Here is a 257,281-nt window from a genome sequence, read left to right as displayed (position 1 = left end):
TTCATCTATTTCGGGATCAAACCGTCCTCCGTCGTAGAAGGGAGAAAGGACGATGGCATCGAGATTTTTGAAATCACTGGGTTAGATAAAAAAATCAGCCACCTCGAAGTTCAAACTACCTTAATTTCCTTGTCGACCACCTCGATTTTCATGCACGTGTTTCAATCCTTTCGCACAGAGATTGTAAGAAAATTTTCAATTTCTATTAGTAATCATAGATTGTGAAAATTTTATTTAGAATTTTATTAAAAATTTGTGGTAAGTTTCCAAAAATATAGAATTCAACTAGTTATTTCAAATTCACACCAACTTGCATATTTGATATGTTTAACTGTATTTTATAATAAATTATACGTGGGTAGGATATTTCAACGGGTTATTTCTATCAGTTGGATTCTGTACACTGCTCGGATCCTATTTTGATATAAATATTGTATTTTTTTTTCAATATTATTGATAAAAATGAATTCCATAGTTGGAAAATATGATTTAATAATCAATGAACTTATATTGACACTACAGGAAAACTGGGCTGTAACGACGATTTTTAGTTACGGTCAAAGTCTGACCGTCGCTGAAACAACGATTTTATTACTCGACTCGCTCCCTCAAACACTCGAACTCGGCCTCTCTCATCTCCGTCTCTCTCTCATCTCCGCTGAAACTCGAACTCCGTCTCTCTCATCTCTGTCTCTGTCTCTCTTCTCTGCTGAAACTCGAACTCCGCCTCTCTCTCATCTCCGTCTCTCTCTTCTCCGCTGAAACTCGAACAATCTCTCTCTCTCATCTCCGCTGAAACTCGAAGCCTCTGTCTCATACTTGAAGATCTCGTTTGAAATAGATCTCAAGCTCGAAGATCACAAGCTCGAAGATCTCAAGCTGCTGAAACTCGAACACTCTTTAAGGATTATTCGACATAGAACCTCTCTGCCTCGCTGTCGATCTCTCTCTATCTTGATCTCTGAAACGCGTGAGGGTTCAATAATCAGATCCGATCTGACCTCGGCCTCCCGAAAATTAAGGTATGTTTTGCTACGTATTTTGTTAATTTTTCTGTCCAATCGATCCCTAAACCCTGGATTTTTGTTGATATTTTGTTGATTTTGCTGTATAATCCTAAGTTCTACAGCGTTGATTCAAATTTTGGTACGATTTCAATCCAAAATCCCAATTTCGAAAATTTGGTTCGATTTAAATTCAGAAATTTTAGTTCGATTTGTAATTTCTCTGTTATACATATTCTGCATTTGTTTTGTGAGAATGATCTCCATGGCTACAAGCAAGGTTTAAAATCTCATTTTGATTATTTATTAGACCAAATCAGTTCTTCTCAATGACCAATTATAGCCTTACTTGACTTTCTTTGTACAAGATTGATTAACATGCCTGCTTACATTTCTCTATTTGAGGCATAAACTCTTGTATAAACTCATTCATATTAAATTAAAGCATGTTTGGTCTGCTGTTAACTTTATATTTCTTATTTTCTTTCTTTTCCGTAATGTGGAAGTTTCACATGCCGGAGCGAGATGTATTCGAAAGTTTGCCTAAATTTTAGTATCTAAAGATAAGGATTGGTCTTAGTAAAAACCATCTCAATTTGCTGACTTGCTTACTAGATAATTCCCCTAATCTCGAAACTCTCATCGTTGATTTTCATGAGGTGCCAACTCCCATCTATGCCTTATGTGTTCATACCTTCCCAATTCTAAGCTCTTAATTTTTTTGTTAATTAGTTACTTTCTTTTAACATTCAACTTTTTCTTTTTGTTCTCTTAGGCTTTCAACAAGAAGGGGGAATATTCAATATTGTGACTAGTTACAGTGACTCAGCCCATTAACTACATAATATAATTTACATACTTCCTTACATTTTGAATCAAATTTTGGTGATGTTATGAAATTCATACCAGATTATTTTTATGTTACAACCTAATATATTTTTATATTACTTTATATAAGGGTCGGGATCCATAGACTCATGAAAAGTGAACTTATATGTTCACACACTTTCTTGAACTTGTATATCTGAGATCCAATGGTTGCACAACTCTTTCTTGTGGCTTTGTTTCCTATCCAATGTCAACCCTTATCAATAATTCTTTTTTTTTTTTATTTTAAATCTCATTGATTTTTATTCTTTTATAGATACTTCTATCTATTTTCATTAGTAAGGGATAAAAGCTTTGTAGATAACACCATATTATATTAATTGCAACTCACATTATTAATAATACATATTTGATAAGTTGTTAAATAATGAGTATGCTGATTTGTTATGTATTACTAATAATACATATTTGGTAATCGTTCATGGAAGATTGCCCAGTATCTTTCACTTTAATGGGTTGGGTCAGGTAAATTGAGTCAATTCATAGATAATATTAGGTCAAGTACGGTCCGTAGATGGACCGGTCTCAAGCCCGGATAAAGGAGGAGGGAAAAGATAAGGTATTGTTTCATATTTCAAGACAGGTAGTTCATTGTAAAATGAAGTAGTGCCATATGTGAGCCATTATCATTATTAAAATGATATTAATAGTTTTGCATTGTCTGTTTCTATAGGTGGTTGAGTTGAATGTTCTGTTTCATATTTCAAGACAAGTAGTTCGTTGTAAAATGAAGTAGTGCCATATGTGAGCCATTATCATTATTAAAATGATATTAATAGTTTTGCATTGTCTGTTTCTATAGGTGGTTGAGTTGAATGTTCAAGTTGAAGAACCAGGGAACAATAATGTTCACAGTAATGCATTTTATGCAGAAGAGGAACTGCTCAAATCTGAAATGCAAGCAATGCGTGATTGTAATCCTTTGTCTGCTCGCCATTGGATTGTAAGGCATCACTCCCTTTCTCGCTGCTGATGCGTCTCTTTTTATTCACTTGGGTGGGTGACTCATGACTGGGTGTTTAAGTTGATGTGTTTCAGACCATTAATTTTTGTTAATTTTCTGCATATAAATAGTCTTTATTGTCAATTGTTTCTTATATTTGCATATTGTCAAATTGGCATGATAAAGTAGTGTTGCTGCAAATTGCTGCGCCAACAAGAACAAATGTTCCTGAGTGTATGCTCTTTCACTTGACATGGTTTATCTTATTTTGAATGTTTTAGCTAGGAATTTCTTTTCAGAAGTTATAATATTATGGGATAGATCATGTTTGCCTCAAGCATCTCTTTTATTAAATAAAGGACTGATCCAATGATGGGCACAAGCATCTCTTTGTCGAGTCCAGATTATTATTTATGGCAGATTTTATTTTTTATTTTTTATTAATTTTTATTTCTGGTTGTCACAGGCTGTCCAATCCTGAAGGCTGTGTGTGGTAAGAATAATTCATAATTCCACTTGCATTTTACAGCATAAATGCATCTGTCAATTATCAGTTTCACATTTTTCTTGTTTTTCCTGTTAGCCCACTCTTTCATTTGTATTCTCATTGTTATGGTTCTCTATTTTTTCAATTTTTCCCCCTTCTGTTGGTATCTCTGGGAGAATCCCCACCTTAGGTGAGACTATAACTCCCCCTGGGAGTTGTGCTATCCTCCCGCACTACACTCATCGGGTAAGTGCAGGCTGTACCATACCCTGGGGTTTGTCTCAAGGAATCATTGCTTTCTTGGAGGTTTTGAACACCTGACCTATACTTCTGGACACTACTCTGCTTATAAGCTATACAGTCATTGTGCTATGCTTTTATTTGGCAGTATGGTGTTCATTTTATCCTTTTGCTAGTAAATTTTGGTGTATTTTGTTGTTGACGTGGATTTTGTTAGATACTCATGCTTGTCATGCTCCATGTAGTGTTTAATTTAATTTTCTTGAAATTGTCTGACTTTTTGTTGTCTTCCTATTTTACTTTACTGTAGAATGAGACTTCAATACCAAATGGAATATTAGGAATCGATAAAGAAGCTTGGGGAACAATGGGTGATAAATCAGCGTGGTGTATGGCTTGGCTTTGCAGAATCAAAGAAAGAGAGAATTTGATTTGCTTTGCTTTTGTGTTTGAAGACTCAAAAAGAGAAAAACAAAGATGTCTGGTAACTCTCAAAGCATGGGTTACAAAGCTGGTCAAGCCAAGGGCCAAGCTGAGGTGAGCTTTCAAATGGCATGGTTCATGATGCATGATGTGCATGATGTATTATCACATGGGCAGTACATGATGTGGTGCAATGTGCATCATCATGTTATAGCTAATATTGATTTTCTATATATATATATATATATATATATATATATATATATATATATATATATATATATATATATATATGTATGTATTATTGTTATTTTTTTAATGTGTCGAATATTAAAATATCTGCTAATTTATTGTGATGTGATAATGTATGATGTTGATGATTTGCATCATCATTTTACTGTAGTGGCTGGACCTACCCCCCCCCCCCCCGCCAATCCTTCTTAAATTTGTCGATTTCTCATCTTATTTAAACTGATTTCTATCATAACTAATATGGGTTGGATTTGTTGTCTTTGGTTCGTTATGCCTTTGAAGCAAAATGTTCGAGAAGTCAAAAGTGGTCTTTTTTGACTATGTAATAGAACTGTGTATTTGGATTGTTCTTTCTGGGTAGTTGTTGTTTGGTTGCCTTTCCTTGTTTCTGTTTTTGATGCACATAACGTTATATCAATCTCTTGTTTTCTTTTCCCTAATTCAGTTCAATTTGTAAGCATTTTTCTCACCTTCTTTAGTATAAATTTATCAAGTCAGATAATCAATTGTAAAATGAAAGGTTGATGTTGACAAATGTCTTTGCTATGTATAGTGCAAGTTTACAATTATGATAAAAGAGAACACTTTCAAAGAACTATCTGGCTTTGAACCAGTATCTGTGAGCATTAAAAACACTATGGTTGACATGGTCATATCCCATTTTGTTTTTCTGTTTGAAATTTTAGTAAGGTGATGTTGTTTTTCAGATGGAACCATTAAGCTTTATCACAATGGGGGAAGACCTGCTTCCAAAAAAGGCTTGGTAAGGTGTCCAATGTATTTTAAACTTCTACCAAAACAGGCCACGTAAACACTATTCTTATGCTATAGGAACAAGATGCCATTCCGGATCTTGTCTCTAAGAGAAGAGTGTTGATAATCTGACTTAGGCACGTGGCAACTCAATCAACTTATCTGACGTAACAAGCTCAATCAGAATCAGTATTTCAGATCTTTGCTTCAATCAGAATCTTGAAGTCTTGCTTTTGATTAATTTGTATATCGCTTTAGTTAGATCTGATTAATCTGTGTGATTTTCACGTTTTTCTTTCCCAAATCTGTTCAAGTTCTAATTAATGTGCTTTGGAACCTAATTTGGGGACTTTGTATCTAATTAGTTTTGATTCTTGCAGGTTTATCTCATGTTATGTTGTACTCTGATAGCTTTGGCTGCTGGTTATTCACAACAGTAGGATGCATCGGAAGTATGATTTGGTTACTCTCACTCCTCCACATGAGGAGGTAAGCTTGTTATCTCACTTTTTTGCCACAATTTTTAGTGTTATGAGCTTAATATGTAAATTTATGAGAAGATCAACTGGTTTAGCCTTGTAAATTTATGGTTCCTCCATTAAATTTTCACTATCAAAATGGTTTGTTGTAAAGGAGTAATACAAATTTGAACACTACCAAACACTTTCTTTTATACCATTTCCAATGTATGTTGTGTCTGTGGGCTTAGACCCATAGCTCAGTCAAACTTTGAGGTCATGGGTTCAAGTCCAGCTTACTCATAAAAAAAATGCGTTTTGTGTGTAATTGTATTTTTTCATGACGGGTGAATTCCTTTTGTTATAAACAGATCTGTAGAATATGCTTGCACTGCTTATGTAACATTCAAAGAGAGGCTCATATGTAAATTTATGGTTCCTCCATTAAATTTTCACTATCAAAATGGGTTGTTGTAAAGGAGTACTACAAATTTGAACACTACCAAACACTTTCTTTTATACCATTTCCAATGTATGTTGTGTCTGTGGGCTTAGACCCATAGCTCAGTTAAACTTTGAGGTCATGGGTTTAAGTCCAGCTTACTCATAAAAAAAATGCGTTGTGTGTGTAATTGTATTTTTTCATGACGGGTGAATTCCCTTTGTTATAAACAGATCTGGAGAATATGCTTGCACTGCTTATGTAACATTCAAAGAGGCTCATGCCCTTGAAACTGCTGTCTTGCTCAGTGTAAGTTTCCAATCTAAACTCTTGATTATGAAACAATGAAATTGATGTGTATTGGGGAGAAATTGAATTACTTTGGTGGGAAAGGTGGATGTCTACTGAATTGATGGAGCATACATATACCTACTGACTTGTCCAGTTACATTGCAAGCTTTTAACATTACTTTATATTGATCTTTAATGTGCCCATGTCTTCATGAATTTGCAGTCCTATCTCAATATCTATGTTTGTTCATTGCATTTGAATTATAACTTTGCAGGGAGCTACAATTGTGGATCATCCATATAAATATTGCTATAAATTGTGGATCCGAAACCTTTAGTATAAACTGATTTGATGTGCTTTAGTATAAACCTTGAATTTAATTTATATGCATGAATCGACTTGACTATGATCACAGGGCATATTCATGGGAGATTGTGGCAAATAACTAGTTCATGGGGTGGCGATCGTGGGCTATGGAGCAACTTTAGATGGGACCAAGTATTGGATAGTGAAGAACTCATGGGGACCAGAATGGGGTGAGAAAGGTTACATAAGAATGCAGCGCAGCATAGCTTATGAAGAGGGAATATGTGGTATAGCCACGGATGCTTCATATCCTATCAAGACCTCAGCAAAGGCAATTAATTAGTTATAATTTTTGTAATGTAAAAGTAAAATTAGTAGCTCATCTTGTATCATAATCTGTGTAATAGTAACAAAATGAATTCTAGTAGAGTGGGGGCATTTGGGTCTTTTCATATTGGTAATTGGGGTCATGGTCATCAATTTCAAAATATTAGGGATATCTCCAATATTCTGCAATACATGAGGGGGCTGGTGTAAAATAAAAAAAGAAATTCTTCAAAAATCTTTACAGCGACGGCCAAAAGCCAAAAGCGTAGCTAAAGAGTAAATTTTTTTTAAAAAAAATGATACCCTATAGCGACGGGCAGCATTGGCTGTCGCTATAGGTCCTGCACTAACGACGACTTAGTTGGCCGTCGATATAACATATAGCGATGGGCTATTTAGCGACGACAACCGACGGCCTCTCTGGCCGTCGCTACATGTTTTTGCTACTGTATTTTTCCCTATAGCGACGGTCATGACCGTCGCTATAGCCCTATTTTACTGTAGTGTGAGTTGATGAATATCAGAAAATAGATATTTTATTTGAGAGATTGAAAATTGTAAAAAATCAAAAAAGAGAAAAATGGTATGAAATGGTAAAATATCAGAGTCACACTCAAGGGGTGATGTCTGCATTTTACATTATTGTGTTGTGTGTAGGTTGGTGAACGGATATCCAGGGATAATGTTACCGGTTGCATGTTTATTTACTTTCTGTTAGCGTGAGGTGCTGTTTACTTTGTTGTTCTGTTATTTATTTTAGGCCGGGTGGTCACACTTGCATGATAGGAAATTGGATATCTATTATCAATCTTGTATTGTTAATTTCTCTTTTATTTTTAAATGAAAATAATATATATATAGGAGGGAGGCGGTTTAAGGGCCATATGAGAAAACATATGAAAAAACTTTCGTTTTTCAAAATAAGAGTTAGAGATTTTGAATTAAGCTGATTTTTTGCAAGAATGGTCACTATGATGAAAAGATCATCCTCACAAAAAATCAGTTCAATCAGAAACTTCTAAATCCATCAAAAGTGATTTACAAATTAGTGATAAAATTGATAAAAAATCGACGGTCCACATTCTAAATCACTTTTAATGGGGTTAGAAGTTTCAGATTGGGCTGATTTTTTTTTGGATGATCTTCCCATCATAGAGATCATCCTCACAAAAAATCAGCTCAATCCAAAATTTCTAACCCATATTTTAAAATTTTATTAAAAACGAAAGTTTTTTCATATGTTTTCTCATATGGCCCTTGAACCTGACCTATATATATATAAATATTTTGTGTGCTATTAAAGAGTCTGTGAATGCTTAAAGGGATAGTGCATCATATCATCTGGAGTGGTGTACTATTCTGGGATTTATGGTAGGGACCACCAAGCTCATACATGGTATGAGATACGTATGAAAGTGGAGTCATAATCGGAATCCGGGTTATTCCTCTCTATCTTTACCAGTGAACTTGTAATGTAAATGTGGTCATATACGAATGGTTTGTATATTTGAAAATCACATACACGTCTGATAGGCATAGACAAAGATGATTAGTCAATGATCACTAACAATCTATAGTAGTCGAACGTTCTGACACATCGAAAAGAGACACATTGCTTATGGTCACGTCAAACGGCCAGCCTGAGCTAAATAAATGGTCCCACAAGTGTGGTAAACAGCGACCAGCCACAAAATCAGGAACTACTACTTTATTATGAAATATCATATCCTGACTGGAAGCGATCCATCATGAATCCCAACTCTCTAATTCTACTACTCCACTATTGTGTATTATGTATCTGTTACTTTATTTTGATATATAAAATGAAATGCATGTTTAATCTTTCTATTTGATCAATTAGATTTGTATAAAAAGAAAATGCTATAGTGGGTATTGTTGATGGATGTAATGTGAGTTTTAAAATGTTTAGTTGCTCATCCCTGGCTATATGTATCAGTTAATCGTAGTTTTCTTTTGTAAAACTTTACATATTTTAAAATGATTCAGTTTGTGTATTCGTTCATGTTAGGAGAGGTTATTGGTAGAAATTATTTGCTTCCCTACTGGGTAACCATTGTTATTCATCCATTCCTTTTTCATTTTTTTAATTTTAAATTTAGAGCTTTGCGAGACAGTTATAGAGCACGAGTGAGGATCATCTAGTGTGTCAGATAGACAACCAAAGTTTTTTTCATGGTAAGCATTGGGTTATGTGGCATCAGGTTGTCTAGGAAGTAATATAGATTTTAGTTTTTAACGTTAAAAATTTTGTTAGAGTAAGGAATTTCTGTATAATTATATATATATATATATAAACTTCTTCTTCTGCACTCTTATTTTCGTACGTTATTAGATGTATATTAACTTCCGTTAGTATTATATTTTTTATTTATATATGAAAGATTATGTATGTCGTTTATCAGGTGCAGGTTGATTGCCTTGGAATGTTAACATAAACAGAGAAGACCATGTCGAAATTTTGACGCGCCACCTAGTGCCTCGAGATTTGACATGGGGCTTTGTGTTAGCGTTTGGCGGGGTGCCACAACAACCTCAGCCACCGTTATATTTTGACTTAGCAATAGATAATGCAACTAAAGACTGAACCATGGACCTTTAATAAATACATAACCTGTGGTAGACCTCCTATTATCCAAATCCCCTGCATAGTCTGCATCCACATATCTCATAACTAAATGATCACCCTGTTGTCTGCTAAACATGATGCCATGGTCTATAGTATCCCTTAAGTATTTGAAGATCCACCTGACTGCATCCCAATATTGTTGTCCTAGATTTGATAGAAACTTGTTCAACACACTAACTGTTTGTACCAAATTTGGTCTTGTACAAACCATAACATACATCAAGCGCCCTACTACACTGGCATATGGGACCTTTGTCATGTCTTGCATTTCATCATCTGCCTTCGAGCACTGAACTATAGACAATTTAAAATGATTCGCCAAAGGTGTATTTACTATTTTGCATTATCTATACTAAATTTTTCTAATACCCTCTCAATATAGCTACGTTGAGATAACCATAATTTCTTGGAAGCTCTGTCTATGTGAATCTCCATCCCAAGAATTTTCTTAGCCGTACCCAAATCCTTCATGTCAAATTCTCTGCTCAATAAAGTCTTCAACTTGTTGACCTCACTCATACTCTTTGAAACAATCAACATATCATCCACATAAAGAAACAAAAAAACAAATGAATTATCATCAAGGCTCTTTACATAAACACAATAGTCATACTCGTATCTATTGTAGCCAATTCAGATCATGTAGGAGTCAAATTGCTAGTAATACTGCCTCAGAGATTGCTTTAGCTCATAAAATGATTTCCTCAATTTACAGACCAAGTATTCCTATTTAAGTTGACTAAATCCTTGTGGTTGTACCATGTAAATATACTCCTCCAAATCACCATGGAGAAAAGCTTTCTTGACATCCATCAACTCCAATTACATATTGTAGACACCCCATTTTTACATCTGCCCAATTCGACAATTCTTCACCCGATTACCATGAATTCCTAATGATGATCATAAAGAACTCGAAGGCTTGTGAGTACTGTCCCTGATTCCCTTCGTTTTCACTCTTTTCATCTCCCCTACTCATTACGACTCGACATAGAAATTTACGCACTTTTAGAATCACCATACGTCACACCCGATTTAACAAGCACTTACGCTTAGGCTCGCCACACAGTTCGATAACTTAAAGACCTCGTCACGCTAAGAAAATACGACTTTGAAACATAGAAATAATTACGTTGGGACTAAAAGAAACCTCACGCCAGAATTCGTAAAAATCCACAAAAATCGATAAAATGACGAAAATACCTCTCATAAATTTTTGACCTCCGAAAGACCTCAAAAGTACTTTCATTGCACTTATAACATGATTTCAAGTCTAACGAGACCCAAACCGATGAAAACAGAAAAATTTAAGAAAAATCATAAAAATGACCGAAATACCCCACGACCCCCAAACTCAACTTAGAGATCTCGATCCTTAGGAAAATATAATAAAAATTAAACAATTAAAACTTAAAAGTCGAACAATTAACATCTAATTCAAAATTAAACAATTAAAACTTAAAATTAAACAAATAAAATTTAATTCAAAATAAAAAATTTTAAAATCTAATTCACAATTAAACAATTAAAATCCAATTCAAAGCTAAACAATTAAAATTGAACATCTAATTCAAAATTAAACAATTAACATCTAATTTGAAATTAAACAATTGAAACTTAAAATTAAAAAAATTTAAAATCCAATTCAAAATTAAACAATTAAAATCAAATCAAAAGTTAAACAATTAAACCAATAAAATTAAAATTAATAAATTTAAAATAAAATTTTTAATCAAGGCTAGAATTGACCAATCACAACTCGAGGTTATCGTACTACGAGTAGTGGGGGATAACCCCACCACCATTCTCCCAAAGGAAAGGACGTGTTAAAAGAAGAAAAAAGGAGAAAGGAAATAAAAAAAAATTAGAAAGAAAAAAACTAAAAAATAGAAACTGAGTTTCTATAAAAAGAAGAACACGTCTTCTTCTTTGGGACCTACGACTTCTTCTCCATACACGCCTCCTTCTCAAGATCGTTTGGGCTGAACCTGAAGCACAAAAGTGCTGCTGCCATAACAAAACGTCTCCTCTCACTGCACTTTTGCGCTCTCTATTCTCGTCACCATCCTCACGTCTCTTCTTCCATAGCTGCAAAATATAGCAACATGCTGCTTCTTTCTATTGCTGCAAAATACAGCAACTTGCTTCATCATCTCCAACACCTTCTTCTTCATTCTCAGCCCACATCTCTGCAATCCAGCCATGTTTTAGAGAGGACAGCAGCACAGTCCCTGTCATCTCTCTCACCACATTCTTACGACCTCTTGCTGCCCTCTCCATTATCTCCATAAGCCTGCAACTCAGACTCCCTTCTCCACGTCCTCAACACGGCCACTGTAATAGCCCTCCATAACAGCCCCCATATCACCTCTTTCTCACGTTCTACTTGCTCCAACACAGCCCCATCAACACCCTCTGCTGCTTCCTTTTTATTCACCATCAAACCTGCAACATAACATTGCTGTTGCGATCCCAAAACGCTCCAGACTTGCAGCTCAGCCATTAATTCTGCACCCACGTTTTGCCCAGCCACTACGTGCTATTGCCACAACGTTGCTCTTTGGCTTACGCATCCACCCCAACAACTCTCTCGTTGCCCTTGTCTCTCCTCACCGTAGTGAATACTCGCTAGTCTTTGGATCGGACTTGAAGGAATCGACTCGACATTATTTTATCCTATAGGTAAGTCGTTTTTTTTTTAAGTTTGTTTTTATGTATTTATTTTTATTTACTTTTACACGTCGATAGGGTTAGAAAGATTTTGTTACAAATTTTTTATATATTTTTCTTATTTTTGCATAGCAATAGGATTAATATAATATTTTTTCTTAGGCATTTTTTTTATTTTTTATTTTTATTTTTATTTCCTTTTACATATTGATAGGATTAATAGGATATATTTTTTATGCATTTTATTCTATGTTTTTATTTGTTCTTGTATCTTAATAGGGTTAGGAGGATTTTTTATTATATAATTTTTTATTATTAATTTTTACTTTATGTTGATAGGATTAGGAAAAATTCGATCGCTTTGTGTTTTTTTCTTTTTTTTTATCTTTGCATATTGATAGGATTAGAAGAATTTTTTTAAGGTATTTTCTATTTCTTTGTCTTTGCACATTGTCAGGGTTAGGAGAATTTTTTTTTCTTTTTAGTTTTGTGTGACGTTGAAAGCACTCTCGATCCGCAGGGTGCGTGGATCCGCTTTTGACCCTTAAAGTTTGGGAGTCGCCACCTAGTTATTACAGTCTAGGAACCGAACATTGACTCTAAAAGGCAAAAGAAACTAATTTACGAAAATAAGAAACTGATTTCGGGGATCACGTTATGGAGTTGGAAGGTGTTAGGCACCAACCCCGCTCGGCAAACGTCGATCTCTACTAATTTTCAAGTAGAACTACATTGTTAAAAAGACCTAATCAATAAAAAAATACTTACCTTTTCTTAACGCAACGATTTTTTTTCCCTCAGATCTGATAGAATAACTTCTTGTACAGTATTCCTCGCTTCGTTCTCTCATCGAATTTGATTTCTGATCTCCAAGTTGAGATATCTCTTTCTTAGATCTGAATTCTTCGGATTTTTATAGGTTTCTGGGTATTTTTGATGGACGTCTAGGTATTTTTTGAGCTAAAATTGAAGTATGGATGTTAAGTAAGGAGTTGGGACTTCAAAATTAGGGTTTATGGGAGGTTAGGGAGGCTTTTTGACTTACTTCTCTTAGGATTTATAGGAGGCTAGTGAGGCTTTTTGACTTACTTCTCTTAGGATTTATGATTTGATACGAAATAAGGTGTGAGGACCCCTATTTATAGAATTTTTTAGGGATTGATTTAGATAGAATTAATGTTTAATTAGAATTCTTTTAGTTAGAGTTGTATTTTAGTTAGAATTCTATTAGGTAGAGTTGTATTTTAATTAGAATTATTTTAGGTAGAGTTATATTTTAGTTAGAATTATCTTAAATAGAGTTATTATTTAATTAGAACTCTATTAGGATTTTGACTTTTGATCTTATTTGATTGACTTTAAGATTTTGACTCTAGTCTTATTTGTTTGACTTTTAATATCTGGACTTTAGTCTTACTTAATTGACTTTAATTTTAACTTTAGTCTTACTTGATTGACTTTAATACCTTGACTTTAGTATTACTTGATTGACTTTAATTTTTTGGAGAACCCTCCTCTATTATATATTTAATTTTTTGGACCCCCAAATGGAGGGGTCCTTGAAGAAATAGCTTAACAACCTTCAACAATTTTGCCTGAGAGTTTGATTGATCGATTTTTTCAATTAAAAATTTTAAATTAATTTTATTAATGTTTCACTTTAATTATTTAATATTTTATTTATTAATTTAAAATTTTTAATTATAAAAATTGTGAAATTACCGTTTTACCCTCGGAGAGGACTTTTTGCGTTTTAAGTCGATTTTTTATATTTTAGAATGTTTTAGAATCGATTTTTCATAAGGAATTCAATGAAAATATTGGTTTGTGTCATTTATAAATTTTTTTGTGTGAAATGGTGGTGAACTTTATGAGGGGCATTTTCGTAATTTTATCGAATTCTGTGAAATTTGGCCAAATAATTTATTTGATTTCGATTTGTTATTTTATTTGTTCGAAAGGATTTTCCTAAGCGTAATGTAGGTTTTAGGGATATTTTAAGATGAGGGGTATTTTGATAATTTGATTATTTTTTAGTGATTTTTATCGTGAAGCTTTTTTTTGTCTGAAAAATGATAATTTCTAAGCTTTTGGAGTGATATTTTCCTAGCGTAGCGCGGTATCTACAGTTTTTTTAGTTCGAAATACCTCATCCGGATTTCTAAAACATATTTGATAACAAAATAAAGCATTGGAATAAACATCCATCATTGGGAACCGTTGCGATCAGGTAGACGAATTGATTAATCAGGCGAGTGCAAAAAATGGAGTGTCTACAGACGTAGGTTTTTAGGTTTATTTATTTATTTGTATATTGATAAGATTATGATTTTTTTTTAAATTCTTTTTTTATGTCTTATTTTGTCTTTGCGCATTGATAGGGTTAGGAGAGTATTTGTTCTTATCTTTGTTTTTTATTTTATTTTATTTTTATTTTTATTTTTATTTTATGCATCTTTTTCATTAGTTTGTAATGATACGATTTTTGCATTTAAGCATGATAGTTCCATATGATTTTTGCAATAGATTTGTGATGAATTGGTGATGAGTTTAGAGTTTCCATGTGATCAATGTATTCCTTGACTTGACAGCTATGCATGTTATTGAATGATAGCTATTTTGACAAAAATCGAAAGTCATATGTGCATGCTCATTTGGTTATTCTAGGGATTCGTGAATATGAGAATTTTCTTGAGGATTGCTCTTTCTAACTTGAAATTTTTTCTCGGTAATATTTGTCAATTTTCAATTTGGTGATTTTTGACAAATTCATAATCTTCTAATTTGGGACTTCATTGTTTATATAATTTTTCTTTTTGGAGATTATTTGTGGATCATTAGAAAACTCGTATTTGAACACTTTCTAATATGGGATTGCATAGTTTCCTATTTTGGGGAGAATATATTTGTAGATTTCTAATTCGAAAATTTAATATTTTAGCAATTTCTCAATTTAGAAGATTCTGCACATTTTTATATTTAAGAGGTTTATGTTCATGGAAATTTGGGAGTTTCAAATTTAGAAACTTACATTTTTGGAATGTTCTATTTTAGAAAATTTATTTTTTTAAATCCTTAATTTGGGAATTCAGCATATATCTCTTGAATTCTAATTTAGGAAATTTTATGTTCCTAATTTGGAAATATTATAAGTCTCAATTTAACAGGTTTCTATTTGTAATCTTCCTATTTATAATATTCTCATGATTTTCTATTTTGGACAGTTTGAGGAATACTTGCAGGTGGAGTTTCTTAATTAATTTCAGGTCATGGAGCTAATTAGGGCTTTTTCAAATCCTTCCACATTTTGTGGAATTCAAAGAAGGATCATGTGATAATTAGGACAATTTTAGCCATAGGACTCGCTTGATAAACCCAACATAAATTGATGATGATGATTGGACTGTGACCTTGACTGTAGTCTTTGTATGTTGACTATAGGATGATTTTGGATCGTAGTAGAGACCGATTATGTTGATCGGGCGGGTTCGGTGCCTAATTCCATTCGAAACCCATAATCTGACCCCTTACCCATCTTTCTGATCCGTGGATCGACCCATATCCATTTGGAGTTAATTTTGGTTCCTAGACCTAAACTAGGTGGCGACTCCCATTTTTCAAAAGTCCCCCATTAATAAATCGGACCCCTATCCACTATTTAGTGAAAATTGGTCGAGGCAATTTCACATATCAAAATGTGTTATCGAACCCAACACTGTCTTGATTGAAGTGTGTTTGACTACACGGAAAAAGATTTCATCATAATCAACCCTTTTCCTTTATGAGTAATCTTTTACTACCAGACGAGCTTTGAACTTCCCACATTCTTTTTATAATACTGTCTTTCTTCTTATATACCCATTTGCATCCTATTGCCCTCTTGTCCTCTAGAAACTCCACCAATTCTCATGTCTGGTTCTTATGCAAATATCGCATTTCCTTATCCATAGCATCCATCCATTTATTTTTCTCTTGGTTGTGTAATGCCACCTCAAATGTAATAGGATCCCGGCTATTAGTAATGAGTGCATAAGAAACGAAATCTTCAAAACCATACCTGGTGGGTGGCCTGATAGTACTATTGGATTGGTTTGTAGTTGTACTATGATGTTGCTAATCCTTTGAGTCAAAACTCCTTGCATTCTGAGCATTTTCTTTTCTATCATAGGTCTCTAGCCCCACCTGCACCACATGCTCATTGTTGCTGTAATTTTTTTGGCACCTGTTTCTCTTCTTGTTGAGTATGTTGCAACATGACTTTCTCATCAAAAATCACATTCTACTGATTGCCATCATGTTTGCCTTTGGATCTTAGAGCTTGAAGCCTGACTTTTTTCTAATATCTTAAAAAAATACTAGACTTTGCATCAAGCTTCGACCTCTCCTCACTAGAAACATGCAAATAGGCTGGACATTCAAACACTCTCAAACTAGAGTAATCTACTGCGCTGCTTGACCATACCTCTTCTGTTACTTTCCTATCTAGTATTGCCTTAGATGATTTGTTAATCAAGAAACATGCCATATTCACTACTTTTGCCTAGAAGTCCTTGGCAAGCCCTGCATTTAACCTGAGATACCTTACTTTTTAAATTATTATTCAGTTCATCATTTCTACTACATCGTTCTGTTGTGGTGTCTTGCGTAATGTGAAGTGTCTCTTAATCCCATGCTGCTCATACAATTTCATGAACTTTTAATTGTGTACTCAGTACCATTGTCTGACTTGAGGCATTTGATCTTCTTCCCTATTTGATTTTCTACTTCAACTTTCCACAACTTGAACTTGACAAATGTTTTTGATTTGTGTTGCATGAAGTACATCCAAACCTTTCGTGAGTAGTTATAAATGAAAATCACGAAATACATATGTCTTCCCCATGATGCTATCCTTATTGGCCCTTAAACATCTGTATAACTATAGTTAAGAATCCCCTCTGTCTTGTATGTGGCTGTCTTGAACTATGCCTTATTTATTTTTCAAGAACACTTGACCTATAAAAATCAAGCTTGCATGTTTTGACATCCTTCAATAGATTTTTCTTATGAAGTTCCATCATCTTATGCTCACCCAAATGGCTTAACCGCATATGCCACAAGACTATGTTATCTGACTTAGATTCTACGACTACAGCTCCACCTACAACTGTGTTACTTAGTAGTCTATAAATATTTTCTGCTAATTTTTGCACCTTCTTTATTGTGATAACACCTTTATTAACCTTCATTACTCCACTTTCAGACTTGTAACTAAACCCATTACAATCTAAAGTATCCAATGAAATCAGTTTTTTCCTCAAATCCGGTATATGTCTAACATCACTCAATATTCTAAAAACACCATCAAATATTTTAATTTTGATATTCCTTATTCCAACAATTTTGTATGAAGCATCGTTACCCATCAGAATAAAATCAGAATTAACTAACTTGTAGGTGTCAAACCAATCTTTATTGGGTGTCATGTGATAAAAAGCATGTTGAATCCAGTATCCAAGAATCTGTGAGATGATCTGAACTGGATGAAACAGAAAGCATATCCTCATCATCGTTATCTGAGTTTTCTTCTTCTACTACATTCGTAGACTTTGATGAACCCTCTTTATTATCTGTATTCTCATTCTTTTTCTTTGGATATTTGCGTTTTATGTGTGAAAGGGCCATCGATCCGTGGGGTGTGCGGATCTACTTTTGACTTTGAGGTTTGGGAGTCGCCACCTAGTTATTACGGTCTAGGAATCGAACATTGACTTGAAACGGATAAAAAATAACTAATCTACTAAAAAAAATACTGAGTACAAAGATCACATTACGGGGTTGGAAGGTGTTAGGTATTAACCTCGCTCGACAAACGCTAGTCTCTACTAATTCCCAAAAACGATTACATTATGAAAAAGACCTAAATAAAAAAAAAATATTTACCTTTATAACGTAACAGTTTTATTCCCTCAAATCTGATAGAACAACTCCTCATTCCGTTCTGTCTACGGATTTGCTTCAGAACTCCAAGACGAAGTATGTCCTTCTTAGATCTAAATATTTCTGATTTGTTTATGGATTTCTAGGTGTTTATTAAGGTAAAGTTGGGGTATAGATGTTAAGTAAGGAGTTGGGACTTCAAAATTAGGGTTTATGGGAGGTTAGGGAAGCTTTTTTACCTATTTTTCTTAGGATTTATTTTTTCCTACGAAAATAGGTTGCAAGGACTCCTATTTATAGATTTTTTTAAGTGCTTGTTTTGATAGAGTTAGTGTTAATTAGAATTATTTTAGGTAGAGTTATATTTTAATTAAAATTATTTTAAATAAAGTTATATTTTAATTAGAATTATTTTAAATAGAGTTATATTTTAATTAGAATTCTATTAGGGTTTTGACTTTTAGTCTCACTTGATTGAATTTAAGATTTTGACTTTGGTATTACTTGATTGATTTTAATTTTGACTTTAGTCTTACTTGATTGACTTTAAGATTTTGACTTTGGTCTTACTTGATTGACTTTAGTCTTACTTGATTAATTTTAAGATTTTGACTTTAGTCTTACTTGATTGACTTTAGTCTTACTTGATTGACTTTAATTTTAATTAGGATTTCACTTTACATTAATTAATGTTTTAATTATTAATTTCAAAAATTTTAATTATTAAAATTATAAAATTATCGTTTTGCTCTAGAAGAGTACTTTTTGCATTTTAAGTCATTTTTTCAATATTCCAAGATGTTTTGGAATCAATTTTTCATAAGAAATTCAACGGAAATATTAGTTTGTCTCATTTATGAATTTTTTTGTGCGAAATGGTAGTGAACTTTATGAGGGGTATTTTCGTAATTTTGTCAAATTTTGTGGAAATTGGCGAAATAGTTTATTTGGTTTCGATTTGCTGTTTTATCTTTTTGAAATGATTTTCCTAAGCGTAATATAAGCTCTAGGGATGTTTTGAGGTTAGGGGTATTTTGGTAATTTGGTCATTTTTTAGTGATTTTCATCTTAAAACTTCTTTTTGTCTGAAAAATGATGATTTCTATGTTTTTGGAGTCATATTTTCCTAGGGTAGTGTGATTTCTACAGTTTTGTTAGTTTGAGATACCTCATCCGAATTTCTGAAACACATCTGGTAACCAAATAGAGCATTGGAATAAACATCCATCATTGGGAACCGTTGCAATCGGGTTGACGAGTTGATTAATCAGGTGAGTGTGAAAATGGGGTGTCTACAATGTGCCCATTTTCCCACACTTATAACACTGCATGCTTTTCTTTTTCTTAGATTTAGACCGAGCTTTATTGTTACTCTATCTACTCCGGGACTTGTTTCTCCCACGATCCTGATTACTTCTTACCACAAGCCCTTCACCCTATGAATCCTCATCACCGACTTTCTTCATCAGATTAAAACTTAATAGGACACTTGTGATCTCTTTCAATTTGAGAGTTTCTTTCTCCCATATCAGAGTTGTAACCAATTTTTTGTACGTAAGAGAAGTAAGTGGAGAATTTAGTAACATCAACACCTTGTTTTTGTCATTGAACTTCACATTAACTCGTTTTAAATCACTAACAATCTTGTTGAATACGTTTATATGTTGATTCATATATGTACCTTTTGACATTTTAAGACCATATAGTTTCCGCTTAAGATAAAGCTTGTTCGTCAACGACTTGGACATATACGGACTTTTCAATTTCGACCAAATTGCCGTCGGTGATTCCTCATCCACGACATGATACATCACGTCATCAGCCACACAAATCCTGATAGTTGCTACAACTTTTACTTCTAGTTTCATCAATTTATGTCGTCCATACCTACCGGTTGCCTTCCGTATAACGCCTCCACCATGCCTTGCTACACTAAGAAATCATTCACCCTCCTTTGCCATAATCCGAAATTACTAGATCAATCGCACTTAACCATGTTGAATTTTGCAGAAGAAATCTCAGACATCGTGACCTGAGTTCTGATACTAATTGATGTGCTACATGCAACAATTTTGATGACTAGTATGAAAAGAGAAAATAAGAAAAACACACAGATTTAACATGGTTCAGCAGTGTGCTTACTTCCACAAGAACGGGGGATTGAATTTTCATTATTTGTCAAATTTAGGGTTACATCATATGAATTTATAGTAAACCTTAGTTGTACAAAAGGTATTAAAACATTCCAATAATACCCTTGTACCTTACCGTGGGGGCGTTGCCCCTATACTCCTAACTTATTAATCGTCTCTAGCAATAAAACAGTAAATTACATCTCAAAAGGCAGATGCCGTCGTTTTGGTTCACTCTCAGCATCAACCTACTTTCTCTATATGCGTGTTCCACTCAATATGAGCCACATACTACAATAGTCTTGTCTTGCCAAAAGTGACCGCCTAGTCCCCTATTATGAAACTGCACAATAATTACTTGTCGAAGTGAGCAATCCGGAACACATAGTTGAATACCCTTGAAAAGGAACCCATCGTGCAATGAATAGTCACCACATATACCATTCTTGCAATTTTTCACTATTGGACCAAAGTAGGCATCGTTCTCATATAGATAATTAAGGCAATCAAACCCCAACCTTCAAAGCCAGGGTACCGAGTAACATTATCCTTCAACTTAATGCATGATCATAACGTTTTTTAATTTATGTCAACACAGTAGGTTTGACTGTTTAATGCAGAAATGGCAGCAAATTTTTTAGCTTCATGGTGATTTTTGCTCACAAACTCAAAGTAGCCAACTTCCATCGCAAGCTTGCAGCATGGTTCCATGCCTTATTTATCAACCCATTTGGGGACTACAGCGGTACAACCAAACATAATAAATACAATGGTCTCATCCCCTATACCAGGCAACCTTGAACAACATATTTCTCGTGTTTTTTAAGCATTCAAGTGCAGGAAATGTTGGCCAGGCAGAAAAAGACATCGCATCATCCCAAACCCAGTTTCTTGTAATTGACATACCTAGGATGTCAACCTCTTCCTTGAGAGTGGGATTGATGTCCCTTGTGGATGACTCTAATAACAAAGGGTATCCCTTGTTTGCAATATTTTGTTAAGAGAATTAGAAATGTCAAGAACAACGATCGGGATTTGGATTGATAACAAAAACATCATCAATCCAAAATAGTGAAAGAAAAATTATAAAAGGGATGGAAAATGATAAGTTATACCCTAAATCATAAGATGCTTCATGCTACATCAAGTGGAGGGGTTATATAGGATTTTTCACCCATAAATTTGAAGACAAAAAAAAATTATGGTATAATAGAGATTTTTGGAAAAGATTTTACAACTTGTCAAATTTTCTCAACTAATAATACCCCTTTGTTTTGTTTGGGACATAATGAAATTGAATAATGGGGTGGTGTGAGGGTTACATTGAAAAACTTTCTTTAAATTAAAGATATATATTAACTTCAAAATATTTTTGAAAGATTTTACAACTTGCCAAATCTTTTTCTATTAATAGTCTATTTAATTTGTTTTAATAGGCATTGAACCAAATATGTAACATTTAATGAGTTTCCTTTTTTGCTATTTTCATGATATACATGATGCTAATAGATGGTAAAATTTTACCACAATTATCAACATATGATATAACCACCTACTTAATCTGGAGTAGGGACCATCAATGTCATATAAAAATGAGGTGAAAATAGATTTTAAAAAAAAGACAAAATTTGTAGGAAATTTATATAAACATATACAATTTTAAAATTTACAAATGCTCAGAATTATATAGTCCTTTAAATAAATTATTATGCAAAACGTAAAAATTGTAAGGTCAATACTATAGATTTACGTCATTATGTGAAAACTGAAAATTTTGACAAGAGAATTTGACGGGCCAAAGCCCACAAATTTTAGAAATCGAATTTTGATGTCCCATGGCTGTTGAAATTTTAGATATTCCCCAATTCGACGGCTTATAGCCATCAAATTTCTGCCATCCTTCATTAATTTGACGGTTTCGGTCTATGGGCTTTTATGAAATTCGACGGCCTTGGACTGTCAAATATAGGTTTTTCACATTGTGCATAAATAACCCTTTCCAATAAACATAAGAAATGACTTTTTTGTGTAAGGATATAAGGGTAAGTTTAGTTTAAGAACCATACAAAAATTCTTTAAATTTTCAAAAATATATAGACAAAATCAAACAAGTTTAACTAGCTAGTTACGTAAATGTTTTAAAATTGTATCTTGTTGTATATTTTTTGAAATACTTCTTTGTCGAATTATATGAAATTTGATGGCCTAGCTAGGGCCGTCGAATATGATATATTTTTTCATGTTTTGAAATATAGATCTGACATCTAATTCACTTTGGATTTGATATATTTCTGTTACTCTCAACTTAAGTCAACTGATTTGAACCCAAATTTTAAGTCATCCACAATATAATAATTAAATAATTATAGGAAATAGAAAACAAGTATGAGAATGAATTATTATTTTTTTCTTTATTCTCTTTTGAAGTCACAATTTTGATAGTGTATGCTCTTATTTCAAAAATTCCTTTCTTTTAAACTACATGACTCCCCTATTTATTGATGCATAGGGGAGTTGACAAGATAAAAAAAATAATATAAAAATTACAAAAATGTCCTTAAAATCTTTTGTTTGCTTTTTGAAATCGCTATATATAGCTATTTGGACATTAAATTGCTAGAGTAATCTTGCAATTTGATTTTCAAAATTCTAATTTTGGTTTTTTTGGTCTTCAAACTTCTGCATTTTGATGAACTCTTTTGCTGTACTTGAGTTATGCTCCATTGTGTTTCTACACCCAACCTTAAAGGAAAATTTGTTTGTTTCAGATACAAATGTTGTGGTGGCATGGACTGTACAACACAGACTCTTGCCAAATACGTGTATCGTCTATAATTTTTTGGCAATATTTTGACTAAACAGAAATGCCATAAACAACGATCTGTATTTGGATTGAGAAGTAAAAATGCATCACAAAGCTAATTTGCAACAAGAAATAACAAATAGATGGATGAAAAATAATAAAACAATGCACTAAACATAAGATGCTTCATGTTACATCAGGTGAAGCAACTAGGGTTTATATAGGATTTTTTTTATGACATTGGAAGACAACAAAATTATGACATTAATTTTAAAAGATTTTACATCTCGTCAAATCTTTTATAATTAATAATACCCATTTTTTATGTTGGTAACATACAATGAACCAAACAAATAACATTTAATATTAGAGTGGGTGATACTTATATAGAAAAGTTTTTCATTAAATTTGAAGGCAAAAAGATACAATGCAATAATTTCAAAAGATTTAGGCGGAAACGTTAACCACTTGAAATCTTTTTTTATATTAATGACTCTTTTTATTTTATTTGTGAGGCATATAGAACTAAATATGTAACAATTCAATAAGTTTTCTTATCTTTACTATTATAATGATTGATTTCATTCATTTTTTAGTTTCACTTAAAACTTGCATATAGAACCTGGATAAAGGTCATCTGGTGAGAAGACAAAGTTGAAGAGAAAAAGAGGCCACATTCTATGTCTTTCATTATAGAATATAAAGTTAGGAGAAAGATTTGAAATAGTACGAGATAGCCATGGGTAGCCTGTAGGAAAGTATGTGTCTAACCTCCAAAGATACTTAGGTATATTGGCCCGCGATGAGTATATGTTTCCCTTAACATCTTTGATTGGCATGCAATGCCAGAATCAGTGAAAGAAAATGCATAGTAGATAACATTGGTATAAATTAATTATAATATAATATCAGATAATTTATGAGTTTAGCATTGAACAATTTTGACCCTATAATTTTCAATTGATTATTTGATGCAGACTAAATTTAAGATCCTACCCGCGCTTAAACAAGTTGTATAACAATCTATCGGTAAGAAGTGGAGAGATCATAAATGCAAGTTTAAAATCAAATTCTATTATAAATACAAAGATGATGCAATCCAATGTCCCAATAGTTCATCCGATGTTTTGGAGGCTCAATGGTATTTTCTTATGACCTTTTAGAATTTAGAGGAGGGGCATGTACATTTTATATTTGAAATTTGTATATATATATTGATTTATGAAAAATTGTAAACAAATTATAAGGTACTTTATATCTCATATATTTAACTTTTCACAAATTACTTAATGTATAGTCTTGAAGTCATAGAAATAAGGCAAATCGTGCTCAACGAACAATACAATGACCTATATGATTGGGATGAAGAGTATAGCTTGTATGAGATATGATGAGGTATACATATATTTTTTTGTTATGTTGTCTATCAATTATGTGTCCAATTATTTCTATTGTAAACTAATCTTGTTGTTATTGTCTTAATGTGATGCATATAGAAATTGAAGAGTTCAATGAATACTGAGCCAAGTCGAGTAGTATTATTTCTCATGACACACAAGCCCAATGATTTGTCCACGAAGGAGAAAATTGTTGGCTTATTTATATGTTGGTTATGTTTCCCTTTTTGAAGTGGGTTTATGCTTGTAACCTAAAATACAACCCCTCTCTATACTTGTAGTGCATTAAATATCCTGGCATTTTCTTTGATTGAAATCAAATATCTGATTAAACCATGAGATTTGACATTTGAATCATCAAATATTAACAAGAGCCAATGAATTTATATAAATTTTGGTTTAAATGATATCATTTTAGAAGACGAAGAATGGATTTAATTATTGGTCTTCTCACTTTCTAGTTGTTGTTATGTTTGTAGGTTTGAACAATAAGTATTTTGATGTGAAATTATCTATTTTTTTTTCACTTGTTGAGTGAAAGAAGAGCATTTTTGGCTTAATTGGTCTAGCTATTATAACTTATATTTTCATATTCAGATGATGGAACAAAGTAAAGCCTTTGGACCTAATCTTAGACTTCACAATTGGCTTAATCTGATTGATTTCTTCTTATGGGATTAAAAGATCACTCAAGCTTTAAATTTCCTTCCAAAAGACTCTCATTTATATGTTTTTTAGGACCAACATGTGGACATATAATTTCTGACAAGAGTTGGACCACATTATTTTAGTTCTTGTAATAGATTCAAATTGGGAGTTGGACCACATTATATGTTTTGAGTGGAAAACTTATAATAAATCAAGTTTTGAATTATAAGTTGTTGTGATGTTTGTACTTTGTATTGGTTCATGTAAACATTTAAACTAGGTTAAGACCTGTGTTTGTTTTTGTTACTTCATGTGTAAAAGGATTTACTTGATGTACCATACAATTTGGAGGACATATAATCATGATTTGGTTAATGTAATTGGGATCACTTGGAAATTTGTATTTGTGTCTGTTAGTACCCCAACAACATGTTTTTATTTTATTTGTTGTAATATTTGAATTTGAAGGTACTAAGAATTTTTTTAATATTTTGCAGGATAAGATAAAGAAACTTTTGAGTAAATTACCAAAAGGCTCTTAAGATATTACATGTCGAAATGATGTATTCTCTCAGGTTTTGGGTCCTGATAGACATGGTAGTGCTCATGGTATTGGCCTGGGCCTGACTCTTAGCAAATTATTTATATCATCTTTCAAAAATTCCTCTAGCGGTTCTGTTGAGGTACATAAGTTGAAGGAGAAACTGGAGTCTTTGGAATTATAATAGATTGAGAGAGATGCTGAGGTGGAAAGACTCAAGGAATTGGTCATTGCCCTAATAAAAAAGGTAAATTCTCACTGATAATTGAATATGTTGTGTTTTAAAATATTTTGATAATAATAAATATTGATTGGTATGACTAATTTAATTAATGTATACAAATTGTAGATTGATGAGCAGCACAATTAGCCCAACAGTGATCAATGCCCACAACCACAATCATGATAGATAATTTTTGTTTTTTGAGTAACAGACATGAATTTATAAGACTTGACTCTTAGTTCAATTGACTTACTATTTTGTTATACTTGTCTTTTTATTAATTTGACTTATTATTTTGTTATGTGAGAAATGGAATAGGTATTGCTCATATTTTGTTGTTATCATTTGTTGTTTATTAACTCATTGTGTTTAATTAATAGATTGTATAAAATTAGGTATTTAATTACAAATAATTTTAAAATAGAAGAAAAAAAAAAAAAAACTTATTAGCCCACCACTATAGGCCTCAAATTGTACATATAATTGTAGTAATAGAATCATTAGCAGCGGTCATATTGCTTTTAGCCGCACTATCAATAGTGGCATTTCCTTTGGCCATCATTATTGATGTGGTGGTGGTTTTTTGGCATTTGCAACGGCTTTTGACCCTGCTAAAAACCTAAAATTTGAGTGATCATAAATGCCCTCACATTTATATTTAAATTTAATATAATTAGAGCCATTTTGGTCAAAAATCAAGAAAATTGTACGGACCTATAATCACATTGGGTTAATTTTCAAAGTTACAAAAGTATCATTTTTAATTAATATGTAATCTTAAAAAATCACTTAATTAATTTTTTTAAATTACAAATAGACCCTTGTAATACATACGTGTTCACACATGCCACCTTTGAGTCTTTACTATTATAATGATGGATTTGTTAACGTGGAAAATGGTTTTTGTATCGAAAATGCCCTTAAAAAAAGGCAAAAATACATACAATATTAAAAAAAGTCAAAAAAAAAAAAAAAATTCAAAATCCAAAAAAAAATCGAAAGTCAACCCATGCCCCAAACCTATTCGGCCCGTCAAAATCCAAAATTTCAATTTTGCTCCCGTTTAGGCATTTTACGGACCATGTGACAAGAAAAATTAAATACAACCTAAATGCCCCACCAATAGCCAAATCCAATTTCCCAGACATAACCCATTCAATTTCAATCAACTCATTTCATCCACCTAAACCAAAAATCCGACCAATTCTTGAAAAAACTAGAATTTAAAACCATCCCAAAAAAATCCCGAAATTAACTTGAAACCCAATTTCTTCCAATTTGAACCTAAACCTATCAACCCAATCCACATAAATCCACCCAATTAACATTAATTCATCCTCTACCCCAAGTCAATTTCGTCAAGATCCACCCCTAATTTTGACATCTAATACCCCGAACATACTCAAATCTGTCGAAATTCATCAAATTCTACCAAACCCCCCATCAATTACCAAATCATCTCATCAATTCCACATCAATCTATTCAAATTCAAACTCAAAATAAGAAAATTTAGACAAAAATCAAGAAAATCATACCTTTAGCGAGAAATTTGAATTCGAAGCTTCGTTTACTCAAAAGAACCACTCAAGAAACCAATTCGAACTATTCAAAAATTGTGATCCTCGACATTTGTACTCAATATCGAGGTCAAGTCGTGAGAAAATTGAAATCCGATGAAAATAACATGGTTGGAAGTGGATGAAATGGCTAGAGGAACCACAAGTGAAATCGTGGTAAGGAAAGAATGAGCTTTTCTCGATCGAACAATGAGAAAGAAGAGCATTGTTCTCGGGTTGGTAAAGGGCATAAAACACTTTGCCCTTATGGAGGAACGACCAAGCAAAGCTTTTATAGGCTTTTTATGAGAAACAACGAAGCCAATATGGCATTGTCCCTTGAGAGAAAACGGCCAAGCAAAACCTCTTTAGGTTATTGACAACAAGTGGAAACGCCATTTGGCTTTATGCCCCTTTCGGCCACAACCAAGCAAAAAAGGAATGACAAAAAAATTTGAATTGAAAAAAAAAAAATGAAAAAGTCAAAAAGTCAAAAAAAAAAAAGTTTTAAAAAAAGAGTCAAAATTCAAAAAAGAAAAGTCATTGAGTTGAAAGGAAAGTTCAGAAGAAGTAAAAAAGTTGAACGAAAGTCAGAAGTGCCATAATGAACACTTGACAAATCTCCCTAGTAGGCATATTCCGACTTCAGTAAGATCTCTTAAGGAAATGTTAAATGCATTACTTATAAACTCTGGAATGCCCAGTAACATGTGGGGAGAGGTTATTTTGACTGCATGTCACATTACTAATAGAATATCTCATAGAAAATTAGAAAAAACTCCTTATGAGCTTTGGAAAGGCACAACGTGAAAAAAACCTATATTTGATAGTCCAAGACCATTGAATTTTACAAAATTTGACAGACCAAGGAGTCAAAATTTTCATTGATTGAAACCCTTAAATTAATGAAGGATAGGAGAAATTTGATGGCTCTAAGTTGTCGAATTGGGGATCATAAAAATTTTCTATGGATATAGGTCGTCAAAATTAGCTTTTTAAAATTTGTGGGCTTTGGCCCGTTGAATTTTCTTGTCAAATTTTTTAGTTTTCACATGGTGAGGCTATGTACTTGACTTAGGTTACCTAAAAGTGTGAAGGTATCTATGTAAAATAAGACTCTCAGAAACCAAAAAAAGGAAGATAAGACCTAAAATAATTGATTGTATATTTTTAGGATACTCTGAAATAGTACTTTTATATAGATTCTTAACACTAAGATCTAATAAAGATGATGTTGATAGCAATGTCATCATTGAAGTTAGGGAAATAAAATTTTTTGAGGATATTTTTCTAATGAATGTTAAAGCTTTTTTAAGCTCTAATTATAAAGGAAAAATGGTGAAAGAAGGAGAAACACCAATTCTTGAATCTTTTCTTAAAGAGATAGGTCTTAATGAGGTTGTAGAAGAAATAAAACCTAGAAGGAGTAAAAGAATTAGAAAAGAAATCAATCTAGGAAATGATTTCTATGTTTATTTAATAGATAATGATCCGTTATCTTATTAAGAAGCAGTGACATCTCTTGATGTTATTTTTTTTGGAAAGAAGTCATTAACAGTGAATTATAGTCAAACATGTTAAATCATATTTGAGAATTAGTGGAGTTACCCCAAGGCACCAAACCTATTGAATGCAAATGGGTATTTAAAAAGAAAATAAGATCAGAAGGGTCAATAGATAAGTTTAAAGTGAGGTTGGTCGTCAAAGTATTTAGACAGAAGGAAGGTATAGATTACTTTGACACATATTCTTTAATTACTATGATTGCTACTATTAGAGTATTAATAGCCTTAGCGTCGATTTACAAACTAGTTGTTCACCAAATGGATGTGAAAATGACATTTTTAAATAGTGATTTAGAAGAATAAATTTATATGGAACAAACACTTAAACAATGGCATGAGAAGTTTGATTCTATACTAAAATCTAGTGGATATATTTTTAATGATAGTGATAGGTGCGTGAATAGTAAATTTAGTGGCAAAACTGGTGTAATCATTTGCTTATACATAGATGATATGCTGATTTTGGGAACAAATTTGAGAATAATTGAGGAAACTAAATCTTTTCTAAATTGCAAATTTGAGATGAAGGATTTAGGAAAAGTTGATGTCATGTTAGGGATTACAATATCTAGAACAAATGAAGGATTTATGAAAAGTTAATGTCATGTTAGGGATTAAAATAACTAGAATAGATGAAGGATTTGTTGAAATCGCTTCAACCCTTTTTTATTAAATAGTAAAAAAAATCCAATTGGTAAATGGGAGATTCTCTGAGAATTGGGAATAGGCAACAATATTTAGGTTTAGGAATAAAAAATAACTTTAAAATGGATCCGGATCGATCTACGAATAAGAGAAATGGGTAAGGGGTCAAATTACGGGTTTCAAAAGGTATTAGGCACTGAACCCACCCAATCGAGATGATCAGTCTCTATTACGATTCAAAACTATCCTCTGGTCAACATACAAAGACTAAAGTCAAATTAGGGTCCAAACATCATCAATTTATATCAGATTTTTTAACGAATCTTAAATTTAAAATTTTCTCAAATATTTAATGATTCATTAAATTTCGCATAAAGAAGAAAAACTTTGAAAAAGACCTAATTTCATCCCATGTTCTAAAGTTCACGTGGCGATATTTTTCAATTAAAAATCAACATGCAAATATTTTCCTAATCAGATAAAATAGGAATTTATGAAAATTTTCCAAATTAGAAAATTATGAATGTGAGAATTTTCAATTGGCAATTTATGAAAATTTCAAATTAGGAATATGAAATTTTCCAAATTAGAAATTTGCAAATATGAATTTTTCAAAATAGACACATGAAATTTTCGAATTAGAAAGTCATAAATTTCTATGAATATGAAATTTCTATATAAGAAAAATGCAAAACTCCCAAATTGAAAATTTTCAAAAAAATGTGAAATTTCTAAATTAAAGATTTATATATATGGGGTCACGTTCAAGGCCAACTTTTTGACAAAACATTTTTGAAAACATAAGTTAGAAGTTTTGGAATGAGCTAATTTTTGGTGAGGATGATCTCTACGGTGAGGAGATCATCCTCACCAAAAATCAGCCCATTCCAAAACTTCTAACCCCATCAAAAATAGTTTACAAAAAATAAACGGTCCACAATTTTTTAACTTGTAAACATGGGTTAGAAGTTTTGGAATGGGCTGATTTTTGGTGAGGATGATCTTCTCACCGTAGAGATCATCCTTACCAAAAATCAGCCAATTCCAAAACTTCTAACTCATGTTTTGAAAAATATTTTGCCAAAAAAGTTTGCCAAAAAGTTAGCCATTGAACGCTACCCATACACATATGTATATATACATATGTATATATGGGAAATGTTCAACACCCTAAGCTTTACCCTACACTTTAACAAATGTGTTTTGTCTTTCATGGGTTAGAAGTTTTGGAATGGGCTGATTTTTGGTGAGGATGATCTATATGATGAGAAGATCATCTTTACCAAAAATCAGCGCATTCCAAATTTTTTAGCCCCATGTTTACAAGTTGAAAAATCGTGGATCGTCCATTTTTTGTAAACCATTTTTTATGGTGTTAGAAGTTTTGGAATGAGCTGATTTCTGGTGATGATGATCTCCTGACCATAGAGATCATCCTTACCAAAAATCAGCCCATTCAAGACTTCTAACCCATGTAGGACAAAACACATTTGTTAAAGTTTAGGGTAAAGCTTAGGGTGGGGAATGAGACCCTATATATATATATATATATATTATATATATAATATATATATATATATATATAGGGTAGCGATCAATGGCAAACTTTTTGGCAAAACATTTATCAAAACATGAGTTAGAGATTTTGGAATGGGCTGATTTTTGGTGAGGATGATTTTTACGGTGAGTAGATCATCCTCACCAAAAATCAGACCATTCCAAAACTTCTAACCCATGTTTATAAGCTAAAAAATCGTGGACTGTCCATTTTTTGTAAACTGTTTTTGATGGGGTTAGAAGTTTTGGAATGGACTGATTTTTGGTGATGAAGATCTCTTCACCGTAGAGATCATCCTCACCAAAAATCAGCCCATTCCAAAATCTTTAACTCATGTTTTGAAAAATGTTTTGCCAAAAAGTTGGCCCTTGATCGCCCCCCATATATATATATATATATATATATATATATATATATATATATATATATATATATATATATATATATAGTTATTTTGTAAGTTATTAAAGAACCTGTAAATGCCTGAAGGGATAGTGCGTCATATCATCCGGAGTAGTGAACTATCCTACGATGTACGGTAGGGACCACCAAGTTCATAAGTGGTATGAGATGCGTATGAAAGTGGAGTTACAACTAGAATTCGGATTTATTTCTCTCTACCTTTACCAGCAAACTTATAATGTAAAGCTGGTTGTACAAGAATTATTTGCATATTTGGGAATCACATGCATGCCTGATAGGCATAGACGAAAATGATTAGTTAGTGATCATTAACAATCTATAATAGTCGAATGTTTTAACACATCGAAAAAGACCAATTGCTTATGGTCACATCAAACGGCAAGCTTGAGCTGGATAAATAGTCAACCAAATGCGGTAAGTACAACGATCGGCCATAAAATCAGGAAGTAAAAGTCAATAAAAAATTGTAACATCATGTCCCGATCAGAAATAATTTAGTCGTGAATCCCAACTCTCTAATTCCACTACTCCACCATTGTGTATTATGTACATGTTGCATTATTTGGATATCTAAAATGAAATGCATGTTTAATATTTTCATTTAGTCAATTAGATTTGTATAAAAAGAAAATGTCATAGTGAGTACTGCTGATAGATGTAATGTAAGTTTTACAATGTTTAGTTGCTCATCCTTGATTATATGTACCAGTTAATCGTAATTTCTTTTGTAAAATTTTGCATATATTAAAATGATTTAGTATGGTTATTTATTAATGTTAGGAGAGGTAATTGGCAAAAAGTGTTTGTCTCCCTATTGGGTAACCATTGTTACTTACTCTTTTGTTTTTTATTTTTTTAGTTTCAGATCCGAAGCTTGACGAGACAGGTGTAGAACATGAGTGAGGATTATCTGGTAGGTTAGATAGACGATCATAGTCTGTTACCTGGTGAGTACTGGGGCTGTATCCCCTAGTGGTATCAGTTTATCTTGATAGTAATAAAAATTTTGGTTTAGAGCGTTAGAAATTTTGTTAGAATGAGGAATTTCTCTATAGTCATGTATATAAACTTCTTCTTCCACACTTTTATTTTCGTACATTATTATATGTATATAGGCTTCCGCTAGTATTATATTTTGTATGTATATATGCAGGATTTTGTATGTCGTTTATTAGATGCAGGTTAAACGCCTTGGAATGCTAACATAAATAGAGGAGACCATGTCAAAATTTCAAGGCGCCACCAAGTGCCTCGGGATCTAACATGGGGTTTTGTGTTAGTGTTTGGCGGGGCACCACATAAATGATCCCTTTCTTTATTGCTTGAGTGTGAGTGAGAAAGAAAGTGGGACTCGCGTGCACATGGGGGCCTTAGGCATTATAGGATTGCAGCCCATTGTGTTTGGGGCCAACCCATCAAAAAGTTTTAGTGCGTGTGTACGTATGGGATATGGCACAAGGAGAGTGAAAACCTCGAAATTTAGACCTCACGGGGGTGAGGGCGCGTGAAAAACCCACTTTTGCTAAATTTTTTATTTTATCTCAATCGTTGATTTTCTCCATTAGTTCTTTTTATCTTAATTGTTGATTTGCCTAACCTGTTAGAGTTAATGTGTTAACCGTTTGATTTCTCCAATGTTCAGAAATAGGTTAATTAAGGCCCAAATGTATCTACAATTACTATTTGGACTATTGAGCTTTTAGGCTGTTGGGCCTACTGCTTATAAAATTATATCATGCCCTAATGTTTGAGACACATAGAAAAACCTTTGTAATCTCTCTCTTCTTCTCTGTTCTACTGTTCTCTTTAAGATAACATCTTGCTACTTGTACAACGTTAAATTTGATCAAGTTCGTCGTAGATCTACTATTTTCGAGTGCATGATTAGCAAACAATGACTATTGAATCTTGGAAACAAGACATTTGAGAACAACTACATTGACGATTCATTCATAAGATTGTAAAATTGATTTTAAGGACAACGGCTTCTTCGTGTCTTAATCACTGATAAGTTTTTCCAATTTCTTCATATTTTTTATATTATTCTATTGGTTATAATCTACTGTTTCAACAACACATAACCAGAACCAGAATTCACAATAGATGGGACATCCACCTACCTTTCCCCTATCAAGTCATAAATGGGTCAAGCATGAAAAAGCAAGGGTGTGTACTTTTGTTTTTTGTTTTTGTGTGTAAAATACTATTAGATTATTCATTAACATGATTGTCGGAGTAGAACCACAAACACATAGCTTGAATTAAAGAGGGAAGACTCGATCATATTATTCAAAATTGCACATCTTGAGTAGTGAAGAAAACGATCTTTCCTACACAAGTGATAAAATTGGTAGATGTACTTGTATGTGTAGTGATATAAAAGCAGGATATTTACGAAAATGTGATAAACTTTTGATGAATTTATGATTCTGACTCACTACTCATATTAACTACCAGAACATGCACAATAACGAATTTAGAGGTTTTTAAAGTGACTATTTCCTAGGTTTAAAGTGACAATTTCACTTTGAATCTACGAGATTGCCACTTTGAACCTGCCAAATTGTCACTTTGTTCTGAATTTTTTTTTTGGACCAAAACGTGATTGTTCACGTTTTGGTAATTGAAATGAAAAGGCCCGGAATTGTAAACAACTCATTTTCAGCTCACAAAATAGTAATTCACCCTAGAAAAATATTTGATAAATAAGTTTGTAAGTCTTACGATATAATAATTAAATAATTAAAGGAAATAAATAAACTTACTTAATCAGATGCGATGTAATAATTTCAAAAAACATTTCTTAAATCTTTCTTAAATCATTAATAGAAAAACATTTCAAGTTGAAAAACATTTCTTAAATCTTTTGAAATTATTACATTGCATCTTTTTTGAAATTATTACAAGGCGGTCGAAGTACATAAAATTCTATAGACAAGGCATCGAATTTTTCATTGTCAATTTTGTTTTTTGATTGGCTGAAACCATCTAATTAATGGAGGATGGGAGAAATTTGACGACTCTTATAAGCCATGGAATCTAGGGAACATAAGTAAATTTCAATGACCATGGACAATTGAAATTGAAATTTTAAAATTTGTGGGCCTTGACTAGTCTAATTTTCCAGTTTTTATGTAGTGATAATTGATGTAAGACAAGTTGCAAAAGAAATTATGGAACGTTAAGTTGCCCAAAAGTCCAAACGGAAAGGCCTGAACGCACTAGTAGAAATCTTGGGCCCCATGGGTCCACAAACTCGGAAGGGAGACAGAGAAGACCCATTCAAGAATGGAAACATCGAGATCTTTAAGATCTGGCTGTTGGCATTTCACTTTTAGTTATATTTCCTTCGTTTACCCCATTTTTTTTAATACAATTTTGTTATTTTAGGAAAGTTTCGTTTTGTTAATAACTTTGGTTTTAGAAGTTAGAATCACACACCATCGATATATATATATATATATATATATATATATATATATATATATATATATATATATATATATGGAAAATGCTCAACACCCTAAGTTTTACCATACACTTTAACAAACGTGTTTTGTCCTACATTGGTTAGAAGTTTTGGAATGAGCTGATTTTTGGTGTGGATGATCTCTATGATTAGAAGATCATCCTCACCAAAAATTAGCCCATTCCAAAAATTTTAGCCCCCTGTTTACAAGTTGAAAAATCGTGGACCGTTCATTTTTTATAAATCATTTTTAATGGCGTTAGAAGTTTTAGAATGAGTCGATTTTTGGTGAGGATGATCTCCTCACCAAAAATCAGCCCATTCCAAAACTTCTAACCCATGTAAGACAAAACACGTTTGTTAAAGTGTAGGGTAAAGCTTAGGGTGGGGAACGGGACCCTATATATATATTAGTATTTTTTTTTTTTTTTTTTGACTATTTTCGAGTTTTACTAGACATTTTTTTTTCTATAAAAGGGTGCAACTGCAATGCAGAAATCATCTTCAATTTTAATATAATATTTCTCTTTGAGAATTCTTTTTGGGGGATTCCAGGTTTTCTTATTCTTTCAATGTTTCCCACTATGTCAATAATAGGAGGTGGTAAAATTTTTATTGCAATTACAACACATGATTTAACTCCCTAATTTATCTTGCAACACTATATCTTTACATTCACACACAATGGAAAGTTGAGATTGACCTACTTAGCCATGATAATTAATAATGCATTTGACCTAGTTTCTTCCAAAGCAAGGCCAAATGATGTTTTTTTTTTATTTTATATTTATACTAGGATACTTTAAATTTATGTAGTTCTCTCAAGATTGAGTTACGTCCACAGATCCACACCTAGGGCCAGAGCCAAGAAGGAGTGCAGTTGCCCTGTGCTTTCAACCCCTCTCCCCCATCCTCCTCCTGCGTAAATATTTTTATCTCCCACCTTATTTCTTGAGTGATTTAGCCACCCCACTACTCTTTGGTGAACATTTGAAATACCTTAGCCTAATAGGATTTGGACACCCCCTATATCAAATTTGGTTAATATTTGGGATACCATGTGTTTGCAAAATGAAGACATGGCCCTTTTGTCCATTTTCTTCTTTTCTATTACAACAAAAACCAACTTAAACACATTAATTTTCCACTCAACCAAAAAATCCTTAATTTTTCTTCCTAAAACCAGCCATCTTCATACTCTTCAACCACTATATTAAATTAATTTTAATCCATATAACTTCATCTTCAATCCATGGAATTAGTCCCTAATGGAAAATCTCATAAATTTTTATATAAAAATCTTCTCATATTCTATTTCAAAACAATACTATTTTGTTCTTTAGATTTGAAGGTTAAAGTCGATTAATCTTAAAGATGAAAACTAGGGTAAAATGTTTTACTCGAGAAGTTAAAAATAACCGATTTGGGAAGAGAAACCAAAGGTATCTCGTTTCTAATTGAAGACAATGGTAATGAGGTCATTTGGCATTAGTCTATTGGAGAAGGTCGATATCAAACAAGCAGACAGGTGTTTTGGTGAATATTTGAGCCACCCTATAATTTTAAATTGATGGCATGCCCCTTTGATTTCAGTCTCCTCTCATAGACTAATGCAAACTGACCTAAATGCCATTTTCTTCAACCTTCAATAAAAAAAATCCCTTGAACCTCCCGTCCCCATGACTTTGTAATGACCTAAATACCTTTTTCTTCAACTTCTAACCAAAAACATTGAATTTTCTCCCCTCAAAACATTCAATTTCAAACCCTTCGACCTTACCTTTAACTATATTTTGCCCCCACTACAAGAAAATCCTGACTCGGCCTGCTTATGCCAATGAAGATAAATTTTTGTCTATATTTTTTCACCATATAATAAATAAATAAATAAAAACTCCCACAACAAGACAAATGCAACTAGGGTTTTACATATCCCAAGGGGCTAACATGCCTTATTCAGTAATTTCGGCAAAATATATAATTTGGTTTAATAAAATTCCTTAACATATCGTATCGTCAATTTATCGGCTATTTAAATAACGTGCGTGTGTTTTCCTGCTCCCAAGTCCCAACACGCGCGCGCGCGCGCTTATACTAGTACGAAAAAACCGTTTTAAACTACCATCCTTGAGTCCACTCCCGGAAAGAAGAAAAGCCGTTTCGAAGTAGAACTCTCTCTCCGAAAATCTCTTTTCTCAACTCAGTCTCAATCAGACACAAACACAAACTCTTATTAGGGTATCAATGCAGCTATTCTTAAATTCTTTATTTTATATTTCTATTCTTTCTCTGAGATGAGATGAGGTTCTCTGCTTTTGTTTCTCTTCGTCGATCCTTGTTTGTTTTTTCCAATTTCTTGCCTTTAAATTTTAGGTAAAATTCATCTATTCTGTTTCTGATAATTTTTAGATTCTAATTTTTTGTGTAATTAGGTCAGATTCAAATGGATGACAACGATTGTAAACCTATGAAAACGGAAGCAAACATGGATGATGCCAAGGATTGGAGAGCAAATATGAGTGCTGATGATCGATTCAAAGTTCTTAATATGATGTACGTTTTCTGGCCAGAATCTTGAATCATTCTTTCCTTAATTTTGTGATTTTCTATAATCATCATAGATTATCTTTATAGCTATTTGATTAATATATATATATATTTTTATCAATAAAATCTTGTTAAACAGGAGGTTGAGATGTTAAATTGAAATTGGTATGCAAATTTTTCTTTACTTTTTTTTCTAAATTTCTATTAAATTATTGATTAACTTGATAGTCAGAGTGTAAACACAAGAACATAGCTTGCGTCACAAAGGGAAGACTCGATCTTATTTTTCAATACCACACGTCTCGAGGAGTGAGGAAAAAAATCTCTGTTTTCTTTTTTTTTTTGGCAATTTTATTGACAGACTTCTCTAATCCCGACCCGTTATGTCCTTCATGTTGGATTCTTTAATTATAATTATCTCGAGGATGACACATGTTCTGTAGTTTCTATTGCAACATAGTTATAACAGTTTCTGAAGAAGAGAGGAGAGGACCACATGTACGAAAATGGTAGATAGTGATAGAGAAGGAGTAGGGATGAAGAGGAGAAGAAAGGTTTATAAATGTGGTAGGGATAGTGGGGAAAGGGAAAGTTAAAGAAAGGTTTACACACACACACATTATTGTAAGTTTTCAATATATTTTTGAGATAAAAAAAAATGCCATTGAATATCTATGCATGATAACATGTTTCCACCCATAATTATACATTTTATGATAGTGATACTAACAAAAGTCTAACCATCAGCATATCTTTTGAGCAAAATAATATGGTATTGAAAAAATTAAAAAACCACAATACCAAGAATTATTATCAAATCCCACATTGGATAAGATTCATGAACCAAATCACAAACAACCATAGGGCTACAAAAATTAACCATGGGCCTAAAATGTGGGTTATCATTTTTTTTTTTTAAATGTGTCTAAAAGGTAATAAAATGCATTTAAAATGTAAAATCATGTTTCTTTTCTTTTTTCTCTATTTGTTTAATCATTAGAGGTACAAAACTAGTTTTAAATGAGACTTAAAAAAAAAATGGAGTTTCTTGTTACTGTGGCTTTAAGAACTCTAACAGTTACATGTTATAATAGTATGGACCATTACTCTATACACCTTTTCAAAGTCTATTGGAAGTCTGGGCTAAAAATTGTTCCTAATGGAAATGTGCAGGGATAGTTGCACTTTCTCTAAAAGAATAGTATTCAATTTTTTCATTAGTAGCTTTGAGAGTTTGAGTTATATTTTACAGCATTGTTTTCCCTTGATTATTGCTTCATCTAAATTTATAGGTTTTGGGTAAATTTGTATTTCCTTTGAGTTTCTTCTAGGTTTACCTATTCAGATTATTTGTTTTACTGTTAATGAGCATGATAAACCTTCTTAAAGATTACAATTTGACGTGCATAGATTTAATGACACAAAGAAGTGCTATCCGTTTGCTCCGGATGTTGAACTCGAACAAATGGCTCTAATATGCGAGGAAAAGACTTTTTCTACTGCCATGAACTGGGTACATCCATTACTAAGATGTTCTGTTTGTAAACCTATATTTAGCATTGCAACTTGGTTTTAACCCACATATTGATTGATAGACAAACAAAAGTAGGTAGCTTGTTAAAGTCTGGACAAGTATTGTATTATGGCGTTAATTGATTGGTATTCTTACGCTGTTTGCTTTTTATTGCTGATTTGTTCAGTTTTGTATTAATGTGGATGTTACTTGAGGAGTTGCAATGTTAAAATTAAATATGCATTTTATTCTTGAAGAAATAACGCGAACAATAACATTATTAGGAGGTCATAGATTCTGTGAAGTTGAGTATTTAGTACCAATGTATTACATTTCCATAATTTCATGAAAAATTTCCTTCCCACATGTACCAACTACGAAAGGGTCTTAAATTTCTTTTCTGCAAACTTTTTATCAAACTCACTATTTATTTAACAAAATTTTGAATCACGCTATTCCACAGAAACTCTAAAATCACTGTATATAAATTGAATTGTATCTTCGAAATTATGTTGAAATTTGGGGGAAGCAAACTTCTTAACCATTAGAAACCCAGCCAAACTCCATTGTGTTTGTACAAATTGATTTCTACATGCATTTTGGGTGGAAAATTATTAATGCACCTGGATTTAAAGCTTTAGAAAACTTGTTCTTTTGATTGTAGATTATATCAAAGCCAAAATGTGGGGTTCTCTCCCAACTTCAAGATATTGATGATATTGATGAAAGTTCTGATTAACTGAAATTTTTGTCTTTGCTTGATAAAAATAGAATCTAAAAGTATAATGGCATTAAACCTACAAACCTGTAATGCATTTATGTCGTATTTGTACTTAAAAACAACGTTTTTTGTGGTTTAACTAAATGTCCACAGTTGCACATGACTGAATTGTATGCTGTATATGTCAAACCGATCAATAGCTTGGTTGGAGACTTATTTTTGAAAAACAGACAAAGATTTGCGTATTGATTGGTAGTAATCTGTAAAATCTGCAAATTATCGACCAAAGTGTTGTATGTAGAGACTCTTGAAAGGCTACTAAGTAACTAGAAGATAGGGTTTGATGATATTTAATTTGTGATGCATGTGATGACTCATCCCCTGTTAGGTTATAAGGGAAATATAGATCTATGAAGTTAGATGACATTTATATTTTTCTGGTGTACTTAAAAGTTAAAATAACATGATTAAGATCATTCTCATATATTAATTAAGACTATTTTTAAGTCTGTAGATACATGAGCTCATGTTGCAAAATGCATGTAGACATTCATTTCAACTCTCAATCTGACCATTTCTCTTAGATTGATTGCTTATGATGATGTTAATGTAGTTGATTTATCCTTTCCAAATGTTTTTATCGCAAACTTTCTTCAATATTTCCATCATTTGCTTGAAAATGTAATATTTCCTACTGGGTCAAAATGTAGATGAAACTATACCTTTACATAACCTTCAACCCAAGCCATATTCATGAAATTTGAATTAAAGAATTAGATATAATTTTAAACTACTTAATAATATAGTGTCGCATTCTTGACGTGGCACACCTTTAGTCTAGGAGTAGCTATTCGTCCCATGCTCAACATGGCCTCCTTAAAGTCAAGAAATATGGCATCATCTTCGACATCATTACTGATGCCATGCTGTTGTCATAGTTTTTTTCCTAATAGGTAGTTGATATCATCTTATTAGGGAACTGATATTTGTGGAGCAATTTTTACCTTCTCTGATGTGTTCTTGCCATTTAGCTCCCATATCACAAATCAATAAAAAAAATTGGTTTTTGTATACGAGGCAAAATCTCTCTTGGACATTTAATCCCTTATTAGGTGCCATGTGCTAATGCACATGTATTACAAAATAATAATTTTTTTTTGTAATTTTATATAGCTAAAAACTAACTATGGTGGTTATAGGAGGTCATGAGATTGAAATTATTGATTTTGACAAAAATTACCTTGATAATAGTGAAGTTAAATGCAAAAGTGGGGGCATTTTTCGGACTTCCAAATTTTGATGTAAACAAAACCTAATCAGCCTTCTCTCATTATAGTTTTAAATTATTATTATTATTATTGTTGCTGTTGCTGTCAAAACCCTAGAGAAAATTGTAGGGAAGATGAATAGAAGTGGGAGAGAGTAACGTGGGTCATAATAAGATAGATGTGGTTTCTTGAGAGTAGTTCAAAAAGTCTAAAATGAACTTTCTATACATTTGGTTACTTTATGGGAAATTTTTTAAAACAGAAAAAAAAGAGAATCTGAAAGTGCCACAAAGGAAATAGAAAAGTGACCCCATTAACTAGCGCTTTAGATATATGTTATAAGAATCAACAACAATATAGTATAACCAACCAATGCTTCTAAGTTGCATGTTGTTCAATAACCGTAACTATGGCTTCCACGGAAACCAAGTTTATGGGCATTTGGTCACCATGGCACCAAAGAAAGAGGGGAGCAAGATAAGCTCTGAAGAATGGGTAGAAGGTAATGGACTAGGGAAATTCTGAGGGAATGCCATCGATCCCCACGCTAGCCCGAGGGATCTTGGTATATATAATATAGAAGTGCCTTTGAAACTTAGTTAGATGGCATGTAATTAGCTGACTACCAAAGCTGAGAATGCCACCTACATGTAATAGGAAGCATTTTATTGTTGCATAGCTTATCGATGTACTGTCATTTTCTCTGTGCATCATGATTACTGCTTTGGAAATCATGGACAGAAGTCAAAGGAAGGCTTTCATACATTTTAAACAGATTGTGTTTCCTGCCTTATTTCTGCATTCCTTAGTCTTTGCTTGTTCATGTCATAGCTAGTTATTCATGTATTTGCTTTAGACCATTAATTTGAGCTTTCAATATTTAGGATATATAATTGTTCAAACCTTACCACTTTTCAGGAAGATTATATATTCAGAATTTCCAGGAGGATGTTGAATGTGGAGAATAGATCTCAGACTAGTGGAGAAGCTAATTCCTCACCATCGAACTCTTCTTGTGTTAGAGAACATCACCCTGATCCAGGTAACAATTGGAAAAATTAGATTCTTTTACCTGATGTGCCAAGTGAAAATTTTATGATATTTTGATTTATTCTTTGGACTGTCATTAGCATAAGTGGCTGCAGAAGTAAAAAAACTGTTTAAATTATTTTAAACTATCGTGTATGGAGTGTTGATGCCACTACCTATGAAAAAGAGGAGTGGTGATCCCACGATCTAGGTTCAAACCTCATTGTACCCAATTTCATCTCGATTAATAATTACCCCTTCTTGTCTTGCAAAAAAAATCTCAATTTTCAGTTTTAATCAATGTATTATTCTGTAAAATTGAAATGTCTTTTACTTTTCATAAATTTTATATGCTTGTACATTAATGCTATAGTATGAGTAGAAACACAAAACAGCCTAGATCAAACAGAAGAGAAGAAGAAGAAAAGGAGAACGAGAAGATTGGGGTGAAGGAGAGAGAGAGAGAGCTGGACACTCAATCAGTGGTAGGGTTTGGCCTACCTCTATTATATTAAAAGTTAAAACCCAATCATAACAATTACTATGTGAGGCCCACCCCATTAAATAAAAAGCCCATTGGGGCTGTCGCAAATACTAAAAGAATGGGCTTTCGCAAATACTAAAAGAAGTAAAATGGTCCGTAAGGCTGTCACACAATCAGAAAAGTAGCCTTAGGGGCTGTCACAAATACTAAAAGAAGTAAAAGGTCCATAAGGCTGTCACACAATCAGAAAAGTAGCCCTAGGGCTGTCGCGCATTGAAAATAGAAACTCTAACACTCTTCCTCAAACTGGAGCATACATATCAAAGATGTCCAATTTAGCACATAAAGAAGAAAAAGATACATGAGATAAGGGTTTAGTAAGAAAATTAGCCAATTGATCATTCGACTTCACATAAGGTGTGACAATCTGTTTACACGAGTAAATCCCGAACAAAGTGACAATCAACATTGATATGCTTGGTGTGCTCATGAAAGATAAGATTACTAGCAATAAAGATGACAGTATGGTTGTCACAATACATTTGCATAAGCAATGGAGCATCAACACCCATGTTGCAAAGAAGAGAATGAGAACCCATAATAACTCAGAAGTAGTGTGGGCTATTGCACGATATTCAACTCTAACATTAGAATGAGCCACGACGTTTTTCTTCTTACTACGCCAAGTAACAAGATTTCTACCAACAAATGTGCAATAACCAGAGGTGGGTCGGTGATCAGAATGACTCCCAGCCCAGTCATCATCAAAGTATCTAGAAATAGTCAAAGAAAAGGAAGGACAATACAAGAGACCCTTTCCAGGAGCACCCTTCAGATAATGTAGAATACGACAGATAACTTTCCAATGTGGTTGTCGAGGGGCATTCATAAACTGACTAACTACTCCCACAACATAAGCAATATCAGGATGAGTAATTGTGGGATACATAAGCTTGCCAACCAACCGCATGTACCTCCCATTATCCTCAAAAACTTCCCCCAGGATCAAGCTTGACAGAAGGAACTATAGGACTATCAACTAGACGAGATCTCAGAGGGCTTGTCTCAGCTAATAAGTCCAACACATACTTGCGTTGGCACAGAGTAAGTCCATCCTTGGAACGTGCAACCTCAATCCTAGTAAGGATCCTCAAGAGAGTCAGGTAATGGTTCAAATGCGGTTGGACCATTAGATACAATTGGGTGATGCTGAGAGAGTTGATATACCTGCAAATGAGGGGAGAAAAAAATTGGAAGAAGAACAATATGCAAAACTAACTCCTCCTGACGAGAATGAATCAGATTAGAATCGAATTGACAACCCACAATGGAGAAAACAGATGTAGACCAAAAAAAGGTGACATCAGCACTGGTATAATATCGATGCCCTATAAGATTATAACAATGATAATCATTTTGATTTCGAGTATAACCTAAGAAGACACACTTAACAGTTCGAGGAGACAACTTATCATAACTAGTTCCAAGAATGTGGACAAATGACACACACCCAAAGACACATGGGATAAGAGAAAAGGGTTTGGCCTTAGGATATAACAAACACAAGGGTGTTTGATTACCCAAAATAGTTGTAGGAAATCGATTAATGATTAGCAAGTAGTAAGAACATCATCGACCAAATAAGGTTTGGGAACTGACATGTTAGACAATAAGGTGCGATTGACATCCAAAAGATGATGAAGTTTATGTTCAGCGATGCCATTCTATTAGGAAGTATGTGGGCATGTAGTTTGATGGACGATAACATGGTCTTTGCAAAAATTAGACATACAGTTTTAGGTATATTCAAGGGCATTGTCAGAATGAAAATTTTTAACACGGCGTTCAAACTGAACATATATCTCATTATAAAAAGCTAAGAAAAATTTGAGTAATTCAAAACAGTCTTTCATTATAAATAAATAAAAAAACCAAGTTATTCTAGAATAATCATCCTCAAAAATAACAATATAAGAAAAATCATAAATACTCTTTATTCTCGTAGGACCCCAAATGTCCGAATGGACTACATCAAACAGACTCAATTGACGACTCTCTAAACTAGAGGGAAAACCACTATGGGGATGCTTGCTTAACTGATAGCTTTTACATTCTAAAACCAAAATTGGACTCAATGTAGGAACAATTTGATGCAACTTCTACAGTGATGGATAACCCAAGCGATAATGTCATTTTAGAGGAGAGATAGCAGCACTCAAAGCATGAACTGGAGCATCACAGTCCAACAAATATAGTCTATTATGTTCATGCCTTGAACCAATCACCTTCTTTGTCCTAAGGTCCTGAACGGCACAAGAGCTAGGAGAAAAGGTTCCAAAACAGTTTAGTAATTTTGTTAGCTGATTTACAGATAGAAGATTAAAAGGAAAGTCAAGAACAAATAAGCCAGAAGTAAGTGTCATGAAATTGGTAGGATGAAGATCACCAGTGCCAAGGACAGGTCGAGAAGAACCATCAGCTAAAACAATATGAGATCAAGGTGAATGAAAATTAGAAAAAATGAAGGACGTACCAGACATGTGAGCACTAGCACCAAAGTCAATAATGTAGGAAGATGATGGGGATCGAGTAACAACAGAAACAAAATTACTTCTATTGACCATAATTGTTGTGAGAGCAGATGAAGAAGAATGTAGAACTGATAACTTCTGAAGGATTTGACTAAGTTCAGTAGTAAGATTTTCCTAAGACTTAGAATCAATAATTAGTGGTCTGGCACAGATGGTTGAGTAACAGATGTGGAAGACATATCAACAGATGCATTATGGGCATAGTTAGGACATCCCCACTTGTCCTAACAATAATCCTCGGTATGCTCTGTCTTACCACAATAGTTGCATTTCTAGTTGGACTTATCAGGACCATTACTAAAGCCAATACCACCACCACAATCCCCATGGGTTCCACCACGATGACCACTACGACCACCACTACTAGAACCATTGCGTTCATTATGACGAGTTCCACTAGTACCATCACTAGTGACTAAAATAGATGACTCCTTTAGAGAAGAAGGAGCGGGGTACATAAGTGAGCCCTCTGAAGTCGAGAATATGCATTCGTTGCAGTAGGGAGTCATTTACCAGCAAAATCTAATCTTTGAAGATACTGTACTCTGAGTTAAGACTGGACAACAACAATGCAATTTGAAACCCTTCTCGTTGATGTTGTTGAACTTCCAAATTAGTAATCAATGAATGATAGAGCAATAGTTCTTCCCTCATACCTTTCAAATTATTGTAATATTCATTATCACCATGTTTAGTAGTGAACATGTGTTTAAACAACTCAAACACCTTAGTCACACTACTCTCTTGAGAGTACATCTCTGCAAGAGAGTTCCAAATCTTCTTTGCAGCATCAAGGAGTTGGACATTGGAAACCATAGATGGTTCTATGCTTAACCAAAGACAAGTCATAACCAATGAATTTTCACTCTATCAATCTTCATAGTAATTTGAATCCTCAGAAGGAGGATCTTCAACAAGGTAAGTCACTTTCTTCTTGGCTCATTGAACACGTTTATAGCATGGGACCAAAAATGATAATTATTTATGTTCAACCGTACTAAAGTAATCTGCTTGGTTGAATCATCACTTGGAAAGCTACGTTCATCCATCAGAACAACCACGAAGGGGAACAAAGACACAAAGAGGGAGGCAACAACTGGTGTAAAAGACTCCGCAATTAAACCTTCTAAAAGGTCTAAAAAAACAGCACCACGGAACTCCAAAAACGCATTCACAAACAATCACAAGCACACAACCACGCCCTAGATATGCATCTAGGGTTTATCTTGCTCCAACATAACAAACCGAAGTTCATTTCACCCCAAAACTGCAGGAAAAAAAAATTCAACTGCAGAAATAAGGGTTTAAAACCATCCCCCCCCCCCCCCCCCCCCCCAAAAAAAAAAAAAAAAAAAAAAATGCCCTAATACCAAGTACAAACTCAAACAGCCTAGATCAAATAGAAGAAAAGAAGAAAGAGAAGATTGAGGGGAAGAAGAGAGAGAGAGCCGAAAACTCAATCAGTCGTAGGGTTCAGCCTCTCCTCTATTATATTAAAACCTAATCACAACAATTAGCATGTGGGGCCCACCCCATTACATAAAAAGCCCGTTGGGGCTGTTGCAAATACTAAAAGAATTGTAAAAGGGCCCATGGGGCTGTCACACAATCAGAAAAGCAGCCCTAGGTGCTGTCACACATTGAAAACAGAAACTCCAACAGTATGCTTTCCTATTACTGCAATGTCTGTGTGGATATATTGGGCAAGGTTTTGATGATAATGATGATTACACAGTCTTTCTCTTGTTTTCAATGGTCACTGTATCTGAAACTTCTATTTATGTTTTTCCATGAAAAAATGGATCTATTTTATTTCCCCACAATGAAGATTTTGTGCGTGCCTCCAAGAAGAACAAAAACACCATGTATTTACTCATAGTTTTCTTGCTGTTCTTGATTTTCTTATTTGATTTTAAGAGAAAAAAAATTTATTTTACTAATTTCAGAAATCTATTTATGCATCTAACGTGTTTTCTTTGGTCACCTATTCCAAGTAGTATCTTATGGAATGCAGTCCCAACAGTGCAACAAAGGGATATCACTACCGATTTCCATGGGTCATTTCTCTCAAGGGCAGCAGCGACCGTTATCCCATCACATTCAAAATGCCAATGCATCTGCTGGAGTACAATGTCCTAGTTGTCCATCTGTACTGTCATCTGTGAACAATGTGACCCAGACTAGTGTGCCAAATGTGTCTGGAATTTCACCGAACTCATTTTGTAATTCTGTGGGACAATGTGTACCGTCAAGTATGTTTTCCAATCCACTGAGGCCGCATGGGCCACACCACCATCTCCAGTCTCAGAATGCACGGCAGTATATTCATCAGCATGCCCAGGGAAGCATTTATCAACAAAATCAACCGTTTTCTGCACAACAGTTGACACAAGTGACTCAGCAGTCGTTTTTATCAATAATGAGGACACAACCAGATGAAACAAACGTGCAACAGAATCAACTACTTGTGCAGCTTAACAGCGTGTCAGACAGGGATCATCATCAGCAGCAACACCAACACAAACCACGGCAGTCGTTAGGCCAAACAAATAATATGTCAAAGATGCTGCAGCAACAGAAACAGCTAGTGTGTCAGATGAATTGTGTTGCTAGGCCACGGTGGTTGGGGTATCAAAGTAATGTGTCTGGACTACAGCTGCAGCAGCAGCTAATGCTTGGACCCCAACCTAGCCTCTCAAACATGCAGCCGCATCAGCAATCAATGCCTTGTCTGCATCAGCAACAACAGACAAGGCCAACATCATCAACATTGTTATCGGCACAGGGGCAGGAATCACAACCACAATCATCACAGCAAAAACTCATGTCTCAACTTCACTCACAGCCAACACAATTGCAAGAACCATTTGGGCCAGACTTAATACAAAGAGATACAAATCAGAGAATTCAAACATCATGTGCCTTGCTTCAATCTCAGAATGTAATTGAGCAGCAGAAGCAACTATTTCCGTTGCAAAAAGTGCATCCTGAGGCCTCATCATGTATGCAATGCCACTACACCTGAATGATTTATTCTTCAGTTCCTTAGTTCTGTCCCTTGTATTATGTCATGGTCCTTTATCAATTTTCTTTACAGCCAAAGTACAGGAGATTAGCTCTTTTTAACTTACTTCTTGTCTCCTTATCCTTCTTCATGGAGTTCTTTTCAAAAAAAAATTCTCTCTCAGATTATGCAAATTATGTGTCTATGAACAATTATTAATTATTAGTGGTTAGATTTCTCATTTTTTACAAATAGGTAGTCTCTCTCTCCTCCCCCCCCCCCCCCCCCCCCCCCCTTTACTTGGGAAAACAAACTGGTCTACTTTGAGAAGTTTCCATATAATTTTTTTAATTTATTATTATTTTTTTCCTTTTGTAGCTTCAATGGATTCCATACTTCCAACTCCAACAAGACATTTAAGCATTGTTGATGAGCATGATGAGGTCTATAAAAAGGTGAGTGCTGAACACTTCTTTATTTTGGAATCTTTATCCATTTATACTGTTGTTAATTATCTATGCCCCATTCCATAGTCTTTGTTTCTTTGTGATATGCATCACATTACTATGGAGCTGAACCAATATCTCTTGAATGGTGTATGCCTGCTTATTTTATATGGTCTGGTTTTCTCTGCACTTTGGTTAGACATCTAGAGATTTATCTGTGAAATTTATTCCGCCAAATATCATGTCCTAACAGTTATGTCTAACCTGAAATACTAGGTATATCATGCCCTTTCATAGTTTCTTTTCTTTTTTATCAGTACAGAATTCATTGAGAAACCCATGCTCTTCATAATTTAAGAACTACTTTGTAGTACCTTTCAAATTGTGCAGCCTGTGTAGAACCTTTGCCAATTCCTACATTAATAGAACTGAATGGAGAATAAGTTTCGTTAGCCAACCCTAATAGTTTGGGATTAGGCTTGATGATGATTAGCTCAAAGTGGGCCACACCTTATTTTGGAGATATTTGTGCTTGATCTACTGAATTTTTTCCACCTATCAAAAAGAATTTTCAGTGTTAGATTTGTTCTGACACTCCATGGAATCTTGTTATCACTTCTGAATTTCTTTTCTTTCCTTTCCTTATTGAAAGATATTGAGTTGCACCTACATATATAATTGACTTCTAAATGTCCATCTAAAATCTTCTCTGTATCAAATATAACATTAAATATACCAAACATGTATTCTCATTTTAACAGGTAGATTTTATACAGAGAGATTCTATTGTCATGCCAACTTTTGCTAACGCCACCCCAATTCACATGCATATCAACAAGAGTTAGCAGACATATTGGGGTGGTGTTAGCAAGAGTTTGTGTGGCATAGAAGCTCTCTTTTATTATATAAGGATAATCATTTTATTCTAAATTTACATTCAATATGATACCGATCTTATTTTCAACTATAGAACAATTTGTTCACATATTGATGCAACATAGCACCTAAACTTGAAGAGCTTGGTTACATATGCACCCATGTCACCTATCTTCCCAATTATTTGCATTTATCTTTTTACAGTGATTCGATAGTTTAAGCAAATGGAAAGATTGGAGAAGAACACACAAATTAAAATGAAAGAGAACAAGGAGGATTAGAGACAAAATACTAGGTAGAGGGGTTTACAAGACCTAGCACACTATAGCAAGAGGTGTTCTCACAAAACATAATATCCAAAAGTCCCTTCGTTCTACCCAACTCACCCTTTTTGTAGAGATTTAACTAAAAAGAAGTAAAGAAACTAAACTACCTTTAAGTACCCAACATACTACCTGAAAATTAAAATAACCTTACAAAATAAGTCATGACCACCACTTGCATCGTCCCCCCTGGGTTGGGGAGAAACTTGCCCTAAAGTTTTCTTCTTCAATTCCTTCACAAAATTCAAATAGCCATATTGAAAGCGGGAGAGATGTCTAAACCTACCGCTAGCTCAACCCGATATGCACTGTCATTGACTTTCTTCAACACTTTACATGGGCCAACTTTCTTTGGTTTTAACTTGTTATAAGTGCCGGTTGGAAACAGCTCCTTACACCATGACCAAGTCTCCTTCCGCTAACACCTTGGAACGCCTATGTGTATCCGCATCCGCTTTGTACTTCTCATAACTTTCCTCTTACTTGTTCATGGATTTCATGCATATTCATCACTATTTCTTCCGCATCCTTATTTGTCTCACCCACAATTGGCAAAGGAGACAAATCTAGGTCATGCTTTGGAGCCTTTCCATAAACTATTTCAAAAGGACTCTTCCTGGTAGAATGATTTCTTGAGCTATTGAATGCAAACTCAGCTTACGGTAAATTCAAGTCCCATTGTTATGGTCTGTCTCCAAAATGCTCCTCAACAAGTTTCCAAGGCTTCTATTTACATCTCGGTTTAGTCATCCATTTGAGGGTGATATGCACTACTATATTGCAAAGTAGTACCAATCTTTTTCCGCAAGCTTCTCCAAAAATGGCTTTAGAGTTTTGAGTTTCGATCTGAAGTAATAGAGTTTGGTATGCCATGCAAGAGAACAATTTCTTTAAAGAACAAATTAGCAATGTGTGTAGCATTCCTAGTCTTCTTGCAAGCAATAAAATAAGCCATCTTTGAGAAAAGATGAACAACAATGAAGATAGAATCCATACCTCGTTGGGCCCTAGGCAGCCCTAATACAAAATCCATACTAATATCAACCCAAGGAGACATAGGAATCAGCAATGGTGTGTAGAGCCGCTTGTTTTGCATGTGACCCTTTGAAGCTTGACAAATCCGGCATCGTTCAACATACTGCGTCACATCTCATCGCATCTTTGGCCAATAGTATTTTTCTATTACTGCGACCATTGTCTTGTCTTGCCCAAAGTGACCACCAATTCCCCCACTGTGAAGCTCCACAATAATAGCTTGTCGAAGTGAGCAATCTAGAACACATAGTCCAAACCCCTTGAAAAGGAACCCATCGTGCAATACATAGTCACCACATACCCCATTCTTGCAATTTTTCACGATTGGACCAAAGTAGGCATCGTCCTCATATAGATCTTTAAGGCAATCAAAACCAACAACCTTCAAAGCCAAGGTGCCAAGTAGCATTATCCTTCGACCTAGTGCATCCGCGACTTTGCGTCAATGCTTGAATAATGGCATAAAATTCCACATCATATGTAGAATACCTTCGCCTTGTTTCATTTAATTATCACTCAAAAAGGCAATAGGATGTCCTTCTTGGCTCAACACGGCTCCAATCCCCACATGTGAAGCATCACAATCGACTTCAAACACTTCATCAAAATCCAGTAAAGCAAGCATAGGAGCCTCTCTAACATCTTTTATTTCTCCAATTTGAATCTTGTATCCCCCTCCTTAGTACATTGGAAGGACCCTTTCTTTAGGCAAGCGGTGATTGTTGAAATCAATGAGCTAAAGTTTTGAATGAACCTTTTATAGAATGTAGCCAACTCAAGAAAACTTCGAACTTTACTAATACTCTTAGGAATCAGCCAATTGACAATAGTCTTCACCTTACTTTCATCAACCTTGATACATCCGAAGTTACCTTAAGAAAAATTGAGAATAATAATTGTCAAGTCTCAATCTGAGAGCTTGGCAGGAATTTATAATAATAAAAGTGTTAAAAGTCAAAAAAGCCCTTACAAGAAATAAAAGAATAAAAACTATTACTAAACAACTAGGACTAAAATAATACTAGATTATTTCCAATACTCCTCCTAAAGCTGGGGGAAATATATCAAGTAAACCCAGCTTGACAGGGTGAGAATTAGTGATAGAAGGACCAACAGACTTCGTAAGCATGTCGTCAAGCTGATGTGAAGTGGTACGAAGACTGTTTGAAGATCACCAAATCGAACTTTCTCCCTCAGAAAGTCAACATCAACCTCGATATGCTTAGTTCTTTCGTGAAGAATTGAGTCAGAAGCAAGCATGATAGCAGACTTGTTGTCACTGAATAAAGTAGAAGAATCGGAAATAGGAAATCCCAACTTTGTCAGCAAAGACCGAAATCAAATCAACTCACATATGGAAAGGGTCATATAACAATATTCAGTTTCAACAGAAGAATGAGAAATCACATTTTGTTTCTTACTCTTCCACAAGATAAGGTTATCACTATAAAAAGTACAGAAACTAGAGGTAGATTTCCTATCTGTAAGAGAACCAACATAATCAGCATTTGTAAAACACGACAAATGCAGCTTAGCAGTGGAAAAGTATAAAAACCCGAAACTAGGAGAGGACTTCAAGTATCAAAGAATACGATAAATGGCATCAAGGTGAGAAGTACGTGGAGTATGCATGTGCTGACTGACCATACTAATTGCAAAGGACAAGTCCGGTCTAGTGTTAGTCAGATAAATCAGACGACCTACAAGTTTTTGATAAGAAGTAGGATCTGATAAAAGATCACCAGAGTCAGCATGAAAACGATGACTCTGATCCATATAAGAAGAAACAGGACCACAACCAAGCATCTTCGTGTCCTGAAGAAGATCCAATGTGTATTTACATTGAAATAATGAAATACCACGGTGAGAACATGCCACTTCTATCCCCAAGAAGTACTTAAGAGGATCTAAGTCCTTAACCTCAAAACACAATCCAATATTATATTAATTTCATCAATCCATTGTGCATCATCATTAGTCACAATAATATCATCCATATAAACCAAGACAATAGTATAACGATCATCCACTCCTCGACGAAAATAGCAGGTATGATCTGAGTGGCATCTAAAAAATCCATAGATAAAATAATCTCATAAAAACGTTGAAACCAGGCTCGTAGGGATCATTTCAGGCCATACAGAGATTTAAGAAGGCGGCATACCTTCCTTCAATACTCCCCATGAAGACGAAACCTAAAAGGGGGGTCCATATAAACAACCTTAATCAAATCACCATTCAGAAATGCATTTTTCACATCAAGTTGGCGAAGTGGCCAGGAGTGACATGTTGCTCAAGAGATAAGAAGTCGAACAGCAGAAAGTTTTGCAACCGGAACAAACGAGTCACCAAAATCCTTTTCAAGAGTTTGTGCAAATCTTTTAGCAACAAGGCATACCTTATATCGATCAACAGTCCCATCAACGAGATATTTTACAATGAAAACCTATTTACAACCAACGGTCTGCTCCTCAGATGGAAGGGTAACAAGCTCCCAGGTATTATTTTTCTGCAAAACATCAATTTCATTAGTCATAGCTCTAGTCTATTGAGGGTCTCGCAAAGCCTCTAATACAGATCGAGGAACGCTAATAGAATCAATGGCGGCAAGGTATGCCTGCTAAGAGGACGAAAAATCTTAATAGAAAAGAAACTAGGTAATAGGATGATCAATTATACACCTCCGATTACCTTTGCGAATAACAATAGGTAAGTGAGAGTCAGAAATAGAAGGGATAAGGACAGGTATATGTGTATAGGTAGGAGAGGATATACCTGAATCCAAGGAGGAGGATGGCAAAGGTGGAGACAGACAAGGGCAATGAGTGTAAACGTGAAGCGTTGGCGAAGATGGAGAAAAAACTGGAAAAGACAACAATATACGAGACGGGTCCTACAAAGTACATGTGGCATTAAAGTAGGAATCATTTTCAAAGAAAGTAACATCAAGAAAGTATATTACACAGTAGGAAACTGAATCATAACACCAATACCCTTTTGACATAGAGGAGTAACCTAAAAAAACACATTGAATAGGTTTGTCATCCAATTTGATGCGATTAAGGATTCTGTCCTGAACAAAGCACGTGCACCCAAAGACTCGAGGTATAATGGGGAAAAGTATACTACCAGGTTGAAGGATATGAAAAGGCACTTGTCCCTCTAAGGTGCGACTCGGGACGCGGTTAATAAGAAAAGCCGCAATGAGGACTACCATATTCCAATATGCCTTAGGAACATGCATTTTTCAGGAAAGACACCGAACAATGTTCATGAGGTGGTGATTTTTACATTCCGCCACCCTGTTCTGTTCAAGAGTATAAGGACAAGTAAACTGGTGAAGAATACCATGCTCATAAAGATGGGAGCGAATCCCATCAGATATATATTACCCTGTTCCCCTTATTAGACTTAAGAGATTTAATTGTAGTATTATACTGAGTTTAAATCATTTTAAGAAAATTGACAAAAATAGGAAGCACCTTAAAATGAGAATGCATCAGATAAATCCTAATACATCGAAAATAGTTATTAATTGTAGGAAACTGAATTTATTGAGAATTCTTGTATATCTATTACAAATGCCCTAATAGGGTATTTATAGACCAACTATCCTATTACAAGAATATTCTAGAAAACTATCTTATTGTAGAAGATTACAAGAATATTCTAGAAACTATCCTATTGTAAAAGATTATAAGAATATACAAGAATATTCTAGAAACTATCCTATTGTAGAAGATTATAAGAATATACAAGAACATTCTAGAAAACTATCCTATTGTAGAAGATTACAAGAATATTCTAGAAAGTTAAGAAAAACAAAAAATAATCAAGAATGTCCTATTTTCCTAAAATAAGCCTTGGAGATTTTTCAGCACTCCCCCTCAAGCTGGTGAATATATGCTTTCCATTCCCAGTTTGCCAATGACCTTTTGAAATGTGGTTCCAGGTAATCCTTTCGTTAGAACGTCTGCCAGTTGCCCTTCTGTTGAAACGTATGGGGTGCAAATTAAACCACTGTCTAGTTTTTCCTTTATGAAATGTCGATCCACTTCCACATGTTTTGTACGATCATGTTGCACTGGATTATGAGCAATATTGATGGCTGACTTGTTATCACAATACAATCTCATTGGACTATCCCAGGTGATTTTAAGATCTTCCAGAATTATTTTGATCCACAGAAGTTCACAAATTCCTTGTGCCATTGCCCGAAACTCTGCCTCTACACTTGATCTTGCTATAACCGGTTGTTTTTTACTTCTCCATGTAACTAGATTTCCTCCTAGAAATGTACAATAACCGGATGTCGATCTTCTATCCACCATGGACCCTGCATAATCTGAGTTTGTGTATGCTTCCAAACGCAAGTTTGCTCCCTTTTTAAATAAAATTCCCTTACCTGGACTACCTTTTAAGTATTGGAGGATGCGGTATACGGCTTGCAAGTGTATACTCTTAGGATTGTGCATGAAAGATAGGGAGAACCGTACAAACATCAGATTTTTGTTTTAGCAAAAAAACCCATGTGACACGAGTACAGTCGTCAATAAACGTGACAAACCATTTAGCCCCTGAAATATTTGAAATTCTTGACGGTCCCCAAATGTCACTATGGATTAATTGAAAAGGAAATGAGGATTTTTTATTACTCAAAGGAAAAGAAACTCGTTTGTGTTTGGCAAACTCACAAATGTCACAATGAAATTCACGAATATCAATATTTTTAAATAAGGAAGGAAACATGACACTTAAAGTCCTAAAGGAAGGATGTCCAAACTGAAGGTGATAAAGTCAAATCTGGTCTTTTATTGGAGATCTTGTATCTGACAATAAGGAAGATGGATTGTCAATCCTACAACTCTTATTTTTATTCTGCACATCAAGGCAATAGAGGCCACTGCTTTCCTTAGCATGCCCAATCGTTATCCCCGTAACTTGGTCTTGAAAAATACAAGAGGTGGATGAAAAGGTCAAGCTACAATTCAAATCTTTTGTAAGATTTTGGACAGAGACTAGATTTATTGTAAGTTTTGGAACGTGCAAAACATTTTTCAGAATTAATGAAGGACTTATGTGAATATCTCCTTGACCTGCTACAGTAGCAAGTGACCCATCGGCCAATGTAATTTTTATGTTACTAGAACATGGACTATATGTGGAGAATATAAAGGAGCAATGAGTCATATGGTCGGTTGCTCCTGAATCAATGATCCAAGAGTCGAAATAATTACTATCCGAGACACTAAAGGCATGAGAAGAAGAAACCATACCTGAATGTGCAAATGAACACATACCCGATGGTTTCCCCAAGGAGTTGAGAAGTGATCTTAGCCATTCAATGTCTTCTTTGTTGATCTCCTTGCTATTAGAATTCTCTTGAGCATCCGAGCCATCACTGCCGGTTCGTGCCAGATTAGCATGTAACTTTTGTTGCCAATTCTGTTGCCAATTTCTTGATCTTCCCCCATTTCTACTAGAAAAGTTTTGTGGTCTCCCATGAAGTGTCACCATCACAGACTGATTGGTGGCTCCTGACTCTTCTGACATCGTGAATTTAGCAAAGATCACAAGGAAAAAAATAAAGGGAGGGTAAAATCAGATGAACAACGAACAAGATGGCAAAAAAGAGAAAAAAAAAAAAATCGATTCCTAGGATATGAACCTAAGGCTCTGATACCATGTAGGAAACTAAATTTATTGAGAATTCTTGTATATCTATTACAAATGCCCTAATAGGGTATTTATAGACCAACTATCCTATTACAAGAATATTCTAGAAAACTATCTTATTGTAGAAGATTACAAGAATATTCTAGAAACTATCCTATTGTAAAAGATTATAAGAATATACAAGAATATTCTAGAAACTATCTTATTGTAGAAGATTATAAGAATATACAAGAACATTCTAGAAAACTATCCTATTGTAGAAGATTACAAGAATATTCTAGAAAGTTAAGAAAAACAAAAAATAATCAAGAATGTCCTATTTTCCTAAAATAAGCCTTGGAGATTTTTCAGCATTAAGAAATGTAACATAATTTCTATGACCATCAAAACAGTAATAGGGGAAGACCCCTACACATCAGAATAAACTAAATCAAATATTGCATTAAATTGATGCATACGAGGAATATAAGAAGTACATGTGTGTTTAAAAAGTTCACATACAAAGCATTGAAATTTATGTCCACTACAAATAGTTTTTAAAGCATGAAATAAATAACATAAGTGCTGAAAATTGACATGTCCTAAGTGAGTATGCCATAAATCTAGAATCTAAGACGAAAACATGTGATTCCTAAAGGAAAGAAGCACAGAAGTCAAAATGGAAGTAGGCTGAGATCCAAACAAGTATAGCCCATCCCTCTCATACCCCTTGCCAAAAATCTTCATCGATTTTAGGTCCTAAAAAATACAGTGAGTGGGAAAAAAAAGTAACTGAACAATTTAGAGATTTAGTAATACTACTTACAGACAAAAGATTAAAGAATAGGTGAGGAACATGAAACACGAAATCTAGTGAAATCCTAGAAGATAAGGGGATAATGCTCTTATTGTGGATAAGTATAAGAGATCCATCAGCAAAGTAAACCTCTCAATGAGTGGTAAGAATACTAGAATAGGTAAAATGGCTAGACTCACCGATCATGTGATCAGAGGCACCAGAATCAATAACCCATGTCAGAGGAGCAGAGCTAGACTGAGTGACATGAAAAACAGATGATGTACTTGAAGGCGTAGTAACTAAGACCACAATCAAACAGGAGTGAGTGTGAGCATGAATTTAATCTTGGACAATAATGGCAATCTGAGTATGTAACTATTGCAAGTCAATCGTACCAAGTGAAGGAGGATCAGTGAGATGAGTGGATGATAACTCCACTGTAGTGGCACGAGGAATAGATTATCTTAAAGATGGAGTGGAAGGAGATCGTGGTATCAGATAAGGATAGAGTTGAAAGTAGTAAGCTTTCTCATGGCTAGTCTTCCCACAATCACTGCAAGTAAGGTCACTCCATTTACCATGGCCACGGCTGTCAGGGCCATGACTCCTTGATCCAAGGGTATGAGAGTTAGAGAAACTCAAATTGAGAGCTAAGGCCATCTAATTTGTATTTGGAACAGAAAGTATGTCGGAAACCTGAGTCTGAGAAGGAACAATACGACGACGATGCTCATTACTATCAATGGTCGCAAAAACCTCAAATAAAGAAGGTAAAGGAGTGATGTTGAGAATCTGTGTCCGAAGGGCCTTAAATTGAGGTCGTAGACCCATAAGAAGAAACTGGTAGGTCCGATGTTGAGCAATTTTCTTAACCACATAATTGGCTGCTTCTGAAGACAATTCAGCCATAAACTCATAATGAGAAAGTTCCTCCCAACGTGATTGAAGAAATCCAAAGTAATCCGCTACACTCTGAGTCCCTTAGGTAGCCTAGGCAATGTCTCGATATAGCCCATAAATCCTCGAGTCATTTCTGGCATGTGCATATGTCTGAGTAAGTGCGGACCACAAAGATGAGATAGTTTCATGGTACATGAACATGGTATAGATGAGCTGCTCCATGGAGTTGAATAGCCACCTAAGGTTAGTGCAGTTGTCGATCTCCCATAATTCAAATTTGGGATCAGTAAGGTGTGATTTTGTAATGGTGCCAGAGAGCCATCCAGATTTCTGTATATTACCTAGATAAAAACTCCCAAATTGAGACCATGGTTGAAAGTTCCAGTCATTGAGAAGGGCAGTGGTAATACGTTGGGTTCAAGAATTAGACCCAAGAATTGTGGCGGAAGTCGTAATTGCTTGTTCCGAAGTTATTACTTTTGTTTGAAGGACAGTCTAAAGAAGAAACTCACAATACCAAGAAACACAGAACTTTATGGGCACCCTAGGTGTTGTCGTAAGCCTTCCTAGGCTATATAGATGCTGCTATAGGCCTTGAAAGACACCTACAGGTGTTGTTGGACCTAGATGTTGCAGTTGCAAGCTTCCCTAGGCTATGCTCTTGCTGCCGCTGGCCTCCAAAGGCATCTACAAGTGCTCCTGAACCTATGTGCTGCTGTTGCAAGCCTCCATAGGCTATGTTGTTGTTGCCGTGGCCTCCAACAGCACCTACAGGTTCTACTGAAGTTAGCTGCTCCTGTTGCAAGCCTCCTCATGCTTTGTAGGTGTTGTCATAGTCTTTTAAAGGGACCCACAGGGCTGTTGTAGGTGGTTGCTGCTGTTGCAAGCCTCCACAGGCTTTGTAGCTGCTGTAGTAGAGTCCCAAAGGCACCCTAGGTGAGGGACCCACATTGCTGCTGTTGCTGCAAGCCTCCACAGGCTTTGTAGCTACTGTAGTAGGTTTCCAAAGGCACCCTAGGTACTATTCCAAGATCCTATAGTCCTTGTAGTTGCTGTTGCAACTCTCCAAAGACAAAAAACGATGGAGAAAAAACCCGAACGGATGGCACATTAAGAAAGCCTATCAAAGGCAAAAACATCCACTACTCAAATCAATTTTAGTCAAGAGTATTGAACTGGCCAACATATAATCTAACCATGGAATAGGAAATCGATATTTGATTGTTATTATGTTGATGACCAACTATATACACATACGCCATGAACCACCCTTCTTAGGAGTCAATAAAGCCAGTACAACATAAGGGCTTATACTTTCTCTTATTAATCCCTTCTTCAATAGCTCATTCACTTGCTTATGCAATTCTTCATGTTCTCTTGGGCTCATACAATAGTACGCTTGATTTGACAAACATGAACTCGAAATGAGATCAATGTGATGTTGGAGGTCTCTCATAGGTTACCCATTCGGTAATTCTTCTGACATAATGTCCACAAACTCGCTCATTAAAGGTTCTAATTTCTTTGAGATCATAGTAGTTTTCATTTCTTCTTTAAGCACCAACATGTACACCACCTTACTTTCCAAACTATCATGCATGAACTCACCAACTGAGAGAAAGTTGCTACCCTTTTCTTTAGAAGACTTGGGTGCAAATTCATCTTTTAATGGGCCAAGAGTCACCTTCTCCCCATCTTTCCAAAATGTATAGGTGTTCTTTTCCCCATCATGGTTGGACTTTCTATCATATTGCCATGGTCTCTCCAATAACAAAATGAATTTTTTTTACAAGCATCCATGGGTACCACATCACACCATATTTCATCTTTATATGAATTTCCAATGCTAAAAGAAACCAAACATCTGTTAGAAACATTTATCGCATTGCCCTTTTTGAACCATGAGATTTTGTAAGGCTAGGATGATTCTCCAACTTCAATTGATGTTTGTCCACCATCTCTTATGAGACCAAATTTTCAACGCTTCCACCATCTATAATGACATTGCACACCTTCCCACCATATGTCCACCGTGTACAAAAGATGCTAGTCTGTAACCAATCTTCTTCAGCCACTCGAGTGGACAATACCTTGCGAATGACAAGACTCTCACCTTCATCTAGTCCGGTAATTTCTTCAAACACATCATGGCCTTCTCCTTTATAAATTAGTACTCCATCAAAATCCATATGCTCATCACTCCCATCACTTTCTTCATTTAAATGACCAAGTTTTCGGCTCAACGCTTTGGACACTCATACGATCTATGGCCAATCCAATTTTTTGCGTGGGACGACTTGAAGAAGCACCAATATTACCACTAACCCTCTTTGTTGTAAAGTTGGATGCTCCCCAACTTCCACAGTTCATTGGTGCATTCCTTGAACACTTGGTACTCCTCTTTCATACGTCTTGTAAGAGTTATTTTCCGCCAAAGTCTTCCAACCCTTTGCACGATTCAATAGGGCTTCTACTTTGAAAGCCAATTGATAGGCATCCAACACCTTCCAAATATTTTGCAAACCCAATTTCTCTTGGATTGGTTAGTGAAGGTCATTAACATAACGAGCAACCAAATGTTTTTTGCTTTCATTCAAGCTACACCTTGTTGAAAGTTGGTAAAATTCCTCGGTAGATTTTGAAACCTTCGAAATAGAGTTTGTGCATTATCCACCAATAGAAATTGCGCTCTCAATTTAGACTTCTTTTTCTCCCATGTTGTAATCTTTCCCTTTCCCGATCGGATTCGTGTATTTTGAACATCATCCCACCAAATTGATGCATAACCCCTCAATTTGGTAGCAACTAATTTCACTTTCACAAATTCCGGATTGTCTTCGAAATCAAAGAATTTCTCTACGAAACTTACCCATTCAAGAAACTCATCAGGATGTAGACACCCATGAAAATCCGGTATATTGGCCTCAATTCCATGATCTCTACCACGTCCAATTTGGAACATTTGAGCTTCAAATCCCTTCTCAACCAACTCATCACACGGAGCACGGTTGTAGAAAGGGTTTTCGTCACCTTCGGAAGCACGACTATCCTCATGTTACTCACAAAGACCATAACGATTCAATTGGTGAGTTAATCACTCAACTTGCCTTCTCAATGCCTTGATTTCTTCATCTCTTTGTGGATTTCTTTCAGGAACATCTCTACCTCCTCGTCCTCATCTTGCTGTCATGAGAACCCATCGAAATCATGGATTCAAGTATGGCTTTGATACCAAATGAAGTAAATGGAAAGATCGGAGAAGAACACACAAATTAAAATGAAAGAGAATAGAGAGGATTAGAGACAAAATACTAAGTAAAGGGGTTCACAAGCCCTAGCTCTCTCTGTCAAGAGGTGTTCTCACAAAACTTAATATCCAAAACTCCCTTCATTTGAACTAAAAACTAGAAAAAAAAAAGTAATATTACTAAATTACCCTTAAGTACTCAACATACTACATGAAAATTACAATAAACCTTACAATATAAGGCATGATCACCACTTGCATCAATATTTCATTGTAAACTGCATGAGTGGAGATAGTGCTTTTGTGGAAGCTAAGATAAAAGGAAATTGTGATCTTTCTTAGTTTTCATCCTACCCGAAGTTCTTTATGGCCTGATGTATTCAGCTAACAAGTGGATTTGAGCATGGGTCCAATGGACTGTGCACTATCACCTTTTGATATGAAACCTCATTGAGAATCCTACTTATTTGTTCCACTCAAAGGAGTCTCTAATAACATGGATCTTTGCTATTGGAACCCTTGCAATCGTCCATGATACTGTTGTATGTTGCACTTGCATACTTTCATACTGGCAAGTTAAGATTTGAAATTAATTACCATGCATAAATTCTTTAATTTTCTTTGCAGTTTAAATTAATGAAGGAAATGTACTTGCCCGTTCTGACCACATTACACATGAAGTTTGTCAGATTACAACAGGTACTTATTCTTTTCCTTTTTCCGGCCTTTGTTTTTCTTGTAGTGTGATCCAACTACTAAAGAAAAACAAATACATCATAAGTTAGCGGTTTGTAATTCTTGTTGCCTTCTCATTTTGATTATTTGTGCTTGCTTTTTTTATTTTATTGATATTGATTATTGATTGTATATTGTTATGTTTTGTACAGATAGCAATGCCGGAACAACTTCAATTCAACGTCAAAAAATATCGCTTCCATTTGGAATACTTCATTTGGATCTTACATAGGTCCGAGATTAATATTCCAAAGGAGGATTTTAAGGAATATTTGGATACGTTTGAGAAGAAGGTCACAGCTGTTTTTGATGTATGTCTGCACAATGGGTTTCGGCAGGGTGGTGATCCCGGGCCACAACCTCAAGTGCAACCGACTTCTGTCTCAAGCTTGCAGCATGGTTCCATGCCTTCTTTATCAACCCATTTGGGGACTCCAGCGGTACAACCAAACATAATAAATACAATGGTCTCATCCCCTCTACCAGACGACCCTGAACAACATATTTCTCGTGTTTTTAAGCATTCAAGTGCAGGAAATGTTGATCAGACAGAAGGAGACATTACATCATCCCAAACCCAGTCTCTTGTCCTTGACACACCCGAGATGTCAACCTCTTCCTTACTTGAGGAGTTTGCTAGTCCAGCATGCAATGAGGGTACCACTTCGGCAATCATGTCTGCCAAGCCAAGTAAAACAGAGCAGGCTGAGCAACCTATAGAACGCTTAATTAAAGTGGTTGGTTAAGTATATCATTATTAGGCATCTTTGTCTCATGGTTTTTAAACTTGGTTTGATGTCTTGTCTTGTTCATGGACGAGACCGAGTTGTCTCGGACAAGATAAACCATTTATCTTGATTTCCAATTATTTATTCATATATATATATATAGGGAATGCTAACGTCCAAGACCAAATGGGGATGTTAGCATTCTCCAACACTTTTTTTTTTCAATAATACCCTTACCCATTTTGTCTTTTAGTGAAAAAGACAATGGTATATTAGTCTTTTTACATAATAAATACTTCTCTCAAATAACAAATGCTAAGGGCATTTAATCTTTAGAATTAAATGTCTTGTTGCAATAAATGATTTGGCAATTAATGCAAACAAGCATTTATTGTGAAAAAGATCAACATACCCCTATTTTTTTCATTAAAAGACAAAATGAATAGAGGTATTATTGGAAAATAAAGTGGTGGACAATGCTAACATCCCCATAAGGTCTTGGACGTTAGCATTCCCCATATATATGTATGAAAATAATTATATTTTTTTATAAAATAAATTAGATTAGAAGATGTTTAATTATGAAATCACATTTTGTTTAAGATAATATGAATTTAAATACTAAAAAGTAATTATTTCAAATAAAATATACAAAATCCCGGTTGACTCTGCTGAGTCATATTGTTAATCTCACGAGATATGGCACAGTTGGTACACCATGTCAGTCTGTCTCATTCATAGACAATACGGAGATGACTCGGGCGAGTCATCTTGGTCTTGGACAAGATTTGAAGCCATGCTTTGTGTTGCTCTTTTTTTGGTATATGCTTTCGCATGGTTACAATACTAATACCATTGAAACTTTTATAGGTAAAATCAGTCTCAGCTAAATCACTAAGTGCCTCAATCCATGACTTTGGTTTAGCTATCCATACTGCTGATAGGATGGGAGGCTCAACACTTGGTAATGGACATAGAGCTACTTTTGATGGGAATTTGGAGGCTACAGAGAAGTGTCATTTCAACTCCAGCGAAGTGCCCGTGAATGCTGTATCATCAGATGACAGCATGAATAATAGATTCAAGCATTCAGCTGGTCTCGAGGTACATGAACTGGAGTCAACTCAAAACCAGTCTAGGATTAAGAGGCCTAGAGTCCAGGTACATTGCTAAGTTTGTGATATAATATGCTAAGCATTGAAGTTCTTTACTCTATGTGCTTATCTTTTGGTAGAAGGCCTGAGATTCATTCTTAATATTTAAGGAATTTGTTTTTAATGCATGAAGAGCAATGGCATGTTATCTTATGTACCTATGTGGCTTGTGAATGATTGATACGAGGAAGAAGGGACTGATGTTGATCCTTCAATACGGGCCCACATGAGTGAACCTTCTTAACTTCCCTTCCAAGTGAGCGAAGATAGGATCGAAATAATCAATCACACCCGAAATGGCCCAAGAGAATAAGTAGTGAAAAAAATTATTCCCCTTACCCTTCAAGGGCCAGCTCCTTTCCTTTGATGTCCAACATTATTCAACAATAAAATGATCCCACTCAATTCAACAAGAGTCAAATCAAGTTGAATAGGAAACTACAGCATAACATGCTAACAACAGGGAAATAAGCCTACTTGTTGAGGCCAAACTCCTAAAAGTGGGTCAAAAACCTCCTTAACAGTTTGAGAGTCAAAAATCTCACCATAGTGCCAATGATTGTCATTTCAAGAAATTAATAATCAATAATAAATATTTATATATACAGTTTTACACATATATGTAGTTATGAAAATATTTGTTGTCCAAAGTAATGTCTGCATGTGTCATAAATTATAAATCAATATGTAGAGTTGTTATTTATTTGTATTCTTATTGGAGGCTATATATTTGCTTGTGTGCAATGTCTACTGAATAGGAAGGGAGGATGACTTATTTAAGTAACTGATTGGACAAGGTCTGGCCATGTGTGATAGACTAGGGGTGTCAACGGGGTTGGTTCCACATATACCCAGAATCGGAGCCTAAATAAAATCTCGGTTCCGGTTCTTATTGGTTTTGGTTTTAGGAATGATATCCTTGGAACCAAAACTGGCCCTACAAATACCAGATACCCTTTGAGTACCCACCGGGTACCCATTAAGATAGTTAATGTTTATTTGAATAAGAAAAAAAGGTCAATATCCGATAAATTTTACAATTATTTATAAACGTCGCAATTTAACTTGTAATTCCTCAATTGAAGGTTATATGAATTCTTCAAGCCAACCAAAATTTTTAAGAACAAAATCCTAGAAAATTGTGGTGCAGATAATTTATTTGTTGTTGAAGTTGAATAATATGTTGTTGAGAACGTCTAATCACTCAATTGAAGGTTAAGATCTACAAAGAATTCTTCAAGCAAATCAAACTTTTGAGAATAAAATCATGGAAAGTTTTGGTATGGATCATTTATTTGTTGTTGGAGTTATATAATATGTGGAAAATTAATGCATGTTCATGTGGAGAAAAGGTAAAAATTAAACACTTCACATTCTCTTTATATTTTAATTTTAGTTTAAGTACATTTACTTCAATACTAATTTCATCACAAATTTATAAATAAGATAAGATAAATTTACTAGTTGGGTAGCCATCGGATACCCGAATGAGAACCGATTCTTATCGGGTCCTTAGGATAGCTCCCCAAAACCGGACCCAAAAATGATTGGGAAAATAATGGTAGACCCAAAACCAACTAATCGGTTTCAGGTATGTCAAGTAATTGGGTACCCATTGACACCCTTATGACATACCATATCATAGAACTATGCCATGTAGAGTAAGGTTCTGGTTTTGATGTTGGCTCTTAATCTTTTTCCCTATTTTCCAGATCATAGCGCAAATATGGTTTTTTGTCCCCTTAACTTTCTTCATCATTTTCTTTTGGTGAGATTATTCCATATGTTGTGGGGAAATTATGGGTGTCCCCTGTTGCAGGTTAATAATGAACTGTTGAAAGACATCAAAGAGATAAACCAGCAGCTAATCAATACGGTGGTGAATATTAGTGATGAAGAAGGGGATCTTACAGCAGCTATAGCTGAAGGTGGTCAAGGAACAATTGTCAGGTGTTCCTTCAGATCATTGGCTCAAATGGTGAGCTTTGTGAACCTTCAAGCTTGAGTTTGTGGTGATCATAACAAACTAATTATTCTTTCTTTTTGTTCATTTATTTCTTTACTTCCTTCTATGGTAAAGCAGTTTCCAGTTCTAAGTGTGTGGTTGCTCGTTTCCACGGAATATCCGAAGTGTTCCCCTATACTCTTAGATAACTCACCTGTTGAACCAACGGAAAATTGGACTATCAGGTAATCATTTGAGAATGGGGTTTTTCCTTTAAAACTGTAACTCTTGGATCTCAAGATCTGCATTGCGTAATTCTTTACCATGGATTCTTGGATCCCAGTCAACTGGGATTTCCCAATTTTTTATTTTTCTATATCCATGGCTCTGTTTCATTCGAGTGCATGGTGTGTGACCCACTAAGTTGTTTCCTGCTGACTGTATATTTTCCTAAACTTTCAGGTGTGTCATACCCCAGTTAAGCCTCGTGACCCTCTTATATTCATAGTTCTCCCCCTCTCCAACGGATCGGTCTTTTGGAGTAGTTGGTTGGTTAACATGGTATTTGAGTGCTAAGTTTGTATAGGTCATGGATTCAGTTCTTTCCACCTTTGTGGGTGAGGGGGAGTGTTGAGTGTATATTTTCCTCCACTCTCGGGTGCCCCGTGACCCTCTTATATTCATATTTCTCCCCCACTCCAACAGATCGGTCTTTTGGAGTAGTTGGTTGGTTAACATTTCCTTTATCATGGTATAAAGTTTTGTGCCATCTCAGACTGTCTCGGCCATCGGATCCCAACATTGACTATGAAAATTTAAATGATTCAGGAATGTTTTTTTTTTTTTTGTCTCAGAATGTTTTAGAAAGTATTGGTCGAGACAGTCTCAGTTTTTTTTTCATGAGACAGGACCATTTAAAAATCCCTTTTTGGCATGAAAATTTGTTCATTTTTTGTTGTGACAGTAAGGAGTATGAAGATCTATTAGTGAGTGCAAAGTTGTGGTTCCATAAAGCCCTTAGCGTCCTTTCAAAGCCCGTTTCACTTAAAGAGATAGCGAGGAACTGGGATGCTTGTGCCCGTGCAGCTATACTGAAGTATGCACAGCAGAATGGAGGAGGGAGCTTCAGCTCGAGATATGGTACTTGGGAAAAGTGTGCGTGATGAGGACATCACGACCACACCTTTCAGAGTATATCGGAGGAGGCATCCAGAGAATCTTGTTTACAAAGTCTCAAGGAGATGGAAAAAAAAAATAGAGGTATGGTATGATATAAACAAGTCTGTTTAGCTTGTAGTGCTAACTGAAAGTTTTCAAGAATCAGATAGATATTTTTCAAGTTTGAATTTGTTCATTTGGAATTCTTTCTCTAATTTTGCTCTAATCTCACCCACAATGAGTCAATGTTGGAGGAATCAATTAAATAACGTCAATTCAAATCCTAGATCTTCGAATTGTCATTGGAGTTTAGTATCATTATGCATCATGGATCCTAGTATTGATATCTGGAAAAAAAAAAAAAAAACCCAGTCTTTTCAAAAACATAGGTAAGTTAAAAGAGGTTAAAAAGGTATGTTAGTTACCTTAAAACTTGTCTAAAGGTGATTGGGGTTTAAAAAGAAGGATTTTACCAGCTGGACTATTAAAACTTGTAAGAAATGCTTTTTTCAATTGATTTTCTTCAATTACTCTCATCACCACTCTGAATCAAACAGAAAACCTAATCGTAAATGGAAGATATTTTGGAAACCCTAAACCCCCAATATCGTTAGAACTCATGCTCGACTCATCTGATTCAATCCATTGTCATCGTTTTCAAGTCTTGAAATCATTCTCATTGTCTTTCAAGTCTTCAAGCCATTCTCTCAAAATCATCAAGAAATTTTCATTGTTTTCAACACCACGAACCATCGTTTTCAACACACACTGATCTCATGTATGTAGGGCTTAAATTTTTTATTTTTTATTTTTTTATGCTCATTTGTTAGGGTTTAGAACTTATATTCCTATGTTTTGATTTGGGTCAATTGTCCGAAATTAGTTAAGAAATGCTACTATTTTTTTGAAACAGTCATGTCACACACTGTTGTTGATATTGTCATGCATTATCAGGGTAGATTTTCTCAATATGCTAGGATCGAGAAGTATAAGAGTAATGATTATGTGGGTGGAAGAGAAACATATTTTCAGACTCGACCTAGTAAAAGATGTCCAAGATTTATGTAAGTTTCATAACGATTGTACAATCAACAATCAATATCTGAACGAAAGATGTCAATCATACAACATTGAAGGTGACAGGGATTTAATGAAAGATGTTAGGGAAGTTTCAGTCACAGGTGGATAGGGGAACTATAATTTGAGGTCTGCACTCCTCTAGCACCCACATATCCTGACCAATCTACTGGAGCTACATCTTCAGCATATGATCCTAAAGAGTTTCCTAGTCCACTGACTTCATCTTCTTCTCATAGGATATGAGGTCGTAGTTCTTTTGTATGTGCACCACATTGAGCTCAAGGTAGACCATCTCGAATATCATTTGTTGATCTTAGTCACGCATTCATAGAGAAGGATGTAGAAACGAAGGACGAAATTCCACCTCTTACAAGAGAAAAGACCCCTGATACATAAGTACATGTCAAAAAAGAAAAAAAATGAAGGGTTAGATAAAGATTACGAGTTCTTTGGAATTGAAAATGCTGATAGATCTATTCAATTTGTGATGATGATGAAGACGACGAAGTTGTGGAGTTTTCATATGCACAAACTTATAGGGATCATCTAAGAGCGTTCGTAATTCAAAATCATTTCTAATATAAGTTGGTGAAGATTGAGAATTATAGTCACAACGGTCTGTGTGAATGCACCATTGTGCGATTGGAAATGTCGTGCATCTTCTTGGTTTACTGAAGGACACACATTTAAGATTCGTAAAATGCACCTCATCCACACTTATGAGAATACTATAACTCAATTCCAAAAGAATGCGAGAGCTAAATGTGTTTCTCAATTCATACGACAAACCCTTCAAACTCATTTGAAGTCATACAAGCCAAAACACATTATTGTAGATGTGATGCAGAAATTTGGGATTTTGATCAGTTACTGGACTACATGGAAGGCTAGAGAAATTGCTTTGGAGTTGATATATGGAAACTATTATGAGTCCTACAGAATTATGTAGTCAGGTATTGATTAGTAACCATGGTATGGAGTTAGCATCAATGATAGAAGATTCAAGTCTATATGTTTGGCATTTCGAGCTTCTTTGCAAGGTTTCAGGATAGGTTGTCAGCCCATTATTTTTATTGATGGTATTTTTTGAAGGGAATTACTATATGTAACTTCACTTGATGAAAATAATGATCTTTTCCCCATAAGTATTTACATCATAAGGTCTGAAAGTGAGGAAAATTAGACAAGTTTGTTTGAGACCTTGACCCCTATAATATAGTTGAAAAATTTTGTAGAGGATAAAAACATAGATTATGTATGCCTCATATGTACAAGAACTTCGACGAAAATCATCTGCAAAATTTAGTATATGGGGTTGTTAATGCTTGGAGGGTATCATAATTTGAAGGGTATATGTCCGCCTTAAAGGAGGCATCAAAGTTTGCTTTTCATTGGATGAACAATATTGGAGCTGAACATCAGTACATGGCATTGTATGGCACTAATTCTAAGTGAGAATGGAGTCATAATAACACACCAAAGTCGTTCAACAATTGGATTTTACAAATTTGAGATCTTCTAATGACATTGCTATGTAGAAAAATATCATTTCATGTTGATGAACATCATACAGAAGTGTAAGATCAAATCAATCGAGGTTGGGTTTGGATTCAATGGATTGCTCCTGCGTCCACATACAGTATTGCAAGCCCATTTAAATGTAATTCACAATTATCTAGTGTGAGGTTTAACACCTCATATTTTTTGTGGAAAGCGATCCTGATCAAATGTGGTATGTTAACTTAGAAGGAAACACCTACCTGTGCTTAGAATGACAAATTTGTGGGTTGTTGTATGTGCATGCAATGTGTACCATTAAAAATGAAAGGCTACCATGGGTACAATATGAATTTACCCTACTTTAAACTTTTGTTTTATATACTTTAATATCAACAAATTTTAATTTACTTTAAAACATGTCACAAGTTCTGTAGCAAGTACTACACCGTATGCCAATATCAAGTTACATACGTGAATTTCATCCATCTTATTCTATATCAAAATGAATGGTCAAGGGTACTAGTTATATATTTTTTTAAATACTTAAACTAAATTCTTGCATATTGATTCCTTATTATAAAATTTGGTAAGAAGCGACAACGGTTTTTCCACTAACTTCTTAAGAGGCTTGCAGGACGTTCTCGAGTTAATAATAAGCGCGAAGAAGATGAAGATCATGTATCCCAAAGTCTGTAATACAAGTGTGGTAAATGCAAGTTATGTAAGGGTTTTGACCCGAGTAGTATTGATCATAAGTAATTATAGGATTGTGGTTGGTATGGGAGAATGCTGGGTGGTGGGTGGAACATGATGGAATTTTGGGGGTGGGTGTGGAGGAGTATGATGGAATGGTAACATGGTGGAGGTAGAACTATATGAAGGGTTGTTGATGGAATGTTTCGTAGACTTTATATAGTTTGTGGAACTTATGTTTTTGTGACTAACATTTTATGTATTGTTGACTAGTACTTTATGTTTTTGTTGGTAGTTCTATGATTTCAATATATTTTTGTTGGTGACCATGATAATGTTCTATGATTAATATGGTTACTATGATGGTGTTCTATGATTTACTAACTATAATGGTGCTCTATGATTTAATAATTATTTTTGCTATTAGTTACCATGCTACTAAGGGATGAGAGACCAACGCATGGATTGTTCAGTCCACTATTACTATCAGTATCACTATTGTACTACCCCATATTTTCAATGCACATCTTGAGGAAATTTGTAGGTCAAACAAATAAGACTTTTTTTTAGAATTCAAGTTGAAAATTTTGACTACACCATTAGATTCGCACTGAAAAATTAACTAAAATGAATTATAAGATCGCAAAACTCAGAGTTTACGACATAAACTTACTGAACGAAAAAAAAAAAAAAAAAAACAAATCTTTTAATGATATTTACATCCCTAGATTCTATAAATACCCAATTTAAGAAATTTTTTAGAATTTTCCAACTCTTACGTACTCTTTTCTTTTAGAAATAAACCCTAGAGGAAAATCCTAGCCTTTTTTGACATCCAACCTTTGTTTTCATCTACTTAGAAGATCCATTAGGATTCGGCGTAGAAGAGAGAAATGATCAACTTGTTGCAAGTTTCAAGGGGAATCAAAAAGATTAAATATTCAATTACTCTGGAGAGGAAGAGCGTTGAATAAACTCAGTTTTCTACGTTCTTTAGAATTTTTTCAACTTAGATCTAAGGTATGGAACTTCTAAACCTTTCTAATAGTTATAATTTTCAATGCATGTAGTTTTCAATTCAAAACCTCATACGTTTTGTTTTAAATTAGGTAAAAAATTATTCTTTTTACAAATTCATGTTTAAAATCGTTTATTTGATGTGTTTTCTTTTTGAATTTTGTTTTGAAATTTATTTTTGAAGAGTTGGTTTAATTTGGGGAAAAATCATCAAAGAAGATAATAAAATCCCTTCTACTTGGTCGACCAAACAATCGCACCATATGTAAGTGCAAAATGCACTCCTATCGATTTCAGTCGACCCAACAAGCTCGATCGACCCACCTTCCACCTCGATTAACCGACCATTCGCCCTATGTAGAACTGGAAAATGAAAATCTCTCGGATTTGCTTGACCCAACTTTGAGTTCAGTCAACCCACCTGGAGACCCATTTACAAAAATTCAGCATTTTGCATTTTTTTAGATTTAGTTGTTCGGACTTGCATAGATCACCCGTATCTATGCTAATAGCCTCAAAAACTTATTTTTAATCTTTTTGAATCATTTTCTCACATATTTTAAGAAAAATTAATTTTTATATTAAAAATTGATTGTACGCTTTATTTGGAAAGTTGCTCAATATTTTGGTTGAATTTGAAAAGAAATTGATTAAAGTGTGGATGTTTTAATGCATAACATTTCAAGTAGGATGTCTTATGTTTCATAAATGAGAGTGAACTATTTCTATTTGCATGTGGTGGTGAGTAGATATTTGAGAGTTAATATTTACTTTCTATTCCACACACTTGTAAGTTTTGGTTTCCATTTTTTTTTCAAAAATGGAAAAGTATATATATATATATATATATATGGGGGCGGTTCAAGGGCCATATATAAAAACATATGTAAAAACAATGGTTTTTCAAAATATAGGTTAGAGGTTTTGGATTGAGCTGATTTTTTGCAAGGATGTTCACTATAATGAGAAGATCATCCTCACAAAAAATCAGCTTAATCTGAAACTTCTAAATCCATCAAAAGTAATTTGCAAATTATTGGTAAAAATTGACAAAAAATCGACAATTTACATTCTAAATCACTTTTAATGGGGTTAGAAGTTTCAGATTTGACTGCTTTTTTTTTTTTTTTTTGGATGATCTTCCCATCATAGAGATCATCACAAAAAATCAGCTCAATCCAAAACTTCTAACCCATATTTTGAAAATTTATTAATATTACATTGTTTTTACATATGTTTTTTCATATGTTCCTTGATCCTAACCCTATATATATATATATATATATATATATATATATAGTAATTTTGGGATCTGTTAAAAAGTCTGTGAATGCTTAAAGGGTGTCATTTCCGGAGTGGCATACTATCCTAGGATGTACAGTTGAGATAGTAAACTCCTATGTAGTATGGGAGAAGTAGCATCACAACTGAGATCTGGGAGATCCCTCTCTATCTTTATCGGTGTGCTATGTGATGTAACAGTGGGTTGTGGAAGTGTAGAGACGTCTTAAAGAATCATATGTTCGCTTGATATGCTTAAATAAAGATGATTAGTCAATGAACATCATTTCTAGAGTAGCCAAACATATTGACACTTCGTAAAAGGACCTGTACCTTATGGTCATAGTCAACAGCCAACTTGAACCGGATAAATAGTCATCTAATCGTGGTAAGTGCAGCGATTGATCACAGAATCAAGAACTAACGATAGAGTCCACGTCGGTGAAGTCTAGAACATATTTAAATCCTAACTGGTAAGTATCCAACCATGATTCTCAACACTCTTAACAAACACACTACCAATGTTTTGTACTTATTTTATTATTCATACTCTATTTTTATTAAAATGGAATCTATCTTGCAAATTGTTTAAAATATGCCATGTTTATATTTTTGGTATGATTGTAATTAATTATGCTTATTTATATTTTATACTTGTTTGCACTAAAAAACTTACGTGTGCTTCTAAATGTATTAAAATGAACTTTTCTTATGTCAAGAGACTGTTAGTTTGAGATAGTGGTTTATTTGCTGAGTAACCCTCCCGTTACTTAACCTATCTTTTCAGTTATAGATCACTCTCCTATCAAGGAGCTGCTGGAAGAGCATCAACCCTCGAGTAATTACATTGACTATTAGAGTCCACTGCCATGCAAGCATTGGGGTTATACCTATTAGCTCAATTTACAATTTAGGAGTTAAGATTTCCTGTTTTTATTTTTATTTTAGTTATCGAGAGTTAGGTTTGATGTTAGTACGAGGTTTCGCCAATTTTTGTTTTTGGTAGATTTGAGTTCTAGTTTTTAGCTATTTTCACATTAATGCCATTTTTTTCACTGTTGTAGTTTAGATTTATTCCTTTTTTCATTGCAATATTATATTGTATCACCATATTTTCTATTTACTTTATTTTCACCGTTGGGTGTGTGTATTTAGTCTTGGGTTCTAATATGGAACATGGGGATTCGTATTGGAATTTAGGGGATACTATAGAGTGGTATCAGAGCATGGCATTAGGTCTGTATGGGACATAGACCTACTTTATTTTAAGAATCTAGCATATACCACAAAGTAATATTAGAGAATCTAAAAGTCTATTAAAGTCTAGAAAAGAGTTAGTGATAGGATCAAGATAAGTCGGGATTAGGAAAGATTACAAATTTTAAAAACTTTGAATTTTAACGCCAGGCACGCCTCGCAAGGGGTAAAGACTATTCCACCCCCAAGTTCCTCCCCCACAACCAATACCTCATATGCACCCACCTATTGTATTGAGGCCTCCAACACCTCGGGGTTACCTACATCCATGTATGTTTTTGTAGAATTTCTAAAGGATGCAACCACCATCTTTTATATGGTCAGTGGATCCTGTAGAAGTAGAGGAGTGGGTATTGAGGACATATGGGTTGTTGAGTGCCATGGGTTGCATGGATGAGCAACAGGTCACCTTAGCTTCTTTTAAACTAGAAGTTGATATTAATAATTAGTGGAGATCATTTAAGAATGTATAGGGTGATGCATCGACCACATGGAGTAGGATTCAAAACTATTTTTGGAGAAGTTCATGTTTGAGACGGTAAGGGAAACGAAGTATCAGGAGTTTACAATCATGAGCCAAGGACACGAATTGTTACAAAATACAAGAGGTTCACTCAACTATCACAATATGCACTACAGAAGTGAAGAAAGCAAGGACATTTTTTAGGGGTTTGAAGCCATTTCTCAGGAGTAGGATTGCTAGATTTGAGAATAATAGTTACTTGAAAACAATGAACAGAACGTAGAAGATTGAAAGAGAGGAAGGTGAGTTACAGGCTACTAGGGGATAAATTAGTTGCCCTATAAAACAGTGCTTGGGCCGAGTAGATCTAACTAAGAGGCCTATGTTTGTGAGGCCAATATCTCCAAGCTAGACCTATGTACCATATCGACCCCCGACTACTTAGATATGGTGACTAGTAGGGACTCAGCCTGGACAAGTTAGCCAATGACCATCGGTATCGAGAGATCAAGCATCACAGATAACTAGACCACAAATTTAGAGTTCTAGACCACCCGCACCCCACTAGGATATATTACATGTTATGGGTATGGATTAGTTGGTTATGTCAGGAGAGATTGCCACCTACATTCACTGTCACAAGCCTACAGTTCAAGCATTCCTCTTAAACCACAGGGGAGAGTTTACCAATGACATAGGAAGATGTTCCAACTTCTAATGAGGTCCTTGACGGTAACATCATTATTTCTAACATACAAGTCCAAGTATTGATAAATACAGGATCATCTAATTCATATATTTATGCTAGACTTGCACGCATGTTAGAATTAGCGATCACGAACACATGACGCACGCTATTATTGATTACACTGTTAGGAGATCGACATATTTCCAAGTCCATTTGTAAGGACTGCACTATTAGAGTATCTAATTAGGAGATGATCCTCTACCTCACACTTTTAGAATTGCAAGAATTCAACTTGATTTTAGGGATGGATTGGTTAGTTCGTGAAGTTCAAGGACTGAGTAAAAATTTACATATAATGAAATTGATGGTTAGTTCGTGAAGTTCAAGGACTGAGCAAATAATTTGTTTGTTATTAATGCTTTTGTTTATGTACTTTTATATTTTCATACAATATAAATGTTTGATTTGATGAAAATTACAATTAATAGTAAATAAATTAAGATGGTATCTTTAGTTAATCATCAATTTCATTATATGTAAATTTTGAAACACAATTTTAGACCACCCGCACCCCACTAGGATATATTACATGTTATGGGTATGGATTAGTTGGTTATGTCAGGAGGGATTGCCACCTACATTCACTGTCACAAGCCTACAATTCAAGCATTCCTCTTAAACCACAGGGGAGAGTTTACCAATGACATAGGAAGATGTTCCAACTTCTAATGAGGTCCTTGACGGTAACATCATTATTTCTAACATACAAGTCCAAGTATTGATAAATACAAGATCATCTAATTCATATATTTATGCTAGACTTGCACGCATGTTAGAATTAGCGATCACGAACACATGACGTACGCTATTATTGATTACACTGTTAGGAGATCGACATATTTCCAAGTCCATTTGTAAGGACTGCACTATTAGAGTATCTAATTAGGAGATGATCCTCTACCTCACACTTTTAGAATTGCAAGAATTCAACTTGATTTTAGGGATGGATTGGTTAGTTCGTGAAGTTCAAGGATTGAGTAAAAAGTTTCCAAAAGGGCTAGTTGAATAGTTTGAGAGCGTTTGAGGATATCATTCCCTCTATGATTGACATAAAGGTAGTTAGAGGCTTCTTAGACATATTTTCAGAGGAATTACTAGGATTGCCACCAAATTGAGAGAGAGAGTTCTCTATAAACTTGAAACCCGGCATAGAATCAATATTCGTTGCTCCATACTAGATGACAACGGTGAAGACTTGTAAGTTGAAGGCACATATTGATGAACTTACGAGTTTGGATTTTATTTGACCGAGCTTTTCACCTTGGGAAGCTTCGATTCTATTGTGAAGAAGAAAGATGGTACATTACAATTATGCATCGACTACAGGAAATTGAACCAAGTGACTATCAAGAACAAATACCTTCTTCCCCGAATAAAGGACTTGTTCACCAATTGCAAGGTGTCCAACACTTCTCCAAGATTTATCTCAGTTTTGGTATCTAATTAGTATTTATCAAAGCTCGATTTTTACAAGATTCTCAAACATCATTCAAAAGCTCATCTTGACCAATTAAGATAACCATTCTCAGCCAATTTTTCAACGCACAGATTAGAGCTGCAACTTGAGCGGATCAAACCTAAACCTGATGGATTGAACCCAACCTTAGGCTAGTTCTGGGCATCGTTACCTTGGGTTCAAGCAGCAAAAAAAATGCTGGACTCAAATCGGGTTGGGTTTGCCACTTGGTATGGGAAAAAGAGAAAAAGAAATGGAAAAAAAATGATGAAACATAAGAGATAAAAAAACACATTGAAAAATGTGTATATCTAATAATACATAAGCAATTTATTTTAATTTATTCAATGTTTTCAATATAACATGTTCTCAAACATAATTAAACATGTTATGGTGCCAAAAAATATAGTTTACTCATCAACGTATCTTTTGTCCAAAATAATACATTATTGAAAAAAAGTGAAAAATCATAAAATCAAGATATTATCATCAAATCCCATATTTTTACATTTATGAGTCATCAAATTCTATTATGTATCAAACATTAAAAAATGAAACTGTTTAGTTTTTTTATTTTGAAAAAAAATAAATTAACATGAAGCCCAAACTTAATTTGGCTATAACTTAAAATTTTCTTATATTACATTCATTTAGTATGTATACTTTTATTCTCTATATCAAAACTAACGTGTCAGTTTTTTTCGTTTAATAAATAATTTGTTTGTTATTAATGCTTTTGTTTATGTACTTTTATATTTTCATACAATATAAATGTTTGATTTGATGAAAATTACAATTAATAGTAAATAAATTAAGATGGTATCTTTAGTTAATCATCAATTTCATTATATGTAAATTTTGAAGCACAATTTTAGAACAAATAATTGTAAGTTTTAATTTCTTTAACATATCACTTATGTTTATATAAGTCATTATCATTACTAAATTATCTAGTATTGTAGGGAATGAATTAACCAAACCAACCCGACTTAAGTTAGGTGCATGTTGAGCATTTCAAGCCCGAGGTCAGGTTGGGCACGAGCATGGTTTGGTGTTTGTCAAGTTCGTGTTGGGTGTGGGTTGATCAACAACTCCCGAGTTGCAACACTTGTGTAGATAGCACATGGCATATGGCACAATCCTCCTTATTTAATCTATAGTTGGAGTGCTTTCAGAGGGTTTTGACTCTACAAAATGACAATTGAGAGAAGATACATAGTCCAAACCCTAGTGCATTGAAGTTGCTCTTACACGTGACGAATGAAACTACCCACGCTACTTTAAAGTCTAAATATAGAGAGATTGTTGGAGGGGGTGAAATTGGACTTTCACTATCTAAAGTAAAGAGCAAAATACCTTCAGCTTGTGTGTTGGAGATGCTCGTTAAGTGTTTTTTACACTTATGCTACCCATACCACTAAATAGGTTGTTGTATAAATATGTAAGTTTAGAATTTCTACTTTTAAACTTTATACCAAGAACAACTCCAACCGTTATATCCATAAATACAAACCATAGTGCCTAGGCACTTCATTATAAAGAGCCATTTTAGATATCCAAGAGGTAAACAGTCAACCATACTATCCAAAATGACTCTCCATAACTAAAAATTTTTGTTTTAATTCTATCCAAAATTTACTTATAGTAAAATCCTACCCAACAGTGATCGTCTTATACTATCCAAAGGTAGAGATTCTAAAACGGACTCTCTTCTTTGGCCGATCGAAAACTCTAGTCTTGGAGACCCTTCGTGCGTGTCCTCTGCTCTCTTCTCCCAACACGTGCGTGCACTTACATTGAAATGAAAAACCGCCACTGCCACGTCAGTATAGTGTCGAGCGCAGTGCCTAACGCAGTTCAGCTTTTTCCAACCAAAAAACCGTTTAAATCTCTCTCTCTCTCTCACAGCTCAAACATAAACACTTATTTAATATTTCTTTTCTTTCTCTGAGACATGATCCTATTTTCTTCTTTTTGTTTCTTGATTTTTATTTTTGATTTTTGATTTCTTGTCTTTAAATTATTACTTTCAAGGTAAAATGCATCAATTCTGTTTCTAATATTTTTTAGATTCTAAATTTTTTAGATTCGAAACCTGTGAAAGAAGAAGCAAACATGGTTGCGAAGGATTGGAGAACCAATTTAAATCCTGAAGTTCGAGAAAGATTTATTAATATGATGTACGTTTTCTGGTCTTTGCAGTTGATTTAATGATGAAAGAATCTTGATTTTTTTTTTTCCCTTAATTTTTCCATCATAGATTATCTTTGTAGCTATTTGTTTTATATTCTGAGCATTCTTTTTGTTCTTTTAATCAATAAATTTTATTAAAATGGAGGTTTGAGACACTAAATTGATAACAGATCTATCTTATCAGTTACTAAGTGTGAGCATTTGGCTTGCATTGCTATTGGATTGATTGATGGCGTAGAACATTGTCAAGTCTTTAATGTGGGTTTGAACATTGTCAGTTACTAATTGATGGTTTGAACATTGTCCAATAAAATGTCTTTTACTTGGCCATGGTTCTTGCACTAGGTTGGTAAAGAAGCTTTATTGAGATAAAAGTGTTCTTGCTTGCACTTGGAATTTAGGGTCATTGAGAAGTTAAGTAATGGGAATTGGGTAATGGATTAAGAAGGATAATAGACATAACATAACTATCAGGAATACAAATTTAAAGAAGGTAAAACCAGAGTCTTGGTGGTGGTCAGGTGCAGATAGGGCTGTCAATGGATGCCTATTGGTTCGGATATAGCAATATCCGAATCCAAAATTTTTATCTGATATCCGAATTTGAATTCGAATATTTTAGAAGTCCTTATCATGGTTTTTAAACTCATCCAAGACCGAGACATATCGCTCGGTGTCGGAGCTGAATGAGACCAACTCACAGAGTATTTTGACACGACTGCATATCGTGAGATAAGCGAGTCGACTCGGACGATATTTTCCAATATCTCAGGCAATACAAACGAGACAACGCAGAAAATGATTAACTCACGAGTTTAAAAACCATGGTCCTTATGCTACTTTCTAATTTGATTTTTTAATGAGTTCTCTAAACACATGTGCTACGATCTACACTCGAAGCTTCTTTCGGAAACATCAAGAGATGAGCTTATAACTCTAGCTTCAAAGAGAATGAACATTTCCCCCCTAACCCCCTTCGGAGGGGGTGGGGAGAGTCACTACCTATTAGCTGGGCCTCTTTAGAGAGGCCTTTTAGATAGAAAATGAAGAGTTTTTATTTTATTTTGATAGATGTAAGTGTGAAGGCAGGGTTTCAATCAAGGAGGCACCTTCAGTGAATGAAGATTTTAATTTATGTTTACCTATTAATGTATTCACTTTACTGTTAATGAGCATGATAAACCCTCTTAAAACTTACAATTTGACATGCACAGAGTAGATCATATAGAGAGGAGTGTTCCATTTGCCAATGAGGTTAAAATCAAACAATGTGCTGTAATATCCGAGGAAAAGATATTTTCTACTGCCATGAGCCTGGTACATCCATTACTCTCTTTTTTATTCTTTTTGCTAAGTTGGTACATCCATTACGAAGTTGTTCTGTTTGTAAACTTATATTTAGCATTACGAGTTGATTTCAACCCACATATCGATTGGTTTGTCCTAGCTTTTCCATCAATAACCATGACTATGCAAAAGTTCGTCTGGTGCTACTCTGTAGACAAACAAAATTAGGTAGCTTGTTGGAGTTTGGACACGTATTATGGCCGGATTTTGGTATTAATTGATTAGTGATTTGCTCCGTATTGCATTAATGTGGATGCTACTTGAGTGACAACGTTAAAATTAGATTTGTGCAGTATTCTGGAAGAAATCATGTGGACAATAAATTATTAGGTCATCGATTCTGTGAAATCATGTTGTATAGATCAGCCTGATCAATAACTTGGTTGGAGAATTATTTTTGAAAAACAGGTAAAGATTTGTGTACTTGATCAGGGTGGTAATCTGTAAAATCTCCCATGTATCAACCAAAGTGTTATATATGTAGAGACTCTTGAAAAGCTACACTAAGCAACAAGAAGAAAGAGTTGGATGAGATTTAATTTGTGAAGCATGTGATGAGTATCAATTATAGGTTTATAGGGGAAATATAGGTCTATGTAGTTAGTTGACAATTTTATTTTGCTTGTGTATTTAAAATAACAAGATTAAGATCATTTATGCATATTAATTAAGACTATTTTTTAGCTGTTAAGCCTATGGATACATGAGCCAATGTAGCAAAATGCACATAGACATTCATTTCAACACCCGTATGATTGTTCATCTTAGGTTGATTGGTTATGAGGATGTTTTCATGGTTGATTTATCATTTCCTAATTTTTTATCACAAATTTCCTCAGTATTTCCATATTTGCTTGAAAATATAAAAAATTTCCTACTGGGTCAAAAATTTAGACAAAACTATAACTAGACATAACCTTCAACCCAAACCATATTCATCAATTTTCGATTGAAGAATTCGGTTTGCAATTAATTAACAGTGCAGTGTCGCATTCTTGGGGTGGCTCATCTTTAGTCGTGGACTAGCTATTTGTCCAATTCTCCACGTGGGCCCCTTAGACTCGGCAAACATGGCATCATCATCACCATCATTATTGACGCCATGTTGTTGTAGGTTTTTTCCTAATAGGGAACTGCTATTTCTAGAGAAAGTTTTACCTTCTTAGATGCGTTCTCACCATGGAAAATTTGACAGATTCGGCTCGTCGAAAAAATAAATTTGGCAATGAAAAATTTGATGGCTTGGTCCGTCAAATTTTATGAAATTTGACGGCTTTGGGCCATCAAATGTGGCCTTTTTTCATGTTGTGAAAGTTTGTCCATTACTAGCAATATAAATACATATATAAATGGGTCCCTATGATTCATCCATTTTATACCTAAGCCTTTATACCCCATCAAGGGCTAAATTGCCCCATCAAGGGCTAAATTGCCTCTGTAGACTTTTCGTAATTTAGACTTGACAACAATATAGTATAGCCAAGCAGTACTTCTAAGTTTCATGTTGTTCAATAAGGCTGGCTATGACTTCCTCGTAAACCAAGTTTGTTGCAGCCAATTGGTCACCATGGCACCAAAGATAGGAAGGATCAAGAGAAACTCTGAAGAATAGGAAAAAGGTAATGGACTGAAATTCTGAGGAAAGGCCTTTGATTCCCTCACTAGCCCGAGGGATCTAGGTATATTTATAGGAGTGGCTTTGAAACTTTGTTGCTAGAAGCACCAAGATGTTGGGAATGGGTGCATTATCTACTGAACCTGACATAAGGTCAACTAGGGATTGCATGTTAGCCAATTGTGCAGGGCTTTCAACATGAGGTTGATCCGGCAGTTTAGACACCTTCAGCCTTCTGAAATGGCCGTTGTCAAAATTTCCATGGTTGACATATCTCTCCCACTGTCCCTCCAATGCTGCCTGGCACTGTGGTCCAATATGAGAATGCCATGTTGCTGCTAGAAAGCCTTCCCGCCTAGGTAGAGCATTCTCTGGCCTTTCCAATTCCCCAGGTGGACTTGTCATGGAAGTGTGGTTTTCCACATAGCTGTTAGAAGCCATGTAATTAGCTGACTAACAAGGCTGAGGATGACATCTACACATAATAAGAAGCATTTTATGGTTGCATAGCTTATTAATGTATTGTCATTTTCTTTGTTCATCATGATTACTGCTTTAGATACCATGGATGGAAGAGTTAATGGAAGACTTTCATGCATTTTAAACAGATTGTGTTTCCTCGTTTATTTCTGTATGCTTTAGTCCTTGTTTGTTCAGGTCACAACTGGTCATTCTTGTATTTTCTTTAGGCCAATTTGTGATTTATATTTAGGATATATAATTGTTCAAATTTTCCCATTTTGCAGCAAGATTATATACTCAAAAGTTTTACGAGGATGAAGAATATAGAGAACAGAATTCAGGAGAACCTCTCCGGTGCAGGTTTGGGGTCCTACAGTACCATCTAAAGTTGCGTTTTTTTTTTTGTTTGGGTAGCATCTTTGGGGAAAGTCTTGACATTAGCCAATGTAATGAAGAGAGGTATCACCGTGGTAATATTATGTGGCTTGTGCAAGGTGGATGCTGAGTCGGTGGACCATGTGTTGTTGCACTGTCCGATGACTAAAGAAATCTGGTCTTACTTCTTGAGCTTATACGGTGTGGCTTGGGGCTTTTGGAGTTCATTTCGTGGTCTGGTAGACTATTGGGACAGGGTTTTCGACATTCAAGAGGAATCTTTGGAGTATCACCCCCTTGCTAGCCAAAATGGAGAGAATGATTCCATTTGAGGGGAGAGAGAACTCACTGCATGGAATCATTCTCTCCATTTTGGGCTTTAACTTTGGAGCAAAGTTTTCATGGAGTCTAAAGGAGTTTCTTTGAAGATTTTTTAGGGAGGTGGGACTGGGTGTGTAGTATTGCTTTGTAATTGGGCCTTGGTGGTTTGGCTCTTTTGTTTTTGTTCTGCTTGTCTTCATCTTTGTATCCTTTCTCATATGGTCATCTCGACCAAAGACTTCTTCTTTAATAAAGATTCTTGGCTTATCGAAAACAAAAAACAAAAAAAAGATTAGCTTTTTTCAACCTACTAAGTTTCTCCTTATTCTTCCTCGTAGAGTTCCATTTAGTTTATTTGTTTCTCTGTCAGGTTATGCAAATTATGTGTCAACGAACATATATTATTAATTATCATGGGTCCTTAGATTTCTCGTCTTGTATATAGAAAGTTCCCCCTTTTACTTTGGAAAGAAGGTAATTTGGGGAACAAAACGGTCTACTTCGAGAAGTTTCCATATAATTTGTTTAATTTATTTTTTGTCCTTTGTAGTTTCAATTAATTCCTTACTTTCAACCCCCACAAAACTTTTGGGCATTGTTGATGTGCACGAGGAGGCCAGTAAAAAGGTGAGTGCTCAGCACTCATTTATTTGTAATTGTTACATTTATTTATTATCAATTATCTATGCCCCATCCCATAGTCTTTGTTTCTTTGTGACATACATCATATTTTTATGGAGTTGAACTAATAGCTCTTGAGCAGTGTATGTCTTTTAATTACACGCACGTGCATGCGTGAGTGTGCATGTGTATGTGAACATATACACATAAAATACATAAAAAATTTGAACATGCATACTGACTGCCAACACTAAACATTTTAATGAATTTGCTGGCTTGCAAAGTTAGTGAAGTCTGCTAGTATAGTGTTGATTGCACGGACCTGGGTACAAGATCCACTTTCACCTCTAATCAGTGTTAATTCCACTGACCTGGGTTGAAAATCAGGCAGAACCTTTGGCTTATTGATCTCATTAAAAAGGGGCTACCCGATTGCAAAATTAATATCTTTTCCTATTTGTATTTCGATGGTGCCATTTTGCTGAGTGGATGAAGTTCGTGAATGTTCAAACCAAGACATGGGTTTGAAACCCATCTTCACCCATTGACCAGAAACAATTAATCACATCGCTCTCTAATGCTTGAACTTTTTTTGTTTTTTCTCTTTTCTTCAGACCCTTTTCTATTCTTGCTTATTTATTTTCTATTTTATGATTAGAAAACTAATATTTATCTGGTAATTTTTGCTGGTTCTACAGTCATGACTGTCCTTACCCAGTAATAGCGCGTTACCTTTTATTCATTTGAAAAAACATTTTCATAATTTTGCACTCAAATACTTTCATATTGGCAAGTTAAGATTTGAAATTAATTACCATGCATAAATTCTCTGATTTTCTTTGCAGTTTAAATCAATGAAGGAAATGCACTTGCCTACTCTGATCCGAATACACATGCAGATGGTCAAGATACTTACTCTTTTCATTCTTCCCACCATTTTTTTCTTGTAATTGTAATTCATCACTGTGATCCAACTACTAAAGAAAACCTAATACATTATATGTATCACTTGGCGATTGGTAATTCTTGTTGCCATCTCATTTTGATTTTTTTTTTCTTGCTTTTTTATTTTATTGATTGTATATTGTTAAGTTTTGTACAGACAACAATGCCAGAATGACTTCTTGTCAAGGTCAACATGTATAGGATCTATTTGGAACTCTTGATTATCTTCTTACGTGTGTCAGAGAATAATATTTCACCTGATTTAAAGAACCTTGGATATTCTTAAGAAGGGGATCATAAATTTTCTTGATGTATATCAGCTCCGTATTGGTCCACATCCTTCACAGTGGCAAGGGCAGCAGAACCTTCAGCCACAAACTCAAATGCAGCCAACTTCTGTCACAAGCTTCCGGCATGGTTCCAGGACCTCTTTGTCAACCCATTTGGGGACTCCAGCGGTAAAACCTAACATAATAAATACAATGCCTGACATTATCCCCCCTCAGCCAAATTCTAATTTGTGCCACCCGGATCTAAAGCAACAACGGGAACAGAAACTGTTGCAAGAGCAACAGCAGAAGCAACAAATTCATCAGACGAATGAAGCCAACGATTTGAAGGTGAGACAGGGAATTGATTTAAGTCGGGAAAGTTTCCACAACATCATTCAGCAGGCCAACCCTCGGTTCATCATTCTTCTCCACAGACTGACCAACAAGTTATGCTAACATCTCCTTCAAAAGCTGGAACACCTTTGCAATCTCCAAACTCAACTTCCAGTCCAATTTCTCCTTCCACTCCCTTGGCCCCATCCCCCATACCAGGCAACCCTGAAAAGCATATTTCTCATGTTTCTAAGAACTCAAGTGCAGGAAATATTGGTCAGACAGAAGGAACCATTTCATTATCCCAAACCCAGTCTCTTGTCATTGACACACCTGGGACGATAGCATCCACAATCATATCTGCCAAGCCAAGTGAAACAGAGCAGGCTGAGCAGCCTAGAGAACTCCCAATTAACGTGGTTGGTTAATTTTATCGTGATTACTGTAAAATCTTTTTGGTTGTTCTTTCGTATGGTGCGATCCTAATACCATGAAAACTTTTATAGGTAAAATCAATGTCAGCTAAATCATTTGCTATCACTACGGTTGATAGGATTGGAAGCTCAACACCTGGTAATGGATCTAGAACTGCTGTTGATGGGGATTTGGAGGCTACAGAGAAGTTTCATTTCGACTTAAATGAAATACCCATGGATGATGTATCATCAGATGACAGCATGACTAATAGATTTAAGTGTTCAGCTAGTATCGAGATAATTGAACTGGAATCAACTGAAAGCTCGTCTAGGATTAAAAAGCCCAGAATCTAGGTACATTGCTCATTCTGTTTTCTGAATATGATTATAAGATATCGAAGAAACCTTTCTCTGTGCTGTTCCTAAGTTTGTGATATAATGTGCCAAGATTTGATTTTCTCTGTGCTTCTCTTTTGTTTTAATGCTCTAGTACTTAGAATTTGGTACACATGGAGAGCAATGGCATCTTATGTACCTATGTGTGTGAATGATTGATACGAGGAAGAAGGGACTGATTTTGATCCTTCAATACGGGCCCACATCTATGAGGTATACCTAGAGAGGCAAGCATAACATGCATCTCTGGGTATACCTTGTTTGACATCAATACAGGCCCACATCTATGAGGTATACCCAGAGAGGCATGCATCTTATGTCTGACCACGATGTTTGATGTCTGACCTGTATCCCTTGTTTGGCTCGGTCTACCATGGCCAGCCAGCCATACTATAGCGGAGATAGTCAACCATAAGATGCATGCCTCTCTGGATAGATGTCCTCTCTTCCTCACGCTGAAGCTGATGATTGGAAAATGTCAAAGAGGTAACTTGATTGATAGTTAATAACATAGGATACATTAGTATCATACTCAAACCCAAGGGAGCCTTGATAAGCTCCTTAGGAAGGGTAGGTCAAGTGTTCGAAACCCACGAAGCAATGAATTCCTAGGCATTCTTAACATAGGTGACCAAAGAATCAATCACACCCCAAATGGACCTAGAGAAGAAAAGTTGTGAAAAATTATTCCCCTTCCACTCTTCAAGGGCCACCACGTTTTCTTTGATATCCAACATTATTCCACAATGAAATGATCCAACTCTCAATTCATATGATTCTCATAATCTGTTCAACAGAGTCGAATCGAGTTGAATAAGAAGCTGCAACATAACTTGCTAACAACAGAGAAATAAGCCTACATGTGCGGGCCAAACTCCTCAAAGATGGATTAAAATCTCCTTAACAGTTTGAGAGTAAAAAATCACACCTAAGTTCTAATGACAGTCATTTTGAGAAATTAATAATAAATATTTATATATACAGTTTTACACATGTATGTAGTTATCACAATATTTTTATACAAAGTAATTTCTATACGTGTCATGAATTATATATTAACGTGTAGATTTGTATTGTATTCCTGTTGTAAGCTATATATTTGCATGTGTGCAATGTATACAACATAGGAAGGGAGGATGGCTTCTTTAAGTAACTGACTTGACAAAGTCTGGCAGTGTGTGGTCTACCATATCATAGTACTATATTAAGTAGGGTATGATTCTGGTTTTGATGTTGGCTCTTTTCCCCTTTTTTTCGTACCATAAACAATCATTATAGTAAACTAGTGTGAAATGTTTTTTTGTCCCATTAACTTTCTTCCTCTTTTACTTTGATTGAGAATGTTCTGTTGCTATGTGGTTTTAGATGAGGGAAATCCCACACTACTTAAAAATTGGAGTCTCTACCATTAATTAATTCTAGGGTGAATGGTCAGGCAAAACAGATTTTTCTTTTGAAAGTTATTTTTCAAAGAAAAGTAGTTCCAAAGGTCAAACCAAAGAGATATGGTTAAAGGGATTCGGTTGAAGAGTGGGGAAGGTGTTAGGCACCCCACCCTCCCCATCACTAGGATGATTACATAATGAACTTGGCTATTATTAAAGACTTTGAAGACTATGAGTGGTGCGTGGAAGTTACGTGAGAGGCTAAATGTTGATTCAATGAGGGATCCAAGTCCATTTTAAAACAAACTATTTGGTTGACCCCATTAGCATGGGAAACCTTTGAGCAAGGTTTTTTTTATCTAAATATGCAAAGAAAATGTAGAGAACTCAATTTTGAATGTAAATGCAAACTATGACATGTTTGAACCTAGATGCATGAGCATTTCAACAACCTGGATTTTTGACCATTTGGTAGAAATCATTGTTAAAACCTAAGCAAATCAATTCAAATTGAAGAGATTTTTTTATTGGGATAAACTAGATTTCAAGGTGGTTCTATAAAATAAAATAAAAAGGAACCAACCCATTTTGAGTTCTAGTTTGAGAGTTATATCCTTGGGAAGCTGTTGTCCCCAACTTTTTGTCAGTAGACACATGCTGCTTCTTTGGGCATAACTCTTAAGCTCTTCAGAAAATTACTGAGCCATTTGGTGGATATAAACTTGACTTAAAGAGGGTTCTTCTCCAATTGGAATAAGCTTAAGAGCTTTCTTGATTAGGGAGAACCATCTGTCCTAAGAATTTGATTTGTCTACTGTTTTAGTAGCGTAAGAATTTGATTTGTCTACTGTTTTAGTAGCATTGTCCCATTAATGTGGGGAGTGCTCTAAAGTGTGGGGATGGAAAGAATTATGCATGATTGTTGTTTTTCTTTAGGAAATTGATTGGGCTCATATGAAGAGGTGATAGATCCCATAAGGGAGTCTCCCCTTCTCTTTGGCCATATGCAAGCTAGACTATATGGATGCAAGATTTTTCCAAGTGGGATTTATTCTATCAAGGACAAAAGACTTGACTCTAGAAATATAAATATATATATTGTTAAAAATAGTGTTCTAAGATCTAAGGTACCCCTCCTCCGTCCTCTTTTGGATCCTTTACTCAGAGGCCTTCTCCAAGCAAGGTTTGACCGATTGACTGAGATAGAGTTGGGGGAGGGGTTAGTTTGCATGCAAGGCTTCTTAGTTACGAAAGAAAAATGAGAGAATTAGAAGGAGAAATTTCTAGAAAAGATTTAAATTACTCTAATCCTACCTTGGTGATTTTCTTGAGCTCCTTGTTAGCTTTCTTATTTTTCTTCAATGGTTTGAGAGAGGTAGCCAATGTGTTTTGTCCTATATGGGTTAGAAGTTTCTGAATGAGCTGAATTTTGGTGAGGAGATCATCCTCACCAAAAATCAGCCCATTCCAAAACTTCTAACCCATATAGGACAAAACACTTTGGCTTATCGTTGGCTATATAGTTGGCTAGTGAACTTGACACTATCTCCTCACCAAAATTCAGCCCATTCCAAAACTTCTAACCCATATAGGACAAAACACTTTGGCTTATCGTTGGCTATATAGTTGGCTGGTGAACTTGACCCTACATATAGTTTTAAAAATAGGTTTCTAAGATCTAAGGTGGCCCTCCTTCATCCTATTCTAGATCCTTTACTTTGAGGCCTTCTCCAAGCAAAGTTCGACTGCTTGATTTGGATAGAGATTGAGGAGGGGTGGTTTGCATGTAAGGCTTCAAAGTTACAAAAGAAAACAGAGAGGGGTAAATGAAGTCCATCTCTTCGTTTTTTTTTGTAACTTAGAAGGAGAAATTTCTAGAAATGATTTAAACTACTATAATCCTATTTTCTTGAGTTCCTTGTTATTCTTCAATGGTTTGAGAGGGGTAGTTTGTTGGAGAGGGAGAAAATATGAGGTGGGATTTGGGTAGAATTTCTAAGCTAAGGTTAGATGATGGAAGCCTTGAGACCTTCTTCTACTCATAGATTTTTTGGGAGCTCTTGGAGTATAATGGTCCAACTTCTTAAAAGAGGTTTAGTTTAAAAAAAAAAAAACCCAAGAGATGGACTTCAATTACCCTTAGATAATAAGGTCTTAATGGTAATTTAATACTTTATGCCTTTTACCAATCATGATCATCAACGGTTGTAAATTAGCTAAAGATTTGTAGAGAAATCTTTAGAGGGTAGAATGGTCCATTACCCACAAGTTTAAATAATTGCAAATAATAATTTAGTAGTGCCATGAATTTATCCTTAACAAGAAGGACTTAGTGGTAATTTACACCCTATGCCTCTCAACAAACTAGGGTTAAGGTGGAAATTGTCCATTCATAATCCTCTAAAGCACTTTTGGGGGCACACATGTCCATTCATCCATATTCCCAAAGCTAGCCCGACTCTTTTTTTTTTTTTTTTTCACTAAAAACCTTAGGGAAGAATATGATAATGTGAGGGTAAAAGGGTAAATGCACGTCCCATGTGCTGGGGTGGTTTTAAAAAAAGTGGGAGATAAAACCACCCTTAAGGTTTTTTAGTTTTTTTTTTGTTAAAAACGAATAAGAAACCACATATCCAAGCTTGTAATAAACCCATCCTTATGAGGCTATGTAGCAAGTGGGGACCAAAAGTTGTAACAGAATTATATTAGGTCCGACTGACCCAATGGGTTGGACCTAAAATGATTTTGACTGGGCCTTGGTCCAAGTGACCCATTGATCTCTGATTTGATGTTTAATTCCTAAACTTTTATATATTTGTGCAATTTGGGGTGTCTAGTGTCTAACATGTTCCATGTAGCTTCTATGTTGTTGGGAAATAATGAGTGTCCCCTATTGCAGGTTAATCATGCAGCCTCCACTCCTTGTCCAGAACAGAAATCACATAAAGCATCAGCTGAAATGGTGAGCTCTAGTGTGTGTGGTGATCATAACAAACTGATAGTTCTTTCTTTTGGTTCATTTATTTATTTATTTCCTTCTATGGTTAAGCTATTGTTTCGTTCGAGGGCATGGAATGTTACCCACTAAGATGTTTCGCATGTCATGCTATAAAATTGTGTGCCATCTAAGAATGTCTCGGTTGAGACCAGAACAAAAAAATTAATTATGAAACATTAAATGTCTCGGAAATGATTTGGATTGTCTCAGAATGTTTTAGAAAATATCGATCCAATTCTAACCAGCGCATATGCAAAGTAGTGTAGTGAGCAGATAGAGATTGTAGAGGTTGCAGTGCGTGTAAAAAGAAAAAAATTTCATTAATAGTTAAGGAGAAAGTACAAAAAAATCCCAGAAGAAGGGATAAGTACAGAAAGCACAAGTACAACAATAGAGAACAAATTATCCTTTAGAGGAAGGCTGAGTAGTGGAAACAGGAGCAGTAAAAGTATCTGTTTCATCAGCAGTGCTAGGGGGATCAGTAGCTCTGTCTTGATCCTCGACAATAACAAGGATGGATGATTTGACAGGGGGTGGATCAACAAGCTGAGCTGAGGAACCCGCTACCTGAGTGAAGTTCAAGTCTAAGGTAGTACCAACTTCCATAAGATCCCCAGGGGCTTGAGTAAGGATAGCAATAGGATTCCCCTCCTTTGTCACATATCTTTTGTTCTTTTTTTTTTTTAGGGGGTAACGGGACAATTTAAAAATACCAGTTTGACATGAAAATTTTTGCTCATTTTTTTAGCTGTGACAATGAGTTTGAAGATCTGTTAGTGAGTGTAAAGTCATGGTTCGACAAAGATCTTCATGTCCTTTCAGAGCTCCGGTACTTGGGAAAACTGTGTGGTACCACATGTTCATCTTGCAAGCTCAAACTTGAAGAATTGCCTTACAAAGCGAAGGTGCAGTAGGAGAATCCTCTTTGCAAAAATCTCGAGGAGATGGAACAAAAATAGGTATGGTATGGTACTTTTCAAAGTTTGAATTTGTTCATTTGGAGTTCTTTGTCTAATTAGCCTAATCTTTTTTTTTTTTTCATAGGTGGAATTTCTCACCCAGAATGACTCAATGTTGGAGGAATCAATTAAATGACATTAATTCAAATCCTGGATCTTCGAATTGTCGTTGGAGTTCTGTATCATTATGTGTCATGGGGCTTCTGTTCTTGATGGCTTGGGTTCTTGTTTGTCATAATTTTGTAAAAATTATAATTTTTTGAGAAAGTGCAACGATGATGGTCGGTCAAGGCAAAAAAAAAATTGTGTTTTCGCCTTTTAAACTATGTTTCATGACCAATGTTTTGTCCAAAAAAGTGGCAATATCTTGCTTGTTTTTCTTCCTGGTAAGATAGATCATAATCATCTCACTTGTGTTTTTGGCATAGTTTTAAAATGCAAAGGAGTCCGAGGTGGACTCGGAAGAGCACCAAGCGAGTTTTTCAGTGCAAGGACTCTGCCACTTCATTTTAAATTGACTCTGTTTGTGTGATCTAAATATCTGGTCCCCAGGCCTAAAATCTGATTAGGTTCGATCAAAACGATTGAACGATGTCCTGATCCTATAGGAGTCAATCCGATAAAATGTGAGAAAATATGTGAATTATGTTATATATTTTGTTTAAGTGGAGGACTATTTGCACCTAATTTTTTTTGCCATTTAAACACTATTTTCTAATAAATAGTGAAATTACTTGTTACATCCATTTAAAAGAAGATTAATTTTTTGTTTGATAGGTAGATAAAAAAAAATTTCATTGATACTCTATAGGATCATATTGAATCTACTTGAAAGGACCCAAAAGCACCTACCGATTGAGACGTTATAGGAACTTATTGAGTCATTTTAGGTAGATTTTATAGAATTTTACATAATTTATGTTGGAGAATATGGTATTGATCTATTGAATGAAGTTTGATTTGATTTTTTTTATTTTTCCACTACTGAGATTTTCTAACAATTCTTAGATTAGGAGTTGAGGTTTCCATGATCATTACTAACCTATTTTGCAAGCTCTAAGGTATTACTTCTTGTACTACAAAATCCTTGTTGAAACCCTAGTTGAAACTTGTGTAAATTCAATGAAAAAGAAGAATGAGAAAGAGGAAGAGACAAATGAGACAAAAGAAGGAGGAGGAGAAAGCGGAGGAGACTGAATGAGTGATACGATTGTAATTATTTGCCACACCCACTTAAAATTACAATTACATTTTTCACCCACTTTTTAGGTGGGTGAGGTGAGCAATAAAGTATGTGCAAATAGTGCATTCCTATATGATGGTATGCCCCCCTTGAACTCAGTCTTTCGTAGTAGACTAATAGAAAATGGCTTGAATATTTAACATGTAGCAAAACCCTGGAAATTTGTCCCCTCAAAATCAGTTCCCTTCAACACTTGATTTTTCATCTTCAACCTTAATTAAAATAGAAAATGATGGACATGTTTGGGACGAAAAATCAAGAGTTTTACACGAAAGATTAAGACAATCAAGGTTGAATATTTGGGAGAAAAGTCAATGATTTTGCGGCCAAAGGATGAACATTAGGGTATCTATCTGAGTCATTTAGTATTACTCTATTAAAGAAGACGGAGGTCAAGGGTGGCATGCCATCAGCTTAAAAAATGGCTATCTCAAATATTCACAAAAGCTGTAGTAGTATATATCTATCACCTTTATTTTAAAGACCTGCTATTGGCACCCCAACTATTATTTAAAGTAAAAGTTGGGGTGCCAATAGAAACTTTCTCTGTTTTTTTTTTTTTTCTTTCCACTAGGTTCTATTTTTTTGGTTTAGGATTTTATACCAACATAATCATAATTGTAAGTAAAAGTCGGGTTGCCATTAGAAGCTCTCTCTCTTTTAAGAAATTGGGGTATAATAAGAAAAGTTGGGGTGGCAATATCAGCTCTCTTATTTTATTTAATTTTTGGCAAAGATACCCGAATTTTGATGGATTTGAACAATAAAATGGGAGGAGTGTCATGATCATGAGAAGGAGAAGAAAGTGAAAGCAGGTTCAGATTGAATCACACGGTAAGGAAACTAAAATATATAATTAATAACCATAATATAATCTTAACAACTCAAATCCAAGCTAACAGACTACTTATGAATGAGCATGGGATGGATGAATGCAAGCAAGCAAAGACAAGATCATAATTGATGAACTTTGTTGGAAACTAGTGAAACTCTCACTTTCACTTTGTTTTTAATTCTAAACATAATTACAACATAATAATTAAACTGACTCACAAACCTTGTGTCAGGCCGGCCAGTCTAAATCATTTGAGCTTCTTCGGGCACGGCACGGAGTGTCGAAAGTCTGACCCATCTTTTATAGTAGCCAATTTTGGTTCTTATATAAACTGAAGCCATCCAAAGTGTTGGGACAACTTAAACTTGCATAACTAACCTCCCCAAACAACAGTCTTAGCTTAATATTTAGTTCGTAACATGGGGTGTGTAAGTTGGTTGGCCTTACTATGTATTTTGGGGGTATGGGCTTCTCAAGCCTTGGCTCGTAGTCTTTATGAGACGTCTATGTCGGAGAGGCATGAACAATGGATGGCTAGTTATGGGCGTGTTTACGAGGATTCCATGGAGAAGGAGAGGCGTTTCCAGATATTTAAGGCTAATGTGGAAAAAATTGAATCGCTCAACAACGCTGGGGACCGACTATATAAGTTGAGCGTGAATGAATTTGCAGATCAAACTAATGAAGAATTCAAAACATCTCGTAATGGGTATAAGAAATCCACCCCACAGGGGTCATCAACAACGACATCGTTTAGATATGAAGGTGTTACAGCGGTTCCGTCTAGCATGGATTGGAGGAAGAAAGGTGCTGTTACCCCAATCAAGGACCAGGGCCAATGTGGTAATTAAGAGATCTCTTGTTAGGCATATATATAGAGCTAAATTATCAATAGACTTACTTCTACATAATATCGACGTATTCAATAACATACCCACCCGCAAAAATCGATTTTTTGGTTTTAAGTTAATGATCATAATGTCCAAAAATTTTAATTTGATAACTACAAATGTCCTAAGAAGTTGTTATTTACTAAACGCTCTATGGTTTATGGAAGCGATTTTGTACACAACCCAAGAATGTGAATTTGGTTTCTGTCTCACTGTTTTCTAACTTGTATGGAAATGTAGGATGTTGTTGGGCATTCTCAGCAGTGGCAGCTATGGAAGGGATTAACCAGCTCACAACGGGTAAGCTCATCTCTCTATCTGAGCAAGAACTAGTAGACTGCGATACTAGTGGAGTGGACCAAGGATGTGGGGGTGGTCTTATGGATGACGCCTTCAAATTCATCCAACACAACAAGGGCCTCACTACCGAAACTAACTATCCTTACAAGGGAGTTGATGCTACTTGCAACACCAAGAAGACAGCCTCATCGGCAGCTAAAATCACTGGGTATGAAGATGTTCCAACCAATAGCGAGAAGGCCGTGGCAAATCAGCCCGTGTCTGTGGCTATCGATGCTAGTGGATTTGACTTTCAATTCTACTCGAGCGGTGTTTTCACTGGACAATGTGGCACTGATCTAGACCATGGTGTCACTGCTGTTGGTTATGGGACAAGTGATGATGGGACCAAATATTGGTTGGTGAAGAACTCGTGGGGTTCGGGATGGGGCGAGGAGGGATATATAAGAATGCAAAGAGATGTCGATGCCAAGGAAGGGTTGTGTGGTATTGCCATGGAATCTTCTTACCCTACGGCATAAAAGTAATCAATAAGTATGGTGGAAAGAAGATGGTTTGGATTCTCAGCTTGTTAATCTTAATCCTTTCCTTCTATGTTTCTCCTATATATATGTGTGTTAAGATCAATGTAAATTAAACTTGTATCAAGAAAGTGTTTAGTAGCTTCTCATCTTTGCGATTTTTTAATACACTAGTGTCTGGTGACGTTCTAATAAGACTCAAGAGAGGTTACAAAAAAAAAAAAAAATCAAAATATAAAATAGTGTATCTTATTGTGAGAAAATCTATAGAACATTTGAGGGAAAAAAAAACAGGAACGTTGATGGAATGAATTTCTAAGGGTTGACAAATCACTCTTAAATTTTATAAGAAGCAAAACAATTTTTCAATCCGGCCAAATATTATAAAATCATGAAGAACAAATATATATATATATATATATATATATATATATATATATATATATATGGGAATGCTAACATCCCCTTGGATGTAAGTATTCTCCAACACTATATTTTTTCAATAATACCCCTATTAATTTTGTTTTTTAGTAAAAATAAATTAGGGTATGTTGATCTTTTACATAATAAATACTTATTTGCATTCATTGTCAAATCATTTATTACAACAAGACATTTAATTTTAAAAATAAAATGCTCTTAGTATTTATTATGAAAGAGACAAGTAGTAATAACATAAATAAACATTTATTATGTAAAAAGACTAATATACCTTTGTCTTTTCATTAAAAGATAAAATGAATAGAGGTATTCTTTTGTAGATGATATCTATGATAAGGAGATCATCCTCACAAAAAACCAGCCCAATCCAAAAATTTTAACCTCACCAAAAGTAATTTTCAAAAATTGAATAGTTCACGATTCTTCAAGTTGTAAACTAGGGTTAGAAGTTTCAAAATGAGCTAATTTTTGGCGAGAGTGATCTCCTCACCATAGAGATCATCCTCACAAAAATTCAGCTCATTTTGAAACTTCTAGCCCCATCAAAATTTGTTTACAAAAATCGAAAGATCCACGATTCTTTAACTTGTAAGCTAGGCTTAGAAATTTCAGAATGAGCTGATTTTTGGTGAGGATGATCTCTTCACCATAGAGAACATCCTCATAAAAAATAAGTTCATTCCAAAACTTATAACCCCTATTTTGAAAAATGTTTAACTCTCTTTAAGGCCTTTAAACGCTTCCCTATATATATATAACTGATAAGAAGCATCAATAATGTCATATGTGGTTATCTCATATACACCTTATATATTAAAGTGAGATGCAATCACAATATATATCTCCAATACATATGGATCCTTTATCCTTATGAGTACGATTCTAGCGTGGATACGTTCAATCTACCATTAGTGCTCATCTCTCGCATACCGATTTGTTCGGTGGGAATGAAAAAAAAAAAAAAGACTATTTATCACATCTTTAGAGTACAAACCAAATTGTACAAGGAAAAATACCATTTGCTTGGATACAGTGCCTGCTTTGTCATAAGTATGTCCCAGAAGGATTATACACAACAGGAAAATTTATATTGCCACACCATCTTTTCATTATACCTAACATACCAAATTAGAACAAACAATATCAAATATATATATTTGTCTATCTTAATCTTCTTTTTGGTTTCCTTTAAAGTAGAAATCCAAGAAAAAGAATGAGGACCCCTTTTACATTTTCTAGAATTAGTGGGGGAGAAAGTTTTAATTGAGAAAAAGATCATGTCTTGATTGGCCATCCAGAATCAATCCACCTCAATCAGATTTTAATCAAAAACACCGCATAGACATTAAAATTGATATCAGTTGATGTCTATAATCGATCTTTGATCACATTTCAATATATGAAGATTTAATAAGTCCATGCTAACTTTTTCTATAGCAAAATTGTAATTATAGTGTCTGAATTAAAATGATCAGTCTGGCTTTTAGCAATGAAAACTGCTGCCCGATTCACATTCTCTTCAATAAAATTCTAGATTGCAAGATAATGATTGTGAGTTATCTCTAATTCTTGATCAAGTAAGTGCACCTCCATGGGAGATTGGATTCACCATTAATACATTGAATATCATATGGAGAATCGGCCCAAATAATAATGTTAGAGAAGACTCATGTCGTGTCTAGAAAATTTCAGAGCTTCTAAAATTGCTAAAAGCTCTATTTCAACTATTGCAAGAAATTTCTCAGTAACATTTGATTATCATTTCCTATCTCCATTATGAAATGGTTTTAACGAGACTAAGCCAGCTCGGAGGAGACATCCAAATATTTATTTGAGTCGTTCAGACAAGATTCAAAAAATGCCTTAGAATTAGAACAAACCATGTCTTTGAAACAATTTGGTCGAATCGTCTCGGTCTCAGACTAGACTTAAAACCCTGATTATGAATGAGGTTCTTCACTTTACGTATTTGCTCCCTTGGCACCTTGATTTGATGAATGGGTGGGCTCCCTTTGCCTAGCTTATCAAACCCAAAAAATATATATATATATATATATTTATTGTTTCAACTTTATTTAAATAAAATTTTATTAAAAACTCAATTATGCAATTACTTTAGCTATATTCTTTTCTGGCAAAACAAATACCATTCTTTGTTATATTTAAGTTCAAAGTGAAAATTCAAATTTTATTTCAAATAATATTTTTTTAAACAATTTTTTATCATTTATAATGGACCCACCATCACATTGTGCCTTTATGTTAACATTTTTAGCCTTAGCACAAAAAAAATCACTTAAAACAGTTTTTTTCTTTTTTGAGAATTTATATTGGCACAGCTCAGCAAACTTTACTTAAAGAGAACACCAACTAATGAAATTATACATTGTACATTAAACAAGATTAAAGAGATACCACAGTCATTTTCTAAATGTATTAGAAAGGGACAGGTGTAGAGGGAAGAAGAAAAAGAGTACAGGTAGAATAGAATTTGATTTTAAAAAAATCCTACTAGAAACCTTAGATTTCAAAAACCTTACAATAATAATGAAATTCTCCTTTAAAAAATATCTTTGCACCTGTTTTTTATCTCTTTAAAGATTACGGTTGGAAGGAAAAAAATTGGATAATTCTCTTCTCATTTGGTGCATTATTAGTAAAAGATGGTGTTATTGACAACAAATTTCACGATTTACCTTGAGATGCATGAAAAAAATCGCAAATGATTTTATTAACTTTTGGGAAAAAAAAGAAAAAAGGAAGACCCAAATCTCAGTATTATCCTCTGATTAACAATCAAATACAAAAATAATGTATGTAACTTTACTTTTCTTCTTTCTAGGTTTCGTGCTTGATCGGTTGAGCAGGTTGCTTTAATGACGACTTTGTTGTACTTAGATTTTTTGTAGGGTCTTTGTGTAGATTTTTTCTCTCCGGATTTTGTGTTTGAGCAACTTAGAAGAATTTCTTGACTTGATCTTCTCTTTAATCGGAATTTGAATCTTTCTTGAAGAACCTTATTTCATCTCTAGAGGAGGGTTTGAGGGCTACTTCTTCTCTAAAGGAGGGCTTGAGAGCTACTGCTTCTCTAAAAAGAGGATTTCTATTTTTTGAGAGAGAGTGATCTCAATCCCCTCTATATGAGAGAGGTTTTGATATTTATTGACTTAGGGTAAGAAAATGTTTTTCATTATACTGTTTTCTTAGATGGGTTTTACATAATTGGTTAAAATTCTATTTAATTACTAGTCCGGTCCATTTCAATGGATTTTGGACTTAATCATGGACTAACCCATTTATTAGGTGTACAGGCCCAATAATTATTACAGATCATTTGAACTTATTTAAATCTTTGATTTTATCTACGAAAACCTAGACCCGAACCATATGAGGGAAGTCCAATCAATGGGTCTCAATTTAGACGTCGGTCCAAGTTAGATTTAATTAGTGCTATTTGATAATTTAGAACACCGTGGGAACCTGTTTACAATTTTGATGCCTACAGGTGTCCCTATAGAAAATGTCTTTTCTTTAGAATTAAAAAATAATAACAAAACGTTATAGCATTTTAAAAAGCACTTGCATGATTAAACAGTCTCATAAAAGACCCAAGAAAGTGAACGCACGCACGAATCAGCTTGAACTGTACGGGAAGGAACCACCATATATAAATAAATATAGACGAAACTATAATCAAAGAGTCTGATCCATATATAAATAAATATAGACGAAACTATAATCAAAGAGTCTGATCCATATATAAATAAATAAAGACGAAACTATAATCAAAGAGTCTGATCAGTTGGAAACCAGTGATTCACTTACATTCACTTGGCTTTTATAAGTCTAAAAATAATTCCAACAGAAGATAGACGACATGATCAACTCATATAATTATAATTATAATAAGATTAACACCATCACCCCCACAACTATAAACTTGGGTCATGAGGCCGGCTAGTCTAAATCAGTACAGTTTCCCTTGCACGACGTGCTTACTATAATCCAATGCCAGTCTCTATATAAATTCAAGCCATCCCAAGTGTAGGGACAATTTAAACTAGCAAAGCTAACCTTCCCAAACAACAGTACTCTTAGACTAATATTTAGTCGGTAAGATGGCATATGTAAGTTGGTTGGCCTTACTATGCATTTTGGGAGTATGGGCTTCTCAGGCCTCTGCTCGTAATCTCCATGAGGCATCTATGTCGGAGAGACATGAACAATGGATGACTCATTATGGGCGTGTTTACAAGGATGCCATGGAGAAGGAAATGCGTTTCCAGATATTTAAGGCTAATGTGGAAAAAATTGAGTCATTCAACACCGTTGGGGACCGGCTGTATAAGTTGAGTGTAAATGAATTTGCGGATCAAACTAATGAAGAATTCAAGGTATCTCGTAATGGGTATAAGAAATCCACCCTACGTGGGTCGTCGACAATGACATCGTTCAGATATGAAGATGTTACAGCGGTTCCGTCTAGCATGGATTGGAGGAAAAAAGGTGCTGTTACCCCAATCAAGGACCAAGGTCAATGTGGTAAGAGAGCATTTATTAGGCCTATATATAGAGCTGAATTATCTATAGATTTACTTTTACATAATATCGACGTATTCATCAACGTACCCTCAAAACGCTTTGTGGTAATTTTAAGTTAAAAGATCAAAATGTCCAAATTTTTTAATTTGATGACTAAAAGTTTCCAGAGAAGCTGTTATTTACTAAATGGCCTATAGCTTATGGAAGCACTTCTGTACACAACCCAAGAGTGCAAATTTGGTTACTATGTCTCATAGTTTAATTTTCTATCTTTTATGGAAATGTAGGATGTTGTTGGGCATTCTCAGCAGTGGCAGCCATGGAAGGGATTAACCAGCTCACAACGGGTAAGCTTATCTCTCTATCTGAACAAGAACTAGTAGACTGTGATACTAGTGGAGTGGACCAAGGATGTGGGGGTGGTCTTATGGACGACGCCTTCAAATTCATCCAACACAACAAGGGCCTCACTACCGAAACTAACTATCCTTACAAGGGAGTTGATGCTACTTGCAACACCAAGAAGACAGCCTCATCTGCAGCTAAAATCACTGGGTATGAAGATGTTCCAACCAACAGCGAGAAAGCCCTATTGAAGGCCGTGGCAAATCAGCCCGTGTCTGTGGCTATCGATGCAAGTGGATTCGACTTCCAATTCTACTCGAGTGGTGTTTTCACTGGACAATGTGGCACTGATCTAGACCATGGTGTCACTGCTGTTGGTTATGGGACGAGTGATGATGGGACCAAATATTGGTTGGTGAAGAACTCGTGGGGCTCGGGATGGGGTGAGGAGGGATATATAAGAATGCAAAGAGATGTCGATGCCAAAGAAGGGTTGTGTGGTATTGCCATGGAATCTTCTTACCCTACGGCATAAAAGTAATCGATAAGTCTGGTGGAAGATGGTTCAGATTCTCAGCTTGTTAATCCCTCCCTCCTAAGTATCCCCTATATATATGTGTGACCAATGTGTATGTTAAGATCAATGTAAATTAAACTTCTATAAAAAAAATGTTTAGTAGCTTCTCATCTTCATGATTTTAAATACACTAATAAGGTTACAAAAAGAGGCTAAAAAATGACAATTTTTTTTTTCAAGTATAAAATATATTGAAGAAAAGAGATGAACAAAATACAACAAGAGAAGGCCGAGGTAGCCCCTCAAAAAGAAGTAAAAACCAACGAAAAAATACCAAAACATCAACGATTATACAAGGAATTCCATCTAAAAACAAAGTCATCGAAAATAGTTCCCGCAAACTCTATCTAAAAATGACAACTTAAAACATCACCCAAAGTTCAAAAATGAAAAAATCTTTAGAGAAAAACAGAGTATCTTATTGTAAAAGCAATTCCAACCCACGTCTCTAAAATTTGGCTCTATATTGAATTTAGAGAAGTTGCTATGCTCTGAATCAAGTTGAAGTCCAACCAATCCCCCCTCTAAATCACTATTTATGTTCCAAATCACTATTCATTTATGTTAGTAGGGGATAAAAGTTATATTTAAAACACATTTTATTAAAATATGAAAGTCAAAAATGGCCTTTATGTAAAAAAATGGAGATAAAATGGGTATTTACAAGTGATGAAGAGATGATTTCTAAAATGTCATGCATCTCTTGATTTAGAACCATGAATAGTGAAATAGGGGGTATGTCAAAGATATAGAGACCACTTGGAATTAGGTTCAGACAGGGGCGGAGCCAGCATTTTCCTGTAGTGGGGGCAAACTATGGTTAGTTGTATAGTGAAGATGAATGATTTTAGAGGGAAATTAAGAGATTTTTAGTTAGAAGTTGAAGAAAATGATATTTAGGTCATTTTCAATTAATGTTTGAGAAGTCCATGTCAAAAAGCAATGTCACCGACAAAGAATTGAAGATGTGAGGGAGTGGGGACAAATGGGACATGTAATTAGTTGAAAATATAGGGGTGTTTCAAAGTTCTATGGGGGGCAAAAATTGGAGGGAGACGAGGGTGTGGGGGCAACTGGGGAGAGAGGTGAGGGAATGGGGATAAATGGGGCATGTAATTAGTTGAAAATTTAGGGGTGTCTCAAAATTCTGTGGGGGCAAAAATTGGAGGGAGGTGAAGGTGTGGGGGCAAATGGGGAGAGAGGTGAGGGAGTGGGGGCAAATGGGGCATGTAATTAGTTGAAAATATAGGGGTGTCTCAAAGTTCTGTGGGGGCAATTGCCCCCACCAGCTCCTTACTAGCTTCGCCCCTAGGTTCGGATGTGTATATCTCTAAACTTAGAGATATAGAGACCGGTTGGAGTAGCTCTAAGAAAAGCTGAAGAACATTTGCCAAAAAACAGGGACTTTGTTAGAATGAGTTTCTAAGGATTGACTTTTCACTCTTAAATGAATGGGTGTGAGAAATCATGAAGAACAAAGATAGCTGTTGAGCTGCAACAACAATGCCATTGTTATCTCATATAAACTTTATTAAAGGGAGATGCAATCACAACATCTCCAATGATCCTTATTGAGTACAATTCTAGCGTTGATCCGTACAATCTACAATTAAAATGAACAGTGTATTAAACTCGGAATTTCCTCATACTGGCACGAAATGGAGATTCACCCAAATAAAAATCTAGCAAAAAAAATGAGAGAGCTTCTATTGACACCCCAAGTTTTACTTAAAATTAAGTTCATATAAAATCATAAACCCAAAAAATACAAAGAGTTTCCGCAAACATGTGCAACTTATGAAAAAATTATGTTTCCAGTAAAACATCATTTTAATTCCCAAAACACATTTTCCAACGAGATCGTCACTTTTATAATCAGCGATCTCACTGATAAACTACCAACGAGATTGCAGATAATGTTAAAGTCAAATACCCTTGATATTTTTAACGGCGAGATCACTGGTAATTTATCACCGAGATTGTAGATTATAAAAGTGACGAATTCACTGGAAAACATGTTTCGGGAATTAAAATGAAGAGTGTACCCGAATCAGAATTTTGCCACATTAAGAACAACCAATTGAAGCTCTCTTAAATAAAGGTAATTTCGATATACTCCTCCACCTTTTGGTGAATATTTGAGATAGCCATTTTTTAAACTGATGTCATGCCACCCTTGACCTATGTCTTCTTTAATAGACTTATACTAAATGACTTGGAAACCCTAATCTTTGTCATTCGGAAACAATCCATAGGATCCAAATCCGATCCATTAATAATCTCCGTTGGATCGGATCCAATTTGATACTACATAAACTTTTATATATTTAAACAACTTATATAATATAATTCACATATTTTCTCACATTTTATTGGATTGACTCCTATAGGATCATGACATTATATAATCACTCTCTGATTGAACCCAAATCGGATTTCAGGTCTGGGAAGCATACAGACTTGGTTTAAAATGAAGAGGCTGAGTCAAGTCGCACTGAAAAACTCACTCGGTGCCTCCAAGTTCATTGGAACTTGCCCTAGTGGACTCAGACGCCTTGTAATTTTAAAATCATGACAAAAACAAAAGTGAAATTATTATGATCTATCATAAAAGGAAGGAAAACAAGCAAGATATTGCCACAGATGAGGAGATAACACTGGTTATGTAACACTGTTGAAAGGCGAAAAACACATTTTTTTCAACTTCACTGACCATTATCGTTGCACTCTCTCACAAAAGTATATCTTTTACAAAATTATGACCACCAAGAACCCAAACCATCAAGAACAAAATCCCCATGACGCATAATGATATAAAACTCCAATGACAATTTGAAGATCTAGGATTTGAGTTGATACCATTTATTTGATTCCTCCAAGATTGACTCATTGTGGGAGAGGATATCCAACTATGAAAAGATAAAAAAGAAAAAAAAAAAAAAAAAAGAATTAGAGCAATTAGATCAAGAACTCCAAATGAACAAATTAAAACCTAGAAAAGTACCCTTTCCGATTCTCGAAAATTTTCAATTAGCCTTCAAGCTAAATAGAATTGTTTGTTCCTTGAGACTTTTGCAAAGAGGATTCTCCTATTGCACCATTGCTTCAAGCTAAATAGAATTGTTTGTTCCTTGAGACTTTTGCAAAGAGGATTCTCCTATTGCACCATTGCTTCAAGCTAAATAGAATTGTTTGTTCCTTGAGACTTTTGCAAAGAGGATTCTCCTATTGCACCATTGCACCATTGCTTCAAGCTAAATAGAATTGTTTGTTCCTTGAGACTTTTGCAAAGAGGATTCTCCTATTGCACCATTGCTTTGTAAAGCAAATCTTTAAGTTGACAATGTGAGCTTGCAGGATGATCAAGTGATACTTATACTGACGCAGGACACGGATACACTCTTAAAGGTGTGGTCATGATGTCCTCATCACACACAATTTTCCCAAGTAGCATATCTCGAGCTGAAGCTCCCACCCCCATTCTTCTACGTATACTTTAGTATAACTGCACAAGCATAAGCATCCCAATTCTTCGCCATCTCACTAAGTGACATGAGCTCTGAAAGGACATGAAGAGCTTTATCGAACCATGACTTTACACTCATTAACAAATCTTCATACTACTTACTGTCACAACAAAGAATGAGCAAGTTTTCACATCAAAAAAGGATTTTTAAATTGTCCCACAAAAGAAAAAAAATTCAATTTGTTATGATCACTAGAGCTTGAAGGTTCACAAAGCTCACCATTTGAGTTGATGCTTAATGTGATTTCAGTTCTGGATAAGGAGTGGAGGGGACAATTGTTCCTTGATTAGCTGCTGGTTTATCTCCTTGATTTCTTTTAACAATGTTGCATTATTAACCTACAATAGGGGACACCCATTACAATGAAGGTTGTACCTTTATTTATAGACTAACAACCAACAAACTCAAACAAAATACTATCACCCATACAAGATCTCCTTCATTGAAAATAAGTTCATGCCTATGCACATCAGCAGCTGCCTTTTGGCCCTCTCTTGAGCATGAACAATCTTCATAGATGTTGTCATAAACTCTGCCTTGTTGTATATCTTCTTCGAAATTGGCAAATGAGCCAAATCCATAACACTAGAAGTGTTAGAGCCAAAAATCACTTTGAAAGGAGAAGTATTGATAGTTCGATTGAGAGAGAGTTGCAAGCAAACTCAGCAAAATGAAGAACTCTATCCCAGTCCTTAGGATTTTCACCAATTAGACATCTCAACAAATTTCCAAGGCTCCGGTTGGCCACTTCTGTTTGGCCATCAGTTTGAGGATGAAAGGAAGTACGAAAAATGTAGCTCAGTTCCCAATGATAATAATATGATCTCAAATCAGTGAGAAAATGAGAGATAAATCCAAAAGTTTTCTTTTGAAAACTAGGATTGAGAAGAGAATCAAGCTAAAGCTCTAATTTCTGTTTATGAATCTGAAAATTGAATTACAATGAAGGTTACACCTCTATCTATAGACTAACAAATAATTAACTCCAACAACTGCTACAACTACAGGTTGTTACTAACAGAAATAACAAACAAATGGAACCTAGCACACAACACTAAGTGTAGAAGACACCAAGCTCATGCAGTGCATCAGTAGGTCCCTACTCAGGAAAGCTTTTAAGTCGATTCCAATTGGAGAAGAACCCTCTTGAAGTCAGGTTTACATCCACCAAAGAGCTTAATAATCTTCTGAGTAGTTTAGGAGCTATAGCCCAAAGAAGTGGCATACATCTGTGCCAACAAAAAGTTGGGGACAACAACTTCCCCATTCTTCAATCGAATCCCCTTACTCATATATCTTTTGTTTGACATTAGGAGCCACTTTTCTTTAAAAAATAACTTTCAAAATAAAAATCTGTTTTGGGTGACCATTCACACCCTAGAATTAATGAATGATGGTGAATCCAATTTTTAGATAGCATGGGATTTCCCTCATCAAAAATCACATAGCAACATAACATTCTCAACCAAATAAAAAGAGGAAAATTTTTAATGGGACAAAAAACGTATTCACTCTAGTTTACTATAATGATTGTTTATGGTATGAAGAAAAGGGAAAAAGATAAAGAGCGAACATCAACGAGGTATATCCAGAGAGGTGTGTATCTTATGGTTGACTACCTCTGCTCAGTCAAGAAAGTTCAGTGCTATGTGGACCTGTATTTTGGGATCAAAATCAGTCCCTTCTTCCTCGTATCAATCATTCACATGCCACATAGGTACATAAGATGTCATTTCTCTCATGCATACCAAATTCTAAGTACGAGTGTTACAAGAAAATTCTCTAAATATTAAGAGAAGCACATAGACAAAAGAAAACATCAATTCTTGACATATTAGATCATAAACTTAGGAACCACAAAGAGAAAGGTTTCTTCAATGTCTTATAATCATATTCAGAAAACAGAATGACCAATGTACCTAAACTCTGGGCTTCTTAATCCTAGACAAGCTTTCAGTTGATGATTCCAGTTCAGTTATCTCGGGACCAGCTGAACGCTTGAATCTATTATTCATGCTGTCATCTGATGATACAGCATCCACATGTATTTCATTTAATTTGAAATGACACTTCTCTGTATCCTCCAAATCCCCATCAACAGCAGCTCTAGATCCATTATCAGGTGTTGAGCCTTCTAGCCTATCAACCGCAGTGATAGCTAATGATTTAGCTGACACTGATTTTACCTACAAAAGTTTCAACGGTATTAGGATTGCACCATATGAAAGAAGAATAACCACAAAAAAAAGAGCAACACAAAGATGCCTGTTGTCTCATGCAAAAAAGATTTTATAGTAATCACGATAAAATTAACCAACCACTATAGGCTGCTCAGCCTGCTCTGTTTCACTTGGCTTGGCAGATATGATTGTGGATAAGGGAATAGCTCCTTCTGTCTGACCAATATTTCCTGCAATTGAATGCTTAGAAACACGAGAAATATGTTGTTCAGGGTTGCCTGGTATAGGGGATGGGGCCAAGGGAGTGGAAGGAGAAATGGGATTGGAAGTTGAGTTTTGAGATTGCTCCAATGAACTCAATGCATTTCCTTGTACCGTCTCCAAAGCAGAATCAGACTGCATTTCATTTATAATGTTTGGTTGTACAGCTGGAGTCCCCAAATGGGTTGACAAAGAAGGCATGGAACCATGTTGCAAGCTTGAGACGGAAGTCGGCTGCATTTGAGTTTGTGGATGAAGTTTCTGCTGCCCTTGCTGCTGTGAAGGAATAAAGCTACTCAACGGACATATGTTAAGAAAAACTTTGATTACCATCTCAAAAATATCCAAATTTTCCAAATCAAGTGGAATTTCAATCTCAGATATAACTAAGATGCTAATCAAGTGTTTCAAAAAGTTTCTATAACTTTCGAAGTGGACAAATTGTTCTGGCATTGCTATCTGTACAAGAGAAACATGCTGTCAAACAACAACATAACAATATACAATCAACAATCACTAAAACAAAAAAGCAAGGAAAAAAATCAAAATGGGGTGGCAACAAGAATTACCAACCTCCAAGTGATACGTATGATGTATTGGTTTTTCTTTTGTAGTTGGATCACAGTGATGAATTACAATTACAAGAAAAAAAAGAAAAGGCGGGAAAAAGGAAAAGGATAAATACCTTGGCCATCCGCTTGCCTGTTCGGATCATAGTAGGCAAGTACATTTCCTTCATTGATTTAAACTGCAAAGAAATTCCGAGAATTTATGCATGGTAATTAATTATCAAAAGGTAATGAGCTATTACTGGGCAAGGACAGTCATGACTGTAGAAGCAGCAAAAATTACCAGATAAATATTGATAAAAATTAGTTTTCTAATCATAAAATATAAACTAAACAAGCAAGAATAGAAAGAAAAAAAAAAATTCAAGCATTAGAGACAGCGATGTGATTAATTGTTTTTGGTTAATGGGTGAAGATGGGTTTCAAACCCATGTCTTGGTATGAACATTCACAAACGTCATCCACTTAGAACCATATAAATACAAATAGGAAAAAATATTAATTTGCAACTGGGTAGGCCCCTTTTAACAAGATCAATAACCCAAAGGTTCTGCCTGATTTTCAACCCAGGTTGGGGGCATTAACACTAACTAGACATTACCAACTTAGCAACCTGGCCCCTTCAAAATCTTTTGTGTTGGCAGCAGATAAGCATGTTTTGATAATATCAGCAACATAGAGGTGAAAGTGGATTTTGTACCCAGGTCTGTGCTATCAAGACTAACTAGCAGACTTTACCGACTTTGCGGGCCGGCAACTTCATTAAAATGTTTAGTGTTGGCAGTGAGTATGCATGTTCGAAATTTTTATTTATTTTTTGTGTGCACATGTAAAACTTATACCCTATCAGTATTTTGGCCATAACTCCCTTACAACTCATCTGTATCGCAAAATCTTGGACCCGTTGGATAAGTAACTCAATAACCTTTCAAATGACACAAAAATCAACCTAATACAACAAGTTTTGTCCCCTCAAAGGAACCTAAATAAGAATTTTTGGAGACAACATTTACAGCTCAAGTCCATGATGTAGCTATACTATCATTGTCGAGCATTTCAAAACTCAAGGAAGACTTTTCTCCGGGACGCAAATCAAGCCAACAGTCACGGGTTCCAATGAAAATTTTGTAGTTATTTAGGTTTCCACTTATTTTGGTCTAGATTTATTTTTGTATCACTTTTATTTTGTTAGGATGTCCTCATCCATATGTCCATAAATAAGAAAGGGGGTCTTAAGAGTAGGTGCCTTATCAGTTTGGATGTAAAGTTTTAAATCACCGTCTTATTGGAGGACAAACCCAGTCTATCCATGGTAGTATAAATAAAAGGGTAGTCCACTAAACTCCAAATAGTGTAGTTTGGCAAGAGTTAGTTAGGAGGTTTAGGAAGTCCAGCATAGAACGACATCATATGTAGGATTGCAAGCGTTCCAAAGGAGAAGATCTATGTAATGACAGACTCCTTGAGTGATACAAATAAGTAGGATTCTCAATGAGGTTTCATCACAAAAGGTAATAGTGCATAATCCATTGGACCCATGCTCAAACCCTCTTATAGCCGAATATGTCAGGCCATCAAGAACTTCAAATCAGATGAAGACCGAGAAAGAGCACAATTTCCTTTCACAAAAACAGTCTCCACTCATGCTATTTATAATGAAATGTTGAATAATTGGAAAAAAGATAAGTGCAAATGCGACAGTAGCACCAGTGAATGGGAAGATAGATGACATGGATACATATGTAACAATGCTCTTTAGCTTAGGTGCTAAGTTGCACGGACATGGGAACAAATTGTCCTATAGTTGAAAATACAATTCGATATCATATTGAATAATAAAATGATTAACCTTACATAAATACAATGGCAATAATAGATTATGTGGTGGATAAATTATGATAAAAAAATTCTACCTGTTTAAATGAGTACATATATTTATGTTATATTATCTACAAAGAAGATTTTAGATGAACGTGTAGAAGTCAATAATATATGATAGATGCTACACAATATCTATAAGTTATATCCTAGGAAAGAAAAGAAATTCAGACACGATGAACATGATTCCTTGGAGTGTTAGAATGCATTTGATGCTGATACTTCTTTTTTGAGTCACAGGATATAGCTTAGGTGGCAACAATTCAGTTGATCATGCACAAATATCTCCAAAATAAGGTGTAGTCCACTTTGAGTTAATCATCATCAAGACCAATCTCAAATTATTGGGGTTGGTTAGCGAAACTTGTTCTCCATTCGGTCCTAATGACGTAGATCATGGCGAAGTTTCTACAGCGGCTGCATAATGTGGGCGGTAATACAAAGTAGTTTTTAAGTTATGAAAAGCTTGGGTTTCTTAATGAATTCTATAATGACCAAAAAGAAAAGAAACTATGAAAGACATGATATACCTAGTATTTCAGGTTAGACATAATTGTTCGGATATGATATTTTGGCTGAATTAATTTCACAGATACATCTCTAGATGTCTTAAGGAAGTGTAGAGAAAACCAGACCATTGAAAATGAACAGGAGTAAATGCAGATCAGTACAGAGAAAATAACAAATGGATAAAGTAAACAGCTATTAAAAGACATGCACCACTCGAGCTATTGGTTCAACTCAATAAAAATGTGATGTATGTCATAAAGAACCAAGGACCATGGGATGGGGCATAGATAATTGACAATAAATAAATGTAATGACTACAAAATAAATGAGTGCTAGGCACTCACCTTTTTATAGATCTCCTCCTGTTCATCAACAATGCTCAAATGTCTAGTTGGAGTTCGAAGTATGGAATTAATTGAAGCTACAAAGGAAAAAAGAAAATTAAACAAATTATATGGAAACTTCTCAAAGTAGACCCTTTTTTTGCCAAAATTACGTTTATTCCAAAGTAAAAGGGGGAAGTTCCTATATACAAAATGAGAAATCTAAGGACCCATGATAATTAATACTACATGTTTGTGGACACATAGTTTGCATAACCTGATAGAGAAACAAATGAACTAATTAATACTTCATCTTTTTCCTTTCTTTTATTTTTATTTTTTTGATGAGTCAAGAATCTTTATTAATGAAGAAGAGTATGGTTGAGATGACCATACGTGAAAAGGTACAAAGACAAAGGCAAGCAGAACAAAAGCAAAAGAGCCAAACCACCAAGGCCCGATTACAAAGCAATACTGCACACCTAGTCCCACCTCCCTACAAAATCTTGAAAGAAAACTCCTTTAAACTCCTTGAAAACTTTGCTCCAAAGGAAGATAAAGCACAAAATGGAGAGGATGACTCCATGCAGCGAGTTCCCTCTCCCCTAAAAAATCTAGGGTTCCTCTCAATCCAAATCCCATGACAAATAGCAAAGGGGGTGATATGTTGACAACCATTTACTCCAAAAGACTGATCTCATGGAGAAGGCGTGACTATGAATATAAGAGGGTCACAGGTTGAATTGGGGCACAATACATGAGCATGTGATACCCGGGAGCGGAGGCGGATAACACAACACTCCCCCTCACCCATAAGGGTAGAAAATTCCCTCAAGGAGACTCGAACACATGACCTATATGAACCTAGCGCTCTGATACCATGTTGACAAACCATTTACCCCAAAAGATCGATCTAATGGGGAAAGAGCAACTATGATTATAAGAGGTCATGGGTCGAACTGGGGCACAATACATGAGCACATGACAGCCGGGAGTGGAGGCGGATAACACAACATGCCTCCTTATATGCCAAGAAACCCCTTTCCTGTAGCTTTTCTCTCTAAACTGAACAAACACTGCACGATGACCACCTTACTACACAATGCAACCTCCAACAAAAACTTTGTAGCCTTCCCTTTCCTCGCAATTGACACACCCATAGACAGATAGTATCCAAGATACTACTAAGCAACCACTCTGCTACCTCGAACACAAAATCTTTGTCCAAGATATCCCGCCACAACATTGTCCTGGAAAGAGGATGAGATGGAAGGTTGCCACCTTCAGAAGCTAATGAATACTCACCCTTCCTCTATGCACCTCTAACCAGGGTCCAAGACAATGGACCTCAGAATGGGGGACTACAGACAAATCACTGGGGACAGCCATGAAGCTTCCAACCTGATTTCAACCAGCCAAGGAGCCTCAAACCTCTAAGCAACAAAGCAGCCAACCTTACTTTCTGTTGGGAAAACTACCACACAATGTGTAATATAATCACAACGAAAATTAAACATTTTCCCTCTTTGAGTGACAAAAATAGGCTAAAAGTATCCAACCATTATCAACACTACCATTATACCGAATAATACCAATCTAAGTGCAAGATAATCCAACCAAGCAAAATAAACAATCACAAGCAACAACACAAGATTTTTAACGTGGAAAACCCTTCAAAGTGAAGGTAAAAACCACGGGACTTGTCTCGGTAGTCCACACCAAAATCTTCCACTATCAACAATAATGGGTTACACCAAAGTTCTCTCAAGATCAATCTAGAGGCTCACAAGATTACAATCAACATCAAGAATACATATTCTTGGTTCAACAATACAATAAACATCATCTAATAAAGATGGATTTCACAAGAAAACAAAAAAGAAGGAAGGTTTAGGTCTCACCAATGAAATCTCTAAATAGAGATGAGAAAGAGAAGCTAATCTGGAAAAATAACTTGGTAGAATTGTAGAGTATATTGCAAGGATTCTCTACTCCAAATTTGAGCCAAATCGAGCAACGTTTGCCCTTTAATCTTCTTGCCCTAACTCTCCAAAGTCCACCCCCTTCCTTTTCCCTTTCTTTCAACCTTGCTCTTTTCTTTTCTCCCTTCTTGTAACCCAAAAACAGCAGCCCCAACTAAAGAACTAGTTGCTGTCCCCTTTTTTCTTTTTTTTTGTGTTAAGTTGAATGGGCTTTGCCCTTATTCCTTTATTTTTTGGGTGGCCCACATGAGGTGGACCCAGCCCAACACTTTCCACAAACCAATAACTCCGAGCTACCACACATGCCTTTGATAGTTTCTTTATCATCATCCCAATTAACCTCCAAGTTAGAGGCTTCACAGGTGAATGCCATGGTCCAAACCTTGAAAACTCCATTTGAACCTCCACAAAGATTTTTTCCTATAAGAAAATCTGGGATGGGTCCCAACCACAGCTTTGTGATCCCCAGACAACCGTGGGTCCCTTCCTCACACCCAGATCCAAAACTGGGAGGATTCTGAGTACCCCAACTTCCCTCACCTTTAAAAATTCAGCACCTAGAGCCCTCCAACGAGAACCAACAAAACCTTCTGGGATAAGGAGCAGAGATACCAGTCAGAGTTGCAAAACTCAGAAACCCAGATATACTTACCCTTCGCATTATGATCCCCACCAACTTGCACCGGAGATCCTTCTCTTGACTCCAAACTTGGTCCTTCTCCAACACATTACCTAGCCACCGAGCCTCTGCTATTGAACAAAGCAGGGTAGCAACGCCTTGTCATCCTCTTTATTTATCAAGGCTTCAACTCAATTCTAACCTCTCTCTGGTTATAACCTCCTGTACTTTGGTTGTAAAGAAAATTTACCATGGACCATGCCATAATATAAGGGACAGAACTAGGGAATCAAAGAGTACAGTAGGCGAAAAAGAAAAGCAGGAACAAATCATTTAGGTGTAATGGCATAGCATACTTGATGAGGCCTCAGGATGCACTTTTTGTAACTGAAATAGGTGCTTCTTCTACTCAATTACATTCTGTGATGATTGTGGTTGTGATTCCTGCCCCTGTGCTGATAACAATGTTGATGATGTTGTCCTTGTCTGTTGCAGCTCCTTTGCAACTTTGTCTTGTTGCAAGTTGTGCATTGATTGCAGATGCTGCAGCTGTAGTCCAGACACATTACTTTGTGACCCCAACTGCTGCTGGTGAAAATTTGACATATTATTCGTTGTATGTGGATGTTGCTGATGCAAAGATGGTGTCAACTGTTGAACAGAAAATTGCTGATTTTGTTGATAAATGTTTCCCTGGGGTTTCTTCTGTTGCAGCTGCTGCTGATGAATATACAGCCATTCACTGCGAGACACAGGCTGCATGTTTGAGAGGACACGTTGGGTTCCAAGCATTTGTGCTGCTGCAGCATCATTGACATTTTATTCCTTTGGTGTTGGTGTTGCTGATGCACAGTTGGTATCTGTTGGTGCACAGATTGTTGCAACTGTTGATGTTTCCTGGGGACTGCTGATTTTGTTGATAAATATTTCCTTGGGGCTTCTGCTGTTGCCTCAGTGAATTGGAAAAGTTATTTGATGGTAAGCATTGTCTGGTTTTAAAACTCCGTTTCGCGTCTCGTCTTGTCCAGGCCAGATACCGAGTCATCTCGGACGAGTTTTCTGATACGTTTGAGACGTCTCATGAGACAAATCAAAAAATTGAACGTGAATCTTAAATCTCGGTCAAAAAATGACTTTGTGAGTTGGTCTCATTCAACTCCGATACCAAGTTAACTCGGGCGAGACATCTTGGTCTTGGACAAGTTTAAAAACCATGATTGTCCCACTGAATTAGAAGGCCAAGTAAGATGCATACAAACATTTCTGAAATTAGTAAAATAACATTTAGAGAAATTCTATAGGCCTCCCAACTGAAAATCCACACACAACATTAAAATAGGAATTAACATTTCCTCATCAAAACTCTCTTCATAATACTTGCACTATATATATATATATATAAAAGAACAAGTTGACATCAACAACGGTCAACAATCGTCTTCTCTGACCTCTTGATGTTGATCTTGTACTCTTCTCTCTAAAATATCTCTCCTTCAAAAAGAAGAAAAATATCCAGACTTGGCGTTCTTTCCTAAAGTGAGAAAATGATATTCTCACTCTATCAATTTAAAAAAAAAAAATTAATTGGGCTGCCAATAGAAGTTCTCTAACATTTATTATCTTAAAATCAAATAAGAAAATCAAGAACAGCAAAGATGACTATGAGTAAATAATTGGGCCGTGTTCGTTTGAGCTTCAGGAATCAGTTTTATTTTTTTTACTTTTAAGCCAAAAAAGTTAGATAAATGATGTTCGTTTGGGCTTTGTTAGCACCCGTGAGTTTCAATTGAAGCCCAAAAATAGCTCCTAAAAGAAGTCGTCCAAGAGGGGCTTCTTCAAATGGCTTTTGCGAGAAGTCAAAAACGTAAAACGGCTCAAGTGTAGTTATCAAAATACCTTTCATCTTTAATTAAATTTCCAACCAAACTTAACCTTAAAAAATAAAATGGGATTACTAAAATACCCTTCATCTTTATCAAAATACCCTTCATCTTCCAAAATACCCTTTATTTTTACCAAAATACCCTTCATCTTTAATCAAATTTTCAACCAAACTTAACCTTAAAAAACAAAAGAAGATTATCAAAATACCCTTCATCTTTACCAAAATACCCTTCATCTTCCAAAATACCTTTCATCTTTTTCAATTACCAAAATACCCTTCATCTTTACCAATTTCCAAATACCTTTCATCTTCCAAAATACCCTTCATCTTTAATCAAATTTCCAACCAAACTTAACCTTAAAAAATAAAAAGGAATTACCAAAATACCCTTCATCTTTACCAAAATACCCTTCATCTTCCAAAATGCCCTTCATCTTTAATCAAATTTCCAACCAAACTTGACCTTAAAAAACAAAAGGGAATTACCAAATACCCTTCATCTTTACCAAAATACCCTTCATCTTCCAAAATACCCTTCATCTTTAATCAAATTTTCAACTAAACCTAACCTTAAAAAACAAAAGGGGATTGCCAAAATACCCTTCATCTTCTAAAAGGGGATTACTACCAAATACCCTTTATCTTTACCAAAACACCCTTCATCTTTACTACCAAAACCAAAAGCAATTCATCATTACTACTTTATTACCAAAACACCCTTCACCTTTATGTGGATGTTGGATTGTGTATCATATAGGTATTTTCTTTATCAAAAAAATTTCATATGTTCATTTTTAAGAGGAGATGCTACCGAAATTTTGATAGAATTATAAAATTTATAAATTTATTTAAATTGAAAATAATTATTTTTTAATTTTTTAATATAAATTTATTATATATATATATATATATATATATATATATATATATATAGTGTAATTATATATTTATTAAGGTATTTTACTCATTTTTGGTGCATTCTGGATGCATTATCAACATTAAGGGTATTCTGGTCATTTTACCAGAATCCAGCAATAGAAAATTGTCAAACGAACATCAATTTCTGGCTTATGTGCTTCTGTAACAAAAAAACTTATGTTGGATGTGGCTTTTCAGGCTCTAGGCTTTTGGAGCTGGAGCTGGCTTCTGTAAAGAACATACCCTTGGCAATTTTTCTTTTCAGTGGTACACACAAAATATTCGTAGCGGGAACAAAATAGATCCATTTTTTCATGTAAAAACATAAGTAGAAGTGTCAAATATAGTGACCATAGAAAACCATACGAGACAATATGTTATCATCATCATCATCATCAATACCTTACCCAATATATCCACACAAATATTGCAGTAATAGGAAAGCATACTATAGCATCAATCAACAAAAAAGCACACAAATGTATTTGAACTTTATGCCAAGTAAAGTAAATTCCCAAATTAACACATTAAATAAAAACTGAAAATTGAGATTTATTTTTCTTTGCTAGGCAAGAAGGGGTAATTGTTAGACCACATGAAGTTGGGTTCAATGAGGTTTGAATCTAGATTGTGGGAACAACACTCCACACACCATAGTTTAAAATAAGTTAAACTGTTTGTTTCCTTCTACTGCCACTTATGCTAATGCAAGTCCAAAGAATAAATAAAATACCACGAATCTAATTTTTCCTATTGTTACCTGGATTTGGGGGATTTATTTTAACCCAAGATGAGTTTGATGATGAGGAATTAGTTTTTCCAAAAGTCTGAGTTCTGTTCTCCATATTCACCATCCTCATGGAAATTTTGAGTATATAATCTTCCTGGAAAGTGGGAAAGTTTGAATAATTATATATCCTAAATATTGAAAACTCAATTAGTGGCCTAAAGAAAATACAAGAATGACATGAACAAACAAGGACTAAAGCATACAGAAATAAATGAGGAAACATAATCTGTTCAAAAGGCATGAAAGCCTTCCATTGACTCTTCCATCCATGATTTCCAAAGCAATAATCATGATGAACAGAGAAAATGACAATACATCAATAAGCCATGCCACAATAAAATGCTTCTTATTAAATATAGTTGGCATTCTCAGCCTTGTTAGTCGGGTAATTACATGGCCTGTAACAGCTATGTGGATAACCAGACTCCCATGACAAGTCCACCTCGGGAATTGTCCGGTCCGAGCATGCCCTACCGAGGCACAAAGCCTTTCTAGCAGCATCACAGCATTCTCATCAAGGACTAGAGCACCGGGCAACATTGGAGGGACAGCAGGAAAGATATGTAAACCATGGCAATTTTGACAATGACCTTTTCAGAAGGCTGAAGGTGTCTAAACTGCCGAATCAACTTGATGTCAAGCCCTGTACAATTGGCTCAATGTGCAACCCCTGGTTGACCTTATGTCGGGTTCTGTAGATAATGCACCCATTCACAACATCTTGGTGTTTCCAAGTTCCTCTCACAAGATAGTTCAATTCTAGTTGTTGATAATACGCCCATTCCCAACATATTGGTTGCTTCTAGTAACAAAGTTTCAAAGGCACTCCTATATATATATATATATATATATATATATATATATATATATATATATATATATATATTATATATATATATATATATATATATATATATATATATATATAGGGGGCGGTTCAAGGGCCATATGTAAAAACATATGAAAAAACAATGGTTTTTCAAAATATGGGTTAGAGGTTTTGTATTGAGCTGATTTTTTTGCAAGGAAGGTCACTATGATGAGAAGATCATCCTCACAAAAAATCAGCTCAATCAGAAACTTCTAAATCCATCAAAAGTGATTTACAAATTATTGACAAAAATTGGCAAAATATCGACGGTCCTCATTCTAAATCACTTTTAAAAGTTTCAGATTGGACTGATTTTTCTTTTTCAGATGATCTTCCCATCATAGAGATCATCTTCACAAAAAATCAGCTCAATCCGAAATTTCTAACCCATATTTTGAAAATTTATTAATGTTACATTGTTTTTACATATGTTTTCTCATATGTCCCTTGAACCTGACTCATATATATATATATAGATCCCTCGGGTTAGTGAGGGAATCAAAGGCCTTCCCTCAGAATTTCACTAGTCCATTACCTTTTTCCTATTCTTTAGAGCTTCTCTCGATCCTTCCTTTCCTTGGTGCCATGGTGAGACCAAATGGCTGCAACAAACTTGGTTTATGTGGAATAGCCACCCTTATCAAACAACATGAAACTTAGAAGTACTGCTTGGCTATACTATATTGTTGTTGAGTCTAAATTATGAAAAGTCTACAGAGGCAATTTAGTCCTTGATGGGGTATAAGGGCTTAGGGATAAAATGGATGAATCGTAGACCCCATTTAGACCATATATCTATATTGCAAGCTAATGGACAAACTTTCTATTTCTTTTGCGGTTCTTTCAGCTTCTTTTTTTTCCATTTTAAAAAATTTCCCAAAAATTACCAAACCTATAGAAAGAAGTTCATTTTAGACTGTTTTTTTATCAAATCTAAGGTTTTGATAACAACAACACTAGCCTTTACTACTATGATGAGAGAAGGCCAGATAGATGTTTGTCTACATCAAATTTTGGAAGACAAAAGGACCCACATTTTTACATAACCTCACTATTATCAAGGTCATTTTCTTCAAAAGGAATATAAGTTCAATCTTGCAATCTCCTATAACCAACTTAGTTTTTATCTATAAAATCACCTGGGTTAAAATTTATAATTACAATATATATATATATATATATATATATATATAATATTAAATGATAAACATATATATGGTATAAAAATTAGATTGTCTATTTAAAAAAAAATTAAAATGTTTTAGAATAATTATAAAAAATTTAAGCCATTATGAATCCTAATTTTTGTAATACATATGCATTAGCACATGCTACCTAATAATAATAAGGTATTAAATTTCCAAGAGAAATTTTGCCTCTGTAGAAATTTTGTCTTAGGCTTTGGGATATTGGAGCTACATGGAGAGAACTTATCAAAGAAGGTAAAACTTCCTCTAGAATTATCAATTCCCTAATAAGTTGACACCAACTACCTATTAGGAACAAAACTACAACAACATGGCATCAATAATGATGATGCTACCATGTTTGCCGACTCTAAGGGGTCCACATTGAGAATTGGAGGAATAGCTAGTCCTAGACTAAAGGTGTGCCACCTCAAGAATGGGACACTGCACTGTTGATTAATTGCAAATTATACGTAATTCTTCAATCGGAATTTGATGAATATGGTTTGGATTGAAGGTTTTGTCTAGGTATAGTTTTGTCAAATTTTTCGCCCAGTAGGAAATTTTATATTTTCAAGAAAATATGGAAATATTGAGGAAAATTGTGATAAAAACATTATGAAATGATAAATCAAGCATGAAAACATTCTCATAAGCAATCAACCTAAGATAAACAATCATATTGATTGTTGAAATGAATGTCTATGTGCATTTTGCTACATTGGCTATTGTATCTACAGGCTTAACAGCTAAAAAATAGTCTTAATTAATATGAGAGAATGATCTTAATCATGTTATCTTAAATACACAAGCAAAATACAATTGTCATCTAACTAATGAGTCATCACATGCTTCACAAATTAAATCTCACCTAACCCCTTCTTGTTGTTACTTAGTGTAGCCTTTAAAGAGTCTCTACATATATAACACTTTACTTGATACATTGGAGATTTTAGAGATTATTACCTATCAAGTACACAAATCTTTATCTGCTTTTCAATAGTAAGTCTCCAACCAAGTTATTGATTGGGCCGATATATAAAACATGCAATTCATTCATGTGCATCAGTGGACATTTAATTAAACCATTAAACAAAAAACCTTTGTAGATTAGGTTAGGTTTAGAGGAGAAGATGGATCAAGAAAAGAAAGAGTTGAAGAAGAGAGAAAGAGGTTCCGCCACCATCATATATGGTTTGGTTCCCTCTTCTCCTCACATATATATTAAGAGAATAAATAGTGAAACTACATGCCTACCCTTAATAAGTGAATAAAAGGAAAAGAAGACTATTCTAACCATAGTTTAATAGTTAAAAGACTGCATTATAAAATAAGCTATCAACAAGGTAAGCTATCAACAACCTTGTTTGTAAATGCAAATGCAATCTAAATGCGTTTGCCGATTTGATGTATTTTTAGCTTTAGATTCTATTTTTATCAAGCAAATTCAAAAGTTTCAGTTTAATCAGGACTTCAGTCAATATCTTGAAATTTGGAGGGAACCACACTCAAAAGAACAAGTTTTCTAAAGATTTAATCTGGGTGCATTAATCATTTTCCACCCAAAATGCACATAGAAGTTAATTTGTAAAAAGACAACGGGGTTTGGATGGGTTTCTAACGGTTGAGAAGTTTGATTTCCTCAAATTCCAACCTAACTTTGAAGAAACAATTCGTCTTACATACAGTGATTTTAGAGTTTCTGTGGAATAGTGTTAGTCAAAATTCTGTTAAATAAATAGCGATTTTGATAGGAAGTTTGCAGAAAAGAATATTAACTCCCTTTTGTTGTTGGTACGTGTGGGAAGGAATTTTTTCCTGAAATTATGGAAATATAACACCTTGGTACTTAATACGCAACTTCACTGAATCTATGAATAATTTATTGTGTATGTAAATACTTCTGAATAATTTATTGTACACATGATTTCTTCCAGAATACAATACAGACCTAATTTTAACATTGTCGCTCTTCAAGTGGTATTCACATTAATGCAAACAATCAATTAATGCCAATTTTGTTTCTCTAAGAGTAGAACCAGATGAACCGTTTGCATACTCATGGTAATTGATGAAAAAGGTAGGATAAACCAATCAATGTGTGGGTTGAAACCAACTCGTAATGCAAAATATAAGTTTACAAACAGAACAACTTAGTAATGGATGTACCAGCTTAGCAAAAACAAAGAGTAATGGATGTACCAGGCTCATGGCAGCAGAAAAAGTCTTTTTCTCGCATATTGCAGCCATTTGTTTGAGTACAACCACCGGAAAAGACGGATAGCAGCTCTTCATGTCATTAGTTCTATCCATGCCAAATTGTAATTTTTAAGAGGGTTTATCATACTCATTAACAGTAAATATAAATTGAGATGAATCAATAGTCAGGGAAAATAATGCTGTAGAACATAGCTACTCAAGCTCTCCAAGCCAAAACTACTAGCGAGAAAGTTGAATACCCTTCTCCTAGATAGCAGTGCAACTATCCCTGCACATTACCATTAGCAACAATTTTTAGCCCAGACTGCCAATAGGGGGTTTTGAATTGTTAGGCTTGATAGTCTGTACACTGAACCGTTCAATTAACTGAAGATGGTACAACTATTCCTGCAGACTAGCATAAGTAGCAGTTTTTAACTCAGACTGATAATAGGGGTTCCAACTTAATGAGGGACCTCAATTGCCCCTAGTGGGCCAGTTGATAGTCTGAATGGTTCATCCACCTGGTCTGGTCTGGTCTAGTCTGGCCCCGTTAAATAACAAAGATCAAGTGTCCTGCTTACATCTAATTCAAAATGTTTCTAGAGAGATTTCACATGTGTGATAAGGAGGTGTCAGTAATTTGGTTGACTAAGATGTCAGTTTTAGAGATTTTCAGTTTTTAATGAAGCTCGATATTTTAGAGCTGATAACAGACCAACTGATTTTAATCATCCATAAGCACATCGTAAAGTTCTATGATAAGGGTACAAGGAAGAGAAGTATTTAGGGTTGCTTTTTGAGAAGTAGGACAATGTTTAGATGGGTTTTGGACGCATACAAAGATGGACGCCTCAACTATGTCTCTAGTCCAAATGTGGGTCAGGGGTTTCATAGGTCTTAATGAGCTTTCAACTCATGGACCAACTGAATGGGATTTTGAGGTTAAATATGGGGTTGAATGAACTAGTTACCAATGTTGGAGTTTGAACAAAACACCTCGGGGGGCGGGAGGGGGAGGGGAATGAAGTGAAAGGGATATGATTGAGTCTCGCCTACTTAAGGTCTTCAAAGGTTAGAATCCAACCAACACAACACGGCATGCAACGAGCCATAATGACAGATAGCAGACATCTCAACAGCCAGACATAATGCTCTAAAAGGTTGTTGACACTCGTGCCTCAAAGGCTTTTCATAGGTAGGAGCTCCCACAAATCTCTACAACTTGACCACAATGCAGAAAAACCTATGAGCATATAGCTTATCCAATAAGAGCTTTGAAAAAGGTTGATGTCTTGCACACTCTACACCTATTTTAAAGTCTTTTGTTATAGTTGTGCACCTTACTTGCTTATGTTGGTGGTGGCAATTTTAGCTTTCAATGCCCTAAATTCCAAGTGCCCTCAAGAACCCTATTTTCTCAATAAAGCTTCGTTACCAACCCTCATCCAACACAATGCAAGAAACATTGCCAACTAAAAGAAATCCTAGCCAATGTTTCTCTACTTAACTGTTGTTTCCGAAGCATATCCTAAATGCATCAAATTCAATGAGTTCAAATCCGCATAAAGGATTAGGCAATATTCTATGCCATCAATTAATCTAATAGCAATGCAAGCCAATGCTTACAATTGATTCGACATCCAAGGCAACACTTAGTAACTGATAAGATAGCTCTGTTACCAATTTAGTGTCTCAAACATCCTTTTTAATAAAATTTATTGATCAAAAAACAAAAAGAATGCTCAGAATATAAAACAAATAGCTACAAAGATAATCCATGATGGAAAAAATTAAGGAAAGAAAGAAAAAAAAAAGTCAAGATTCTTTCATCATTAAATCAACTGCAAGGGCCAGAAAACGTACATCATATTAAAAACTTCTCCTCGATCTTCAGGCTTTAAATTGGCTCTCCAATCCTTCGAATCCATGTTTGCTTCCTCTTTCACAGGTTTTGAATCTGACCTAATTACACAATATTTAGAATCTAAAAAATATTAGAAACAGAATTGATCCATTTTACCTAAAAAGTAATAATTTAAAGACAACAAATCCAAAAAAAAAAAAAAATTCATGAAATAAAAAGAAGAAAATACAATCGACCAAGAAAAAAAAGAAACTCAGTGTACCTCGTCTCGGAGAAAGAAAAGAAATATTAAATAAAGGATTTAAGAATCGCTTCAATGAGACCCTAATAAGTGTTTGTGTTTGAGCTGAGTGAGAGAAGAGAGCGAGAGGTTTTCGGAGAGAGAGGAGAAAGATTTTCGAAGACAGAAAGAGAGGGAGAGAGAAGAGAGAGAGAGAGAGAGGTTTAAAACGGTTTATTTGGTTGGAAAATGCTGAACTGACAACTGACTGTTTTAGACATTGCGTGCTGATGTGGCAGTGGCGGTTTCTCGTTGGGAAAATTACGAAAAAACTACTCGACTCGTGGGAGACTCGGTGACTCGGCATTTATTAACTCGCTGGACTGTCCAGCTTCTTAGACTTTTTTCGAATAAGTTGACGGAAATGCCCAATCGACTTGAAACGCTGGACTGTCAAAACGTGGGACTAGACATACATTCGGGTACATTCGAACCGAACCGAGGTACTTCGGATTCGGGTTCTCATCAAACGACTAGAACTAAGACTGAGTCAATTTTTTTTCAAGTATTCTTCGGGTCTAGTTCTGGTAGAATCGAAATTTCAATATTTAAATTTGAAATATATTTTTAAAAAATGTGGGTTCTAAGGGAGTTGAACCAAGATATGGGAGAACCGAACGTCTTACCACCTCGCGCAACAAAGAATTTGTGATAAGAATAATAAACCATATATTCTCCATTGTTTGATGAGCCAGTGACTAGCATTTTCAATGACTATGCCATGTGAATTATAGATAAAAAGGATGAAAATGATATCCCACGTTCTCATGACCACATGAGATACAATTGATTGAATGATGGATAAGTGAATGTACATAATATAACATTGGCTAGAGATCATTATCATTATTTGTATTTTTGGAATAAAAAAAATCAAATATATATATATACTCAAACAAAACTATTTTGCGTATTAAAAAATGGTTGTAGAAAGCTTAGAAAGAATGATACATAGCTATATTTTTTAAATAGACAGGTTAATGTAGGATAACACTTGCGATTTTATGTTCATTGGTAATATGTGATACTTTGAAAAGTAGTATAACTTGTGAAATCTGGGAGTTTCTCTTATTTTTTAATGAACCATTGTATGTAAAGGCAAACTTTGTATAGTATAGAAATAGTTGATGTTCATATATGTTGCATCTTGATAGGCTTAGATGCAAGGAGTCTTTCCTGAGCTAATTATTAATCACTACGAGTATGTAGTCATCAAGTGATCAACTTCACCATTAGTTAAACTCAGTATTGGATTCTTGGTCGATAACTAGTCTAAGTCGGATAAATGGTCACCCAACCATGACATGCTATACTGACCACAAAATCAAATAAGAACGGTGGCATTCTACACTGGAGGTTAAGTATTGAGATATCAATTCTTCATAGTGGATGCAGTATATCAGTGTGTTCGTCAACTACACCGTCATGTTTGTATTATGTATTTTTCTTTATTTTGAGAGGCAATATTGATAGATTTTTTTATTTTAAAAAATTTGAAGCATTATAAATAATATTCATTATAGAAATAATAGATTGATGACTATTACAAATATTTACTATTTTTCTTTTAGTCATTATTCGAATGTTATGATATGATAAAAATTTGCATTATTTAAATATTTAAGTATGATTATACGTTGCATGTTGTGACTAGATGTTAGAATGGTATATTTCTTGTAAAGTAACTTTCCGTTACTCACCCTACCATTCACCATTTTAGATTACTTGGTTGAGGAGGAGTATGGCAATAAGCAGTAACCTTCTTTAGTCTGAGATATATTAGAGTTTAGAATATTCTTTTTGTTGTTTAAGAAACTTATATTAGGACACTATATGCAATTTTATTCATATTGGATTTTGCATATTATTATTAGATTTTTCATATTATTACTAATTAGCTTCCATTCTTTATTAATATGTTTGTTGTTTAATTTTTTTCCACTGTGTTATAACTGTTGAGCAAATTATTGTTTATTAATATATATTATCATGTATTGAGATTGGTAATCATGATTTGACATCTAACAGAGGAATCCTTGGGATTCATGTGTGGATTTGGGGGCGTGATAGTGAACCCATTATAAATGACATAAAAATTTGTTTTAAAAAAATATTTTTTGGAACAAAATTTGATTTTTAACTTAGAACTTTAAAAAATGGGCTATTGTTTGCCCAAAAAAAAAATTGTTAAGGTAGTTGCAGAATTGAGTTTTAAATTCTTTTTAAATAATTTTCTAAAATAATGTTGCTATGATCATTTATTCATTTGTTATAGCAATTGTTTCCCTTTCGGTCGATAAGTGTTCCCTCCATGGGATATCGAATTCCATGAATTCATTGGATAGCAATTATTTCAATTATGTCATTTGAATCTAAACCTCACCAAGTTGGGAACAGATTCTTTAAAGTTTAATTAAACAGTTGAGGAGTGTGCCCCATCATCAAGACGGTTACATCTAACTGCTTAAATTTAGAATTTTGTTCATCGTCCATTTTCAAACACTTGATTAGAGAAAAAGAAAAGTTTCTTTTTTCTTTTTTCTTTTTTATTTTTTCAAATCTGATCTAAACCATGAGTACAAGATGACGGTGGTAGTTGTTTTTGTTAAATGTGATGTTTCTATGGATTGTGGAACAAGAGCTACAGAAATAAAAAATTGCCATAAGAATCTCTTCATATTAAGCCAAAATTTCCTCCAATAACATATAAGGATCCATTGGTATTACTTTAATTGATCAAAGGTCTTGCAGTTTCCAAAACACACATTTAAATGGCTTAGGGACGATTCGGACACTTCAATTAATTTTTTTTTTTTTTTTTTGTATGACCGATGGAGTATCCCCACTTTGGTGAGACAAAGTCTCCCTACAAGAAGATTAAGATAACTCCAAGGGGTTGGCCCAAAGGTAATTTCAGACCGATAAGAGGTTAATGCTCATAGGTTGTGAGTTCGATACCTAGTATGAGCAATAATATTCCTCAGGGGTTACTTGTGAGGGCGCACCCTCACTTACTTGGTGCGGGGTGAAGCACGTCCTTAGACAGGCTAGATAAGGACCCGGTCCCCGTCTACAAGGATACCCGGTTATCCAAAAAAAAAAGAAGAAGAAGATTAAGATAGATAAATATATTTGACGTTTGTTCTAATTTGGTATGTTATAATGAAAATATGGGGTGACTTATTTATGACTATGATGTCAAAGTTCACTAATAGAACTTACCAAGAGACCTAAGATGTGATAAAAGAGCCTTTTTTTCATTCTTCATGTGTTTTTGGGTCTAAGAGGTGGGAAATTATTTTTTCACATCTAAACATAACTTGACTTTATTATAGTATGATCAGTTTAATATTACTTCATGGTTGATTGTTTTCATATTGGATAAAGGGGGTTTCTTCAATGAGTCATGTCTTGATGATTCCACCCTAGGAGACACTCGAATGTTACATCTTACATGGAGAACTGGAATGATCGCGATTGAGGGTGAAACAGGAAAATTTACTTGACTATATTAATGGTACGTAGATTAAACGGATCCATGCGAGTATCGTAGTCATAAGGATCCATATTGGAGATATTGTGATTGCTTCTGACTTTAATAAGCCGTATATGAGATAACCATATATGACATTGTTGGTGCTTCTCACTAGCTATCTTTATTCATTATGATTCCTCATACCCATTCTACAAAAGAATTTGGTGTATTTGGGTCCAAGTGTTTCTTTTTTCCTTCCAAATGTTCTTAAGATTTTCTTACAATAAGATGCTCTTCAGATTTTTTCACTCTTTTAACCTTGGGTGATATTTTCGGTTGACATTTTTAATCACTTTCTGTAACCTCTCTTAAACGTTATTAGGACCTCATTAGTCAATAGTGCATCTAAAAATCACAAACACAAGAAGCTACTAAACACGTTTTTTTTTAATATATATAGAAGTTTAATTTACATTGATCTTAACACACACATTAGTCATACATATATAGATTACTTTCATGCCGTAGGGTAAGAAGATTCCATGGCAATACCACACAACCCTTCCTTGGCATCAACATCTCTTTGCATTCTTATGTATCCTTCCTCTCCCCATCCCGAGCCCCACGAATTCTTCACCAACCAATATTTGGTCCCATCATCACTTGTCCCATAACCAACAGCAGTGACACCATGGTCTAGATCAGTGCCACATTGTCCAGTGAAAACACCGCTCGAGTAGAATTGAAAGTCAGATCCACTAGCATCGATAGCCACAGACACGGGCTGATTTGCCACGGCCTTCAATAGGGCCTTCTCGCTGTTGGTTGGAACATCTTCATACCCAGTGATATTAGCTGCAGATGAGGCTGTCTTCTTGCTGTTGCAAGTAGCATCAACTCCCTTGTAAGGATAGTTAGTTTCGGTAGTGAGGCCCTTGTTGTGTAGGATGAATTTGAAGGCGTCATCCATAAGACCACCCCCACATCCTTGGTCCTCTCCAGTAGTATCGCAATCTACTAGTTCTTGTTCAGATAGAGAGATTAGCTTACCTGTTGTGAGCTGGTTAATCCCTTCCATAGCTGCCACTGCTGAGAATGCCCAACAACATCCTACATTTCCATAAAAGATAGAAAATTAAACTATGAGACATAGTAACCAAATTTGCACTTTTGGGTTGTGTACAAAAGTGCTTCCATAAGCTATAGGGCATTTAGTAAAAGACAGCTTCTTCGGAAACTTTTGGTCATCAAATTAAAAAATTTGGACATTTTGATCTTTAACTTAAAATTACCACAAAGCGTTTTGAGGGTATGTTGGTGAATACATGGATATTATGTAAAAGTAAATCTATAGATAATTCAGCTCTATGTATAGGCCTAATAAATGCTCTCTTACCACATTGGCCTTGGTCCTTGATTGGGGTAACAGCACCTTTTTTCCTCCAATCCATGCTAGACGGAACCGCTGTAACATCTTCATATCTGAAGGATGTTGTTGTCGATGACCCACTTTTGGTGAATTTCTTATACCCATTATGAGATGCCTTGAATTCTTTATTAGTTTGATCCGCAAATTCATTTACACTCAACTTATACAGTCGGTCCCCAACGTTGTTGAGTGATTCAATTTTTTCCACATTAGCCTTAAATATCTGAAACCGCCTCTCCTTCTCAATGTCATCCTTATAAACACGCCCGTAACGAGCCATCCATTGTTCATGCCTCTCCGACATAGATGCTTCATGGAGACTACGAGCCGAGGCTTGAGAAGCCCATACTCCCCAAATGCATAGTAAGGCCAAGGAGATCATGCATACAGATGCCATATGTTACCAACTAAATATTAAGCTAAGACTGTTATTGTTTAAGTTGTCCTAACACCTTTCATGGCTTCAGTTTATATATAGAGTGGCTTTAGATTATAGAAGGCATGTTGTGCCGGGGAAAATGTACTGATTTAGATTGGCCGGCCTCGTGACCTGAATTTGTGGGGCGATGGTCTTAATCTAATTATAATTATATGAGTTGATTCTGTCGTCTATCTACTGTTGGAAGTATATTTTAGACTAATATAAAACAAAGTGAATGTAAGTGAATCACTGGTTCTTTGATTATAGTTTCGTCTTTACTTGCTTTCATTCGTAAGTTGTCTGTTAATTTGGACTGGTGGTGGTTAATATTTTATTTATATCTGGTCGTTCCTTTCCGTATGGTTCAAACTGATCCCAGTTTCACTTTGTTGGGCTTCTTATGACAATTTTGTTTTATCAATATTCAAGTTCTTTTTAAATGCCACGACATTTTTTCCTTCTTTGTAAAGTGGAGTATTTTCTATTTTCACGTTAGCTTGTATGTATAACACACCAAATGAGAGAGATAGAGACAGAGAGAATCCATTTTTATCTTCTACTGATATTTTCATAGAGAAAAAAAAAGAGGGTAAGTTTTTTAAAGAGTTGCTACTGACACTGCAACTTTTACTTGTTACGCCCCATTAAAAATAAAAAATAAAAGGTAAGTGAATAGTTGAGAATAAGTAAAAGTTGGGGGTATCAAAACACTCTCTCTCCCTCTCTCTCTCTCACTCTCTCTCTCTAGATTTCTATTTTTAGGTTATGATTTTATATGAGCCTAATCCTAATTGTTAACAACTACTAAAATTGTTTGAGCGACTGTTATAATGTTCTGTAATGTTGATTGACACTATCTCCAATAGGCACTGCGATTCTCTTTCTTTGGTGTTTCATTTTTAACAAATCTTCTCTCTCTCTCTCAGTCTTCTTCTAGGCTTTCTTTTCCACCAAAAAACTTTAAGCTGCTTTCAGCTCTTCTATGACCTCTCACTCTCTCTAGTTTTGAGTTTTGTAGGAGATTTTTTGGGTTTTTCACTCATCGAAATCTATATTGCAATGAAAGTTATACTTCGAGCTTTACGTTGTATCAGTTGATAGTGATTTCTTGGTTTTTAAAGAAGGGCTTTTAAGCTTGATCTTCTGTAGAAATTTATATAGATTTTCTTCTCTTCGAGTTTCGTAAGCTATTGGTTGAGAAAGATTTATTGACTTCTGAAGAAGAGCCTTTGAGTTTAATCTTTTCTTGAATCAGAATCCAAGTCACTACTAGAAAAGGGACTTATACCGACGGATACATCCGTTGGTAAATCTGCATAAATCCGTCACAGAATAATATACCAACATAGAGGTTTTTCATCGGCACTCGTCGGGGTTGGTAGCGTCGATAATTGTTTTAGCGACGGCTTAATAAAATTTCCATCGCTATATCCATTATTTTCTAGAAAAAATTTCTTGCGGAAATTTTGTTTTCATTTGTTGTTTAGATCTTTACCGACAGAATTATTTGTCATCGCTATATCTTATACCGACAGACTTTCTAAGTCCGTCAATATATGCTATTTTGTTTTTAAAAAAAAAAATTACTAAAACCAGCCCAGCCCATACATCAATTCTACCAGCTTACCAAAAAAAATTCCAAATGCCTACCCCCCCCTGTAAATTTACAAAAGCCAACCTAGTAAACTCTTTGTACATAAAATATATCGCCTTGCTCCGATAGTACTGCGAGCCTTCAATCTTCACATTGGGCCGTAAATGATCAAAATGAGAAAATAAGTATTTATTAAATCATAAGAAAACAGATGAAAGTTATTTTGAGAAAATTCAGGAAAAGTTTAATAAACTGAACAAAAAACAAATAAAATAAAGAGATTTTTACCTTAGTTACTGGATACAAAGGTCATGTAACCTCGAGGAGATTTTGGTATTAGCGCCAGTACTGAGCCCACCGATGAATGGTTTCAACCATTTGTGGGAACAATGCACTAACACTCTCGTTGATGAGATCCTACTCCAACGGTTATTATCCATGGGGCCACATTAGTAACCCGACCCTCATTGGGACCCATGTTACCAACAGAACAAACCACCACGATCCCGTTCATCACAGCATGAAACGAACCAATTGCGAAGCTGTCGAACAAATAATCAATTGGATACGTACCAATAAATAGCAACAGCACATCACCCCCATCGTGTATAGTTGCATCAAAGGCTGCGATTATGTCTGCATCGGGACACTCGATGCTGTCATTGACAGGTGGCCAACAGACCTTGTACGAAGCAACTCTGGCATTTGGTGATCCGCCTTTCACTGTACCATTCCCCAATCCAAATACATTGGCCCCACTAACGAAACGACCACCAGCCGTTGACAACGTGTGGGTCCCATGTCCAATAGTGTCACGTGCGGTATTGTATTTGTAGTCTTTATAGTTGTCGTAGCCTTTGTTGAAGTACCTTGCTCCAATCAACTTCCTGGAGATTGGTTAATTAGAGATGATTGGTTATGATGATTACATGTCGAAAAATCTAATACAGTTGGTGGGATGAAGCAATGTAAACAATACAAGACCTGTTACAATGAACTCCAATTTTGGTGTCGTTCTGACAGAATCCTTTCCACTTTGCTAGTATGGGTCCCATTCCGAGAAGTGAACATGTATAAAATTTGACAACTTTTCGCAGGATCTTAAACCAACCATAAAAAACATGTGATGTGATCCGAAAAAAGAAGAAAAACATAAATTTATGCTCCACCCATGGCCTCGACCATTTCTTTGCAAAGTTTCATCGGTGGTGGAAATGGCTTAGGATCTTGGCCAAGGATAAAACCAAAATCAACATGAAAGAGGCGCCCATCATCCCTGAAAAGAAGGTTGTCTAGATGCCCATCATCCTTCCTAATCTTTAGATTCTTCAAGATTAAAGTCCAAAAGATTACTTTCATTAAACAACAAATATACAGAGCATTTATACCAATCAAAAGAAACATAGCCAGAGCATTTCTATGATATACTCGCGTTTCAGAACTAAAAGTCTAAAACTAATGATTACCTGTCACCTATGCCTAATATATATGCAATAACGGAATATCCAGCACAGCTTTTTATAAATGTTTCACGACATGTAGCATTTATCCCAAATGGTCCATCATCACTGTGTTTAACCCCTCAGGTAGACTTTTCTTCAATGCTGCCACAGCTTTCAAATCTTAAAACGACATCAAGATATAATGCAGTTTAACATTAGTAAATGTCCTGTTGAAAACATTTCATCCCAACATGTAATCTCAAAACTCTAAATAGAACGCATAAGTAAATATTTGCGAAACACGGAAATCTCAATGACTTACAAGGTTATTAATAGATACTGAAGGTGGGATTCTATCAGTACAATCCAGCTTGGTAGGGACTACCAACTAAAATTAAAATTCAAGGTTATTAATAGATACTGCAAGGGACTACGAACTATAAATTAAATTAAAATTTATGGCATAAAAGTTTAAGACACAATCACAAAATCTCATTGAATATCCTCACACCAAGAGTAGATAAACAAAAGATAAGATTCAAAATTTAAAAATATAAACTATGAGAAAGCCTAAAGCATTACTCATCATCGTCATATGTAACACATAACCCAATATACAGTAAATTGTAATATTTGAAGAAAGGAAATATATATATATATGTGTGTGTGTGTGTGTGTGTGTGTGTGTGTGTTTCCTCATGATGTAATTTAATAGGTTGCATTAACCAAGTAAAAGAGATTTAAAAAATAATCATATTTTACTTTATATGTAAGTGAGGCATGTGCCTCATGCGCCTTTCCTAAGGCACAGCTCAGGCATGCGCCCCCTCGGCCTTGAAAAACATGCCCTGCCTTACCTATACTAAAGCGTTGTTGTTGCACCTCGCCTTGAGGCGCAAGCCATGATTACACCGGTTACATGTGTTTGACAGATTGTTGACAAATTGCTCTCAAAGTGTCAACACTTGTTACACTAATGGAATTTTTTTTTTTAAAGCCTACGAATTAAGATTAATAAGCATAAAGGGGGAAAAAAGAAGTAAATAAATGGTCAAAATAATCACCTTCGTGTTGATTGGTTCAGAAGGGCCTCGGGACCCCTCAAATGCCCTACTCACCAGCATCCTGATCAAGCGCTGACCATCAATGTTGCCTAACATCTTGATTCCATTATCGTTTGTTGTGACAGCCAACAATGACCCTTCCTTGTTAAATCTCAGCCTAGGGCTCGCCTGCAAGTAGTACAGTAACATGAGTACAAACAACGGTTTCATCAATATTCAACTCAGAGTGATTGTACCAAAAAAATCAGCGGGTCAATGTTTCTCTACTTAACTGTTGTTTCCGAAGCACACCCTAAATGCATCAGATTCAATGAGTTCAAACCCACATGAAGGATTAGGCAATGTTCTATGCCATCAATTAATCTAATAGCAATGCAAGCCCAATGCTTACAATTGATTCGACATCCAAGGCAACACTTAGTAACTGATAAGATAGCTCTGTTATCAATTTAGAGTCTCAAACATCCTTTTTAATAAAATTTATTGATCAAAAAACAAAAAGAATGCTCAGAATATAAAACAAATAGCTACAAAGATAATCAATGATGGAAAAAATTAAGAAAGAAAGAAAAAAAAAATCAAGATTCTTTCATCATTAAATCAACTGCAAGGGCCAGAAAACGTACATCATATTAAAAACTTCTCCTCGATCTTCAGGCTTTAAATTGGCTCTCCAATCCTTCGAATCCATGTTTGCTTCCTCTTTCACAGGTTTTGAATCCTTGTTATCCATTTGAATCTGACCTAATTACACAATATTTAGAATCTAAAAAATATTAGAAACAGAATTGATGCATTTTACCTAAAAAGTAATAATTTAAAGACAAGAAATCAAAAAACAAAATCATGAAATAAAAAGAAGAAAATAGAATCGACCAAGAAAAAAAAGAAACTCAGTGTACCTCGTCTCGGAGAAAGAAAAGAAATATTAAATGAAGGATTTAAGAATTGCTGCAATGAGACCCTAATAAGTGTTTGTGTTTGAGCTGAGAGAGAGAGGAGAAAGATTTTCGGAGAGAGAGAGAGAGGTTTAAAACGGTTTATTTGGTTGGAAAATGCTGAACTGACAACTGACTGTTTTAGACATTGCGTGCTGATGTGGCAGTGGCGGTTTCTCGTTGGGAAAATTACGAAAAAACTACTCGACTCGTGGGAGACTCGGTGACTCGGCATTTATTAACTCGCTGGACTGTCAGTGAGTTAATAAATCGTGGGACTAGATATACATTCGGGTACACCCAAACCGAACCGAATCGAATTTTTGGGTTCGGTCCAAGTATGGCAGAAACCGAAACTGAACCAAGGTACCTCGGATTCGGGTTTTCATCAGACAACAAGAACTGAGACCGAATCAATTTTTTCAAGTATTCTTCGAGTTTGGTTCTGGTAGAATCGAAATTTCAATATTTAAATTTGAAATATAATTTTTAAACATGTGGGTTCTAAGGGAGTTGAACCAAGATGTGGGATAACCGAACGTCTTACCACCTTACCAACAAAGAACTTGTGATAAGAATAACAAACCATATGTTCTCCATTATTTGATAAGACAGTGACTAGCATTTTCAATGACTATGCCATGTGAATTATTGATAAAATGATGAAAACGATATCCCACATTCTCACGACCACATGAGATATAATTAATTGAATGATGGATAAATGAATGTACATAATATAACATTAGCTAGAGATTACTATCATTATTTATATTTTTAGAATAAAGAAATTATATGTATATGGGAAATGTTCAGCAACAAACATTTTTCAAAACATGGGTTAGAGGTTTTGGAATGGGCTGATTTTTGGTGAGGATGATCTCTACGGTGAGGAGATCATCATCACCAAAAATCAGCCCATTCCAAAACTTATAACCCCATCAAAAATGATTTACAAAAAATGGACGGTCCACAATTTTTCAACTTGTAAACTGGGGCTAGAAGTTTTGGAATGGGCTGATTTTTGGTGAGGATGATCTCCTCACCATAGAGATCATCCTCGCCAAAAATCAGCCCATTCCAAGACCCCTAACCCATGTTTTGAAAAATGTTTTGCCAAAATGTTTGTTGCTGAACGGGACCCTATATATATATGCTTATTAGACTTTGGTTGTAGAAAGCCTACAAAAAATGATACATTACTATATTTTCAAAATAGACGGGTTAATGTAGGATAACACTTGCGATTTTATAGTCATTGGTAATATGTGATACTTTGAAGAGTAATACAACTTATAAGATCTAGAAGTTTCTCTTCTTTTTTAATGAACCATTGTGTACAAAGGCAAACTCTGTATAGTATAGAGATAGTTGATATTCATATATATTGCCTCTTGATAGGCTTAGGTGCAAAGAGTCTCTCATAAGCTAATTACCAATCACTAAGAGTATGTAGTCATCAAATGATCGACTTCACCATTAGTTAAACTCAGTATTGGATTATTGGTTGATAACTAGTCTGAGTCAGATAAATAGTCACTCAAGTGTGGTATGCTAAACTGACCACAAAATCAAATAAGATCGGTGGCATTCTACACTGGAGGTTAAGTATTGAGATATCGATTTTCCATAGTCAATGCAGTTATATCAACATGTTCGTCAACTCTCTTATTGACTACACCGTCATGTTTGTATTATGTATTTTTTTTAATTTTGAAAAGTAATATTGATAGATTTTTTTATTTTAAAAAATTTGAAACTGTATAGATAATGTTCATAATAGAAATGATAGATTCATGACTATTACAAATATTTACTATTTTTCTTTTAATCATTATTCAAATGTTATGATATGATAAAAATTTGCATTATTTAAATATTTAAATATGATTAAACATTGCATGTTGTGACCAGATGTTAGAACAATATATTTCTTGCTAAGTAACTTCCCGTTACTCACCCTACCATTCACCATTTCAAATTACTTGGTTGAGGAGGAGTATAGCGATGAACAACAACCTTCTTTAGTCTGAGATGTATTAGAGTTTAGAATATTCTTTTTGTTGTTTAAGAAACCTATGTTAGGACACTATATGCAGTTTTATTCATTATGTTGAGGTTTATTATTGGATTTTGCATATTATTACAAATTAGCTTCCACTCTTTATTAATATGTTTGTTGTTTAATTTTTTTCACTGCGTTATAACTGTTGGGAGCAGATCCTTTGTAGCCCGCTTTCTCTATAGCTATTTTAAAGTTTAATTAAACAATTGAGGAGTGTGCCACATCATCAAGACGGTTACATCTAACTGATTAAATTTAGAATTTTGTTTACCGTCCATTTTCAAACACAAGATTAGAGAAAAAGAAAAGTTTCTTTTTTATTTTTTATTTTTTCAAATCTGATCTAAACCATGAGTACAAGATGGCGGTGGTAGTTGTTTTTGTTTAATGTGATATTTCTAAGGATTGTGGAACAAGAGCTACAGATATAAAAAAAATTGCCATAAGAATCTCTTCATATTAAACCAAAACTTCCTCCAATAACGGATAAGGATCCATTGTATTACTTTAATTGATCAAAGGTCTTGCAGTTTCCAAAACACACATTTAAATGGCTTAGGGACGATTTGGACACTTCAATTACATTTTTTTTCTTTTTTGATGACCGTAGAGTATCCCCGCTTTGGTGAGACAAAGTCTCCCTAGGGGCCCATGTTGAACCCACAACCCCGTGTGCCAATTTTATCCAAAGGCTGCACTCAGTTTCGAGCTTATGACCAAGAGGAGCATATACACTCTTGTCGCTGCATCTTACCACCGAGCCACACCCTGACGGGTTGGACACTTAAATTACATTTGCTAAAAAAACTAGCACTTTGACTTATTAAATCTTCATTTATTGAAATGTGATCAAAGGTTTGATCGCTTAGACCTCATTGTGTATCAAATTCAATCTGATTGTGGTGGATTGATTCTGGGTGGCCAATCAAGACATGATCTTTTTTTCTCAATTAAAACTTTGAACTCTCTCTCTCTTTCTTCCTCTCTCCCTCTAAATCTGAAAAAGAAAAAGGGGATCTTTTTCTTTGATTTTCTTCTTTAAAGAAAAAGAAGAAAATCTACAAGAGGATTAAGATAACTCCAAGGGGTTGGCTCAATGGCAAGTTCAGGCCAATAAGGGGTTAATGCCCATAGGTTGTGAGTTTGATACTCAGTATGAGCATTAATATTCCTCAGGGGCGACCTGCAAGGGTGCACCCTCACTTGCATCTGGGACTAAGCCTTAAGAGAAGACCATGGTCTATGGACTGGGCAAAGCCCAGATACGGGCCCAGTCCCCTGCCTACAGGGATATCCGGTTATCAAAAAAAAGAAAAGATCGAGATGGATAAATATATTTGAAGTTTTTTCTAATTTGGTATGTCATAATGAAAATATGGTGTGGTAATATAAATTTTCTTCTAAGTATCTAACACTCACTGTGACTTATTTATGACTATGATGTTGAAGTTCACTAATAGAACTTACCAAGTGACCTAAGATGCGATAAAGAGCCTTCTTGCATTCTTCTTGTGTTTTTGGGTCAGAGAGAGGGGGGGGGGGGGGGGGGGGGGTGACATCTAAACATAAATTGACTTTATTATATTATGATCAGTTTAATATTACTTCATGGGACTTTATTATATTATGATCAGTTTAATATTACTTCATGGTTGATTGTTTTCATATTGGATAAAGGGAGTTTCTTCAATGAGTCATGTCATGATGATTCGACGTTAGGAGACACTCGAATATTACATCTTACATGGAGAACTAGAATGATCGCGATTGAGGGTGAAACAGAACAATTTACTTGACTATATTAACGGTACATAGATTAAACGGATCCATGCGAGAATCATACTCATAAGGATCCATATTGGAGATATTGTGATTGCATCTCACTTTAATAAGCTGTATATGAGATAACCATATATGACATTGTTGGTGCTTCTCACTAGCTATCTTAATTTATTCATTATGATTCCTCATACCCATTCTACAAAGAATTGGGTGTATTTGGGTCCAAGTGTTTCTTTTTTCCTTCCAAATGTTCTTAAGATTTTCTTACAATAAGATGCTCTTCAGATTTTTTCACTCTTTTAACCTTGGGTGATATTTTCGGTTGACATTTTTAATCACTTTCTGTAACCTCTCTTAAACGTTATTAGGACCTCATTAGTCAATAGTGCATCTAAAAATCACAAACACAAGAAGCTACTAAACACGTTTTTTTTTAATATATATAGAAGTTTAATTTACATTGATCTTAACACACACATTAGTCATACATATATAGATTACTTTCATGCCGTAGGGTAAGAAGATTCCATGGCAATACCACACAACCCTTCCTTGGCATCAACATCTCTTTGCATTCTTATGTATCCTTCCTCTCCCCATCCCGAGCCCCACGAATTCTTCACCAACCAATATTTGGTCCCATCATCACTTGTCCCATAACCAACAGCAGTGACACCATGGTCTAGATCAGTGCCACATTGTCCAGTGAAAACACCGCTCGAGTAGAATTGAAAGTCAGATCCACTAGCATCGATAGCCACAGACACGGGCTGATTTGCCACGGCCTTCAATAGGGCCTTCTCGCTGTTGGTTGGAACATCTTCATACCCAGTGATATTAGCTGCAGATGAGGCTGTCTTCTTGCTGTTGCAAGTAGCATCAACTCCCTTGTAAGGATAGTTAGTTTCGGTAGTGAGGCCCTTGTTGTGTAGGATGAATTTGAAGGCGTCATCCATAAGACCACCCCCACATCCTTGGTCCTCTCCAGTAGTATCGCAATCTACTAGTTCTTGTTCAGATAGAGAGATTAGCTTACCTGTTGTGAGCTGGTTAATCCCTTCCATAGCTGCCACTGCTGAGAATGCCCAACAACATCCTACATTTCCATAAAAGATAGAAAATTAAACTATGAGACATAGTAACCAAATTTGCACTTTTGGGTTGTGTACAAAAGTGCTTCCATAAGCTATAGGGCATTTAGTAAAAGACAGCTTCTTCGGAAACTTTTGGTCATCAAATTAAAAAATTTGGACATTTTGATCTTTAACTTAAAATTACCACAAAGCGTTTTGAGGGTATGTTGGTGAATACATGGATATTATGTAAAAGTAAATCTATAGATAATTCAGCTCTATGTATAGGCCTAATAAATGCTCTCTTACCACATTGGCCTTGGTCCTTGATTGGGGTAACAGCACCTTTTTTCCTCCAATCCATGCTAGACGGAACCGCTGTAACATCTTCATATCTGAAGGATGTTGTTGTCGATGACCCACTTTTGGTGAATTTCTTATACCCATTATGAGATGCCTTGAATTCTTCATTAGTTTGATCCGCAAATTCATTTACACTCAACTTATACAGTCGGTCCCCAACGTTGTTGAACGATTCAATTTTTCCCACATTAGCCTTAAATATCTGGAACCGCCTCTCCTTCTCAATGTCATCCTCGTAAACACGCCCGTAACGAGCCATCCATTGTTCATGCCTCTCTGACATAGATGCTTCATGGAGACTACGAGCCGAGGCTTGAGAAGCCCATACTCCCAAAATGCATAGTAAGGCCAAGGAGATCATGCATACAGATGCCATATGTTACCAACTAAATATTAAGCTAAGATTGTTATTGTTTTAGTTGTCCTAACACCTTTCATGGCTTCAGTTTATATATAGAGTGGCTTTAGATTATAGAAGGCATGCCGTGCCGGGGAAAATGTACTGATTTAGATTGGCCGGCCTCGTGACCTGAATTTGTGGGGCGATGGTCTTAATCTAATTACAATTAGATAAGTTGATTATGTTGTCTATCTACTGTTGGAAGTATATTTTAGACTAATATAAAACAAAGTGAATGTAAGTGAATCACTGGTTCTTTGATTATAGTTTCGTCTTTACTTGGTTTCATTCATAAGTTGTCTGTTAATTTGGACTGGTGGGGGAGATAATAAATAATTTACCAAAATGGTAGAGTTTTTGAAATTATTTACCAAAACGGTACACTATAACAAATAATTCCGAAAACGGTAAATTTACCGTTTTCGGAATTAATTTTTTTTACCAAAACAGTAAAATGTATTTTTTTTTTTACCGAAAATACCCTTTTTTTGTTTTACATATGTATTTATAATTTTAACCTTAAAAAAATGAAAATCCAACTAAAAAGATTCACTCTCTTTCGGTAATCCAACAATCATATGTATTTACAATTTTTTTTTTACTGAAATCAATTTTATTTTCGTAATTTCAGTCAAAAAATAAAAAGGGTATTTTCGGTATAAAAAAAATACATTTTACTGTTTTTACCGTTTTGGTAAAAAAAATTAATTCCAAAAACGGTAAAATTACCGTTTTCGGAAATATTTTGAATAGTGTACCGTTTTGGTAAATAAACGAAAAGTTGTGCATGTTTTGGTAAATCTGCCTATTTTATTTATATATGGTCATTCCTTTCCGTATGGTTCGAACTGATCCCAGTTTCACTTTGTTGGGCTTCTTATGACAATTTTGTTTTATCAATATTCAAGTGCTTTTATCTTCTACTGATATTTTCATAGAATAAAAAAAAGAGGGTAGGTTTTTGAAAGAGTTGCTACTGACACCGCAACTTTTACTTGTTACGCCCCATTAAAAATAAAAAATAAAAGGTAAGTGAATAGTTGAGAAAAAGTAAAAGTTGGGGGTATCAAAACTCTCTCTCTCTCTCTAGATTTCTATTTTTTAGGTTATGATTTTATATGAGCCTAATCCTAATTGCAAACAACTACTAAAATTGTTTGAACAACTGTTATAATGTTCTATAATGTTGATTAACACTATCTCCAATAGGCACCGCGATTCTCTTTCTTTGGTGCTTCATTTTTAACAAATCTTCTCTCTCTCTCTCTCTCTCTCTCAAAGTCTTCTTCTAGGTTTTCTTTTCGACAAAAAAGCTTTAAGCTGTTTTCAACTCTTCAATAACCTCTCTCTCTCTCTTTGAGTTTTGTAGGAGATTTTTTTGGGTTTTTTACTCATTAAGATCTATATTGCAATGAATGTTATACTTTGGGTTTCATGATGTATCAGTTGAGAATGATTTTTTGGCTTCTGAAGAAAAATTTTTAAACTTGATATTCTGTAGAGATTTATGTAGATTTTCTTCTCTCCGGGCTTCGCATGTTATTAATTGAGAAATATTTCTTGACTTTTGAATAATAGCATTTGAGCTTGATCTTTTCTTGAATCAGAATCCAAGTCTTTCTTGAAGAGTTTTACTTCGTCTTTGGAAGAGAGTTCAAGAGCTCCTATCTTCTGAGAGGAAGTAATCCTCCCTCTACATAAAGAAAGCTTTGGTATTTATAGACTTAAAGATAATTTAACTTTTCAATTATGCCCCAACTTAAAGAGCTTTGATTGATTTGTTTAAATGTTAAATTTGTCCAAATCCAATTTTAAGGATTCTATGGATTGTTCGTGGGCTTAAGCTCATTTATTTGAGTGTAGGTCCCTTTAATGTGAATCACTTGGATTTTCTCTAGATCATGGACTTCATCTTCGAAAGCCCAAACCTAAGTTTCAGTAGACCTGTTTCTTGTCAATGGTCCAATTTGAATGTGAGGGGCGTATTTATGGTTTTTAAGGACTTTATTTTGATTTACAAAATTTGTAAAGACCTTAATGAAATTTTAATGCCTACAACATCCTCTCTTTAAAAAGCCATTTGTTTTTAAAAACTATTAGAAACAGAATTGATGCATTTTATCTAAAAAGTAATAATTTAAAGACAAGAAATCAAAAAACAAAATCAGGAAATAAAAAGAAGAAAATAGAATCGACCAAGAAAAAAAAGAAACTCGGTGTACCTCGTCTCGAAGAAAGAAAAGAAATATTAAATAAAGGATTTAAGAATTGCTACAATGAGACCCTAATAAGTGTTGGTGTTTGAGTTGAGAGAGAGAAGAGAGCGAGAGATTTTTCAAGAGAGGAGAAAGATTTTCAAAGAGAGAGAGAGAGAGAGAAGTTTAAAATGGTTTATTTGGTTAGAAAATGTTGAACTAACAACTGACTATGTTAGACACTGTGTGCTGATGTGGCAGTGGCGGTTTTTCGTTGGGAAAATTATGAAAAAACTAATTGACTCGTGGGATACTCGGTGACTCGACGTTTATTAACTATCTCGACTGTCCAACTTCTTAGGCTTTTTTCGAATAAGTTGACGGAAATGCCCAATCGACTTGAAACGCTGGACTGTCAATGAGTTAATAAAACGTGGGACTAGACATACATTCGGGTACACCCGAACCGAACCGAATCAAATTTTTGGGTTCGGTCCGGGTATAGCTGAAATCGAAATCGAATCGAGCTACTTCGGATTCGGGTTTTCATCAAACGATTAGAACTAAGACTGAATCAATTTTTTCAACTGTTCTTAGATCTGGTTCTGGTAGAATCGAAATTTCAATATTTAAATTTGAAATATGTTTGAAAAAAATGTGGGTTCTAAGGGAGTTGAACAAAGATGTGGGAGAACCGAACGTCTTACCACCTCGCCAACAAAGAACTTGTGATAAGAATAACAAACCATATGTTCTCTATTATTTAATGAGACAATGACTCTAGATGATTATGCCATGTGAATTATTGATAAAATTATGAAAATGATATCCCACGTTATTATGACCACATGAGATATAATTAATTGAATGATGGATAAATGAATGTACATAATATATCATTGGCTAGAGATCACTATCATTATTTGTATTGTTGGAAGAAAGAAATTCTCTATATATATATTCAAACAAAACTATTTTGCTTACTAGAAAAGGGTTGCAGAAATCCTACAAAAAATGAGGCATTGCTATATTTTCGAAATAGACGGATTAATGTAGGATAACACTTGCGATTTTATGGTCATTGGTAATATGTGATACTTTGAAGAGTACTACAACTTGTGAAATCTAGAAGTTTCTCTTCTTTTTTAATGAACCATTGTATGTAAAGGCAAACTTTGTATAGCATAGAGATAGTTGATGTCATATATATATTGCATCTTTATAGGCTTAGATGCAAGGAGTTTCTCTTGAGCTAATTACTAATCACTAAGAGTAGGAGTCTCTCCTGAACTAATTACTAATCACTAAGAGTATGTAGTCATCAAGTGATCGGCTTCACCATTAGTTAAGCTTAGTATTGGATTCTTTGTCGATAACTAGTCTAAGTCAGATAAATGGTCACCCAATTGTGGTATACTAGACTGACCACAAAATCAAATAAGAAAAGTGACATTCTATACCGGAGGTTAAGTAATGAGATATCGATTTTTCATAGTCGATACAGTTATATCAGTGTGTTCGTCAACTCTCTTATCGACTACACCGCCATATTTATATTATGTATTTTTCTTTATTTTGAAAAGCAATATTGATAGATTTTTTTACTTTAAAATTTTCGAAGCATTATAGATAATGTTCATAATAGAAATGATAGATTGATGATTATTACAAATATTTATTATTTTTCTTTGAATCATTATTCGAATGTTATGATATGATAAAAATTTATATTATTTAAATATTTAAGTATGATTAAACATTGCATGTTGTGACTAGATGTTAGAATGGTATATTTCTTGTAAAGTAACTTTCCGTTACTCACCCTACCATTCACCATTTTAGATTATTTGGTTGAGGAGGAGTATAACAATGAGCAGCACCTTCTTTAGTCTAAGATGTATTAGAGTTTAAAATATTCTTTTTGTCGTTTAAGAAACTTATATTAGGACACTATATGCAGTTTTATTCATTATGTTGAGGTTTATTATTGGATTGTGCATATTATTACTAATTAGCTTCCACTCTTTATTAATATGTTTGTTGTTTAATTTTTTCCACTACGTTATAATTGTTGAGCAAATTATTGTTTATTATTATATGTTATCATGTATTGAGATTGGTAATCATGCCTTGACATCTAGCAGAGGAATCCTTGGGATTCATGTGTGGATTTGGGGGCGTGATAGTGAACCCATTAGAAATGACATAAAAAAAAAATTGTTTTAAAAAAATATTTTTTGGAATAAAATTTGATTTTTAACTTAGAACTTTAAAAAATGGGCTATTGTTTGCTAAAAAAAATTTGTTAAGGTAATTGCTTAATTGAGCTCTAAATTCTTTTTAAATAATTTTCTAAAATAATGTTGCTATGATCATTTATTCCTGTTATAACAATTGTTTTCCTTCGGTCGATAAGTGCTCCTCCATGGGATATCAAATTCCATGAATTCATTGGATAGCAATTATTTCAATTATGTCATTTGAATCTGAACTTCCCCAAGCTGGGAGCAGATTCTTTGTAGCCCACTTTCTCTGTAGCTGTTTTAAAGTTTAATTAAACAGTTGAGGAGTGTGCCACATCATCAAGACGATTACATCTAACCAATTAAATTTAGAATTTTGTTTACCGTCCATTTTCAAACACTTGATTAGAGAAAAAGAAAAGATTCTTTTTTATTTTTTATTGTTTATTTTTCCAAATCTAATCTAAACCATGAGTACAAGATGGTGGTGGTAGTTGTTTTTGTTAAATGTGATGTTTCTATGGATTGTGGAACAAGAGCTACAGATAAAAAAAATTGCCATAAGAATCTCTTCATATTAAGCCAAAATTGTCATTGGTATTACTTTAATTGATCCAAGGTCTTGCAGTTTCCAAAACACACATTTAAATGGCTTAGGGACGATTTGGACAGTTAATTACTTTTTTTTTTTTTTGGGATGACCAATAGAGTATCCCCACTTTGGTGAGACAAAGTCTCCCTAGGGGCCCACGTTGAATCCACAACCCCGTGTGCCAATTTTATCCAAAGGCTGCACTCAGTTTCGAGCTTATGACCAAGAGGAGCATACTCTTGTCGCTATGTCTTACCACCGAGACACACCCTTGACGGGTTGGATACTTCAATTACATTTGCTAAAAAAGCTAGCACTTTGACTTATTAAATCTTCATTTATTGAAATGCGATCAAAGGTTTGATCACTAAGACATCATCGTATATCAAATTCAATCTGATTGTGAAGGATTGATTCTGGGTGGCCAATCAAGACATGATCTTTTTTTCTCAATTAGAACTTTGAACTCTCTCTCTCTCTCTCTCTCTCTCTCTTACTCTCTCCCTCTGAATCTTGAAAAAGAAAAGGGGATCTTTTATCTTTGATTATCTTCTTTAAAGAAAACCTACAAGAAGATTAAGATAACTACAAGGAATTGGCTCAACAGCAATTTCAGACTGATAAGAGGTTATTGCCCATAGGTCGTGAGTTCGATACCCAGTATGAGTATTTATATTCCTTAGGGGCCACCTGCGAGGGCGCACCCTCACTTACCTGGTGCAGGCGTTGCACGTGCTCGGGGACTAGACAAGACCATGGTGTATGGACTGGGCAAAGCCCAGATATGGACCCAGTTCCCTGTCTACAAGGATACCCGGTTATCATAAAAAGAAGAAGATCAAGATAGATAAATATATTTGGCATTTGTTCTATTATGGTATGTTCTAAGAGCCTTTTTACATTCTTCTTGTGTTTTGGGTAATAAGCTGTATATGAGATAACCATATATGACATTGTTGGTGCTTCTCACTAGCTATCTCATACCCATTCTACAAAAGAATTGGGTGTATATGGGTCCAAGTTTGTTTAGATTCATATAAAATTAAAGAGTAAAAGCTCAATCCTTCGAAACTCATTCTATCAAAGTCCCTGTTTCTTTTTCCTTCCAAATGTTCTTAAGATTTTCTTACAATAAGTGCTCCTTGGATTTTTTAACTCTTCGAACCTTGGGTGATATTTTCAATTGACATTTTTAATCACTTTCTGTAACCTCTCGTAAACGTTATTAGAACCTCATTAGTTACTAGTGCATCTAAAAATCACAAACACAAGAAGCTACTAAACACGTTTTTTTTAATTTTTTTATAGAAGTTTAATTTACATTGATCTTAACACACACATTAGTCATACATATATAGATTACTTTCATGCCGTAGGGTAAGAAGATTCCATGGCAATACCACACAACCCTTCCTTGGCATCAACATCTCTTTGCATTCTTATGTATCCTTCCTCTCCCCATCCCGAGCCCCACGAATTCTTCACCAACCAATATTTGGTCCCATCATCACTTGTCCCATAACCAACAGCAGTGACACCGTGATCTAGATCAGTGCCACATTGTCCAGTGAAAACACCGCTCGAGTAGAATTGAAAGTCAGATCCACTAGCATCGATAGCCACAGACACGGGCTGATTTGCCACGGCCTTCAATAGGGCCTTCTCGCTGTTGGTTGGAACATCTTCATACCCAGTGATTTTAGCTGCAGATGAGGCTGTCTTCTTGCTGTTGCAAGTAGCATCAACTCCCTTGTAAGGATAGTTAGTTTCGGTAGTGAGGCCCTTGTTGTGTAGGATGAATTTGAAGGCGTCATCCATAAGACCACCCCCACATCCTTGGTCCACTCCAGTAGTATCGCAATCTACTAGTTCTTGTTCAGATAGAGAGATTAGCTTACCCGTTGTGAGCTGGTTAATCCCTTCCATAGCTGCCACTGCTGAGAATGCCCAACAACATCCTACATTTCCATAAAAGATAGAAAATTAAACTATGAGACATAGTAACCAAATTTGCACTTTTGGGTTGTGTACAAAAGTGCTTCCATAAGCTATAGGGCATTTAGTAAAAAACAGATTCTTTGGAAACTTTTGGTCATCAAATTAAAAAATTTGGACATTTTGATCTTTAACTTAAAATTACCACAAAGCGTTTTGAGGGTATGTTGGTGAATACATGGATATTATGTAAAAGTAAATCTATAGATAATTCAGCTCTATGTATAGGCCTAATAAATGCTCTCTTACCACATTGGCCTTGGTCCTTGATTGGGGTAACAGCACCTTTTTTCCTCCAATCCATGCTAGATGGAACCGCTGTAACATCTTCATATCTGAAGGATGTTGTTGTCGATGACCCACTTTTGGTGAATTTCTTATACCCATTATGAGATGCCTTGAATTCTTCATTAGTTTGATCCGCAAATTCATTTACACTCAACTTATACAGTCGGTCCCCAACGTTGTTGAGCGATTCAATTTTTTCCACATTAGCCTTAAATATCTGGAACCGCCTCTCCTTCTCAATGTCATCCTCGTAAACACGCCCGTAACGAGCCATCCATTGTTCATGCCTCTCTAAGATAGATGCTTCATGGAGACTACGAGCCGAGGCTTGAGAAGCCCATACTCCCAAAATGCATAGTAAGGCCAAGGAGATCATGCATACAGATGCCATATGTTACCAACTAAATATTAAGCTAAGATTGTTATTGTTTAAGTTGTCCTGACACCTTTCATGGCTTCAGTTTATATATAGAGTGGCTTTAGATTATAGAAGGCATGTCGTGCCGGGGAAAATGTACTGATTTAGATTGGCCGGCCTCATGAGCTGAATTTGTGGGGAGATGGTCTTAATCTAATTATAATTATATGAGTTGATTATGTTGTCTATCTACTGTTGGAAGCATAATTAGACTAATATAAAACAAAGCGAATGTAAGTGAATCAGTGGTTTCCAACGGAGGTTCTTTGATTATAGTTTCATCTTTACTTGCCTTCATTCATAAGTAGTCTGTTAATTTGGACTGCTGGTGGTTAATATTTTATTTATATATGGTCATTACTTTCCGTATGGTTCGAACTGATCCCAGTTTCACTTTGTTGGGCTTCTTATTAAAATTTTGTTTTATCATTCAAGTGCTTTTTAAATGCCACAGCATTATTTATTTCCCTCTTTGTAAAGTGGAGTATTTTCTATTTGCACGTTACCTTGTATGTATAACACACCAAATGAGAGAGAGAGAGAGAGAGAGAGAGAGAGGGAATCCATTTTTATCTTATTTTCATTTTCAAAGAGAAAAAAAAAAAGATGGAAGGTATTTTAAAGAGTTGCTACTGGCACCCCAACTTTTACTTATTACACTCCATTAAAAATAAAAATAAAAGGTAAGTGAATAGTTGAGAATAAGTAAAAATTGGGGGTATTAAAACTCTCTCTCTCTCTCTCTCTAGATTTCTTTTTTTAGGTTATGAATTTATATGAGCCTAATCCTAATTGTAGACAACTACTAAAATTGTTCAAATGACTATTATAATGTTTTGTAATGTTGATTAACACTATCTCCAAATAGGTATGGCAATTCTCTTTCTTTGTTGCTTCATTTTTAACAAATCTTCTCTCTCTCTCTCTCTCTCTCAAAGTCTTCTTCTAGGTTTTCTTTTCGACAAAAAAGCTTTAAGCTGCTTTCAACTCTTCAATGACCTCTCTCTCTCTAGTTTTGAGTTTTGTAGGAGATTTTTTTGGGTTTTTCACTCATCGAGATCTATATTGCAATGAATGTTATACTCTGGGTTTTATGTTGTATCAGTTGAGAATGATTTCTTGGCTTCTGAAGAAAGATTTTAAAACTTGATATTCTGTAGAGATTTATGTAGATTTTCTTCTCTCCGAACTTCGCATGTTATCAATTGAGAAAGATTTCTTGACTTCTAAATAATGGCCTTTGAGCTTGATCTTTTCTTGAATCAGAATCCAAGTCTTTCTTAAAGAGTTTTACTTCGTCTTTAGAAGAGGGTTTGAGAGCTTCTATCTTCTGAGAGGAAATGATCGCCCCTCTACATAAGGGAAGCTTTGATATTTATAGACTTAAAGATAATTTAACTTTTCAATTATACCCCAACTTAAAGAACTTTGATCGATTTGTGTAAAGGTTAAACTCATCCAAATCCTATTTTAAGGATTTTATGGATTATTGGTAGGCTTAAGCTCATTTATTTGAGTGTAGGTCCCTTTAACGTGGATCACTTGGATTTTCTCTGGATCATAGAGCCCAAACCTAAGTTTCAGGAGACCCATTTCTTGTCAATGGCCCCATTTGAATGTGAGGGGCCTATTTATGGTTTTTAAGGACTTTATTTTGATTTACAAAATTTGTAAAGACCTTCATGAAATTTTTGTTGGAATTTAAAGGGTTGAATTGGAAAATCCTTTAATATTCATTTAATTGCAACCATATGGTAAATCAATATATTAACCATAGGGTATTTAAATCTCATGTTTGCTTTATGCTTTATACTTTATCCTTTTTACTTTATTGCTTTTAGTTTAGTTGATAGTTTTATTTTTGCCTTGAATAATTTTAGTCCCACTTCGACTAAGAGAAGAATTGATTTGCAATTCTTAAGTAGTTGTGCTTCTAATAGCTTTAAAGTGGATAGAAGTAGTGGGCGGGCTCACGCGCGTACACGGGAGTCCAAAAAGAAAACCCATGGTTCTAATTGGAATTTGGATCCACCGGTCCGAAAACCTTAATGCGCACGTACGACGTACGCGCAGGGGGGGTGCAAAATCTTGGATTTACACCTCACGTGGGTGAGAGCAAAAGCCCCCGCTTTTTTGCTTTAATTTTCAAGGTCCGTTTTTATTTAAAAAATTCTAAACATTTTTTAAATTTAAATTTTGTTTTGAACCAGTGTGTTTATTCTGAACCAGCACAATGTGTCTGTTCAGAACCAGTTTGTGACTATTCTAAACAGTCACTTTCTCTTTTAGTCGATTTAAACTACTTGATTTTTTCTGCTATTTTATATTTTCGAATTATCAGTAATTTATTAGTCGTTGTGAGAGCACACAACATCGTCGAGTTCGAAGTTACGTTCCAATTTAGAGTACCCTTTTGGATACGTGGGTTGTTGAATCATACAGAATGAATGCCTACAGACTGTGGTACCGTAGCAGGGGCAAATTTCGTTTTAGGATAGTGCTTTGTGCACGCTTCAACCATTTCTTTTTAGGTAATATTTTTCTTTTACATTCAATTTCGAAATTAAGATTTGTTCTAACTTCTTCTCTCTTTGCCATAAGAAATCAGTATTCAGAAACAACAATTTTAATGCCTACTGTAGACACCCAAATTTGATCGGGCCCTCGACGCAAAATGCCTCAAAAATCGTAGAAATCGAAATGGGCTCCGAAGCCTAAACCTGCAAAAATCCAATGACTTTTATCATTTATTTCTCAATAAATGGCCCAAGGCCTCTCACGTGGCCCACGGACCAAATCTCTTACCATCCTCCTAAACCCAACTCAACCCAAGTCTAAGCCTATTCAACCTAATCCAAACTAAACCCATCACCTAAGCCCATCTAAATTAACCCTACCCATCAAAACACCAAAGCCCAACCTACAACCTAAAATCCAACCATTCTTTAATCCAACACATTACCCAAGCCCAATTCTCCACCCAAGCCCAACATCACAACCAATCACCCAATATGACACATGTCATTACCCCCTTCCACCTCCTTCATCTAATCAACCAACCAACTTCATTACTTCCTTCCAAAAATTAATTCAACCCATAACCCTACCCTAACCTATCATATCCATTCTCTCAAATCAAATACTTATAACCTATCACCCTCCCCTAATCTACCCCCATCATTCCCTACAAAACCCATATTTACACCTACACCTACACCCATCCTCTCAAATCAAACACTCATCATTTCCCATCAACTCATCTCAACCCTTCATTTCCACCCACTTTTACACATGTCATCATCTCCATCACCCTCCCAAAATATCATCAACCACCTCATTAAATCACCCATTCTCTTAAATCAAACATCATTTAATCACAACCACCATCTTAAACTCACATCACCAAACACTCAACCCAAATGGGTTGGGTTGGATCCAAACCATTTGGGTCAAAACTCACCCATTTAACCTTCTTACACAAATACCCCTCAAATCCCATCAATTTACCCATACCCTTCTCTTAAACCCTACACCATTCTACCACTTCTCATCATTTCACCCAACTCTACCCCTCAAAATAACTTACAAATTCTATAAAAATCCCAGCATTCTCAACTCTCAACCCCTAATGAAAATTTGACAAAAAAACTCTAAAAAATCACAACTCATCTCAACTCTCTACTCTTACTCTACTCTCAACACCCAACTCTCAACTCATCTCACAACTCTCAACTCTCAAACTTCTCTCAAACAAATCAAGCAAGGAAAAAGAAGTCAAGGAAGGGTCAAGGTGGGTTTGACAAAAGGGACACCCCCTCAACTCCCCTCCTCTACTCTCCCCTTCTCTACACATTCGCACACACCACCATGATTTAAATCATCAAAGGGCCCCTTCTTCAATAAGGGTGCCCTCAATGATTTAGATCAATATCGAAAGCCCCTTACACTTGAGGGCATACATACAATATTTTCGATTTTCTTTTCTTTTCTTTTTACTTTGGAATACCGAATCCGAGGTTACCACATTACGTGGATGGAGTAGGGTGCCTAACACCTTCCCTACTCCATAAATGGACCCCCTTACCTTGAATCAAAGGTTGGATCGGCCATACCTTATCCTATGAGAGTCATCAAAAAATGTCAAAATGACATATTTTTCAAAAATGCAACTTCGGGTGACCATTCACACCCATTTCCGAAAATGAATGGTGGCGACTCCAAAACACCCCAAAGTAGAGGGATGTCTCAAAATATTGAAAATCCCGTGTCCACACCTACAACATCCTCTCTTCAAAAAGCTATTTTTTTTCTCTCTCTAGTAATGATAAATCATCACACAAAGAGTTGTGTATAGCATCTCAGATAGAAGTTTACTTGGTAATTTAACACTCCTCACCAGCATTGCTTCTTCAACTACCGAACCTGTCCCTATCCGTATTATTCCAAACCTCTTCAAACATTGTTTCCAATCTAGCTAGTAAACCCACAACCAAAAAATAGATGGCCATTAGTTTCTTGATTTGTCAAGCAAAGTGAGCAACGTGAAACCCAACCAAATTCTCTTTTATTAAGTTTTTCCGCTGTATATAACATTTTCTGCATTGCTAACCAAGCGATAATAGAGTATTTGGGCACTTTCTTCTTCTCCCAAACTACATTTTTTCCTTCCATCATCCTTTTTCCTTCCATCATTGCATTATGGGCTGATTTAGAAGTAAATCTCTCATTAGATGTTAAGTCCCAAACTAACATATCCTCCATAATACATCTTGGAACCTGAATGTTATTAATCAAATTGGCAACGGCTTGCATGTGTTCATTATATGACTGAGGCATTGACCAAATATTTTCAAAAATAAAATCACTAACACTAGCATTCGCATTGCTATCAAATTGATTAATGATTCCATTTCCAAATCTCGCCGCAATACTAATCCCATCAATCTAAGGATCCTTCCACATTAAAGTATTTTCCCCATTGCCCATAATAAATCTTATATGTTTCCTTGTGAACTCCCTTGCTTTAAGAATATCTCTCCATGCCCAAGAAGCTAGCATTCGTTGGGGGTTGACAATCCCATATATCACCATTAAGCACATACCTCTTTCTCATCCACTCCGCCCAAAACGAATCATTTTCCACCATTCTCCAGTAAAGTTTATTCATACCAATTTTGTTTGTATCCCTAAGTCTTCGAATGCCAAGTCATCCCTTCTCAAACAGTGTACAAACTTCCCTCAATTGACAAAATGGATGAAGCGATTTAAAGAAGGGCCATTCCACAGGATTTTTTTTTGTGCTAAATCACTCTGTAGACATGAGAATGTTCATCTTTGAACCTCAATGCTACGTTGTTTGGAATCGCCACCATTCTTTTTTGGAAATAGGTGTGAATGGGCACCCGAATCGATTATTTTAAAAATCATTTTTTCATGGCTTGTAGTGACTCTCATTCTTGGAAAAGGCATGGTCTACCTAAAATCTAGGTAAGGAGATTCGGTTAGAAAATGGGGAAGGTGTTAAGCACTCAATTCTCTCCACCTAAGGTGGTTACCTTTTAAATTTGGTCATTTTTGAAAAAGATTAGCATAACAAGTAAAATGCATGGGATGCATGAAGTGGGTGGGTGCACATGGTGTGTATGTACATCTTTAGAAGAGGATTTGATGTTGGTGTTGACATCAGAAATATCTTATGAGAGAAGATATTTTATGGAGTCAACACACTTTTGCATGAGTTGAAATGTTGGTTTATGATTTTAGAGAAGTTCCATGAAAGGAGTTCTCTTAGATCTATAATCTTAATGCATGCATGTTTATCTAGAAATTTAGTGTTTTAATCCCATCAAGAGAGTTACACATTTCTTCATTATAATCAAACATGTGTGATGTGTGTGTGTAGTGTACATTATGATGTATGATATGAGTGGGTAAAGAAGGGCTTCAACCTCCATCCTTTCAACCAAACCGCCTCAAGCATTCCATGCCCAAGGTTGAGGTTCAATCTACTTGAAATGAAGGAGGGTTTTCCATCACATCCTAAAAGTTTCTAAAAAGAAAAAGAAAGGGATAGAAGGAGAATATGCAAGTTAAAAAAATAAATAACTACTATACCCACCTTATCCCTTTTGAAAGTCTTGAAATAATTTGAGCTTGAGTAATAAACTTGAGAGTTGAAGGATGTAGTTGAGGGTTGAGATATGAGAGATGAGTAGAGAATTTTGTAGAGTTTTAGGTTGAGAGATGGGGGCTTGAGAGCATAAATTATTCATAGAAAATGAGGGTATTTATAGAGTTTTTGGAGAACTTTTGGGGATAAAGTGGTCCAACCCTAAAAATAAAGAAAATGGATATGAGGTTTAGGTTGTTTCTTTTTGGATTTTTCATTTGTATGGAGGGTAAAGATGACATTTGTGAAGAAACCCTAAAAGTATTCTTTGATCCTTGGTTTTTTTGTAAATAGAAGTAAGAAAACAAAAGTACTTTTGGGAGGGTGAATAAGGGAGTGACATGTGTAAAGGTGGAGTGGTAGGTAAAAAGTAGATCTTGGTTCATTTGTAAATGACAAATAAAACAAGGGTGGAAGTATAATTTTGAAATGGGCCAATGGGAGAACAAAAGTACTTTTGGGAGGGTGAATAGGAGAATGGCATGTGTAAAGGTGAAGTGGTAGGTGAAAAGTAGATCTTGGTTCATTTGTAAATAACAAATAAGGCAAGGGTGGGAGTATAATTTTGAAATTGACCAATGGGAGAACTCCATGTATGTACTTGAAGATTCCTACCTTTTGAGGGCATAATGGGAAGTTCTCTCTCCTTTATGGATTATTACCAAATACCAAATAACTTTTTTGGTTTGACCACACCTTTTGAGAAGGACATTCTTGAATTTTCATAAGGAGGAGTTGACTCTCCAATTAGATGATGCATTGGGTATTGAGGACTTATAAGAGATCATCATGTGTCATTTTTTGAGGGGGTGTGAAAGAATGGGCTTAGAGTGGGCTTGGTATTGGGCTTAGGTTGGGTTAGAAAATGGATTTAAGTTATGGGTTTAGAATGACATTGGGTTTTGGGCTTAGGTTGGACTAGGTAATAGATTTGGGTTATTGATTTTAAAATGTCATTGAGTTTAAGATTTAGAGAATGGACTTGAATTTAAGTTAAAAGATGGACTTTGTTTTGGGCTTAGATTTAGTTAGGAGTGAACTATGGTGGAGGTATAGGTGATGGGTCGGTTAATGGAGAATGAATACTAATTTAGAGTGGGTTAGGGACAAGGTTGAGTATGCAAAACTATATGACAATATGCATGTATGCATGGGAATGATGCTACGTGGCAATGTGGGTCCATCGGAAAGCTTGAGTTCTAAATCGGAATCAATTCGAGAAAATTCGGATTTTCCTAACGGATTCGTGCAAATTGGGGTGTCTACACACTCCATAGGAAGTTATTCAGGATATTCTCAATCTTTTTAAGTACGCTCAAAGGAATGTTGAAATATGAGGACCAGTAAATTTGGAAACTGGTAAGAACAGACTTAATTAGTTCTAAACGGCCAGCATAAGACAATAAATTCACTTTCCAACCCTCTATTCTCTTAGATACTCTATTAATTAAAGATTGACAGAACAAGTGATTCAACCTCAAGGAAAAAAAGTGGAAGACCAAGTATTTCATAGGGAGTGATCCTTTACAAAAATGCAACATAGACATAACAAGAACTTGATTTTTGCAAGACTCGCTAAAGAAGGCATGACTTTTGAAATCACTGACTTGAAGTCCAGACAACAGATGAAATAAATCAAGCACCTCCCTAATTGTGGAAATGGAGGATAAAACATTTTGGGAAAAAGAAGAAAGAAGGAAGATCAGATTTTCCTTAGGCTTTCCTTCATTAGTTTCTTTCTCTAGAACCAAAGCTTCTCTCTTCTCACACATGAAATACACTTGGAGAAGGGTGGTTTTGGCCATGTTTACAAGGTAACTCCCCTCTCTCTCTCTCTCTCACACACACACACACACACACACACACACACACACACAAGTTCATCACTTTTTATCAGCGAGATCGTCACTTTAAATTAGAATACCTACTTACGAACTCGCTCGAAAACATGTGTTTGGAAATTAAAATGAATAGTTTATCGAAATCAAAATTTTTGCAAAAGTTGCACATGTTTTAGGAAAAATCTCTCGAAAGGAATTTTCATAGACGTGCGCAACTTTTGACAAAATTCTGATTTTCGGTACATTGTTCATTTTAATTCCTAAAACATGCTTTCTAGCGAGTTCGTTACTTTTATAATCAATGAACTCGTTGATAAATTATCGATGAGATCACAAATAATTTTAAGGTGACTTTTATAATCAACGATCTTGCTGATAAATTACCAATGAGATCGCAGGTAATGTTAAAGTCAAATATCCTTAATATTTTTAATGGTGAGTTTGCTAGTATTTTATCAATGAGATTGTTGATTATAAACATGACGAACTCACTGAAAAACATCTTTTGAAAATTAAAATGAATAATATATTGGAATTGGAATTTTCCCATATTCAACACACGAAATGATAATTTACCCCTTCTAAATTGTTGTAAACATTAGGGTTGCAACTTGGTCCGGTTCAAATCGAGAACCAAGCTTTTATTTAAATTTTTTATGAATTATTTTAAGAGTTAGAACATAGATTAATGACTTTTTATAGACAATTTAATGATTTATTGTAGTAAATATTATGTTTATTTTTTCTTTAAAAAATATCTTATTCCAATTTATAGAATATTGGCAACCCATAGATCTCAACTGAACCAAACCAACCCTACCTCGGTTTGGGTTGGTTTGGTTCCAATGGCATTTTGGTTTGGTTCTGGTTCTTATTTAGTGGAACGGAATAAGTTGGTTCGGTTCCAAACCAAGTTGAAACCCAAATGCACATATAGCTTTGTGTGTTATAAGTAAATGTTGATGTGTTAGTAGAAACTCTCTAAATTTAACAGATGTTAATTTACCAACACCCAGTGCGTAAGTTATCAACCGCAAAGCCTTTGAAGATCCAATTGTGTATGATAACGACCAATAAACCGAAACCAAAGGTGCGCAATACGCACCACAGCTGTTGTTGAGAGTTGAGACTCAGACGAAAATCTACATTTCAAAGCTCAAACTCGCCATGGAAGCCCCCCAGTGTTTCACTCTCCACAAGCACCTCAGACATCTGTACTCCCCATTACAACTCTGTAAAACCCTGGTTTTCTAGGGTTATGAAGGCAACAACCATAACAGACATGCCTTCGTCTCCTAAATTCTTCTATCCTCGCAACTCATCACCTTCTTACACTCGAAGATCCTCAATTTTGATCTTTAGTATTATTTTCGGGATCTCTGGTTTTATTTTCGGGTCGATTGCTATTTTGAGGCCAAGTTCTGGGTATAATTGTAGGAATTCTAAGCCGAGATCTGTTTCTGTTGTTTGGGAGAAAGGGGATGTTGTTGAGGATTCGAATGGTGTTGGTTTCGACGGTGGAGATCGAAAGAGGTATAAGGTTATGGGGTTTGTAGGAATCCAGACTGGGTTTGGATCGGTTGGAAGGAGAAGATCTTTGAGGAAGACTTGGATGCCTTCTGATAAACAAGGGCTTCAACGGTAATTCTTGGATTGGGTCGGATTTGATTATTATTATCTTTTAAAATTTTAAATTTTTGTTTGATTTTTCTACGTTTGGTTTCTTCAGATATGTCACTGTAAGAATTTTCATTAAGATGATCATCATTGCCAAAAATCAATCTATTCTGACATTGCTAACTGCAATAACAATTTGACGGCATTTAATAGTTTGATTTTAACAATTTTAATTTTACACCTTCAAGAGAACTTTTATTGAGGTTAGGAATGTGAGAATTAGTGGGCATTCTTGGTAGATGGTCTCTCCACCATATCGATTGCAGTTGGATCGTCGAACATGATGCTCATGAGGGTCCAATAAGTGGGAATACAAATATAGGGAGTGAAAATCGACTAAGTCATACAAATTATATACGCCCTTAAAAAGGTTTAATATATCGTATCGATTGAATGTTTCGTTTACTAAAACATCCAATACGGTTTCGACTGCTACATTTGATACAAACCGATACATTTTGATACATACCCGAAACAGTCCATGTTTTTTATTGATCTCGGCCGATACCGGTACATATCGATTGATACATTCTGATATTTAAAACCATTGTATATACCTGGTTGTTCTGGGGATATTTTCATCACCATTTGAAATTGGTGGGACGAGAACCTAATCTGTGATTGGCTCTGTTGTCTTTTTTTTTTTCTTTGTTTTTTAAATGCTAAGCTGAGCAATAGTCAATTTGCAACTCCAGCAATATCTCGCTCTTCTTCTTTAACTATTTTTATGTTTCTCCTATGTTGAAAGTAATATGTCAGCTCTTCTAGTTTTAGGTGGTTTTATGTTTTTTTCTTTAAAATTGTTACAGTAAATGTTGCTCTTTGTTCGACTGATCAAAATGTGGAAAGCTGGAAATATGAAACTATGTATGTGGTTCATTTTTAATTGATTTTGATGAGTTTTGATTTTAGATTTGGATATTAAACTTTGGAATGAAGTCATGAATTGGCTTTTTTTTTTTTTTTTTTTTTTTGAGGTTTTCTCTAATTTCTCTTTTATTGAAATTTTTGCTATTCTTTTATGAAACTATGTATGTGGTTCATTTTTAATTTGATTTTGATGAGTTTTGATTTTAGATTTGGATATTAAACATTGGAATGAAGTTATGAATTGGCTTAATTTTTTTTATTTATTTATTGGGTTTTCTCTAATTTCTCTTTTATTGAAAATTTTGCTATTCTTTTATGTATCTATTTAAATTATCCTTGCTTGTGTGGTTTACACCACAGTGAAATGCCTTGTGCTTCAGCTTTTAAAAACACTATACTGAAAAATTCTCAGTATTTTGACTTGTCCAAATGGCTTGCAGTTTGGAAGAATCAACTGGTTTGGTGTTCAGATTTGTGATCGGAAAAACCAATGATAAATCTAAGATGGAAGAACTCAGAAAAGAGGTTGCAGAATATGATGACTTCATGCTCATAGATGTTGAAGAGCAGTACAGCAAACTCCCATATAAAACGTTAGTACCAACAATAGTTTGTACAGAAAATGTTATGTTTTGGGTTGCAATTTCTAATACAACAGCTCATTATCTGGTCTTTCTTTTTTACAGGTTAGCTTTCTTCAAAACTGCCTATGGACTTTTCGATTCGGAATTCTATGTTAAAGCAGATGATGACATTTATTTGAGGCCAGGTGACTTGTTTGTGGAAGCTTTGTAAAATTATGACTCACTATAAACATATCTTCATTCTTGGAATTCTTTCTAACAGTAACTGAACTTCAGAGTTTTTTTTCTTTTCTTTCTATTCTCAGATCGCCTTTCACTACTCTTGGCAAAGGAGCGTTCCCACTCACAAACTTATCTTGGGTGCATGAAAAAGGGTCCAGTTTTCACTGACCCAAAGCTCAAATGGTTACCTTTTAGTTTTATATATGTTTCTTGTCCTCTTTTTTTTCAATTTAGAATATGATTTATGTGATATTCACGCAACTTCCCACTGATTGGTGATTTCATTTATCCATTCCTTTGATGCTTGAATTAGAGTTTTGTTTCAGAAAGTTAAGTAACCATTATGCCTTATAAACAAAATGACCATATTGTTTACGTTTGTGCAGGTATGAGCCTCTTTCTTATTTGCTTGGGAAGGAGTACTTTCTCCATGCTTATGGTCCTATATATGCTCTTTCTGCAGAGGTTGTTGCAAGCTTGATTACTTTAAGAAACAACAGGCAAGTTGCATTTTTTCAACACTTCACACTCATGGGCACTCCACGAACAATTCTGCACATGTAGACACGGGCTTTGTTCTTAAATTTATCTATCTTTTATTGCTGGTATATATCTCTTATTGGATATATTCATCAAATTCAGTTTATGTATCTTATCGCTGTATGTAAATTTAAAGAACTTTAAAGCATTGTGACTCAAATACTGTGTTTGGTTATCTTCTAGTAAGTATTGTCAGAAATCCATATTAATCCTTTCCTATTGAGCACAGACACTTAAGTCTTGGATGTTTCCCTTGGTTTGCAAGCTGTAGATTTGGAGCTTTCTTAGACACATATCTCCCTTAGATTATATGAACCAGTGTAGGAAATTGGAGAGTCATCTCTCACCGGTCTGCAAAGTTTTTCCTATTACTCCAAATCTCTCCAGTGAATTAGTATGGTAATTGGTGCAAATGCAGTGCAGCTCTCTTAGTTCCTTAGTTTGTCCTAGACATATTTTTTGCACTCAAATAATAATTAATTCAGAGTAAGGTTGGAGAAGCTTTTTCGGGATTTTTTGTGGCATGATAGACTGGGGAAGAGGAAATTCTACTTGGTGAGTTGGACGAAAGTCTGTCATCCTAAGATGCAAGGGGGCTTGGGTATAAGAAGACTCAAGTTCATGAATCAAGCTTTGCTTGGGAAGTGGCTTTGGAGGTTTGGGGGTCGAGCTGGATTGCTTGTGGAGAAAGGTGGTGGAAGCGAAGTTTGGTGTAGAGCCTTTTGGGTGGGAAAGCAAAGAATCACGGTTTTCCTACGGTTGTGGGGTGTGGGAAGGGATACTTAAAGCTCTTCTAGAATTCCGAAAGAGAATTAGATTTGAGGTCAGCTTGGGGGGAAAGAGTTAGGTTTTGGGGAGATGCTTGGTGCGGGCTTATGTTGGGGTTCCTTTGATTCTTCTTGTTATCTATTAAGTGGGGATTACCAATGTGCTTCTTTTTAAGCCAAGAAGAAAGTACGTCAGGGTGGGACCTCGGTTTTAGAAAGAACATAAATGATTGGGAGTTGGAAGGAGTGACGATGCTTTTACAGTGCTTGGAGGGAGCAAGGGTTAAAATAGAGGCGACAGATGGGCTTTGTTGGGTAAGCAGTCGATCAAGAGCTTTTTAAGTGAGCGCGTTCTTTGAGTTCATGTTGCTCATAGGTTCTAGTTTCTTGGCGAAGGAGGTGTGGGGTCAGAAAGTTCCCTCAAAGGTGGTTTTTTTCATTTAGTGTGCTTCCTTGAAGAAGAATTTGACCATGGACCAGCTTATGTTAAGAGATGTGTGAGGGTCAAATGTTTGTTTGCTTTGTATGAGGACCAAGGAAGCTATTGATCATGTACTCTTGCATTGCACCTTTGTGAGATAAATTTGGGGGTTCTTTCTGGGGAGGTTCGGTGTGGAAGGTTCCCTTCTTTTTTCCGTCTTGTCCTTGTTTCAGTCTTGACAGGAATGGGGCTCTCAGTTCTTTGATTCTGAGAGAGTTCTTTAAAGGGTTACTCTGTTTGCTGTTTGCTATTTGCTATTTGCTATTTGCTAGGAGATTTGGAAGGAGCGGAATAGAAGATGCTTTGAAGACAAGGGTGTGGATGCTTAAAAGGTTTCTTTGTCGATCCTTTCATGTATCTTTTTTTGGTGTAAGGTATTGATCGAGTTTAGGGGGGGAGTGTTCTTCGAGGACTTTGTTGCTCGGTGGGATTGGGTTTTTGTTCTATTGCTTTTCTTTAGTTGGTCTTCTTGACCACTTTTTCAATAAATTTTGTTACCGATAAAAAAAAAGAAAAGAAAAAGATGTGGCCTTAATATTTATGCTCAATTCCAGATTGGGGCTTATATGAATGGAAAAGGACTTGTTCGTTGTTGAGCAGAGAAGGGAATTCTTCTTGCAGATTGTTTTTATACCCTTGTCGTTACTACTCTTGAAATTGAGGTTGGTTCTTGTGTTTGGTTTCATTTCCTTTCAGTGTTTATGGTTCCTTAGTGTCACCCTCGCTCGGTCCTGTCCCTTCTTCTTTGTTGGAAGTCCCATCCCTTTTTTGGCAGGTCGAAGATTCTGTGGAAGTTAACGCCCTTTGCAATTTGATGGGGCTTGTGGAAAGAGAGGATTATGCCACGCTTGATGGGAAGGCTAATAGCTTGCAAGAGTTAATTTTCAGCATTTTTGGTTTGTTTTTTTTCCATTGGAGTAAACAGTTTAAGGAGTTTAGGGGCTGTTTTTCCTTCTTCTTTTTTTGTTGTAGTTTTCTTGTTTAGATGGGAAAATGTATTTCGGGGTTGATACTTTCTCCTTGTTTTCTTTGTGGTCTTCTTGTCCTCTATCAATAATATTTTAACTAATCAAAATATATATTCTTTTGGAAGAAATGCTGTTCGAAGCCTTAGTTGGTAGCCATAGTATTTATGAACTTCCATCCATTCTTCAATGACCTTATTAGTGGTGAAAAGGCGAAGGACTGACCATGGTACCCCTTCCCTCCTCCCCAACCTATTCCACAGAACAATGAACCATTTTGATGAATTTTTGGTTTAGATCCCTTATGTAAGTTAAGGCATAAAGATGCTTTCTTGGGAAGTACGTCTCTGGGTTATCATTGGTTAACTTCTATATCCGTCTTGAATTTTTCTCCTTCTAGATCAACTTTAAAATCTCAAGTGAAATGCAGACCCCAATCAATATATTTTTGAAGCTCTTGATCCTTTTTAATTCCAAAACCTGTTCCACCATTCCATAATTGCAAAAGTATCTCGTATTCAAGGACATCATCAAGTCCTATCAATCTGTATGTTCTCTCTTGGTTACAATTCTCTGACTAAAATTAAGGCTTGTGGGTTGTGGAACTTTGCTATTCCATTGCATACACATCATTTTCCTTCGAAAAACATCAACATAAATCCAGAAAAGAATTAAAGGACAGCTACTGACTCATGTTTGTAATCTTTACGTGTTGGACTACCTAAGATCACTTAAGTGTGATATCTCTCTTAAGCGTCTCAACTCTCAACATATTGAAATGATTGAATGATCAATACCATGCATGGGGGTCATAGATAATATGTTGGCTTCTCTTCTATATAACAAAATTTATATCTTTCTCAAATTACAGTGTTCGAATGTTTAGTAATGAGGATGTTACCATTGGTGCGTGGATGCTTGCAATGAATGTCAATCATGAGGACAATCGAGCATTATGTGAACCAAACTGCACACCTTCATCCATTGCCGTGTGGGACATTCCAAAGTGTTCAGGTTAGTGTTTTACATATATCCTTTTGTTCCTTTATTCTTACCAAATGCTCAAGTTTATTATCGCATGCTTTCTGCTTCATGTGGTACAACCATAAAGAGACATCTTGTTTGATTTTTCCAGTGTCGAATATGCTCTTGATAATATGTTTTTCGTAAGTTGAAAAAATTAGAAATAAACTTTCATTTCTGCATTGATTGGTTGAAGTTTTTATTGTTCAATAAACAACTAGTTTACAAGATGCACAAGTATGCATTATTTTTTTCTGTACTTTTCTTTTCAATAAGGATGCATTCTTAATGTAAATTTTACTATACAATTTCGTGAGGGCATGGGCACTTACCAATAGTCGAACGTTGCTCTATTGATGCAGGGCTCTGCAATCCAGAAAAGAAGTTATTAGAACTTCATCAAAAGGAGAGCTGCTCAAGCACTCCAACTTTGGATTCTGATGACGACTAACCATTTTTAGGGGCGTGTCTGTTCTCTCTCCCATTTTGTTATCTTTGCAAGCTTTTCGCTGAGATCAATTGAACAAAGCATTCATACGGCAAAGTTTGTGAGTTTTGAGATCATGAACCTCACCGGTTAACCTGCTTGCATGCCAGAAGGGAAAAAAAGAAAATATACGATCTTCATCTTGAAGTTAGAATATATGAAGACACCATTTTGGAGCCGTAGAAACTTTGGAATGCACCAGTTGGCTATTAGAATATATGATCTTCATTCATTATCTGTTTCCTTTTTTATTATCTTCATCTTGTAGTTAAGCATTTGTATGAAAACTGTACCGAACACGTTCGAGGTGTATTACCTGTGCTTTATATTAGAGAAGAATACTGTTCTACTTTTCCTCTTGAAACTAAAATGAGTCTTGGTTTGGCAGAAAGGTTGCTGTGATCTCCATGGATGACAGTCACCAAACACAGTTCCATAAGACTAATTATGCCCACTATATTTGAAGGCCTATCTACTTAAGGTGTCGCTAACTGGGAACTTGAGAGTTGAGACAAGTTGATTCTCAACTCTAGCATTGGTTTTACAGCAAAATGTCATATTTATTACATGTGATCATCTTAAGCTCATTGGATGTGTTAAACATTACAACAGTATAAACAGTTCAAACTAGTTCTCATCATAAGTTGTTGAGTGATTGGGCATGGGAGGCGGGCAAGTGCGAGCTAGTTTAGTTGGTAAAGTCTATAGATAGGGCTCGCAATGGGTCAGGTGTGGATAGGATGAAGCTATTTCCATATCCATATCCAATTATTTATCCACTTTTTTAAAGGATATCCCTAGCCAACTTGAACCAAAATTTCAAGCGGATATCCTTGTCAGATATACATACTCATTGTGACATGATGGAAAAACCTTAATTTTAGGTTATACATATATTTTATTATGAATTTATCGTATTAAACTAGGATAAACAGGTATTCGGGTTGGATAAGACATATCCATATCCGACTTTAAAAATATTCGGATAAAATAATTGCGGATAACTCAGGTAGGATGAGTCAGGTAAGTGGATATTATCCAACCCATTGCCAGTCCTATAAGTAATGATACCATAGACATTGGATCGATTAGAGTCAACACCAAGTTACTGATCTCATTAAAAATGGGTGTCGGGACATGATAAGTTTGATGGTGGGCTTTTATTATTGGCTCAAAATATGCCATGACATGAATTATTTAAGATTAAATCATGTCAACCATGTTTCAAACCACTAAGGATTAGAGTTGAAAATGGCTAAAAAAAAACTAGTTTCAAGCTCATTTACTGGTGGTTTTGGCCTGCAAATTTTCTTAGGTGTATATGCTATAGATACATCTAAAATAATATTATAAGTGGGCTTAGACCCATAGCTCAGTTTGTTAATTAATATGTTATAATGCAACTTTGAGGTCTTGGGAAGAGATTAATTGGTTAAAGTTTGGACGATGATACCAGAACTCAATTTAAAAATCTGCCTTCACCTATTAATTAGTAATTGTTGGGTTCTCTTTCTACATTCGATCCTCATCATGTATGAATATTGACTCGAGCATCAGAATGTCTTTCTCATAAGCTTTGGATTATAAGTTAATTATGTGCAAAAGAGCCATGATCTTGATTACTAGAAATCACATGAAGCAAAACTTGTTCCAACTATTAGTTAGGGATGCAACTTGGTTTGGTTCAAACTAAGAACCTAGCCAAACCGATAACTTTGGGTTGATTTGGTTTGAAATAAGTTGTGATTGGTTCCTAAGTTAAGAAAATGTAAAATTGTTTAATTTGATTTGATTCTTGATTCAATGCTTATATTGAGCACAACCAAATTGAGATTCAAACCACAGTAAAATAATAAATATATTAATTTATCATGGATTTGGAGCATGAAGGAAGATGGATGAAGATTGATTTTTTTAAATATTGTGATTGGAGTGAGAACATTGATCAATAGATTATTATATAAAATATGTCATGTTTATTATATTATTTATTTTTCTATAAAAATATATATTACTTTCAGTTCGATTTTATGGATAATTTGATTTGATTAGGCCCAAATCAACCCGGGCTCTACCCAATTGATGGGCGTGAAGTGGGCGAACCTGAGCTAAGTTACGTAGAAAATAAGTTGAATCTAAGTTAGAATATCTCAACCCGACTTCAATTTGAGTTGAGCTCAAATTAAGGGATCGAGCAACCCGACTAAACCTGAACCCCATGCCTATATACTAATATACCTAAAATTTTATGGTAATTATGTAATTTTTTATCTACTATATATTATTGTACCCAATTGAGCTGGGGTTGAGGGTTCTACCACTTAGAATCAAGGGAAAATTATTTAAAAAATCAAAAAAAAAAAAAAAACAAATTTATCAAAAAGAATATAATTTTTGAAAAATTACAAAAAAAATAAAAAACCAGTCATTAAAGGGCCGATATTTTTTCTCTCTCTTTTCTTCTCTCTCATCTTTAACTCACTTATTTTTAAAATAAAAATTCGAATTTTTTTTAAAAAAAGCCGACCATTAAAGGGTCAGTATTTTTTCTCTATCTCTTTTCTTCTCTCTCTCTTTAACTCACCATTTTTAAAATAAAAATTCAAATTTTTTTAAAAAAACCAATCATTAAAGGGCCATTTTTTCTCTCTTTTCTCTTCTCTCTCCTCTTTAACTCACCTATTTAAAAAAAATATATAATTTTTTTTTTTAAAAACCGACCATTAAAGGGTTAATTTTTTTTCTCTCTTTTCTCTTCTCTATCCTCTTTAACTCACCTATTTTTTTATTTTTTTAAATTCAAAATTTAACTCACCTATTTTGTGTTGTTGAGATTGAGGAGGGAGAGAGAAAAAAAATAGGTGAGTTAAATTTCGAATTTAAAAAAAAAATAAAAATAGATGAGTTAAAGATGAGAGAGAGAAAAAAAAATAGGCCTTTTAATGGCGATTTGTTAAAAAAAATAAGTGAGTTAAAAAGGAGAGAGAAGAGAAGAGAAGAGAGAGGAAAAAAATAGGCCTTTTAATGATCGATTTAAAAAAAAAACATTCAATTTTTTTTAAATAGATGAGTTAAAGAGGAGAGAGAAGAGAAGAGAGAGAAAAAAATTGATTTTTTTTTTTTTTTTGAATTTTTATTTTAAAAATAGGTGAGTTAAAGAGGAGAGAGAAGAAAAGAGAGAAAAAAAATATCGACCCTTTGATGGTAAATTTTTTATTTTTTTATAATTTTTTTTTAAATTATATTTTTTTTAATAAATAATTTTTTTAAAATAATTTTCCCTAGAATCAAACTTGAAGATTTTAATGCCACGTGTTCGTTGTCTGGGCTTCTCGAAGTTACGAAACTCGGACAGCGTGGCTGAATTCTCGAACTTGGAGTTTGAAGTTGGAGGATCAGTCGTCCACCAACAAACACGAATAAATGGCGTTACGTCACCTCAGTCTCACTCATCTCTCCCCTCACTTGAAACCCTTTATAACGACAACACGAAGAAAAACCACACTCAAGAGCTTCTCAACTTCAACAATGGCGTCTGCTCTTAAGAAGGTAAAAAGAGGCTTTTTTTCTTCAACACTTTTTCTTAGATTTATCATTTCTTTTTTAATCGAAAATTTGTTCGTGTTTTTCGTTAATTAGGTTTTGGTTCCAATCGCAAACGGCACGGAACCTATGGAGGCTGTGATCATTATCGATGTACTGCGAAGAGCTGGAGCTGAGGTCACAGTCGCCTCGGTTGAGAAAGAGCTTCGTGTTGATGCGACTTGGGCGATGAAACTTGTAGCTGATGCACTAATTTCTGATTTTGCTGGAAGCGTTTTTGATCTCATCTCTCTTCCGGTTCTTGATCTTTCTCTTTTTTTCTTTTACTTAATTTGGATTTAAAATTTTTTCCAATCGGTTTTTTTAGGGTTCAAACTTTGTTTGGTTTTAAAAATTTGTAGGGAGGAATGCCAGGTGCTTCTACTCTTAGAGATTGTGAAATTTTGGAAAAAAATGTGAAAAAACATGCAGAAGATGGACGGATTTACTCTGCGATTTGTGCCGCTCCGGCTGTTGCGCTCAGATCTTGGGGTTTGTTGAAGGGACTGAAAGTAAGATTTTGTTAAACTAAATTGGTTATCTTTATCTATTTATTTGTTCTTATTGGCATGGTCACAGCATTCATCAAAATTTTCAACGTATTTTAATTATTCGCGGATTGAGGGTCTAGCTGATGATGAATTAATTGGCGATTTTTGACTAATCAGTCTATAAATTGATGAATTAATTGGTGATTTATCGACTAATGGCTGAATACAATAACATTTTTCCCTTCATCCTCAAAATTTTATTTCTGTCAACATTTAAGTCTCAAGTGCAAGATATGGTTTTTATGGAGATTGAAGATGAATATTTTAAGAAACTCAAAAGGATCACCATTTGTATAATTCATGATTTTTTTACGAAATTGTTTGAATTTATCTGAATTAACCAAATTGAATTCCAACTGAATATTATTACTGAAGCTCGGAGCTTTGTTACTATGTCTGTGACAGGCAACTTGCTATCCTTCTTTCATGGAGGAATTATCATCTGATGCGACAGTGGTTGAATCTAGAGTAGTCCAAGATGGTCAAGCAGTGACGAGCCGTGGACCTGGCACGGCTTTGGAGTTTTCTTTGGTGCTAGTTGAGAATTTATATGGGAAAGAAAAAGCTGATGAAGTTGCCGGAGCAATGGTACGTTGATTCTCTTTACTATTTCATTTACTCTCATGTTTCAATTAGTTTGAAACACAGGTATGTTATGAGGAAATTGGTATATATTGAGATAAACATTGGGATTGATAATATTATATAAAATCATCATACATTTTGTTTCATAGAGTTTATGAGAATTTCCACTCTTTTGTGGCATAGTTTGGGTATGTATTTCCATTAGCTTAAAAGAAACTAAAAGTTAGTTATAGATAGTTTTTATGGCCCATTAACTGGGATTTTTTCCTCCATAAATGGGTTCTTTCTCTTTTGTGTAGATTGTCAGAAAACATTAAGGGCTCTCTATTTGTGTTATTCTCTCGTAGAAAACCTAGAAGCTCAAAGTTATTAAGTATGGTCATCACATTGTTGTTATGGTTTGTAACAATGCAGGATAACTTGTTTGGATTTATTTACTTGAGTTGGATGTAGAGAACTTGATGGGTTTCATTGGCGTGTTGATTAGTATTGACCTTCATTCTTATAATTTCATCTTGATTGGTGGATTTATACTTGGCGGATAGTCTTATGATGCAGTAGAACAATAGTGGTGAGAAACAGAAGATCACCATCTTCTGCCTTAGATACAGAGCTTTGAATACATGAGGCAAACATTGAATTTACAAGGAAAAATAAGATAAATAATGAAAATTTCTGAATAATCATAAAATAAGGGTGAATAATCATTGTAGTAATAATTCTTTACAATGATTCAAATAGAGGCTTAGACTTCTAATTTGACTTTACCTTGTCCTCCAAGGTACTTTCCCGAAATAAAAACATTCCAAAACTAGTAAAATTTCTAATTATAGAAACTCTTTTGCTACTCTTAAAATACCTAATAACGAACTTCTAAAACAAATAAGAATCAAATACTCTAAAAATCACTTAAAAATTGGAATATGAAATAAATATGTTTTTAACTTGAATTGAAATTTGACCTTTTCTCAAGATGTGCATTAGAATCAATCTTATAGATCTCGTCATTTACTTTCTGAATTGGTATTGAAAATTGCAAAATTATGAATTTTTGAATATAAAATGCAGGTTTAACCCTTCGGCTTAGTCCATCTTGTTTTGGCATTCTTTCTTGAGGTTCCATCCTACACCATCTTATCATGGGTGAACCACGTATATCTTATGTTGTCATTGTATATTGTTCTTGGCTCTCATTCTTGAAAACTTCCTCCACAAGGAATTTAACTAACACCTCGCATATACAACCCGGATGTTGTGATACCAATTGTTGTGACTGAGCCCCACCCCAAGTGCAAAATGGGTAACCCAAATCAATCCCCTTAAAGAAGATATTACATTATGCCCCTTGAAAATGGGTAATGGCTTCCACCACCCTACTACTTTTGGCCTATCTAAGTGTAACTTTATGCATGGAATGCAACATTTCTCTCATAGAAGATGAACTGACAATAGTTGTTTGGAGAATCATTAACACACATGTTGGAAATTTTCTTTTGTTGTTTTTAATATTGTCATCAGACATTTTTTTTTATTTTAAATATATATAATTTACATGTTCCCTATGTTGCACATGATAATTGTTTTTTTTTGTTCAGGTGATGCGTTCTGATCATGGGAGTAACTATACTATTACTGAGATAAACTCGGTCAAGTGGACATTCACCAATACTCCACAGGTGAGATTTGGATTGTAGAAATGCATTTCATGGTATAATTATGTATATATGCTTTTGATGCAGGACCGACTATGAAATTGGCTAAGTTGACTTATTTAGCAACAAATCAGCCAGCAACAAGTCTCTCACCAATAATAGAGAAAGGGAAAATAGAGAGAAAGGGCCTTAAAATCACTCTAGGGTTCCTAAAATAACTTCTAGGCTTTGAGAACCAATCGCCAAGATCGCTTAGGCAGCAAACAATCAGATTGTATTCATTAGCCTTTAAAAAGAGAACAAAAGATATTATTTATAAGGACTTATAGCTAGGACGTCCATGGTTAATGGGCAAAATTACAAATTTTCCCTTGACCTCTAAAATGAACAAAAACGACAAAAAAGACCCGTAACTCCCTAACAACTTGACCAAATGCCTTGAAACTTTGAAGGAACATAAAATAAGACTCAAAAAATGTAAAATAGTTGTTGGAGCCTCACAACTAAAATGTAAAAAAGACCAAAATACCCATTGTTGCTATAAGAAAAAAAACTCATAAAGATTCAATAAACACCACAAAACCCATCTTCATGCCACATCAATGCTTGTTTAGTAGTCTTCTTCCTCTCATAATAGGTCTTCCAAGGTTCTTTAGGATTTCCATCATCAACTCGACTTCATCGAATTAAAGGCATGATATTCTTCATATATATCAGGGTTATGTTGCTGAAATTCTTTAGTTGTAATCTAAGTACATTTTGATAATGGACGATCTTTCCACATCACTAGGAACTTCTGATAGCCAGCATTTGTAGTAAAAATTATCTTCTTATCCAAAACATCTTCTATAACATCAGAAGTTATAGGAGGAGGAGGTAAATCAGGAGCATACATTTAAGTATTATCATGGTGACCATGGTAAGCAGTGAGATCCTCCACATTAAAGATATGCTGATACTCATGTCTTCTGGAAGCTCTATAATATAAGCATTAGAGGTAGTCTTTTTAAAAATTTTGAAAGGACTAATGCTCTTGGAATGAAGTTTTTTATAAGTTCCTTTGGGAAATCTTTGAAGCCTAATACGCACCATATCCATATCACCCTCCTGAAAGTCAACCAAACGGCGATGCAAATCTACCTTAGCCTTATAGGCATCGTTTCTAATGGCGATTCTTCTACGAACATCATCATGTATATCATGTATGTGCCTAACAAACCCCTCTGCCTCAATGTTGACTCATGCATCTGATGGTAAATGAATGAGGTCGATAGGTCATCTAGGTTGCATGCCTATAGTCACTTCAAATGGATTTCTACATGTAGATCTATTGATTGAACTGTTATAAGCAAATTCAACAATAGGTAAGATTATACCCTCCCTAGAAACATGATTACTAACTAAGCATCTTAGTAGATCACCCAAGCTCCTGTTAACCACCTCAGTCTGGCCGTCTATTTAAGGATTGAATGAAGAAGAGTATTTCAACTTGGTATTTAACACCTTCCATAAAGTTTTCCAAAAGTTGCTCATGAACTTCACATCTCTGTTGGATACTATAGTCATTGGAAGTTCATGTACTCATGTTATCCTCTGAAGAAATGAGTAGCTACGTGTGAAACATCAGAATTCAAAAGTCTTGCTACATGGAATAAAGTAAACCAACTTAGAAAATCAATCCAATACTACATAAATAGAATCATGGCCTCAAACAGTCTTTGGCAAACCATGTGCAAAGTCCATGGAGAGATCTTGCCAAGGTTCATGTGGGATGCGTAGTGGAATGTAGAGTCTTACATTTTGGTTTCGCCCATTTTCAAGTTGACATATACGACATTGTTTGATAATCGTGGTGACATCTACCTTAAGGGTAGGTCAATAAAATCTATCTTCCGCCATAGTAATAGTTTTGTCACGTCCAAAATGACATGTTGCACCACTTGCATGTAACTACCAGACTACATGATTTCTTAGGGAAGTATCTGGAAGACAAAGACATGTATGTATCTCTGAAAAGACAGCTCTCGTATAATGAAAATGAAGGATAATCAACTTGCTGCCCAATCACTAAAGCAACATAAATAACGTCAAAATCCTTGCAAGAGAATAATCTTGCTTCACCTTATCTAACCTAATCACTTGTATAGCCATAGAGTGCAAAATATAAACAACTCAACTAAACGTATCTGTTGCCTTGTTCTCAACACCTGACTTGGCTTGAGAACAAAGTGTATTCTTGAAGAAATGCTACTCACTTCCGATCCCTTCATTAGAAGCTCACAAGTCATTTCAAAAATCTTGGAGAAGTCTAGCAATTGCAAATTTGGCATTTCTGTCATCTTTTTAATAAGCCCGAAAACTCTTGTTAGAATTATATTATTGTAAAAAAATCTTGTCGGTCTTTTGACCAAATTTAATATAAATAGGGAGAGAGGAGGCCTCTTTCTATAATCTCTTCTCTATTTTTCTTCTTCTTTCCTCTTCTCCATTAATCTAGATTTGTACATGGATCAGAACACTAATCTAAGATAGAGATCTAAGGTTCTTTTCTTATTCTTCCTTCCGTCAATTTTTTTTTCTTTTCTCTTGATTTATTCACTTGGTTTTTATTTTGGTTCCTGTGTTCTAAGGGTCCCCCTAATTTTTGGGTTTTGTGATTTTCTTCACAATTGCACGCATCTAGGCATCCCTACTTAAACCGCACAACTCATAGGATTATTCTCTATCATCCTCTACCTTTATTTTGTTTGTTTGGTGTTTTGATAAGTTTTCAAAAAAAAGTTTGGGTTTCGACTTCAACGAATTGTTTTTTGTGAGTTGAAGTTATTTCTTATGGCATATACTACTTCTGGTGAGGGTAAACAGTCATGGGATGGTGTTAGTGCCTATGTAACAATAGTTAAACTGAATGACATCAATTATCTTCATTGTTTATCGTCCATGATGATTGTGTTAACCGTGAAAAAGAAATTGAAATATATCACCTCTATTCCTCCAACTACAGATGATAAATCTTATGAAGACTGGATGAGTGAAGATGCTTTGTTATGAGTTGGCTTTTGGCTAGTATGGAGCTAGTGATCAATGCCAACATGGTATTGTTGTCTTCAACTAAGGTTATGTAGGATTCTATAAAGGAGATGTATTCTAATGAACAAAATGTCTCCAGTGGTCAATGCCAACATGATACACCAATAAAAAAAAATCATTATGATAGAGCCCTTTAATGTATGCATACTTTAGTTCAAAATTTTTGTTCAGACCATGGTATTATTCAAGAAACCTCGTGTGCTCACACACTTATGTTTAACATGAATATGCTCAAAATTTATTGGTTTGATGCTATCCTTACTGCTTGTTTCCTAATTAACTGTATGCCATTTACTATTTTTGGGGTTCAGACACCATTTTTTGTATTATATCCTTCTGGCCAGTCTTTTCATCTTTCACATCGTGTTTGGTTGTGTGTTCTTTGTTCACAAATAGGTTGAGATAAACTGGCTCCTCAGGCTATCAAGTGTATATTTGTGGGCTATTCTCGCACTCAGAAGGGGTATTAGTGCTATAGTCTAGAGCATCATTGATTCTATGTGAGTGCGGTTGTCATTTTCTTTGAGTTAACACTTTTCTTTTTTGAAAGGGAGAAATTTTTTGAGTCAAATTTGATCTTCGAGTCAGGGGGAATTTCTTCAATCTACCCCTATTCTAGTTATTCCTTCATCTATAGATGATATTCCGACTCCATTAGGCAAAACAATATGAGAAAAACAACACCAGGGATACTAGCCCCACATCCAACGTCTTCTAGTCTTGAGGTTCCGAGACCAGTTGATTTAGACCAACCAATTACTCACAGAAAAGGTACTCGAGAATGCATTAAACTTTCTTTTGTGTCTCTTCATTGTATCTCATCCATGATGAAGTTCTTTGCCTTGTCTTTGTCCTCTGTCTCTATTCCTCCCTTTTATACAGATGCATTAGCTTCACCTGGTTGGAAGTTGGCTATAGATGATAAGATGAGGGCATTATAGGACAGTCAGACATGGGAGTTTACATCTCTACCTCTTGGTAAGAGAACAATGAACTGTAAATGGGTCCATGCCGTCAAATATCTCCCAGATGGGTCAGTTGAAATGCTAAAGGCAAGATTAGTAGCTAAACGCTACACTTAGACTTATGGAGTTGATTACATGGAGACTTTTTCCCTATTAGTTTGCCTCAACGCAGTTAGGATACTATTATCTATGGCTACATGTTGTGATTGGCCTCTTTATCAATTAGATATCAAACCAAGTTTATATGAACCAGCCCCTAGGATATGTAGTTCCTGGGAAGTCAAAATTGGTATGCAGACTGAAGACGTCCATTTATGGACTAAAGAAATCTTCTAGAGCTTGGTTTGACAAGTTCAACTCCGTGGTGTTGGATTATGGTTTTCAAAAATCATCCTCTGATCACTCAGTCTTCATTCAGAAGTCGATATGTGGGACTATAGTGTTTATTGTGTTGTTGATGATATGATCATTTCTGGTAGTTACTCTATAGGGATTGTTGGGTTGAAAACTCATCTTGCAAAGCATTTTCATACTAAGAATTTGGGGGTCCTTCGATATTTTTTGGGTATTGAGGTTGTCAGATTTAATCTGGGATTAATCTCTCTCAGAGAAAATGTGTAAGATTTGTTGTCTAAGACTGGTATGCTTAGTTCTAGGCCTATGGACAATTTGGTCAAGCTTGATGGTGAACAAGGAGAGTTATTTGATGACCTTGGAAGATATAGACGCTTAGTTGGTAAGTTCATTTATCTCACAGTGACTAAACCAGATATTTTCTTTACAGTAGGTGTTGAGCCAGTTTATGCACGCTCCACGCCAGTTATACTGAGACGTTGTGATCAAGATTTTAAGATATCTCAAGAATGCACCAGGCACTGAGCTATTGTACAAATCATCTAAAAATTTGACAATTCTATCTTTTAGATGTAGAGTGCATTGGTAATGGCACTGACAAGAGATTTATCTCGGGGTATTGTACCTTTGTTGGAGGTAATTTGGTTACTTGGAGGAGTAAGAAGCAGACTGTAGTAGTTCGTTATAGTGCTAAAGTCGAGTTTACAGTTATGACCTCAATACTACAATTGAGATGATAACAGTCATTGCTTCAAGAGATGGGGTTTCAGTGCCTACGCTTATGCATATGTTCTGTGACAACCAAGTTGCCATCTTCATCTCCAGGAATCTAGTGTTTCATGACTAAGCATATTAAAGTGAATTGTCATTTCATTAGAGACTTTGTTATGAGTAATTAGATTTCTACTCCATACTTACGGTTGGATAGTCAGATTGGTGACATCTTCACCAAGGCTTTATTTAAGGGGTTATTTTCTAAGTTGTGTAACAAGTTGGGTATGTTGATTTGTATGTTCCAGCTTGAGGCGGGAGTGTTAGAATTTATATTATTGTAAAAATCGTATGTTAGTCTTTTGACCAAATTTAATACAAATAGGGAGAGAGGAGTTCTCTCTCCATAATCTCTTCTCTTCTCTTCTCTTTTATTTTTCTTCTTCTTTCGTCTTCTCCATTAATCTAGATTTCTAAGGTTCTATTTGCTGGCCCTGACAAATTAAATTGTTCTTTCCTTATTGAATCAATGATAATGACACTACTGAAATTTGTTTTGAACTTCCCATAAAAAGTAGTTAGGCCATGGAAACTGCGTACTTCATGGATGTTAGTAGGAATTGGCCATTCTTGAATAGTTTTTACCTTTTCAGGATTAGCTTCTACGCCCTTGGATGATACGACAAATCCAAGAAATATGACATGGAGTGTCATGAAAACACACTTTTTCAAGTTTATGAAGAGTTTTCCATAGTGTAGAAGTCTCATAACTTGGCAAAGGTGGGTGATGTGCTCATCATGGGAGTGGCTATATATAAGTATATCATCAAAATAAACAATAAGAAATTGCCCAATAAAAGGCCGAAATACCTGAGTCATCATTCGCATGAAAGTATTAGGGGCATTAGTGAGGCCAAAAGACATGACAAGTCACTCATAGAGATCATCCTTCATCTTAAAAGTTGTCTTCCATTCGTCTCATGGTTTGACACGAACTTGATGGTAACCACTTCTGAGATCAATCTTGGAGAAAATAGAAGAACCTACCATCATAAGCATTTCATCAAATCTTGGAATTGGGAAACGATACTTGATTTGATCTTGTTAATGGTTCTACTATCAACATACATTCTCCAACTTCCATCCTTCTTTGGGGAACTGTGCAAGGACTCATGTTTTCTCTTATGAATTCTTTTTTAAGTAGTTCATCAACCTGACGCTTCAACTCGGCATACTTTGTTGGGTTCATTCGATAAGGTGATAAGTTCGGCAATTGGGAATCTGGAATAAGATCGATACCATGTTGAACATCCTGCATAAGAGGCAACTCATTTCGTAACTCCTCGGTGGCAACATTAGAGAAGTCAGTCAACAATTGGGTGACCTCTGGAGTTATATCTTAAAATGGAGAGCTTTCCTCTTCAATTCAATTGGCTTCTTAGGACTCTTGCTACGACTTTTAAGCTCTTCAGTTGACATGGGCTTTATAACAACTTGTCTCCCATTAAACATAAAGTAATAAGTATTTTCTTTGCCACAATGATACACATCTCTGTATAAAGCCATGGCCAACCTAGAAGAATGTGTGTAACATTCATGGGTACATTGTCACACCAAATAGAGTCAACATAAGCATCAATAGTAATTAGTAATTAGTGCTTTTTGAGTTACTAGTATCGAAAACTTATCTACGCATGCAATCTAGTTTGAGGGTGGGGTTGGACTATGAGTTGAAGTCTTTCAACTATAGATTATGAAACCACGTTCATGCTGCTCCCTCCTTCAATAAGAAGCTTGCAATACTTCTCATAACTCTTAACTAGAGTGAAAAATAGCTGTACGAAGTCAATCTTCCTTTCTTTGTTCTTTTGGGGCTGCAAAGATGCGTCAAACGATACAAGCATGGGACTTATCTCCCTCTTCATCTTCTTCTGACTTAGTTTATTCGGCCGTTAAAAGGGCTGGTACCTCTGCATCTACAACTAGTTATTCTTTCTTTTCCTCAATTCCCATGTGTAGATTCTTGGAAGGACATTGGAATGCATAATGACCTTTGCCTCCACACCTAAAACAACCAACTTCAGTGTTACCCTTCTTGTTTGCATCTGTAGCTACACCCATTCCTTTTACATCAGCCCCTACATAAGGTTGAGATCCATCAGGCTTGGACGTGTTAGCATTAGGCAATGCTGACCTCGATGTCTTTCCCCCATCAAAAGTCTTACGAGTAGATGGTTTTCCAGTTTGATTTCCAAACCGTCTTGTCATAGGTTGCCTTAGGTTCTTCTCAACCCGCAACGTCAGTTGGAATGCATCTTCTAAATTATCAACCCTTAAAGTAGCTCCATCTTTTCTAATTTCAACCCTCAACCCATTTTTATAATTAGCAAGTTTTTGTTGTTCATCTTCAGTAGTCTTGCAACGAATAGCTAACTCATCAAAGCACTGCATGTACTCCACTATAGATAAGCTACCTTGGCATTGGGAGATTATTTGCTCATAAAGATCATCTTGAAAATTAGCAGGTAAATATTTCTACTTGAGACAAGTCTTCATCTATTCTCAAGTAATGATAAGAAAACCTTCCATATTATGGTACCTCTTCTAGATTTCTCCACCACACTTTAGCATGATCCGCCAACTTCATCTTAGCAAATCAAACTCTCCTATCAACTAGCAGATCATACCAATGAAAATATTCTTCAAGGGCTGCAAGCCTATCTGATAAGGCTTGAGGATCAATGTCACCTTTGAAATAATATATTTCAACTTTGACTTTCTTAGTTATGTCATCTTGTTGATCATAATGTCCAGATTTGGACTATTTAAGCATATCTTGCAACACATCATCCAAAATGCCTTGCAAAGTAACATTCCTTGCATTGGTGGCCCTCATAGGTGCTCTAGCTGTCATGTTAACCTGTTGTCTTATTAACTGATATGTCAATCTCTCACTCCTTATGTGAGCCTCCAACACCACTTTCTCCACCATTGGTTCCTTCATTCGGGATGGGACCAATTGGATGGCTTCGCATCTCTCTGACTTGAAATTCAAGTTCATCCACCCTCTCAACCAGCTTGAAAAGAAGCTCGTCTCGGTGAGCATCAGTCAATCTCTCTCTAAAAGTCCTCCCATTACGTGTTGCCATAGTGCCAACCTTCACTCTAATACCAATTGATGCAGAATCGACTATGAAATTGGTTAATCTAATTTATTTATCAACAAATCAGTCAGCAACAAGTCTCTCATCAATAATAGAGAAAGGAGGGAAAATAGAGAAAAAGCCTTATCACTCTAGGGTTCCTAAAAATCACTTCTAGGGTTTGGGAATCACTTACTAAGGTTGCTGAGGCAGCCGAAATTCAGATTTTATTCATTAGCCTCAAAAAAGAGATTATTTATAAGGACTTTTAGCTAGGGCGTCCATACTTAAATGACAAAATTACAGTTTTGCCCTTGACCTCTAAAATGAACAAAAAGGACAAAAAAGGACCCATAACTCCCTAACAACTTGACTAAACACCTTGAAACTTTAACTCACAACTAAAATGTAAAAAGATCAAAATTCACTCGGCTGCTATAGCTGAGAAAAAAATTCATAAAAACTCAATAAACATCACAAGACCGGTCTTCATGCTACATCAATGCTTATTTATTAGTCCTCTTCCTCCTATAATAGATCTTTCAAGGTCCTTTAGGATTCCCATCAACTTCATTTTTGTATGTATTGAATATTGCCCAATTCCTCTGCTAGTTAAAAAATGCAATATCCTTTTTTGAGGATTCAGTCAAATGTGGTGCTTTTTTGGTTCAATATCTCTTTCGATTGCCTTTCATAGGGGTCTCTAAAAGTATTGGTTTGATGAGATTGATCAAATGGCTGTCAATTGGAATGGTTTTGATGATATTATTGTTGTTTTACTCTCCTTTAGATTCTTGTTCCAGTTGCCAATGGCACCGAGGAGATGGAAGCCACCATGATCATTGATATTCTGCGACGAGCCAAGGCAAATGTGGTGGTGGCCTCTGTTGAAGATAAATACGAAATTGTGGCTTCAAGAAATGTGAAAATAGTGGCTGATATGCTCCTTGACGATGCTGCTAAGCTCTCTTATGATCTTATTGTTTTGCCTGTAAGTTGGGTTTGCCATGTGAACCCGACCACCAATTACACTCCATTCCTCTTAACCTTCCACTTAAACATGCACACTCTCTTACGTGTTCATTCCAAATGTCTGTAGGGTGGACTTCCTGGTGCCCAAACTTTCTCAAAGTCAGAAAAGCTGATCAGTTTGCTAAAAAAGCAGATGGAATCCGGTAGACCTTATGGAGCTATATGTGCATCCCCGGCTTTAGTACTAGAGCCCCATGGCTTACTCAAGGCATGACCTTCACCATGATTGTGTCAATTGTTCTCTCTTTTTTAGGCTTTCTGTAGATAAAAATTTGAAGTTGAGAAAATTTTCAGGGTAAGAAGGCCACGGCTTTTCCAGCCTTGTGCGACAAGCTTTCGGATCAAAGTGAAGCTGAAAACAGGGTCGTGGTTGATGGCAACCTGATCACAAGCAGAGGTCCTGGGACTTCCATGGAGTTTTCGCTGGCAATTGTTGAAAAGTTCTTTGGGCGAGAGAAAGCATTAGAGCTTGCAAAGGTTTTGGTGTTCATAGACGCTCTGAACTAATAAGTTTTTTTTTCCTTTCTTCGGATCCTTCTACTATGTTATGTTCTATAAGAAGACAATGAGAACTAACGCACACTGAAATAAGTTTTTAAAAGACTCCTTTTCGAGGGGACAGCAGATGTATAGTTGCAAAACTTGGACCTGTTTTTTTAATGAGATACGTTTGAATTACTCGTTTCTTCTAAACAAGAATCCTTTATTCAGCGTTTTAAATTACAAATGAGCTCTTTTGCTCATGCCACCTAGTAATTATAATATAAATTATCTAGTTGGGCCACCCAATGATCCTAGACTCTCGTTGACAATATGGACCCAACCCAAGTTGATTACTAAAGCAGCTTAGTGTCACCACCAAATCACAATTAATGGTGGAATGGGCCAAAATCGCTTGGCCCATTGATGGCCCTAATTCCTCTACAAAACTTCTTAAGAGTTAATACAATAACCAAATTTTTTGCAAAATAGTAGGCTAATCATTTAGTCGAGACAGATCTGAAATTTCTGTGGAGAGAGACGAGAAAGGTCTGTCGATTGAGAAGAGATAGAAGATGAGGACGTAAAAGGTAATAAAATATATTTTGGAAGTGTATACTTGTCCACGAGGAAATTGATCGGTGCTAAGCACAAATAGCGATAAGCATTTAGTTTCATGTTGACATCGAAAATTTCAATACTTTTTGCAGAATTTTTTTAATAAACAAACGGGTTAATTTTTAAAAAGTGTTGAAACTGAATGATTTTAGTATTAAGCGTTGAAAATTAGTACAAACAAACAGCCCTTTAGAGATCAAAGAGTCTAACTTGATTCCTAATTTTTAATAATTAGATTAGATTTGAGCATTCTTTTATGATTATTTCTTAGCCGTTAATTATAATTTAGCACTTCGCATATTATTAATTAAAACCAGCCTTCACCTACTATTTACTCATCACTTGCTTATAAAATGGAAAAAAATAAAGAAAAAAGAATCTATTTTTAAAAAAATAATTACCAAAAATGAATTAAGTCATTGGACAGTCCAACGTTTTAATGTGTTAAAATATATTATTTTATCAAAAATGCCCTTTGAATAATTAAAATATCGGATTGTCCAACGTTTTAATAGCTTGCTTTAACATCCCGACAATTTAACTTTCACTTAAAATGTTAGACAGTCTAGCGAGTTACTAAAACGTTGGATTGTTCAATGACTTAATTCATTTTAGTTAATTTTTTAAAAAATAAATATTTTTTTTAAATATTAAAATATTTAAATCTCTTTTAGCAATTTTCCAAAAAAAATAAAAAATTGTTATAAAAGATGAGCATCCATAGGGTCCTGCCACACCATCTCACAATATAAACTAGATAACTATACAATAATTTGAAAAAAAAAAAAAAAATCCTTATTATTTAAATTAAAAATGGCTTAATGATCTTGTAATGTATCTTACTTTCTTTGAAAAACATTTACACTTATTTATATGTAAATATAGTTTAATAAAATATAAAAAGGGCCAACTAGTTGCACATCACCTTGTACAGATTGCACGCCAATGTAAAAAATACATATTTTGGATTTTTTTTTTTTTTTTCAAACTTTCTACCCTATACCCACTTGTTACTCTTGCATGTCATGAAAGAATTTTACACTAATACTGAAGTTAAATAACCAATCATTAGTAGAAGTCCCTCCATATAGTTTTGTCCTATTTGTACATTATAAAACTTTGAAAATTAAATATTAAGTTTATGAAATTTTCATAATGTGGTTCCTGATTTTGAAATTTGAGAAAAAAGAGTGCAACTTTTTATTTTTGAAGTTCAATCATAGCGATTGAGTGAAAAGTTGGTTTTTACGCATTAGAGTGCAACTGAAACCAGGTGACGTGCAACTAATCGGTGAAGCCATAGAGACTTTTCACTTGTATCTCGATGAAAAATATTTATGATTCCGTACTTGCATCGAATTCACATATTGATGCGGAGATGAGTACGGAATCACTAATACTTTTCTCTCGTATCTCGATGAAATCGTGCATATATTCACATCAGCCATGTGTGAATCGATGTCGAAGTCAATGTCACTTCAGCTTTACTAAGCGAGACGAGATGACTCGTCCGAGATAATTCGGTCTCGTCTACGTCGAGAGCCGAGAGTCGAGACGAGATTCTATTAGTCTAACCGAGATTTGAACGTTGAAACCATGGCTGAGAGTGGACTGGACTATGGAGCTCTCGAAGACCAATAATGGCGTTACTTCTGGCACCCCTTAAAACCCTTTATAAAATGACGAAGAAGGCAAAGACGAACTTCATTCTTCTTTGCAACCGAACAGAGCAACTTCTCAGTTTCAAGTTTCAACAATGGCGTCTGCTCTCAAAAAGGTAAAATTAATCTCCCCAACACTTTTTTTTTCCCCTTCTAATTCTCTTATTCTCAAGCAAGAAATTGTGAGAAAATTCATTTGTTTCTTCGTTAATTAGGTTTTGGTTCCAATTGCAAACGGCACGGATTCGATTGAGGCTGTGGTCATTATCGATAGACTGCGAAGAGTTGGAGCTGAGGTCACAGTCGCCTCAGTTGAGAAAGAGCTTAGTGTTGATGCGTCTTGGGGGATGAAACTTGTAGCTGATACCCTAATTTCTGATTGTGCTGGAAGCATTTTTGATCTCATCTCTCTTCCGGTTCTTGATCTTTCTCTTTGTTTCTTTTTCTTAATTTGGATTCAAAATTCAAAATATTTTCCAATCGGTGTTTTTAGGGTTCAAGCTTTGTTTGGTTTTAAAAATTTGTAGGGAGGAATGCCAGGTGCTTCTACTCTTAGAGATTGTGAAATTTTGGAAAAAATTGTGAAAAAACATGCAGAAGATGGACGGATTTACTCTGCTATTTGTGCTGCTCCGGCTGTTGTACTCAGATCTTGGGGTTTGTTGAAGGGACTGAAAGTAAGATTTTGTTAAACTAAGTTGGTTACCTTATTTATTTATTTATTTGTTCTTATTGGCATGGTCACAGCTTTCTTCAAAATTTTCAACATGTTTTAAATATTCTCGAATTGAGGGTCTAGATGATTACATGAGCAAATTGATGAATTAATTGGCAATTTTTGACTAATCGGTTTATAAATTGATGAATTAATTGGTGATTTATCGACTAATCACTGAAAACAATAACATTTTTACCCTTCATCCTCAAAATTTTATTTCTTATAACATTCAAATCTCAAGTGCAAGATAGGGTTTTTATCGAGATTCAAGATGAGAACTCAAAAGCATCACCATATGTATAATTCATGATCTTTTTATGGAATTTTTTGAATTTATCTGAATTAACCAAATTGAATCCCAACCGAATATTATTACTGAAGTTTGGAGCTTTGTTACTATGTCTGTGACAGGCAACTTGCCATCCTTATTTCATGGAGGAATTATCGTCTGATGCGACGGTGGTTGAATCTAGAGTAGTCCAAGATGGTCAAGCAGTGACGAGCCGTGGACCTGGCACGGCTTTGGAATTTTCTTTGGTGCTAGTTGAGAATTTATATGGGAAAGAAAAAGCTGATGAAGTTGCCGGAGTAATGGTATGTTGATTCTCTTTAATATTTCATTTATTCTCATGTTTCAATTAGTTTGAAACACAGGTATGTTATGAGGAAAGTGGTGGTATATATTGAGAAAAACATTGGCATTGATAATATTATATAAAATCATCATACATTTTGTTTCATAGAGTTTATGAGAATTTCCAGTCTTTTGTGGCATAGTTTGGGTATGTATTTCCATTAGCTTAAAAGAAACTAAAAGTTAGTTATAGATAGTTTTTATGGCCCATTAACTGGGATTTTTTCCTCCATAAATGGGTTCTTTCTCTTTTGTGTAGATTGTCAGAAAACATTAAGGGCTCTCTATTTGAGTTATTCTCTCGTAGAAAACCTAGAAGCTCAAAGTTGTTAAGTATGGTCATCACATTGTTGTTATGGGTTTGTGACAATACGGGATAACTTGTTTGGATTTTTTGCTTGAGTAGGATGTAGAGAACTTGATGGGTTTCATTGGCGTGTTGATTAGTATTGACCTTCATTCTTATAATTTCATCTTGATTGGTGGATTTATACTTGACGGATAGTCTTATCATGCAGTAGAATAGTAATGGTGAGAAACAAAAGATCACCATCTTCCGCCTTAGATGAAGAACTTTGAATCCATGAGGCAAACATTGAATTTACAAGGAAAAATAAGATAAATAATTGAAAATTTCTGAATAATCATAAAATAATGGTGAATAATCATTGTGATAATAATTCTTTACAATGATTCAAATAGAGACTTAGACTTCTAATTCGACTTTACCTTGTACTCCAAGGTACTTTCCCGAAATAAAAACATTCCAAAAATAGTAAAATTTCTACAAAAACTCTTTTACTACTCTTAAAATACCTAATAACAAACTTCTAAAACAATAAGACTCAAATACTCTAAAATCACTTAAAAAATAGAATATAAAAATATTTGTTTTTGACTTGAATTGAAATTTGACCTTTTTCTGGAGATGTGCATTAGAACCAATCTTATAGATCTCGTCATTTGCTTTCTGAATTGGTATTGAAAATTGCAAAATTATGACACCATCTTATTATGGGTGAACCACGTATATCTTATGTTGTCATTTTATATTGTTCTTGACTCTCATTCTTGAAAACTTCCTTCACAAGGAATTTAACTAACACCTCACATATACAACCCGGATGTTGTGATACCAATTGTTGTGACTGAGCCCCCACCACAAATGCAAAATGGTTCACCCAAATAAATCCCCTTAAAGAAGGTATTACATTATGCCCCTCGAAAATGGGTAATGGCTTCCACCACCCAACTATTTTTGGCTTATCTAGGAAACTTTATGCATGGAATGCATCATTTCTCCCAAAGACGATGAACTAACAATAGTTGTTTGGAGAATCACTAACACATACATATATTGGAAATTTTCTTTTGTTGTTTTTAATAATGTCATCCAACATTTTTTTTTTAAATATGTATAATTTACATGTTCCCTATGTTGCACATGATAATTGTTTTTTATTCAGGTGATGCGTTCTGATCATGGGAGTAACTATACTATTACTGAGATAAACTCAGTCAAGTGGACATTCACCAATACTCCACAGGTGAGATTTGGATTGTAGAAATGTATTTCATGGTGTAATTATGTATATAGGGCCGACTATGAAATTGGTTAATCAGTTTTATTTAGCAACAAATTAGCTAGCAACAAGTCTCTCACCAATAATAGAGAAAGGAAAAATAGAGAGAAAAAGCCCTAAAATCACTCTAGGTTCCTAGAAATCACTTCTAGGGTTTGAGAATCAATCACCTAGGTTGCTTAGGTAGCAAAAAGTCATATTTTATTTATTAGCCTTTAAAAAGAGAACAAAAGATATTATTTATAAGGATTTATAATTTGGACGTCCATACTTAAAGGGCAAAATTACAGATTTACCCTTGACCTCTAAAATGAACTAAAACGACAAAAAAGACTGATAGCTCCCAAAAAACTTGACCAAATGCCTTGAATCTTTGGAGGAACGTAAAATAAGACTCAAAAAACAAAAAATAATTGTTGGGGCCTCACAACTAAAATGTAAGAAGACCAAAATACCCTTGGTTGCTATAAGAAAAAAACTCATAAAAACTCAATAAACATCACAAGACTCATCTTCATGCCACATCAATGCTTGTTTATTAGTCTTCCTCCTCCCATAATAGGTCTTCCAAGGTTCTTTAGGATTCTCATCATCTCTCCCCAGATTTAAAGAACTCGACCCGGTCGAGTTAAGGCATGATATTATTCATATATATCAGGGTTAAGTTGTTGAAATTCTTTAGTTGTAACCCAAGTACATTTTGATAATAGACGATCTTTCCACTTCACTAGGAACTTCTAATTGTCATCATTTGTAGTAGAAATCACCTTCTCATCCAAAACATCTTCTATAACATCAGAAGTTGTAGGAGTAGGAGGTAAATTAGGAGCGGGCATTTAAGTACTATCATAGTGACCATGATAAGCAGTGAGATCCTCCACATTACAGATAGGCTAATACTCATGTCTTCTAGAAGCTCTAAAACATAAGCATTAGAGGCAATCTTCTTAAGAATTTTGAAAGGGCCAACTCTCTTTGAATGAAGTTTTTTATAAGTTCCTTTAGGAAATCTTTTAAGCCTAATACGTATCATAACCATATCACCTTCCTGAAAGTCAACCAAACGGCAATGCAAATCTACCTTAGCCTTGTAGGCATTGTTTCTAATAGCGATTCTTCTACAAACATCATCTTGTATATTATGTATGTGCCTAGCAAACCCATCTGCCTCAATGCTGACTCGTACATCTGATGGTAAATTGATGAGGTTAATAAGTCGTCTAGGTTGCATGCCTGTAATCACTTCAAATGGACTTGTTCTTGTAGATCTATTGACTGGACTGTTATAAGCAAATTCAGCAATAGGTAATCCCACCTAGAAACATGATCACTAACCAAGCATCTTAGGATATCACCTTTGCCCCTGTTAACTACCTCTGTCTGGCCGTCTGTCTAGGATGGAATGAAGAAGAGTATTTCAGCTTGGTATTTAATAACTTCTATAAAGTCTTCCAAAAGTAGCTCATGAACTTAACATCTCTGTCAGACACTATAGTCAATGGAAGTCCATGTAATTGTGCTATCTCTCTGAAGAAAAGAGTGGCCATGTGTGATGCATCAGAACTCAGAAGTCTTGCTACATGGAATAAAGTGAGCCATCTTAAAAAATCGACCCACTACATAAATAGAATCATGGCCTCTAACAGTCTTTGGCAAACCACACACCAAGTCCATGGAGAGATCTTGCCTAGGTTCATGTGAGATGCGTAGTGGAGTATAAAGTCTTACATTCTGCTTTCGTCCCTTTGCAAGTTGACATATACAACATTGTCTAATAATCCTGATGACATCTACCTTAAGGCTATGCCAATAAAATCTATCTTCCACCACATCAATAGTTTTGTCACGTTCAAAATGACCTGCTACACAACTGTAGACACCCCATTTTTGCACTCGCCTGATTAATCAACTCGTCAACCCGATCGCAATGATTCCCAATGATGGATGTGTATTCCATTGCTTTACTTTGTTACCAGATATGTTTCAGAAATCCGGATGAGGTATCTCAAGCTGACAAAACCTTAGAAACCACGCTACGCTAGGAAAATACAACCCTAGAAACATAGAAATCATCATCTTGCGGACCAAAAAGAAGCTTCACGATAAAAATCACTAAAATTGATCAAATTACTAAAATACCCCTAACCTCAAAACCACCTTAGAGCCTACGTTACGCTTAGGAAAACTCTCTCAAATACATAAAATCACAAATTGAAACCAAATAAATCATTTCACCAATTTTAACAGAATTCGACAAAATTACGAAAATGCCCCTCATAAAGTTCACGACCATTTCACATAATAATTTTCATAAATGACACAAACCAACATTCTCATTGAATTCCTTACGAAAAATCGATTCTAAAACATCTTAGAACATTAAAAACTGACCTAAAACGTGAAAAGTCCTCTTTGGGGGCAAAACGGTAATTTCACAATTTTCATGATAAAAAATTCCGAAATTAATAAATAAAACATTAAATAATTAAAGTGAAACATTAATGAAATTAATTTAAAATTTTGAACCTAAAAATCGATTAATCGGACTCTCGGGCAAAATTGTTGAGGGTTCGTGGGATATTTCTTTAAGGACCCCTCCATTTGGGGGTCCAAAGAATTAAAGAAATAATGGAGGGGCCTTCTCCAAAAATTAAAAGTAAATCAAGCAAGACTGAAGTCAAGGTAGTAAATTCAATTAAGTGAGACTGAAGTCAAAATTAAAGTCAATTAAGCAAGACTGAAGTCAAGATATTAAAAGTCAATCAATTAAGACTAAAGTCAAAACATTAAAAGTCAATTAAATAAGACCAAAAGTCATAATAGAATTCTAATTAAATAATAACTCTATCTAATAGAGTTCTAACTTAAAAACAATTCTACCTAAAACAATTCTAATTAAAACACAATTCTACCTAAAACAAGTCTAACTAAAACACAACTTTAATTAAAAGAACTCTAATTAAATACTAACTCTATCCAAATCAATCCTTAAAAAAATTCTATAAATAGAGGTGCTCACACCCTATTTTCGTATCAAATAATAAACCCTAGGAGAAGTAGGTCTAGAAGCTCCCCTAGCCCCCCATAAACCCTAGTTTTGGAGCCCCAACTCCTTAGCTAACATCCCTCCTTCAATTTTAGTCTAGAAAACACTCAAAAGCCTTCTAAAAGCACCCCCGAATCCTCAACGAACTTGAAGAGTTCAGATTCAAAAACAAGGAGATACCTTACCTCGGAGATCCGAAGTCAAATCCGGAAACAGAACGAAGCAAGGGAGCACGGTACAAGGAGTTCTTTTTGTCAGATCTGAGGGAACCAAGTCTTTGCCATCGGAAAGGTAAATTTTTATTTTTAATTTTTTTTTTATCTAGGTTTTAGCAATGTAATTTACTTGGGAATTTAGTAGAGATCGGCTTTGGCCGGGCGGGGTTGGTGCCTAACACCTTCCAACCCCGTAACTTGATCCCCGAATTCAGATTTTTTATGGTAGATTAGTTCCTTTTATCCATGTTAGAGTCAGTTTGGTTCCTAGACCACAATAACTAGGTGGCGACTCCCAAACCTCAAGGGTCAAAAGCGGATCCGCGCACCCCGCGGATCGAGGGCGCTTTCAGTGGCGACTCCACTGGGGACATTGAGGATCAAACTTGAAAAACCCCAAGTATGGGGACATTGCCAATGACCTAGTTTTATTTGTTTTGCTTATTTTATTTAATTTTTAGTTAGTTTCATGTTATTGTTTCTTTATTATTTTTATTCTTGTTGGTACGTCATTGATTGTTTGATTCTACTTGGAGCACTTTGATTTAACATATCATCTCTATGGTTTAATCAAGGGCCATTCGGAATGATCCGAAATAATACGAGATTTCGAAGGAATACTTTTATTGAGGATGAGATTTTTGGACCATGATTTTTTTAACATATATAAGTATATTTCGATTGAAAATTTGGGTGTGTGCTTGATTTAACATTTGACCGTTTTCCTTAAAAAAAAAAAAAAAAAAAAAAAAAGGATTTTTTTTTATTAGTTATTTGTTTTTTCGCTTATTAGGTAGGTATTCGTTTTTATTTTAGTTTATTAGGCAAGACATGCTGTCCATTGACAGCATATAGAGTTTCAAAAAAAAAAAAAAAAAAAAATTTGAAGTTTCTGCCAACAGCAGCCCCCTTTGGTGTGCCACAAGTAAACTGCTGTTTTTTTCGTTTACACCTGTGATGGTGTGTTTGGTGTGGCAAAAATAAAAACCTTTATTTAAAGTCCGCACATCGTCTTCCTCACTTGGTTCCAACGGTCTCAACAGAGATCGAAGAACCTTGCCCCCGATTGTTCCTAAACCACGCTTTGGTTTGCAATGTCGACCGATCTAAGTATCAACCAATCGGAGTAGCCATCATCTTGATCGAACAAGCAATGGTGAACTAAGGGACTGGTAGGGGGCGTTGTCTTCTGTACGAGATGGGAGATTTGATTGAGATCAGAGAACTCGAACGTCGTTTCTCCTTCCTGATTTTTGTGGCTGTTTTTTGGGACTGGTAGGGCGCTGTTCTTGAGTTTTTTTCTTTACTCAAATATCGTTTCAAGTCTCAAGTTTGGTGGCTGTTTTTTTTCTCTGATCAGTCGTTTTGGTGAGGTAGATACCGTTGATCTCGACTTCGAATGCGAGGATCTCTATGGAGATTTGTTTCAATCTCAGTTTCTCTCTTCTTTTCAAACAAAAGACCGGAATCATCAAGAGACAGTTCATGGGGAATTTTCATCGCAGCAAGATGAGATGGAAGTTTATCCTCATGAAACTCCATGACTGCAACTCGGATATTTTATGTACTCTCTGCGTTTTTTTGATTAACTTTGTCCGAGTTATCTGTTATATCTCTTTGGTGCTCTCGGTTCTGGATAACCAATAACGTTAATGGCCAAATATCGAGTTGGTAACAGTGGCCCTGTTGTTTTAAAACAGCACCTAAGGCTGATCTCGACGCTGGTATACCGTTATAGGCTGATCTCGACGATTAGCCTGCTGTTCTAGGCTGATCTCGACGACTAGCTGCTGTTATATGCTGATCTCGACGCTTTATCTCGACGATAACCTTCTGATCTCGACGATTAAGCTGTTGATCTCGACGATTATACTGCTGATCTCGACGATTATGCTGCTGTTAAGGGTTGATCTCGACGTTGATCTCGACGTTGAGCTGCTGTTGATCTCGACGTTATCCTGCTGTTTTAAAACAGCAAGACCGATCTCGACATGTGCCGGATGAGTTCGATTATTGGCAGCGGCATATAATCTGTCTCACGAAATTATCTTGGTTTTTTTTTAAGATCAATTTGTTTTCTAAAAAAAAGGGGAAAATCAAAATAAAAAAATAAAGAGTAAAAGTTTTTTTTTTTTTAAAAGGGGAAGTTTAAAAAATAATGAAATCAAATTTTTTAAATGTTGCTAATGGCGACATATGCTCAAGTTGTTTTGTTTTTTGAATTTCCTTGATTGGGCTCAATTTATTTTAAAAAAAAAAAAAAAAATGATGAACAAAACCATCCTCTTTATTTCATTGATCATTATTGTACCCTTAACTCGAAATTCTTAGAAATTTTGAATTATTTTTGGTCGCCCCAAAATAATCTTGATTGGACTATAAAATTTATCAAATTATTGCGATGATCGGGTCAAATTGATTGCCACATACCGTATATGTGCATGTTTAAATTGTGAAGCGGACCATATTATTAATTCATGATAATTGCCTATTTAATATGCCATAATATCATTGGGAATGCATGTTTGATGTTGGTCATAATGTTGATCATGATTAAATGTTTGTGTGATTGGAATGATGCTTAGATCCATATAATTCATGTTATAATGATTGGTTTGATTGGGCCATGGGCCCATTTGTTTGGAAAAGGCCCCGGGCACACCCCACCTTACTTTGCACACACCACATGCATGTTTATTGCTTTACTCACTTACACGTCCCATTTAGCCAACGTGGCACTAGTGCGTGGCCCGGTCTCTTCGGAGATGCGACGTCATTCATGAAACCCACAACTCCAGTCACGTACCTTAGGGTATATCGAACTGGGGCATTAATACCGTCTGATCAGGTGATTCTGAGAGACATATTGATGCGCCCAGGCTGGAGCGACCTGAGCCTTTAACCTATTGTGAGCCACACAGTCACATGTCCCGATTGCCAACGTAGTACTAGTACGTGGTCGGTCCCCTCGTGGGATGCCAAACCATTTATGAAAGCTACAACTCTTGACTCGTACCCATAGGTATAAAAGGTAATCTAAGTATATCAATTGCACTTCTTGGTCAAAACCGGTGCCTAAGCAAGATCTTGCCCCGCTGTACCCTACTGTACGAGGGGGATAGACTACGTCTATTCTAGACGAGAGGTATTTAAGTGGGCCCTTGCTCAGCATTGTGCGCCACCTCTCAACTGGAGATCAAACTGACTGTTTTTGGCTTCAGAGAAGTGAGTTGAGGTTTTAGATTATCACCTATACGGTATATCAAACCAAGTCACCACGTATCGAGAGGTATATAGGTGTATTTGGGTAAGGGTGGCCAGATGAAATGCATTGCACGTAGTAAGCTTAGAGTCTAGAAACCTTCCTTGTAGGTCACGACCCGAACTGACTATGGGTGTTCCCGGGTTGCTTTATTCAATCCAACCAACAGGTAAGTGGTCGGACCGATCCAGAATAATCAAACAGAACTCGCAATATCGGTCCAACCCAATCGGTGAAATGTACCAATTAATTTGAATCACTTAAACCAGTTGGCCCAATTGACAAATGGATCAAACTGATCAATACCAAATCAGTTGGACTAATTGATTTCACTTTTAAAGATCCAGACCACTTTATATAGAAAGATTCGATCTTAGGATCAAATTAATTTGTCTGATCAAAGGTTCAATCCCAATCAGGGGTAGACCCGTGCCTAATCTTTCTCATTTTCTTGGTCATCATAGACTTATAGTGCATTTGGATTCGATATTTTCCATCGAACTTGGACTATTCTATATCGAAACTTTAATCATGTGGTTAAGAGTCAAACCTTTAGAGTCAATGGTTAACCTTGGTTTACTTCCAATCGGGTGATAATTGGTCCCAAATATTTTAAATCCTCATCTATGTCATTTTGGGTCCGTCAAAAGAGTCGTCTAGTCAAAGTACCAATGTTAAGTTCAAGTAATCCATCCACCCAAAAGGACCTTCTCTCTTTGTAGATAATTGTCCCTGAGTTTTCTTTGAGTTTCAATCCAGTTTTTGTCATTCTTTAAATCCAGTAGTCGAGTTTGTCAATCAATGTTTTTCAATTCCAATAAAATATAGAAGCTTCTGATTATCATACGTGTAATAATGATTTGAGCATAATATCTAACATGAGGATTGACTTAGAGCTCACTAATCAAACTTAATAAATATTGGAATTAAAGAGTACACTTAAGAAGTGCAAATGGGTACTACATTTTCCTTAGCAGAACATGAAAAGAATAATAAATTTACTTGAGAAATTCAACAACGTTCTTGCATGATCTCATAAGGATATATGGATGAATTACACAAAAACATAGATCAAGTCAAGAGTGATTTCAAAGCCAAAGATTATCTGTCAAAGATGATATAACTAAAAACATCAACAAAGATGCTAAGACTTACAAGTGGATCTACCATGTTTTTCACTCAAGTAAAGAAAGTTCTCATTCACAAAAGAATATGAGATTTCTTTTGAAGTTTGGAAATAGTTGAACGAGTCAATGTCAAATACAAAGAACTCAGTCTCACTCAACTCCGTAGAAGAAGACTGAAGATTACTCTTTCTCAGAAGAAGACTGAAGAATATTCATTCTCCAAAAGGAAATCTTAGTTGACAGAGTAATCCAGATATCGAATTCCTAAAGCTTTGACCGAGTTAAGCAGCATTCACAAAAGGAGGCCTTCTTTGGTCGAACCATTTTCCTGTCTTACCAAGAAAAAGAAAACCTTCTTTAGCCCCTTGCAGCCTCTAGAAAAATCAAATAGCCTATTTCTTTCTAAACCACACCAACCAACCTTGGGAGGGAATCTTAGTATGAACTACGTTTTGACCTGATCCCAAAAGGAAAAAAAGAAATATTTGGGGTACGTAGGCAACCTGAGAAGTTACTTCAGGCCCGGTCATTAAAAGAAAAAAGTATTCTCTTAAGGAAAGTGTCATCCAAAAGAAAAATCTACTATTGAAAGGTTTAAAAGAAAAGAATGTCAAACTAGGGGCATTAGAAAAAAGAATCAAAAGAATTGATAAAAAGAAAAGAATGCCAAACTAGGGGCATTTAGAAAAAAAATCAAAATAATTGATAGAAAAGAGAGAATATCAAACTAAGGACATTTTGGGAAGTTGAGCCTTATATCTTTTCTTTCTAAACCATATCCTAAGCCCACCTATTAAGTCCTCCTGAAGGCTAATTGACTCGGTTAAGGTGCAGGGAACTGAGAAGTTGTCGAGTTGGTTATACAAGATCATCAAGAAAAAAAAGAGAAGCCCGCTAAGTCGAAAACCTGAAAAGGCGGCTTAGGCAAAATTTAGGGCATAACCATAAAAAAGAAAGCCTGCTAGGTTGAAAACCTGAAAAGGCGATCTAGGCAAAAATCAAGGCATCATCAGAAAAAGAAAAACAAAGCCCGCTAGATTGAAAACCTAAAGAGGCGATCTAGGCAAAAATTAGGGCATCATCAAATGGGAGGAAAGGTCCCGTCAAGAAGAAAAATTCGGAAGGAAGCTTGTGCAGAAACTGCAGAACCATTCAAGCCACGATATTTGTCTTTTAGCCAAGAGCTCACATCCGACAAAGACAATATTGAAGTCGAAAAAATCAGAAGTCATCTTGAACATTGTAGGATCTTCAAAAGTATGTTTACTTGTTCAAGTGTTCGCTAATGGAAGATGTAGAATCATCAACCACTTTGAAGAGGAAGATCTTTTATTCTAATATTTATCAAGATTTTTTAAGTCCAGCTCAAGCATTTTTCAAAAGAAATTCGAAAGAAAATGATCAATTCTTTATTGCACATATGATAATCTTAAGAGTCTTAAATTTAAGAGAATGTCAGTTCTTCTATCTATCATACATCAGAGTCCATATTTTTCAAGCGTAATCCATTCCATCAGTCTCGTAGTCAAGTCCCAGTTAAAGCCAACCTTGAAACTAGGGGCATTTTTGAAGGTCATTTAATTCCAAAGTTTTTATTCTTAATTACATGATAAAAAGAAAATCATACAAAAGTTTAAAAGTCCGGCGAAGCCCAATGATAATTACGAATCCAGATACATGATAAGCCAATAAAGACCTGATCTTTCAAACTTTGAGCTCGATTTTGAATCATAGAATGAATAGGCTTTTTGAAGTGTCTACAAACCTAAGTTCGAGTCCGAGAAACGAGACTCCAACTTGTTGAATCATAGAATGAATAGGCTTTTTGAAGTGCCTACAAACCCAAGTTCGAGTCCGAGAAACGAGACTCCAACTTTTCGAATCATAGAATGAATGGGCTTTTTGAAGTGCCTACAAACCTAAGTTCGAGTCCGAGAAACGAGACTCCAACTTTTTGAATCATAGAATGAATAGGCTTTTTGAAGTGCCTACAAACCTAAGTTCGAGTCCGAGAAACGAGACTCCAACTTGTTGAATCATAGAATGAATAGGCTTTTTGAAGTGCCTACAAACCCAAGTTCGAGTCCGAGAAACGAGATTCCAACTTTTTGAATCATAGAATGAATGGGCTTTTTGAAGTGCCTACAAACCTAAGTTCGAGTCCGAGAAACGAGACTCCAACTTTTTGAATCATAGAATGAATAGGCTTTTTGAAGTGCCTACAAACCTAAGTTCGAGTCCGAGAAACGAGACTCCAACTTCTTGAATCATAGAATGAATAGGCTTTTTGAAGTGCCTACCAACCTAAGTTCGAATCCGAGAAACAAGACTCCAACTTTTTGAATCATAGAATGAATAGGCTTTTCGAAGTGCCTACAAACCTAAGTTCGAGTCTGAGAAACGAGACTCCAACTTTTTGAATGAATAGGCTTTTTGAAATGCCTACAAACCTAAGTTCGAGTCCGAGAAACGAGACTCCAACTTTTTGAATCATAGAATGAATAGCCTTTTTGAAGTGCTTGCAAACCTTAGCTCGAGTCCGAGAAACGAGACTCCATATTTAATAGGATTGTTTAAAGTTCCTGTAAACCTTAGCTAGAGTCCGAGAAACGAGACTCCAGTTTTGTCTGAATCATAAAATGAATTTAACAGGATTGTTTGAGTCTGATAAACGAGACTCAAATTTTTTTCGAACTCTAAAAAAGAATTTTCAAATAGGATTTAATGAAGTTCCTACAATGTTATGACTTCAATTACTTTATTGTTCAACCTTGCCATGATTGTTTTCGTTGCATAAACACATTTCAATTTTGAATCATTATTGTCAGTGAGAGAAGATCTCTGGGACCTGACACATTTTTACTCAGTTTCACACAGTACATACACTCACACTTGCACCTTTTAGTCAAGGAGAATTCTTTAAAATTCAAGGATCTGACACTGTCAGTGAAAGCTCACGCTTGAGGACCTGACAACCTTTTAGTTCAGAGAGAGTTTTACGCTCAAGGATCCGAACACCCTGACGAATTGCTAAATCAGGCTGCAAAATGAACTGTCACTAGCTTTGGCATTCGGATATCGCACTATCTACCAAAATAGATTTGCTATCTAGTTTGCTTCAACCCTCTGCCAAAGAGGGGCATCTGTAGACACCCCATTTTTGCACTCGCCTGATTAATCAACTCGTCAACCCGATCGCAATGATTCCCAATGATGGATGTGTATTCCATTGCTTTACTTTGTTACCAGATATGTTTCAGAAATCCGGATGAGGTATCTCAAGCTGACAAAACCTTAGAAACCACGCTACGCTAGGAAAATACAACCCTAGAAACATAGAAATCATCATCTTGCGGACCAAAAAGAAGCTTCACGATAAAAATCACTAAAATTGATCAAATTACTAAAATACCCCTAACCTCAAAACCACCTTAGAGCCTACGTTACGCTTAGGAAAACTCTCTCAAATACATAAAATCACAAATTGAAACCAAATAAATCATTTCACCAATTTTAACAGAATTCGACAAAATTACGAAAATGCCCCTCATAAAGTTCACGACCATTTCACATAATAATTTTCATAAATGACACAAACCAACATTCTCATTGAATTCCTTACGAAAAATCGATTCTAAAACATCTTAGAACATTAAAAACTGACCTAAAACGTGAAAAGTCCTCTTTGGGGGCAAAACGGTAATTTCACAATTTTCATGATAAAAAATTCCGAAATTAATAAATAAAACATTAAATAATTAAAGTGAAACATTAATGAAATTAATTTAAAATTTTGAACCTAAAAATCGATTAATCGGACTCTCGGGCAAAATTGTTGAGGGTTCGTGGGATATTTCTTTAAGGACCCCTCCATTTGGGGGTCCAAAGAATTAAAGAAATAATGGAGGGGCCTTCTCCAAAAATTAAAAGTAAATCAAGCAAGACTGAAGTCAAGGTAGTAAATTCAATTAAGTGAGACTGAAGTCAAAATTAAAGTCAATTAAGCAAGACTGAAGTCAAGATATTAAAAGTCAATCAATTAAGACTAAAGTCAAAACATTAAAAGTCAATTAAATAAGACCAAAAGTCATAATAGAATTCTAATTAAATAATAACTCTATCTAATAGAGTTCTAACTTAAAAACAATTCTACCTAAAACAATTCTAATTAAAACACAATTCTACCTAAAACAAGTCTAACTAAAACACAACTTTAATTAAAAGAACTCTAATTAAATACTAACTCTATCCAAATCAATCCTTAAAAAAATTCTATAAATAGAGGTGCTCACACCCTATTTTCGTATCAAATAATAAACCCTAGGAGAAGTAGGTCTAGAAGCTCCCCTAGCCCCCCATAAACCCTAGTTTTGGAGCCCCAACTCCTTAGCTAACATCCCTCCTTCAATTTTAGTCTAGAAAACACTCAAAAGCCTTCTAAAAGCACCCCCGAATCCTCAACGAACTTGAAGAGTTCAGATTCAAAAACAAGGAGATACCTTACCTCGGAGATCCGAAGTCAAATCCGGAAACAGAACGAAGCAAGGGAGCACGGTACAAGGAGTTCTTTTTGTCAGATCTGAGGGAACCAAGTCTTTGCCATCGGAAAGGTAAATTTTTATTTTTAATTTTTTTTTTATCTAGGTTTTAGCAATGTAATTTACTTGGGAATTTAGTAGAGATCGGCTTTGGCCGGGCGGGGTTGGTGCCTAACACCTTCCAACCCCGTAACTTGATCCCCGAATTCAGATTTTTTATGGTAGATTAGTTCCTTTTATCCATGTTAGAGTCAGTTTGGTTCCTAGACCACAATAACTAGGTGGCGACTCCCAAACCTCAAGGGTCAAAAGCGGATCCGCGCACCCCGCGGATCGAGGGCGCTTTCAACAACCTACATGTAACTCCCAGACTACATGATCTCTCAGGGAAGTATCTGGAAGACAAAGACATGTATCTCTGAAAAGATAGCCCTCGTGTAATGAAAATGAAGGATAGTCAGCTTGCTGCCCAACCACTAAAGCACTAGAAATAATGTTAAAATCCTTTCAAGAAGAATAATCTTGCTTCAGCTTATTGAACTTGATCACTTGTATAGTCATAGAGTGCAAAATATAAACAACTCAACTAAGCGTATTTGCTGCCTTGTTCTCAACACCTAACTTGGCTTGAGAACAAAGTGTATTCTTGAAGAAATGCTACTCACTTCCCATGACGATGACTTAGCTTCTTCTGTGAGTTTAGATATTGGAGTACTTTATGATTTGAATACAAAACAAACTCCTTAGACACCAAATAATGTCTCCAATGACGAAGGACTTGAACAACTACATAGAGTTCTTTATCATAAGTGGAAATTTTTTATTTTGCCTTATTAAGCTTTTCACTGTGGTAAGCAATAGGATGACAATGTTGCATAAGTACGCCTCCAATCCCAACATTAGAAGCATCACAAGCCATTTCAAAAATCTTGGAGAAGTCTGGCAATTGCAAAATTGGTGTTTATGTCATCTTTTTAATAAGCTCAAAAGCTCTTGTTAGAATTTATATTATTATAAAAAGGCATATTGGTCTTTTGACCAAATTTAATATAAATAGGGAGAGAGGAGGCCTCTCTCCATAATCTCTTCTCTTCTATTGTTCTTCTTCTTTCCTCTTCTCCATTAATCTAGACTCCTACATGGTATCAGAACACTAATCTAAGATAGAGATCTAGGGATCTTTTCTTATTCTTCCTTCCTTCCTTCAATTTTTTTTTCTTTTCTCTTGATTTATTCACTTGATTTTGATCTTGGTGTGAACAAAACCCAATGTTCTAGGGTTTATTGGTGATTGTTTCAAACCTAGATGTGTATCTAAGATTTGGTTCAAGGTTTGTTAGTGTTGGTCTGAAGTTTCAACTTGATTGGAACTAATTCAAAGTTTAGAAGCTGGAACCCTAATCTTTGGGTTTTGTGATTTTCTTCACAATTGTACACATCTAGGCATCCCTACCTAAACCGCACCACTCATAGGATTATTCTTTATCATCCTCTACCTTTATTTTGTTCATTTGGTGTTCCAATAAGTTTTCAAAAAATAAATTTGCGTTTAGACTTCGACGAATTGTTCTTTGTGAGTTGAAGTTATTTCTTATGATATATACTACTTCTAGTGAGGGTAAACAGTCATGGGATGGTGTTGGTGCCTATGTGACAACAGTTAAACTGAATGACACCAATTATCTTCATTTGTCATCCTTAATGATGATTGTGTTAACTGTGAAAAAGAAACTGAAACATATCACCTTTGTTCATCCAACCACGGATGATAAATCTTATGAAGATTGAATGAGTAAAGATGCTTTGGTTATGAGTTGGCTTTTGGCTAATATGGAGCTAATGATCAATGCCAACATGGTATTGTTGTCTTTAGCTAAGGCTATCTGGGATTCTATAATGGCGATGTATTATAATAAACGAAATGTCTCCAATGATCAATGCCAACATGGTACACCAATAAAAAAATTTTCATTATGCCCTCGAATGTATGCAGACTTCAATTCAAAAATTTTGTTCAGCCCATGGCATTATTTATGAAACCGCGTGTGCTCATATTATAATAAACGGAATGTCTCTAGTGATCAATGCCAACATGGTACACCAATAAAAAAAATTTCATTATGCCCTTGAATGTATGCAAACTTCAATTCAAAATTTTTGTTCAGCCCATGACATTATTCATGAAACCGCGTGTGCTCATACATCCCAACAAAATGGGGTAGTTGAGCACAAGCATTGCTATTTATTGGATGTTGCTTGCACACTTATGTTTAACATGAATGTGCCCAAAATTTATTGGTCTAATGCTATCCTCACTGCTTGTTTTCTAATTAACCGCATGCCTTCTACTATTTTTGGGATTTAGACACCATTTTCTATGTTATATCCTTCTGGTCAGTCTTTTTATCTTCCACCGCGTGTTTGGTTATGTGTCCTTTGTTCACAATTTGGAATCAGGTCGAGATAAGTTAGCTCCTCGAGCTAAGAAGTGTGTATTTGTTGGTTATTCTTGCACTCAGGTATTGGTGTTATAGTCCAAAACATCATCGATTCTATGTTAGTGCGGTTGTTACTTTCTTTGAGTGAACACCTTTTCTTTTTTGAAAGGGAGAAATTTTTTGAGTCAGATTTGATCTTCGAGTCAGGGGGAGTTTCTTCAATCTACCCCTATTCCATTCCTTCATCTATAGATAATATTCCGACTCCATTGTAGATTTATTGACAAAACAATATGAGAAAAGCAACACCAAGGATACTAGCCCTACATCCAATGTCTTCAATTACTACATGTTGTAATTCGCCTCTTTATTAGTTAGATATCAAAAATGCATTTCTTCATGGAGATCTGCAAGAAGTTTATATGAACCACAGCCCCCAAGATATGTAGTTCCTGGGAAGTCAGAATTGGTATGCAGACTAAAGAAGTCCATCTATGGACTGAAGCAATCTCCTAGAGCTTGGTTTGACAAGTTCAACTCAGTGGTGTTGGATTATGGTTTTCAAAAATCATCTTCTGATCACTCAGTCGATATGTGGGACTATAGTGCTTATTGTGTATGTTGATGATATAATCATTTCTGGTAGTTACTCTATAGGGATAAATGGGTTGAAAACTCACCTTGCGAAGTATTTTCATACTAAGGGGGGTTCTTCGGTATTTTTTGGGTATTGAGGTTGCCAAATTTAATCTGGGATTGATCTCTTTCAAAGGAAATATGTGTAAGGCTTGTTGTCTGAGACTGGTATGCTTGGTTCTAGGCCTATGGATACTTTTTTGGACAATTTGGTCAAGCTTTATGGTGAATAAGGAGAGCTATTTGATGACCCTAGAAGATATAGACGCGTAGTTGGTAAGTTCATTTATCTCACAGTGACTAGACCAGATATTTTCTTTGCAGTAGGTGTTGTGAGCCAGTTTATGCATGCTCCACACCAGCCCTACTAGGACATTGTGATCAAGATTCTAAGATATCTCAAGAATGCACTAGGCACTGAGCTATTGTACAAACCATCTAAAAAATTAACAGTTATAGATTTTTCAAATGTAAACTGGATTGGTAGTCACACTGGTTGGAGATCTACCTCGGGGTATTGTACCTTTGTGGGAGGTAATTTGGTTACTTGGAGGAGTAAGAAACAGACTGTAGTAGTTCATTATAGTACTAAAGCTGAGTATAGAGTTATGATTCATACTACAGTTGAGATGATATGGGTTAGGTCATTGCTTCAAGAGATGGGGTTTTCAGTGCCTACACCTATGCATATATTTTGTAATAACCAAACCACTATCTTCATCTCCAATAATCTAGTGTTTCATGAGAAGACTAAGCATATTGAATTGAATTGTCATTTCATTGGAGACTTTGTTATGAGTAATTAGATTTCTACTCCATACTTAAGGTTGGATTGTCAGATTGGTGACATCTTCACCAAGGCTTTGTTTAAGGGATTATTTTCTAAGTTTTGTAACAAGTTGGGTATGTTTGATTTGTATGGTCCAGCTTGAGGCAGAAGTGTTAGAATTTATATTATTGTAAAAAGGACATATTGGTCCTTTGACCAAATTTAATATAAATAAGGAGAGAGTTCTCTCTTCATAATCTCTTCTCTTCTACTTTTCTTCTTCTTTCCTCTTCTCCATTAACCTAGATTTCTAAGGTTCTATTTGCTGCCACTCCTCACCAATTAAAATGTTATTTCCTCATTGAATCATTGATAATGACACTACTGAAATTTCTTATGAACCTCCCATAAAAAGTAGTTAGGCCATGGAAATTGCGTACTTAATGGATGTTAGTAGGAATTGGTCATTCTTGAAGGATCAGCTTCTACACCCTTGAATGATACAACAAGTCCAAGAAATATAACATTGAGCGTCATGAAAGTACACTTCTTCAAGTTTATGAAGTGTTTTTCATGGTGTAGAACTCTCATATCTTGGCAAAGGTGGGTGATGTGCTCATCATGGGAGTGGCTATATATAAGTATATCATCAAAATAAACAACAAGAAATTGCCCAATAAAAGGTCGAAGTACATGAGTCATCACTCGCATGAAAGTATTAGGGGCATTAGTGAGGCCAAAAGGCATGACAAACCACTCATATAGATCATCCTTCGTCTTAAAAGTTATCTTTCATTCATCTCCTAGTTTGACACGAACCTGATGATAACCGCTTTTGAAATCAATCTTGGAGAAAATTGAAGAACCTGTCATCATAAGCATTTCATCCAATCTTGGAATTGGGAAACGATACTTGATTTGATCTTGTTAATGGTCCTACTGCCAACACATATTCTCCAACTTCCATCCTTCTTTGGGTTAGTAGAGCAGGCATTGTGCAAAGACTCATGTTTTCCCTTGTGAATTCCTTTTCAAGTAGTTCATCAACCTGACACTTCAACTTGGCTTACTTTGTTGGGTTCATTCAATAATCTGGTAAGTTCGACTACTGGGAATCTGGAATAAGATCGATAGCATGTTGAACATCCAGCATAGCAGGCAACTCATTTCGTAACTCCTTTAGGGCAACATTAGAGAAGTCAGTCAACAATTGGGTGACCTCTGGAGGTATATCTTGAAGTGGGGCAGCAGCTGCTTCTTTCACTTCTTTGGATACTATAGCATATACAACTTCAGATTCCTTGTTTTCGGCCTCAAATTGTTTCTTAGTAAGCAAATGGAGAGCTTTCTTCTTAAATTAAGTTGGCTTCTTAGGACTCTTGCTACGACTTCCGTTGACATGGGCTTCATAACAACTCGTTTCTCATTAAACAGAAAGTAATAAGTATTTTTCTTACCACAATGATACACATCTTTATCATAAAGCCATGGGCGACCTAGAAGAATGTGTGTAACATTCATGGGTACATCATCACACCAAATAGAGTCAACATAAGCACTGTAAGAAATAATAATTAGTGCTCTTCGAGTTACTATCTACCCATGCAATCCTGTAAGGTTGAGGGTGGGGCTGGACTGTGAGTTGAAGTCTTTCAATTGTAGATTATGAAACCACATTCATGCTACTCCCTCTTTCAATAATAAGCTTGCAATACTTCTCACAACTCTTAACTAGAGTGAAAAATAGCCATACAAAGTCAATCTTCCTTTTATCTCTTCTTTTGAGGTTGGAAGGATGCGTTGAATGTCACAAACATAGAAGTTACCCCCCTCTTCATCTTCTTTTGACTCAGTATATTCAGCCATTAAAAGGGTTGGCCCCTCTACATCTACAATTGGTTCTTCTTTCTCTTCCTCAACTCCCATGTGTAGATTCTTGGAAGGACATTGTAATGCATAATGACCTTTGCCTCCACACCTAAAACAACCAATTTCAGTGTTACCCTTCATGTTTGCATCTATAGCTACACCCCTTCCTTTTACATCAGCCCCTGCATAAGGTCGAGATCCACCAGACTTGGATGTGTTAGCATTAGGCATTGCTGGCCAATGTCTTTCCCCCATCAAAAGTCTTATGAGTTGATGATTTTCCGGTTGGTTTCCAAACCACCTGGTCATAGGTTGCCTTAGGTTTTTCTCAACCCGCAACGCCAGTTGGAATGCACCTTCTAAATTATAAACCCTTAAAGTAGCTATATCTTTTCTGATTTCAACCCTTAACCCATTTTTAAAACAAGCAAGTTTTTGTCATTCATCTTCAGTAGTCTCGCAACAAATAGCTAACTCATTAAAGCGCCGCATGTACTCCACTTCAAATAAGTTGCCTTGACGTTGTGAGATTATTTGCTCGCAAAGATCATCTTGAAAATCAGCAGGTAAATATTTCTCCTTGAAACAAGTCTTCATCTCTTCCCAAGTAGTGATAAGAGAACCTTCCATATTATGTGCCTCTTCTCAAGATTTCTCCACCACACTTTAGCATAACCCACCAACTTCATCCTAGCAAATCAAACTCTCCTATCAACTGGGAGATCATACCAATCAAAATATTCTTCTAGGACTGCAAGCCTATCTGAGAAGGCTTGAGGATTAATGTCACCGTTGAAATAATATATTTCAACTTTGATTTTCTTAGTTATATCATCTTGTTGATCATAATGTCCAGATTTGGATTGTTTATCTTGCAACACATCATCCAAAGTGCCTTGCGGAGTAACATTCCTTGCACTGGTGACCCTCATAGGTGTTCACCTGTTGTCTAATGACATTATTGACTGATATGTCAATCTCTGGCTCCTTATGTGAGCCTCCAACATCACTTTCTCCACCACTGGTTCCTTCAGGGATAGGACAAATTGGATGGCTTCGCATCTCTTTGACTTGAAATTCAAGTTCATCTACCCTCTCAACCAGCTTGAAGAGAAGCTCTTCTCATTGAGCATCAATCAATCTCTCTCTAAAAGTCCTCCCACTACATGTTGCCATAGTGTGAACCTTCGTTATGATACCAATTGATGCGGGATCAACCATGAAATTGGTTAATCTGATTTATTTAGCAACAAATCTGTCAGCAACAAGTCTCTCATCAATAATAGAGAAAGGAGGGAAAATAGAGAGAAAAAACCTTAGAATCACTCTAGGGTTCCTAGCAATCACTTCTAAGGTTTGGGAATCACTCACCAAGGTTACTTAGGCAGCCAAAAATCAGATTTTATTTATAGCCTCCAAAAAGAGATTTTTATAAGGACTTATAGCTAGGGAGTCCATACTTAAATGACAAAATTACATATTTGCCCTTGACCTCTAAAATGAACAAAAACGACAAAAAAAGACCCATAACTCTCTTACAACTTGACCAAACGCCTTGAAACTTTTAAGGAACATAAAATAAGACTCAAAACATAAAATAGTTGTTTGACCTCACAACTAAAATGTAAAAAAGACCAAAATTCCCTCAGATGCTATGACTGAGAAAAATATTCATAAAAACTCAATAAACACAAGACCCATCTTCATGCTACATCAATGCTTGTTTATTAGTCATCTTCCTCGTATAATAGGTCTTCCAAGGTTCTTTAGGATTCCCATGAACTTCATTTTTGTATGTATTGAATATTGCCCAATTCCTCTACTAGTTCAAAATGCAAGATCCTTTTTTGAGGATTCAGTCAAATGTGGTGCTTTTTTGGTTCAATGTCTCTTTCGATTGTCTTCCATAGGGGTCTATAAAAGTATTGGTTTGATGAGATTGATCAAATGGCTGTCAATTGGAATAGTTTTGATTATATTATTGTTGTTTTACTCTCCTTTAGATTCTTGTTCCAATTGCCAATGGCACCGAGGGCATAGAAGCCGCCATGATCATTGATATTCTGCGACTAGCCAAGGCAAATGTGGTGGTGACCTCTGTTGAAGATAAATACGAAATTGTGGCTATAAGAGAAGTGAAAATAGTGGCTGATATGCTCCTTGACGATGCTGCTAAGCTCTCTTATGATCTTATTGTTTTGCCTGTAAGTTGGGTTTGCCATGTGAACCAGACCACCAATTACATTCCATTTCTCTTAACCTTCCACTTAAACATGCACTCTCTTACGTGTTCATTCCAAATGTCTGTAGGGTGGAATTTCTGGTGCCCAAACTTTCTCAAAGTCGGAAAAGCTGATAAATTTGCTAAAAAAGCAGATGGAATCCGGTAAACCTTATGGAGCTATATGTGCATCACCGGCTTTAGTACTAGAGCCCCATGGCTTACTCAAGGCATGACCTTCACCATGATTGTATCAATTGTTCTCTTTTTTAGGCTTTATGTAGATAAAAACTTTTCAGTTGAGAAACGTGTATCTCTCTCAATACAGGGTAAGAAGGCCACGTCTTATCCAACATTGAGCGACAAGCTTTCGGATCAAAGTGAAGCTGAAAACAGGGTCGTGGTTGATGGCAACCTGATCACAAGTAGAGGTCCTGGGACTTGCATGGAGTTTTCGCTGGCAATTGTCGAAAAGTTCTTTGGGCAAGAGAAAGCATTAGAGCTTGCAAAGGTTTTGGTATTCATAGACGCTTCGAGCTAATAAGTTTTTTTTTCTCTCTTCAGATCCTTCTACTATGTTATGTTCTATAGGATGAAGATGAGAACTAATGCACACTGAAATGAATTTTTAAAAACTTCTTTTCGAGGGAACAACAGATGTATGGTTGCAAAACTTGGACCTGTGTTGTTTTAATGAGCTACGATTGATCTTGTTGTTGATAGTGAAGTGGGTTTGAGGTTTAGTGAGGAAAATAACTCTTCCCGCCCTCATAATAAATTTGGTTATTTTATTTAAGGCCCCAAATGTTACTAAGCTTGGCCAATCCCTAGTGTTTTCCAAGGTAGGGATCGGGATCCAAATAAGGAGTCTATTTCTCAGATTAATCATTTTAGGATTGGTTTCAGTCTTGCATCAGTTGATATACCCAATTGATTCCTGGTTTGCCAATCCCATTGGACCTTCAGCTGGGATTCGACTCTTGGTATAGAGAATCAGATCGAGCTCCAAACCAGGATGTCCCACACGCCCCAAGGAATCGTGTACAAATGTGCCGCCATTGTTGTTTAGTGGATGAGACATCATCGTTGAGATAATGGATTTTGTTGTCTCATCTTCTCGAGTCATTTTCTTCCTCTTGATTTAGAGATAGGGGGGGGGGGGGGGGGGGGGGGGGGGGGGGGGGGAAAGAACTAGTCTAGTAAAAGATAATTAAAAAAGACTCCCCAAATCACCTTGGTATCATCCCTGAGTATGCCATCACATAAATTATTTTAAGTCTAAAATCATGACCCAGCCTAGTTTCAATATCTAGTCAAAGATAATCAATAATCAAGATAGATGACTCCCCAATCATGATCTTTTACTATCTAATCTAAAAAAAAATCCTTTAATCAATATTTTAAATTATAAATAAGTCATTTTGATCTTTATTATTATAATTAGAGAAGCCGGAGTAAAAAGTGGTTTGACACCAAAAATTGAGAGGTCGTAAATGCCCTTACTTTTATATATAAATTTAATATAATTAGGATTATTTTAGTCTAAAACTCATAAAATTGCAATCCACTACCCTAGATTCACGAGAATCACGTTGTTAGTTTTAAAATTACATAAATATCTTTTTTTTACAATTTAATCTACAAAAACCCTTTATTCAGTGTTTTAAATTACAAATAAGCTCTTTTGCACATGCCACCTTCTAGTAATTATAATATAAATTATCTAGTTGGGCCATCCAATGGTCCTAGACTCTAGTTGATAATATGGACCCAACCCAAGTTGATTACTAAAGCAGCCTAGTGCCACCACCCAATCACGATCAATGATGGAATGGGCCAATATTACTTGGCCCATTCATGGCCCTAATTCTTCTACAAAACTTCTTAAGAGTTTATATAATGACACGGGTCGGTTCCGGTTCAGTTCCTATGATATTTGGAAACATAACCTTTATATTTTATCGGTTTTGGTTCTTATTGATTCTGATTCTGGTTTTAAAATAAGTGGAATCAGAACCGAAATCATAAAAAATCATGGGTACCCGGTTCCGATTCTCAATAATCGAATGAGAAAAATTATTTTAAAATCATTATAATAAAAATTTTCTACAAAAAAATAACATATTATTTGTAAAGTATCAACTTAATAATAATTTGTTCCACTAAAATGATGATTTAATGATTTTTATTTTCAAACATTAAAATGTATTTCTTTTACCAGTAATAAATTTAAAAAGAAATGACTCTTCTTAAATTCAAATATTTAGTTTATGGGTCGCGTTATTACGACCCCCTTTGCGACACACCTTTTTGTCTTATATGGGTAAAAATGTTTGGAATGGGCTGATTTTTTGTGAGGATGATCTCTATGGTGAGGGGATCATCCTGGAAAAAAATCATCCCATTCCAAAACTTCTAACCCCATCAAAATTGATTTACAAAAATTGGACGGTCTATAATTTTTCAACAAAAATCGGACGGTCTAGAAGTTTTGGAATGGGATGATTTTTTGCCAGGATGATCCCCTCACCATAGAGATCATCCTCACAAAAAATCAGCCCATTCCAAACATTTTTGCCCATATAAGACAAAAAGGTGTGTCACAAAGGGGGTCGCAAAGGGGTCGTAATAACGTGACCCTTAGTTTATACGTTAATTTTAAAATATAGGATTACCTTGAATCATGTATAATGATAAAATAAATTAGTTCCAGGTACCCATGGGTATCCATCGGATAAAACCTAATGATTCTGGTTCCTATCAGTTCAGTTTCATATTAGACCCAACTCTAATCGATTCCAATAAAAATAGAATCAGAACCGGGGTTTTCGATTTCGATTTCGATTCGATTCCGGGTAAATGGGTACCCATTGACACTCCTAAATACAATAACCAAGTTTTTAGCAAAATCAGTCAGCTAATCATTTGGACGACATAGAGATCAAACAGTCAACTTAATTCCTAATTTCTGATAATTAGATTAGATTTGGGCATTCTTTTTTGATTATTTCTTAGCCATTAATTATAATTTAGCATTTTGTATATTATTAATTAAAACCAACCTTCACCAACTATTTTCCAAAAAATAAAAAATTGTTAGACAAGAAGAGCATTCATAGGTCCTGCCGCACCATCTCACAATATAAACGAGATAACTATATAGTATTTTGAAGAAAAAAAAATCCTTATTATTTAAATTAAAAAATGGGCTAATGGTCTTGTAATGTATCTTATTTTCTTAAAAGAAAAATTACACTTATTTATATGTATATTAGGGGTGCAACTCGGTTCGGGTTGGTTCGGTTTTGAGCAAAATTAGAACCGAACCGACCAAGGTCGGTTCCATAATATTGAACCCAGAACCAAACCGAATTGGTATAGAACCGAACCGACCTTAATTCGGTTTGGTTTGGTTTGGTTCGGTTCGGTTCCACGGGTTGTCAAAAAAATTGATGATCCTAAATTCCTAATATGCCGGTGGCTATGTTCCATTTCATCTTAAGGTATGGTAAGGCCATATGCCCTGAGATTTTCACTTTCAAGAGTAAGAATATCAAGTTCAAAAAGGAAACTTTCCCTTTAAAAAACTATCATATTATTCAAACAAAATAATGCTGAATTGAATACATTTTTTCTAGGTAGCTTGAATTGATACATCAGGATTTAATCACATAAAAAAATTCATAATATGTAAGCCAAAAGACATGGTACATTGCTTGAGCACTCAAATCATAATGAAGTGCATGTATGTATCATTTACGTGGCAACATTTCTCTCAAGTTGAGTGTTGAATAAATAAATTAACCGTGCGAAACTCCATCTAATATCTTGAATTGCTGGCAAGGATAAATCCAATTGTAAAGGTACAGGTTTATTCATGGAATTAGATATACAAGCAAAAGGCGACCCTGTTGCCTTAAAAGCTTGAAGAAAGTGGGGAAAAGAATTTTGAACCATGTTCACCAATGCATGAATGGAATTTAATGCTGTCAATCTAAATAAGAGATAGGATGACAGAGATTCTATAAGAAACCCAGCTTGCTGGCCCTGCATATGCTGCTGAATAACATAGAAAAATCCATCAGTTATATGAAGTTGTAAACTATGAATTATTATTCTTAGCAGTATAACAAAGATCAAAACCATATCTATATAGGTTTGTTCTTCCTGATGCAGAAGGAAATAAATTCAAGTCAATGTTTACAGCCATTGTATAATTGTGCATTAGTTCACATATTAATAATACAAATAAAAAGATTTAAAATATGATGTAATTAAGCATAAAATCTGCTCAGATTTAAAGAGAGGAATAAAACATAAAATCTGATGCTCATGTTTAAGTGAAAGGAGTATACACCACTCATACATTGTGTCCTATTTTAGATTTTTTTTTGTCTTAGCAGTGCAATGGTCTCTACCTGAGGACTACTTTCCAGATTCATCTTAAAAGATGTGGAATCCATTACATTTGATGATGCAGAGGAATCTATCCTGTTCCAAATGCTTTGAGAATTGACCTCCCATTTTCCTGGTAAGAAATAATTGTAGTTCCTCAGAATTATGTGAAAGAATAAAGAGGAGATAATGTCACCAATCTTTTTGTGTTAAGAGAACCTTGGGTGTAGCAGATTGGATAGATTACTATTGAATACAAGAAACTATAAAACAAATGATTACTATAAATATAAACCCAAAAGCACATATTAGCAATTTAGCATAGCTCCGAAAGTAGGAAAAAAAAATGATAGATTATGAAGCTTTGGTCCATTAGTTAGATTATTAAGATTGATGACATGGGTACCAATGGGATGTTTTTTGGGATGTGTAGGGGACAATTTCATTGAATAAATAGTATAATCTCTCACGTGATTCTCCCACATCTTTAAATACCAAATGCAACAACTTCTCAGATAAACAAATACAAAATTTCTATTAAAATCTCACCTTGGCCACTCAACGGCAATGCCATGAAAAAGGTCTTCCCTCCATGGGCAGCACCACTTTACACAGACAATGGGAAACACCGAGGCACCATGTCAGCATGTTTATGTGTATCAACCATCTACATACACTCAGAATTTATGAAAGGAATTACCACAAACCCAATATATTTGTAGAAATATTCTTAAATTGTGATATGAAAAGTAATTACCATGAATCCAATAGGTTGGCCAGCCCATGAGTAAGATTGTCAGCAAATAGAGATTCAGAACCAAAGAGTCTTACATCCTATGTTCTCCTCATCTTCGGGGATGTCTTTAAATGAAAGTCAGATTTTTCATATTGCAAGTCAAGGAAAGGCATACAATTTGTATATCAACTATTAAAATGTCCAAAATCCAAATCTAAATATTAAAATGTCAAAATCCAAATATCACACCAAGTCACCAACACATTCATACAATTTGTCTTAAATAAATCAATCTTTCCTTACAATAACACCCTAGTTCTATTAGAAACCATACATAATCAAAAAAGTAAAGCACAAAAAAAATTAACCATTCTCCATCTTCCTCCATGCTCCAATCAATAAGTCTAACAAAAAAAAAAAAAACACTATTGTTATATATATAAAGTCGAATATTTAAAAAAATTATTCTATTGTAATAATTTATGGAATAACAATTTACCTAAAAAAACAAATGAAGAGGCATTTGTAATTCAATCAAGAAGCTCAGAATCATCTGTAATAGCTGTAAAAATAGAAAATAAAATAAATTGTTATCAAATAGAAAATAGAAATTAAAGAACTTCACAAATAAAATAAAATCATATAAAAATTAAAAGTTACCTGACTCAATTTCTTCAAGTTCTTCTAACCTTTCTTCAACATCAATTGGAATTGGTGAAGCACGTAACCAATCTTGTCCACAAATTAAACATTCCACCAATTTCGGGGTTAGAGAACTACGAAATTGATCTAATATGCGACCCCCAGTGCTAAAAGCACTTTCGGAAGCAACAGTGGAAACCGGAATAACTAACAAATCTCGTGCCACCATAGAGAGTATGCGATACTTAGAACAATTAATTTTCCACCAATCCAAAATATTAAAATTTATGTCTTGCTTCTCAACACTTTCTTCTAAGTATCTGTCTACTTCTGATTTGCAATCCACACTTTCTTCTTCTTCCAAGTGCTTCAGAAACTCAGATTGAAGTGACTTGACTTGAACAGTACCTTCATCAACTTCCATCTCATTTAAAGTTTGAGTAAAATCATTTAAAGAAACAGCTGAAGTTGAGTCAAGAAACTGATAATGCTGAAAATTTTGGTTTATTGTTCCCCTTATTGTTCTAATCAACTCCTCAACCTTTATAAGTGGATAAACTTTTGAGTAACAAAATTTTACATATCTCAACTTATAACGAGGATCTAATACCACAGCAACCAACAACATCTTGTTTACCTTGTCAAGACTCCCCCAATACCTATCAAATTTATCCTTCATCTTCACTGCCATAGAACTCAAGAAAGGATCAAGACTCTTAGACCAATCAGAAATAGTATTTTCAATGGCACAAACTTCATGAAAATAAGAATTAGCAGTGATATAAAGAGAACCCGACATTCGTTTAGATGCATCATAAAAAGTTTGTAAAAACTTAGCCAAGACTCGAGCATAATTCCAATCACCTTCAGTGGGAAACCCTCCTCTAACTTCTTTCTCAAATTGTGGTTCTTGTTCTTCCAACCGTTCAAATGCTTTTTGAAATTTTATAGCGGTATCCAACATAAGATATGTTGAATTCCATCTAGTTGGAACATCAAGGACTAAAGAACCCTTACATGTAATTCTCTCTTGGTCAACACATTTCTTAAATTGTTGAGCTCTTGACGGAGAACTCCTCACATATTTCACAGCCCCGCGAATTCTACTAATAGAATCATGCACATCACTAATCCCTTTTACTATCAAATTCAAAATATGTGCACAACACCTCATATGCAAAAATTCACCTTCTACAATGCAACCACCCCTTTTGTTCAACTTTTTTTTCAAATAATCAATTGCAACGTCGTTAGAACTTGCGTTATCAACCGTGATAGTACACACATTCTCTATGCCCCATTGAAACAAACATAACTCAACTGCTTTACCAATTGCCTCATCTCTATGACTAGTAACTACACAAAAATTAAGTATCCTTTTATGTAGTTTCCAATTTTTATCAATGAAATGTGCAGTGAGACACATGTATGAAATGTTTTGTAAAGAAGTCCACAAATCCGTAGTAAGAGAGACTCTATGGACAGAAGTATTCAAAAAATTCTTCAACTTCTTCTTTTCATTTGCATACAATTGTAAGCAATCTTTTGTTATAGTGGTGCGAGACACTAAATGGAATTTAGGTTGCAATACGCTTAAAAAATATTGAAAACCTTCGCGTTCCACAAACTTAAAGGGCAACTCATTAGTGATTATCATTCTTGTAAGGGCATCCCTACATAACTCTTGGTTAAATTTCCAAGAAGTAAGGCTACTATCTCCTTCGTGTCCTACTGTTTGGAATGATAGGATTTTTTGCCTCTTCTCATCACGATAAGGATACTTGGGACATTTAGTTAAATGTTTCCTTAATGTACTAGTCCCATTAACACTTGAACACCCGTAATCTGAACCACAATAATTACATTTGGCTCTTTCTGACTTCCCCCCATTATCATTTTTCATTTTAGTAAAATGATCCCAAACATCAGATTTTGGTTTATAAGGCTTGCGAGTTGAGTTTACCTTAGGTTTTGAAACAACAGTGCTGGTAGTAGTAGAAGGAACAGAAGGAGCAGAAGGAGTAGAATCAATAACTGGTTCAATATTGGCATTGATAGTGTCTTTGTCTCCCATATTTGACATCTGACAAAAAAAAATATATCAATTAAGTCTCAATATACATCAAAATAATTAAGTAAAAAAACATTCAACATGAATTAATGTTCCAATTAAATGCTCTCAAGATACAATTTTGAGCGTATTTTTTATTAAATCGGCCAAAAATAAATATTTTTTGCTATAGTTTTGGAATGGGCTGATTTTTGGTGAGGATGATCTCCTCACCATAGAGATCATCCTCACCAAAAATCAGCCCATTCCAAAATCTCTAACCCATGTTTTGAAAAATGTTTTGAAAAATGTTTGTTGCTGAACAGGACCTTATATATATATATATATGGGGGCGGTTCAAGGGCCATATAAGAAAACATATGAAAAAACTTTCGTTTTTCAAAATAAGAGTTAGAGGTTTTGGGTTGAGCTGATTTTTTGCAAGGATGGTCACTATGATGAAAAGATCATCCTCACAAAAAATCAGCTCAATCAGAAACTTCTAAATCCATCAAAAGTGATTTACAAATTAGTGATAAAAATTGGTAAAAAATCGACGGTCCACATTCTAAATCACTTTTAATGGGGTTAGAAGTTTCAGATTGGGCTCATTTTTTTTTTTTTTTGGATGATCTTCCCATCATAGAGATCATCCTCACAAAAAATCAGCTCAATCCAAAATTTTTAACCCATATTTTAAAATTTTATTAAAAACGAAAGTTTTTACATATGTTTTCTTATATGGCCCTTGAACCTGACCATATATATATATATATATATATATATATATATATATATGGTCAGGTTCAAGGGCCATGTGAGAAAACATGTAAGAAAACTTTCGTTTTTCAAAATAAGGGTTAGAGATTTTGGATTGAGCTGATTTTTTTCAAGGATGGTCACTATGATGAGAAGATCATCCTCACAAAAAATCAGCTCAATCAGAAACCTCTAAATCCATCAAAAGTGATTTACAAATTAGTGATAAAAATTGAAAAAAAATCGACGGTCCACATTCTAAATCACTTTTAATGGGGTTAGAAGTTTCAGATTGGGCTGATTTTTTTTTTGGATGATCTTCCCATCATAGAGATCATCCTCACAAAAAATCAGCTCAATCTAAAATTTCTAACCCATATTTTAAAATTTTATTTACCGCCGAAAGTTTTCTTACATGTTTTCTCACATGGCCCTTGAACCTGACCCATATATATATATAATTTTTTTTTTTCATTTCTGATCTAGTTTTGATGGAACATTCGGAAGTCGAGGTGCAAACCAAGTAAGGATCGACTCCATATTCTTCCGATTTTCAGGTCTCTTCTTATTAATTTCATTAGTTTTCGTTCCAAAAGTTACTCAGATATTGAATTCATTTTTCCTATTTGGAAATTTGACAATTTTCGTTATTTCTTGTTACATTTGAAATTTCGAACAAAATAAGGTGTTTTGAGCGTGAAATTGGAAATGGGTAAAATACTCGATGTTTTAAAATCAAAATCTCTGATGTTTAAAACCAAGATCTATGAGAGGGTCTGGTTTATATCTTGGAATAACAATCTAAGAGATCTTGTGATTTAAAACCAAAATCAAATCCAAAATGTAACTAATCTTCATGAGATTGTGGGCCAAAATTTATGGAGAGAGAGAGAGATAAACGTACCTCAGGACGAGAGAGAGAGAGAGGGCGATCCACCGCCGGCCGCCAGAGTTAAGATGCAGCTCACAGCTATGTGCACTGTCGCACACAATGCCAAGAGAGAGACAAGGGGAGGAAGGGAGGGATGACCACCGGAGCTAAGCTGAAAATGCCAGAGGGAGGTACTACCGTCGGCAGCACAAACACTGCAACTGAATAGCCGAGAGAGAGAGAGCAAAAGGAAGGAAAGGGCGCAGCTGCATAGGAAGTCAGGAACGATCGAATAAAGGGAGACTTAGGTTTTTCATTTTTTTTTTAAACTTAAAAACTAATTATATATTTAATATTTTATTTTAAATAAATATTTATTCGGTTTTCGGGTTGGGTCGGTTTTTTATATTGTTTAAACAGAGAACCGAACCGAATTCGTCGGTTCTTCATTTTTTAGATCCGAAACCGAACCGAAATAATATTAAACCGAACCAAACCAATCCAAATTCTACGGTTTGGTTCGGTTCTCGGTTTGAACCGAATTAAGTTGCACCCCTAGTAAATATAGTTTAATAAATATAAAAGGGACTGATTAGTTGCACATCACCTTGTACAAATTGCACTCCACTCTAAAAAATACATATCTTCTACTTTTTTTTTTAAACTTTCTATCCTATACCAACTTGTTACAAAACTAAATATTGAGTTTATGAAATTTGAGGAAGAAGAGTGCAACTTTTTGTTTTTGAAGTTCAATCATAGCGATTGAGTGAAAAGTTGGTTTTTACGGGTTAGAGTGCAATTGAAGCTAGGTGATGTGTGATCTGCAACTAGTTGGTCCTAATAAAAAATTGAGTCGTGCTGGAGAACATTGACATTGATTTACACATCCTTGACTTGGAAATGACCACGGAATCATATTTGCTTTTCATTTGTATATCGATGAAAAACATTTGTGAGTCCGCATCCACATTAAAATTGACATCCATTCACACATTATTGATGTGAAGGTGAGTACGGAATCATTAATACTTTTTCCTCGTATCTCGATGAAATCGTACATATATTCACATCAGTAATGTGTGAATCGATGTCAAAGTCAATGTCACTGCAGCATTTTACTAAGAGACGAGATGACTCGTTCGAGATAATTCGGTCTCGTCCATGTCGAGAATCTAACCGAGATTTGAACGTTGAAACCATGGCTGAGAGTGGACTATGAGCTCTCAAAGACCAATAATGGCGTTACGTCTGGAACCCCTTAAAACCCTTTATAAAATGACGAAGAAGACAAAGACGAACCTCACTCTTCTTTGCAACCCAACAGAACAACTTCTCAGTTTCAACTTTCAACAATGGCGTCTGCTATCAAAAAGGTAAAATGGATCTCCCCAACACTTTTTTTTTTTCCTTCTAATTCTCTTATTCTCAATCAAGAAATTGTGAGAAAATTCATTTGTTTCTTCGTTAATTAGGTTTTGGTTCCAATCGCAAACGGTACGGAACCGATTGAGGCTGTGATCATCACAGACGTCCTACGAAGAGCTGAAGCTGAGGTCACAGTCGCCTCAGTTGAGAAAGATCTTCTAATTGATACGTCTTGGGGGACGAAAATCGTCGCTGATGCCCTAATTTCTGATTGTACCGAAACCACTTTCGATCTCATCTCTATACCGGTTCTTAATCTTATCTTTCTCTGTGTTTCTCTTTCTTAATTTGATTCCAAATTTCCAATCGATGTGGTGATTTAGGGATTTTCTTTTTAAAAATTGTAGGCAGGAAGACCAGGTGCTTCTACTCTTAGAGATTGTGAGATTTTAGAAAAAATTGTGAAAAAACACGCGGCCGAAGGACGGATTTACTCTGCGATTTGTGCTGCTCCTGCTGTTGTTCTTGGATCTTGGGGTTTGTTGAGGGGATTAAAGGTAAGATTTTTTTGCTTTCTTATGCTTGATCCCTTTATGGTGTTCTTAGTAGTGATGATCGAGGTATTAAATTTCGATTTTGGTGTCTATTTCAGTTAGTTTGGGAAGGAAATATTTTGATCAGTGTGGAATTTTATACCATTTTTGGAAATGATAGAAATATTGAAGAAATTTTTATTTTACCATGTAGGAAATGATAAAATAGGCATTAAAGCACAATAATTAAATCATCAGAATACAATAAATAACTATATGGAGTGCAAAATTGAAGATCAAGAACATTTTGCCACACATACCCACAAGTATTCAATGTCCAACAGTGAAAAATAATAATATTTTACGTGAAAATAAGAATATTTTTTTTAATGGATAGGCTGGACTTGAACCCACGACCTCAAAGTTGATTTGAAATGTGTATGTAGAACACTAAAGATGAAAAAACTACTTAGTATTGCATTCAAGTGTTATTATATTTCTTTTCTTTTTTTTTTTGAATTAGTATGAATAAGTTGGTGATGTATCCAACTATTTAAGCATGGTTGATTGTATGCGTGTTTATATGAACGTACTAATATGCTCAGAATACACTAAAATATGATAAAAGAGATAAATAACTAATAATTTATATGTAATTTTTATTAGTAAATACTATGTACAATATAAAAGTTATTCTAAAAGCTTTTATAAGTTTTTTCTAAAAAAGAATATTTCATTCAAAATTTACTATTCATCGAAATATTTCCACAAAAATGTTGCATTTTTATACTTAAATTTTGATAATTTCAGTGAAAAGTCACCATTCATTGACATATTTCTCAAAATGAATAGTGATTTCCACCAAAATATATACAAGAAGAACCTGTCGGTTACATTTCGTGTTGGAACTTGTGGAAATGGAAATATTTTGTGGAAATATGTCAAAATCTAATACTATAATGATTATCTTGGATCTTTGACAGGCAACTTGTCACCCTTCTGTAATGGAGAAATTATCGTCTGATGCAACAGTGGTTGAATCTAGAGTCCAGCAAGATGGACAAGCTGTGACGAGTCGTGGACCTGGTACAACTATGGAGTTCTCTCTGGTGCTAGTTGAGAAATTATATGGGAAAGAAAAAGCTGATGAAGTTGCTGGACCAATGGTATGTGGGTTTTCTTTATTATTGGTGTATGTTTAAAGAATTATATATGAAATCAATTATGTCTTTAATTATTTTTCAAAGCTTACTTGACGATGGACTTCTGTCATTAATATTCTTAGCAGTTTTTATAGGAGTTGTATCTTAAACTTTAGGAAGATTTATAGTATGGAAACTGGCATTTGTTAGCTAATCAATTTGCATATTGTCCCCAGTATGTAAGTCGATCAAGTTTATCTGATATCTGTGTTGTTCTTAGGGCTTGCACAATGCATTTGACCCACTCATGGTTTAAAATATCGGAATGCATCGAACGATATGAAACATTGAATGTTGCTGGAATGTATCAATTTGTATCAAATGTATCGGCTAATACTGTATCAATTTTTTCATTAACCAAAACATTCAATCGATATGATATTTTAAACCTTGGACCAACTTCATTTTTGTGTTGGAGCAAATTTGATGTATGTAGGGAAGGCTTGCAGTTAGTTTAGTGGTAGCATGGACAATGAAGCGTGTATGGAGTTTCACATACATATATAGTCACATTAAAACTTGCTTATTTCCCAATTGATCCTGTTAGCACTGAGAATTAAGTTCATATGCAGTGGAGATCTTGGCTGGATAGACACAAATGTTTGATTACAAAAGGTTGAGGTATATGTATTAACTCATTGTGTAACACCGAGAAAGATGTCTTATGCTGTTGGGTCAATGATGGATATAAAAAAATGGAACAAAATATGATCCTAACAAACATTGTTGTGAATAGATGAATGCAAAATTGCTTATTTGAAGGTTTCATGGCTTCCTTTAACAGTGACTGCAGAAACAATACCACTTTTATTACTAACACCACCTTTCAAAGTGTAACTTGATGCATGTGGCATGCACCATTTCCCTCTTAACAGTATGAACTGGCCATACTTGTTTGATGAGTCAATAACATATATTCATATTGTTTTTTTTTTTTTTTCCTTTTGCCGTCCTTAGTTATGTTGTTATGTCATTACTCCTCTACTTTTTTAGGTACTATAATTTACATGTAATGTTCCTTGTGCTACACGTGATAATTGATTTTCTGTTCAGGTCATGTGTTCCAATCATGGGAATGACTATACCATGACTGAGCTAAACTCAGTAAAGTGGACATTCAACAATACTCCACAGGTGAGATTTTGATACTAGATATAGATATTTCCTAGTGTATATATATGCATATATGCTTCATTTTTTTATGTCCTCGGATACTTCTCTGTATTATTCGTGGTTTTTGCTGAATTCCTCTACCAAGGGCGAATTACAAGACTCTTTTTTGTGGATCCAGTCGAATGCCTTTCTATTCTCTTCCCTAGGTGTCTAGAATTGTTGGTTTGTTGAAATTGATTAAATGGCTGTAGATTGGAACGGTTTTGGTGATATTGGTAGTGGGCATCAATCACAATGGGAGATTGTACTCAGATATTAATTTTCTGCACTCCTGCAGGTTCTTGTTCCAATTGCCAATGGTTCTGAGGAGATGGAAGCCACCACAATCATTGATATTCTGCGACGAATGAAGGCAAACGTGGTGGTGGCCTCTGTTGAAGATAAATTAGAAATTGTGGCTCGAAGAAAAATGAAATTAGTGGCTGATATGCTCCTTGATGAGGCTGCTAAGCTCTCATATGATCTTATTGTTTTGCCCGTAAGTTGGATTTGCCATCCAAACCAGACTTATTAATTACTATCCAATCCAATCCACTTAACTTTCTGCTTAAACATGCCTTGTATAGGGTGGAATTCCTGGTGCCCAAACTTTCTCGAAGTCAGAAAAGCTCGTAAATTTGCTAAAAGAGCAGATGGAATCAAATAGACCTTATGGAGCTATATGTGCATCCCCAGCCTTAGTACTAGAGCCCCACGGCTTACTCAAGGCATGACCTTCACCATGATTTCATCGATTGTTCTCTTTCGTATGCCTTCTGTATATAAAGCTTTTCAGTTGAGAAATGTTTCTTTTTTTTCATCAATTCAGGGTAAGAAGGCCACGTGTTTTCCACCCATGAGCGACAAGCTTTTGGATCAAAGCAAAGCTGAGAACAGGGTTGTGGTTGATGGCAACCTCATCACTAGCAGAGGTCCTGGGACTGCCATGGAGTTTTCACTGTCAATTGTGGAGAAATTCTTTGGGCGCGAGAAAGCTTTAGAGCTTGCAAAGTCTATAATGTTCATACACCCTTAGAGCTAGTATGTTTTTTTTTTACATATCACCCAAGTCGTTGCTGGGCGATACCGAGACGACTTGAGTGATACATCTTGGTCTTGGACTAGTTTTGAAATCATGTGTGGATCTATGGCGAGCTTTTGGTTATTTGGGGGACTTATATATGGGCCTTAAGTAGTGGCCTAATCTGCAAACATCATGTGGCATACATCTTTAAGATCAAATTCCTTCCTCTTTTATTAAAATCAAATATTCAATTTGACAAAAAGTTAACCAAACATATGGGAATAAGTTATAGATAATGGTTTAATTCGAGTTGACTCAGATGATAGTTTGAAAATCTTGGCCAAGTTTGTAAGACTCGTCTGAGTCAGTTGGGATTTTGTATCTTTTAATAAAAATAAGAATATTTTTTAGAATTTAAATATTTATTATCTAAATAAATATCTTCTAATCTATAGGGTTGTCAATGTGTTGTTTCTAGTTCAATACCTAAGGTATTTAGAAGTGTAACTATTATATTTTTTTCAGTTTTGATTCTAAAATAAGCAGAATCAGAACGGTTAAGAAATTCAGGTACCCGTCGGTTCCTGTTCTCATGAATCAAATGAGAAAAAAATTATTTCAAGTTATTCTAAAATATTTTTCTTTCAAAAAATTAGGGATAGTAGTTAATTTTTTTTCAAAAATTAAAATTTATCTTCTCTACAAGTAATTTAGTTTTAGAAGAAATATCCCATTTTAAATTACAATACATAATTTATACGAAAAATTGAAGAGTTTTTATGTAAAATGTATTAATTTTAAAATGTTGAAAGACCTTAAATTATTTATAATATAAGAAAAATGAAAAAATAAATCGGTTCTAAGTACCCATTGGATGGAACCTAATGGTTATGGTTCTTTTAAATTCAGTTCCATTTTAGATCTGATTCTTATCAATTCCAATAAAAAATGAATTGGAATTGAGATATTGGATTTTGGTTTTGATTCAGTTCCAATTAAATGGGTACCCATAGTTCCAATTAAATGGGTACCCATTGACACCCCTAATCATTACCTTATTTAAAAATAATAATTATTATTATTTTCACATAAATAATTAAAAAAATCAAGTTAAATGATTATACCATCTGAGATGAGTTGACACACAAATTAGAAAATATTAAAGTTTAAACCGGTTAGAAATTTTCTCTCCACTAACCAATCATAGTTGCTTTTTTCAATACACGTGATGGATTGCCATTGGTTCATCAGCTTAGCACGTAAAATTCTAAACAACAAATATTTGTTCCATTTCTAGGGCATGTTTGGACTTTGGAACTCTTCTCTATTCCATTTCTAAGGCCTGTTTGGGAGCATAGAGATCGAGATGAAAGTTGACCACTCACAAAAATTGCTATATTTGTGTGGATTTGTAATACCCTTCAAGAAGTAATAACTCTCTAATTTTTCGTAACTCTCATTTCTTAAGGAGCTACAACTTTCTTATTAAGTGAGAGTAGAGAGCTAATCCTAAGAAAACAAATGGTGTACGAGGTTTGGGTCTCATAACTTTCCAGAAAAAAAGAAGAAAAAAAAAAACAAAACACAAATGATGATAATAATGATTATGATATAAATTCTAATTCATCCTTTGCGAAATATCTTAAAAGGGTAAATCTCCATTTTATGTGTTGAATATAATGAAATAACAAGTTCGATACACTCTTCATTTTAATTCCTAAAACATGCATGTGGTACACTATTCACTTTTACGCGTTTACGAACTCGAAAGTTCATCACTTTTAATAATTATGAATTTGTAGATATTAAAAGCTTTTGTAGGCTTCATAATTATTGTTATTATTGGATTTTGTTGGGTGCAAGATTTAAACTTAAGAACTTTTTTTTTTTTTCTCTTGAGTGTGATTGATGTAGGATTTTTTAATTTTAGGTGAAATCTTAGTTAAAAGTATATTTTCTTTATTTGTGATAATTGAAAAGTAAAAGATTTTTTGATTTGTTTGCTCTTGAGAGTTGTAGAGTTAACTCTATAAATCTTGAGTCGTGCTGGGATGACACAGGATTTACTATGATTCTCGCAATTCTAACGTGGAGATGCATACATAACAGTAAATGATTTTTACTTGTATCACAAGAAAACACATCTATGGTTATGTGTACATCTCACATCAGACTTGTGAGAATTGTAGTACATACCCTATGTCATTCCAACATTTTTCATAAATCTTTAATCCCACATTAAATAAATATAAGACTTGTGCTCAACTTATAAATGATCTTACTCTCTTACTATTATTAATAAAAAATGATGTATCAATAAAATCTCTCTGAAAAATACAAGATTGCTGAATTGCATCAATAAAACAAAAGTATTGATATTCTAACTAGAAAGAGTCTTCACTCGATCAATGCTTGGTTGACGTGGCATGGACACAAAACCACTTATCTATTTTCTCGGGATACATGTCATGTCAGTCTATCGCAAAGTGAAGACTTTCTAATTAGAAAATCATTATTCATAAAACAATTACTATGTTAAAAAAATGAGAATAGGTGTCATGGATATCTCTTACAAGTCAAAAATTTTAAGGATGTACAAAATATATATTTTTTAAATAAAAAATACAGCATTTCTGACCAAATAGGTTATTTGGGCTATTGGCTCAACCGATTCAGTACTTTGGGAAACTCATTTGGTTCCTTTCCAATCTAACTCGGCCGAGTTCTAAAATAGTGGATGAGATATTTTGGATAAAGAAGTGACTCAGTGAGGATATTTTGTGTCATTTTCTAAAATCCTAGGGACAGCACAATCATTTCCCTTATAAAACCCTCCTCTTCTTGATACAAGCTCTCATTTCTCTCGACTCTAGGGTTTTGCAGGAACTAAGTCATGGCGGTCGCTTTCTTGGGTCGAACCCTAATCACTAAACCAGCTCTAACCTCTATGTTTTCTCGATCTTTCATGGCGACTTCAATCTCTGTTCCTCACCTTACTCTCTCTTCTCGTTCTGCTTCTTCTCTCCTTCGCTTTCGACCTCTTGTTGCTCTCACAGAGTTCCGTAGATTTCCATCAACAGTTGGTCTCAGATGCTTCTCGACTCGTCCAACTACATCTTCGTTGAACGATCCATCACCAAACTGGAACAATCGTCCCCCTAAGGAGACGATTCTGCTCGATGGGTGCGATTTCGAACATTGGCTTATAGTCATGGAGAAACCTGAAGGCGATCCTACGAGAGACGAAATTATTGATAGTTATATCAAGACCCTCGCAACTGTGGTTGGAAGGTTAGGGTTTAATTTCTTTCTTTATTTCTTTTCCCTTGATTTCTGAATGTTTTCTTTGAGGAAGAAATGGTGTATTTTATTATTCATTTAGTGGTAATAATTAATAACAAATGTTTTAATGTATTTTAGGAGAAAAAAATGGAAACATTCACCTTAATGTTGTTTCAAGGAGATGTGCTCTTGGAGTGTTATTTGAACAATTTATTCAATCAAAATAAAAGAAAAAAATTATAAGATTTTGGGCAAGCCAAGAAGTATGATGTTAATGGATTGAGCGTTGCCAAGGTGATGATTTTGAGCTGGAGGAGTTGAAAGCTTATGAAAGATAACTAGAAATGAACGCATTTGAAAATTTAGAAATAGCTCTAAAGTAGATTAAGATGGTTTGGGCATGTAAATGAAGGTCGATTGCAGCCCCAGTTAGAAGATATGCAATGTGAATGGTTTTGAAGGAGAGAGAAGAAGACCCAAAAGAAAGTGGGTTGAGACGGTGAAAATGGATTTGAACAAGCTTTTAATAATGTGAGGTGTTGCTCTAGTAAGAATCGAATGGTGGAACAAGATTTGTTTAGCAGACCCCAAATCTTTGGGATAAGGCTTTTATGATGATGGTGATTCTATTAGATGAGAAAGTTTTCATGTATTTTGTACATTATATGCCTTGGATACAGCTAGTAATTATTTATGTATTTCAAATGGATAGCTAATTATTTTTTGAACTTGTAAGAAAAGTGGGCAATGGGTTTGTTGAAGCAGTTCCCTTAGTTTGATAAATACTTTGAAAGAACAGTTCTTATTGAAGTTTGAAATGGTTGAATAAAGCAATCAAAGTTTCGTAGTAATTAGAAGAAGCGATATCTCAAAATGAAGCTTATTATCAGTATTAGATGTTTTTTTTAGTTGTGTGACACTGCAGTGCTTATTTTTATTTCCATTAAATTTTATTAATCTTTCATTTTGTATCTTATAATATTGAAAATGCCTTTTTAGCATTTACCTTACGTAAGGGTAACATACACATTCTGAAGTATCCGGGTAACAAAGTTTAGCCTGCTTTTCTTTCTTAACGAAAACCATGAGTTTGTAAGTATTCTTTCTATTCTTCTTTGGATTTTTATTATATGTTGGTACTTTTTTGCAGTGAGGAGGAAGCAAGGAAATCCATTTACTCGGTGTCAACTAGACACTACTTTGCTTTTGGATGCATCGTGTCAGAAGAAGTTTCATACAAGATCAAAGGTGCATTCACCTTATATGCTCTTAATTTTGGTTTGAATAAATAAGCTGTAGTACCCTGCCATTGAAAAAATGGGCTTTTAGTTTATTTTATTTCTTTGTGTATAATCTGCTTATGTCCCTGAAAATTATGCAGAATTGCCAAGAGTACGCTGGGTCCTTCCTGATTCTTACTTGGATGTTAAAAATAAAGATTATGGAGGTAGGAATTGGTTGATCCTTCATGCTTTCTTTTTTCCCAATTTCTATTTTTTGAAGGAAATCATGCAGTATGCGTCCATTCCTTGAAACTGTAAACTTTATGTGCATGCATTTAATCTCATATATTTATAAGAAAATCTGTGCATGTGTTTGAACTTGGTCCATGTGTTAGATAGATGTGTACTCATGGTTTGATGAGTCTACCCCAACTCTTCATTTGATTTGCAATTCCTCTATATAACTGATTCCATGGTGTCTTCTGCTTAGTTAGAGAATAAGATAGGTGTATTATTTCCCGTCTGTATCATCTAAAGTTTGTATGTTTTCCATCCATCAATATGGTTCTACGGTGGTTTTAATTATTACTTGGTTTCACTATCCTGATATTGGGTTGTACATGTGATAGCTGTTGGTAATTTTTTTATCATTTAGCATTTAAACACAAAACACTTTGCCCTTAGCGTGGCTTAGGGTTTGCATTGTGCATACTAGGTTAACTTGCAAATTAATGATTCAACTAATAATCCATTAATCTCGTGTATTTCTAAGTGCCCACCTCCACACAGACACGCTTGTTGGATTAAACAATTCAAGTTGAAGATCAAAATTAAAACATCCGAGTGAGAATTTCTGTCTTTATATCCATTCTGAAATGAAGTTCTATTTTCAGAAGCCAAAATGGAACAAAATCATCTTCCACCAGGCATTATGTCAAGGGCTAAATTCTTTGGATGTGAATTTCATATATTTGCCCATCCTTCCAGAAGTCATAACAGTTTTTTTTTTTTAATATATATTTTTTAAATCTCTTTCTGGTGATTATGTTGTTGTTGGATGTTCAATAAAATGTATTGGTTGTTAACGCTTTACCACACTTTTTCTTGTCTAAACTCCCTGTCAAGATTAAGATTGTTTCTGCTAACTCTTCCTTTTTTTTTCCCCCTCTCATTTTGTATGTTCCAATTGACAGGGGAACCCTTTATCAATGGGCAAGCTGTTCCTTATGATCCCAAGTACCACGAGGAATGGGTTAGGAACAATGCACGTGCAAATGAGAGATCTAGGCGCAATGACAGACCTCGCAACTTTGATCGCTCAAGGAACTTTGAGAGGCGTAGAGAAAATATGCAGAACCGAGATTTCCAACCCAGAGACATGCCTCCAATGCCTAATCAAGGTACTCCCAACACTCCACCTAATATGGGGGGTATGCCACCAAACAGAAATATGGGAGGTATGCCACCAAATCCAAATATGCACAACCCTACACCAAATATGGGAGGTATGCCACCAAACACAAATATGCAGAATCCTATGCCGAACATGGGAGGTATGCCACCAAATCCAAATATGCACAACCCTACACCAAATATGGGAGGTAAGCCGCCACCAAATGCTAATATGCAGAATAGTGGCCCCAATATGGGAGGCATGCCCAATAGAGATGCTGGCCCAAATTCTGGATATTCCAACTATCCACCCAATGCGGGGAACATGCCAAACAGAGATTTTCAATACAGAGATGCACAGAACAGCGGAGGTATGCCTTACCAGAACAGGCAAGGGCCTGGTGCGATGCCAAACAGGGATTACCAAAACAGCTACACTCCTAACAGGGACATGGGTGGCATGCCAAATGGAAACTCATACCAGGCAGTAAGAGACATGCCAAGTAGAGATATGCCACCAATGCCAAACCAAGATTAGATATTTGGGAGTGAACTAATTAAATGTAGACTGTTATATAGTAGTATTGGATATCCAGTGTTTTGTTTTATGTCAAATCTTGGCATAATGGTTCCAGTTACTATTTACTTTCTTTGAACACTTTTTCATTGTTGAAGTTTAGTTGTATTTAATCTTCCGGCTTTTCTTTTCCTTGGCTACATTGGACTGCTCATCTGCTGTGGGTCCGGTTCACTTCACCACCGAGGACTGAGTTCCTTCGCATAATGAATCATGAATCATTACTCGCTAAGTTGGTGGTTATATTTTTTCTTTGTGGTATCACTTTGTTGTGTTTCAGTTTTTTTATTTCATCTTAGTTTTATTATTAGTAGGTTGTGGAATTTTGAGTTCATTGTTTTTATATTCCCCATTCTTTCAGACTTTTAGTGTTTGTTGAGAGGTCCATACCAGATTTTCCTTTTTTTCCATTGGAAAACGCTGCAGTAACATTGAAATTGACATCATTTCACACATTGCTAACATAGATGATGTATAGATGCAAGGCAAACACCTTATGATTCGTCCACACTAATGTGTGAAACAATGTCAACGACTATTTATACTTGCGGAATAATCAAACATTGGATGATCATTCCAGTCGAAGTTTAAGATTTTTATTCTTTTTCCTAACTTTCTATATTTTAATTAGGTTCAACGGAGGTCAATTAATATATACATCGTAGAGTTCCATATGAATAAGGTTTGTTTGATTGCATGGAAAGTCATTTTCCATCTGTGAAAAAAGTGTGAAGTGGAAATATATCGAAGAATGATAAATTCGATAGAAATATATCGAACAAATATGGTATAATATGGTATGTACATGCCGAACAGTTCTTTACATATTGTTAATGCGTTCAATCCTGACTTGGCGAACGTACTGTGAATTTTGAAGAAAAAAAATATCTGATGCAAATAATGAAAAGATAAAATTGATTTTTTAAATGATTTGTTTGCAAAATGATCGAAAACAATTTCAAGAACAAAATATGATAAAAACTCACGTTCATCTATCAAAATATTTATTATACCAAATAGTGTTAAAAATCATATTTTAATGATTAAAGTGCAAATCATTTGGTTATGGTTACGTGGGATTCGATTGAACTTTCATATATGCTAAAACCCAAAAAAAAAGGTATTTAAACTTTGATAGGGTTCAATATGCTAAAACCCAAAAAAAAGGTATTTAAGTACTTACACATTATAGGCATTTAATGTATATAAGATGGTGTGGAGAGAAAAAAAAAAGTGGGTGTCAATAGCCGCCCCCATGAACTATGGCGAAAGATATCTTGAATCTTAGATTTGAGACTGTTCTATTCTTTGAAACCAAGCAACCGCATCTCTATAGATTTATTTTTACAAGTCATGTTGGCTCCATCCAGGCCGTTGAATTAATAATTCATTTTTCGTGTGGGCCAAAAACCGAAAATCACATAAAATTTCCATGATCAATACTGTCAAATTGATTCTTGTTTATATCAACGGCTCTGATGCATTTGTTAGGTAATGTTTGACTTTCAGAATTTCTACTTCGAGTGACAGAAATTTCTCGTCTGTTCGTCTCTATCAGAAAGAAACTCCACAGTCCTCCATCCCCCTTGTTAATTTACCACAGTACCCCTGCAAAATTGATTAAATTCCATATAGATCCCTAATCAAGAAATCTAGGGAAGAAAATTGACCATTTTTGTCTGAATGTAATCTCTCTGGTCTCGATCATGGAGGAGAAATCAAGCAAATTGGACGATCATGGCGGCAAAGAAGAAGTACAAGAAGAACATGATGCAGTAGAATTGGTGCTCTTTCAAGTCTCTGAGTGCTACGTTTATATGGTAAAATTCTCTTCGACTTAATTCTTGTTTGTCGATCTTTGATTTATTAAGGTTTGGGAGATCATGAGTTTACCTCCAATAATTCATTGATTGAGGATTTACGATTTAGGATTTAGGGTTTAGAGATTATGAGTTGACTTTTGATTTTTATCTCATTTGAATAAGATAATAGTTGGAAATAATTGATGATTACTGGTTTTTGTTATTTTAAGAATTAGTTTAATTAAATAAATATTTTAAAATTAGAAGGAAAAAAAGGAGAATTGCGGATCCAACATAATGTGATTTCGATTGTTTGGGTTAATTCTAAACGAAAATGTTCCCTTTGGTATAGATTTCATGCTTTGTTACTGAGATTTGGAGAATAAGGTTTTACACTCCATGAACAATATCTATATAGACTTATTGATCCATGGATCCACCCATCTCAATTGGAAAATTATCAGTATAAAAAGCAAGAACTAGAATTGATCTATTTGTTTCTCGAAACAAATAAATACTTACTTGAAATCTTACTTATCATATTCCATTGTGGAAGAATTGCCTACAATTTTTTTCCGAGGAATCGGCCATGATTTATTTGATCTGTGAAAAGTATATAATTCTTATAAGAGTTCACTGGAACAAAATATTTGGGCAGAATTAGGTTAGAAAATTTTCATATCATGTGTATCTGTTTTACTTTAAAAAAAAAATTATATATATATTTTTTTTGAAAAATATAAAATGAACATTTTATCAAGAAAACAAAGGTGAAGACATGGTCGAGATAACTATCGCAACACATGTACAATAAGTTAGCCCTCAGACTCACAAACTAAATCCCATTTGAAAAGAAAGTCTTTGAAAAAGACACCCTTGAACTCCTCAAATAGATTGCACCAAAAAAGGTAAAATATAAAAACATTAATAATAAGCTCCTGCATTGCATGCTCCTTTCAGAATATGAATATAAAATCATTGAAATATCTGTTTGATTGAAAAGATATAATTCATATATTACTGTTATATTTTCATTACTTTATTGGATTCCAGTATGGTTTTGAAATGGAAATATTTTATTATAAACATTTTGCAAAACAATCTATGAAACAATTGATACTCTCATACTCAACTCCAATACTACATTAAATTGGTATTTCCTCTAGAATCCACTTTTTCCCCATACTACGAGTTAAAGGGAAAATGTAAAGACTACCATTAAAGAGGACCAAACAAGACCTGCTACATTCATGTGAATTATGTCGCCTATCTCCATTTAAATTTACAATGGGATGGGAAAGGAAAGACAATATATAGACAATTATTACAAAACTAGTCAATATCTAATATCAAATGTACATGAATTTCTTCCATAATGTAAACAAACCATTCACATCTTATATTCATCTCAACCCAATTCTATTGGATTATTCCATTCCTGGAATATGAAACAGGGGACCTCACTAACTCCATTATTATGAAACCTCAAGTACGATCATTCACCCTTAGTTCAATAAGGGAAACATGAACTTCCTCTATAGAGGAGCCATTTGTATACTGGTGTTCCAATTCAATGGTAAGCAAATTGAATACTTGTTTGAGAAATTCCTCGAATTGGTTTACATGTTCATAACTGGTATAATTGGCGACTTGCAGTTGCGCATTATCCCTTTCTTGCAACAGATCTTGAGGAAAAAGGGTTGTTAAATGTAACCTGTACACTATTTCTTATGTGATTACGGTGCAAATCAAAACAAAATACTCTTTCTTGGTAGGTGTGTTGTACATAAATCTAATTTTTAAATATTAGGTATGAGTCATGGATTCATAGTTTTGATAAAAACAGACAAAAAACTACTGTACACATTTGAATGGAGTTACCAAGAAGAGGTAGTATGGTATGCATGACTACAGTAATCTCAATCATCCTTACTGCAACAAAGCCTTGTCCCAACTATTTGGGGTGGGGTACACAAATTCATATATTCCACTAACGAGCTTCTTCAATTCTTTTTTCACTACCCTAATTTATCTTCTTTTCGGCATCCCATCCTGTTTTTACAAATATAAATGACTAAATTAATAGGATTGTTAGTCAACCAAAGAAACATAAAGTTCAAGCTTTCTAGTAGTGATCTTTTCTTGTCAATTTTCTGATAACAAACAGAAATTTCATTTATGAATCTGCCACTCATCTTCCTTAATGTAGGTATTAGTGTGTTGCAAACTTATTCACAAGAAAAATGACGGTCTATATTAATGAGCTTGGTCTGCTAGTGCAACGTTTGAACCCTGTTGTGCTTTAATTACCACAATAAACTATCAGAAGCTTTTAACTTGGGTACTGATGTTTGAAAGTAACATCTGTACCTGAACAAGGCATTAGTTTGACACCTCACTTCCTTGTCTGACTTTGAAACTACATTTTGCTTTATTTCCTAGAAATACATAACCATTCGTTTTTTTATCATCAATCCTTCATAACTTATGAGGAGAGTTATCAAAAGCTAGTTGAATTCCTTTGCTTGGAGGAGAGCCAATTTAACTGTGTATTTTTAGGCTACTTCTTGATGTTTTTTCTGAGGCTTTTCAATGAATTGAAGTATTATACTCATTGCATATGCAATATGCTAAGAAATGATTTTGCCTTGTTTAATGTGATATGTAATGTTAGACCCCTAGCGTTATTTCTGGTCACTTTAAATTATCCGGTACACTATATTGCCTACCAAATGCTTTAAGCATAGTGTAATATATTTGCCAGTCAATTCTATCAGTCAAGCTCAGATCATCATATCTACTTTACTTTTTATTTCTTGATATGGATGCCATTGAATTTTTGGGTGATGTCAAGATAATTTGTTTGGTTCTACAGATACCCCCAAGGAAAAGTGCAGCTTCTTACAGGTTATTTTTCTACTCATCTCTATTACTTGTCACATTTTATGGTACTTGTTTAGTCTCTTATGTTTGACATGGTTGATGCTTTATCATATTTTCGTTTTATATTTATATTTTTGATATCTTATCTAGCTTTAGATGAGTAAGCCTATGATATATTAATGATAACCATATTTACTACAAGTCTATAACTCTGTAGATGATTCTGGTTTTCCTAAAAGGTTTTTAATTTGTGGTAAATGTTAAGCTGTGGAAAGTTTTACTCTTCAAAAAAACAAGGTAGAAGGTTTAAAAATGCAAATGAGTGACAACTTCCTCATCTTTCAGCTGACCTCAAATCTTTGGCATAAGGCTTTAATGATAATGATCTCCCTAAGCTTCCTAAATAGAAATTTTTCTTTAACATAATTCACCAAGTATTTCTTGCTAGAAATGAAAAAAAGTTAGTCATTTACTGAGAAAATTCAAGTTCTCAATCCACCTCTTCTTCCATGTTTGCCAAGGTTTTCATAGTACTTGGTTGTAATGGAAAGAAGAATATACAGCTTCTCCCTTCCTCTTCCGCACATGAAAGTCTTATATTTTCCCTCTTCCTTGTGTTAAATGATCAGAGAATCAACTCAGGTATTTCTACACCATTTGTAAAATTTTCCAGTCAATAGTGTCATGAATAAAATGTGTTACCTAAGTATGTGGCCCAGGTGCAAACCGTCAAGTTGTCCACAGGTGTCACATTAAACTTTAAAAGTATGAGCACATGGGCACAACTATATTAAAAGAGGGCTTCTATTGCACACCAACTTTTGCTAATGCCACCCCAACATGTGTGCTAATTCTTTAGTGATTTACATATGAATTGGGGTGGCATTAGCAAAAGTTGGTGTGGCAATATAATCTTTCTATTAAAATAGGGATTGTTTTAGCCATACATTAGGAAGATTTTTATATTAGTTATACCCTCTGAACTTTCAAATTTCAGTTGTCCCCATACTAAAACTCAATGTTATTGACTTGTGCAGAAATTTGATTTCTATATAATTAATTTTCTTACAGGAATGTCATAGAATTGCTTGGAGGTTACTCAAGAACACTTATAATTATGTTGTGCTTTAAAATCAACCTAGAAAATTCTCAACAAACCAAAATTACTTTAATTCTCTAATAAAGTTGAAGACCAGATTCATTAAATAAACTTTTACGAGCTTTTAAAAGCATAGCCTTAGAAACTCAAGAGACCTAGAAGTACTTGCAAGGACCCTAAAAGAGTCTTACATTTTATGACTGCCATTTAAAACATTTTCTCATGAAATCAATTTCTCAAATTTATTGTCATCGAGAAAATGAATTCCTCTGCCTCAGGATAACCATTTTCCCATCCCGTTTTCTTGTGCAATCACATATACCATTATTGTATCACATATACCCTTATTGTATATTATGGGTCTTACGTAGCCTTGAAGCAAAAACCCAAAAAGCTTGGCAAGCGCAATGAGGCCTAGGAAAACATGCATCTCCTTCAAAGGTGCACATAAGATAAGTTTTACTCTTACTTGGAAGTAATAGAAAGTTCTCTTATGGTAGAGCAAGATTGTAAAGCAACTTTGGTGATTCTTCCTAGCCTACAATTACACAAGGAATTTTTTTGGGGCGTCTAACCTTGTGGGCTTCAATCCCTTTTGCTTCTAGAGTGATCCAACTTGAATAATCATCAAGAAAGATAGGGTGCATGATGGGAAAAAAAAATGTTAGATACTGTCATAATTTGTACATACTAGTAACTGATCCATCTATCCCCATATATCATCTGAAATATCGCCAATAAAAATGTCTGCAGTTGTCAATCTTCAATAAACATTGGGTCTTACCATTTAGTATTGTTTGAGGCACGTGCCAGTGCCATATGGTCTAATTGATTGTTGAACTGCTTTCTTGATCATGCCGTGAATGAACTGAAGTGATTGTTGCATACTTGTTGGAACCCACATTCTTGCTAATGGCAACCTTGTGATTGTGTATCTCCTATATATATAGCTCATGTTCTGAAGCAACTTCTTTTCTTTTTTCATTTTTTTTCCTTTTCTGGTAATGTATGCCAGTTATATTTTTCTCGCCAGTGAAGGAAGTTTCCATGGAATCTGCGCTTGTTTTAGTTCCATCTTTCTACTTCTGATGTTTGAATCTCCATCTCCTAAATCAATTCAATCTTTCTGCATCCTAAAATCTATCATAAAGAAGTGTACAGATTCATGATTTAATCAAATGTAGTGGCAATTATTACTACAGGAATTTTATTTTACGCTGTTTGGAGATGAAGATTCTAAACACTGAATTTTATTCTTAGGGCCGATGAATGGGATGTAAACAAATGGACATGGGAGGGGACATTGAAAGTTATTAGCAAGGGAGAGGAGTGCATCATCAAGCTTGAAGATAAGACCACAGGTGAGGCCATTTATTAGTTACTATAATTGAGAAAGTAATGAATTGTAATCCTTGATATTTTTGGATTGCTTCTATTCAAGGTATTAAATTTTGATTTCGATGTCTATTTCGGTCATATTGGAAATGTAAATATTTCGACCATTGTGGAAATCAATGTAATTTTAGGGAAATGGTGGAAATATTATGAAATGATAGAAATGCTGAGGAAGTTTTCACTTAAACGTCAAATTATAATAAGCAGCCATATGAATTATGGAAATGAAGATTAGTAACATTTGGATGAGTATCTATGAGTCAGATATCTAAAACAACTATATGCTTCTTGGAAATCCAGTTGCTCGTAGGACTTTACAAGAGGGTGGTGCATGTGACCGTGGGATTAGTCTCAACCCGAAGGGTGGGGGATACCCACAATAAGCATAAAAAAAAATTTGCTTCTTAGAATGAGAATAATAGTATCACATAACTACAAATACTTTAATATGTTCCACTTACTTAAATGAACAATCTACATGTAATACATTATCTCATTATTATAATCTATAAAAAAATACATTCTCACAGTATCATATATATATATATACATATACTAATTTATCTAACTAGTTTGAATATTTTGGCCCAGGCTTATTATTCATCAAAATGTTCCACTGAAATATAACATTTTTATACCTAACATTTGATTATTTCGGTCAAAATTTACTATTCATCGAAATATTTCGTGAAATGAATAGTGATTTCCACCAAAATATATACATAAAGAAACTGTCGGTTAAATTTTATGTCGGACCTTGTGGAAATGGAAATATTTCGTGGAAATATGTAGGAATTTAATACTATGCTTCTATTAACTTATGTTTCTCAAAGCAGGAGAGCTTTATGCTAGGGCATTCCTGAGAAATGGTGAGCCACATCCAGTGGAGTCTGTAATCGACAGCAGCAGGTTGGTCCAATTGTTACTGAAACTGATGTCCATTTTTATCGATATGATTTTCTTAAATGATTTCAAGGGTTTTGGCAGATTACAACTGTGTGTGGGTCATGGAGTCATATCTTGCTGTGTAAAATATAATTCTGTGGGTTTGAGTTTGCTGCTTGCAACTCTTTTTTCTTTAGCTTCATTTTTGTTTACTGGCCTTTATCTTTGAATTATGGATATTGTAATTGTATGGGGTGTCTGATTTTTTATTCATTTCCTATCCAGATACTTTGTTCTTCGGGTAGAAGAGAACATTGGTGAGTTTCAAATCCCTCTAGTTTCATGGCAACATTTAATTTTCACTGCACAATCTTATCCATACTTCAATTTAACCTCAGTAAGACCTTATAATTTGTACAACACATCCTATGAACATGTCTATAGGTTCTGTTTTGAGAATCATGGTTTCATTTGTATCTGCTGTGATCCAGTCTGATCATTCTTACCTATCCTAAGGCGATGTTTTATGATGAGCCTTGTGACATAGTGCCAAGGAATCATTTTTTTAAGTAAATACTATTAAAATCAACATTTCTGAAGTATTCTGTAAGAAAATCCTGAAAATCCAGATGGAAGTTTCTAGAGGGTAACATGCTAACAATCATAGGTCGAATTTTGGACCGTATTCTTGAATTAGGTCATTTGGAAGGTTTATCATAGGCCTTTTTGAGTTTCGAAGTAGTTGCATTGGTATAATTCATACCAGGAGACCACTATTATTCTCTTCCTTAGCTATTTTCTGTCTTTTTTCATTGATCTAATTCTTTATGAAACTGTGATGCTCATAACATCGAAGACTTTTGACTGATATAATAAAAATCAACATGGAACCTTTGCAGATGGTCGTCTTCGGCATGCCTTCATTGGTATCGGGTTTCGAGAAAGGCCACAAGCTTACGACTTTCAAGCCGCTCTTCATGATCATATGAAGTATACTACCATTAGTTTGTCTTTTCTTTATCCCTCCTTTTTGTCTCCTCTTTTCTGGTTAACATACTAGAAATCTGGGCATTTGTGAGTGAGAAAAACTACCTACTCGACGTCACAATCTCTTCTAAAATCTTTTCTTTCAATGGTTTGCAAGATATCTGAACAAAAAGAAGACTGCTGAAGAGATGGAGCAGCAATACCAGACATCTTCCTCAGTAGATTACAGTCTAAAAGAAGGGGAAACCCTCGTCCTCCAAATCAAGAATGTAAGGTCTTTTGCAACCTTATATCATAGTTTAAAAATCTCATTCCCATTTGGTCTCTGAGTGAGCTAACAGAATGAGACTTTAGTAAAAAATATTTTGATAAGCAATATTATTTTACATGAATTATTTAATGATAATAATGATAGTTTTATTTTTTATTTTTATGAAAATAACAAACCATCATAAGTCTTTGGGTAATCTTAACATGCCCCTTAAACTAATAATTCACTTGAAAACTAATAGAAAATGACTCAATGCCCTCTTTTTCAATCTCTTTCCAAAAATCTTCGATTATTTTTTTCTCTCAAAAGTCCATTATCTTTAATCTCTGGGACAAACATTCTCTCATTTTCAATCTCAGGATGTGTAATTGGGTAATTGTTTTTCCACATGATCAATTTTCAGAAACTTTGTTAGTCAAACAAGATTTTGGATTCTGAAAATCTGTTTCTATAATCTGATTTTGGATCAAAATCGAGAATCATGTTCTACAATCTGAACCAAACGCCCCTTAAGTACTGCGTTCAAGGTTTTTATTGCTAACCCATCCTTCTTTGTGTTAACAGAAAGGAGGCCGCAATGAAAAGTCTTCATTTTTCGAGAAGGGTCTCAATAATCTCTCATTGGATGAGAAGGCAAGCCAGAAATTGCCCACAATTTGTCTTAAGCCACCACCACCTGGACCACTCTCACCTGTTAGTCCTGTTCTGAGGTCTCCTGAGAAGTCACCTTCTAATTTCAGTCTCGAAGCAACTACTAATGCTGAGACCTTGCCTTCCACAAAAGAACATCAATCAAAAGAATCACCTTCTACTGAACATACGAGCCCAGAGGAAATCCTAGATGATGACTTCGGGGATTTTCAAGCGGCAGGTTAGTTTTGTTTATGAACCTTACTTGTTTTAAAATTAGTACTCCGAGTGTGTATGGGTTTTGGTTGAGTTAGACTGGGTTCAGTTGAATACTACATTTCACTATCTACCTGAGATACAAAAAAAATTGTGTAAAAAAATGCCATTAACAACCAAATGTACCAATTCAAAAATGCCAATGTCATTTATTATAGAACTTTCTGGAGCTGAGTAATAGTGAGATTACCATAATCTATCTTTATCATTCAATACTCTGTATCAACATTCATGGTAAGGAAGGAGAGGTATTTCTTAGCGTCGTGGATCAACCGTTTGATATCTCCCTGTTGAACAGTATTTCTTAGGACGAAAAATGTCCTAATGAGATAATCCTAGCCGTTTGTATTAATCCTAGATGATCTTAAAACTTTGTGGCAAGTGATCTAGAGATCACAAATTTATTTGTAGGTTATTGGGTCCTCACAGCCCTGCATATTAAGCCAGAGCGGGGGATGTGAAAATATGCCAATCACTTGAGATGGCTGTATTGCCAACTATTTACTTATAAACCCTTTAACTCGGTTTATTATTATTTATTCATAAATATTTATATGAAAACATTTACAATTTTTTTTAGAAAATAAGATTAGATTAGAAATGTTTAATAAGATAATCATATTTTACTTGGATAATAAATATTAAAATTTTAAAAATAATAATATTTTGATTAAAATAAACAAAAACATGGTTGACTCGGATGAGTTTTACTAATTCATCTGTAATTTTCAAAATATTGTCTGGGTCATCTTGTTTGTTCACGAGATTTTGTACAGTTGAGATGCCTTGTTTATCTGTCTCGTTCATTTCTTGGACGATTTAAGAACTATACTTGAGTTAGTAATTCGAGGTCTAATGTTAGTGCGTGTGTAATTGTCTTTGTGAATTTGGGCAACTCTTTAGGACACATTGAGATTAGGTTGGCTTGAACTTTTGTGGGAAGAAAGGTTGAGTCATACAAGGGCACTTTGCAATAAAGGGGCTAAGTCTTGACATCCAATTCACATGAGCACATATTGATGAAATTGAGGATTGATGGCAAAGCAAAATAGTGAGACAACAATTAAGTAAAAAAACAATTATCGATCGAAAAATGATTGAAAACAAAGGAAAATTACATTTTCCGAATAAATGATCTCTAATTTTTGGCCAACAAGGATGTTTTTGGTAAGGGTAAAAATGAAAATTTGAGATTTTGAAAGAATTGATTTTGGTTGGAAAACTTAAATAGGATTTTGCAAATTAGAGCTTTAAATCATTCGCGGACATAAAAGTAAAGAAAGTGATAGAATTGGCGTTGTTAGGCAGGGTTTTGAACATTTTCATCGCTCTAAATGAATAAAATGTTGACTTTACCTCTTTCGTAAAGTAGTGAATTCATCGCTTTTGAAAAGGTGCAGTGAAAAAATTGCGAAATCGCTATTTTTCACTAGAGTAGTAAAAATGTCTAGGTAGTTTCTTCTTCTTCACTTTATTGTTGGGAAAATTACTTAAAGGGCCCAGTGGAGTGATTTTTTTTCTTAATAATTCATTTAGTAAACTTTTTTTCTTTCTAAAAAGTCCTTGGACCCCATCTCCCACATTTCTCCTGATTGAATGCTCTATCCGTTCAAATTCATCGTTTTCATAAAAAAAATTGGATTTTTGGCATTTCTTTGAAGAATCAATTCCTTTTTCAAACATTTTGAAGATCTATGTAAAAAAGTTAGGTTCTTTTTCATTTTTTTTAAAATCAATTTTTGGATGAAAATCGATCAAGAATGATTCTTTTGGATTGAAATCATCTAAACAAGCCGTGAGCTCAAGTTTTTAGTCAATCTTTTCATATGTTTTAGTCGAAAAAAAACTAAACTTGAAAATGGGTGGGTTTTACCTGTGACAAGTTCACCACTTTTTATTTAAAAAGTGGTAAACTCAACAATAAATAAAAAGCACCGGGTTCGACAATAAATAAAAAGTGATGAAATCAACAGTAAATAAAAATGTGGTGAACTTGACAATAACGAGGGACCATTAACACACAAAACTTATGGACTATTTAAATCCTTCCGTGAGGGTCCTTTAAGTAATTTTCCCTAATTTTAAACATCAAATATTCTTAAAAAAATAATAATAAAATAAAATGCAAGGTGTCTTGAATTTTCTTTAGATAACTTGTATTTTTGGAGAACAAGACATTGGATTTCACCATGAAAGATTAACTCTTTAAAATGAGGAATATGTCATTTGTCATTACAAATCATCACAATGTATAGTAATAATTGTAGATCTCAACGAAAAAAAAATGAAAGAAAAAGATGGTCATGCATAAAATTTGGGGCGTTTATCTGAAATTTGTCTACTATAGATTAAGGGTTCGGATCAGGTAACAATCCTTATTTGACAATCCAGTTGAAAATCCATCATCTTATATTAGTTAAAAATTTTGGAATGGGTAAAAAGATCATCTTCACAAGAAATCAGCCCATTCCAAAATTTGTAACCCCATCAAAAGTTATTTATAATTTAATGGTAAAATTGGACGGTTAATAATTCTTCAACTTGTAAATTTGTTTTGATAGGGTGAAAGTTTTAAAATGGACTGATTTTTTATGGGGATGATCTCCACACAATCTAGATCATCTTCGCAAAAAATCAGCCCATTTCAAAACTCTTAACCTTATAAAACAAAATGATTGTCCCTGGATCTTGACCAACAACTTAATTAGTTGCCAACCATAAAATTGGGGGGATTTAGTGAAATAAATAATTTTTTCGAAAAGCATTATACATAATAGGGAAAATTACTTAAAGAACCCTCGCAAAAGGGCATCTGTCTAAAAAGTCCCTAAGTTTACAGCAATTGCTTAATAGGATATTTAGTAAATTTTTTCTTTTTAAATGGTCCTTGGATCTCATCTCCCCGTATTTCTCACGATTGTATGCCCTAACCGTTCGAACTCATCAGTTTCATCCAAAAATTGGATTTTTGACATCTCAATTAAGTTTTGGAGACTCCATTCGATCACAAAGGATTTAAGAAAAAAGAAGAAGTCAATTTTAAGGGTTTTTTCACTTTTTTTTTTTAATATTTTATTTTATAGTTTTTAGATGAAAACCAATCAAGAATGGCTCTTTTGGGTTGAAATCATCTAAACAAGTCGTTATCTCAAGTTTTTAGTCGATCTTTCCATGTATTTTAGTAAGAAAAACTCAAAACTTGAAAATAGGTGGGTTTTACAAGTGTCAAGTTCACCACTTTTTATTTAATATAAGTGGTGAACTCAACAATAATTAAAAAGCATTGAATTCAACAGTAAATATGAAATGGTAAACTCGACAGTGACAGTAAAATTTTTGAACTCGACATTAAATAAAAAAATTCGACAATAAATTTTTTTACCTTGATAGTACAAGAGACCATTTAGAAAGAAAAAAAAATTATTAAATGTCCAATTAAGCAACCACGCGAAACATAGGAACTATTTAGAAAGAAACCCTACCGCGAGGGTCCTTTAAGTAATTTCCCCTAGCTAATATTCAAATTGATGGGAGTGGCAGATGATGTAGGTGCACTCCATGATTCAAGTTTATGATCCATAATATTCAACTTATACGGCTTAGTCCTTGTCGCAGTCCCAAGCCAATTATGTTCAAGTCGCACCCACATTATCAAATTTTGTAGATAATGTGAGTAGTTTGTTTATTTATGTCAAAAAGAATTCGGCTAGCTGACTTAAAGAGTTTTTCTTTCAGAAAAGTCCTATCTACCATTCCATGACAATGTCCCACACCACTAGTGCATCTAGTCCAACTATATTAGGCTCTAATCCGGCAGCCTAACAAGGCCTTCTTTCTTTCAAAAGTTGACTCCAAATAGTCAAAAACTTGGAACACTAAGAATTATTAATAGGGATGTTTCCCAATGTAGAGCACACCAATTTGTACTCAAATATATTTATTTGACAATATAATTATGAGTCGTGCTGTGACATAGGATTTACTGTGATTCTAACAATTTTGACGTGGAGATGCATACATAACAGTAGATGATTTTTACTCGTATCACAAGGAAACACATCTATGGTTACGTGTGCATCCCACGTCAGAATTGTGAGAATCACAGTAAATGCCCTGTGTCATTCCAGGGCATAATTATATAGGGACATCTCATAATCATGGTTTGAGGCAGACTATTGGTCTGAGTTGTCTTGTATAATTCATCGACGAGACGAGTTGACAAGTCGTCTCAAAGACATGGTTTGTTCTAATTCTAAAGTAATTTTTTTATATCTAGTTTAAGACGACTCAAATAAATTGTATATCTTGTCTTAAATGACTCGGTCTCGTTTATGGACAAGACGAGATGTCAAAACGAGTTTTAAAACCATGGTCATAATGCTTAGAGCAACCTTACAAGTTTATATTTATATAAATAGTAAAAATACTCAACTACAAAATCATAATTTTACATATATAGAAAATTATTTAACCCAAAAAATGCTTATTTTATATAAAAGAAAATCAAACCCAATAGACTTAGATTTTCAGATTATCAGGCAAGTCATTTGGGTTCTTGGCCTAGTAAATGTATTAGACGATCACATTAACTATCTTGTGGGTCGTTTTGGTTTTGAATGAGTTTAAAATCATGAAAGTAATATACCATTCCATATAATACGATCTATAATTGAAAGAATCTCATATTGGATTGTTTTCTTATTGGTCTTGTACTATAAGATCACATCTCACATCAAGTACTTGTCGATAGGAGCATCAATGGGTTCTCATTTAATCAGAATCGGGTTCTCATTTAATCAGAATCGAAATTGTCAAATTTGGATCCTTTTTTTTAATTGAAACGATTAGATTTGAGTTTCCTGGAACAAAATCAATTGAGATCCAAAATTAATAAAAACTCGATAGGGATCGAAAATTAGAACCATTTAAGAACAATCTTTTAGATAGTTTCAATTTTGATTTGAGAACTATTACCAACCCATTGACAATCTCTCCATTTCATCGACGGCCAAAAATAAAAGAAAATAGTGGACCAAATGATATAACATTAATGACTCGAAAATTTTCACTTGGTTTGTACACGATTGACGTGGGAAGGGCACAAAACCATAAATCTTTTTTTTTTTTCGGGATACAGTTTTGTGTCCTTGCCATGTCAGCTGAGTACAAATCGAATGAAAATTTTTAAGTCAGAAAATTATTAGCCAACATAACATCATTATGTTTACATCGTATCACGACTACAGCTGTTCTATATCAAATCCATGTCATATTACCCACACTAAATCCACCCTAGTACCATATATTATTCAGAATTGTGGCCCCAAAGAAAACAAACTTTCATGCAAAAATATAAACTATGAATATCATCCAATATATGTCTGTGGCATTTTTGTAATAAACAACAAAATCCATGGGCCATGGTAAGTACCAATCCAATTACCTACCTCCCATTTCTGGTGGGCAATTTCTATCCGTTGGATTCCAAGATTTTCCACAAGTTCATGGTTTTTAAATTCGTCCGAAACGGAGACGTATCATTCAAGTTAACTTGGTATCAGAATCCAACGAAACCAACTCACAGTATTATGAGACGACTGTGTATCGTGAGATAAACGAGTCATCTCGGGCGATACGAACGATACGGACGAGATAACACAGTAAAGTGTTTAACTCACTAGTTAAACAAGACGTCACGGACGAGATTTTCAAAATCTCATTCGAGTTAACCGAGACAAACGAGTTATGCCTCAATCCTCTATTCTTTCACCTCCAAATCGACTTTTTTTAATTTTATATTTTTTTGGATTTATTTTTTAATATGAATCATTTCTGAATTTTTTCAGATTTTTTAAATGATTAAAAACTATTATCTCAATGTCGAACGAGATGAGACTTATCATTCGAGTCAACTCGGTATCTGAGCTGAACGAGACGAGACGAGATACCGAGTTTAAAAACCATGCATAAGTTAGGTTTACTATTGGATGGGTCCACTATTTTAAGGCTGAGTGGGCCCTTGGAATATGCCACGTGGGACATCAAGACGAAGACTGATCGTCTTGAGAGTCTCTCCTTTAAATCATTTTATTTATGATTTTTAAAACCAGAAGTTCTGCTTCTTCATGTGCTCTCTGTTTCCAAAAATGTCAGATTCTTCTTCTTGGTTCCTCTCTTATCCCACAAAACTCCGCTTCTTCTCCCAAATCCAACGGTTCTTACAAATCAAGTCTTCTTCCAGGAAGTGTTACGGACCGTCAGATCAACACAACAAAGAAAGATTCATTGAGGAAGAAACAGAGATGAAGAACCAAAGAGATGAAAATTTGTTTTTGATGCAGAAATCTGTAAAGCAGATTCACTTTGGAAGCTTGGAAGAGAAGGAGATTGCAGCTAAGGAGATCAAGAGATTGGCGAGTGAAGATCTGAAGGTAAGGAGAACTCTTGCTTCGCTTGGTGTTATTTCTTCTCTGGTCTCGATGCTCGATTCGAAGAATTCGGATCATCGAAGATTAGCTGTTCAAGCATTAATTGAGCTCACTAATGGAAGTTTCACGTAAGTTTGATTCCTTAATTAATCTTCTTTTTTTTTTGTTTAATTTGCGTTTAATTTGGTATGTTTTGATCCGTAATGCTAAAATGCGCATCTGAGTTTAGTGTTCATTAGATAATTCTGTTGTTCTGTGTGCGTAGTAATCACTCTGCGTTCGTTATGATTTTGTTAGGGACGACGATCTCTGAAGTTTTCTTTTTTTCTTTTTTCTTTTCTGGAGATCGGAAAATACGTAGGAGGGCAATTTTGACTTTTGGAACAGTATCACCCTCGTGAAGGCTGAAGAGGTAGTTATCTTTAGGATTCATTGACCAAAATACCCTTGGTTTTAAACCTTAATGACCTATCTAGTTATTTTTCTTACCAAATTATCCATAGTTGGGTAAGAAATATAAAAACCACTGAGTCAGATCCAACGAGTTAGATAGTAATATTTTAAATATTTAAAAATAAATAAATATATTTAAATTTTATTCTCTACAAAAATTTATATAATAAAACGTAACGGTGATCCTACTTCAACTACCGTTTTGTGGGGGTACAAATGTTTTAGCACAACTAAAGTAGAGTACCCCACCATACTCTCTTTACTCTGTTCTTCTTTTACGCCCAAAGAGAAGGCAAACTCTGGTATTATATATAGTTGAATACTTGGTAGTGTATATTTTTTAAGTTGACTCGATGATTTGCCAAGTTGATTCTATTGAACTTGCCCAAGAGTTGGTAAATCTCTTGAATAAAATCGTGAATCGACTTAGATCAAATCAAATAAAAAATAGTAAATTTATAAATATATATTTTAAAACAAATAAAATAATCAATTTTTGTTCTCTATAAAAATATTATATATAATTGAATAACTCGATCAAGTCCCTAACCTTACTGTATGTATTTTCGAGTTGATTTGCCAAGTTGACTAGACAAATTTTGAAAATAATAATAATTATGTGAAAATTATTTATAAATCGTCAAATTTTGAACCCAAGTCACCTTCAGATCGAATGAGTTGAATTTTAAAAATGAGTCGAGACCCAATGTAATGTCCTTTTCCTATATGTAAGAAAAGTGCCTATGTGGCACATTTGGATTGGAGAACATATACATACGGCTTGGTTAGGAGCCCAAGGTATTGGATCCCAAGTCTTTAAAAATATGCTAATAAGATACTCTTTTATATATTTTCTTAGGTGAAATCAAATAGAGGAGAACCAATTTTCAAATAATTCACTCCATGCAATCAAACACAACCTTAGATTATTCTCTAGGAATGAAGAAATTGTGCTCCCGTGACCTACATAGCCATCCAAAGTCATGTCTCATTTAGCTGACACGTGAGCCCACTAACATATTATGATTAATAAAACAAAAACAAAAAAACAAAAAAAAAAGCCTGATTGGTGATTTATAACCAAGAGATTAGAATATCTTTTATGATGAGCTTAGTACCTGCCCTTGGCCTATTGCCTTTATATGCTAGTTGGCTGTCGGTACTAACGTAGAGAGAACTGGAATCATTGTAGGTAAATTTTATCATACATGAAATGACCAAAACACCGTTAACTTATTTCTTATTCTATATATGGAAGCCCATGAGGTGCGCCGTGTCTACAGAACAACTCCATGGTTCTCTCAGATGTTTTCTCCCAACAAAAGACAGAGTTGAGACAATCATAGTTAAAATGCTTCTTTAAGGCAACTGCAGAGAGAAGACATGTTCTTTTAATAAAATTATAATTAAAGAACATGAGGTTTGGTTTGGTGTTGTGGGTCAGATTCCACATGGGATTTGGACAATCTTCAACATTGAAAATTGTTGACTAGGGGTGTCAATTGACCCCTCTGACCCGTTAACGGCCCACCTAACAAAATAAGAGTTTGGGTCTTCATATTGAGCTCGCAAGGGTAGGGTCAGGCACAATAATTTTCAATCAGTCAAATATGGGTTGGGCTAGGTCTTAATAATGCCTTACCCAGCCCTGTATTCTATCTTATCAAAATATTTTTAATTAGATGAATATTTTTCTAATAGAAGAAAAATATATTGTGTAATTGCATTTGAATTTCATCTATAATAATGATAGGTTATTAACACCTTATTTTGAATTTGATTGAATTATCTTCAAACACTAAAACCAAAAAAAAAAATTACTTGAAAAATACACTTTTTTCATTAACAACATTAAAATTCTAGTCATTTTATTAGGGCAAACCCGGCCGTGATCAAACCTGAGCCTGCTAGGGTCAGGCTAGGGCTTAATCTTCTTAGACCCGTAGGGGTATAATGCTGTCTTATTAGAGCCCATCTCTGCAGGGCCGAGTTAGGACTAAACAAAGCTCAGCCTGAACCCGCCCATAGATAGTCCTATTGTTGAACTTAAGTCGCTAAAAAAAAGTTATTTTTATTTTTTAATAAATCCATTGACTTCTATTTTCCTCCCAAAAAAGACACCTAATTTGTTGGGTTATGCCTTGACTTAAGGTTCACAATGGGTTTTGTTCATCAAATACTCACCATGGGGTCATAGCGACACAAAGACATATTTTCGAGGAATGGAATCCCGATTCAAAGAAATTCTAATTGGAGTATTTGATATAAGGGAAAATATGAAATTTTGGATTTTGGATGAGCTGGTTTCAGATTGGGAAAACCAACAATTATATAGGATATGGTTGTAATTATTCTCAAATAGTAGAAACTCATCGTGTATGTAAGCTTAGCTAAGCTACATAAATCTTGTGTTTCTTGATTGTTTTTAATTGTACATATTGCTAGATCTAGATTTGACGTTCACATTATTATTTTTTTTTATTGGTAAGCCTTTTTTTTAAAATAAGTTCAGTAACTCGATGTTGTCGAGATTTGAACCCAAGTCTCTGGTATCATCCCAAAGACTTTACCCACACAACATTCACATTATTTGTCTAACAAAACTATAATTGATTATACCTAATTATGAAGAAGTTAACTTTCAGAAAAAAAAAAAAAATTATAAGAAAGTTCTAATTATTCCACATTATTAGTTGAAATTTGAAATCCTTTGAACTATTATTAAATTTTTTTCAGCAACAAGGCTCTCATGGTGGAAGCTGGAATCCTCTCAAAATTTCCCATAAATGTTGACACAATAGAAGAGCCCATCAGACATGATTTTGCACTACTACTTCTATCTCTCTCTTCACTAGCTAATAATACCCAGCTCTCTATCGTTCCATCGGAAATTCTCTCATTCCTCATTGGCATCCTTGATTCCAATGCGAGCATCGAATCGAAGACAACTTGTCTTGGAGCTTTATACAACTTATCCGCTATGTTGGACAATGTAGGCCCTTTGGTTTCTAATGGTGTTGTACATATTTTGCTAAGATTATTGTCCGAAAAAGAAACTTCGGAGAAGGCTTTAGCAACGTTGGGGAATTTGGTGGTGTCAGTAATGGGAAAGAAGGCCATGGAAAATGACCCAACAATGCCGGAGATCTTAATAGAGATTATGACATGGGAAGCAAAACCCAAATGTCAAGAACTATCTGCCTACATTTTGATGATTTTGGCACATCAAAGCTCGGCACAAAGAGAGAAGATGAAACAATTAGGAATTGTTCCAATTCTTCTTGAGGTGGCTCTGTTGGGGAGTCCGTTAGCTCGTAAGAGAGTGTTGAAATTACTCCAATGGTTTAAAAATGAAAAGCAAATAAAGATAAGATCACATTCGGGGCCACAAACAGGAATTGCGGCAATGGGTTCGCCCGTAAATGAAATGGAGATAAACGAAGGAAAGAAAATCATTAAGATGATGGTGAAGCAAAGTCTAGATAAGAATATGGAATTAATTACGAGGAGAGCAAATTCTGCAGGGGATTCATCAGATTCTTCTAAGATTAAGGCTTTGGTAATTAGCTCTAGGTCTAAGAGCTTCCCCTATTAAGGACTTGTAATTTAATTAAGAAGAAAATTTATTATGTAGTGGTTTAAATGGTTGTAAATTTTGATGGGAAAATGGTGATTTATTCCCACATCTTGTATCGATAAGAAATGTGTTATCGATGTGATGACAATGAATGCGTCATCGTAATATTTTGTATATTAAAAATTCTAGCGCACCTTAATACATATGATTTTGAATTAATTACGGTAATTCAGAGAAGCGCTGTTTTAGGATTGCTATGGATAAGGAAGTCGGTGGATACACAATGATTAACGATTTCTAATAAAATTCAATATTCATGATTATTATTGTACTAGAACCATTTGTTTCATAACAAAATCGAAATTTACATTCCAAAATCGGTGTATGTATATACACAATGATTAACGATTTCTAATAAAATTCAATATTCATGATTATTGTTGTACTAGAACCATTTGTTTCCCAACAAAATCGAAATTTACATGCCAAAATCGGTGTGTATATATATATATATATATAGGAAGTATTCACTCGAATTTGCTTTATAATAGGAATGGTGTCTATGTGGCACGCTTTTGTTTGGTGTTTAAAGCAGTTTGGACTCTTAACTTACCCTTGCACGCAACCCAATGTGTTTTTTCACCAATCAAAACGTGTTAGGTAAACACTGCTCCTAGGGAAAAACTTTGGAATGGTAGAACTTTCTTCTTTGGATTACGCGTTGTGTCTCCAAGGAAGTATCCCAAATATTAATAAAAAAGTAGGGTGTGAAATAAATACAAGAGGCCACATGTTATGTCACGAAGAGGGTTCTGCCAAAATTTTGAAGGGGCCTATCCGCTTCAAAGTCAGACTCTTATCCCTAGCTATAAGAGCGAGACACCGTACTGGATCGTGACTCTTATTAAATTTGTACTACTAGGGAAATAAAGTACATGGGTGCATGCTTGTGCGTTTGGGGAAGTATTTTTCTCTAATGTCTTTTGTCTGGTTGTTTTAAGTTCTTGAGAAGTATATTTCTCTGAGCTTGAAGTTCATTATGTAGGGCAAGCCAGCCTCAATTGATAACACCTTTCCATAAATTTTTTAGGAGCCTTGATAATTTATTTTCTATTAGATCTTCTAATTTGAACATAATTCATAAAAATACAATTTAAATTTTGAGCTTGGGTCAAGGTAGATCTTTTAAATTTCTAAAGAGAAATTTTCAAAAATTCTAACAACTAGAGAAGAACAAAAATAAATAAATTGAAATGAAATTTTTTTTTTTCTAGTGAATTGAAACTATCAAATCCAATACAAACATAAAACACACAACAATTCAACAACATATAAAAATTTGCATAAATATCCACTTCAGATAAGTAAAAGAGGAGCAAAAAATAATATACAACTACAATATTCATATTTTGAGACAAACTCATTTGCCCCATTGGCACTTAACTCATACAAGAACATGTTAATGGAAATCATCACAAACACATCACAAAAGTAAGAAACTTTCATTTAATGCATTAACTTCAATTACCTAATAAACAAAGGTCCATAAACAATTGGATAAAAATAATCCAAACTTGAAATATAAAACATGAACTTCACTAAGACAAAAACATGTTGATGAAAATCATCACAAACACTCTACAAAAGCAAGAAACTTTCCTCTAATACATGAACTTCAATTACCCAACAACAACAAAAAAAAGTTTGGCTTTTGGTTCTCTTTTTATTTCTATCTTTGAATTATGATTGAAAAAGTGGTTCAATTTCATTCAAATTAAAGTGGATATTTTTCATGAAGATTACATGAACAAAACATAATGTATCAATTCTAATAAATTTTCAAAATTAATAAGATTACTAATACTATCAGTTGTATTGTTTTCTTAATTTCCAAACTTTTCACGAGAATCGTCACTTCTTTGTTGATGACGAATAGTACTTCCAGCCATTAGGCCTAAAATAGAAATGTGCAAAGATTTTTATTTTTTTTATTTTTCTTATAAAGTATAGACTCAAGATATTAAAAAGATCAACACCAAGAATCAATAATAATCAATAATAATAAATTATGAAAGGTGAGAACATGGGTTCTCTCAATACTCGGCAAAGACCATTTTGAGAAATTTAAACCTTTCAATTAAATTATTAAGAGTGGATTTTCCCAACTACAAGATAACTCTCTAAATACAAAAGGCATGAAATACAGATAACCAAATTTCCTAAATTATGAAGAATCTAAATTTTCTTCTCAGACTCGCATTGTAAAATATTTGATTACCATACCATTCAAAGATAAGAAAGGCAACATTATGTTCGAGGTTAACACGAGCACAATAAATATTCACCCGAACAGTTTTTAACACTTGCATGACCATGCCATAAAAAAACAAGATAAACTGTAGATAGATTATATGATAAAGTGAACATGAATCCCTATTGCAGACATAGTTTGACAATTCGACAACAAATATTTAGGACTAAAAGAAACTTTCCCAATCATAATTTCATACACAACAAACACGCATTATCAAAATATTGGTGCCTTATGTGAATCACAAATAAACATCTTCTGAAATAAATCTAGTAAAAGCTCGGAAGTGGAAGGGTCATTTAGGAAGGAGAGGACAACAACCCAATAAAAATAAAAATAAAAAATCCACTCTTTGGTTAAATTATAGAATACGTAAATCCCACCTTGATTAATAATTCAACTCCAAAATTACATCTCCTCTACAAGTAAATCAATAGAAAAGAGCCAAGAGCACAAAATTAGAATGAAAAAATCTTATACAAACCCACATTGTAATCAAATTAATAAGTCATCCATGATTATAAAAATTGTTGATTGTTCTAAATTGATCTCCATGCCCAAGAATTTACAAAAGATGAAGTTCCTTGGAATTCTTGTTATCTCAAAGAAAAAATGTGAGAAAATTTGTAAATTATATTATATGGGTTGTTGAATTAATATATCAAACAAATAAATTTAAAGGGATTCGAAATTATTTTTTACAAATAATTTTAATAAAATCATGTAAAAAATAAAAGTAGACATTCAAAATTAATCCAAAAAAATTAACTTAAAAATCCTTAATGGTTGTGGTGAGAGAGACTACCGTGTATAAAAAGTATCGTTGCTTGTAGATGTCTTGCTAGTCTGAGAATGGTGTTTGGAGAGGATGAAGACTATGGGATTTTGGCAAAGATAAATCTAGGATCTTGAAAAAGAGGATGAGTAGAAGGGAGAGTTCAATTTGGAGATGATTATGAAGAAAGGAGGAAGGAGTCTGAGTGGTTAAGTGTGTGTTTGGTTCCACTTCTAAAATTTGAATGGAAATGGTCCACCTTTAAAATTCAAACTTTAGAAACTTTATTTCTATTAGTTTTATTTCAAATTTCAGATTTCATAATCGAAATTTAGAAGTTTTGAACTAATGACTAGGGGACGCTGGATGAAACTTCTAAAATCTGATTTCTAATTTCTAGACTTTAGGCTTCAGACATCAAAAGTGTTTCCACACATAGCCTAAGACTTCTTGAGTTATTTTAAGAGTCATGATCCGAATGGACCCCTTAAAATAAGACATCGTTTTAGATCATCCAACTCCCTTTTTAACTAAAAACGTAGATTACATTTAATTAATTTTCTCAAAAAATTTCAATAAACGTAAAGTAAGAATTTTTTTTTTTTTTTTTTTCTTTTAAGTTACTATTCAAATGGACACCTTAAAATGGAACACCGCTCAGGATCCAACTTGTTTTAAGGAAGAGTTGGACTACAGGTGGTTTTTAAATTATTTTTTAACAAAAAAAAAAGAAAAAAAACAAAGAAAAATAATTTGCTTTTTAAGGAGGTAAAGTATGTTGAAGATAAGGGTATTTGGTCATTTTTCATTAATCTATTAATAAAGACCAAGGTCAAAGACAAAGGGGTATACTATCAGTTTGGAATTTTATGGCGATATCTCAAATATTATTAACATATGGAGGAGGACATAAAAAAGATAAAGTTGAATGGAGTTCATTTTGGTTCGCTTCATTTCATGAACCCAAAGCAAACCATAACGCAAATTGATTTGGTTCAAATTGGTCCATGGTTCAATACCTTACTAACGAATAGAGTAACCTAGTATGGGTTTGCTACTAGACTTCTACTTTCAAGACTCATGGAAGCTGAAGTTGAAGAAGAATATAGTTTATTGATAAATTCTTGGATGATTATTACATGATCCCAACAAAGCATATATAGATACTATGCCAACCAAGATATAAAAATTAACCTAATATAAATATTCTGATCGTCAATACTTCTTAATGAAGAATATCTTAATTGATGTATACTAAATATACCAATCTCCTGCCCACCGATAATGATGCACTGTGTTTCATGCATCTTGATACAATGCATCTTATTTTCTATCAGAAGCAATAGTAATCATCATCATCCAAGCTAATTAGGATTCATGTTAGAATGTGATGGATTTTTGTATCAAATGCCCATCGTATGTATTCATGCTTGTTTACCCGCATTTGGGAGTATGAAAGTGTAGTTGCAATATTATATTTCAATGCTTGAGAAATGGCTTCTTTAAAAATATTGGAAATTATATTTCAAGTTTAAATCTTTTTACCCATTAATTCAATAACTTAGAGGCATTATGAGGGTACTTAGTTATTACACAGATAGACAAAGGACATTATAATCTGAAAATCACGTAACTTTAAAAATCGACTAGATTCTTGCAAACGCCGAAAGCAAGAAGTGGATCTAAACTAGGACTGCAACTTGGGAGGACTGGCCCGATCTCAACCCAGGCTCAACCCGATTAATGGGCAAGCTTGGGTTGAGTTATGTAGAAAATGAGTTGAGCCTGGGTTAGAAGATCTTAACCCGACCTCAAGTTGAGTTGAGGGTTCGAGCAACCTAACTCAACCCGAACCCACCCAAACTCGAAGATACATACTAATACAAAAATATTTATATATTTTTAAAGTATTTTTTAGTTATTTCTTCCTATAACTAAAGGGGAAAAAAATCTTTTTTCGACTTTTCTTTCTATTTAAGTCCATTGCTATATATTTCAAATGTAGTACGCATGGATTTCTAGAAGATGAAGAGTAATTTAAATAATAGTATTGACATTAAGGACTAAAGAGTGAAAGGAAGCATCATCATAAAACTCCCCAAATTACCTAACTTGGTTAACCCGAGCTCAACCCGATTTTAGTTCAAACTCGGGTTGAACTTGGGTTAATGGACGCCGGCCCAATGCTTGGGTTGAGTTGAGCCTGGGTTAACTCTCCAACCTGCCTAGGTTACAGCCCTAATCTAAGCCACTTCTCACTTCTTGCCATATTTAACTCTCTGCTTTACTTTTCCAATTCCAAAGGCACTTTTCGACACGAAAAGTGTGTTTCAAACACATACACAAACGTGTATAAATACCCTGCTTTGCTGCGACCGAGATACTCTTTTTAATACACATGAATGTTTAACTCTCCAATTGATCAACCTAAACACCTAAAATTCATTTGGATATGTGGTTTGAGTCATGCTTCAATTATGTAATTGGAATCTATAAACATGGTCTTATTCATCGAGTCCCTAAGTTCGCACGTGGTCTCATCACCTAAGTCCTATATTTGACTTCTCATATAGTGGAAAACTGAAAGCTCACGAAATGACTTCAATCATGCCCCCTCTAACACACACCCCGACAAGGCATGGGGAAGAATCATAGAATTTTCCCTTGGGATACTCAACTGTATATCTCCATAAATATGTGCAGTTGTGCATCCCGAGGAAAAGAATCTATGGTTCTTGTACGTATGGGTGGGGCATGTGTCAGAGAGGGGCGTCAGAAAATTATTATCCATCCCAAAATGGCCTTGTAATTGGGGGTACAAAAGCAGGAATCCAACCACCAAACACTGCCTTATTAATCACTTACCATACTTTTAAGTCCTAACAATGTACCATGACAAAAATAAATAAATATATACTCCCTTGATTAAAGAAACCTAACAATTCTGCTTAATTAGAACAAAACCAACTCTAATCTAGGAAAGGCAAAAAAAAATTCCAATCAAATTCTTTAATTATCCCGAATCTTAATAATCATTATTAGTCTCATTTCAAATATTCCAATCACGTAAAGATATTGTTCAAATTACAAATATACCATAATATTAGTTGAGTCATGCTAGAGTGACCTCAAGGTTGTACCTCACATGGCACATCCTGACATGAAAAGACGTGAAATGTATATCATATTTCTGGTTCCTATACAATTTCACATCAGGATGTGCAACGTGAGGTACAAAACTTGAGGTCACTTCAGCATTATTCTATTATGTTTACTATAGATAAGATCATTCATCATAATCTAAGGGCATAATTACATCAAACAAGAACTTTTAGTGTGTCTGCAAAGAGAGAAGCAAAAGCATCCATTTCAAGCTTATTAAGGACCAAGCCAACCTCCAAGCCCCCTTTTCCGTCTCTGCTCTCATTAAGATACATGCTTCCCATAGTTCCTCCCGTGTCAATTGAAATCACCTCTGACTTTTTCGGCTTCCCCCACCCAAAATCAGTCTCATAAACCGCCAATCTAGGTGACCCAGCAACAATTCGAAGTCGTTCTTGACCAAGCGAAAAGAGTTTGGCCAAGATGTTATGTGCATCTCTCAACACTCCTTCATTCATCATTTGAATCACATTTCCAATAGATTCTGCTGCAATGGCTATCCCATCTTCTCCAAGTAAGTCTTTCCTCTTTACGTCTACATAATGAGGTATCAAGCAATTACCAAAATATGTTATGGGTAAAGGAGGGTCTAAGCGAGTCCTGCAATCCACCGAAAAACCGAAATGTTCCCATTCCATGTCGATTTCATCTTTTCGAGCTTTAATCAAGCAGACCCACGCGTAAGCGCATGTTAGCACAAATTTTGATAAATGAGATGTAGGTAATACGACCTGTTGGAGAAAAGTGGTCAAGAATCTAATAATAATACAGTAAAGGAGGTCGAAGTCGAGCCACATAATTGTCGTCTAATAATCGTGATTATTCAAGTTTGCAACATCAACTCTAGAGAAAGTTTGCATTCTCTAAATAACAATTACATAACTCAATCTGGTATAAATGCCAAAAGCTATTTCTAAAGAAGTTTAGACTTTGGAATGCCTAGAAAGAATTCAAGTTTATAGTAATTTGATCTATCACAGATCTTATTTATGTTCCAATCTATGTGTCTAATTAACCATTTCTTCGATTACCATTCAATGGTCAATAGATATCAGATAGCCACACGAGCATTGAACAGTCCTGATGGTTTGCAAAAATGCAATATTTATTTATTTAGTCATTTAAATAAAGATAAAGTACATTAAATTTTCTAGCAGGCAATACATGCGCACAGCGCACATGTATTGGAATCAATTGGACAGTTGTATGTCCCTTTTTATTTTATTTTATTTATTTATTTATTTATTAAATCGATTAGAGTTAGTTCTCTTGAAATCCAACTCATTAAGGATCAAAATTAATTGGGACTGATAAAACTCTGTATTGGAATCATTTAAAGAGAATTTTTATTTTTTATAGTTCTGGTTCCATTGATTTGAAATCAAAACTGCGAAAATTAAAGTAACTGTTTTGATCCCTATAGGAGCAGACCCATTGACCCCCCTAATTGTAAGTTTTTTTTTTTTTTTTAAATATTAACTAAAGGAATTTAGAAGATAATAAAAATAAATATTTTTATTGTTTTCAAAATATTAATTAATGTGATTTTATTGGGATTGTAATTTTATTAATTTTTTTTTATCAAAATGATCCTAATTTTATTTAGTCTAAATGCTCTGGTGGGGGCATTTGAAATCATACTTACTCCGCCTTTCTCTAGGTACCAAATTGCTGTTAAAAATTTTATATGCTAAGTTGATGAACCAATGACATTATGCCATATGTATTGTAAAAAAGAGTTGTGATGAATGCCCGGAGTAAATCATACATGGGTCATACATGGTTGACATGGCAAAGGCACAAAACCATAGATCTTTTTCTTCGAGATACATAAGGAAAAGATCTGCAGTTCTGTGCCCTTGCCACATTAGTCATGTACAGACCACGTATGATTTACCGCGTGCATTGATCATTATTCATTGGAAAATTACTAAAAATGGAAAACCCTAACCAGTAATAAATTTTCTACTTAAATTTTCTCTTATAAATTTGTTAACAGCAAATTCTTACTTGCCTTCTCTTAGTTATAATTGTAAAGATTTTATTTAAGAATCGTGATAATCTGACTCCCCCCACGTGGCATATTCAAAATACCCACTTGAGGTGGGGGTGTGCCAGAACCATAGTCTTTATGCCTCAAGATACAAGATCACACATCCCCATAAATCTGTGTAGTTGTGTATCCTGATGAAAGAAAATTATGGTTTTGGCACAACCCGCGTCAGGTGAGTGTTTTGATTATGCCACATGAGGCTGTCAAATTATCATTATTATTTATTTAAATCTCAACCATTAGATTTTATGTTTAAAGGCTTGGGATCATGTGTTTTTTCATGAGTCATATTCAGGAGTCAACGGATCCCAACCCTTTAAATAATTAAAGATTAATGTTAGAGTAGCCTCAGTGGGTGATATATTGACGTGCACATGTCAATAGATGTGATTTCAAAAAGACAAGAGTAAATGGCATTTATAGACATGCGTGCCACTACGTTAAGGTGTCTCCCACTGAGATCACTCTAGCACGACTCATAATCAAAATAGATAAGTAAACATCTTGAGTCGTGCTAGAGTGACCTCAACAAGAGACATTTTGATATGGTGGCGTGCACATGCCTATAAATGCATTTTCTCTGAGATACAAGTAAAATACATCTATGGATATGCACGCCACATCAAAATGTCCTAATGTGTCCCCACTGAGTCACTCTAGCATTAATCAAACATTTTTCTTGGTTTCAATTGGGCGTTTGGGGTTTGGACTCTTCAAGTTTGGCGTAACTTGTGAAGACCAAAGATGAATTTAGAATGTTCAAATGCAAAAAAGTTGCCTTACAACATCTGACGGAGAGAATAAAATCAAAGAAAAATATTATTTTTCTTCGAAACTAATAATCATATTAAGGTCAGATCCGGTGGCTCATGAAAAGTTTGACTTTTGAACAAAAGAGAGTAGCTATTAGTACACTAACTTTTATTTAAACACGCCAAAAATACAAAAGCTATTTTCTAAAACGTACGGAACTTCGGACAAAATTTCGATGTCAATGCACTATTTATTAAAATTCCCAAAAATGTGTTTTTCTAATAAATTCATCATTTTTATAATCGTCGTTAATAAATTATTAACGAGATCACTGATACGTCAAAATCATTGATTTTTCTTCAACGAATTCATTAATTATAAAAGTGATGAGTTATCTGAAAAAATATGTTTTGGGAATTAAAATATTGAACAGTGTAAAGGACTTTGAATTTTTTCATATATTCAGCTCATGAAATATAGATTCACCCAAATTTCAAAAGGATTGATGTGTTGTAAGTTAAAGTTGATATGACAATGGAATTTCTCAAAGAGTTGTGATAATCTGATTTAGTTGCATGACATACTCAATCGACACCTCTAACATGACAAGTTTGAAAATCGTAGATCTGCTCTCCTTGAGATATAAAATTGCACCTTTTATGGGGAATCGTAGTTCTGTATCCTAGGTAGAGTAGATCTACAATTCTCAAACCTGTTAGGTTAGGTTAGGGGTGTCGATTAAGTATACAACGTGGTTAAGTTAGATTATCACGATTCTCTCTCATATAAGGGTAAGTATCATCCCAAGCATACCACACATATCTCTATGAGAAATCCCAACCGTTAGATCAGTTCCAGCCCTTTAAATATAATATATATACAATATTTAACCAAAAACTAACTATAAAATGACCTGATTGCCCTTCTCAAGTCGAGCCACCACCCATTGCTTGAGTCTCTCGATATCGGCTGGACCCATCACGAACGTGGCTCGAACCTTGTCGAATACTAGAACCTTAGGAGTGATCATCAAGTGGAAGCTTTGTTGAGATATTTTGATTTTCTCCAAATCTTTCAAGTAAATCATCTTCAATTCGTCCGAGTCATTAACCACTGTTCTATCATAAAACGGAAGTGATTCCATCATCAAAGATGTATCTCCATATGATCTACAAACCGACGCCCAGGATTTGATGAAGTGGTTCGATGATCGACCATCAGCAACCACATGATTAAAGGTGATTCCAATACAAATCCCAGAGTTTGGAAACAAAGTTATTTGTAAGGCTAGGAGTGGAACTCGGTCGTCGTACACTAGTCGTAACTGGGGAACAAGATGATAGAAATCATGGTTGTTTCTTGGGTGATCACCTATGAGATGGTTGAAATCATGAGTTGACTCGGATACTGTTAGAGGGACCGAGTCACCATCTTGGTAGACTAGTTGGGGTAAAGTGGAGTGGAGAGGCCAAGTGAGGTTTCCTAGGAGAGGGTAGAAGTGTTGAAGAGTGAGGGAGAGAGAGTGCTTGAGGTTGGGAAGGATGGAGTGCATAAAGTGGGTTATAGAGTGGTGAGATTGGTAGAAGAAGAGACGTTGGGTAGTAGGGAAACATAGCCAAGGTATGTCAAAGAAGGTGAAAGGGAGAGGTGTTTGAGGGATCAAAGCTTTTGATGGTGGAGAGATTTCGCACTCCTCAAGCACCTTTGCCTTGTAAGAGAAGGCCATGAGTCTGTGTTTGCTCGTGAGTTTGTTTGTGTGTGCGTGTGTGTGTGTGTCTGAGAGAGAGAGAGAGAGAGAGTTTTATACTACAAACAAAAAGGGTGGAGAGAAAATAACTTGATGGAGATAAATGACACTCAACCCAGTTCTTTCTAAATAGCCCCTAGTTTTCAGCCATTGTTTGGTAAAACATTTATTTAGTAAATTTTTTCTTTTTAAATGATCCCTGGACCTCATCTCCCACATTTTTCATGAATGAATATCTTAACCATTCAAACTCATCGTTATCATTCAAAAATTAGATTTTTGACATCTTAATCGAATTTCGGAAACTCCATTATGCTAGAAAGGATTTAATAAAGAAAAAATCATTTTCAAAGAATTTTTCAAACATTTTGAATATGCATGTAAAAAATTAGAGGCTCACATGGATGTAGGAGCCAATAGTACTTAGAACATAAGTACTATTATAAGTACTGTTTGAATTATTGTATGAAGTAGCTGAATAAGTGTTGTGCTTTTGGATGGAAGTTCTAAAAAATATTGTTAAAAGTACTTGTAATAAAGTTTTGTACTTGAAAACTATTCTAAATTCTGGTATAATGATCAGAATGCCCTTACATGTACCAATTATTATTTTTAACATTATAACTCAAGTAATTATGCCTTAAAAAGTAGTAATTGCTGTTTTTAGCTTTATAATGATTATAAAACACTATATTATTTTGTAATAATTTTTCCTTATTTTGAAGGAAGATTATGAAAAAATAATATAATAGTTATAATTATTAAAAATAACAAAGAATAGTTATTTTAAGAGTTACAAATAATAAATGTAAGTATCAATATTAGTTGTTTTTCAATATTATTTGTAAGTATTAATTACAAT

The 257,281-nt window shown here is 34.8% G+C and overlaps 16 protein-coding genes, 2 long non-coding RNA genes and 1 pseudogene across 36 annotated transcripts; 12 read left to right on the top strand and 7 right to left on the bottom strand.

Moving 5' to 3' along the window:
• The first annotated feature begins 520 nt into the window (after positions 1–520).
• LOC147387752 (uncharacterized) lies at positions 521–6,936 on the top strand. Of its 9 annotated transcripts, none has more exons than XR_015171596.1 (8): positions 521–1,022; positions 2,695–2,835; positions 3,022–3,069; positions 3,302–3,328; positions 3,873–4,099; positions 5,371–5,479; positions 6,124–6,199; positions 6,598–6,936. XR_015171596.1 is itself a non-coding variant. In XM_086421898.1 (6 exons), exons 2-4 carry the CDS (start codon positions 2,788–2,790, stop codon positions 5,396–5,398), a joined length of 303 nt encoding a protein of 100 aa, XP_086278024.1. In that variant the 5' UTR covers positions 521–1,022; positions 2,695–2,787; the 3' UTR covers positions 5,399–5,479; positions 6,124–6,199; positions 6,598–6,936. The 9 variants fall into 9 exon arrangements, 2 of the variants coding, with proteins under 2 accessions (XP_086278024.1, XP_086278025.1); XR_015171593.1 differs by having other exon boundaries at positions 2,695–2,888; XR_015171594.1 differs by adding an exon at positions 4,945–5,000 and having other exon boundaries at positions 2,695–3,069.
• Positions 6,937–37,408: 30,472 nt separating this feature from the next.
• Positions 37,409–70,760, top strand: LOC147387750 (mediator of RNA polymerase II transcription subunit 15a-like). Of its 5 annotated transcripts, XM_086420337.1 has the most exons (13): positions 37,409–37,565; positions 38,970–39,072; positions 41,980–42,103; positions 47,160–48,167; positions 48,548–48,624; positions 62,078–62,149; positions 62,338–62,625; positions 62,707–62,922; positions 63,784–64,074; positions 65,887–66,045; positions 66,151–66,257; positions 66,977–67,272; positions 70,385–70,760. In XM_086420337.1, the coding sequence occupies exons 1-12, from the start codon at positions 37,456–37,458 to the stop codon at positions 67,173–67,175; spliced, it is 2,754 nt and encodes a 917-aa protein (XP_086276463.1). In that variant the 5' UTR covers positions 37,409–37,455; the 3' UTR covers positions 67,176–67,272; positions 70,385–70,760. The 5 variants fall into 5 exon arrangements, with proteins under 5 accessions (XP_086276463.1, XP_086276461.1, XP_086276462.1 ...); XM_086420335.1 differs by having other exon boundaries at positions 62,338–62,922; positions 70,385–70,759; XM_086420336.1 differs by having other exon boundaries at positions 47,163–48,167; positions 62,338–62,922; positions 70,385–70,758.
• On the bottom strand, positions 47,397–61,576 carry LOC147387751 (uncharacterized). Its single transcript, XR_015171174.1, has 3 exons — positions 48,990–61,576; positions 47,631–47,896; positions 47,397–47,537 (listed from the first exon to the last, which is right to left on the bottom strand). It is a non-coding gene; the product is annotated as an uncharacterized LOC147387751 (long non-coding RNA).
• A 471-nt stretch (positions 70,761–71,231) lies between the features above and the next one.
• On the top strand, positions 71,232–91,541 carry LOC147387749 (mediator of RNA polymerase II transcription subunit 15a-like). Of its 4 annotated transcripts, XM_086421892.1 has the most exons (11): positions 71,232–71,463; positions 78,752–78,845; positions 80,073–80,175; positions 82,567–82,642; positions 83,529–83,605; positions 84,445–84,501; positions 84,865–85,568; positions 85,656–85,919; positions 90,246–90,308; positions 91,093–91,303; positions 91,389–91,541. In XM_086421892.1, the coding sequence occupies exons 2-7, from the start codon at positions 78,781–78,783 to the stop codon at positions 85,270–85,272; spliced, it is 786 nt and encodes a 261-aa protein (XP_086278018.1). In that variant the 5' UTR covers positions 71,232–71,463; positions 78,752–78,780; the 3' UTR covers positions 85,273–85,568; positions 85,656–85,919; positions 90,246–90,308; positions 91,093–91,303; positions 91,389–91,541. The 4 variants fall into 4 exon arrangements, with proteins under 4 accessions (XP_086278018.1, XP_086278021.1, XP_086278020.1 ...); XM_086421893.1 differs by lacking the exon at positions 71,232–71,463 and having other exon boundaries at positions 77,483–78,845; positions 80,078–80,175; XM_086421895.1 differs by lacking the exons at positions 71,232–71,463; positions 85,656–85,919; positions 90,246–90,308; positions 91,093–91,303; positions 91,389–91,541 and adding an exon at positions 84,702–84,739 and having other exon boundaries at positions 77,467–78,845; positions 84,865–85,000.
• A 2,248-nt stretch (positions 91,542–93,789) lies between these two features.
• LOC147387748 (senescence-specific cysteine protease SAG39-like) lies at positions 93,790–95,092 on the top strand. Its single transcript, XM_086421972.1, has 2 exons — positions 93,790–94,224; positions 94,512–95,092. Exons 1-2 carry the CDS (start codon positions 93,801–93,803, stop codon positions 95,090–95,092), a joined length of 1,005 nt encoding a protein of 334 aa, XP_086278098.1. The 5' UTR covers positions 93,790–93,800.
• A 4,559-nt stretch (positions 95,093–99,651) lies between these two features.
• On the top strand, positions 99,652–100,955 carry LOC147387747 (senescence-specific cysteine protease SAG39 pseudogene; annotated as a pseudogene). Its single transcript, XR_015171145.1, has 2 exons — positions 99,652–100,075; positions 100,363–100,955. The product of XR_015171145.1 is annotated as a senescence-specific cysteine protease SAG39 pseudogene (transcript).
• A 5,374-nt stretch (positions 100,956–106,329) lies between these two features.
• On the bottom strand, positions 106,330–122,968 carry LOC147387746 (uncharacterized). The gene is made up of 8 exons (XM_086421472.1): positions 122,826–122,968; positions 122,563–122,656; positions 120,700–120,802; positions 116,410–116,533; positions 110,267–110,343; positions 107,651–107,713; positions 106,843–107,442; positions 106,330–106,710 (listed from the first exon to the last, which is right to left on the bottom strand). Exons 2-8 carry the CDS (start codon positions 122,625–122,627, stop codon positions 106,444–106,446), a joined length of 1,299 nt encoding a protein of 432 aa, XP_086277598.1. The 5' UTR covers positions 122,628–122,656; positions 122,826–122,968; the 3' UTR covers positions 106,330–106,443.
• A 3,861-nt stretch (positions 122,969–126,829) lies between these two features.
• On the bottom strand, positions 126,830–128,170 carry LOC147387745 (senescence-specific cysteine protease SAG39-like). Its single transcript, XM_086421743.1, has 2 exons — positions 127,715–128,170; positions 126,830–127,428 (listed from the first exon to the last, which is right to left on the bottom strand). Exons 1-2 carry the CDS (start codon positions 128,142–128,144, stop codon positions 126,836–126,838), a joined length of 1,023 nt encoding a protein of 340 aa, XP_086277869.1. The 5' UTR covers positions 128,145–128,170; the 3' UTR covers positions 126,830–126,835.
• Positions 128,171–128,214: 44 nt separating this feature from the next.
• LOC147387744 (uncharacterized) lies at positions 128,215–133,290 on the bottom strand. 3 transcript variants are annotated; one of them, XR_015171524.1, is made up of 5 exons: positions 133,171–133,279; positions 132,895–133,012; positions 132,269–132,436; positions 130,747–131,088; positions 128,215–130,649 (listed from the first exon to the last, which is right to left on the bottom strand). It is a non-coding gene; the product is annotated as an uncharacterized LOC147387744 (long non-coding RNA). The 3 variants fall into 3 exon arrangements; XR_015171523.1 differs by having other exon boundaries at positions 130,747–132,436; positions 132,895–133,007; positions 133,171–133,290; XR_015171522.1 differs by having other exon boundaries at positions 130,747–132,436.
• A 4,260-nt stretch (positions 133,291–137,550) lies between these two features.
• On the bottom strand, positions 137,551–138,865 carry LOC147387743 (senescence-specific cysteine protease SAG39-like). The gene is made up of 2 exons (XM_086420899.1): positions 138,436–138,865; positions 137,551–138,149 (listed from the first exon to the last, which is right to left on the bottom strand). The coding sequence occupies exons 1-2, from the start codon at positions 138,863–138,865 to the stop codon at positions 137,557–137,559; spliced, it is 1,023 nt and encodes a 340-aa protein (XP_086277025.1). The 3' UTR covers positions 137,551–137,556.
• A 6,412-nt stretch (positions 138,866–145,277) lies between these two features.
• Positions 145,278–146,593, bottom strand: LOC147387742 (senescence-specific cysteine protease SAG39-like). The gene is made up of 2 exons (XM_086421006.1): positions 146,164–146,593; positions 145,278–145,877 (listed from the first exon to the last, which is right to left on the bottom strand). Exons 1-2 carry the CDS (start codon positions 146,591–146,593, stop codon positions 145,285–145,287), a joined length of 1,023 nt encoding a protein of 340 aa, XP_086277132.1. The 3' UTR covers positions 145,278–145,284.
• Positions 146,594–155,696: 9,103 nt separating this feature from the next.
• Positions 155,697–162,595, top strand: LOC147387741 (putative beta-1,3-galactosyltransferase 14). Its single transcript, XM_086420190.1, has 7 exons — positions 155,697–156,271; positions 157,618–157,770; positions 157,864–157,946; positions 158,067–158,166; positions 158,370–158,483; positions 161,608–161,750; positions 162,122–162,595. Exons 1-7 carry the CDS (start codon positions 155,889–155,891, stop codon positions 162,208–162,210), a joined length of 1,065 nt encoding a protein of 354 aa, XP_086276316.1. The 5' UTR covers positions 155,697–155,888; the 3' UTR covers positions 162,211–162,595.
• A 3,020-nt stretch (positions 162,596–165,615) lies between these two features.
• On the top strand, positions 165,616–178,589 carry LOC147387740 (protein DJ-1 homolog B-like). The gene is made up of 8 exons (XM_086420187.1): positions 165,616–165,795; positions 165,886–166,086; positions 166,191–166,340; positions 166,785–166,967; positions 168,560–168,640; positions 177,670–177,870; positions 177,979–178,119; positions 178,206–178,589. Exons 1-8 carry the CDS (start codon positions 165,670–165,672, stop codon positions 178,416–178,418), a joined length of 1,296 nt encoding a protein of 431 aa, XP_086276313.1. The 5' UTR covers positions 165,616–165,669; the 3' UTR covers positions 178,419–178,589.
• Positions 178,590–180,373: 1,784 nt separating this feature from the next.
• On the top strand, positions 180,374–204,522 carry LOC147387739 (protein DJ-1 homolog B-like). The gene is made up of 8 exons (XM_086420188.1): positions 180,374–180,786; positions 180,886–181,086; positions 181,198–181,347; positions 181,800–181,982; positions 183,489–183,569; positions 203,509–203,709; positions 203,816–203,956; positions 204,055–204,522. Exons 1-8 carry the CDS (start codon positions 180,766–180,768, stop codon positions 204,265–204,267), a joined length of 1,191 nt encoding a protein of 396 aa, XP_086276314.1. The 5' UTR covers positions 180,374–180,765; the 3' UTR covers positions 204,268–204,522.
• Positions 204,523–214,375: 9,853 nt separating this feature from the next.
• Positions 214,376–218,702, top strand: LOC147387738 (protein DJ-1 homolog B-like). Its single transcript, XM_086421619.1, has 8 exons — positions 214,376–214,555; positions 214,655–214,855; positions 214,955–215,104; positions 216,064–216,246; positions 217,336–217,416; positions 217,733–217,933; positions 218,022–218,162; positions 218,264–218,702. The coding sequence occupies exons 1-8, from the start codon at positions 214,535–214,537 to the stop codon at positions 218,468–218,470; spliced, it is 1,185 nt and encodes a 394-aa protein (XP_086277745.1). The 5' UTR covers positions 214,376–214,534; the 3' UTR covers positions 218,471–218,702.
• A 2,607-nt stretch (positions 218,703–221,309) lies between these two features.
• RIP1 (cobalt ion binding protein) lies at positions 221,310–225,072 on the top strand. The gene is made up of 4 exons (XM_086420074.1): positions 221,310–221,749; positions 222,891–222,988; positions 223,122–223,187; positions 224,157–225,072. Exons 1-4 carry the CDS (start codon positions 221,352–221,354, stop codon positions 224,891–224,893), a joined length of 1,299 nt encoding a protein of 432 aa, XP_086276200.1. The 5' UTR covers positions 221,310–221,351; the 3' UTR covers positions 224,894–225,072.
• Positions 225,073–226,395: 1,323 nt separating this feature from the next.
• On the top strand, positions 226,396–235,320 carry LOC147387736 (Adaptin ear-binding coat-associated protein 1 NECAP-1). The gene is made up of 8 exons (XM_086420075.1): positions 226,396–226,752; positions 229,610–229,641; positions 231,977–232,077; positions 232,948–233,020; positions 233,282–233,313; positions 233,896–233,986; positions 234,141–234,252; positions 234,819–235,320. Exons 1-8 carry the CDS (start codon positions 226,639–226,641, stop codon positions 235,128–235,130), a joined length of 867 nt encoding a protein of 288 aa, XP_086276201.1. The 5' UTR covers positions 226,396–226,638; the 3' UTR covers positions 235,131–235,320.
• A 5,935-nt stretch (positions 235,321–241,255) lies between these two features.
• LOC147387735 (U-box domain-containing protein 45-like) lies at positions 241,256–245,837 on the top strand. Its single transcript, XM_086421216.1, has 2 exons — positions 241,256–241,716; positions 244,778–245,837. The coding sequence occupies exons 1-2, from the start codon at positions 241,286–241,288 to the stop codon at positions 245,634–245,636; spliced, it is 1,290 nt and encodes a 429-aa protein (XP_086277342.1). The 5' UTR covers positions 241,256–241,285; the 3' UTR covers positions 245,637–245,837.
• A 6,076-nt stretch (positions 245,838–251,913) lies between these two features.
• On the bottom strand, positions 251,914–256,437 carry LOC147387734 (phenolic glucoside malonyltransferase 1-like). Its single transcript, XM_086420073.1, has 2 exons — positions 255,586–256,437; positions 251,914–252,597 (listed from the first exon to the last, which is right to left on the bottom strand). Exons 1-2 carry the CDS (start codon positions 256,396–256,398, stop codon positions 252,022–252,024), a joined length of 1,389 nt encoding a protein of 462 aa, XP_086276199.1. The 5' UTR covers positions 256,399–256,437; the 3' UTR covers positions 251,914–252,021.
• Between the last annotated feature and the right edge of the window lie 844 nt (positions 256,438–257,281).

The sequence above is a fragment of the Akebia trifoliata genome, chromosome 13 (assembly GCF_017979445.1).
Source record: "Akebia trifoliata isolate Shusen 1 chromosome 13, ASM1797944v1, whole genome shotgun sequence".
Classification (NCBI taxonomy): Eukaryota; Viridiplantae; Streptophyta; class Magnoliopsida; order Ranunculales; family Lardizabalaceae; genus Akebia; species Akebia trifoliata.
The sequence above is the reverse complement of the archived record's forward strand: the minus strand, read 5'-3'. Positions and strand labels throughout refer to the sequence as shown.

Coding starts and splice junctions, on each gene's coding strand:
- LOC147387752 (XM_086421898.1), top strand. CDS start 2,788: ATGCAAGCAATGCGTGATTGTAATCCTTTGTCTGCTCGCCATTGGATT. Junction 2,836..3,872: donor TGTCTGCTCGCCATTGGATT/GTAAGGCATCAC, acceptor ACTTTACTGTAG/AATGAGACTTCAATACCAAA. Junction 4,100..5,370: donor AAGCCAAGGGCCAAGCTGAG/GTGAGCTTTCAA, acceptor TGATTCTTGCAG/GTTTATCTCATGTTATGTTG.
- LOC147387750 (XM_086420335.1), top strand. CDS start 37,456: ATGGATGACAACGATTGTAAACCTATGAAAACGGAAGCAAACATGGAT. Junction 39,073..41,979: donor TTTCTACTGCCATGAACTGG/GTACATCCATTA, acceptor ACCACTTTTCAG/GAAGATTATATATTCAGAAT. Junction 42,104..47,159: donor AGAACATCACCCTGATCCAG/GTAACAATTGGA, acceptor ACCTATTCCAAG/TAGTATCTTATGGAATGCAG.
- LOC147387749 (XM_086421892.1), top strand. CDS start 78,781: ATGGTTGCGAAGGATTGGAGAACCAATTTAAATCCTGAAGTTCGAGAA. Junction 80,176..82,566: donor TTTCTACTGCCATGAGCCTG/GTACATCCATTA, acceptor CCCATTTTGCAG/CAAGATTATATACTCAAAAG. Junction 84,502..84,864: donor TCCGAATACACATGCAGATG/GTCAAGATACTT, acceptor GATGTATATCAG/CTCCGTATTGGTCCACATCC.
- LOC147387748 (XM_086421972.1), top strand. CDS start 93,801: ATGGGGTGTGTAAGTTGGTTGGCCTTACTATGTATTTTGGGGGTATGG. Junction 94,225..94,511: donor CAAGGACCAGGGCCAATGTG/GTAATTAAGAGA, acceptor ATGGAAATGTAG/GATGTTGTTGGGCATTCTCA.
- LOC147387746 (XM_086421472.1), bottom strand. CDS start 122,627: ATGGATTCGAAGGATTGGAGAGCCAATTTAAAGCCTGAAGATCGAGGA. Junction 120,803..122,562: donor GGAGAAGTTTTTAATATGAT/GTACGTTTTCTG, acceptor TGGCATGGATAG/AACTAATGACATGAAGAGCT. Junction 116,534..120,699: donor TTTCTGCTGCCATGAGCCTG/GTACATCCATTA, acceptor CCCACTTTCCAG/GAAGATTATATACTCAAAAT.
- LOC147387745 (XM_086421743.1), bottom strand. CDS start 128,144: ATGGCATCTGTATGCATGATCTCCTTGGCCTTACTATGCATTTGGGGA. Junction 127,429..127,714: donor CAAGGACCAAGGCCAATGTG/GTAAGAGAGCAT, acceptor ATGGAAATGTAG/GATGTTGTTGGGCATTCTCA.
- LOC147387743 (XM_086420899.1), bottom strand. CDS start 138,865: ATGGCATCTGTATGCATGATCTCCTTGGCCTTACTATGCATTTTGGGA. Junction 138,150..138,435: donor CAAGGACCAAGGCCAATGTG/GTAAGAGAGCAT, acceptor ATGGAAATGTAG/GATGTTGTTGGGCATTCTCA.
- LOC147387742 (XM_086421006.1), bottom strand. CDS start 146,593: ATGGCATCTGTATGCATGATCTCCTTGGCCTTACTATGCATTTTGGGA. Junction 145,878..146,163: donor CAAGGACCAAGGCCAATGTG/GTAAGAGAGCAT, acceptor ATGGAAATGTAG/GATGTTGTTGGGCATTCTCA.
- LOC147387741 (XM_086420190.1), top strand. CDS start 155,889: ATGAAGGCAACAACCATAACAGACATGCCTTCGTCTCCTAAATTCTTC. Junction 156,272..157,617: donor GATAAACAAGGGCTTCAACG/GTAATTCTTGGA, acceptor AATGGCTTGCAG/TTTGGAAGAATCAACTGGTT. Junction 158,167..158,369: donor ACTGACCCAAAGCTCAAATG/GTTACCTTTTAG, acceptor ACGTTTGTGCAG/GTATGAGCCTCTTTCTTATT.
- LOC147387740 (XM_086420187.1), top strand. CDS start 165,670: ATGGCGTTACGTCACCTCAGTCTCACTCATCTCTCCCCTCACTTGAAA. Junction 165,796..165,885: donor TGGCGTCTGCTCTTAAGAAG/GTAAAAAGAGGC, acceptor TTCGTTAATTAG/GTTTTGGTTCCAATCGCAAA. Junction 166,087..166,190: donor TTGATCTCATCTCTCTTCCG/GTTCTTGATCTT, acceptor AAAAATTTGTAG/GGAGGAATGCCAGGTGCTTC.
- LOC147387739 (XM_086420188.1), top strand. CDS start 180,766: ATGGCGTCTGCTCTCAAAAAG. Junction 181,348..181,799: donor GTTTGTTGAAGGGACTGAAA/GTAAGATTTTGT, acceptor TGTCTGTGACAG/GCAACTTGCCATCCTTATTT. Junction 183,570..203,508: donor CATTCACCAATACTCCACAG/GTGAGATTTGGA, acceptor ACTCTCCTTTAG/ATTCTTGTTCCAATTGCCAA.
- LOC147387738 (XM_086421619.1), top strand. CDS start 214,535: ATGGCGTCTGCTATCAAAAAG. Junction 217,934..218,021: donor ATGATCTTATTGTTTTGCCC/GTAAGTTGGATT, acceptor TGCCTTGTATAG/GGTGGAATTCCTGGTGCCCA. Junction 218,163..218,263: donor AGCCCCACGGCTTACTCAAG/GCATGACCTTCA, acceptor TCATCAATTCAG/GGTAAGAAGGCCACGTGTTT.
- RIP1 (XM_086420074.1), top strand. CDS start 221,352: ATGGCGGTCGCTTTCTTGGGTCGAACCCTAATCACTAAACCAGCTCTA. Junction 221,750..222,890: donor CTCGCAACTGTGGTTGGAAG/GTTAGGGTTTAA, acceptor ACTTTTTTGCAG/TGAGGAGGAAGCAAGGAAAT. Junction 222,989..223,121: donor AGTTTCATACAAGATCAAAG/GTGCATTCACCT, acceptor AAAATTATGCAG/AATTGCCAAGAGTACGCTGG.
- LOC147387736 (XM_086420075.1), top strand. CDS start 226,639: ATGGAGGAGAAATCAAGCAAATTGGACGATCATGGCGGCAAAGAAGAA. Junction 229,642..231,976: donor AAAAGTGCAGCTTCTTACAG/GTTATTTTTCTA, acceptor TTTTATTCTTAG/GGCCGATGAATGGGATGTAA. Junction 233,987..234,140: donor GCTCTTCATGATCATATGAA/GTATACTACCAT, acceptor ATGGTTTGCAAG/ATATCTGAACAAAAAGAAGA.
- LOC147387735 (XM_086421216.1), top strand. CDS start 241,286: ATGTGCTCTCTGTTTCCAAAAATGTCAGATTCTTCTTCTTGGTTCCTC. Junction 241,717..244,777: donor CTCACTAATGGAAGTTTCAC/GTAAGTTTGATT, acceptor AATTTTTTTCAG/CAACAAGGCTCTCATGGTGG.
- LOC147387734 (XM_086420073.1), bottom strand. CDS start 256,398: ATGGCCTTCTCTTACAAGGCAAAGGTGCTTGAGGAGTGCGAAATCTCT. Junction 252,598..255,585: donor GACTTGAGAAGGGCAATCAG/GTCATTTTATAG, acceptor TTTCTCCAACAG/GTCGTATTACCTACATCTCA.